At 40.6% G+C, this 244203-nt stretch overlaps 1 protein-coding gene across 3 annotated transcripts; it reads left to right on the forward strand.

Moving 5' to 3' along the window:
* Nucleotides 1–1795: 1795 nt before the first annotated feature.
* igf2r (insulin-like growth factor 2 receptor) lies at nucleotides 1796–228679 on the forward strand. 3 transcript variants are annotated; one of them, XM_060831661.1, is made up of 48 exons: nucleotides 1796–1828; nucleotides 20566–20696; nucleotides 33727–33851; nucleotides 43715–43813; nucleotides 46709–46838; nucleotides 51346–51463; nucleotides 60979–61093; nucleotides 63809–63968; nucleotides 68702–68897; nucleotides 76747–76850; nucleotides 83710–83874; nucleotides 86006–86164; nucleotides 86981–87124; nucleotides 92609–92743; nucleotides 101673–101820; nucleotides 103301–103478; nucleotides 108106–108221; nucleotides 109702–109864; nucleotides 110197–110373; nucleotides 112950–113051; nucleotides 115984–116085; nucleotides 119454–119628; nucleotides 120261–120431; nucleotides 121337–121480; nucleotides 127934–128112; nucleotides 129231–129318; nucleotides 137540–137758; nucleotides 146584–146714; nucleotides 164324–164427; nucleotides 164861–164995; nucleotides 167744–167939; nucleotides 169336–169462; nucleotides 173294–173428; nucleotides 176726–176985; nucleotides 177272–177493; nucleotides 190526–190675; nucleotides 190951–191112; nucleotides 192335–192536; nucleotides 193383–193535; nucleotides 193657–193891; nucleotides 197514–197650; nucleotides 199007–199124; nucleotides 199851–199997; nucleotides 200460–200644; nucleotides 218799–218985; nucleotides 220583–220741; nucleotides 223813–223882; nucleotides 227361–228679. In XM_060831661.1, exons 2-48 carry the CDS (start codon nucleotides 20582–20584, stop codon nucleotides 227799–227801), a joined length of 7383 nt encoding a protein of 2460 aa, XP_060687644.1. In that variant the 5' UTR covers nucleotides 1796–1828; nucleotides 20566–20581; the 3' UTR covers nucleotides 227802–228679. The 3 variants fall into 3 exon arrangements, with proteins under 3 accessions (XP_060687644.1, XP_060687642.1, XP_060687643.1); XM_060831659.1 differs by lacking the exon at nucleotides 1796–1828 and adding an exon at nucleotides 2103–2286; XM_060831660.1 differs by lacking the exon at nucleotides 1796–1828 and adding an exon at nucleotides 2103–2286 and having other exon boundaries at nucleotides 121337–121420.
* Nucleotides 228680–244203: the final 15524 nt, after the last annotated feature.

Consider the following 244203-nt stretch of genomic DNA (forward strand, 5'->3'; position numbering starts at 1 on the left):
GGAAAGCAAATCTTAGCAGGTCTTTGACACTTAATGGTAAGGTCCTAGGGAGTGTTGCTGAACAAAGAGACCTTGGAGTGCAGATTCATAGCTCTTTGAAAGTGGAGTTGCAGGTAGATAGTGAAGAATGCATTTGGTATGCTTTCCTTTATTGGTCAGAGTATTGAGTACAGGAGTTGGGAGGTCATGTTTCGGCTGTACAGAACATTGGTTAGGCCACTGTTGGCATATTGCGTGCAATTCTGGTCTCCTTCCTATCGAAAAGATGTTGTAAAACTTGAAAGGGTTCAGAAAGGATTTATAAGGATGTTGCCAGGGTTGGAGGATTTGAGCTATGGGGAGAGGCTGAACAGGCTAGGACTGTTTCCCTGGAATGTTGGAGGCTGAGGGGTGACCTTATATAGGTTTACAAAATTATGAGGGGCATGGATAGGATCAATAGGCAAAGTCTTTTCCCTGTGGTCAGGGAGTCCAGAACTAGAGGGCATAGGTTTAGGGTGAGAGGGGAAAGATATAAAAGAGACCTACAGGGCAACCTTTTCCCACAGAGGGTGGTACATGTATGGAATGAGCTGCCAGAGGAAGTGGTGGAGGCTGCAACAATTAAGAGGTATTTGGATGGGTACATGAATAGGAAGGGTTTGGAGGGCTATAGGCCGGGTGCTGGCAGGTGGGACTAGATTGGGTTGGGATATCTGGTCGGCGTAGATGGGTTGGACTGAATGGGTCTGTTTCCATGCTGTACATCTCTATGACCCTGTCTATTATATGGTACTTCATCAATTCTTTTGAAAATCCATATACACATCAACTATGTTAACCTCAGACTATTATATTACCTCTGAGCACAAAATCCAGTTAGTTGCTTTTAATAAAATCTCTCCCAGATACTTCCAGGTCTACTGAGCATGTCCAAGATTTTTTTAGTACAAATTCTCTCCATCTACAGCATTTCACTTTTGACTTTATCAAATCTGCACTGTTTATTAGTCCAGAATTTTCTAAATGGAGATTAATTGACCTATAGATTATTGTTTTTAGATGATCAAATCAATGTTCAAACGAATAATATTAACTTACAAATCTCATGTAAGTAAATAATTCTGAACACCCTCAAACCTTAACAAACCCTTTCTTCAGCCTCCAACACAGATAACATAAGTGGTCGCAACTTTCATAAAAAAACACGCTGACACATTTGAACAATTCAAGATTTATAGCTATTTTAATTAGCTTGTTCAGTTATATTATGGGGCATACAGGGTTTGGATATATCTGGCCCAGATGTCAGGACACCATTACTACATCAGAACATTCACTGCTGAGCCTTATAACCTGAATAACTGACAGCTCAGTTACAATTAAATCCCAATAAGGATCAGAAGCCTGAAGTGTTAAACAACAGAACCTGAGTAATGGTGGCGTTCACTCAGGAAGCAGTGAGGCTAAAGAGAGATAGCTCCCACAAAGGCCCGATGTTATCATATGATCAGTGTCTACGTGCCAGTCCTGCATAACTATACAAATATACAACAGTCACTCATCTCAAAACCTCAATAAACTTATAGACAATACGTGACAACGACGATACTCGTGATTCCCAGTAATTTAGTCGAACCTTCAGGAACGCCAGCCGACCGCCTGATCACGTGCGTAACCTCGTCGTGCCTGAGGCGTGGCCAAGCCCCGCCTCATTGTCATGTGACTAGGATGGGGCAGAACTCAGCCTCTCTGAATGATGTGACGACGACAGGGCTGAACCCGGACTCGAAGAGTCACGTGAATAGGAGGGAAGGGCGAGCACGGCCTCGCCGAATCATGTGACTAGGTGGAGAGGCTCGCGTGATGTGACTAGGAGGTGGGGCTATCCCGGCCCCTCTGAGTTACGTGACTAGAAGGTGGGGCCAACCCGGGGCCCTCTGCGTCACGTGACTGAGGTGGGGCTAACCCGGGCCCTCTGCGTCATGTGACTGAGGTGGGGCTAACCCGGTCCCGCTGAATCATGGGATTAGGAGGTGGGGCTAACCCGGCCCCGCTGAGTCTTGTGACTAGGAGGTGGGGTTACCCGGCTTCACTGAGTCATGTGACGGGGGCCACAGGGTATCCGTTGTAGGATCGGGCCTCGTTAGTACTGTCTGGTGGGGGTCTCTGTTAACGGGTAGAAATGATGGCCCGTGTAGTGCCGTTCGGGTCTCTCCGAGCGGTGAGGTGGTTGCTCCTTGCCGTTTGTTGTGTGTGGAGCAGTGCGCAGGCTGACGATGTTCGTGTTTACCCGGAGCTATGCGGGTGAGTCTGGCCCTGTCACCCCCACTGCCCAAGGCTTCAACCTGCTCTCGAGCTGGTGGCCGTTCAATCTCAGCTGCTGTCCGCTCGCTTTAACCGGGCATCGGGCCTGCTGCCAAGTGCCTGCGTGGAGCCCGGCCGGTACCAAACCAGGAACTGCCCCTGGCGCTGGCTGATCAGGGAAAACAAACTCTGGGAGAGAGAGAGAGGCGCGTTCGGGCTGCTGCTTGGTCATCTTGAGGCGGGCTGGGTTGCTGAAAACTCAGTCATTGAAATCAGTTTTAGTCAATAAATGGTTTCAATGGTCAAGTTCTCTGCTCCAGCGGGCCTCGTCATGGCTCAGTGAGGGCTATTGTTGGCCTTGTCTTTGGGTCAGGTGGTTGTGGGTTCAAAACCTCGGTTACAGTTCCAGTGGTTTGGCTAAGGTGCTGTCTCTACCCCTTCACATGAGCTATCCTGTGAGTTGCTTTGAAGAGGATCAGGCGTATCCTGTGACCTGTCCACTATTTACCACTCAACTTATCGCTAAAATGGATGAGCTGGTCGTTATCACGTTGTTTATTAGGCCTCGTGAATTGTCTGTATGTGAATTTGTTTGCCATGTTTGACAGTATAATACTAACCAATTGCAAAAGCATTTTGTCTGAAATGCTGTGGGATGCTTTGCAATCGAGAAAGGCAATTAAAATATAATTTTCTGACTAAATGCCTTTTAGCTGATTTAAGCTGTATGCTTCAAGTCAATTATAGAGTCCGTACTGTGGGGAAGCAGGCCAGTTGACCTGTAGAATTCACTCTGACCCTCAAAAGCAACCACTCCTTATACACCTCCTGTAACATTGCATTTTTCCATGGCTACTCTGCCCAATTTGCACCTTCCTGGGCATGATGGGCAATTGAGCATAGCCACGAACATGTGCCCCCAAGTAAAACCACTCTGGTAGGCTAATTCTGAATAGTTCAATTTCTTTGGGTGTATAACTTCAATTTGACAGATGACTTCCACTTCATCCTTCTACATTTTTCACTGCCTATTTCTGCTAACAATTCCTGTGTTATGCTCTAGTTTTAGGTTTTGCATAACTATTGAATGGTTACCTCTGAATACAGCAGGATCTTGATCACATTAGCCAATGTGCTGAGAAGTTGCAGATGGAGTTTTAATTTAGATAAATGCTCTTCAAAAGGATTCTGGGTAATCTAAGATGGAGGATGGGAAAAATGACTGAGGCTGCTCCTTTTTATTGAGATATTTTAGGTGTTGGAGGTGATTTCCTCAAATTCCAGGAGCAGCAATTACTGTTTTATATGCTGTTGTATTGTTTTGGGATTTTGGAAGAGTGGTGGGACCCAGGGAGACAGTGACGAAAGAGATCAATCTGACCCTGGTGCAGTTGAAAAGAGGAGAGTCAAACAGGGACAAAGCAAAGAAGGTAGGACTGATAAATTATTTATTTAACTGTAGGAGGCCAACAGGGAAGGCAGATAAACTCAGGGTATGGTTAGGAACATGGGACTGGGATATCACAGCAATTACAGAAACACGGCTCAGGGATGGACAGGATTGGCAGCTTAATGTTCCAGGATACAAATCCTACAGGAAGGACAGAAAAGAAGGCAAGAGAGGAGGAAGAGTGGTATTTTTGATAAGGGATAGCATTACAGCTGTACTGAGGGAGGATATTCCCGGAAATACATCCAGGGAAGTTATTTGGGTTGAATGGAGAAATAAGACAGATGATCACCTTATTGGGATTGTATTTTAGACCCCCTAGTCGTCAGAGGGAAATTGAGAAACAGATTTATAAGGAGATCTATTATCTGTAATAATAATAGGATGGATATGGTAGTGGATTTTAACTTTCCAAACATTGACTAGTACTGTCATCGTGTAAAGGGTTTAGATGGAAAGGAATTTAAGTGTACAAGAAAATTTTCTGATTCAGTATGTGGATGTATGTACAAGAGAAGGTGCAAAACTTGACCTACTCTTGGGCAGGTGATTGAGGTCAGTGGGGGGGGCACTTTGGGGCCAGTGACCATAATTCTATTAACTTTAAAACAGTGGAAAAGGATAGACCAGATCTAAGTTGGAGGTAGGCGGATTTTGATGGTATGGGGCAAAACTTTCAAAAGCTGTTTGGGGGCAGATGTTCGCAGGCAAAGGGATGGTTGGAAAATGGGAAGCCTTCAGAAATGCGATAATGAGAATCCAGAGGAAGTATATTCCTGTTAGGGTGAAAGGAAAGACTGTTAGGTGCAGGGAATGCTGGATGATTAAAGAAATTGAGGGTTTGGTTAAGAAAAAAGAAACATATGTCCGGTATAGACAGGATAGATTGAGTGAATCCTTAGAGTATAAAGAAAGTAGGAGTGTACTTAAGAGGGAAATCAGGAGGGCAAAACAGGACATGAGATAGCTTTGGCAAATAGGGTTAAGGAGAATCCAAAGAGTTTTTTTACAAATACATTAAGGACAAAAGGATAACTAGGGAGAGAATAGGGCTCCTCAAAGATCAGCAAGGCAGCCTTTGTGTGGAGCTGCAGAAGATGGGGGAAATACTAAATGAATATTTTGCATCATTGTTTACTGTGGAATAGGGCATGAAGATGCGGAATGTAGGGAGATAGATGGTGACATCTTGCAAAATGTCCAAATTAGAGGAGAAAGTGCTGGATGTCTTGAAATGCATAAAAATGGATAAATCCCCAGGAATTGATCAGATGTACACTAGAACTCTGGGAAGCTATGGAAATGATTGCGGGCCTCTGAGATATTTGTGGCATCGATTCTTGCAGGTGAGGTGCCAGAAGACTGGAGGTTGGCTAATGGGCTGCCACTGTTTAAGAAGGGTGGTAAGGACAAGCCAGGGAGCTATAGACTGGTGAGCCTAATGTCAATGGTGGGCAAATTGTTGGAGGGAATCCTGAGGGACAGGATGTACATGTATTTGGAAAGGCAAGGACTGATTCGGGATAGTCAACATGGCTTTGTGCATGGGAAAACTTGATTGTTTTTTGAAGAAGTAATAAAGAGGATTGAGAGCATAGCAGTGGACGTGATCTATATGGACTTCAGTAAGGCGTTCAAAGTGGTTCCCCATGGGAGACTGGTTAGCAAGGTTAGATCTCGTGGGATAGAGGGAGAACTAGCCATTTGGCTACAGAACTGGCTCAAAGATAGAAGATAGAGGGTGGTGGTCGAGGGTTGTTTTTCAGAATGGAGAATTGTGACCAATGGAGTGCTACAAGGATCGGTGCTGGATCCACTACTTTGGTATTTATATAAATGATTTGGATGTGAGTATAAGAGGTATGGTTAGTAAGTTTGCAGATGACACAAAAATTGGGGGTGTAATGGACAGCAAAGAAGGTTACCTCATTACTACAGATCTTGATCAGATGGGCCAGTGGGCTGAGAAGTGGCAGATGAAGTTTAATTCAGATAAAAGCGTGCTGCTGCATTTTGGGAAAGCAAATCTTAAGGCTTATACACTTAATGGTAAGGTCCTAGGGAGTGTTGCTAAACAGAGACCTTGGAGTGCAGGTTCATAGGTCCTTGAAAGTGGAGTTGCCGGTAGATAGGATAGTGAAGAAGGCATTTGGTATGCTTTCCTTTATTGGTCAGAATATTGAGTACAGGAGTTGGGAGGTCATGTTGTGGCTGTACAGGATATAGGTTATGGATTAGTGGTGCTGGCAGAGCACAGCAGTTCAGGCACCATCCAAGAAGCAGCGAAATCGACATTTCGGGCAATTCCTGATGAAGGGCTTTTGCCCGAAACGTCAGTTTCATTGCTCCTTGGATGCTGCCTGAACTGCTTTGCTCTGCCAGCACTAATCCAGAATCTGGTTTCCAGCATCTGCAGTCATTGTTCTAACCTCAGGATATTGGTTAGGCCACTTATGGAATATTCATGCAATTCTGGTCTCCTTCCTGTTGGAAGGATGTTGCGAAACTTGAAAGGGTTCAGAAAAGAGTAAAAAGGATTTTGCCAGGGTTGGAGGGAGAGGTTGAATAGGCTAGGGCTGTTTTCCCTGGAGAGTCAGAGACGGAGGGGTGACCTTATTGAGGTTTATAAAAATCATGAGTGGCATGGATGGGATAAATAGTCTCTTCCCTGGGGTGGGGGAGTCCAGAACCAGAGTGCATAGGTTTAGGGTGGGGGGGTGGGTGGGGGGAAGATTTAAAAGACACCGAAGGGCAACCTTTTTCATGCAGAGTGTAGTACGTGTATGGAATGAGCTGCCAAATGAATTGGTGGAGGCTAGTACGATGGCAACATTTCAAAGGCATCTGGATGGGTATATGAACGAGAAGGTTTTGGAGGGATGTGGGCCAGGTACTGGCAGGTGGGACTACGTTGGGTTGGGATATCTGGTCGGCATGGGCAAGTTGGATTGAAGGGTCTTTAGATGCTGTACATCTCTGGCGCTCTGAGGTGGGTTCAAACTAATTCAGCAGGGTGGATGGGAACTCAAGTTGTAGTTCGAGTGTACAGAGCTTGAGTCGTGAGGCCGTGAATAAGGTTTCAAGTTGGCAAAGGGGCACCCGCAAACAAGAGTTTGGTTTGAAGTGTGTCTACTTCAATGTTAGGAGCATCTGGGATAAGATGCGTGAACTTGCAGCATGGTTGGTACCTGGAATTTCGATGTTGTAGCCATTTCGGAGGTATTGGTAGAGCGGGAACAGCATTGGTTGTTGCAGGTTCTGGGATTTAGATGTTTCGGGAAGGACAGAAGATGGTTTAAAAAGTAGGCGGGGGGGCATTTGGCATCGTTAATCAAGGTCGGTATTACAGTTGCCGAAAGGATGTTTGAGGACTCATCTACTGTGGTAGTATGGGCTGAGGTTAGAAATGGGAAAGCAGAGATCACACTGGGAATTTTCTATAGGCCTACGAATAGTTGCACAGGTGGAGCGAGTGTGATGGTAGTTGTGATAGAGGACTTAGCTTTCCAAATATTGACTGGAAATACTATAGTTTGTGTTCTTTAGATGGGGCAGTTTTTGTCCACAGTATGCAAGATGGTTTCATGTCACAGTATGTAGTCAGGCCAGCAAGGGGCAAGGCCATATTATATTTTGTACAGAGTAATGAGCCCAGCCAGATGTTAAATTTGGAGTTGGTGAGCGCCTTGGTGATAGTGACCACAATTCAGTTATGTTTACTTTAGTGATGGAAAGCGATAGGTACACACCGCAAGGCAAGAGTTATGGCTGGTGGAAAGGCAATTATGATGCAATTAGGCAAGATTTGGGATACGCAGCAAGGGGATGGAAACTGCAGGGGATGGGCACAATTGAAATGTGGAGCTTACTCAAGGAAGAGAGCCTTTTTTCGTTGATGGTTAGCACAAGAGGGCATAGCTTTAAATTGAGGGCTGATATAGATGTCAGGTAGTTTCTTTGCTCAGTACTAGGGGGGTAGGGTGCACTGTCTGCAACAATAGTAGACTCACCAACCTAAAAGGCATTTAAATGGTCATTCGATAAACATACGGATGAAAATGAAATAGTGTAACTGAATAGGCTTCAGACTGGCTGCACAGGTCGGTGCAACATCAAGGGCCAAAGGTCCTGTACTGTGCTGTTATGTTCTATGTTTAAGGTAAGAGGGGAAAGATATACAAGGGATGTAATGGGCAACTTTTTCATGTAGAAGATGGTGAGTGTATTGAATGAACTGCTGGAAGAAGTTAGAGGCTGATACAATTGCAATATTTAGAAGGCATCTGGATGGGAATATGAATGGGAAGGGTTTAGAGGGATTGGGCCAAATGTTGGGAAATAGGACTAGATCAATTTGGGATATTTGGTTGGTATGGATGAGGTGGACCGAAGGGTCTGTTTCTGTGCTCTATATCTCTGACTCTGACTCTATAACTATTGTAAATAATGCTATTCATTCCTGCATTTAGAAAATTTGGCTGAAAAGTAATACTGGAAAAGCACAGCCGGTCAGGCAGCATCTCATGCTCAAAATGTTGACTGTCCTGATCCTCAGGCTGTGCTTCTCCAGCATCATACTTTTTGATTGTGATCTCCAGCATCTGTCATCTTCATTTTCTCCTATAGAATATTTGGTCAATGTTCAGACCCTGGATAAGTGGTGGAATTACATTCATGCCATATGAGTGCCAGGCAGCGACATGAAATTGTAATTGTGAACCCTTGATAAGATGAGATATTGCTATTGCTAATGGCCTACCATCAACATCCTATAGGCTGCAACTAACCAGAAATTTATCTGGAGTAACCATATACCACCGTGACTAGAATAGTTCAGTGTCAAAAAAGCACAGGCCAGGTGTTCAATGGAATACTGCTCACTTAACTGAATGAGTAACTTGAGTAATAGAGGCATCCAAGACAAAGCCTGCTTGATTGGCATTTCATTCGCTACCTTAATTCTTTCCCTTCACTGGAAAGCCGTGGCAGTGTATACAAGATGAATTAAAACAACTTTCAGGTTTCACTATCCTTAGTGCACTCACTTCATAGTATTGCCAGCATTTTCTGTTTTTAGTTTGGATATTCCAAACAGTATGGTATTTTCCTTCCTCATTAAGTATTTCTAAATGTTGTGTTCAGTTTTCCAATCCAAAAACTCAATCAACCCTGTGAAAGTACAATTTAAAAAAAATTCTAGACACATTTCTAGTGTAGAATGATGTGGATTCATTTTTGTTGAGAATAAAGTGGTGCTCATAATGCATTTTACTTTATTTCAACTTTAAATTTGAGATACAAACCAATCATAGCTTGGGTTAAGTAAACTATTCACCATTGTTCACACTACAAGCTGATACTGATAAGGGAGTTACAAGGTTCATGCCAATATTTAAATTCCACCTGAGTTTGCTATTTTGCCCTTTTTTTTTTGCAGAATGACACAACCCAATAGCTTATGCAGTAATGATTTGGAATATTTTAAAATAATGCTTTGGAGCCAAAAGTGAGCATGTCGTTCCTGTTACAATTATTTGCACTTGCATAGAATTCTGAACATACTCAAACCTCCAGGAGTTTTATTGAACAAGATTTGACATTACAAAGAAGTTTTAAGGGACATCATAAAAGAGGGCAGTGAATTCAAAATTGTCATATTCCAGAGCCTGGGGCATAGGCAGCTGAAGGCATTGTTAATGGTGAATTAACACCAGGTTGTCGTCCATTGGGTTTACTTGAAATCACAAGCTTTTGGAGCACTGCTCTTTTGTAAGGTGAGGAGAGAGAAGCACAATTACAGGATTTATAGGCAGAGCATTCAAAAGATTATGCAAAATGGTGAGAGTGGGATGTCTATTAAGTCTCTGCAGGTTCGATGGTGAGAGTAATGTGTCAATAGGTGAATAACAAGTGAAGGGATGACCTATAATCCAATTAAATGAGGCACAGACCATTAAAATATATGGTGCTGGAGACAAATCAAATAACTCCAATAACATGATAGGTATAAAGAGTCACATGCTGAGCGTCTAACCTAAGTAATCCAAAACTGTACAAATTAAGGTAGAGAGATCATAACTTATCAAGGTGATGGTCTTAAAACAAGACAGGAAGGAATATTTCACAGAAGTGTGGTGGGGTCACTTAGCATGACATGAACCACCCTCACGGTTGAGGCCATCTTCGTGGGTACAGAACTTGACTATCATTTCTGTTCGGTAATTCTGCGCTGTGTATCTCAAAGGTCGCTTGGAGGGTGCTTACCTGAAGATCGGAAGCTGACTGTCCTTGACCACAGAAGTGTTCCCCAACTAGGAACGAACATTCCTGTATGGCGATTGTTGCGCAGTGTTTGTTTATGCATTGTAGCATCTGCATTGTCTCATCAATGGTGAATTGGTTTACTAAAGAGGCCAGAATTAATTGCAGTCAGAGGGTTGTAAGTTGGGAAGAAACTGTGAAAAGTATTTATAAATTTAGGATGAAAATTTCTCAACAAAAACCCAAAGAACTCTGGATGCTGTAAGTCAGAGCTAAAAATGTAAATTGCTAGAAATGCTCAGGTCTGGCAGCATCTGTGGAGAGAATCAGTTAACATTTCTGGTCAAGTGACTTCCTCAGAACCGATGGTAGCTAGGACAATGTCGGTTTATAAGATAGGGTCAGGGAGGAAATAAGGAGTCCATTCTAGGTGGGGATGGAGCCCAAAAAAGAGCAGTTGGACAGGTAGAGGAGTGGATAATCTGGCAAGGAGGGTGAATCCCTGTTAATAGGGACTGTTTGTGGTTAACAGTGGGTAGTGTGTAATAGCAGACTGTGATAACCAGGTTTGCCTGTGGGGAGCTGAGGGTAAGGACTTGGGACAACTCGCCCCAAAATTTAATGAATTTCATAGAGTCCAGAAGGCTGCAGGGTCTCCAGGCAGGAAATGAGGTGCTGCTCTTCCAGCTTATGAGCTTCGCTGGAGCAGTGCAACAAGCCTGAGACCGATGTTGGCAAGGGTACATGGCTTGTTAAAGTGGCAGGCAGCAGGAAGCTCAAGGTCACTTTTTGTTTTTTGTGAGCAGCACACAAGTTGCACTTTACGCCAGTTTCAGAATTTCCAGGCTGCAGCTGTTTTTTTTAAACTACGGACATGCAATCCCTTTACCTGTCCTTCCCCCACAAGGATGGTCTCAGGGCTCTCTGCTTCCTGAACTGTCTCCATCCACCACCAGTCTCCTCCATCTGGCTGAGCTTATCCTCACCTTGAGCAACTTTTAACTCATTTTTCTTCAGGTCAGAGGGGTGGCCATGGGTATGCAGGTGAGCCTATATCTTTGGGGTAGTGGAACATTCCTTATTACAGTCTAATTTCAGCCCACATCCACAACTCCTTCTCCGGTATATCGACGCTATCATCAGTGTTGCCTCCCTCTCATCCAGAATTGGAAACGTTTGATCGGTTTTTGCTTCCAACTTTCACCATACTCTTACCTTCACCTGATCTATCTTTGACTCCGCCCTTTGCTTGACGTCTGTTTCCAATTCGGGGGATAGACTGGCTACCAAGATGTGCTATAAACCCACAGACTTCTACAGTTATCTGGACTATACATTTTCGCACCCTGCTTCCAGTAAAAACTCTTTCATTTCCCCAGTTCTTCCGTCACCATTGCATTTGTTCCGATGCCAGTTTTGACAGGAAGTTTCCAAACTGTCAACCTTCCTCAGCCGAGGAATCCCCAGCATCTTTGTCGACAAGGCTCTCGACTGGGTCCAACCCGTTTGCGCCCTCTTCCCTCCTTCCCGCAACAGTGATAGGGTCTCCCTTGCCCTTGCCTACCATCCCACCAGTATCCTCATCCGGAGAATCATTAACTACCTCCAGCAAGATGTCACCACCGTAGGCCACATTTCACTCTCCTTCCTTCTCAGCCTTCCACAGGGACCATTCCTTCTGGCGCAGCCTGCTCCATTCTGTCACTCCCAACAATCTAAGGTCCTGAGGAGTATTGTTGAACAAAGAGACCTTTGAGTGCTGTTACATCGTTCCTTGAAAGTGAAGTCTCTGGTAGACAGGGTAGTGAAGGTGGCAGTTGGTATGCTTGTCTTTGTTGGTCAGAGCATTAACTGTAGGGCAGGTTGCTGCTGGAGATGACATTGGTTAAGCCACTTTTGGAATACTGTGTTCAACTCTGATCTCTCAGCTGCAGGAAGGATATTAAGCTTGAAAGAGTTCAGAAAAGTTGCTGGAGTTGGAAGGTTTAGCTATTGGGAGAGACTGAATTAGGTGAGGGCTGTTTTCCCTGGAGTGTTGGAGGCTGAGGCGTGACTTTGTCGAAGTTTATAAAATCATGAGGGGCATTGATGGGGTAAATTGGTAAGCTCTCTTTCTTGGGGTGCAGGAGTCCAAAACTACAGGGCATAGGTTAAGGTGAGATGGGAAAGATTTGAGATCTAAGGGGAAGACGATGCATGTATGGAATGGTCTGCCAGAGAAAGTGAGGACTGCAGATGCTGGATATCAGTGTCAAAAAGTATGGTGCTGGGGAAGCACAGTAGGTCAGGCAGTATTGAGGAACAGGAGAATTGATTTTCGGGCATAAGCCCTTCAGGGAGTTGTGGAACCAGGTACAATTTTAATATTTAAAAGTATCTGGTGGGTATGTGAAAACGAAGGGTTTAAAGGGACATAAGGTCAAATTCTGGCAATTGGGACTAGATTAATTGAGGATATCTGGTTGGCATGGGTGAGTTGGTCCATCCAAAGGGTTTGTTTCCATGCTGTACATGGCTATGGTTCTGAGACCAGTCAAAATAGTATGGAGAGTAGAGTCCAGAAGTAACAAACGTCGTTGAGGGTTTCAGCTAGTAGTCCATGCAAATTTTGTGCTTCACTCAATCTTTCACCCATTCTTCACCCTTTAACTCTATCTGTGCCTGTCTCCCTCACAGGCAATGTGTTCATTCTGAATTTCCAATTTGATTTACTGATTATCTTTTATGAATGACCAGTGATGTTTGTTTCCCACAAGTGGAAGTACTTTATCTATTTTCTGAAAGCTCTTCATGACTTCAAAGGTTACCCCTCCTCCTTCACTTGAGAGAAACCTGTTCAAATTTACGTGTTTCAAAAACTTTTTAAAAGGTTCCCTGTATGCTATAAGACCGTAAGACACAGGAGCAGAAGTCAGGCCATTCGGCCCATCGAATCCAGTCCGCCATTCAATTATGGCTGGGCATTTCAACTCCACTTACCAGCATTCTCCCCGTAGCCCTTAATTCCTTGTGACATCAAGAATTTATCAATCTCTGTCTTGAAGACATTTAGCGTCCCGTCCTCCACTGCACTCTGCGGCAATGAATTCCACTGCATCCCTGGGCTTCAAGATGGAGCTCCTGATAAATGTGGAGTGTATTTCTAAAACAAGAAATTTCAGTTTGGACGAGAGGAAAGCCACTTGCACTTAATCCTCTGGCCAACTATAGATTAGATTAGATTACTTAGTGTGGAAACAGGCCCTTCGGCCCAACAAGTCCACACCGACCCGCCGAAGCGCAACCCACCCATACCCCTACATATGCCCCTTACCTAACACTATGGGCAATTTAGCATGGTCAATTCACCTGACCCGCACATCTTTGGACTGTGGGAGGAAACCCACGCAGACACAGGGAGAACGTGCAAACTCCACACAGTCGCCTGAGGCGGGAATTGAACCCAAGTCCCTGGTGCTGTGAGGCAGCAGTGCTAACCACTGCCGCCCCAACGCTCATAGAAAATGCTCATCCTGAGTTGGCAGTTCATCTTTCATGTAAAACTGGTTATTGCAGTAAATTGTCAATTTCATTTAGTTCATGAACAGTGTCTGAATCCTGAGACACTCAAAAGACCATTTGCGGAAGGGAAGATTCTGAGAGTTCATAAAGTTCACATTGGTGAGCTGACTGACAATTTGAACAAAATTTATCTGCTACTGGAGTATGCAATAAAGTCTTAGTTTTCTGAACTGGAAGGTCTCTGGTCATCAAATTGGGAATGTTAGAATAATCAAAACATTTGACTATTATATGGATTGGTTCAGAATTTGAGGACAGCATTGAGGAAGAGCACGTCCTATTCAATGTGCTAACTGACCTCTCATTTTGTGGGCCTGTTTGCAGCAACTAGCTGCAAATGATTCACTGTTTCACTCTCTTCAGGGTCTGCATCATATAAGCAGGGTAAGCAACTGCAGAGCTGTTCGCCCATCAGCTGTCCGATCCTCACTCAGTTGTATATCTGTAAATCATGGAGGACAAGTTTTTGATTTAAATTGTGTGCAGTGTGATATAGAAAGTGGGTCAAAGAATGTAGCTGTGGAAGAGTTTTTTAAAGAAAAAAACCTTGTGCAATAATTCAATTCTATTCTTGTAAAATCATTTTTAGGGTCAGAGGTCACTTGGCAATTTACTCTTTCAAAATAAATCTGTTTTGGCACATTCTGATGCATCACTGGCATGAAATCCTGAAAGAGGACTTGAAGTCAGACCTTTTTACCAAGAGGTGGCCACTGAACTCCAAGACTCTTTGGCAATTAAGATTTTTTTAAAAAAAACTTGCACTTAGAGTCAGAGTCCTAGAGATGTACAGCATGGAAACAGACCCTTTGGTCCAACCCGTCCATGCTGACCAGACATCCCAAAGTTAACTATTGGGTAAACACACAACTTTGTACCCTTCTATTTAATATCTGTGCCAAATCCATCTTTGTGGAGGTAAAGTGACATAGCAACCTCAGAATTTCCAGTCTTTGCTGCATTCATTGCATTGTTCAAAAGTTGCTATCTGACTTATTCCTTAATAGTGAATTCATCCCCAGAGTTCTCAATGCAGAATTCAACCCAAGGAATAATTGCTTATGATTCTTTGCCCAAATATGATGCCGTAATGCTGTTGCTTAGATCACAACTTTGCCTCAGGACATTTTTCCGCTTATTGGCTTTTACAGAAATGAAATATGCCACTTGTTTTCAGTATGCATAGTTGCTGTAACTTTAAACTTGTTAGTAAATGTGCATTTTGCATTGTATGGTTGAGTATAACTAAGTGATTTTTACGTGGTTAAGTACTGTGCTTTCATGCCATACTAGGGACTTGAATACAGGGTTAGATCACTATAGTATTGAAAGAATATTGCATTGTTAGATGAGCTGTTAGGTGGAGGCCTTCAGTGCCTGTTCTGGTTCAGGCAGATGTTGTAATATCATAAGTACAACTTGGAGAGCAGAAAGGTATTGTGCCTTGGCCAATGACTTCAAAAATAGATCAACTTCTTTACCCCTCTCTAGTTGCTTGCAGAAGGCTTTCCATTGGTTATCAGTATAAGTTAGTTGTGATCTGTACAGTGAGATGAGTGAGTGTGCTCCGTGACCTTGTTTATGGAATGGGAACTTGTCATTTGGGAGGAGGAGCTGAAAATGTGTTGTTGGAAAAGCACAGCAGGTCAGGCAGCATCCAAGGAGCAGGAGAGTCGACGTTTCGGGCATGACCTGCACTTTTCCAGCAACACATTTTCAGCTCTGATCTCCAGCATCTGCAGTCCTCACTTTTTGGGAGGAAGAGGCAGTCACCTGGAATAAAGTGAACCCGAGCTTTTCCAATTCCTTCCCCACGATTATCAAATTCAATCTGATGGTAATTGGAATAATGAAGCTAACTCAGCATTTGCAAGGCTTGGGGGTGGGTGGATGTGTGTATCTTTTCTTGTATGGCTCAGTAACATTTATCTACTCTGCCATTTGAAAACTTATTTTTGCAGGTGTCTCTTTGGGAATGATTTCTGCAATTACAACTTGGTTAGTGCTTAGAAGCATCAGTGCCATTTACAAGGAGGAAATAAAATACTGTTGAATACATTTTAATTGTGATTCTAAACTTGGTGCATCACCCAGTCAGTATTTTGAAGAGGTGGCCTGGTGTCTCATTGCCTAGCACTGCCCCTCAATGCCAGGAACCTGGGTTTGATTCCAGCCTCTGGTGACTGTGGGGAGTTGCAGTTTCCTCCAACAGTCCAACGATGTGCAGGCTATCGAGTCATCAAGCTATACTGTATGGAAGCAGACTATTTGGTTCAACTTGTCTATGGTGACCACAATCCTGAATTAATCTAGTCCCATTTGTCAATATTTAGCACATATCCTTCCTATTCATGCACCTATCCAGATGTCTTTTATATCTTGTAGTTGTACCAGCCTCTTCCACTTTGTCTGGCAGCTCATTTCATACAGGCACCAACCTCAGGTTGCCATTCAGGTCTCCTCTTTTAAACTATGCCCTCTAGTTTTGGACTCCTGTCCTGGGGAAAAGACCTTCACTATTTAACCTATCTATGCCACTCATAGTCAGACTCCATTGCTCTATGGAGAACAGACTCACCATATAACTCATCCTCCAATTCTGGCAACATTGTAAGTCTTTTGAGCACTTTCAATTTTCGCAACTTCCTTTCTGTAGTAGGGCGAGTAGAACTGAATGCAGGAAGATGGATTGGTCCATGGTAAATTACTTAGTGTCCAAGGATGTGCTGGCTAGGTGCATTCGCTGTGGGAAATGTGGAGTAGAATAATTGGCTTGGGTGGGGTACTGTTTGGAGGCTGTGTGGACTGGATGGGTCAAATGTGGTGTTTCCGCACTGTAGGGGTTCTAAGATTATAATTCTATGAAAAATAGTCCAATATCTGCAATGTAGATTACTGTGGAATCTCCACTCAACGCTTGTTACATAATTACATCATATAAGTTTGAGGGGAGCTAAGAAAAATGCTTAATAAATGGTATGTCAGACAGGAAATAAGGTACAATAAGTAGGCAATGAATAATGGAATGTTTATCTGAATACTATGACAAGCACCATCAAAATTGTTTCCAATCTCAAATCTATCTTCCCTCTTCAGGGAAATACTATAATCACTTGTCCTGGGAAAGTGTTGAACTTGTCTGATGCTGTTAAGTTGTAATTACATGAGTGACAGCATGCTTAAGAATCTGAAGTTGTAATACTGTCCAATTTTTTTTGCATATATTGGTTATATTGATGTAATTGAAGACAATTCAAGGAAAAAGTGCAACAAATGTAGCTCTTATTCCTGAAGCAAAGCCATTAAGGTGAATTCAAGTAATCTGGTAGATACTAAAACAATCACAACATTTGAGCAACGTACGATCACTTCTCTAAGACTTAAGGTTGAATTTCATTTATTAAAACTAATATCCAACATAACACTGATTACATGTGTACTATGCAGGAAATCCTTATGAGGTACCTACAATAGTTGCAGGGATTTGTTTCTTTATATTTGGTCCTGTGCGTTGATAACCCATTTATTTAAACTTTGCAGCATAGCAATTAATAATTTAAAGTTACCACCTCTTTTAATAAGATTGTAGTAGTGCATTTTGGGGCTTGAGGTGCTTCCTGACTTCTGTTCAACGTGATTTGATACTTTCCTATGCCACTCCTTCGTAGCTTTTGTGAGACTGCTTTTGGCCCATTTCCCTCTAAACCTTTCCTATTAATATACATCTAGATGCCTTTTAAATGTTGTAATTGTACCATCCTCCTCCTCCTCTGGCAGCTCAATACATATATGTACCACCCTCTGCATGAAAAAGTTGCCCCTTAGGTCCCTTTTTAAAAATTTTTCCTCGTCTCTCTAAACCTATGCTCAGTAGTTCTGGAAACCCCTCCCCCACCCAACCCCAGGGAAAATCTCCGTACCCTACCCATGCCCCTCATGATTTTATAAACTTCTGCAAGATCACCCCTCAGCCTCCAATGCTCCAGGGGAAATAGCCTCAGCCTATTCAGTCTCTCCTGGTAGCTCAAACCCTCCAACCCTGGCAACATCCTTGTAAATCTTTTCTGAAGCCTTTCCAGTATCTCAACATCCTTCCAATAGTGGTTTGTGTCTAAATCTTTTGAATTATTTTCAATCATTTTGAATATTACTTAAACCTTTTGTAGAATCATTGCATAATACAGCAACCTAAACCAATTGTTTAAGTCTACACCTTGGCAGCCTCAGTTTTGAAGTAGTATTCTAGAAATTCTAAGTTTTGAGGGGGGGGGGGGTGGTAAATACAACTTGCTATTCATTAGCTTTCCTCCCTCACTGTTGCAACCTTTCTTCAATTGATTTCTTTCATACCATAGTCACAGGTGAGGTGCTGGAAGATTGGAGGTTGGCTAATGTGGTGCCACTGTTTAAGGACAAGCCAGGGAACTATAGACCAATGAGCCTGACGTTGGTGGTGGGCAAATTGTTGGAGGGAATCCTGGGGGACAAGATGTACATGTATTTGGAAAGGCAAGGATTGATTAGGGATAGTCAACGTGGCTTTGTGTAGGAAATCATGTCTCAAACTTGATTGAGTTTTTTTTTGAAGAAATAAGAGTATTGAGGGCAGAGCAGTAGATGTGATCGTTCAACAGGGTTCCCCATGTGAGACGGGTGAGCAAGGTTAGATCCCATGGAATACAGGGAGAACTAGCCATTTGGATACAAAACTTCTTCAAAGGCAGAGGGCAGTGGAGAGCTGTTTTTCAGACTGGAGGCCTGTGACCAATGGAGCGCCACAAGGATCGGTACTGGGCCCTCTATTTTTTGTCATTTACATAAATGATTTGGATGCCAGCATAAAGAGGTACAGTTAGTAAGTTTGCAGATGACACCACAATTGGAGGTGTAGTGGACAGTGAAGAAGGTTACCTCCGATTACAACGGGATCTTGATCAGATGGGCCAATGGGCTGAGAAGTGGCAGATAGAGTTTAATTCAGATAAATGAGGTATTGCATTTTGGGAAAGCAAATCTTAGTAGGACTTTTACACTTAATGGTAAAGTCCTAGGGAGTGTTGCTGAACAGAGACCTTGGAGTGCAGGTTCATGGTTCCTTAAAAGTGGAGTCGCAGGTGGATAGGATAGTGAAGCAGGCGTTTAGTGTATTTTCCTTTATTGGTCAGAGTATTGAATACAGGAGTTGGGAGGTCATGTTGGTGCTGTACAGGACATTAGTTAGGCCTCCGTTAGAATATTGCGAGCAATTCTTGTTTCCTTCCTATCATAAGGATGTCGTGAAACTTGAAAGGGTTCAGAAAAGATTTACAAGGGTGTTGCCAGGGTTGGAGGATTTGAACTACAGGGAGAGGTTGAATAGGCTGGGGCTGTTTTCCCTGGAGCATCAGAGGCTGAGGGGTGACCTTAAAGAGGTTTATAAAATTGAGGGGCATGGATAGGGTAAATATGCAAAATCCTTTCCCTGGAGGCGGGCAGTCCAGAACTAGCGGGCATAGGTTTAGGGTGAAGGGGGAAAAGATATGAGACCCAAGGGGCAACCTTTTCATGCAGAGGGTGGTACTCATACGGAATGAGCTGCCAGAGGATGTGTTGGAGGCTAGTACATTTGCAACATTTTAAAAGGCATCTGGATGGGTATATGAATAGGAACGGTTTGGAGGGAACTCTGCGTGAAAAGATTGCCCCTGAGGTCCCTTTGAAATCTTTCCCTTCATCCTAAACCTATGCCCTCTAGTTCTGCACTCGCCCACCCTCGAGAAAAGGCCTTGTCTATTTACCCTATTCATGCCCCTCATGATTTTATAAACCTCTAAGGTAACTCCTCACCCTTCGCTCCAGGGAAAACAGCCCCGGCCTATTCAGCATCTCCCTATACCTCTCATCTTCCAAACCTGGTAATGTCCTTGTAATCTTTTGAGCCCTTTCAAGTTTCACAACACCTTCCAATAGGAAGGCGACCAGAATTGTGCACACTATTCCAAAAGTGGCCTAACCAATGTCCTGTACAGTCGCATCATGACGTCCCAACTCCTATACTCAAGACTCTTGACCAATAAAGGAAAGCATGCTAAATGCCTCCTTCATATTCTGTCTACCTGTGCCTCTACTTTCAAAGAACCATCAACCTATACTCAAAGGTCTCTTTGTTCAGCAACACTCCCTATATAAGTCCTGCTAAGATTTGCTTTATCTAGAATCCAGGCAAGTAAGTAATTGTTTCAAGTAATCTGTTGGAAGATTGAATATGCTGTTTGCCAAAATGTTTATATAAAAGGTCTAATTTAAGACCTGCTCATTAACCGAAGCAAAGATTTACCTAACTTCAGATTAGATCATGAATATATTCATGTGTTAAATGCTTTGCAACGCAAGAACAAAATTCAAATTAGTTTACCATGCTGTTGATTTTATGCCATTTGTATCCCGTGCACTTCAAAGGTTTGTTCTTAAGCAGACCCTTCCATTTTTAGTCCTATTTTTGTATTCTGGATGTACCAAAGTACTTCAAAGCAAATGAATTGCTTATTGACGTGTAGTCACTCTTTTGTAGATAAAGTGTAGCAGACAATATGCAAACATAAAAGTTAGTAAGTTGTTTGATGGTTCAGGGAAGAATATAATCAAGGATGGCAGGGGAGTTACTTATTCTTTGTTTAAAAAAAGTTCAGAAATTTTTGTATCCATCAAGGTTTACTCTTCTAAAAGATGGTAGCTCTTAATGCAGCATTATCTCACGACTACTGTACTGAAGTAGTAGCACAAATTGTTATGCTGGAATGGAGCTCAAGCTCTTTAAGTGGGACAGTCAGTCTAGCTGACACCAAAACCTTGTGACTGATCTTGTTTTGTAGTAAGCACTTTGGTTTTAGTAGTGGTTTTAATTTAAGGAAGAAAATAGTATGTCTGGTTCCAATTAACTTTTTAACTCTAAATGCAAAAGAACCTGGAGTAAAGCAATTCTTTGAACTGCCTTTTCTCTAAGTAATTGACTTTTTAATTTTGTTCAGGTACACTTGGGAGGCGATGGATTCAGACAAAGGAATATATTACAAAATAAATCTATGTGCCCCTTTAAATTGTGGGGGTTTAAGTGCTATCTGCGCTTACAATACTTCACAAAAAGCCAACCATTCAGTCGGTAAGTGTAACAGTTTGTTTTATACGTGTATTAATATATTGTCCTGTTTGTCTTATGAACACAATTCTGAATATTAGTGTGTACTGAACTATTTCAGTTTAGTGGGATACAATACAGAATTGCTTCAGAATGCCAATCAATTCTATTTGAACACTATCAAATTTTCTAAGGTTCAAACATACTGTTATTGAGATTTACATCTCCAGTTCAATCTGCATGTTTTGGTGACTGAAGAGACTGACTTTAGTTGTAATTCTATACCCTACAATTTGAATAAATAAGTGCAAATGTTTATGTAAATTGGCAAACGGTTTAATACTGACAAATCCAAAATATGGGATGTATAAAGAAAAACAGTCATATTAGGACTTCATGAAATCAACTCCAACCTCACCATTCCACTCCAACGCAACCTCCCTATTAGGACCTCTTCTGCCTCCGACATACTCCATCCACTTGGACACCCCCGTGCTCATCTGTTACCCACCCTCAACCTCTTTATCGTCGACTGCCTCAGCCTGTTCACCCCTCACCCACTCCAACCCCTCACCCTTGCAATGCGCAACCATCCACTCCCTCTGCTCCAACCTCCAACTTCATCATTAAACCATTGGACAAGGAGGGTTAGTGGTATTTTGGCACACCAACGTCTACATCACTGAAGCCAGGCACCAACTCATAGACACCACCTCCTGCTGCCTCGTTGACCAATATCTCGCCTCCCATCACCAAACCATCTCCCAACCTCATAGTCCTGGAAACCTGTACTGCCCAGTTCTACCCCACTAATTTCTGGATGCACTATGTTATCCTCCATTTCTGCCACCTACAATCAGACCCCACAACCAGAGAGATCTTTCCCTCCCCACCCCTGTCTGTGCTCTGAAGAGGCTATTCCCTCAGGCCCACAACCTCCCCCCCCCCCCCCTGCTTCTTGCTGCCCAAGAGGTGCAAAATTTGCGCGCACACTCTCTTTCCACCCCTGCCCCCCCAACTTCCATCCAAGGTCCCAAAAAGAGATTTTCCTGTGCATCCAACCACCTCATTGTGTCCATTGCTCTTGATGTAGTCTCCTACGTTGGGGAGACAGGGCACCAACTCGTGGAATGTTTCAAGGAACATCTCTGGGGGACATGCTTGAAACAACCCCACCATCCTGTGGCTAACCACTTCAGCTCCCCCTTCCACTCTGCCAAGGAATCCAAGTTCTGGGCCACCTCCAGCCAAATCCAAGTCACCAGACACATGGAGGAAGAACACCTCATCAGCCTTGGTACCCTCCACCCTCAAATATCAACTTTTGCCAGTTTCCTCCTTCTCTCTTTTCTCCCCCCCCCCCCCCCCCCCCCCCAAAAACCTCTCCTTATCCAAGATCCAACCCTCCAACTTTGTACTGCCCTGTTGAACTATCCGATCTGCCATCTTCCATCCCACCTATCCGCTTCACCCTCCCATCCGACTTACCACCATCATCCCCCTCCTGTACCTACCTAATACCTTCCCAGCTAGCTCACCCTCCCCACCTATTCTATGTCAGACCACCCCCTCAAACATTCCTGATGAAGGGCTTATGCTTGAAATGTCAGTCTCCTGCTCCTAAGATGCTTGCCTGACCTCTTGTGCTTTTCCAGTGCTACAATTTTTGACTACTTCATGAATGGTGTCAGAATAGCTCAAAGCTCGTTCAGGAGGAGTATTTGGAACTTGTAGAATTGCTACTTAACATTTCCAGTCCACAAAGCAAAGTTTAAGAATTGGGTGCAAGTCTGCCTCAGTTGTTCTGGTCAGATCAGTCCTTGAACCTTTCAGATATGAACAGTTCCGAAGATAGATACTGTATAAGAACTCCATGTGACAGATTGTCTATGCCTGTGGACTGAATTTAAGCTCTAGAAACTTTGGGTTTTTCAACTGGAAAAGAGTTGATAAATGATTTGCCTGTTTAATGTAGATAGCCTGAAACCAATTTCAAATTAAGCCGTCATAAGCAAGTTTATGTGGCTTCAACTATTTGCCAGTATGCTTAGGTGATGTAAAGCTTTTTTACATTCATTTTAGAGGGCATGGTTTGATGCCACCTTTCATTACTGATTGAGAGTAGACTAATGGCTGGTAATTGGCTGGGCTAGATTTGTTTTGCTTTGGATGCTGGGCAATTTTCTGGATTATGGGTATATGCCAATATTTGTACCAATCTTCAATACTATCACTAGAATGTTGTCAGGACCCGTAACCTTTACACTATCCAGTGCCTCCAATTGCATGGCGTGAAACAAATTGGCTGAAGACTGGTATCTATGATGGTAAAGACCATTGGAGGAGTCTGAGATGGATCATCTGATTGACACTTCTGCTAAAGATGGCTGTGAACACTTCAGCCTTATCTTTTATACTGAGCTGATCATTGAGAATGGTGCCACCTCCAGTGAGTTGTTTAGTTGTCCACTACTGTTCATGACTGGATGCATTAGGACTGCCAGAGCTAAGATTTGATCTGTTGGTTGTGTGATTGCATAGGTCTGTCTCTTGCTGTTTGGCATGCAAGTAGTCCAGTTTAGTAGCTTCACCATACAATACCTCATTTTTAGATATGCCTGGTGCTACTCCTGGCATGACCACTTGCACTGTGAACCAGGATTAATCCCCCGGCTTGATGGTAATGGCTGAGTGGGTCATGTCAGGCCACAATATTGTGATTCTGCTGAAGTGAGTCTGCTTCTGTTGCTGGCTTAAATGCCTCAGGAATGCTCAGTATTGAGTTATTAGCTCTGTTGGCAATTTGTCCCATTTTAGTACAGTAACGCCGCACAACATGGAAGGTGTTCTCAATGTGAAGGCTGGACTTAATCTCCATAAGGACTGATCATAGGATAATGAACTGGCAGGAATACAAATTATTGCAAGGTAAAGAAGTCTTGAACATCCAGAAGAATTGGAATGGAAAAGGCAAAAAGAATTTGAAAAGGAGAGGCAGACCACGAATGAAGAAGTGTGATTAGGTAGGCATGGTCATTTTTTCTGAAAAGAAAATCCTTTGAATTTTGGAACAGTGATTTTGCACTCTCCTTACAGGAGACAACTGAAGGAAAGGAACACGAGTCTGCTGGGGAAAATGATATTTGAGCCAGAAGATTACTTATTATAGCAATAATTTTTTAAAAATTATGTAACAGGCATACAGATGAAAATCTTAGGTGAGATACAAGTCGAAGAAAGTGTATTCAAGAGTGGGATACCATCTGGGCAAGGGAGAGAAATTATTTTCATTTTTGCTAAAGAATCCAATGCCTTTCAACAATGCTCGTACTCCCTAGTACTATATGAATCGTTCCTTTCGAAGGGACTCTGCGTCATTGTTTGGTAATATTAATTAGATGGTCACAAAGGCAGTTGGGGAAGCTGGAGGGGAGGTTGGTTTATTTGTACAGAATGGATTGTGTTTGTCTGTGAAACAGGCTGACCGGGACAACTTTTATCTTGTCAATAATGAGCTTTAAAGAGTGGTGAATGTAATTGAGTTGAATGACCATACTGTGCCGCCAGCCAAAGTTTTAAATATGAACTATAAGCCTTGCTTCCGCTGGAAAGTTTCAGCCTTTTAAAGCGGAGGTGCAACTGAGTGCAATGTAGCAATGTGGTTGATGCCTCACTTTAACTGAAAGGAAATGGAGGTTCTCTGAAGCAGTAGCATTTGAGAACATCCGGGTGAAAATGAATTGATTGCAACAGATGTAGACCTGTGTTCGAAGTGGAAAAAATGTTGGCAAACATTCAGCCAGTTATGCAGTGCTAGGACTAAATTCTAATCCAAAGCCATCAACACAAATTAACTATTGGAGTCTATCCACAGATGCTGTGTATTTGCCAGAATTCTGATTTCACTTCAGATTTCCTTCATTTGTAGTATTTTGCTCTTAGTGCTCTAGCTAGGTGGGCAGCAATGTGGTTAGCACTGCTGCCTCTCAACGCCAGAGACCCGGGTTCAATTTCCGCCTCAGGTGACTGACTGTGTGGAGTTTGCACATTCTCCCCGTGTCTGCATGGGTTTCCTCTGGGTGTTCCGGTTTCCTCCCACAGTCCAAAGATGTGCAGGTCAGGTGAACTGGCCATGCTAAATTGCCTGTAGTGTTAGGTAAGGGGTAACTGTAGGGGTCTGGGTGGGTTGTGCTTCAGCAGGTTGGTGTGGGCTTGTTGGGCTGTTTCCAGACTAATCTAATCTAATCTAATGGAATAGCAAAGGTTGTAGACAGGTCTTTAATGGGTGATTGAGAGGGTTTGGGAATTAAAATTCAAAAGCAGGTTAGCATTTCAGGTGAAGTGGGTTGGAATGTGACTTCAAAAATAATGAAGGTAAAAAGAACTAAGGTAATTCCTTAGGCATTGTATCTGAATGATACATAAATGCTGACCACCTCCATTATCCATTCGTATGATATTCACAGCTCTGTGTACTTGCCAGGTCGACTCTAGACCAGCCCACAACTTCCAACAACTTTCAGTAAACCAATCACCAGTTTGTTTATGGGTATATAGATGTGGTATTTGCTTTTCTTGTCAATTGGAAGTCTGTGTCTTTGTTTCTCACGGATCAGGTGGACTGTTTAGTACAATTCAAAATTTAATTTTGAAGCAAATGCCAATATGGAAGTGTTGTTGCAAAGTAATCCAGATTGGGAGCTAAATATACTGGAGTACTTTAAGGGATAGCCCTGATTTAATGTTGGTATAAAGGTAGTAGAAAAAGGATTTTAGCTCAGAAAATTGAGGTATAATTTGAGTCTGAGCTAACAGCAAAGGGCAAAAAAAATTGTGACAAATCTCTCAGCTGTAATTCTAGTGTAAAATCAGTAAATTTAAAGGTACAGGTAGAGTGGAGCATGGCCTCCTTGACTAGAAAAAAACAGCTTGTAATTGTGTCAAGTCAATACATGAAATGAATGAGGTTTCTAGATAAGTATATCAAGGAGCTAACTAGAAATGTGTAATGAGAGTATTAAATACCCTCCATATAAAGCATTCTTGAAGTGTTCAGTCTGCAAAATCTATATTGTTTGTGATTTATTTTGAAAAATGGGTCTTTAACCAACTTATCGCAGTTTACTTTTGTGTATTGAGAAATTATATTGATATTTAAATTTGCTCGAAATAGGCATTCTTTTTAAGCCACAAACCCTTCACAATTTGACAAAATTGTGATTAATAAAGAGCGAACGATATTAGGACAAAGCAAGAGACTTGGAATCTTGCTAGCAAGATTTTCCCAGGAGGTTTGAGTTCAGCAAAGTAGCACCAAGAAAATGGTAAGAAAAGCTAGATGAGGATATATCAGCAACATATGAAAAGACATTGAATGTCTACAGAAACATTTACAATACGCTGGCATTAGTGAAGTTTGATGTGGACCCAGTAAAGGCAACTTTAGGTGAAATTATAATGGTGAAGTAGCAAACCACATTGTACAGGTTTGTCCCCCCTCTCCCTTTTGGAAATAATTGTTATGGACCAGACCAAACCCCCTTCAAATGTGTCAAGGCTAACTTAAAGGCAAGTGTAAGGAGCTGTGTTTCAGATCTAATTTGTTGGGTGACACTATTTTAAGCCAAACACATTTTTATTTTTGCTCGACAGTTAAAATTGAGAATTGGTACAACTTTTTGCAAACTTAAGAATTATTGGAACAGTTACTGCTTATTAGTTAAATATAGTAATATCCCATAAGCACACCCTTGGTGAAGGCAAGTTCACGAAAATAGATTGTTTCTCCAGTCCAGACAAAAAGAACACAAATCTCTGGTAGAGAAAGCGGTATGGCAGTTTCCACAACCAACCTCCTAAGCCTCCACAGTTACTGAAAGCTAAGCTAAACTAAAATTCTGGCTCTCTGGGAGTTTGACGCCACCCATTCATGCAGCTTCTATTGTTCTAGTTTTAAGAAAACCAAAGGCCTCCCAAATTGTTTACTTTATTGGCTTGGAAGAGCACTCTATCTCTATAACACAACCTCTCTTTTTAAAAAAAAACAAAATACACCTCTTAAAGCCTTCGTATTGTCTCACTAACCAGGAATAGGACTGATAACTAAAATAATTGTACTTGCCTCCTGGGGAAATTTTTTAGACTAAAAGATGACAATTTTCTAGACCCTATTCTATTCACCTAAGGGATTTTTTAAAGAAAAGCTGTTAAGATAATGGCTGGAATGTTTTTCATGTCTAGAATCCCTCTGATTCTTCAAGATAGTTTGCACAAATAAGATGGTAGTAAATATATAATCCTACAATTTAAGGGGAAGAGAAAATAGAGCCCAGTTAGTCTAACATGAGTAGCTCGATTCTGGTATCTACTATTAGTGTAGTAAAGTGATTTAGTTAAGCAGTCAACACTGATTTATGAAAGGGAAGTCATTTTAAGTTGTTTGGAATGTAATTAATATGAACAAGTGGAGGAAACAGGATATACTGTTCAATTTTTCAAGAACATTTTTTAAGATCCTACACTGCACAAAATTAGGGTTCAGGAAATTTAGGGTAATATGTTAATATGGATTTTTTGGACTGAAAGTAGTAGGAATACACTATGCTATCGGGCTGTCTAGCAAGACATCACAAGGATCAGTACTTGGGCCTTGGCTATATTATATTAAAGACAAAGATGAGACTGAATATAATGTTCAAGTTTGTTGACAACATGAAAGTTGAGCTAGTAAGTGTAAACATGATGCAGAAAGACTGTAAATGGGTAAAAGCAAATGGTGTTAGTTGGCAAAGGTATGGTCATTGGAATACAATGTGTGATGTCATGTTCCTTGTAAAATGATTTTGAAAAGAATCTCCACAATTAACAATAGAAATGCTGAATAAGATTTTACATTTTAAAATTGTTAATTTTCACTGGTTTAAAATAAACCTAATTGAAGAGATGAAAGATTTTCCCAAAGAAAATGCCAATTCTGCTTTAATCAGAGTTAGTGCTTTCATTTTCCTGCAAAATGTGGGACCATTTTGCAATCCTCCTTCCCAACTTGATGTTTCATCCCTTCCCCTCCTCCCTGGAGCTAGGATTGGTTTTTACTTGTCCTCACCTTGTACAAACTAGCCTTTCATTCATAGGATCATTCTCTAATTTCTGCCAATGCTGATGTGACGCTTGGACCCCCTCCCCAATCACTCAACTCTCCTGTTCCTATAGCATTTTCAATTTTAAGAGTTAGGCAATGAAACGGAGCTTCTTTCAATTTGATATTACTTTAATTTTCTATCATTTCACTTTGTAATGATGTTTCTTTACATGTTTCTTTGAAGTTTTACAATGCAGTTAATTGCCCTTAAGTTTTCATCACTGCAAATGAGTCCAAATATAGATGTCCTCAGCTATTCCAAAATCTGGTTGACGAAATTGTTGTAAATACATCTTCTACCACTTTGCCATTTTGCTACAAGTCAGCACATTCCACATTTTCACTGAGAAAATAAGAAACAGGAACGGAAGGATTTCATTTGCCCCTCGAGTTCATGCTGTCATTCAAGATTTAATTATTTTTAACCAAAACAAACTGGAGAGCTAAGCCCAAACTGAAGACATTACTTTTACATGGAATGAGAAATATTTGACAATCCTATTCAGTCAGCTTTCCCTGTATTTGTCATTCTGGTTTGTGATGTTACTCTGCCACTGATCTTGCCTCAGGCAGACCTCTTAATCCATGCTTTTTATCCTGTCGCACTTGCCTCTTGCTCTGGAGTGGAGAGAATCCTTAATTAAGGGTAAAATCTAATTTACTGGTAATAAAAGTTGTCTCCCACAAATGCTGAGAAAATGGGAGATTGGATTAAACTCTTTTTTGAATGAGTGAGAAAGTGTGGCCAAAGCAGCTGAGTGTTTGTTGATTTGTGTAGTTTACATTTGTTGATCTTTGTGGTTGATCTTGAGAGCTTTATTTACATACGTTTCTGTTTTTAAGGAAACTAAATTAGTAGTGAATTAAAATTCTAGTATTCCTGAGGGTGTATGTATTGAATGGTGACACTTTTTAAAAGTTTATTTATTAAAGGCCAGCATGGTTTGTTGGAGAGAAGCTTTTTCTGGTGGGATCTCTGGGGAAATGAGATGTGGCATTATAAATGGGAGCCATCCTAACGAGAGACTACATTTCAACACAAGGTGGTACAAGAATACATTAATTGTTAATTTTGAATTTGAGATTAGTAGATTTCCACTAACTAGAAGTATTAAGCGATGTGAGAAAGGGTGAGTATGTTGATCTCAGGCCCAGATCAACCAAGATCTTGTTGAAAGGCTAAATGGGCAATTTGTAATTCTGTGGTCACTTTAATTTATCCTTCAATCCTTCAATGTCTTTTCAGTCATGTTAATGCATGGAAAAATCATACTTCTCGTTTCAGTCCAACCTGCTAAGCATTTATTTCCCTGTAGCTCACCCCCCGCCTTGCTGTAAACTGAACCCTTGCTCCAGTATTGTTGGCCACTATAGATTGTGGTCCTAATGGTTCAAACCCTCTTTCTTTCTCTTTTTCAACCCACAATTAAGTTCTATGTTGCACCATCTGTGCATCTCTAAATGTCTGTGTACACTATATCCTTGGTTCTAGTTTGTCAATATTTGCTCAAAACCACTTCTCAACTGAGTCAGGGTTGGGTCAGTTGCCTCCCTGTTGCTCAAAGGTAGGAACTCCTGCTCCAGAGTGGAGCTGCCCCATTGTGTTTTGTTGCATTTGTTTAAATGGTTGCAATTAAATCCATCTCTCAACTTGTTTGTTATCTGCTGTTCAATTATCATTTAAGCTACCCTTGAGGTATGACATTCAATGAAAACCTGAAGACTGGCATATGTATCTGAGCGAGGCTTTTGCAACAATGTGCTACTAAACCAGCCTTTGGTCCAACCTTGATTGATACAAACTTGATTTTCTTTGAGTTTTTTGTCTGCAAGTAACATGGCAGCATCTTTATCCTAACTCCATAAGTATGAAATTTAAGAGATTCATTTTCAAATCAACTGACAATGAAAAGATCATCTTTTAACACCTATGGCGTGACTAAATGGAGAGTCAAATATGAGATGCATCAGTTCTGTTTTGGTGATTGTGGGAGGTGCTATTTGTTTTCAGAGCCTTTGATGTGACCTGCTACTTTCCATTGTCTTCAAAAGTGCATCATGTGAATGTCATACCTTTTTGCTTGAAGAGATACCACCATATCAGATGTTTTAAAGCAGTTCTTAGAATCAGAGAAGATTTTGACATTAAAAGACTTTGTAGACCATCTTTTCCATGTTGACTGCTTACTTGCATAGTGGTGAATAAATTGTTGCCTGAACTTGAACCTTTCTTCAGTGCTCAAGAGCCTTGGCATGCCTGCTTTTGAGTTTAGTGAAAGTCTAGCATTTGTCTTATTAACACTAAATTCTTATGCTGCTACTTTGTTGCATGGATTTCAGTAATTTCTATCATAAGCTATTTAACTTGATATTTTCTATGCTAACGCTTAACATTTTAATTTAGTCAAAATATTCCCATCTTGAGAATCACCTTTGCTCAGTTTGTGTGCGGGATCCAGCCAGTCAGTAAAGTAGGGTGGGTGTGAAACCTAAAGGCATTTCCTTCCATTTTACACAATTTTAGAATTTATTTTACTTTACTACTTTGAATGCAGTAAGCTTTAAACAAAACTTAGTTGTTTCTTTGTGTTCTGACCATATTAATTATTTCTATAGAATCATAGAAAACTTACAGCACAGAAAGAGACCATTCAGCCCATTGGGAATGTCAGGTGAATAAACTAGCCACCCATTCAAATTCCACTTTCAGATCAGAGTCTGTAACCTTGCAAGCTACAACACTTCATGAGCAGATCCAGATTACTTTTTAAATGAGTTGAATATTTCAGTCTCCACTACAAAACTAGGCAGACACTCAACACTCTAGGAAAATAGGATCATATGACATTATAAATAGGCCATTCTGCCCATCAAGTCTGTATTATTCAGCGAGTTCATGGCTGGTTTGACTGCTCAACTCCACTTGCCTTTTCTCTATAATTTCTCCATAACCCTGATCCTTTTACTGATTTTTGACTCTTCCAGCCTTGAATATATTTAACAACCCAACCTTGTAATCTCCCGGTGGCAAAGAAATTCACAATCTTTTACCCTCAGAAGAAACTCTCATTTGTCTTTAAATGGGTATCCCTTAACTCTGGCATTATGTCCTCTTGTCCCAAACTCTCTCAAAAGGAAAAACCTTTTTTGTCTACCCTTTCGAGTCCCTGAAGAATCTGTTTCAATAAGGTCTTTAGTCATTGATCTAAACCTCAGTGAGTACATGCCCAACCTACTCAAATTCTCACAAGAAAATGCCTTCCTACCCAGGATAAACTTAATGAACCTTTTTTCTGGACTGCCCTGCAATGCATTATATCTTCCTTTAGGTAAGGGGACTAACTGCCTTGAACTGTTGTCACCAGACCTTCCTGTTGTTACATTCCATTTCCTTTGACATAAAGGACAACATTCCATTTGTCTTCTGTTATCTGCTAAACGTAGATACTAGCTTTTTATGATTTAAAAATGAGGACACGAGTCCCCTACTGCAGCTTTCTACAGTTTTTTTTCCTCAACTTAAGTAATCAGCCCCCAGCACTGATCCTGTGACTCCGCTAGTGTCAGGTTTTTATCCTGGAAATGCAACCCCCCAAATATATTGCATCTACTGATCATCCTTTGCTTGTTATCTCAAATAATTCTGATTAATTTCTTCGTCATAATTTCACCTTCAAGCAGTGCTTACTCTGATTATATTGTTTCTAAATGCTCTGCTACTATGTCCTGCTCTAACATTTTTCCAATGGCACATGTTAAACTGGTTGGCCTATAGTTTGTCTTTTTTTTAAAATTAACTTTCTCCCTTTGAATAAGGGTGTTACATCGGCAATGGTCTAATCACTGGGATTTCTTAAATCAGGATTATTGAGAATGCATTGAGTCATTTTCCAATCTTTGTAGTTAGTTACTTTAATACCTTAAGATGCATCCTGTCATGTCCAGGGCATGTATTAATGTTTAGCCTCATTAGTTTCTAGTTCTTTTGCCTGTGATAGTTACTGTATTTATTTCCTCCTTTTACCCCTTAAATTGGCGGTTTTTGGTGTCCTCTGCTGACAAGAGGAATGTGAAATATTTACGCACTACTTGGTATGTTTACATTATTTCCCCAGTCTCATTCAGTACGGGGTCTTAGGACTCTTCGTTTTTAATATATTTAAAGGAGCTCTTTTGTCCATTCTTCTGTTAACAGCTTGTTTACCCTCAGTTTATTTTCTTCCTCTTTCTTTGTCATCCTTAGCTTTTAAGACTCCTACAATCCTCTGCACTACAGTTCCTGTCTCATCAAGAATTTAAAAAAAAATTTAACACTGTCCCTAACTTCAATGGTGAATCCCCTTCCTGAATCATCCTCCTTTACTGGGAAACATCACTGCCGTGTGACATGAGGTATTTTCTTAAGTCTTCCACTTTTCATTCACTGCATTTTCTGCTAAACTCATTTCCCAGTCCATTCTAGATGTTTCTGCCCTCATTAATTTATAGCTACCCTTATTTGAGTTTAGCTTGGTTGTTTCTGAGACTGGTTTCTCACTGAAACCGAGTGCTGAATTCTGTCATGCAACTGTCACTATACACAATTACATCTTTTACTCTGATACCATTTTTTTAAAAACCTAGTTTATTACACATTACCAGATTCAAAGTAGCTTCCCATTCTATTTGGATCCACATTTTGTTCTAGGGAACTGTCCTGAATAGTGTTCATAAATTCTTCCTTGTTGATGCCTCTGCCACTTTGATCTTGTAAAATTGGGAAAAATCAAGTCACCCATGATTAATATACGGCCTTTTCATTTGCCTTCACATGTGGCACAGTGGCTCAGTGGTTAGCACTGCTGTCTCAACACCAGGTACCTGGGTTCAATTCCTGTCCTGGATGACTGTGCAACTCCACACACATTCTCCCTGAGACTGCGTGGGCTTCCGGGTGCTCCGGTTTCCTCCTGCTATCTAAAGGTGTGCAGGTTAGGTGAATTGGCCATGCTAAATTGTCCAGTGTTAGGTGCATTAGTAAATATGATAGAGGAATAAGTCTACGTGGGTTGCTGTTGAGGGTTAGTGTGGACTTGTTGGGCTGAAGGGCCTGTTTCCATACTGTAGGGCATCTAATGTAATCGAAAATGTACCTGACATAACTGCACCTCTTTTTCCCTTGGATTATGCCTCTATGTGAAACCTTACTGAATGATGTCTGAAAATCCTTCCCATGTCATCAACATTTCCTCTATCCATTTAAGTATTCTTCAAAAGTTGCTTGCATTTGCTAAAGACTACTTATTGCCAAATAGAATCATTGGTGACCTTTAAGCGGCAATTGGATAGGTACATGGATAGGTGCTTAAGCTAGGACAAATGTTCGGCGCAACATCGTGGGCCGAAGGGCCTGTTCTGTGCTGTACTGTTCTATTACTGGATGTACTTAATGAATCCATATTGTTCATGAATTTCATCTATGTTTAAGAATGCTACAGTCTTTCATTCTTTTGGTTATAGAAAATCAATCCTGAGTTCAGACAACATTGCAAGACTGATGTGAGCCTCTTTTTCTTGTTATATGTATCGCCTGCTTTGTTCTGTGAAAGCAGTTTCTCCTCACTTAACTTTTTTAATCTTGTGTATAAACAGTAAAAAGAATCTTTGTACAATATCTGGGTCACACAGTTGAATTACCTGACTAATGAAGCTGAAACTATTTACTTGAAAGCTGTCTTTTGTATTGATTCTCATTGAACACTCAAATGGGCATATTTCAGATGAAATAAACTGAAGTGACCCCTGTGTTGAACCTTGCATTGGTGACCAAATTCATTTTTAATTTTAAAGAAGCCAGGTAAATGGAAGGTAAGGTAGTAGCCAAATCTGTCCGACAGGCTCAATTTAGGTAATGTGTCTGTTCCCTCATTTTAGGTGATTTTGCACTCCGGACCAGAGGAGTACATCATATTGAGTACAACACCACCCAGAAATGTACAAAACAGAACTCTTATCAGACTGTCCAAAGCAGCATTAATTTTTTATGTGGAAAAACATTGGTGAGTATGTTTGTTGTATCACCTTCATATTGGTTTAAAACATCCACCAACATTCAAGTAGGATATTGAGGCTGATACTTTAAAAATCACAGATTATGTTTAACAATATCAATGTCATGTGAATTTTATGTTGACCTTAAGAGCTAGTATTCAAGCTGTTTTCATCTTTTGTGAAAGCTACTTCAGTGTAGAAACAGTGGCGAGAGGTTAGCATGAAAAGTCTGTCTCTCCTAATTAACATGAATAGAGGCTGCTTAGCACATTTGGTAAGTGAACATTGTAGATGTGGATTTACACAATAGATCAATCTTTTGAATCTGTGTAATAAAAACCAAAGCACCATTCACGTGAGACCTTATGCATTTCTGGCAGGTATTCAAAAACAGAGTCATAGAGATGTACAGCATTGAGACACACCCTTCGGTCCAACTCCTCCATGCCGACCAGACATCCCAACCCAATCTAGTCCCACCTGCCAGCACCCAGCCCATATCCTTCCAAACCTTTCCTATTCATATACCCATCCAAATGCCTCTTAAATGTTGCAATTGTACCAGCCACCACCACCACCTCTGGCAGCTCATTCCATACACTCACCACCCTCTGCATGAAAAAGTTGCCCCTTAGGTCTCTTTTATATCTTTCCCTTCTCACCCTAAACCTATGCCCTCTAGTCTGGACTCCCTGACCCCAGGGAAAAGACTTTGCCTATCTATTCTATCCATACCCCTCATAATTTTTTAAACCTCTAAGGTCACCCCTCAGCCTCCGACACTGCAGGGAAAACAGCCCCAGCCTGTTCAGCCTCTCCCTATAGCTCAAATCCTCCAACCCTGACAACATCCTTGTAAATCTTTTCTGAACCCTTTCAAGTTTCACAGCGTCTTTCCGATAGGAAGGAGACCAGAATTGCACGTAATATTCCAACAGTGTCCTAACCAATGTCCTGCACAGCCGCAACATGACCCCCTGTACTCAATACTCTGACCAATAAAGGAAAGCATACCGAACGCCGCCTTCACTATTGTATCTACCTGCGACTCCACTTTCAAGGAGCTATGAACCTGCACTCCAAGGTCTGTTTGTTCAGCAACACTCCCTAGGACCTTACCATTTAAGTGTATAAGTCCTGCTAAGATTTGCTTTCCCAAAATGCCGCACCTTGCATTTATCTGAATTAAACTCCATCTGCCACTTCTCAGCCCATTGGCCCATCTGGTCAAGATCCTGTTGTAATCTGAGGTAGTCCTCTTCGCTGTCCACTACACTTCCAATTTTGGTGTCATCTGCAAACTTACTAACTGTACCTCTTATGATCGCATCCAAATCATTTATGTAAATGACAAAATATCAAGGGCCCAGCACCGATCCTTGTGGCGCTCCACTGGTCACAGGCCTCCAGTCTGAAAAACAACCCTCCACCACCACCCTCTGTCTTCTACCTTTGAGCTTGTTCTGTATCCAAATGGCTAGTTCTCCCTGTATTCCATGAGATCTAATCTTGCTAATCAGTCTCCCATGGGGAACCTTGTCGAACGCCTTACTGTCTAAGGATTTGAAGTTCTGCACAGTTCAAGCAATTTCCTTTCTTGTAGGGCTAGTTTTAAGTATGCACAGATGAAAAGATGATCTATCTTCATTAGATTGCTGTGGAACTCTGCACATAATAAGGCAAATATCAGTTAATATATAATCAGTCACTCCTGATGAAGGGCTCTGGCCCGAAACGTCGAATTTTCTGTTCCTTGGATGCTGCCTGACCTGTGCTTTAACCAGCAACACATTTTCAGTTCTGATCTCCAGCATCTGCAGACCTCACTTTTTACTCGAAGATTTTAACCTACTGCGAATCCTCTTGCAAGGATGCCTTCCTTGAAGAAGCTCTCTTCCTCCCTCTACAAGGATTTCAGTGAGTCTCTCTCTCACTGCACCCCCCAGGTCATCTCCTCTGCACAGAAGCTCTTCAGCCACGTTCTCAAACAGCCTCGCTACCACAGCCACATCTCCTTCCTCAGCACCTGCCTACGGAACCGACTGATCCCGCACGGACTCCGGACTACATTCCAACCAACAAAATTTGGACCAAACCAGGATAACCTGTACCTACAACAAATCCAAAGCCTCCAGCAACAGACCTCCCTCCGGATCCTCCGCTCCACCCTTGCAGCCATGCGTCGCTACCTACATTCCCTGCAATCAGCCCTATCCCAGCTCAGGATAACACTCTCAAACTTGCAAAGGACCTCTACTGTTCTTCATCTACAGAAGAATTCACACACTAAACAAACAGTTCTTCCTAGCCATATCAGAAATTAGACAGTAAGTACCGAAAACTTTAATGTACTTGCCCCCACACTCGTGGTTCCTCAACCGTTCCAGAATCTTCCGTCGGCCTCTACAATCTGTCGGACGCCATTACACACGTGGCCGCTACAGCGCCCGCGGCACCAACGGCCGACGACGACCGTGACGTCACTTCCGCCCCCACCGACCTCGCAGCCTCTGCGATCGCTGCCCAAACAACCGCCCTGGTGATCGCCGCACAGACAACTGCTTCCACGATCGCCAGGAAGATCGCCGACGGACTCGCGACCCCAGCGGCTACAGGGAATGACAACGGTTCTTTCGTCGCCACAACAATTTCCGCCCCTTCGGTTGCCGTCGCCGCAGCCACTTCTGCCCCCCACTGACATCACTAACCTGCATGACCACAACGCCTCAGGTGTCTCCGCCCCCACGCCGACTTTTGTCACCACACGTAACCCCGCCCCCACACCGAGCTTCGTCACCATGTCTAACCCCGCCCCACGTCGATCTCTGCATCGCCCCCGCCCCCACTCCCAGCTCCAGTCCCACACCAGGTCCGAGCTCCCAGCCTTACCGGATCTTCACCATCCCTCCAGACCTCCCCCTCTCTGAGAATGAAAGATCAGTCCTCAGCAGAGGCCTCACCATTCCCCTACACCCTCGGATTAATGAGTTCAACGTGCGGCGAGATATTGAACAATTCTTCCGCTGCCTTCGCCTCTGTGCCTACTTTTACAACCAAGACTCCCACCCACCCTCTGACGACCCCTTCTCCTGTCTCCAACACACCCCATCCACCTGGACACCCCGTGCTGGCCTCTTACCCGCCCTCGATCTATTTATAGCCAATTGCCGCTGCGACATTAACCGACTCAACCTGTCCACCTCTCTCACCCACTCCAACCTCTCACCCTCAGCCCTCCACTCCCTCCGCTCCAACCCCAACCTCACCATCAAACCGGCAGACAAGGGAGGCGCGGTAGTAGTTTGGCGCACCGACCTTTATACCACTGAGGCCAAAAGCCAGCTCGCGGACGCCTCCTATTGTCCCCCTGACCATGACCCCACCTCCCACCACCAAACCATCATCTCCCAGACCATCCATAACCTCATCACCTCAGGGGATCTCCCATCCACCGCCTCCAACCTCATAGTCCCACAACCCCGCACTGCCTGTTTCTACCTCCTGCCCAAAATCCACAAACCTGACTGCCCTGGCCGACCCATTGTCTCAGCCTGCTCCTGCCCCACCGAACTCATCTCCGCGTACCTCGACACGGTTCTGTCCCCTTTAGTCCAAGAACTTCCCACCTATGTTCGGGACACCACCCACGCCCTCCACCACCTCCATGATTTTCGCTTCCCCTGTCCCCAATGCCTTATCTTCACGATGGACATCCAGTCCCTGTATACCTCCATCCCCCATCACGAAGGACTCAAAGCCCTCCGCTTCTTCCTTTCCCGCCGCACCAACCAGTACCCTTCCACTGACACCCTCCTTCGACTGGCTGAACTGGTCCTCACCGTGAATAACTTCTCTTTCCAATCCTCCCACTTCCTCCAAACTAAAGGAATTGCCATGGGCCCCAGCTATGCCTGTCTCTTCGTAGGATATGTGGAACAGTCCATCTTCCGCAACTACACTGGCACCACCCCCCACCTTTTCCTCCACTACATCGATGACTGTATCGGCGCTACCTCGTGCTCCCACGAGGAGGTTGAACAGTTCATCAACTTTACCAACACCTTCCATCCTGACCTCAAATTCACCTGGACTGTCTCAGACTCCTCCCTCCCTTTCCTAGACCTTTCCATTTCTATCTTGGGCGACCGAATCAACACAGACATCTACTATAAACCGACTGACTCCCACAGCTACCTGGACTACACCTCCTCCCACCCTGCCCCCTGTAAAAACTCCATCCCATATTCCCAATTCCTTCGTCTCTGCCGCATCTGCACCCAGGCGGACCAGTTCCAATACCGTACAGCCCAGATGGCCGCCTCCTTCAAGGACCACAGATTTCCCCCCAGACATGATTGACGATGCCCTCCACCGCATCTCCTCCACTTCCCGCTCCTCTGCCCTTGAGTCCCGCCCTCCAACCGCCACCAAGACAGAATCCCACTGGTTCTCACCTATCACCCCACCAACCTCCGTATACAGCGCATCATCCACCGTCATTTCCGCCACCTCCAAACGGACCCCACCGCCAGGGATATATTTCCCTCCCCTCCCTTATCAGCGTTCCGCAAAGACCCCTCCCTTCGCGACTCCCTCATCGGGTCCACACCCCCCACCAACCCAACCTCCACTCCCGGCACCTTCCCCCTGCAACCGTAGGAAATGCAAAACTTGCGCCCACACCACCTCCCTTACTTCTCTCCAAGGCCCCAAGGGATCCTTCCATATCCGCCACAAATCTACCTGCACCTCCCCACACATCTATTGCATCCACTACACCCGATGTGGCCTCTATATTGGGGAGACGGGCTGCCTACTTGCAGAACGCTTCAGGGAACACCTCTGGGATGCCCGGACCAACCAACCCAACCACCCCGTGGCTCAGCACTTTAACTCTCCCTCACACTCCACCGAGGACATGCAGGTCCTTGGACTCTTCCATCACCAGAACATCATAACACGACAGTTGGAGGAAGAGCGCCTCATCTTCCGCCTGGGAACCCTCCAACCACAAGGGATGAACTCCGATTTCTCCAGTTTCCTCATTTCCCCTCTCCCCACCTTGTCTCAGTCAATTCCCTCGAACTCAGCACCGCCCTCCTAACCTGCAATCTTCTTCCTGACCTCTCCGCCTCCATCCCACTCCGGCCTATCACCCTCATCTTGACCTCCTTCCACCTATCACATCGCCATCGCCCCTCCCCCAAGTCCCTCCTCCCTACCTTTTATCTTAGCCTGCCTGGCACACTCTCCTCATTCCTGATGAAGGGCTCTGGCCCGAAATGTCGAATTTCCTGTTCTTTGGATGCTGCCTGACCTGCTGTGCTTTAACCAGCAACACATATTCAGCAAATATCAGTTAATGACTTATCATTGTTGCAGCCTCCATTGGTCTGCGATGGATGGTTGGAACAACAAACAGAAAAGGCTCTGGTTATGGCAACAATGACATTCACTGGAATTTAATTTTTTAGTTACTGGTAGTACCACAGACTGAGAAATATATATTTCTTTTGAAGAGTTGTAACAGATACATTATCCCCTTGACTCCAGTATCTAAATTGCTATTTAGTGTAGAGATCACTGTAGAATGCCACCTTAATCTGTACAAAAAGGATAGCATGGTTTGGTATCCTTTTGTGATGTGTGTGAAACCATTCGCACTGTAGAAAGAAATGGTGAGATTAGATATTGTCAGAATTCTACACCAGTAGTATCACTTGCAAATCTGACCTGTTGATGTTTTCAGTATACAGCCAGTTCTTCCAGAACATAACTGTGTTCCTGTGCGCTCCCATGTTATACCAAAAACTCTCAATACAAATAGCATGTGGTGTTGGCGATGCAATCGCATTATAGCCAATGCATACTTTGGACGTTCATGCTTTAGAAACAGCGTTCCTTACTCACCCAATTGTCGCAACCAATTTGCATTAATGAAAGTCACATTACATCAGAACTGACTAATGAAATTTCAGTCTAAATGGAAATGACTTTGTTAAAACAAGTTTTCTTTTAAAGGATTCATTTTCTAATAAATTGTGCTGCTAACTTATTCAAATGTCTGTATTTTACTGAATCTGAGCCATTTTGAGGGTTGAAAAGTGAGGTCATAGAAAAGCACAGCCAGTCAGGCAGCATTCGAGGAGCAGGAGAGTTGACATTTTGAGCATAAGCTTTCCTGATGAAGAGCTCATGCTCAAATTAGACTGTCCTCTGATATTGCCTGATCAGCTGTGCTTTCTGAGCACCACACTTTTTGACTCCTCTCCAACATCTGCAATCGTTACTTCTCATTTTCAAGGTTATTTGGATTAAGATTGACTTTCGTTACTTGGTTAAATATTTAATGTGGTCCCATCCTTGACAAACAGGTGCTTTGTCTGTGAATTAGGTGGATCCGGTCCTGCAGAGTGCTGTTGTATAACAGGGTCAAAGGTTACAATTTGTAGCTGCCTCTCCAAGAATACATGCTATTTACAGACCAATTGTCATTCTTTAATTTATTAGCTGATTGGCTAGGCCTAAGTCTTGTTTGAAACATTTTTCTTTGTAAATTCATTAGGTTTTCTGTTTTCACTCTTTGGGTGATGGGGAGTGGACAAGGAGGGATTTGTTTGCTAACTTCAGATATTTCTGGCTATCCTGTTCTTGCTGGTCTATAGCAACAGCAGGGGACAGTGAGGTTTGCAAATACTGCAGATCAGTTGTGTTGCTGGAAATTCTGTTGAAGGGCTCTGGCTCAAAACATCGTTTTTTTTTCTTTTTCTCTGTTCGGATGCTGCCTGACCTGTGCTTTTCCAGCAACACACAACACTAGCAACAGCAGCTCAATCAGTCTGAGATTATTATCATTATGCAGTTCTTTAACTTAAACTCCTGGTGGTGTTCTCAATAATATAACATTCTCATACTCCAAAACAAATGTAATCTTGTGCAGTGTGTTCTGTTAAAATATAATGGGTGTGTTCCTCTGCAACCACATGTTATAGAAAATTACTATACCCTTTTTCCAAACAGCATCCAAACAATTAATCTGCCACATTATAGCCAATTTGTGTTGATGAAATAGTTATTACACTTGAACAACCTGTTCAGCATAATATGTAAAACACTTACATTTCAGGTTGTGCAACTCTTCTGGTATTTTAGTAGTGTCTGACTTCCATCCAGTTTATAGTGCAAAAAGGAAAATGTGGTCCCTTACAACAGTTTGAAGTTGATTATCATGCTGAAGGATGTATGGTTTGTGGGAGTAAGTGAATCAGTGTAATGGATTTTACTTTATTTCTTCTCACCCTCCCCGCCCTTGTGCAAGTCTATAATATTAGTAGCACTTCCAAAACTAGTAAAAGTCTGTTTTTGGCACCTGCACAAAACATACCTGATATGAAATTTAGGGTTTTAAGTTTTGTCCAGATTAGACATTGGAGTAAATCTATTGAGACCTTTTAAACCCATTTACTGAAAATGAAAAGTAGCTGGGCATGAGTGCATTGTTCCTCAGACTTTCACACTTCAAATATGAAATAAAATAGGCTGTACAGAACTCGAAGCACGTTTAAGATAACTTGTTGCATTCTCAGCTGACTTTACTGTTTTCTGAAATGAGATGTTAAATTAAACATTACAGTCTGTGTACATTCCCCTGAAGGTATTTGCTTTTCTCCATTCATTAACTTCATTAAATTTTGTGTATGTGGAACTTGCATGTATCTCTTCAAATGCAATTTTTCTGTGCATTTGTGTGGAAATGGAACTGTATAGCATTGAAGTTCAAAATTTAGTTTTAAGTTTTGAAGACTATCAAATTTAAATGTGTTTTCATTTGAGATTTTGTAAAATATGCTATCACCACTGGATTTTTTAACAAAGATAATGCCCTAGCTCCTGATGGCTGTGGGTAAATGCACCACATAACACGGAGTTGTGTAAACCAGGCAGATATTTGGGATGTTTGATCTCAATCCTGAGTGTTACATTTTTTTAGCACACCGGCGTTTATTTTTTTGATTAGGTGGGTGAAGACTTGATGACAGGTGAGGTAGAAATGTCTGTATACATGCAGCTAGAAAGTACTAATGGACGTCAGTTGAGAGGGTCGCACTTGATTGCGGTCTGTTTCAATACACGTAAGGATTGTGAAAGGGAGATAAGGTGAGGTAGGCAAGTAATTCTCCATCTCTTAAGAATATTCTGTATGAACCCCTCTTGTTCTACTATCCTCTCCATTGGAGTCCAGAGGAGCTATCAATACCTTTCCCTCCTTTCTCTCTCCTCCTCTCTCTTCTTTCCCCCCCCCCCCCCCCCCCCCCCCCCCCAATTCAGTTGCTAATGATATCAACCCAGCCTCTGCAAAAGATCAGCTCTAGCTCCATTTCCAAGGAGCAAAAGACTGATCTCTCAAAGGATGCGCCAGTCAGGCTGTTTCCTGCACCTTGCAGGGTTCAGGGGGAAATCAAGTACTAGGATTTTGGAATGAAGGGTTTGAGTTACAAATAGGCTGCGACTTTCTTGACTGGAGCATAGGAGGTTGCAAAGTGACCTTAAAAGCTTAAAATCATGAGGGGCATAGATAAGTAAACAAAGGTGTTTTCCCAAAATTGGGGGAATTCAATATTATGGGCATATTTTTAAGATGAGATTTAAACAGGGCATGAGGGGCACTTTTTTTTTTGTGGTTTAGTGTGTGGAGTGAACTGCCAGAGGAAGTGGTGGCTGCAGGTACAGTTGCAACATTTAAAAGATAATTGGATAAGTACATGAATAGGAAAGATTTGGAGGATATGGGCCAAACGCAGGTAAGTGGAACTAGTTTAGTTTGGGAACATAGTCCACACTGACCCGTTGGGCCAAAAGGTCTGTTTCCATGCTATGTAACTGAGTGGTGCTGTTTAGAAATGACAGACAAAACGTTGTCTTTTACTGTCCTTCCAATCAAATGTAAAGTACAATTATTTTTTTAATTTGAGCAACCAATTGCTTCCATCAAGACTGAATATATAGGATTTCCAAAGCAGATAGTTTGACTATTACCTGAATGTAATTGTTCAACATGAAACTTCTAAAGAAAATCAGAATGCTGGGGCTATACAGCAAGTTTGGCGTTCTTTAAAAGAAGCAGAACAAATGTTTCAAGTTGGTGATCTTGTTTATCCATGTTTCCTATTTTGAAGTTTCCAGAATCCATTTTGTCTTTAATTAGGAAATTGTGCAAAAAATATCAACATAATTTAAATGAGCATGAGTTCACAATGTACAATGCTTGTAATTTAAGTTGCTAATTAGCCTCCTGCAGAATCCATTAGAGGGGTTCTGCGGGGAAAGTTTGTATTTATTCAGTAGATGAGTAAATGACCCGAACTTGGACTATTTTGGCCTTGTACTGTGGTGTCATGTAACTGGGAAATATTCTGTCCCAGTACTGAGATTCTCTAGACAAATAATTATAAATTGCAGTAACCATGTTGACTAAATGACCTGAATCAGATTATTGAACTCAATATAGCAACTTTGTTTATAGTTCCTTTGAGCATGGAAAATGTTGAAACGAACTTCCCAGCTAGAGTGCAGATAATAACTAGATATAATTGAGCCAAGGAATATCTTCCCATGGAAGAATATTGTGAACTTGATTGAAAACTGTGTACGCATGTGTTGGATTTTTAAAGTGGAGAGCTTTGCTACAGAACATCCCATTCACTTGAGAACTGTTCACACTTTGCAAGATTTCTGTTATTCATTTGCAGATGTTAATTAATTTGTTTACTGTTGGCTTATTACTGACTTGTGTTTTAAATTTTGCTACCAAGGAAGCTACCAGTTCAATGTTATTCTGCTAGTTTTAGGTAATTCTTTTTTCTTTAATCAGGGTAGCCCAGAATTTGTGGCGACTTCTGAATGTGTGCATTACTTTGAATGGAAGACTTTTGTAGCCTGCAAGAAGAGCACCTTCACCCCCCAAAAAGAGGTAAATGCAAGTACCCCACGTGTTGGCATATTCTTGATCTGCTAAAATCTGAATTGGGGCTGTAAGTAATGATGTAAAACTTGCAGGGGAGTGAATGATGCTCCCTGAACTAATCATACTGGTGATAAGTACATGTGATTGAATTAAATGTGTTCCTATTTAATTCAGCATTATTTTTGAACTAAAAATCGCACTTTCAAGTTCGTTGTGATGAAATGGCTGAACCTGAATTGTGATAGTTCAGATAGCTATTGGACTTGAGGATCCTTCATTATTGCTGGTCATTTTTATTTCTCACTTCAGTTATCAGGTAGAGGTGTAAGTGCCTAGCAGAGCAGTTACTATAGTTATTTTAAAATGTAACTTAATTTACTATAGGTGCTTACTATATTACACAAGAATTACAAAAGTTGGACATGTTACTAGTTTTCAGCAAAAGGAAAGTGGAGGGGAGAGATAAAGAACAAAGTAGAAGGTCTAGTTTGTGAAAGCCAGTGGATTACTAAAGAATTAATAGTGCAAGTCCAAAGATAATGGGATAAGGAAAGAACTGAAGGATTTGATAGAGGAATTTTGACAAGAATCATGAGTAGCTGCTGGTGTTACAGGAAGCAGTGTGCAAAGAAATGTCACCAGATCATCACTTCCTTTTGGCCTTGAGCCAACACCTGTCATTTAATCCCCTTTCCCCACCCACCCCTCTTCCCCTTTTCATTTGCTCAAAACCTTTTAGAACTGGGATAGGTTAGAAATTTTAACCTGAAATGCTAACAATTTCTCTTTCCTGAGATGCTGCTTGACTTGCTTGGGTTTTCCAGTATTTGCATTTGATCTTGATCCATTGATTGGCTGAAGATTGTGCCCCATTTGTCCACTGGGTCTCATTCTGCTTCAGTCCCTGTGGCGATCTAATGGCTACAAGTCTCCTCAGATAAAGGATTGAGTTCTATAGGTGATAATCATCTAAATACAGAACTCTGCCTGCCTCTGAAATGACTAAAACGGCTCTGAAAATAACCTTGAAAGTTTGACTTTCTGCATTATAGATTAAATTTTTTGTGTACCTAGTTTTTACCACAAGCAAAAATATGAACTTGTATATTTTACATTGACCTTGATTTTTCTCCTTTCATTGTTTCTTTTGTAATTATTGTCAGTTGTATTGCAGAAACTGATTATTCCTTCTATCTTATGCAGTCATCACCTGCAAAACAAAAAGTACAGACCCTAAATTACACAAGCTCAGACTGCATAGCATTTCACACTCAATTCTTATGATGCAAGAAGGTGCCATTTGGCCCGTGTCAGTATTGGCTCTTCAAATGAGCATAATTGCCTAGTGCCAATCTACTTTCTCCCTGTACCCTTTGTCGTCGTAATCATCTAATGCCCACTTGAATGCCTCAGTTGAGCCAGCCTCTATCACATTTCCAGGCAGTGCATTCCATATCCTAACTACTCGCTGAGTTTTTTTCTCTCTCTCATCACCTTAAACTATGTCCTCTTGTTCTTTTATGTGTGGAAACAGGTTCTCCATATCCATTTGCATCATCAACCTGCTTGTGGCTTTGAAAAGCTTGATCACATTCTCTCAGCTGCCTTCTCCCCAAGGAGAACAGACCAAACTACAGTCTGTCTTCATTATTGAAATTTCTATTCCTGCAACCACTTCAGCAGTAGATCACTCCTCCACATTCTTCAATGCATTCATGTCTTTGTTGCGATGTGGTACTCAATTGTATACAATGCTCCATCTGAAAAGTATCTTATACAACTTTGACATCACCCTCCTTTGAGAATTTTTCTTTATTGTGCTACTTCTGATGTGGATGGATAGCCATGTAGCTGGTAATATAATGGCTTACAAAGTGTGCAATTGCATTTGCAGTACGGTGATATATAAGCAGACGATAATTAAAGATTTCCTCTCTGGTTTGTCCCACCTGTGAGCTTGCACTGTTCTAAGAGCCAGCTGTCAATCATCTCTGCTTGCTTTTTCCTTGTCTATTACTTTTATCACTCAAAAGAATTAGTCAGGAATGGTTTTTTAAAAAAAAACTTAGTACACAGTACTAAGTTTATTTAGTCACATCATAGAAACAAGTTAGTTTGCAAATATGACTACATACAATGCTTCATCCAATGTAGTTGGACCTTGAATATTGTATCCACCTAGGCATGGCCATCAGGCAGCAGTCTTTCTTTCAAACTCTGGGGTGTGTGCTTTCTCTGCTCCTACCTGAGATCCAAAGTGATGTATCTAATTTGAAAAAAAGTTTTGGCCCTGTCAGACATTTTACTCCATCATTTGCACAGCCATGAGTCCTGTTGTGGGTGACTTCCCAGTGGCTAATTGAGCTTGCAAATTGTAATTGTTTTTATAATGGTTCAGAAAGCAAACGACCTCACTTCACTAAGGTTGTTCGCTGTTTATAGTTCACGTTCAGTAGGCTTCAATTGATCCTTTTAAGAAATATTAGTAAATTGAAGCGGGCGGATCTGCAAAAGTGATTTCCAGCAGACTTTGTTTTGAAGCAAATTCTTTAAATTGCTCAATGAATAAGCCTTATAAGTAATTTCAAATTTTTAAAAATTGCCATATTAAGAGCATATTCTCAAATGTATTTTGGGACAGTCTGAATATCTAAGGCAAACTCCCCTCATTTTCTATCCATTGCTTTTCAATCGATGGGAAAGCATAGCAACTAAGCATCAGTTCTCAATGAAGCTGATGAATTAGGATCGTACAGGAAATGTGCATTCATCAAATTATTATTAGTTTGTTTTTATGATTCATGGTTTTAATTAAGATATTTATTCTTGATGTGACGGATGTTCCTTGATTGAACTTTAAAAGCAAGTGTATTCATGTTCACTTAAAATTAACTCTTTAAGGTTCCTTGTTACGTCATTGATGAAGTTGGAAAGAAACGTGATTTGAATCCACTCATAAAGATGTCGGGAGGCTATTTGGTTGATTCTCCTGATGATGATGATTTGTATATCAACATTTGTAGAGATATAGGTTAGTTATCTTTTTTCTCAACTGATCACTTTTTCTCTAATTTGCGTTGAGTTCATAAACTTTGTGCCCTATTTGCTTTTACCAACTTATTAATGTCACTCATTACTGCTCCCTTTTTGAAATCGAAGAATGAAACCATTTAAGATTTTCTGAACAAAAAATTGACTAACCAAACTGAAAGCTAAAATTGATAGTCCAGATGGATTGCATCTGTGTTTTGGGGGGCGGGGGGGGGGGGCGGGCGGGGGGGGGGGGGGGGGGGGGGGGGGGGGAAGAGAGATTAGGGACGAGATATAAAAGGCTAATATAGAAATGTAAGATTTCATTTGAAATAAATACTGCCCCGAAACCAACCTACCAGAGTTCTTTGAAGAATTATGAAAGGGTAAGATCATATTTCGATTTCCAACCTATCTTTTGAAGAAATCACATGGACTGAAGCCAAGGTGTAGTCAGGGGCAAGAAGCTGTTTTAAAAAAAAATGCGGCGGGCAGGGGGGTGGATGAGTGGGTGGGAAAGGGGTTAAAGCACTTTCTCAGGTTGGTTGTTCCATAGGTTCAGTTCTGATTTTTTTTGCCGGCTGCTTATATAAATAAGAGTCTAAAATTGGATGTATTTTTGCAAATTGAGGATGTTGTCTCATTGGAGCGAAAGTTAGTATAGAAGAGAGCTGGCATAAAATACAGAAAAACACATTATTAAAATTGATGGGTGTAAATGGGTAAGTCAGCATTAACATTGAGGTATATTTTAGTGCCCACAGACTCCAGTTATTGGCTAATGAGTAGTGGAACTGAAGATTTGGAATATAGATCTACTTATCAAAAGTAGATATTCAGGCACTAAGTTTGCAAAAATGATCATTTGAAATGATGCAGAAGTGAAAGGCTATATCTATCAGAAGAATTGAACAGGCTAGGACTGTTTTCCTTAATATTGGGCTCGTGCATGGCTTAGAGGTCTTTTATATTTTCAAAGAAATTGGATAGTGTAGATCTCAAATTCTAGAAGGCACTAAAACTAGAGAGAAATGCAACTCCTGGACAAACTTTGTCTGGTGAATAGATGTAGTGTGGAAATCTGTCAGAGTTGAGAATTTTTCTTTATGGGATGTGGGTGAGTTTGGCCATTTCTGATTTGCCCTCGTACCGAGTGGCTTTCTAGATCGTTTTCCAAGGAATTGAGTTTCATGTGGGCCAAAGCAGGTAAGGTTTGCTTCCATAACTATGAAACTATCATATTTATCATTACAAATATTGGCTTTTAATTCTGGCTTTAATTGATTTTTAAACTCATCCACCTGTTATTTTGGCATTGAAACTGTATCACCAGGGCTTTTGACTGCACCTCTGGATAAGTGGTCTAAAAGCATTATCACTGTCTCAACTCCTCTCCACAAAAATATAGATTTAAGGGAAGCTGGATACATGAGAGGAAGGACTAGAAAGACTATTAGGTTGAGCATGAGCATTAGTATGGATTGAAAAAACAATGCAGGGAATTCTCATTCAGATAGCATTGGTGAGAGTAATGTTTTGGACTTACATTTTCAACTGAACTGGATAGTCGAATGTACACCAGAATCCGTTTTAAACGAGTGAAAAAGGGAGTGTGGGATTAAGAACAAAAAATCTCAGGATTGAGAATAAGAGATTCAATGTTTGAAAAGTTTGGTGCAAGGTCAAAGGAAGTGGGTAGGAGATGAGTAGGAAACATTTAGATGTGGCTGGAGGTGGTGTGAATGACATTTAACAGCTTAGTTTCAAAAGCAAATGGAGGAAAACACGAGTAAAACCAAAACTGGTAAACCAGTGGGGATAAAGTTCATTGTTTGAAATTGTTGAACTGCGTACCGAATCTGGAGGTCTAATAGAAAGATGAGGTTCAGCTAAGTTTGCATTGAACTTGATTGAAACACTGCATGAGTCAGCACAATGGTCAATGTGAGAAAGCGAGACTATTAAAGATGATATCATTATGCTTGTGGTTATCAATCTGTTTGGTTTACTGGTGTAGAGTAGACACCATATGAATAGTATTCTAGATTTACTCCTGGTAAGTGCATTAATCTTGAAAAGGATGTGGAAAGAGTGGTTGTATCGCTTTCATAGCATTTTTTTCATGTAAGCAAAGAGGAGTATTGTACATTTGGTATCATAAAACAAAGTTGTTTTTGAAATGAAGGGGGGGATGGGTGGGGAAGATATTTGGAATTCCACTTCATGTGGTTGAAATGGTGGAGCATGCACCGTGACTCCGGAAGCTGTGCAAAGTGAGGACCTAAGGAATGCTATCCTTGAAAGGGAGGGTAGATGGTGAGAACAGAAATGCAGAAAATAAGATAGAGGACTCCAACCACTGAGGGAGTTTCCAGTTGAGGAAAGAGGAAGGCTGCATCATTAGAACAGATGTGACAGACTGGGAAACTCCAAATGGATTGGAATCTTTTCAGAAGTGAAGAATAGGGATATATAGTTGTGGAGGAGCCAGCGGGCATAAATATTTGTTAACCATCCCCAATGAATTGGGGGGAAAAAAGAATTGACCTGAATATTTGCATTGCTTTCGCATGGGCCATCTCTGACACTTAATATCTGCGGATAGATTAGGTTGAGGTTGGTAAGCGTCAAGATGGTCCATGTGAAAGCAATGTTTCCATTTGGGCTGAAAAGGAAACTATACCAATGTGATCCTCAAATACTTTTTTTAAAAAGGGGGTGCCTCAGTAAGACTGGGACAAGGAAAGTTCATACAACCCACAAAAAACAGGCATCATTTGAAACGACGCACAGAAAGGTGTTTTATCTGGAGAAAATGAATCGGGTTGAAATTCTTCAGTGTAAGATCAAATGCAACCATGTGGAAGAATTTGGTCCTTTGAGAAAGAAGCTAACATTGGAGTCAGATGTACAGCATGGAAACAGAATTTGCTGATATGCAGAGAGACTGGAATGTGAAGAGTAGTGATCGTGGCAGTTGGATAGTTGGTGATGGTAGGTGTAGAAACTGAGGAAGCGTTCAGTTCATTCACAGTGTAGTCTGAAACACTTGGTATACGAGGGCAATCCTGTTGGTAGATTTTGGAAATGAGAATTAAAGCTGACTGTTTGTTTGAGGTTAGACAAGAGGATTCGCTTGACAGTATTGCAAACTCCGCATGGAATTTAACAAATATTCTGTGCCTGGTTTTGGCAGGTTTTTGATTTAATAATTTTTCTTGGTTTTGGAAAGCAGCTTTTTGTCATTCTGCTATTTGCATTGCTCTTCAGCATGTATTTTGCTTTACTTGTTCCTTTACCACTGCCTTTGGCCTTGCATCACCTGCTCTTGTAATTTAGTCTCTCCTGTCTTGCAGTTTTTCCTCTTTTCATGTTCTCACCACTTCACTTAGAATACAGAACATACAACAGTACAGCCCCTTCAGCCTTCACTGTTGTGCTGGCTGTTTATCCTTCTAAGATCAGACTATCCTATATACCCTTGCACTAACTTCCATATGCCTATACAAGAGTCACTTAAATATCCCTAATGCATCTGACTACTACACTTCTGGCAGTGCATTTCACGTGTCCTCTATTCTGAATGACGAACCTACCTCTGACACTTCCCCAAACCTCCTTCCAATGACCTTAAAATAATGCCCCCTCATGATTGACATTTCTGCCGTGGGGAAAAGTCTCTGGCTATTCACTGTATCTTTGCCCCTCAATATCATGTACACCTCTATCAAATCACCCCTTGTCCTCCTTCACTCCATTGTGAAAAACCCTTATACTTCCTGTCTAACTTCCTGGTTTCTATGAAAGAAAGTTGACTTCTACATTTAACTCTACAGGTGTCAGTTGACCTGTGCAGTTGCTATTTCAGACTCCAAATTCTCAGGACTTTGCTGTATAGCACAAGTTGACATTGTTGGGAAAACATTACGAATTTAACTGATTTTAAATTTGTTAATGTAATTTCTAGCACACTTCTACTTGTAACTTTTTGATAACATGTTTGCAAAACTCAGAACATTTAGTACTTTGAGTACTGTGAACAGTCAGAAGTACGTGGTGTTTGAGTTGATCAATCAGTCATTGGGATATGGAACCTAAGCATCTGGCATTGCAAATACACTGAAATTCCTTTTTCCCATTGTTCATTATCAGTCAACCTAATAATGTGCCTCACTTGTTTGAAGCCGCGTATATTTGTATGCAGGTTGAAAAGGAGCTTGTCGAGGCATGTAAATGAAGTAGAGTAGTATTGGGATGCACACTCTAACACATTGACCAATCAATTGACTAAAAGCAATTAACATCTTTTGCTTTATTACAAATCATTGATCCTTTTTGAAATTTTGCATTTTTGTTCTGAGTGCAAGATAATTTTTAATGGAATTATTCTTTAGCAAGTATATGGTTGTGTCCCTTTTGTGCTGTAATTACTTTGCAGTGCTTTAATTTATGAAGGAAATAGCATAAGTTTTGGTTCTAGTATTAAGTGTTATTTGTTTAATTGCTAGCTCCTTCAGGCAAGACGTCTGCATGTAAATCTAGCAGCAGTGCCTGTTTGTTGAAAGGATCCACTGCATTTGATGTTGGACAACCCACAGATGCTTTAAAACTAATTGACAAAGACAGGTAAGAAATGTCGCTGAAATTTCAAGGGTCACACTTGATTTACCAGAACACAAATTTTAAATGTAGAGCTTACGCTGTGATTACATTGAAGTTATTTGCACATAATTTCCATTTTAACCTGAATTCAGATTCTTTTTATAAATTGTGTTCTCCACCATGTATAGTCAAGAACTACAGTATTTAATGTTTGTATCAGTTAATATCTTTAGATGCGAGATGGTCAGTTAACTGGTATTGGTTCATGTTTTAATATTCCTTCTGAGACTGCAAATTCTGAAATTCTGAAACTTTTACTTACTTTACAATTTTTATGGTCTAAGCAGCATTTTATTATTTGATTCATCTGCTATATTCAGTGTATTTAACTTTCATTTTCCATTAGACTTAATTTTTGCATTTTTAGAATGGTAAACATTTCCTGTATGGTACAGCTTTAGATGCAGTAAAAGTGAAATTAAAAATGAAATTGACATTGAGCAGTGGTGAGAAACTGGCTGATTAATGATTTGACTACCTTTAGAGCAAAAGGCTCCAGAGCATTCTATTCTATTTTTTTTTCCCTCAAGTATAACTCATTTGTAGTAGTGCTTGAATCTTGTCTCTTTCTAACAAGAGAATGAATGTGCTCTGTTGTTTGGAGATATTTAGACGGATAGATATTTATTGGCTGTCTATTTTAACCTGGCTGACTTGACTTATTTAAAATCTGAAAAATGTGGCATGTAATTGGTCACCTTGGTAACTGGAATTTTTTTAACCGTATTAACCTGTGGCCTAATGAGCCAGAGTTATAACGCACTTCTCCAGCCTGTTGCCTCATTGGCATCTGGAGACACTTGTTAGGGTGGCAAGGTGGCTGTGGTTAGCACTGCTGCCTCACAGCACCAGGGACCCAGGTTCAATTCCCACCTCTGGCAACTGACTGTGGAGTTTGCACAATCTCCCTGTGTCTGCGTGGGTTTCCTCCGGGTGCTCCAGTTTCTTCCCACAGTCCAAAGCTGTGCAGATTAGGTGAATTGGCTGTGCTAAATTGCCCATAATGTTAGATGAATTAGTCAGGGGTAAATATAGGGGGGTAGGTTTTTCTTCAGGGGGTCGGTGTGGACTTGTTGGGCCAAAGGGTCTGTTTCCACACTGTAGGTAATGTAATCTTGTGATGTAGATGAGCACCAGATTGTGCAGGGCTTGATACAGCTGGACGCTTACTGTTAAATCTTGATCCTTCCTTTGATTTTATAAATAAGGCTTTGGAAATTTGGTATCCTTGGAAAAAGAAACAAAAGAACTTTAGATTTGCAAATCAAGGTCAAAAGTGCTCATACTAGTTTCTTTCTTAAATAATTGCTTTGGTCTTCATGTAAGAGCCTGTTAGCCAATTTCATTGTGTTCTGTTTTAGGCTGGTTATCACCGTGCTCTCACCAGTGCATGCTGCCGCGCCCACCCCCTCCCATTATTGCCCTTCCATTATTGCGCTGGAGGAGGTGGTAAGCCAATTGGATAGTGAAGGATCAGTGAGTGATATCGTTCCACGTCAGGATGATGGGACACTTGGAGGGAAATGGTGATTCCATGCATCCATAGTATCACCCCGCTCACTACTCCCAAAAAAAACCCACCCAAGTAGAGGTTGAGCATTTGGAAGGTACTATTGGAAGACTTCTGGTCAGCTCCCACTCTGTATTAGAGTGAATGAATTGTGAAAGTGGTTGATGGGGTGCAAATCAAAAAAGCAGCATTCTCTTGGATTGTGTCAAACATGGAGTATTAGCAAGCGTAAGGGAGGCAATTGCTTGCTACAGAGTTCTTGGCCTTGGATCTGCTCTTGTAGCCAGAGTCTGCCTGGTCCAGTTTAGGTTCTGGTCAACAGTAATCCCCAGGATGATTTGAGTGGTGGAAATGCCTTATTTAATAACTTTGTACCTAAATGCATGCAGCTTTCTGAATACATTTGAGCTGACGGCACAGCAATAAATGTGTACAACCTGGTGGAGATTATTGAAATGCAGTGACAGGGAGGTCAGGGCTGGAAGTTAAATATCCAAGGATACTCAAAATTCCAAAAAGGAGATGTACTTTGTCCTTCACCTTCCTGCTCACCATCCAAGGGCTGAAAGAATGCTTCCAAATGAAGCAGCATTTCACCTCTGGGTGCAGTAAATACAATACACGAGCAATGTGGTCTACTCGACATTGGAGAAATCAAACCGACTGGGTGGCCACTTTGCACCTATGGTCTGTGCGCAAACATGACCCCGGCCTTTCTGAAGTTTGTCACTATAATGTAGTGTACTGCTTGCATGCCTATGTGTCTGTCCTCGCGTTGCAGTGAATCACAGCGCAAACTGGATGAACAACATCTCATTTTCAGACTAGACACTTCACCGCTTTCTTGACTTAACATTCAGTTTAACACCTTTATAAATTGTGAACCATTCTTTCCCTTTTCAGCTTGCTACGTTCAGTTGTCCTTTCACACCCCCCCACCCCCACCCCCAAATCCCAGTGGAACTGTCTGAAATTTCAAGTCTGGCAGGATCTGCACCATTGGATGGGAGTATGACAGAACAATCACTTAATCTGAACTATCACCATCTTTTCTCAACCAGCACCCAACACCCATACCCCTCATTAGAGCATAAAACGTGTCCCCACCACACTTCACTTCAACTCTGAAAAGTCTTCTGGACTTAAATGATTGGCTTATACTCTCTCCAGGGATGCTGTCTGACTTAGTGATCTTCAGAATTCATGATTTTCAGCTGGAAGTGGAGTTGCTTTATTGGTTAAGGATGCTATCAAGGCTGTATTAACAAATGATAGCCACACTAGGGACCACAATGTTGAATGGGGCTGGATGGAAATGAAACGCGAGGGAAGAAATACCTTTGTAGGTCCCCAAACAGGACGTCTGAAGTAGGGCATCATATAAGCCAGGAGATAATGAGGGTTTGAGGCTTACTGGTGATTGCAGATGATTTAAATATGCCTATTGACTAATCAACTTGGGAATAGTCACCTAGCAGAAAGATATACAGTGTATAAAGCGTTAGGGTGAAGCCAGAGGTTCTTAAACTATATTAAAGGAAAAAGATTAACCAGAGAGAATAGGACCCCTCAAGGATCAAAGAGGTATATTACTCAGTGGTTAGCACTGCAGCCTCACGGTGCCAGGTACCCAGGTTTGATTCCAGCCTGTGGTAACTGTCTGTGTGGAGTTTGCATGTTCTCCGTGTCTGCTTGGGTTTTCTTCGGGTATTCTGGCTTCCTCCCACAGTCCAAGGAGTGCAAGCCAGGTGCATTAGTCTGGGTGGGTTACTCTTGGAGGGTCTGTGTGGACTTGTTGGGCCAAAGGGCCTGTTCCCACACTGTAGGGAATCTAATCTTAAAAACTGCAGGAGATGGGTGAGATCCTCCAATGAATATTTCTCCTGTGTTTAACAAGGAGAAAGATATGAAGACTTTGGGATCTTGGGGGCAGACTATATCACAGAGGGGGTGGCTAAATCTCCTGATCCTGACCAGATATATTGAATAACACTACAAGGCTAGAGCAGAAATGACAAGGACCCTGACTATTTTTGCATCATTGTTAACAAGTGAAGTCCTGGAGGACTAGAAGGTAGTGAATGTTGTGCCCTTATGCAAGAAAAGCTGCAAGGAAAAACCTGGGACCTATCGACCGTAAGCCTAACATCTGTGGTAGGTAAGTTACTTGGCAAGATCGCGAGATGAGATAGATGCATTTGGAAAGACAGGATTTGATTAGGAACAGTCAGCATGGCTTTGTGTGCAGGGGATTGTGCCTCAAATTTGTTAGAGCTCTTTGAAGTGACCAAGATGGTTGACTAGGGTAGGGTGGTAGATGTAATCTGTGTGGATATCAGTAAGGCCTTTAAGGTTCCACGTGGTATGCTGCTCTGGAAGTTAGATCACATGGAATCCAGGAGGTTGCTGGCAAATTGGATACAAAATTTGGTTTGATGTTAGGAAACAGAAGGTCATAATGGAAGGATGCTTGTTGGACTGGAGGCCTGAGACTAGTGGGGTGCCTCGGGTCAGTGCTGGGCCATTGCTGTTTCTCTATATCAGTGATTTTTGAGAATGTACAAGGCATGATTAAGTTTGCAGATGACACTAAAATAGGAGGAATCATGGACAGTGAGGAAGGTTGTCAGAAATTGCAGCAGGACCTTGATCAACTGGAAAAGTGGGTTGAGGTGTCAAATGGAGTTAATATAGATAAGTGTGAGGTCTTGCATTTTGGAAGTCAAGCCAAAGTAATTTCATGATGAATGGTGGGGCCATAAGTATAGTGGAACTGAAAACCTTGGAGTTTAGGTGCATAGTTCTGTGCACTGGAGTTACTGGTAGAGCAATGAAAAAGGCTTTTAGCATACTGGCCTTCACCATTTGAGGCATTTAGGATAGAAGTGGAAAGTTATGTTGTACACTCTATTGGTGAGGTTGCACTTGGGGTATTGTGTTCAGTTTTGGTCACCTTGCTATTCGATGGGTGGTATTACTAAACTGGAAAGAGTGCAGAAGAAATTTACAAGGATGTTGCCAAGACTCCATGCACGGAGTTGGAGGGTGGACAAGCTAGGACTCTTTTCATTATACAGGCCACTGTGCCTACTTGTTTCAAGAGGGTCAACATCATCCCTGCGCCGAAGATGGCTCATGCAGCATGTCTCAATGACTATCACCCAGTGGTCCTAACTTCGGTGGTCATGAAGTGCTTTGAAAGGCTGGCCATGGCATTAATCAACTCCAGCCTTCCCACTCCTCTTGACTCACTCCAATTTGCCTATCTGACCAGCAGATCTATGTCAGTTGCCAATCACATGCCCTTAACTCCTCCCTAGAATATCTTGATACTAAGAACAGCTATATAAGAACCCTACTCATTGACAACAGTTCAGCCTTCAACGCTACAATGTGAGACTGCTTATAAACTTAGTGATCTCTGACTAAGCCCCACTCTCTGCAAACTGGATCTTTTGTTTCCTGAAGCCACAATCAGTGAAGTTTGGGGACAGTATTTCATCCTTGCCAACACTCCTCTGGAGGCCCCCCCCCCCCCCCCCCCCCCCCAAAGGGGTGGACACTCAGTCCCCTACTGTACTCACTGTATACCCATGACTGTCGCCAAATACCAGACTAATGCTATTTACAAGTTCGCTGATGAAACCACCGTAGTTGTCAAATCTCAGATGGCGATGAAACAAACTACGGATGGGAAGTGGAAGACCTGGAAAAATGGTGCACTGAGAATGGCCTAACACTCAATGCCAGCAAAACTAAGGAACTCATCATTGACTTTTGGTGGGATGTTACTCATGCCCACCTACGTATTAATAGCACAGATGGAATGAATGGGGAGTGTCCAGTTCCTGCGAGTGGTCATCAACAACAAGCTTTCTGGGACTTTGTGGATGCATTGGTTACAAAGATCCAACAACATCTCTTCCTCAGGCAGCTGAGGAAATTTGGCATGACGGCGAATACCTTTGCCAACTTTTATAGGTGTGCCATTGCGAGCATTCTGTCTGGATGTATCACTACCTGGTATGGCAACTGTACTAGTCAAGATTGGAGACAGTTACAGAGGGTGGTGAACTCATCCCGGGCAATCACAAAATCCAATCTCTCATCTATAGAATCAATCTACCAGGCCCCCAGCATTCTCAAAGATCCATCCCACCTTGGCAATGTTTTCCTACAACCTCTACCATCTGGGAGAAGGCACAGAAGCCTGAATACAAGCACCGGCTGGTTTTGTAACGGTTTCTACTCTATTGTTGTTAGAATACTGAATGGACACTCAAACTCTTACCATTCCCTGTACCTGTTTTTTGCCACTGTTTCCCTATTATTTACTATCTATGCTACTAAGTCTCGCGAGCAATACAGGCAGATCATAAAGCTTTTCACAGTGCCTCGGTACTCATGACAACGTTCAATTCAATGGAGCATAGGAGACTGAGGGAGAGACCTTTAGAAATGTGTAAGATCATGAGAGGCATGGAGAGAGTGACTGCACTCAGTTTTTTTACCATGACTGGGGAATCGAGGACTAGAGTGCATCAGTTTAGGGGCAGTGGGGAAAGCATGAAATGGAATCTGAGGCACAACTTTTTAAGAGGGTAGCGCACATCTGGAATGAGCTATCGGTGGAAGTTGAGTTTAAATGGCATTTGGGTAAATACATGGATAGGAAAGGTTTAGAAGGACATGGCCCAAATTGCAGGAAAATGGTGTTAGTGTGGATGGATATTTTGGTGGGCACAGACCACTTTGGGTCAAAGGGCCTGTCTCCCTGCTGTAGTGCTCTGATTCTCTTTTTGTAAAGACAAAAAGTAGTGCATATCATACAGTAAAAGCTAGTGGCATTCTGGAGGATTGGGGGAACTCTAAACCTCAGCGAAAGGTTGTTTAAAAACCTGAAAAGAGCTAAGATGAATGGAAGCCAGCAGAAAACATAAACACTGATACCAGACGCTTATAAATACATAAAAATGAAGAAAATAGTGAAAATAAATGTCAGTTCTTTAGAGGATGACAGTGATGAGGTAATAATGGGGAAACTCAAGTCAGAGGCACCAAACCAATATTTTCTCTCTGCGTCACAGAAGATAATCTCTTACCAAAAACTGCAGTTACTACAGAGGATCTTGGTGAATTTACTGTAACTAAGGAGAAGGTACTAAGTAAACTTGCAGGATTTAAAGGCAGGTAAGTCACTGGGGCTTGATGGCCTGCATCCTAGAATATTAAACATGGTGGCAGCAGAGATAATAGGTGCATTAGTTAGATATTGCAGAATTTACTGGATTCTTAAAAAGGTGTCCATGGATGGAAAAATGCTGACGTGACACCCCTGTTCCAGAGAGGAGATAGGCAAAAAGTAGAAAACTACAGAAGTCAAACTGTTTTGTACTAGGGAAGTTGCTGGAGTCTGGAGGAGATGACTAAACACTTGGAACAACAAAGCACAATTCACCAGTGTCAGCATGGTTTCATGAGGGCAAGTTGTGCTTGATTTTTTGAGGATGTAACCAGTCATGTGGATAAGGGGGATCCAGTGGATGTGTTATATCTAGACTTCCAAGCGGCATTTGATACGGTGCTGCATAGTAGGCTGATCCAGAAAGTTAGATCTCAGGGGGTTAAGGATAGCATATTGGCTTGGATAGGGGATTGCCTGACTAACAGCATGCAGATGGGTCCTCCCTTTGGATGGCGACCTATAACTAATGGGGTGCTGCAGCATTCAGTTGTCGCTCCTCGACTATTGCTATCTATATAAATGATTTACAAACAGGAATGGAATGTAACATAGCAAAATTTGCTATTGATACAAAATAAGTGGGGAAGTAGGATGTGATAGAGAATTTGCAGATGGATATTAATAGCTTGGGAAAATGGACCAGAAACTGACAGATGAATTTAATGTGGATAAGTGTGAGGCTGTTGATTTTGTCCAGAAAAAAAGCTTAGCAAATTGTTATTTAATTGGGAAGCAGATTCAAAGTGTCAGTGCAGAGGGGTCTGGATGTCTTTGTGCATGAATTGCAGAAAGTGGGTTTGCGGGTACAGCATGTAATAAAAGTGAATGGAATCCTGGCAATTATTGCAAAAGGTAAAAAAGTGATGTTACAATTAGATAATACTTTGAGACCATACCTGGAGTATGATCCAAGTTTTGGTCTCCTTACTTGAGGAAGGATGTGTTGGCATTGGAGGCAGTTCAGAGGAGGTTCACCAGTTGATTCCAAGAATGAAAGGGCTGTTGTACAAGAATTGTTGAATATTTTGGGCTTATACTCACTGGAGTTCAGTAAAATGGAGGATCTGATTGAGATATGTGAAATACCAAAGGAGATTAAGATGGATGTTGAACAGATTCCCCTTGTGGGACAGTCTCAAATAAGTCCTAGATAGATTGAGAGAAGGTAGGTTGGTTCAAAACTGAAAGGGAAATAAACTACTTGAGGCTTGTGAATCTGTGGAAATCTGTCTCTCAATGCAGTGGAGGCAGAGTCTGTCAACAAAGCCAAGGAAGAAAAGGAGGTTTCTTAAAGGTGGGGGGGGTGCTCTGGGGAGCAATCTGGATTGTGGAGTTGAGATTCTTTAATATGAAATTGAGACTTTGTCTCTGAAAGGACTGTAGTAGTTGCTTTGATCAATACTGTGTGGACAGATGCATCTGTGGAAGGTACATTTGAGACCTGCTTGGCCCCTTTCCCACCCTTTGCGACTTATTCTACTAGTTATGTCCTCTTGGGATTCTGCCAACTCTGTCATGTTGATAACGAGTCACTCTTGATGGTGAACATTGAAATCTCCCACCCAAATTGTGCAAAGCCCTTTCCACCTTTTGGGCTTTTTGAAGTCATGTTCAACTTTTACTAATTCCTCACTGAGGGCAGTGGGTGTGTCGTAATCAGGAGGAACTCGCCTGTTTTGATTTAATAGCAATACACACAGGATAACTCTGCTTATACTGCACTGTGCCATCTTAAGTGGGTTGTCCTATCAATGGGGTAGATATAGATGGTGATTTATAAGACCTAGTCATATTTACCAGCATCTCCAAATCATTACAGAATCATACTTTTACAGACTAGTCAAGCAATAGCCTGTTGGTGCAGGACAGCTTTTTCTATTTTTGTAGTAAATTCTTTGCAGTGTCTTCAATATTGTGCTTGAAGGTGTACTTCCTGGTGCTTAGGTTTAATGCCAGGCGCTGCATCCAGTTTTATTCCTTTGTTCTGACTGTAGCTATTTGATCAAACTGAGTGGTTTGCTCATTCCTTTTCAGGGGACGGTTGAAAATCAACCATAATATTGAAAAGCTGAAGTTGCAGGTACCGAGTAAGGGTGACAGATTTCTTTTCCAAAAGAATCCGTAAACAAGATGGCTTTTATGAAATTGGTTACATAGTCACATTTTGCTGGCTAAGAGTTTTCCCCATCTGACGGTGGAATTTAATCCAGTGTTCCCATACATTAGCTTAGAGTTCTGGATTATTAGTCCAGTGATACTTGTGTATAGGTAAAATTTTGAAGACTGATTTTTTTTAAAATCTGAAATTAGAAATCGACTTCCACATGAGGTATTGTTTGAGGGATAAATATTTATCGCCAAAATAGATAAAATGGGAAATTTACCTTCCCAGCAGCTGCCTGGTTCGGGAAGATTCTCTAATGTTTGGGTGGCGGAACTGAAACAGACTCCGCGGATACGGCAGTTGTCCCGTACTATTACAGTAACTCCGAAAACCTGGAGTGGAGTGTGACAGCTGGCAGACTGGAAAGTCAGTGGAGCGCAGCGGGCAAGCATGTAAAGATTGATTGTAACTGAAGAACTATGGTGGACTTGTACATGAGCTATATGAAAAATACAAGATTTTTGGGCCAAAATAAGGGGTTGACTTGTACATTGACCTATATACCGTATTTTCACTCTGCTCTGTGCACTTTTTAACATATCCTTCAATTTGTGTTTCAGATTAATACTTCACTATACCAAAGAATACAAGGAGAGTGGAAAGCCACCAGTGTTTTGTGGCAATCATAAACCTGCTGTCACCATTACTTTAATCTGTCCTTCTGGAAGGAGAGAGGTTTGTAAATAGGCTGAAAATGTTTTTACTGAAGTGGAAAACTGACCGTTTGAGTGGGATGGGGATAATTGAGGAATAGTACTATCTCTTCAGTTAAATCTCCTCAGTTGCAAGAGTTTTTAAGCCATAGATATTTAATAATTGCTGTTTATATTATACCAATTTGATACTTGTTTGTGGGCAGCACAGTGATTAGCACTGCTGCCTCACCATGCCAGAGACCCAGGTTCAATTTCCACCTCTGGTAATTGTGTGGAGTTTGCACATTCTCCCAGTGTCTGCGTGGGTTTCCTCCAGACGCTCCGGTTTCCTCCCATGGTCCAGAAATGTGCAGCTTAGGTGAATTGGCTATGCTAAATTGCTCATAGTGTTAGGTGCATTAATCAGCGGGAAATGGGTCTGGGTGGGTTACTCTTCAGAGGATCGGCGTGGACTTGTTGGGACAAAGGGCCTGTTTCCACACTGTAGGGAATCTAATAATAAGTGTTTAGTTATCTCCAGCAACCTCCCCAGTATAAAACAGTTCGACCTCTGTAGTTTTCTACTTTTTTTGCTTATCTCCTTACTGGAATAGGGGTGTCACATTAGCATCTTTTTTACCCTTGTTAGGTGAAGGGGTAAATGTATGGGAATGAGTCTGGGTGGGTTGCTTTTCAGAGGCTTGGCGTGGACTTGTTGGTTGAAGGGCCTGTTTCCACACTGTAAATGTAATCTAATCTAATTCTGCTTCCTTAGGACATCTCTTTAAAAATATTTCATTAATACATATCTCCTTCATTGTTTAGTGGCCTTACCTTTGAGAGCTTTGGAATTTAGTGTTGACCAGGTAGTATTGAAATAAGACTCGAGTACCAGAAGTTAACCATTTGTCCTTTCGAGCCTGCTGTACCATTCAATGTGATCATGAATGATCTTCTACGCCATTCTGCTTTGTCAGTTCGCCAAGTTCTTTAACTGTCTGAGACTCGATCTATTGGAGCATTGAATACTTTGAGCCTCATTGGGGAGAAGTTTCCAAAGATGTACTTAACTTTTGAAGAAATTTTTCCTCCGTTCGGTCTGAATTGTTCAAGACTTAAGATTAGATTCCCTACAGTGTGGAAACAGGCCATTTGGCCCAACATGTTCACACCGGCCCTCCAAAGAGTAACCCACCCAGACTCATTTCCCTCTGACTAATGCACCTAACACTATGGGCAATTTAGCATGGCTAATTCACCTAAACTGCACATCTTTGGACTGTGGGAGGAAACCGGAGCACCTGGAGGAAATCCACGCAGACACTGGGAGAATGTGCAAACTCCACACACAGTTGCCTCAGTCTGGAATTGAACCCAGGTCCCTGACGCTGTGAGGCAGCAGTGCTAGCCACTGTGCCATCCCTTAGCCTGAAGTTATCTGTATTCTAAATTCCCCAAGCAAAGGACCTTTCGGCATTTGCCTTGTTGGTTTTCCTTCAGAATTTCATTTATTTCAACGAAATCACCTCCCATTTGTCATTCTTCTAAATTCCAGGAAGGAAAGACTTAATTCACTGAGCCTGTCATTAGGCGCTAAACCCATCCATTTCGGGTAATGTCTAATTCAGCTGCTCTACACTGCTTCAAAGCAAGTGTGTTCTTCCTTACAACCGTACACAATTTTTCTCTCTATGTAAGTGCAGTCTTAAAGTGCTATACAGTTATAAGCGAGAGTTCCTTATGCTTGTACTCCAGTGCCCTTCTTTAAAAGACAATGTGCCACTTGACCACCTAAATCATTGCTGTGTTTCTTGTAAGGCCACACAATTTTTCAACATCAACATTTGAAGGGTTTAAGTCTTTGAAACATTTTGTTACTGTCCTCAAATGAGAATCTCGTAAATTCACATGATACCCTACCTGCCTTTATTGCTCATTTTCTGAAGCTACCTTTATTTTTGTAGGCTCTGTGGTCTTACAATTTACATTCCCATCAGCTTTCTTTACTTCTGTTACTATGGTATATTGTATCAAAGTTTCTTTAGAAGCTGAGATTTCCTATTGTTTCATCCCCTAAAATTTAAATTTGTTTTCACTTTATTGTATTTTCTGTTTCTCTGGGATATGACTTCTGTTTAGTTAAATAAGTTATTCTTAAAATAGAAAAAGGACAGACTTTATGCATGTAACATGCAATTCTGGTATTAATTTTGCAAATTAAATTCTAGATTATTCGTTCAAAAGCACAACATTGCATTTAGCTGTGACGGTGTGGCTGAGAAAGATGAACATTTACTTAAATTGCTAATGTCATTTTGATGCTTGCCAAAAAGTGAAATTTCTGTTCTTAATTTAAGGATGGAAGTTGCGATACAGTGTAGCCTTGATCTCCTAGCAATGTTTTACTATCTCCTCAAAATCCCTTTCTTGGCAAGTCCAAGGACAGCTTAACATGTGGCTGTGGATTCCACGCAATGTTTTGTTCAATTTCTGGACTTTTAGATCTTGGAATCCTTGATGTTCATTTGAGTTTTGCCATATTTCTGAATTTGAGAAAATAAGATTCGTAATCCATTACATTGAACTAGATAAATAGGCATGTTTAATTTTACTTTGGAGGCAGCGTAAGTTGGTTTGCAGTTACAGTACATGAAAGTTTTCACAAATACAGCTATTTCAGGTGTTGCAAAACTTTTAGAATTTGCATTTTTGATTTTATGATTTTGACTTACGCAAATATGCTTGTTTTTAATAGGGTACAGATCCCAAGTTAATAGCGAGTACTAACTGTCGCTTTGAAATTGAATGGGTCACTGAATATGCCTGCCCCAGAGATTACTTAGAAAGTCATAACTGCAAGCTTGTAAGTGACCAGCATGACCTCTCCATTGATCTGACTCCCCTCACATTGCCTGGTAAGTATACTGTTACAAAATAATAAATGCATGATCACAGGCAATACACCTGCAATAACTTATAACTGCAGGTGTCTCGAGTAGTAAAATAAATGATGGTACAAATGTAGATTAAATTTTCTCGTAGAATCCCAATGTGGAAACTGGCCCTTTGGCCCCACAAGTCCACACCTACCCTTGGAGTAACCCACCCAGACCCATTTCTCTGCCCTTTTTATACTACATTTACCCCTGACTCACATAGCTAACCTACACATTCATGAGCACTTTGGGCAATTTAGTGTGGCCAATTCACCTAACCTGCACATATTTGTGGATTGTGGGAGAAAGCCAGAGCACTTGAAGGAAGCCCATGCAGACACGGGGAATGCGCAAACTCCACACAGTTGCACAAGGCTGGAATTGAACACACATCCCTGGCACTGAGGCAGCAGTGCTAACGACTAAGTCGCCATGTCACCCTAATTCTCTTGGTTTTAGTATCAATTTTCACATTTTAAAGAGCCCATATTTCACTGAAGTCTTTGTATACATTTTTTTCTAAAATTACCCAAAATTGTACTCTATTTTTCTCTTGCTTTCAACCCCAAAGTTTTATCTGACTTGTAGATACATTTTAAAAAAAATTCAGGAATAGTACCAATTTAAATGAGATTAACAAATCTGCGCATGAGGCTAGCAAAGGGAATACATTCCCTGTTGATGTGGTTGTCGCCTTTCTGTGCTTTTAAGGAAGTGTCCACGATTTATGTACATCTTGAGTGCTGTGATATTACATGGGCTGTAGATAAAGGAAAGGTAAAATCACCATAGTCCCAGGGTTGCTCACTCATTAAAAGAGAGGGGCCTGGTGGTAGATATTAATATGTTCTAGATTAGATTAGATTACCTACAGTGTAGAAACAGGCCCTTCGGTCCAACAAGTCCACACCGACCCGCCGAAGCGCAACCCACCCATACCCCTACACTTACCCCTTCACCTAACACTACGGGCAATTTAGCACAGCCAATTCACCTAACCTGCACATCTTTGGACTGTGGGAGGAAACCCACGCAGACACGGGGAGAATGTGCAAACTCAACACAGTCAGTTGCCTGAGGTGGGAATTGAACCCGGGTCTCTGGAGCTGTGAGGCAGCAGTGCTAATCACTGTGCTACCGTGCCGCCCTAATATCTTGGGCAAGAGTTGAGACGCCAGTACAGGAAATGAACTTGTGCTGTTGGCATTACTCTCTCATCCAGCAAACTGTGTATACCAGTCCCTTCAAGCTGCTTGTTGATATCTCCACATGCAGATGTTGAAAGAGTAGAATTCGTTATGTTTCTTTTCAGAAATTAGATTGGGAGCTCTCCTGGCCTACAATGCACTTCTGTGTCAAAGCTTAGGGAAGCTCAATTTTTTCTAACTTACTGAAATGTCTGTTATTAAGGTAAATTTTCAATGTACTTACTGACACTAGAATGAAGTGATTTTAAAAACTTGTACAGTGCACTAAATACAAATTGAAAGATTTGGGGAAGGTCTGCTTTGAGTTCAATACTTAGGGAAAGTTTTTTAGTGGGATACCTGTTAGCATGACAGGAAAAGGATGCATTTGAGCTGAGTGGGACCATATCTTAATGGAAAAAGTAAATCATGAGGTGACAACGGCTTTAATAAACCCCTTGGAGGGGTGTGCAGGGGACATAGTGAAACAAGAGAGACCATTGACCATATTAAACTAAGGAAGGCTACAAATTAATACTTGTAGAAAACAGAAGCACAAAACATTAGATACAAATAAGATGAGCAGCTGTTTTAAGAAGTGCAGTAGACTCTGTTCAGAGATGTCTAATGTCTCCAAGAAAATAGGTGGACTGGTGAGTAATATCTTGAGAAACCAGATAATGTAGGGATTGCGGAGGCATGACTTTGGGGAAAAATCAATTAAGGATTCAATGTTAGACTTTAATTATTTAGAAAGAGAGAAGATGAAGCAGTTGCATTTAGAGACAGCAAATTAGAAAACGGTAAAGAGTAAAAATAGAATGCAAAAGGACAGGCTTAATAGATTTATTAAAGTCAGTTGGTTCAAGTAGGATTACTCTGCAAAACACCTAATAAGAAAAGTGGGATGAAAAAAAGTGAACAACTAGGAAGATGAATCAAAGCATTGAACAATCGTGTGGAGCCGTGTTCCTGCCTCAGCAAGGAAACTGGGTTCAAGTCCCACCTGCTCCAGAGGCGTATAGAATATCTTCAAACAGGTTGTTGTTCTAGATATTTTCTAAATCAGTCACCACAAATTTTAGTTACCTGGAATGAATGAACCAAAAGTTGGGGAAAGGAGAGAAGGGAATGATGCCACAATCTTTGCAGGGCTCTTGCATATTGGGTTTAGTAAGCTCAGTAAGAAAAGCATGGCACTGATAATGGGAAAATGAATTAGAGAAACTGAATAATAGAAGTAGTGGAATATGGCGATAAGTGACCGTGATAATGTATGGTTTGGATAATATTTGAGCAAGTTAAATTTTTCAGGGTGATAAAGTAAAAGAATAGCTGACTTTAAAAGGCTGGAATTGGAATTTGTATGAAGAAAATGGACAACTGTAGTGGCAAACTGGTCTAGAGTAAAAGTAGAAAATATTAAAATGGTGCTCAATAGAATCCAGAAAAATACAAATTGCTTAAATAAAAACTAAACTAATCACTAATAAAGCATGATTAAAATCATAACAGTAAAAATGAGGCTAAAGGAAGTACAGAGAAAATGAATATTAATACAAAGACGAAGATTAACAAAGATGAGGCAGTATCAAGCTAAATTATCAATTTTCATAAAGCACAATGGTAGAATATTCTCCAAGCAAATGAATAGCAAAGTATGTTTGTGAATAGGCTAAGGGATGATCAGGACAATTTCTGGCAGCAATAGTGAATAAATAATACAAAATCATTCATCAAGGAGATGAATCACCACCTCTTCAGAAGAGGAGATTCAAGATTATGTAACTGCATGTAAATGGGGAAACATTAAATAAACCCATCAGAGAGGGTGAAATCCCTGGTCAGATGGAAAGAAGGCTCAACGAACAGGTTGCATTGATACACATTAAAATTTTGTTTGCCATTCTACTAGAAACATAAAGAATCAGAAGTCGTCCATTTAGCTCTTTAAACCTATTCTACTATCCAAAAAGATAAGTGATCTGCTCTGGGACTGATTTTTCATTTCAATTCTTGAATCCATGTGAAAGATCATTGAAACTTTATACTGGACATAATTTGTGCTTAAAAAGGTTCAAACTTCTACTCTGGTTTGAGGTTTGGTTGAATTGTGCATGTTAAAAGCAGTGCATGGTAGGAAAAACATTAATCTGACTGTTTTAAACATAACTTTTACAGTGCTACATTTATATTGAGAATAAAAAGTTTACACATTTAAATGATTACAACCCTGCCAAATAGAATAGCTAAACTATTGCAGGATGACAGTAGTTAAACCAAAGGAAACCTATTCAGCTATTTTGTGTACTTTGAGTAATTCAATGTAAATCCTTCTCACTTTCAGCAAAATCTTGCAAGTTCTTTCAATTTTAAATAAGTATTAATTATTTTGCCTCCATTAATTAAACTTTTCTCTTTCATATTGTCAGACAATGCCTTCAAACCCTAATCCTTTCCAACATAAAGTTCCTCCTTGTGGTGCTTTTGCCAGTTGTAAAATCTCTGCCACCTTCAAACCTTTACAAGTGAGAACTCCATTTAGGACCTTCATAGTTTTCAAATCTTCTATCACATCCCGTTGGCCTCCTTTTCTTCAATCTAGCTTTGTAACTGAAGCCTTTATATTAGCAACCATTATTTTGTTAATCTTCTTTGCAATCTCTGCCTTCTCATTTTTCCTAAACTGGTGCTTAGAATTCTATGCACTGTGCACCACCTATGGTTGTACACTCTTTCATTCTTCTACACCTCTATTAATAACATCTTGGATATTGTATGTTTTACTAACCGTGCTATCTACCTATCCTTTTAATGATGTATGCATGCTGTGTTCTATATTCCTCTACTCCTTTAAAGTTTGCTTTATTTTGTATTTTTTGTTTTTGCTATCAATTAGTCATTTGTTTATACCACTGCAATTTTGTGTAAAATAGTTAGACATAAGCAGAAATGGATTTTGAAGTCAAACCTAATTGCTAACATTGAAACTGATATTGCATCTTGAACTGTGTTTTTCACAACGTGGACATGCCGATATTGGACTAAGGTGGACAAATTATTTGCCAGCTTATTTGAAATGACAAGCTTTCAAAGCCCTGTTGAAGGACCAGTGCTCCCAAAGCTTGAATTCCAATAAACCTGCTGTCCTATAACCTGGTGTCTTGTGATTTGACTTTGTAATTTTCACAAAGAATAATCATCTCGATTTTCGACTTCTCAGCAATGTTAATTACTTGAGCCATACTTATGAAAGGAGCATCAATTGGATTAATTCTTCCAGAGCTTCCAAGCATGCTTCCTTTTACCTCCCCACAAATAGCTTGTCAAAGATCTTTAGTGGCTTGGTTTGCTTGCAGTTAACTGACTGCCTTTTGTCGCAGAGTTTGAGACCGTTTTATGTAACGTGTGCAAACAAGTTGACAAAGCTGACAATCATTTTTTGTTTTAATGGCTTTCATACTGCTTCTGGTTTTAAATGTATTCCTGTTCACTTTTGGTGCTTCAATTTTTTTTTTTGTTCAGCATCTAGCAATCCATACCATGTTGTCCCCAAGAAGAATGACGATGCCACTGATGAATATTATTATTACCTGAATGTGTGTGGACAGATCAGCCCTGCTGTTTGCCACGATAGTAGAGGTTTTGTAGCAGCATGTCAAACTAAACCAGATGTTTCCTTCAGTAAGATTGCAGGACGATATCAAAATCAAACACTCAGGTATGTAGTCATTTGGTTGAGATAAAGGTGTCTGTCCATTCTAAATGGTAACCATGACATCTGGAAAATTGATATGTGACGCTCAGCAAATGTTATTGAAATGGTAATGGATTAATTTTCATGTTGACAATTCCATTTTGACTCTTACCTCCTATGTTGCAACTGTGATTACACTTAAAGTATTTTACTGCTTGCAAAGCACTCTGGGTTACCCTTACCTTATGTAAGGTACTGAACAAAATACAATACAAAACAAGTGTGGATGGTGGAGATTTGAAACAAAAACCTACTTCTGGCAAAGAAAGTAAAGTAAACATTTTGAATCTGTTGACTCTTTACAGCCTCTGAAAGAATCACCAGACTCGGTGTTAATTCTGCTTTCTTCCCACACATGCCAGACCTGCTGAGTTTCTGCAACAATTTGACTTTATATTAACAAAGAACAAGCTTTGTTCAGTGTTTCCGTCAGTCCCTAAGACGACCACCTTCTCAGCTGGAACTATTTTGTCAACATTTGGAGCAAATGGCAGGCCTGTCAAATTCCAGTTTATTTCAAAATTGAGAAAATATTTTAGCTTTGTTGACAGTGCTGAATAATTGGTTCGTGCATGATTCAAATGACTTTTTTTATTCCTGTGTGTGGCATATTGGGATAATTTGGTACCTATCAATATTGGGAAAACACTTTCTCAAATATTGTGTTGTAGTTCAATCGCAGCTTGTGCTTTATATTATGGCTGTAATGTAACAAATCAGAAGGCACTTCACGGGCAGAAATTGTTATGGAGCTGTGAGACCGGTTGACCAACACGTGGCCAAAAGAAATATGTTTGATCTAGGAGAAAGAAGACACAACTGGAGAAGTAGAAGTTTAGAGACAATTGCAAATATTGTAACTGAGGCTTTGAGGAACAACTGCCAAAGGAGAAGCAAATTGTATTGGGGATGCACAAAAGTCCAATTTACAGGCAGTGCTCAGTATTTTGGAGCTAGTGAGCTCAGATGGAGAGAAGGGGTTTAACACTAAGGATGTGAAGTTGTAAAGTCAAGAGGTTGCCATCTAGCTGTGGTGTCTGCTCCCTAAACATGGGGTGATGCGAAACAGAATTGGCACTGGTTGTTTACACTTCCATGTATCCAAAGCCTTGGGTTAAGATATTTTTGAGGTCATCTATTGATAAAACTTAGCAGCACCAATGTAGGAAAACTAGTTGTTTGGCCCATTGTTAAAGAATAAATTATATTTGAGGCCCCTGTAGTAGTAGTGCATATTGACAAAATGATTTGTGAGAAGTGTAAATATTTGGATTTGCAGAATTAACTAGAAATTCAGTAATTTTGTTCATTTAGCAAGTAATCCTGTCCCACCATTTGTTCTAGTTCCAAAGCTGGTTTGGTACCAGAGTCTTCAGATTTCAAGTCTATTTAAATTCCATTATTTTAGTCGAGGGAAAAGAAACAATTGTGCAACATTTTGCAAAATGCTAAATCTTTTAAATAGTCACCAAACAGTTGACACTTGGAGTGACAATCGCAGCCAGGGTAAAACTAAGTTAAATATGTTATGATATTCCTTTCTGATTTGAACAGCTTCTCTGAAGTTTCTTGTTTGTTTTCTACATTGAGATTGTCATGAATGGTCGTGGATAATTAAACAGCTGACAAGTAGAGACACCACAAATATACCAAGCTCCATGATGGCAGGGCCTGTCACATCAATGCAACAGTTGAGTGAAGCATATGTGACCATTTTTAGCCAGGAGTGCCAAATAAAAGATCCAGCATGGCCTTTTCCTGAGGTTCCTAGTATTACAGATTCCAGTTGTCAGCCAATTCACTTCACTTGATTTCAAGTGAAATCAAGAAATGGCTGAAGACACTGCACACACTGGGCTCTGACAACATTCCAACAATTGTCGTTGAACTGGGCTCTTAAGCCGCATGTGTCATAAAAGCCAATCAGTAATAACTGAGTGTCAATCAAGTGATGGTTAGACACTCAGTAGCAGTATCATCACCGAATCTCTTTCAAGAAGATCTGGGATGACTACCCTCTAACAGAAGCTGATCTGGGCCTGTCAACAAAAAATGTTGAACACCAGTAACTTAAAGGTTAAGAATTGAGATTTGTCTCCTGACACTCTCATGCCTATCATCTGCAAGGCACAGTCAGGATTGTGATGGGATGCTCTCCTTTTGCCTGGATGAGTGCGACTCCAGCAAAACTTGAAGCTCCATACCATTCAGGGTGAAGTAGCCCAACTAATAACATACTGTCCACTAAATTCAACATTCATTCCTTCCTCCATTGTATATAGCATCTATAAGATGCACTGCAGCAACTCGCGAAGAGTTATTTGACAACCATTCCCAAAACTGATTTTTGGTATTGAGAAAATATGCAGCAAATATACGGGAGCAATACTATCTGCTTATCTCCCCTCTAATCTATACATCATCCTGACCTAGAACAATAGTTCCATTCCTTCAATGTAAGTTAGTCAAAATTCTGGAAAACCTTCCTTTATCAGCACTGAGCATGAACTTGTGCATGTGCTGTAAGTATTCAAGAAGGCAATTTACCACCACAAGGATAATTTTGCATAGCCAACTAATACTAGCTTATTAATCATTGCCCACATCTTGTGAATGAAGTAGTAAAGGTCTACTATGCCACCATTGTAAATGGGTAAAACGAGGTGTTGAAGAAATGGATTTCAGAGATGCCCAACCTGATTAACATCCACTGTTTTAACTTAAGGAACTACAGTGATAGTCACAATTTATTGATTTCTGATGACCTGTCCAACCTGTGCCTAGAAAGCAACTAATGACGCTAGCAGCCAGATTAAACACAGGTTAAAACATGGGAATGGATAATCCAGTTCTGAGGCATAAGTTGTCAAAACATTGTTCTGAGCATTTGTAATGCACTGATCTATCAAATTCCTTTTATCATGGCTTTCAAGGAAGAGGTTTTCTCGAGTAGATTTACAATACTGAATTTGATGTTAAAGCTGATACTGTCCATCTTTTGGACTTAGATACCGTCAGCATATTTTTTTGACAATATATGCAGCCATTTTGTGCAACCTAAAAGGAACAGGAGTAAACCATATCCCTTAAATCTGCTTCACTACTTGTCACCAACATGACTGATTTTTCTACCATAGCATCAATTTCCTGCCCTGCACATGCTTAATTTCATTGGTATCCAAAAATCTGTTTATTTGATCAGCCACTTGAATATATTGAATAACTAAGCATCCAGAGTCCTCTGGGAGTAAAGAGTTCCAAAAATTCTCATCTAACAGGTTAAGAAATGTCTTTTCACTTCACTCCAAATGATCAACTGAGATCTTGATCCCCTAGTTTTTAACCCTACAAACTGGGGAGACAACCTTTCTCCACCTACTTTATCAAGCTCTTTAAGAAGATTTGTTTCAATAAGATCACTTTCATTTTTCACTTCAGTGAAAAAGGCTCATTTTATTTCAATATTCTTAGATGTCCTACTAGGAATCAAGTTAACCAATCTCCATTGCATGCCATCTAAGTGTATGCCTAGGTAGAAGATCAAAGTTGTCTGCCTTACTGTACATGCCCAACCCTTTATGATGGCTGATATAACATTTGCTTTCCTAATTGCTTGCTTAAAGCAAGCATGCACGCATCCCCTGAATATTAATGCTTTCTAGTCTTTATCCTTTCAGAAAAAGGAAATTTGCTATTTTTCTGATCAGCTTCACTTTTCTGCCCCTTCTATTATATTCCATCTGTCATCACCATGCTCAACCTGTCTATTATTTTGTAACCTATTTTTCCTTCTTGGTGTTTTATTATCTTATGAGTAAAGTTGAAAAGATTGTTTGGTTTCCCTTATTCTAATTAACGTTTGTTGTAAATAACTGAGCTTCAAGCACTAGTGCTTAGAGTACCCTTTAGTTATTACCTATCAACTCAATGTTTGTTTCTTTATTTTTCTGCCTGTTGACTGATGCTCAGTCTGTGGGAAAGTTTTTCAGAGTTTTGAGCTCTAACTTTTTGTGGGGCACTTTATCAAATCTCTATCAAAATTCAAATTTGATACATCCAAAAATAACCCCAATCTCTTCCTCAACATTTTCTGCAGACAGTGGAGTGGAAGTGAGATATTAGTGGCTATGATTCTATTGATGGATCTGTGAACCCAGCCATAACCTTATACAGTGAGGACTTCAGCTGTTGGCTGAAAGAAGTGATAACAGCTGTTTTGAGTCAACAGTTTTCCATTTTTTTTTACCTTGTTCAGTTCCCCCTTAGAAATGTCTTGTTGAATTAGAAGGTCTTGATATCTCTTTGTTTTGGATGATAGGAATGTACTAGAATATCAAAACTAGTGTATTCAGTATCTTTGTCCTGAGGTTTGAGATAGCTGCATGGTCCTGAAATTCCCTGGGCATTCTTTGCTTTTAATTCAATTAATTTCTCCAGTGTTACTTTTCAGATTTCTTTCCTGCTTTAATTAGACCTTTGGTACTCCACTCCGTAGCATTTTGTTTGCATGTGGAAGAGAAAATATTGATAAATGTTTACTCCCAAGCCCATATTTTTCCTGTCTCAAATGGATTCATGTTTGCTTTTTCCAATCCTTTCTTCCTCCTTGTCAAAGTTGTTTTTTTGTCTATTATGATATGTATTATATGAATGCTTGTAATATTTCTTTCCAGTTTCCTCTTTATTTGTGGGCGGCACAGTGGTTAGCACTGCTGCCTCACAGCGCCTGAGACCCGGGTTCAATTCCCGACTGAGGCGACAGACTGTGTGGAGTTTGCACGTTCTCCCCGTGTCTGCGTGGGTTTCCTCCGGGTGCTCCGGTTTCCTCCCACAGTCCAAAGATGTGCGGGTCAGGTGAATTGGCCATGCTAAATTGCCCGTAGTGTTAGGTAAGGGGTAAATGTAGGGGTATGGGTGGGTTGCGCTTCGGCGGGTCGGTGTGGACTTGTTGGGCCGAAGGGCCTGTTTCCACACTATAAGTAATCTAATCTGTAAGTGATCTAATCTATTTTAAGAGCTTGGTCAGTCTGCTGGTCGTCATTTGTTTGTAATCGGACTTGCTCTTTATTCTGGCAAATTGTATACTTTTTCTTAATGTAATACTATGCAGAACTTCTAATTAGCCAGGGTAATTAGAAGGGCTTCATGTTTTACATCCTTCAAGGGAATGTATAATGTCAGTTATGAATTATTTCTTGAATGAACTAGCAAAGACAGTTCTTAAGAAATTACTAATTTACTGCCTCATTACAAAGGACTGGTTCAAAACCAATCCTGTTACCTTATTGAGTCCTTCACAGATTCTTGTAAAGAATGGTTATGATTGTATTTTTTCCCCTAACGTTGTTTTGCTCATGTCTGCCCAGTCTCTGAAGATTGAGATTATTGTACAATTATTTGTATTAATATTGAAACTTCTCCAATTTCCTACGTGATCTGATATGAAGATACCAATCACTATTACAAAACCTTTTATTATGCTCCTTCAATATGCTGATTTCACTTAAGATTTTGATTTTTCAGTATGCTTCTATCCTATCTTTTATGATCAGCACTATCTTCATTTCCATTTTTGTCTCTTTCCATTTTCTCCATCATTTGATGCCCAAACCAATGTCTCGGCAGCTATCAGATCAATTCTATTTGTGCCTTGATTTATCTAGTATTCCAATATAATAGTTTAATGTATTTGGTATGTGATGCAGTTTGCATTCAATTAAGGACAGGAGTAGGCCATTCACTCCTTCAAGCCTTTTTTGTCACTGACAAAGATTATTGTTGATTTGATTGTAATCTTAAATCTGTATTACTACCTAACCATGATATCTTCACCCTCTCATTTCTGGGTTCTATCTGCATTGGCCTTCAAATACTTTTAAGACTCCGCTTCCACTGTCATTTCAGGAAGAGGATTTAAAAGTACTTAACCCTCTTGCCCCATCTGTTTTGAGTGGGCAATCTCCTATTTTTATATAGAGACTCTCAATTTTAGAATTCTTCTGTCAGAGGACACATTCTCTCTACATCTGCTCTTTCAAAGTCAATCAAAATTGCCTCTTAATTTTTTCAAATTTTTTTTAAACTAACCTGTTCACAGATGTTATTACACAACTCTGCATCAGATGGGACTTGAACACAGGGTAGGGACATGACCACTGCACCACAAGAATCCCTCAAATTGCCTTTTGCTCTTCTGTTCCTGCTCCTTGATGCTGCCTGACCTGCTGTGCTTTTTCAGCACCACTCTAATCTAGACTCTGGCTTCTGGCATCATCTGCAGACATTTTTATCTTTTTACATAATTCAATTCAAGCTTTTCCACTAAGACAATTTCCCCATTCCAGTTAGTCTAGTAAACCACTCTGGTTTCTTAGTTATTTAATATAACATTTATTAGATGAATACACTCCTTTGCTTAAGGGGTTGCGCACATTTATGGGGTGGCGGGGGGGCGCGTGAGGAGGAGGAGGAGAAGAAGAGGAGAAAGTGAAGTTAAAGCCCAAGATCATTTGAGGATAGTCTTGAATGGTGGAGCAGACTCAATAGACCACATTGTCTACTCTGATTTCTTATATGCTCTTGTCCCATCCTGGCATGCTGCTTCTCTTTACACAAAACCTTAATCTCTTTAGACTTATAGCATCATCCTTACCTGAACCCTTCCTTACCTTCCCACTTCAAATATTGTATTAAATGTCTTGTCATCACCTTTTAGTTAATTCACCAGGGCACTGGGTTTCTCTCCTCTCCACACTGATGCCAGTGCCCCATGAACTCAAATCTATTCCTCCCAAAGTCATGATTCCGTCACTCATTTAAACCTTAAATATTTTTTCATCCTGTACCAATTTCTTCATGACTCTGATTCTAATCCTGCAGTTATTAACATTTGATGCTTTAGTCGTCTTAATTTGAACCATAGCTCATGAAAATTGATCTTATTCAGTGCCAAATCACTTAAGACCCAAGTGAAGGATGCTACTTTTTAAGATGGACAAGACTTTTTAAATGCTGAGGCAATACTTAAAAAATGTTATTTCTCAGACAGATGATCAATGTTGTTTTGCTGGTTCTTTTGTAAAGACTGTTCTTGGCTCATGCAGGTCCTATATTTGGCAATCACATTTTTGGAAGCTCTTTTTAAGCTTGCAGGGATCAAATTTGGGCAATAAAGTTGTAGAATCCTTAATTCAAACAGAGCAAGCCATGTAAATCATTCCTACATAGTCTTTTATCCAGTGAGTTTTATTAAATTCCTTTTTTGAACAAAATTGCTTTCAAAGATGTTCAGGATTTGGGCATGGAAAATACTAAGTGGAAGGATTTATGGGCTCTGGTGTATCTAGTGCATAAAAAGCTGCTGTTTTGACCAAAGTAGTTTTGTGGACCTGATGATTCATATAAGATCTGTTAGGTACATCAATTGACTGCAATAATTGAATAATACCTTGAAGCTGTCATTAGCATAAGACTGGTCAAAATTCCTTTTTTTAAGGGCAACTAGGTTCATAGTGTAAATCTGGAATGAAAAGCAGTTGAATTGTAGTCTTGATTTGCTCTCAAACATATAAAAGATGTTGGAGTGTTTGAGAATAAAACTGTTTTTATTATGTAGCCCTTCTGCCATTAGTGAATATCAGTGTTTCATGGGCCCTTAGGGTGCTCCACAGCTCAGTAGTCAAAATTAGTTCACCTAATTTTGTGTAATATGTGTTGCTGGAAATGTAGCTGGCCACACAATTTAGCACTGCAATAATTTAGAATAAAATTGAGATAACTTTGTTCTTTTTGGTTGTGTATTCACTTACAATAGGTACTCTGATGGTGATCTTACATTGATATACCCTGATGGTACTTCATGCAGTTCTGGATTCCGAAGAATGACAATAATAAACTTTTACTGTAATGAATCAGCTGGTAAGCTTAAAACAAAATGTATGGTTTGTGTGTGTGTGTGTGCCAAGTATGCAATCCATCTAAGAGGACGTGAGAAACGTGTATTGTAACACTAGCATTATTGAGATTGTACTTGAATTAAGTGCTGTGCATTTCAAACTTGTTCTACATTTTCCAATCAAAGTTAAATTTTTGTTTGGTTTTCATTTTCTAAAGTGAGGTGATACTTTTCAGCATGGTTGGTTGGTTGAACTGAAACACTGAAGGCTAATTTTTGTCTTCAAACAAATATTTTATTGCATAAATATTTTATAGCCTGATATTCAAGTTGTTTTTGTAGTATTATCTAGATACAATCTTAACTGTTGTCCATTTTATTGTCTGTGCTAGATTAAACTAAAGTGCCATTATTAGGATCGATCATGTTTGTAAAATTGGGGAAAAGAAGGTAAAACTAGATATGCATAGCTTGTATGCTATGGATTTCAACATATTCAATCTGTGTTTATGCAAAGTTTGAGAGAAGATTTGTAGCTCGGGTGCTCATTGTTGTGGTTCTGTTCGTTTTTTGTTGCAAACGTTTCATCCCTTTCTAGGTGACATCCTCAGTTTATGCAAAGTATACACTTTCCTCCCCACTCTAAATACCTCTTCCATTCCTTCCCACACTCTCCTTTTTCCTTCTCCCTAATGAGGCTAATAGCATGCTGGCCTTCATAATTAGAGGTATTGAGTATAGAAGCAAAGAGGTGCTTCTGCAGCTGTACAGGGCCCTGGTGAGACCACACCTGGAGTACTGTATGCAGTTCTGGTTGCCAAATTTGAGGAAAGACATTCTGGTTATTGAGTGAGTGCAGCATAGGTTCACGAGATCAATTCCTGGAATGGAGGGATTACCTTACACTGAAAGACTGAAGCGACTGGGCTTGTATACCCTTGAGTTTAGAAGACTGAGAGGGGATCTGATTGAGATGTGTAAGATTATGAAAGGATTGGACATTCTGGCAGCAGGAAACATGTTTCCGCTGATGGGTGAGTGCCGAACCAGAGGACACAGCTTAAAAATACAGGGTAGACCATTTAGGACAGAGATGAGGAGAAACTTCTCCACCCAGAGTGGTGGCTGTGTGGAATGCACTGCCTCAGAGGACAGTGGAGGCCCAGTCTCTGGATTCATTTAAGAAAGAGTTGGATAGAGCTCTCAAAGATAGTGGAATCAAGGTTTATGGAGATAAGGCAGAGAGCGGATACTGATTTAGGAATGATCAGCCATGATCATCATGAATGGCAGTGCAGGCTCGAAGGGCTGAATGATCTACTCCTGCACCTATTGTCTAATAAGTGCGTAACTTTTTTGCATCTTCAGAAGTATTGTTTCTATCACGTGGCTGCAGGTTCCATTTTCCCACCAGAGAAGAGCTACTTCCTTGTTTTCAATGTGTAATGGTTCACTCTCTGATAAATGCTTGACATCAGTGGTGGTCAAATTGGAGGGATCTGAGGGACAGAAATTGCATGTATTTGGAAAGGCAAGGACTGATGAGGGATAGTTAACATGGCGTGGGAAGTAGTGTGTCTCTAATTTGAGTTGTTTGAAGAGGAGATTAAGAGAACTAAGATGTTAGAGCAGTAGATGCTTTTGATATGGACTTTACACAGAACATAGAAAAATACAGCGCAGTACAGGCCCTTTGGCCCTCGCTGTTGTGCCGAACCAAGCCCACCTAACCTACACTAACCCACTATCCTCCATTTGCCTATCAAAAGCCCATTTAAATGCCCATAAAGAGGGAGAGTCCACCACTGTTACTGGCAGGGCATTCCATGAATTCACGACTCGCTGAGTAAAGAATCTACCCCTAAAATCTGTCCTATACCTACCACCCCTTAATTTAAAGCTATGCCCCCTCGTAATATCTGACTCCATACGTGGAAAAAAGGTTTTCATGGTCAACCCTATCTAAACCCCTAATCATCTTGTACACCTCTATCAAGTCACCCCTAAACCTTCTTTTCTCCAATGAAAACAGCCCCAAGTGCCTCAGCCTTTCCTCATACGATCTTCCTACCATACCAGGCAACATCCTAGTAAACCTCCTTTGCACCCGTTCCAGTGCCTCCATATCCTTCCTATAGTATGGCGACCAAAACTGCACGCACTACTCCAAATGCGGCTGCACCAGAGTCTTATACAACTGCAACATGACCTCAGGACTCCGGAACTCGACTCCGGAACTCAACTCCTCTACCAATAAAGGCCAGTACGCCATATGCCTTCTTCACAGTACTATTTACCTGGGTGGCAACTTTCAGAGATCTGTGTACATGGAGACCAAGATCCCTCTGCTCATCCACACTTCCAAGTATCCGACCATTAGCCCAGTACCCCATCTTCTTGTTACTCTTACCAAAAGTGAATCACTTCACACTTAGCTACATTGAACTCCATTTGCCACCTTTCTGCCCAGCTCCGCAGCTTATCTATATCCCGCTGTAACCTGCCACGTCCTTCCTCACTGTCGTCAACTCCACTGACTTTCGTATCATCCGCAAACTTGCTCACCCAACCTTCTAGGCCCTCCTCCAGGTCATTTATAAAAATGACAAACAGCAATGGTCCCAGAACAGATCCTTGCGGAACACCGCTGGTAACTGCACTCCAAGATGAACCTTTACGATCAACTACTATCCTCTGTCGCCTTCCAGCCAGCCAATTCCTAATCCAAACCTCCAACTCACCCTCAATGCCATACCTCCATATTTTTTGCAGTAGCCTACCATGGGGAACCTTATCAAATGCCTTACTAAAATCCATATACACCACATCAACCGCTTTACCCCTTGTCCACCTCCTTAGTCACCACCTCAAAGAATTCAATCAGGTTTGTGAGGCACGACCTGCCCTTCACAAAACCATGTTGACTATCCTTGATCACATTATTCCTACCCAGATGTTCATAAATCCTATCCCTTGCAATTCTCTCTAAGACTTTGCCCACAACAGACTCACCGGCTTATAGTTACTAGGGTTATCCCTACTCCCCTTCTTTAATAAGGGAACCACATTTGCTATCCTCCAGTCTTCTGGCACTATTCCTGTAGACAACGAGGACATAAAAATTCAGGCCAATGGCTCTGCAATCTCCTCCCTTGCTTCTCAGAGAATCTTAGGATAAATGCCATCAGGCCCAAGGGACTTATCTATTTTCACCCTTTCTAGAATTTCCAACACCTCTTCCCTACATACCTCAGCCATCCATTCTAATTAATTGGGCAGCACAGTGGTTAGCACTGCTGCCTCACAGCGCCTGAGACCCTGGTTCAATTCCCGACTCAGGCGACTGACTGTGTGGAGTTTGCACGTTCTCCCCGTATCTGCGTGGGTTTCCTCCGGGTGCTCTGGTTTCCTCCCGCAGTCCAAAGATGTGCGGGTCAGGTGAATTGGCCATGCTAAATTGCCCGTAGTGTTAGGTAAGGGGTAAATGTAGGAGTATGGGTGGGTTGCGCTTCGGCGGGTTGGTGTGGACTTGTTGGGCTGAAGGGCCTGTTTCCACACTGTAAGTAATCTAATCTAATATTCACATTGGCAACAATGTCCTGTTCCTGAGTGAATACTGATGAAAAGTATTCATTCAGTGTCTCCCCAATTTCTTCAGCCTCCACACGCAACTTCCCACTACTATCCTTGACAGGACCTATTCCTACCATTCCTAGTTTATTTTATTCCTGACATACCTATAGAAAGCCTTTTGGGTTTTCCCTAATCCTACCAACCAAGGACTTTTCATGTCCCCTCCTTGCTGCTCTTAGCGCTCTCTTTAGATCCTTCCTGGCTACCTTTTATAGCTCTCAATCGCCCCAATTGAACCTTCCCGCCTCATCTTTACATAGGCCGCCCTCTTCCCTTTAACAAGGGATTCCAATTCCTTATTAAACCACGGCTCCCTCCCACGACCCTTTCCTCCCTGCCTGACTGGTACATACTTATCAAGGACACTCAATAGTTGCTCCTTGAACAAGCTCCACCTATTGATTGCACCCTTCCCTTGAAGCCTACTTTTCCAAGCCACGCATCCTAAGTCATTACTCACCGCATCATAATTTCCCTGCCCCCAGCTATATAACTCTTGCCCCGTAGTGCACACTTATCCCTCTCCATCACTAGAGTAAAAGTCACAGAATTGTGGTCACTGTCCCCAAAGTGCTCACCTACCTCCAATTCTAACACCTGGCCTGGTTCGTTACCCAGAACTAAATCCAGTGTGAGTTTAGTAAGGCTTTCAGCAACGCTCATGTTTGGTAGACTATTATCAAGGTTAGACCTCCTGGGATACAGAAAACTAGCCATTTGGATACAAAATTGGCTAGAAGATGGGAGGCAGAGGGTGATGGCGGAGAGCCACTTTTTGGACTGTAGGCCTGTGACCCGCAGTGTGCCGCAGGAATTGATCTGGATCCACTGCATTTTGTCATTTACAGAGGCACTTTGATGATCTGGCATTTGATTATCTGAATATTGGATTATCTGGTAAGATTACAAGATCCTGATCCTTGGATAAACTGTTGTTTGGCATTCTATTAACCCACAAATACCCACTGCCCAAGTTCTTCGGATAATTGAGTTTCCTCAATATAAATTTGGATTTAAATATAGGAGACTTGGTTAGTAAATTTGCAGATAACAGCAAAACTGATACTGTAGTTGCCAGTGAAGGAGGTTACTTCAGATACAGTAAGACATTAATCAGATGGGCTGAGGAGCGGAGGTTGGAGCTTAACTTAGATAAACATGGTGCTATATTTTGGTAGGGCAAATCAGGGCAGGACTTGTATACTTAAGGTCCTGGAGGACGTTGCTGAACAAGAGATCATGGAGTGCAGGTTCATAGTTCTTTGATAGTGAAGTCTCAAGTAGACGGGACCATGAAGAAGGCATTTAGCACACTTTCCTCTGGTCAGTGCATTAAGTATAGAAGTTGGGAGGGCATGTTGCGACTGCACAGGACATTGATTAGGCTATTTTTGGAAAGTGTTCAATTCTGATCTCCTATCAGAAAGGTATGAAACTTAAAAGGGTTCAGAAAGGATTTACAACTGTTTGCAGGGATGGAGGGCTTTAGCTATATGGTAGGGCTTAATACCTAGGGTTATTTTCTCTGGAGTGCTGGAGGTAGAGGGATGATCTGATTTTTAAAAAAAAACTTAAGGGGTATTGATAGTGAGAGTAGTCAAGGTCTTTTCCCCAGGATAGGGGAGTCTAAAATGAGGGCATGGATTTAAGGTCAGAGGGAAAGATTTAAAAGGGACCAAGGGCAGCTTTTTAATGCAGAAGGTGGTGTGGAGTTGCTGGAGGAAGTGATGGAAGCTGGATGGCTATATAAATAGGATGGGCTTAGAGTCAAATGGACCAAATGCTGACTACATTAAGTGAGGATATCTGGTTGGCATGGACGAATTGGACTGAAGGGTGTGTTTCCATGCTGTACATCTGACTCCATTTTTTTTAAGTTGATGAGAAATTGCAATGCTCTAGAGATGGGATATTGCAGAAGCAACGTGTTCTTGAAAAAGTAACCAGTCTAGCAGGCTTGATACACTGTCTAATCTACTTGGCCATCCTCCTCAACTTTTATATTCGATGCTGTTCAATTTGACACTTAGATTTATCAGCATTTATTTTATGAAATGAATTCTATTTTTTGTCACTCATTTAAATTGAATGCTGTGCATCTATATCTTCATATAGCAACTGAATGCCTCTGCTAATGAGTCCATGTGTATAGGAAAATGTGCAGGACTGTTTCATTCAGTCTCTGGGCCTGCTTGACCATTCTGAATTATCAATGCAGAAGGAGGCTGTTTTGGCTCACTGAGCACTTTAACTTGGTGTCAATGTCCTGCCTCTTCTGTGTAATTCTACACGTTCATGCATTTCATACCCAAACTATTCAATGTGGAAAATGTTTTTAGCACTTCATATTTGCTTCTGTTGGAAAGTACTTTTTAAAAACTGCAGTTTGAGTGGGAACAGTTTCTCCCTATTTAGATTAGATTAGACTTAGTGTGGAAACAGGCCCTTCGGCCCAACAAGTCCACACCGACCCGCCGAAGCGAAACCCACCCATACATTTACCCCTTAACTAACACTACGGGCAATTTAGCATGGCCAATTCACCTGACCCACACATCTTTGGTCTGTGGGAGGAAACCCACGCTGACACAGGGAGAACGTGCAAACTCCACACAGTCAGTCGCCTGAGTCGGGAATTGAACCCGGGTCTCAGGCGCTGTGAGGCAGCAGTGCTAACCACTGTGCCACCGTGCCGCCCACAAACTTCAACCAGATCCCTCCTGATTTTGAAAGTTTCAGTCAAATCTGTTCTTTGCCTCCTCTCCTATGAAAACAGTCCTAACTTCTCCAATATGCCTTTGCTTCCAGGCATCAGAAACTTCAGTCACATTCTCATTAGCCTCTGCACATACTCTAGATCAGTAGAGTTATCCAGGTGTAATCAGTATCAACCCCCTTCCCCAACCCAGTGTTAATGATCATTGTTAATAAAGCTTCAGTATTAACAATTCTGTACCTGTTTTACCACCTTTAATGACTTGCATATGTATACACCCTTCATGCATGCACGCACCTCTGTTCCAGTACACCCTTTGGAATAGTATCCTTTGGTTGGTACAGTTTTGCCTTGATCTTTGTACCAAATTGCATTACCTCACTTTTCTGCATTAAGCTTCATCTGCCAACTGGATCAAGGCTGAATTTTTACCTTGCCACAATTTTTCTACATTATACCATAAATTATAATTTAATATTTGTTTTTCCAGCAGTTTAAGCTCTCATTAATTACTGTTTCTGTCCTTTTAAAAGTTGATGGAGGAAAGGGTAAACCAGAATTCAGTGCTGAAGTTGACTGCACATACATTTTTGACTGGGGTACGAAGTATGCCTGTGTGAAAGAAAAGGAAAACCTGCTGTGTGGTGCTTCTGATGGAAAGAAACGTTATGATCTTTCACCTTTAACTCGATACAAAGGTAAGCTTTTTGCTTTTAGCCATTTTGTGGTTAATATAAAGTAAGCCACACTAAACTTTAGCATTTTGACTTGTTAAGTGTTTTTCCATTGGCAACTAGGTTTTGCTGTGAGTCATTTTTTTAACACAGTAAATTTTAAAATTTTTGCTTCCTATGTATTAGGCAGTTTGAACTTAATGTTATAAAGCGCCTGCAGAAATCAAAAGTGAAAATGGATTGTTTTGACCGAAAGCAGAGTCAAATAAATATTCCAAAGTACGCTCTTTAGTTTTATGGATACTTCCATAGTTCCTATTGATGTGGATTTAGAATTGTACTGTAGGTGGCACGGTGGCTCAGTGGTTAGCACTGCTGCCTCACAGCGCCAGGGACATGGGTTCAATTCTCGCCTCGCGCAACTGTCTGTGTCGAGTTTGCACATTCTCCCAGTGTCTGCGTGGGTTTGCTCTGGTTTCCTCCCACAGTCCAAAGATGTGCAGGTCAGGTGAATTGGCTGTGCTAAATTGCCTGTAGTGTTGGGTGCTTTAGTTGGGGTAAATGTAGGGGAATGGGTCTGGGTGGGTTGCTCTTTGGAGGGTCGGTGTGGACTTGTTGGGCTGAAGGGCCTGTTTCCACACTGTAGGGAATCTAATCTAATCTAAAAATTTGGTTCTCTCCTTTCACGTTTTTATCCAACAGGTATGGAGTAGTAGAAAATGTGTAACACTGAAGAGTGTAATTTGACCTATTGTGTCTAAGCTCGGTCATGTTTTTTTTAAAAAACAAGCGATTCTGCCAAATTTCCCTACCTTGAACTATTTCTGTAGCCTTGCAGGGATGGCTTCTTAAGTAGATGTGGAGGTGCTGGTGGTGGACTGGGTGGACAAAGCTGAAAATCATAATACCAGGTTGTAGTCCAGCAGGTTTATTTGAAAGTACTAGCCTTCAGAGTGTTGCTCTTTCCTGAAGAAACTAGTGAGGCAGGATCATAAGACACAGAATTTATAGCAAAAGATCAGTGTCATGCAATGAAAATGATATATTGAACAAACCCAGATTGCAATATAACCTGGTGTTATGTGATTTTCTATCATAAATAGATATCAATGTAAGTTTGAAATGTGGACCTATTATACTTCCTGCCTGTTACACCTCGGGCAGTGAATTCAGACTTTCAAGCACAATTTTAAAATGTCACTTGCCTTTCTGTCAATTATTTTAAATCTGTGCCTCCACTACATTGTCCCTATTTACTTTCACCCCTATAATTTTACATACCTTAATTTAGTCACTCCTCCACCTTCTTTGCTCCATGGAAAATAACCTCCGTTCGTCCAGTCCTGGCAGCATTCTCGTAAATCTCATCTGCATTCTCTCCAGTGCAATCTAAAAGTTTTTCTGCAGTGTGACCAAAGCTATAGATGCTACCCCCATTGCAAATTTCACGATCTGAAGTCCATATAAATTTGAAATTCAAAACTACAAAACAATTGTACAATTGTTGATATTTGTAAATGCCTATCTGGTTCACTCTAGGGATGTAAATCTGTCGATCTTATCTGGTCTGACCTAATTGTGGTCCCATACCCACAGCAATGTTGTTGCCTACATCCTGTTAACAAATAAAACAAAACTGTTGTTCTCCCAGTTAATTCCAATAATTTGCTTTTGAAGTAAAATTCACTGTGCCTATATCTACTTAGATTATCCTTTATTCCTTTTTCAAAGTTGTCCAGCAGTCCTTGTTCTGTCATCATTTAATGCCTCACTGATCAAATAGGTTTGACATATATTGGATAGTCTTTGCAATTTCCTCCCTTCTTGTAACAGCCTGGGGTCAATTTCATTTAGGCCTATTGAATTATTTATTTTCAATTGTGCAGTATTTTTCCTATTTGATATTTCTGATGCCACCTTCATTTCATTTGATAATTTGAAATATTTGAATTTTGAAGCTTCAATTGAGGTTTGACCTAATCAGTACCCACCTAAAACCAATGTAAATGAGTTGAGAACATTTTTAGATGGTGAACTGCTGTACATGAAACACTCAATTTAAAGCCAACGTGCATTGTGTTGTAGATTGGTGTTTGTATAAACTACTATAACCAGCTCTTTTCCTAAAAATGTTGAAACTTGTATTAATATACAGCAAAAGAAGTTCCTGAATCTGACAATACTCACAACTGGGAGGCACTAGATAGCCTGGTAAAATCTGATCGAAGACAGATCTATGTTAATGTATGCCACAAGGTACTTCAAGATGGTGAAGCTGTAGGATGTCCTGAAGATGCAGCTGTTTGTTCTGTTGGTAAGTTCGTAAGACACTTGAATTTAAAAAAAAGTACATTTCATGATATAATTTCTACTCGATAGTGATTAAGTGGCTTGCATAGAAATGAGATTCCTATATCTTGGTGTTTTGCATTAGTGGCTTCCCAAAAGAAAAGTAGATATTGGTGTACTTGTCAGTATGAGCTCCACCACATCATAAAAATGAGAAAAATATTCCAGAAATGAACAATTTAGTTTCTCTGTGGAGAGGCCAGATTAACTACATGCTTCCGGTATAATTTTTCATGAAATTTTTGACACCAGTTGGGAACTTGTTTATATATGGCAGTCTTATTTATTTTTAAGCATGTTGAAAATAAGTCTGCCATAGTTTACAAGAATAAGATTAGGACAAAGATATAAAAGAAAACCAAATGCAGAACAATGCTGCAATTCAGTAAAGAGTCTATTGAGTAGTCCCATTTTAATATTCTAATTGAGGTGAATGTGTACTTAATAAACTGTCTTTTATGCATACAGGTCAGACTAATCTGCTTTTCTATAGCATTTTCTATTTGTATCTTGCAGCCCTAGGGGTTTCTTTTCCTAGCTTGAAGAAAAAAAATCCATATTGTACTCTGGACTGGGGTTTCAAATCGCCTTTGAGAAATCTATAGTGCGAAAGAACTTTTCAAAATCTTGCTTTTACTGATATTGAAAAAACTTAATGACAAGTCTAAAAGCTTAAAGAAAGTTTGCCCCACAAGAAGTGACCTGTTGAATTTTGTAGAAACAGCATTGCTAAGGTTTATTTATTTGAAGATCAAATTATTCCAAAAATTTTATCTCCTAGGTGAAAATAGCAAAAAGAACCTTGGAAAATTTGTTTCACCCCCTACAAAGGAAGGCAATAATATTCAACTAGTGTACTCTGATGGTGAGCCATGTGGAAGAAATGGTCGTAGCAAAACTATTATCACTTTTATATGTAGACCCGGTAAGTTTGGGTGTGTCTTGTTTGTCTTCAGAAAATGTCGACGCGCTTTGCACAATCCTTACATAATATTTGACTCTGTTTGTGTACGGCAGAGTTTTCCCAATACTTTGTGCAAGAAATTTGGGCAATATGTTACTTTTTTGATCAAAGTGAGCCTGTATATTCTAACACTTAAACAAGCCCAGTCTATTGAAAATAATTAGCTGGTCTTCTGTAACATTTCAGCAAGTTGATTTCGTGAGCGAGACTATTGTATTATGCCAAACAGAAGCACTGATCGGTCAGTACAGGGGGCAACAATAAAAACAGGTGCCTGAAGTCTAGCCACACTGAAATACGCAAGGATTCAGCCAGGTTCAAGATGCCTAGTAGGCTCTGCAAATTTGCCCTGGAAATCTCTTAAATATCCTGCAAAAATTCAGTGTTGGGACCAAAAAAAAATTGAAGGATAGTTTTCCCCCTCCTGCCTTATTATGCAATAAGCATAGAAGATGAAATCTTTGAACAACAACTCCAATCTCAGATTTATTTTTCCCATGTTGCTTCTCCAATCATGGGTCTCTTTGCTCCTATTTTTAAAAATTTGTGTCCTTTTTTTTGCTGGACTGTTGAGTTTTCAGAGACAGCTGTAAGGTTTAGATGTTCAGGGCCAGGCCTAAACCCTTTCAATAGCTTGAGCACCTATTTAGATGATCAGCTGCAAGTGGTGATATCTCAGCTGTGATTCTGACCAGCTGCAGGATTTCAATGATGGTCATTTAAGCAGGGCTCCAACCTGGACAGAAGCCACGGTAGTCCTCGTGCACTATGCACTGTTTAGTGAGTGCAATTGATGGATAACTGGGAACAACTGTTGTTTGCCTGAGCAAGTACCAGTTGCTAGAGTGACTGTATATCGAGGAGCCACTGTGCTCTGCCAGTGGAGGTTTGATAGGCAGAGATTCTGGCCTGTGGTAGGTCCATTCCCATTTTCAACTGAGGTGTTTCCTCCTTGGAGTCGCTGACCCTGTCTAGTATCAATCCATGGTCTCTCTGTCCCCTGCACTCTAGTTTGGGGGGGTATGGGGGAGGAGAAAGAGAGATGAAAGTGTTATTAATTCTGTTTAGTATTTTGGAAGGAATTTTGACCTCTGTATCCAGCTGTATTTTAATGGAGTGTTTCTGTAAACATGGGTAGGATTTGATCATTTTGGGTATTGGATGGAAATCTTAAGACCTCAGCATTAGGGTGCTTCTGTGATTTAGGAAATTGAGATTTTCGTCTGGAGGTTTGGGAATGTATAGTGTGCTTTAGAGTCTTGAGGTGCAAATTGTTATTTTGGCTCTGCTCTTCAATGAAGTCAACACATGGAGTTATTAAGATTTGTTAGATTATGGCTATTTTAGAGAAACTACACTTTCAGAGTTTGTGTGGAACACGGCAAGCAGGTGAAGTGAACTTAAGCTGCCATATTCCCCAACTCCACATGTTTTTACTATTAGCTTGCTTCCATTCTACCAGCAATACACTCTTGGTATCCTCACCACCAATTCCTATCATCTGTGAATTGTTGGTATCAGTATTCTGGCAGATCATCTATCTAGTTTGGTTAAGAAAAATTCAAACTAAGTGGGGGAAAGTCATCAAGTAAGGTGATGTGCTAAAGTAAATAGAAATCAAGAAATGGTGCATGACAACAGTTCAGGTAATGAATGTGTAGTATTTGTGTCAAAAGGAAATGAACTATTGGCACAAATGGTGATAAGTGTAACGTGGTGTGATTTACTGAAACCTGATTAAAAGGCAGCCGTGGTTGGAACCTAAATATTCATAGGTATTTGACATTGTGAATGACAGGATTCTAGAACAAGATAGTGGGGTATCTGTGTTTAATTAAGAAAGACATTAGTTGGGGATAGTGTTTGATAGGTTAAGATGTGGCATCATCAAGTGAGTGAGGAGTAATTTGTAGCCCCCCACCCCAGCCCAGCTGGTCCAATAACAATAGTTATACTGCAGGACAGGAAGAAGTGAGACAAGAAATTAACAGTAATTTTGCATGATTAATCTACACATTGATTTGGTGAACTAGATTGGTAAAGGAAGCCTGCATACGAGGTTATTGAGAAAAAAAAACAAGTGTTGATATTAGTTGCATTGGTTGCAAACTTTCAAAGTTCTTTAGTGGGTTTTCAAACAATAGATGGGTGTGTCTGACATTGGTGGTGGCCAAGTTTTGGAAGGACTCCTGAGGGACAGGATTTACATGTATTTGGAAAGGTGAAGATAGATTAGGGATCGTCATCTTGGCTTTGCATGGGAAATCGTATCTGACTAACTTGATTGTTACTTCAAAAAACTGAGGATTGAGGACAGAGCAGTGGATGCGGTCTATATGGACTTCAGTAAGGCAATCAGCATGGTAGACTGGTTAGCAAGGTTAGATCTCATGGAATGCAGGGAGATCTAGCTGTTTGGATACTGGACTGGGTGGTATTGGAGGGTTACTTTACAAATTGGGGATCTGTGACCAGTGGTGTGCAACAAGGATTGATGAGTCCACTGCTTTCTGTTCTAACTACCAGAGAGTTTGCACCCTGATAGCCATTGATTCCAGTTTTGCTAGGGACTCTTGATGTCACATTCAGTTGAATGCAATCTGTGTGTTAAGGGCTGAGGCGCTCTCCTCGCCCTGAATTTGATTCTTTGTACATACTTGAACCAAGGATGTAATGAGGTCAGGAGCTCAGTGACCCTGGTGGAGCTCTGAGCAGGTGGTACTTGATAGCACTGATGATGACACTTTACTGATCAACAGCAGACAGTTGGGGTGGTAATTAGCTGGGTTGGATTTGTCTTTATGAACAGTACATATTTGGGCAGTCTTCCACATTGTTAGGTAGATGCCAATGTTCTAACAGTACTGGAACAGCGAGGGGAGTGACACATTCTGGAGTCTTCAGTACTATTGTGGGAATGTTGTCAGGGTCCATAGCCTTTGCAGTATTCACTGCATCAACAGTTTTGTGATATCACGTTGAATAAATTGAATTGGCTAAAGACTGATGTCTGTAATGCTGGGGATTACTGGAGAAGGGCAAGATGGATGATCCCCCCCCCCCCCCCCCCCCCCCGAAGATTGCTGCAAAAGCTTCAGCCTTATCTTTTGCACTGATTCTCGACTACTTGCATCTAAAATAATTATTTGGGTGAAGAAACCAAATGTGTCCTCACTAAATTTATCAATGACACCAAGATAAATAGGAAACTTAAGTTTGTGAATAGGTATAGACAGGTTTTAAGTTGACAATAAATATGGCAGATGGAAAATTCAGAGCCTGTCTGTTTAGATGGGGAGAATAGTGAGCTATATGCTAGATGAAAGGAGAGAGATTTTAGGATAGTGATGCAGAAATCTCTTGGTGTCCCAATATGTAATTTGCATAAAATTACTATGCAAGGACAGCCAGTGAGCAGGAAGACCATGGAATGCTGTTTTGCAAGATGAATGAAATACAAATGGAAAATTCTGCTGTAGCTATACAAAGTGCTGATGAGACCATATCTGGACTACATGCAGTTTTGGTCTAGGTTTTTGATAAAAAAGATAGTTGAATTAAAACAGTTCAGAAGATTTACCTGACCCATTCTTGGGGTGACTGGATTAGCTATGAAGAAAGATTGAACAGATTAAGCCTGTACTAGGAGTTCATTACAGTGTAGAAAAATGAGATGATCTTATTGAGACACTATCTTCAGCAAACTGGGTAAGGGGGGTACCCATAGTGTTTTTTTGTGTGTGGGAGATCAAAGCTACAGCTCAAATTTAACATTTATCATTTTTAAAACAGACTTTTATTTTCTCTCTCAAAGGATAATGTGTATGGGATTCTTCCCAGACGTTAGTGGAGACTGGTTCTTTAAGGTTGAGTATTTTTTTGATGGACAAGTTATGGGATGCAGACAGAAATGTGGAACTTGAGCCACAACCAGATCAGCTATGTACTTAATGAATGGTACAACACTCTTGAAGGACTGACAGCCTACACCTGCTCATAAGTGCTAAGTTCGTTGTACCTTCTCTAAGGCATTTGTGAAAATTTCTGGCTGTAAGTTGATGAATTGAAAGTTGCCAAGTGGAAGTCTACAGTTTCTTATTCATTTCTGTAGATTTTGCCAACCAGCTTCACTTAGTATTTTTACTATTTCCAAGTATTTATACAGTTTCCTAATGTTCAAAAATTGCCAACAAGATATTAGTCTTAGTTTCTTTGGCAGCATTTAAAATATGATAGGTGTCTGTATTCACTAGTGTTTTTGTTCATGTGGAATTCCATAATGGACCTCTATACCTCAGCCAGAAGTAAATGAAGTATTCAATGGCAATTATATGAATTTTGCAGTTTTAATGATGGCAAAGATATCAGCATTCACGATCATTACAACTGGGCAGTTGACAGCAAATTCTGATCATATAGACAGTTACACGATGAGCTCAGGAGTCATTGTCAGCAATTTCCTGCTACTCAGGATGGGCTGTTGAAATCCTCATGAAGTGCTTAGGAATAACTTGCATTGCTGTGAGATTCGAAATGTTCTGTGAAAAGTCTTGATTCACTAAATTGAATGAGGTGTAACTGGCTTTGTGGTACTTTCGAATCTTAACTATTAACAACCTCTCTAGTCCTGAAAAAGTAATTATTTGCTTGTAAAATCAAATTTCTTTATGATAAATTCCAAAGATTTTTAATTTGAATTTGTGGTATTTCATAAAGCCCATTCGAGATTCAGTACACAGGCAGCAAGATAAAATATAGTCTGATTATAAGGATCATAAAGTCATTTTACTTTCTGGTTTGATGTTAAAGAATTCTTCAACATGACTGGCTGCTGAGCATACTTAATGTTGGATGTTAGAGATCCCCTATAATTTGTGTTGGACTCAAATATCAGAATGATTCAAATTTACATCTGATTACTAGGCCTTTACAGGCAGCTTTCTTTGCAGTTAATGGCAAGCTGCTTGACTGCACCAAAATCCTAGTGTTTTTTGCTGCCCCAAAATTTTGGTTCAAAAATCCTTAGCTTGGGAGGCTTTTTTTTAACAAATTACTTAGTGTGGAAACAGGCCCTTCGGCCCAAGAAGTCCACACCAGAACTGCATGCACGTATTATGTAAAACGGCTGGGAATTTACTCCAAATACTCTGAAAGCTTATTTTAAAATGGTAAATTTGAAACCAGGGTTTTGAAGCTTCTCCAGTTCATGGTGTCATATTTGCATTAATGAATCAAAGGACTCGAAATTGTGTTTGGAATGCTTGGTGTTGGTGGCATAGTTATAAGTAACTAACCTCAATGTATGCTAAAGCATTAAATGCATAGAACAAAGCAAATTATTAGTAAAATGGGCATTTCAAAACAAATTAATACTTAAGTTGTATTCAAAATTGAAAATAGTCTGAATAAGGTTGCCTGGTTCAATAACACATCTTTTATCCTTAGGGGATCTGGAGAGCCCTCCTATCCTGAAACCTGGGATCAATGAATGTTTGCATGAACTAGAATGGCACACAGCTGCTGCTTGTGCTTTATCCAAAACAAATGGTGATGATTGCAGAGTTTCAGATCCAGAGGCCGGTAAGCATCTTAAACTAAAGTGCAATTAAGATTTCTAAATTTATTCTTCCAAATGTATGTAAGCGTTAATAATTAAAATGGTCATAATTCTTTGATTATGTATGACCAATTGAGGTTTTGTGTGAATGTCCATTGTTGGTACTATTGTAAGCTCTAAAACAAAACCGCGAAAGGGAGCAAGCCTAATGTTTCTTGCAGCACCTTCATTCCCCAAGTTTACCAGATGTGCACAATTGTCCCAAATGGTAGTCAGTGTTGTACTATTTTTTTCTGTTGCTATTTTTGCTTTCAAGGAATGTTTTTTGAAACCCAAGCACTAATTCTTTAATACTAACCATTGTCTCTAATGTTAAACCTGTTGGTGTTTTTCCAGTTCACCACAACAAACATCCTCATGCCTCCATAGTTGCTCTCTATCAGATATAGATCCTAGTTATGGATTGAACCATGTCATTGTTGAACTTGATGGAAAAGACTATCAAACGATGTTCAATATTCCTTTTAAAAGTTGTTTTGCATCAAGATTATTAGTTTGTTCTCATTGCATGGTACTAGATCTAAAATAGCTTTTGCCCTTGTTGGTTCCTCAATATGTTACTCTGGTAAACCCTTTCAAACACATTCCAAGCAATCTTCATTTGCAACATTATTCCTTACTATTTCTATACAGCCTGAATGTAAATTGAAGTTATGCATGATTGCAGCATTCACTGTTCTATACCCTTCTATTTTCTTGCTTCATACCATATCCATGTCAATAGATGTTAGGTGCAGGAGTAGGTCATTTAGCCCTTTGAGCCAGCACCACCATTCATTATGATCATGGCTGATCATTCACAATCAGTATCTGGTTCCTGCCTTATCCCCATAACCCTTGATTCCTTTATTTAAGAGCTCTGTCCATCTTTCTGTAAAGTAACAAGAGACTTGGCCTCCACTACCTTCTGGGGCAGAGCATTCCATACATGCGCCACTCTCTGGGTGAAGAAGTTTCTTCTCAACTCTGTTCTAAATGTCCTATTTTTAAACTGTTTCCTCTGGTTCTCCGCTCATCCATCAGCGGAAACATGCTTCTTGCCTCTAGAGCGTCCAATCCTTTAATAATTTTATACATCTCAATCAGATGCCGCTCTCATCCTTCTAAACTCAAGTGTATACAAGTCCAGTCGCTCCAATCTTTCAACATACAATAGTCCTGCCATTCCGGGAATTGACCTAGTGAACCTATGCTACGCTGCCTGAATAGCCCGAATGTCTTTCCTCAAATTTGGAGACCAAAACTACACACTATATTCCAGGTGCGGTCTCACCAGGGCCCTGTACAGCTGCAGAAGGACCTCTTTGCTCCTATATTCAATTCCTCTTATGAAGGCCAGCATGCAATTAGCTAGCTTCACTGCCTGCTGTACCTGCATGCTTGCTTTCATTGACTGATCTCGTTGTACTTTTCCTTTACCTAACTTGACTTGGATGATAATCTGCCTTCCTGTTCTTGCCACCAAAGTGGATAACTCACATTTATCCATTTATCTGCCATGCATCCATCCACTCACCTAGCCTGTTCAAGTAACCCTGTATTCTCATAACATTCTCCTTCCATTTCACCCTGCCACCAGCTTTGTCATCAGCAAATTTGCTAATATTACTTCTAATGCTTTCATCTATATCACTATATATTGTAAACAGCTGTGGTCCCAGCACTGAATGATGTGGTACCCCACTGGTTACTGCCTGCTAATCCAAAAGGGACCCGTTTGTCACTACTCTTTGCTTCCTGTCAGTCAGCCAATTTTCAATCCAAGTTAGTACCTTGCCCCCAATACCATGTGTCCTAATTTTGCTCACTAATCTCCTATGTGGGAACTTAATCAAAGGCTTTCAGAAAGTCCAGGTACACTACATCCACTAGCTCTCACTTGTTCATCTTCATAGTTACATCCTCAAATTCCAAAGATTAGTCAAGCAAGATTTCCCCTTCGTAAATCCATGCTGACTGACCTATCCTATTAATTCTATCCAATTAGTCGCAATTTCATTTTTATAAATGACTCCAGTATCTTTCCCACCACTGACTTCAGTCTAACAAGTCTATAACTTTGTTTTTTTCTCTCCCTTCCTTGAAAAGTGGGACAACATTAACCACCCTCCAATCCACAGGAACTGATTCTGAATCGATAGAACATTGCAAAATGATTATCAATGCGTCCACTATTTCTAGAGCCACCTCCTTAAATACCCTGGGATGCAGTCCATCAAGTACTGGGGACTTAACAGCCTTCAGACCTAACAGTCTATCCAACACCATTTCTTGCCTAATATAAATTTCCTTCAGTTCATCCATTACCCTAGGTCCTTGAGCCTCAATTACATCTGGGAGATTGCTTCTGTCTTCCCCAGTGAAGACAGAAGCGAAGTACGTATTCAACCCTTCAATTTTCTTGTTCCCATAATAAATTCACCCATTTGTCTTCAAGGGCCCAATTTTAGTCTTAACCATTTTTTTCTTTTCAGATACCTAAAAAAGCTTTTACTATCCTCCTTCATATTTTTGGCTGGTTTGTCTTCGTACCTCTTTCTCTTAAATATTGCCTTCTTAGTTATCCTCTGCTCTTTAAAAGTTTCCCAGTCCTCCGGCTTTCCGTTGATCATTGCTACTTCTCTTCTATCTTTATACAGTCCTTAACTTGCCTCGTCAGCCATGGCTGCCCCTGCATCCCCTTGGCATCTTTCTTCCTCTTTGGAATGAACTAGTCCTGCACCTGCGTTATATCTAAAATGTCTTCCACTGCTAGGGTATTGAACCATTGACCTTTGGCCAGGTCTCGTCTCAGAGCTCCATAGTTTCCTTTGTTCAACTGCAATACTGACACTCCTGATTCTCCCTTCTCCCCCTCAAATTGCAGATTTACACTTATAGCACATAGAACAATATAGTGCAGAACAGGCCCTTCGGCCCTCAGATGTTGCGCCGGCCTGTGCACTGTTCTCAGCTCGTCCCCCTACACTATCCCCAAATCATCCATGTGCTTATCTGAGGATTGTTTAAACCTCCCTAATGTGGCTGAGTTGACTACATTAGCAGGTAGTGCACTCCATGCCCTTACCACACTCTGCATAAAAACCTGCCTCTGACATCTGTCTTAAATCTATTACCCCTCAATTTGTAGTTATGCCCCCTCATACACGCTGAATTAGTCATCCTAGGTAAAAGACTTTCACTGTCTACCCTATCTAAACCTCTGATCATCTTGTATATCTCTGGATGTAGGTTCGTTCGCTGAGCTGAAAGGTTAATTTCCAGACGTTCATTACCTTAGTAGGTAACATCTTCAATGGACCTCATGCGAAGCAATGCTGAAACTTCCTGCTTTCTATTTATGTTTGGGTTTCTTTGGGTTGATGTTATTTCCTGTAGTGAAGTCACTTCCTGGTCTTTTTCTCAGGGGGTGGTAGATGAGGTCTAACCCGATGTTTGTTGATAGAGTTCTGGTTGGAATGCTATGCTTCTAGGAATTGTCGTGTCTTTGTTTGGCTTGTCCTGGGATGGATGTGTTGTCCCAGTCAGCGGTGTCCTTCTTCCGTACACTCGCTAGTATCCTCTCTCACAGATGAGGAAGGACACCACTTCGACTGGGACAATACATCCACCGTAGGACAAGCCAAACAAAGACACGCGAGAATTCCTAGAAGCATGGCATTCCAACCAGAAGTTGTTGGGATCCATTATTAAGGTTAGGTAGTGTAAGAAACTTTATTGTTAGGTAGTGCTCATGTACGGTAGTATTAGCAAGTCTGGAACTTGTTAGCTTCACTAGACAACAGTAAGCCATTATGTTACACTAAGAACACACTGAAAAGCTGATGGCATAGCCTGAAGAGGCCCCAGGGAGGGTGAGAGATAACAGGACATTGGAGCCGTGTCTGGACGCACGTAGCTCAAACTGAGGTAATAGAACGTTATCGGGTGAGAACCAATAACATACGAAAATTCTGCATTTTACCAAATAACGATGTAACTCTGGAATGTGCGAGAACAAAAGGATAGACAAATTAAAAAATAGTCAGAACGCCTTCTCCAGTGAGCTAGACACCTCACTACTGTGTACGATTCTCTCTCATTAAACCTGTTTATACTTTTAATCAGACCCGGTGTCTCTCTCCTCCAAACGAACACGGGGACAGAGGATCTGTCCCAACAAAGTCTACCAACAAACACATTGAGTTAGACCCCACCTACCACCCCCTGAGAAAAGGAACAGGAAGTGACTTCATCAGAAATAACATAATCAAAGGAAATGACATCACCAACCCAAAGAAACCCAAACATAGAAAGCAGGAAGTTCCAGCATTGCTTCGCATGAGGTTCACTGAAGATGTTACCTAGTAAGGTAATGAAACATCTGGAAATGAAACTTTCATCTCAGCGTGCAAGCCTGCATCCAAAACCTCAACATGAGCTACAAATTTTCTCAAAACTTGTACATCTCTATGAAATCCCCTCTTAGCTGCTGCCTTGCCAATGAGAACAGGTTCAAGTCTCTCAGCCTTTCCCCATAAGACCTTCCCTGCAGACCAGGCAACATCATAAATCTCCCCTGAACCTTTTCAAGTGCTTCCACATTCTTCCCGAAATATGGGGACCAGAACTGTACACGATATTCCAAGTGTGGCAGTACCAGCGTTTTGTATCGTTACAGCATGATATTGCGACTCCGGAACTCAATCCCTCTACGAATGAAACATACCACGCCATATCCCTTAACAGCACTATCCACCTGGGTGGCAACCTTTAGGAATCTATGTACATGGACTTCAAGATCCCTCTGCACATCCACACCACCAAGAATGGCTCCTTTTCTTCTCCAAAAAGCAATGGTATATAAACCAAACCATGTTTACTGCCACTTCCTGTTTCTGCTTGTTCCTTCCAGTCTGAGATTCTCTGATATTTTGACCTCATCCCTCATTAGCACTACCCAACTGTTTTCCTTTCAATGGTAGCCATGATGTGGAGGTGCCATTGTTGGATTGATGTGGACAAGGTCAGAAGTCACAATGCACCAGGTTATAGTCCAACAGGCTGATTTAAAATCACAAGCTTTTGGAGCCCTGCCCTTTCTTCAGGTGAAGCAAAGGAAAGCATACAGGCACAAATTATTGGCAGAGAGATCAAAAGATTGTACAAATAGCGAGAAAAGTGTCGACAGGCTGAATGGTAAGTGTCAGCAGGTGATCGACAATGTCAGATGGTGAATAAAGTGTCAAAGGCTGAATAGTAAATGAAAGGGATGACCGATAATCCAGCTAATTGAGTCAGAGGTAATTACAAATAAGGTGTGCTGGAGACAAACCTAAAGGCTGGAATAACTTGATCGATGTAACGGCTGCCTGCTAAGGATCTGATCAAAGTAACGAGTAGTCCGAAACCCTACGAACTAAGATAGCGATCATAATTTATCAAGGTGGTGATGTTAAAACTGGATGTACTGGGCAATGTACTGATTGATTGATTAGAGTGGTTAACCTGGGCTAATCCGGAAAGTCTCGGCTGACCAATATAGGCAGTAGGTCAGGATCTCCTCCTCAATTCAAGAGCTGACTCCGAACTGGTTGGCCACAGCCAGTGTACTGTCCTTTCTTAAATAAAGGGGAATTGGTGACAGAATCCAGCCTCTGGGTAGTTATTTCATAAACTTATACCCACTTTCTTCTAGTGTCACTGATTTGCCTATCTTAATTGTATGAATGGAAGGGAGCAGCGTAGAATGTTACAGTTGGAAAGAATAGGGTTTCCAGTCTACCAAGATATAAGGCTATACGCAATGACTTTGCTTCTTTTTCAACTGTGCAACATCCCTCAGCAATATCACCGCATTAGCTTCCACTTGTGCTTTGACAAGCAGCTGTACCTGAACCAGACTTCTCTGATCCCTCTACTTTCCGAAAATATCAAGCCGTTCATCTGATTTTTGTCAGCACCAAGTACATTTGGTAGTTTGAAAATCAATGTAGAAACGAATGAGAAACTTCCTTTGGCTCAGCATATCCGGGCCTATCTGTTCTAATTCCATTTTCCAGCACTTGTCAAATGGCCTTTGTGCTATGGCATTTCAGCTGCTCGTCTGAGTACATCGAAGATTGAGGGCTCCTGCTTCTATCAACCTTTTTTTTTAAAATGAGTTTTTCAGCTACTCATCAACTTCTGGGTGAACATAATCCTGAAACATTACCTCAATCGCCTGCTCCAACTTAATTAGTCCATTCTTGTTGACTCTATCTACTCTTCAGACTTTGCCTCAATCAGATTTCTCCTGCCTTAAGAGCAACAACCTAACATATCTAATCTCTCTTTGTAACTGAATTGCTCTAGACTAAGTGAATCTGCTCTGTACCCTCGAGTGCAGTCAAATCTTGCCTAGTGTGTCAACCAGAACTCTGCACAGTACTCCAGCTGTGTCCTAACCAACATTGTAAGCATCACATTGCTTTTAAATTCAATACCATGACTACTAAAGGGAATATCCAATATTCTGCCATAATCTCTCTTGATCTGTCCTGCTACCTTCGAGGATCTATGGATGTGCACACCAAGGTTGCTCTGATCCTCTGCCTCAGAGGATCCTACCATTGAACATGTGCTCTGTTAATTTCCCCAAAATGCATCTCTCTCTCTAAATTGAATTCCCTTTGCCACACCTGGGTTCAATTCCGGTCTCGGACAACTATCTGTGTGGATTTTTCACGTTCTCCCCATGTCTGTGTGGGTTTCCTCCCAGGGTCCGAAAATGTACAGCTTAGGTGAATTGGCCATGCTAAATTGCCCGTAGTATTAGGTGAAGGGATAATTGTAGGGGAATGGGTCTGGGTGGGTTGCTCTTTGGAGGGTCAGTGTGGACTTGTTGGGCCGAAGGGCCTGTTTCCACACTAAGTAATCTAATCTAATCACTTATACAGAAAATTGTGAGCAATTCTGTTCTCCTTCCTCTTGGAAGGATGTTGTGAAACTTAAAAGGGTTCAGAAGAGATTTCAGAAGGATGTTGCCTGGGTTGGAGGATTTGAGCTATAGGGAGAGGTTGAATAGGCTGGGCTGTTTTCCCTGGAATGTCTTGAGGCTGAGGGGTGACCTTTTATAGAAGTTTATAAAATCATGATGGACATGTATTAAGGTAAAATAGACAAAGTCTTTTCCTTGGGGTGGGGGTCCAGAATTAGAGTGCATAAGTTTAGGTTGAGGAAAGATATAAAAGGGACATAAGGGGCAACTTTTTCACGCAGAGGATGGTGCGTGTGGAATGAGCTGCCAGAGGAAGTGGTGGAGGTACAATTGCAGCATTTAAAAGGCATTAGTGGGTATATGAATAGGAAGGGTTTAGAGGGATATGGCCCAAGTGCAGGCAAATGGGATTAGATTAGGATAGGATATCTAGTCGGCATGGACGAGTTGACCTGAAGGGTATGTTTCCGTGCTGTACATCTGACTCTATCTGACTAGTCTGTTTATATCATCCTGTATTCTGAGGCTTTAGTCAGTTTTCCTGCTGTCTTAAATTGAGTGTTGTGCAAATAATAATTTCTGTTCCAATTTCCCAACTTCAGGGATTATACTCTGAATTAATTCAAGAGTTGAACTCTGACACCAGGTTATAGTCCAACAGATCCTTTTGAAATCACACGCTTTCAGAGTGTTCGCCCTTCTCCTGTTGAAGGGGCAGTGCTCCGAAAGTCTGATTTCAAATAGACCTGTTAGACTATCATCTGACTTCTGACCTAGTCCACCCCAATCCAACATCACCTCCACATTTGTCATTCATCAGAGCACAGATTAATTGAAGTGTTCTGCACCTTAATTCCAGTTGCCTATCATTTTTAGAGGCAGTGAGGTGAGTCTTGCACCACATTTCTCTTAGATTGGAGGTCTCCAATTTACTAGACTTTGAAGAAAGATGTATTTTGGCTTCTGTGCAAGTGTTAATAACTTGCCCAATGTATCAGAGAGGTGGTTGATTTTATTATGAAGTTTTTCATCTTCCTGTTCAGACATGTTTTGAGACATCTGTGAATCAGGTAGGACTTCAAACCAAACCGACCTTCCAAAGTGAAGGGTCTGCACTGCACCACAAGACCCTGCAGTATTTCTTGAAATGTGCTCCCAAGAGTAAACAGAAGTAGGCAATTTGACCCCTTGAGGCTGCTCTGTTGGCTCTGATCTGATTTTAACTCGAATCTGCATTCTTGCTTGTGTTTAATAACTGTTCACCCTCTTGCTTAAAAAAACTTCAGACTGCTTCCATTTCCCTTGGCAGGAAGTGTTCCAAAGACTTTTACGATACATCTTTTAAATGGGTGACTTTTTTTAAGCTCATGACTCAGTTCTAGATTATTCTAAACAACTATTCCCATCTAACCTGTTAAGACAACTCCATCTTATGTTTCGTTTAGGTTTCCTCTTACTCTTCTAAATTTCAGTTGATAACAAACCTTGCCTGTCAATACTTCCTTGTAAGGCAGTCTGCTCATTTGAGGTGTTATCTCATAACCTCTGATCTGCTTCCCATGTATTTACATCCTTCCTCAAAAAGCTTTCTTTTGTCATCTACAGTTGAAGATTAGCAACTCTTCTGTTTCAATATTAATTTGTTCTGAAGCCAGTTGAAGATGTGTGAAATTAGACTTGATTTACTTAAATCTAGTTCATGTACAGAAGGCAACATTGCAAAGATAAGCCTCTTCCCTAATTAATCCTTGTTACCCTAAAAGTTCTCCATGTACTCTAGATTCTTCTTGTCCTCCAACTGTAAAACATTAACAGTAATACAATTAACTTAATTCACCAGTAGATTAATTGCATGTTTTATTGTGCCTACTTTGTAAATTTTAATTAAAACCATTTAGTTGCTGCCTTGTAAAAAATATTCTGTTTATTCCTAGGCTTTTTGTATGACCTTTCATCTCTAACCAAAGAAAATGGGTATTACCAAGTTAAATCTGAGAAGTACAATTTCTATATAAATATATGTGGCAATGTTTCCAAGGATGGCTGTGAGAAAAATTCTGGTGCTTGTCAGGAATCCCTGCTGTAAGTGACCATTGATTTGGTGCAACCAGTGTTTGTATGAATTTGTTCATGAATTTGGTACACTAAATACATTGACTATGGTTAGCATCGGAATGTATTAATCTGTCATTTTTCTAAATGCAACAAGCTACTTTTCTATAAAATTATTTGCTGACAATCTCTTTTTAGATGCACGTTGATGTAGCTCTGATTTTTAAAAAAGTTATGGATTTAAGGGTTATTTTGTGTTGATATTTAGTGTCACTCTGGCTTAATTGTGTTATTGCTAAAACTAGTGGAGTGTGTCACCACTAGGGTCATGCTGAAATACAAGCTAACTTAAGCCGTTATCTTACTGTCTCCTCTACCCCATCTCCAACAGCAAGTAAGCTACACTCTTGAATTGCAGCATTACCAAGATGCAGACCACCTAATCAGTGTTTCTGTCACTTCTTTCCTTAGCCCTCAAACCAAACTTTCTGTAAGGGTCCCCTGAGGGGTGATGATTATCTGTCCATTAGCTCTGTGCCCCATATCTTTCAAATCTAAAGTCATGAACTTTTGCATTAATGCAAGCTGCTGTCCCATTTCTGACTTCTCATGTGTCTCCAGTCCTGGAGCACATTGTCATCTCCCAAACTGGTGCCCATCTCTCCAGAATTTTGTATTTGAATCATGCTCTTGCTCTCTATATTCAGAAATGTCATTTAGCCAAGTTATAAATTGCATCTGATATGACCGTGATACCTCCATCAATGTCAATAGCATCTATTGACAAAGTTGATCACTCCAACCCTCTAATTTCTCTCCATTGCCATCCAACTGGGTGAAAAATGCATTCAGCTGATCCCATTCCTTTTTATTGCAGCCAGAGAATTGTCATCAATTGTATTTATTTTCAGTTAATTCCAGTGTACCTTGATCTATGTTTGGATCCCTCCTAATTGTATGTATGTTGCTTGGCATTGTCAACTGAAAACAGACCAGCTTTTACATGTACACCTAGCTGTGAATCACTAGTATCCCTCTTATCACATCTACTGTCTCTGTCAGGCAGGCAGCTTTGCATGAGCAAAAATTGCCTTCAATTCTTAGAAGATGGCAGCCTTATTATAAATCCGTGCTCCCACACTGCGATTCAACACCCAACCTGGTAACACTCCAGCCACCATTTTGGAATTACATTTGATCGGAAAATGAATTTTCTGCATGATTGCTCAGACCACTCATTTCCTCCTCCTAACATTTTCCAATTTCTTCAGCTCCTCCATATGTAACTTAGTGTCATTTTGTTCTCTCCATGGAGTTTTATGTTCAGTGAATAAGTTGCTCTATTTCTGCTGTTGATGAAAGCTACTCCACTCGCTTACAAAGATCGTAATGTTACGATTAGAATCGTAATTGAAATTACTACTTGTCCAGTTTGTACCTGCCCTGCATATCTGATGTGACGCTGATCATCTCCTGTTTTTTGTGTGTTCTAATTGTGTTTAATCCTTAGTGATCAAACCTTTTGGAGCCTAGGGGAGTCCAATTCCAGATTGTCATACTATGATGGGATCATTCATCTGGTTTATAAAAATGGGACAGCATACAACAATGGGCAGCACATCCGACGATCCACACATATAACATTCCTGTGTGATCGAGATGCAGGTGAAGGGCATCCAGAATTTGAGGTCAGTTATTAGACTTCTGTATGGACAAGTTGATACTATACAACACAAGTCCTTTCACTGACTTTTGTTTGTTTAGTACTGTTGCCTGATGATTTCCAGTTTAGAGTTTTAGTAAGCAATTAGACGGAACCCTATTTTAGGATCTTTGCTTCATTTGTGAACTGATTAAATTAATTTCTCAACTTGTTAGAACCTATTAACCTGACTGGTGAGCCATTGCGATAAGTCTGAGGGAATGAATGCATTTTCAAAATTGTGCATTCACTTACTATTGAAGTTGGTCATTTGTGAATAGGATTTGCTTTAAAGAAATTCATGTCATGTTTCTTGGCTCCTTTAATAGCTTCCTTCCAAGTTCCAAAGTTTTTCAAATTTTCAAATTGCGATGAAAAGGAAAGCAAAAGCAGTGTGAGCAAATTCAAGAGGGCTGGAATACAAGTACAGAGATACTGCTGAGGCTATATAATATTCAAGTGAGACCACATTTGGAATATTGAGGGCACTTTGGGTCCTGTATCTAGAATAAGAACGTAGAACAATAGAGCACAGAACAGGCCCTTCGTCCCTTGATGTTACGGCTACCTGTGAACTATTCTCAGCTCCTCCCCCTACACTGTCCCAAAATCATCCATGTGCTTATCTAAGAATTGTTTAAATCTCCCTAATGTGGCTGAGTTGACCACTTTAGCAGGTAGGGCATTCCACGTCTTTACCGCTCTCTGCTTAAAGAATTTGCCTCTGACATCGGTCTTAAATCTATCGCCCCTCAATTTGTAGTTGTAGTTGTGCTCTTGTACAAGCTGATGTCATCATCCTAGGAAAAAGTCTTTGTCTACCTATCTAATCCTCTGATCATCTTGTATGTCTTTATCAAATTCCCCCCTCTTAGCCACCTTCTCTCCACTGAGAACAGACCCAAGTGTCTCAGCTTTTCCTCATAAGACCTTCCCTCTAGACCAGGCAACATCTTGGTAAATCTCCTCTGCACCTTTTCCGATGTTTCCACATCCTTTCTGTAATGGGGCGACCCAGAACTGTGTACAATATTCCAACTGTGGCCACACCAGCATTTGTATGGTTGCAGTGTGATATTGCGGTTCCGGAACTCAATTCCTCTACCTATGAAACCTAACGCACCATATGCCACCTTAACAGCACTATCCACCTGGGTGGCAACCATTAGGGATCCATGCACATGGACTCCAAGATCCCTCTGCACATCCACACTACCAAGAACCTTTCCATTGACCCAGTACTCTGCCATCCTGTTATTCTTCCCAAAGTGCATCACCTCACATTTATTTGCATTGAACTCCATTTGCCACCTCTTGGCTGAATTCTGCAGTTTATCCAAGTCCCCCTGCAACCTGTAACATTCTTCCAGACTATCCACTACTCCACCGATTTTAGTGTCGTCTGCAAATTTACTAATCCATCCACCTATGCCTGCGTCTTTGTCATTTATAAAAATGACAAACAGCAGTGGTCCCAAAACAGATCCCTGTGGCACACCACTAGTAACTGTACTCCAGACTGGCTTCCATCAACCACCACTTGCTGCCGCCTTCCAGAAAGCCAGTTTTTAATCCAAACTGCTAAATCACCCTCCATTCCATGGCTCTGCATTTTCTCCATCAGCCTACCATATGAAACCTTATTAAAGGCTTGACTGTAGTCCAAGTATACCACGTCAACTGCCCTACTCTCATCTACATGGTCACCTTCTCAAAAAACTGAGGTTTGTGAGACACGACTTGCCCTTGACGAAACCATGTTGACTATCTGAAATCAAATTGTTGCTTGCTAGATAAATCGTCTCTTATAATTCTTTCCAAAACCTTTCCTACAACAGAAGTAAGGCTCACTGGTCTATAATTACCTGGGTCATCTCTGTTGCCCTTGAACAAGGGCACATTTGCAACCCTCCAATCCTTGGGTACTAAACCCATAGACAATGACGACTCAAATATCAAAGCCAAAGGCTCTGCTATCTCCTTTCTAGCTTCCCAGAGAATCTTCGGATAAGATTCTATCTGGTCCAGGGGACTTGTCTATTTTCACTCCTTCTAGAATTGGTAACACCTGTGCGTAACTAACCTCGATCCTTTCTAGTCTAGTGTCTAGTATCTTGTACCTCATTCTTCTCTACAATATTTTCCTTTTCCTTTTTCTGAGTGAACACCAATGAGAAATGTCCATTTAGCACCTTTCACACTCAACTTGCCACTTCTGTCTTTGGCCCTATTCCTACTTTAATCATCTTTTTATTCCTCACATACCTATAGAAAGCTTCAGGGTTCTCCTTTATTTTATTTGCTAAAGACTGCTTGTGTTCCCTCTTTGCTGCTCTTAACTTTCTGTTTAAATCCTTCCTAGCTGATCTGTAACTCTCCATTGCCTCACCTGTACCATCTTACCTCATCAACACAAGCCTCTTTCTTCTTAACAAGAGATGCAATTTCTGTAGTAAACCATGGTTCCCTTGCCTTATCACTTCCTCCCTGCCTGACAGGGACATACCTATCAAGGACATGCAATATCTGTTCCTTAAATCAGCTCCACGTTTAGATTGTCTGCATCCCCTGCATTTTGCTACCCCATTCTATGCATCCTAATTCTTGCCTAATCGCATAATAATTGCCCTTGCCCCATTGATCACTCTTGACCTGTGGCATATACCTCTCCCTTTCTATCGTTAAACTAAACGTAACTGAATTGTGGTCATTCTCTCAAGTGCTCACCTAAACTAAATCGAACATCTGGTCATTACCAAGCACCAGATCCAGTGTGGCCTTTCCTCTTGTTGGCCCTTCGATATGCTGTGTCAAGAAACCTTCCTGTATACTGGATAAAAACTGACCCATCCAACGTTCTAGAGCTATAGCATTCCCAATCAATGTTGGGGAAATTAAAGTCCCCCATAATGACCACCCTGTTCCTTTCACTCCTGCCCAGAATAATGTAGCTAATCCTCTCTTCGACCTCCCTGGAACTCTGCGGAGGCCTATTTAAAAAAAAAAACTCCAAGCACTGTGACCTCTCCTCTCCTGTTTCTCACCTCGGTAGAAGAGTCCTCATCAAAAGTTCTCTTGGCACTGTTATACTATCTTTGACTAACAAGGCCAAGCCTCCCCCTAAAGAATGAATGTGTTGGCTTTGGAGGGATTCCAGGCAAGATTTACCAGAATGATCTCTGGGATGAAGGCCTTGTCATATGAATGTGTACTGGGTGTGTACTCCATGGCGTTTAGTAAGATGAGCGAGGGTTTCATTGAAATACTCAAAATACTGAGATAGAGTGGACATGGATAAGATCTTTCCACTAGTGAAAAGATCATCAGCCAAGAGCACAGCCTCAGTGAAGGGACAACCTTTTAAAACTGTCATAATTGTGCAGCACAGAAACAGACCCTTCGGTCCAACTTGTCCATGTGGATCTGATATCTTAATCAAGCCCCACTTTGTCAGCGTATGGCTCTGTAGACCCTTCCTATTCATGTACCCATTCAGACACTTTTTAAATGTTCTAATTAGATTAGATTCCCCATGGTGTAGAAACAGGCCCTACAGACCAACCAGTCCACACGGACCCTCTGAAGAGTAACCCACCCTGACCCATTTCCCTCTGACATATGTACCTAACACTATAGGCAATTTAACATGGCCATTTCATCTGACCTGCACATCTTTGGACAATGGGAGGAAACTGGAATACCCGGAGGAAACTCATGCAGATACGTGAAAATGCAAACTCCACAACAATCTCCCGAGGCTGGAATCGAATCTGGGGCCCTGGTGCTGAGGGGCAGCAATGCTGACCACTGCCATTATGCTGCCCCATTGTACCAGCCTCCACTTCCTCTGGCAGCTCATTCCACACACTGAAAATGTTGCCCTTCAGGTCCCTTTCAAGTCTTTCCCCTCTCTCATTAAACCTATGACATCTAGTTTTCTTCCCCTCTGGGAAAAAAAGACCTTGGCTATTCACCCTTTCCATGCTGCTCATAAAATCATGGAGTTATATAGCATGGAAACAGACCCTTCGTGATCTTGAATCTCTATAAAGTCACCCCTCCAGAGAAAATAGCCCCAGCCTATTCAGCCTCTCTGTATAGCTCAAACCCTCCAATCCTGAAAGCACCCTTTTGTGAACTATAAAAGTTTCATAACATTCTTCCTAAATCAGGGAGACCAGAATTGAATGCAGTATTCCAAAAGTGGCTGAACCAATGTCCAGTACAGCTGCCACATGACCTCCTAATTCCTATACCCAAATGCCACCTTCGCTACCCTGTCTACTTGTGACTCTATCTTCAGGGAACTGTGAACTTGTATCCCAAAGTCTGTTTGTTCAAGTGAGGAGGAAGTTTTTCAGTTGAGGGTGGATAATTGCCACAGCCTCTTAGCCAAGTCATTTGTGTGTAGTCAAAACAGACCTTGATCAGTCTGGACATCAAAGGATGCATGAAGGCAGGAAAATGAGATTGAGAAACCTATATCAGGCATGATCAAATGGTGGAGCAAGCTTGATGGGTCAAAAGGCCTAATTCTGTTCCTATATCTTATATTTTTTTACATTATAAAAAGTAGAAAGTTAATGCTGCAATTAGTTGCCTTTTATCATTAGGAGGAAGATGAGTACACTTACAATTTCAAATGGTATACACAATATGTTTGCCCAGAAGTGCCAATAGACTGTATCGTGACAAATGAGGTTACAAAGCAACAGTATGATCTGTCAAGGTAAGAATACAACATTGATGCATTCAATGTCTGTACATTTTAAGTTCATAAACTACACTTCAATTTTCCATCTTTTAAAAAATTGATCCGAGCAAGGTGTTATAATCTGCAGTTGCAGGATTTAAATAAAATTTGCCTTCAACCTGCTCTTTGCTCACATTTTAAGCCTTAAATTACCATTTGGAGATTGCTTCCTTCCCTTTTTAGCTGAAATTGTACGTTTTAATAGGTTGGAATTTTCCAACACTGCTAAAGTCATCTAAACTATGATAGAGTTGGAAAATGTACTGTAGGTAACTTCTGTGCATGAAATTGTGCAGAATATTGTAAGCTATTATAAAACTATAATGCTGAAAGTTTTGGATTTGGTGGGTTTATCTACTCACTGGACCAGTGGTAATGTCACTGAATTAGTAATGTAAAGCTTCAGGTCGATATCCTGGGGCAATGGATTCAAACCTAGCCAATGTTAGTAAATAGCAGATGGTGAAATTTTGAGTTCAATAAAAAGCTACTATCAATCATCATAAGATCCCATATGGTTCACTGTTCTTTTTTAGAGAAGAAAATCTGGCATCCTTACCTGGTTGGCCTACACGTGACTTCAGTTCTACAGCCATAGGGTTGACTCATTTGCCCTATGAAGTCCCTCTAGCAAGCTACTCAATGGGCAGTAAATTGGCACTCGGCCAGTAACCCCTGCGTACAAATAATGAAAAATAAAACTTGGGTATTTCATTCTATTTGATGTGGAGTAAGAGGTATTGGGGGGAAAAGTCAAAAACCTAGAAAGATTGAGGGCTTGTTTACCACTCCGCACGCTTTTAGTTAAATTCTGATAACTGAACAGGTCTTTACCCAAATAAATCCCTGGGGCTATTGTCCTTTTTAATGTTCTCCCTCTGAACTGAAGACTGAGAATCTTCACTTAGATGAGCCTTTTAATAAATATCAATCCTGAAGTTTGTGTTCAGCATTCAACCATAGTTTACCCATGTAAACTGTTATCTCTAGATGACATGTTTATGTGGGCTTTTCATGTAATTTTCCCAAACCCAATTTGACAGCCTTGCAGATTTCTTCATTATATTTTTAAAATTTTTTTTTTGGCACCATGCGGCTGATTTGTTTTTCCATTTCGTTGCTCGGTTGGCCTGGTCTGCAATCAAACTTCTGTTGTGACCAACTAAAGCTCATCAAGTTGGAAGCCAAATCCTGCACATCTAATCTTCAGTAGACAGACTCCAGTATTGATATTGCTGCCTTTAATCTGGAAATTTGGCACAGAGCTATGGTGTGCCATCTGAAGGACATGAACTTAGATTGCAGGATGAAGTCCGAGACATTGCTTTATGTAAAGTTTGCAGCACTGTGGGGCTTTTGGGAGAGTCGGGGATGGGGGGAGGTGGTGAGTAATCACAAGACACATGTTCCAAATCTTTGAATCTTTTGCACCTTTTGAAAAATCTCTTCCACTTAGATTATCAAAGTCCGAAGACAGTGATGAAAGTAACTGGTTTGCAATGGACACAACATCAAGTAACCACAAGAAGTATTATATCAACGTCTGTAGACCTCTGAATCCAATTCCAGGATGTGATCGCAATGCGGGAGTCTGCCTGATGGAGTATGAAAGAGATTTTGTAAGGGTGCACATAAGTATAAATTCAAGTTGCATTTATAATGTAAACTGTTGGCTTGTTAGTTAAGTGTGTATTTAAGATTAATCTGAGCTTGTTAAGCGTGTTGAAAAACAAAACTAACCAAATGTGTTCCTTTCATTTCCATGTTTAAAATAGTTAAGAAAATACCACTATTTGAAACTACGTTCTCTGAAATTGCTGTTCTGACAATTTCATTTGCCTTTATAACTTGGCAAACTTGTCAACTCTTGGTTATAGATTTTAACATGGTGGGAAACTTAACTAGTGTTAGGAATGTACAATTGGTTATATAAAATTTGTTTTATGTTTAGGATGCACTTTATGAAAAAGTATCCATTAGCAATCTGGGTATTGTCAAAAATGGCCCCAAGCTAGACACAGATGGACGGATTATTTTGGAATACGTAAATGGTTCGGCATGTGTGAATTCCAATGGTGGTAAAATCTCTTACACCACCCGTATTCACCTGAGTTGTTCAAAAGAACTGGTAAGGAAATTTCCCTTTTACCACCTCTTTACTTTACAACTATTTAACAATGCCTAGTTTCCAAAGCAGCGGAATACTTCACAGCATGTAGGAACAAATTACTGCAGATGTTGGAATCTGTCAAACAACAAATTCTGGAGATTCAGGGTCAGGCAGTATCCATGGAGAGAGAACAGCTAACATTTTGAGTCTAGATGACTCTTCATAGCTGATCAGCAGGATGCTGCCTGACCTGCTGTGATCTCCGGAATTTGTGGCTTTAATACTTGTCAGCAAACTTGTCCTGGTTTTCTTTTTAATATCAGATTGTTGTTGTCATCTTGTACTGTTTTGTCTTCCTAATCAGAGATTTGCTAGTTACTAATTTAACAGTTTTATATCGATCAAATTTCTAAAGGTTGCTTCAGTGTCAACTTTTAAATATCTTTCTCCTAATCTTTTGCATATTTACCAGTAACTTGGGGTCATCCTATAATTGGATAAGCAAAGAAGTAGCATGTACCATACAGAGGGAGAAGTACTTCAGAAAAAGCTTGAGACACTCCATAAACTCGCACTTGTGATATGACCTTATCATTGCTTTCCAGGATATGACAAATCCAAAGGAAAACTTATTGGAATGTAAGGCTGTGGAAAGATGGGTTGCACTTTTTCAGTGTGCTGTCTTTACCCTTGGCATGTCCTAGAGCACTCGACCGTCAAAAAGCTACTTTATGGGAGATTAAGCAAATAAATGCAGCTGTTCATTGGTACACATTGAAGTTCCACAAATAGGACAGATGACTGCAGATAATGCCTAGAGGAAAAATCTAGGTAGTGCCATGGTTTCTTTATTCCATTCACATAAGCAGGAAGTTTTATCAGTGGGGAAACCTGATGGCAAACTTTGAACTGTGGTCTTGCACTTTTCAGTGTAGGAATAAGTAATATTCATTGTTTTAATTTTCCAAGTAAACTTGTAAATCATGTAATTAGGCCATGCCAACAACATGTTGAAATCTGAAAATAGTTTGAAGACTAGTCCACGTTTCTTAACTCGCCACAATTTGCAAGTCCAAGTATACTCCATATTTTGTTTGGGTAGTGTGCTTCATTTAAATATTAGGAATAGTAATTAGTAAGAGTTGAACACACTTAAACATTGTGGAGTTGAAAGCTTTTTGTCTTGCAGTCATTAGATTTGAGACACTGGAAACAGTTGAGCAAAGGGATGTGTATAAAGCATGAGAAGAGGATGTTAATTGGTTGGGTCATGGAAATAAACCAACACGAAAGTGAGGACTGCAGTTGCTGGAGATTAGAGTCAAAAATGTGCTAGAAAAGCACAGCAGGTCAGGCAGCATCTGAGGAGCAGGAAAATTGACGTTTTGGGCAAAAGCTGTTCAGGATTGAGGCTGGGAGCCACGGGTGGAGAGAAATGTGAGGGGGGAGTGGGGCTGGGGAGGCGGTGGCATGGGGAAGGGTCGCTGTGAGTGCAGTTGGTAGATGGAGGGAGATAATGGTGATAGGTTGGAGGGGATGGTGGTGTGGATAGCTAGGAAGGAAGATGGACAGGTCATGACAGCGGTGCTAAGCTGAAAAGTTGAAACTGAGAAGATGTGGGAATGGGAAACTGGTGAACTGTTCAGATCCAAATTGCATTGGTCTGAATGTGGTTTGGAGTACATGTGGGATCAGTTGGTTCCATAAGCATGCACTGAGAAAGGAGATGTGGCTGTGGTAGAGAGCCTGTTTCACCAGTTTCCTCCTTTCTTTTCCTCCCACCTTATCCCAGTTCCAACCTTCCAGCTTAGCACCGCCCTCATGGCCTGTCTCACCTGTCCATTTTCCTTCCCACTGATCTGCTCCACCCTCCCCTCTGACCTGTCACTAACCCCACTTCTATCCACCAATTGTACCCTCAGCTACCTTCTGCCCCCAGCCCTGCCTTCCTCCCATTTATTTCACCACCCCCAAGGCTCCAGCCTCATTACTATAGAAGGGCTTTTGCCCAAAGCATCTTTTTTTTTCCCCCCTGCTCCTTGGATGCTGCCTGACCTGCTATGCTTTCCCAGCACCACATTACTGGAAATAAAGCAAGACCAATTGTATCACAATTCTCAGACCACATAGCCAATCAGCATGCTGCTCTTATGCTGTATAAAATGGTATCCCATTGCTCAACTGTTTCGCTCCCCCCAGTTCTGAGTGCAAGGTGTAATATTCAACTTTGTTTGCTTTTAACAATGTTTGTTTATATTTAACATGCTTCTTGGAGTTTTTTTTGCTTGTGTTAATTGTCAAGTTAGAAATGCAGTCAGTAAACTTAGGGTACACAGCATGAGTTCTGATCTTCGTTTCTAATGTTTGGAAAATTGCATACAATACTTATGTTTGGGAAAGAACTTGCTGACTTGGCAGTCCTGCAAATTACCCGTTTTGATTTTAATGTTCTGTTAGGATGAACAGAAATCATGTGTAGAATTAATGTCAGGCTTGACTTGAATGATAGTATTATGTATTGCTTTGACAGTATAGCTTTGCATTTCTTTTGTGGGATGACCATGCTAATGGTTTTAATTGTGTACTTTTTCTAGTCCTCTGGTCCAAGGTTCATCGATCATAAAGATTGTGTGGTCACATTCCTGTGGGAAACTGAAGCAGCCTGTCCTATAACAACAGTTGAAGCTTCAAATGAGGTAAAATCAATGATTGTGTTAACCAAGAATGCTAAATTTAGTCATGGATTTCAATGTCAATCCTATTATTGAAATATTCTTTTTGGAGCTTATACATTTTTCTATGAATTTAATGTGTTTGCCTTGAAATATCTCTCAGGCTGTAACTCAGTGTAAAATCACTTAAAACTGCGCATTTGTCCAAGTTCTAACTTGTGCCAAGACCTCGTCATGCCATCATTTTTTTTTTCAGACCTGCATCAGCAAGTTTTTATAGTTGCAATGCCTTAGTTGTAAATCTAATTTTTAAAGCCCTCCCTGACATTACCCTTTCCTGAATCAAATATTCTCAAGCCGAGCAATCCTCCAATTTCTGCTTAAGTACTGGCCTCTTGAATATCCCAGATTATCTTTATCGAAGTGGATGTTCCTTTAGCTGCTTAGGTCCCATAAGGCCTGCAGTTCCCATCCTGAAGCTATCCACAACCTGTCTTTTTAGAGGTTCTGGAAAAGCTTGTTTGATAAGACCATGCCTTCAGAAGCACCTTCCAGTGCTTTGCCATATTCAGATGGTGGAACAACCAGTTTTTGAATATTTGTATTTTAGACTTGTCAGTGATTTTTTTTTGTATTCATTTGAAGTGGTGTGTAGATGTGGGTGTACCTTTTTGAGAGTTTATGCAGCAGAACTACTGGACACAGCAGTGTTCTCAATAAGGCAACAATGTAACATTTGATTAGTTTGTTGCCTGGAGACCGGCAAATTCAAATTTGGCCAATCAGTTCAAGTTCTACCCTTAAAAACACCCACCAATTTCCAATCAAGTTTGAATTGAGTGTATTGACCATCTTAAAAGCCAATGGCACAGTCCGATGCTCGTGGTATAAGACTGGGAAAGTTGAAAGGTTGAGAGGGAAACTGCTAAGTCCTAGCATTCCAACCAGTCAACAGGCTGCTCGAAGAAAAAAAAACCTTGAGTATCTTTTTGATCAGTAACTTGTGATGCAGAAATTCCTAAGAAGGAGAAAAATTGACACAAGAAGATCCAAAAACAAGAGCCTACAGTTGCCTGGTTTTGAGATTAAAAAGTGATATTATGTAAATCTTAATTGGTAGTTTTATCAGACTAGTATTATAGAAGGGAAGGTAAAAGATAGGTTAGAGAAGGAAATTGTAAATAATGGTTAGTTAATTACTCTGTTATACTCTAAGAAATTAAGTTGTTGATTTTCACTTCTTGGCCACTTGGATTTTTACAGATTGTTGCACAGGGTAAATCTTTTGTGCTGCTACATTTTAGCAGGAGAGTTTATCATGTGCCATAACAGAAGGGATGTGTTTGTTTCTGGCTAGGCTGAAGTTATTTGCTCATTCCTACTTGCCCTCAAGTTGGAGATGAGCTACCCTTGTATCATGTGATCCACAGGGTGTAGGCACCCCATTGCTTGAAAGGAGTTCCCAAATTTAGATCCAGTGATAGTGAAGATTTGGAGAGAACTCCTAGTTAGGGTAATCTATGGTTATGAGAGGAACTTGTCGGTGGTGATTCCATGCATTTGCTACCCTTGTCTGTGGGTAGAAATCTGTTTGGAAGGTGCTGTTGAGGGAGCCATGGTGAGTCGTCGAAGCACATTTTGTAAATGGTACACAACACAGACATGGTACATCATTATTATTATTAAAGTTGATGGATGGGATGCGCATCAAGTAGGATGTGCTGAATGGTTTCAAGTTTGTTTGAACAATGCCCAACCAGGCAAGTGGAGGGTATGCCATTATACTTCAATTTTTGGATGATGGACAGTCTCTGGGAAGTCAGGAATCAGTTACTCATGGCAGAATTCTTAGCCTCTGACTTGCTGTCATACCTATAGTATTTAGCTAGTCTAGTTTCATTTCTAGTCAGTGGTAATCTCCAGGTTATTGACAGGAGAGTGGAATTCAGTCATGGTAAAGCTATTGATGAACAATACTGGTTAGAAGCTGTCTTGTTGGAAATGGCCATTGCACAGTAATATTACTTGATGTTATCCACATCTTAGCATTTTGATATGAACTACTTCAGTATCTGAGGGATCTTAAGTGGTGCTGTGCAATCATCAAGTATCTGCTCTTCTGATTAATTGAAAGTAAATGATGAAACAGTTGAAGATAGTAAAATAAAAAGACACTACCTCAAACATATGATGGCAAATTGTCAATTTTCATTCCTGTTCTACTTGTTTCACCTTTTTGAAGTGTCCGGAACTAAGGGTCAGGGTTTTAAAAAAAAATGACATCTCCCATTTCATATGGAGACAATTTTTTTTCCCTCAATTGTTGATCTGAGGGACAGATTTTTGATTGATGACTGAGTCCAGCATTATGATAAATGGACAGGTAAATGGAGTAAGGTCACAGTCAGATTAACCATGATCTTATGGAATTGGTCCAAGGGGCCTAGTCCTGTTTCTAATTGTTTGTGTTCTTGTGACTATGCCATTTTAGTTTACGAAAAGCATACATATTTCATTTTATTGTTGCATCCACATAGCTACAAAATTGACTAACTATTCTGGTTTTGGGCATTGGGGTGAATTGTTTGATTTTATATCTGAGTTAAAGTTGCTTTTGTTCGAGTGTATTGAGATTTCATTAAGGTTACTTCCCATGTTGTTCTGATATCTGACTTTGGAAAATTAAACACCAGATTTGCTGCTGCTCTTTGAAAGTAACAATAAGTGAATCTTCTCCAGCAACACAACTCAATGATCAGGCGATTCAGATTTGATAGAAAATTCCAGAGATATTGAAATCTGTTAACAAATCATTGTTCGTGATTGTAGGGCCAATGACAACCTCAATGGAACTGATTTGATACTCTTTTTGTGTAATAAATGTGTCTTTATAAAACATTTATGTTTTGGTAGATTTAAGTTGTTCGATTTAAAATACCTATGATTTTCTTTCTAGAACTGTTCAGTGGAAGATCCCAACTCTGGTTTTGTCTTTAACTTTCTGCCGCTGGCTTCAGATACCGGTTACTCAGTTACTGGAAACAACATGGTATTTAAGGTTAGAACCCTGGAGATTGACTGACTGCTTTATTATATTTTAAATTTAAAAAAATTAATCTGCAAAATGTGTTCTTTGAGTTGGTGTAAAGAATGATGGAACACTTCTAGCTAATACGAATTATTTCCTTTTGGGGTCCTTTGAGGTCTCGTTTTCTGTTTCTTTCCGATGAATAAAACAACAGTATGAATTTTGAGAGCTATTTATTATACTTGAATTTTACTTTGTGCTTTTGAATTGGAGGTTTCTTTTGGCCAACTATGAGGGGAAAACTTGCATCGGTCAGTATGATGTACTTGAGGCCTATGGGAAGAAAAGAGCAATTGTACATTTTCTCACCCATCAAATCAAAGAACAAATAACAAACCTAATCTAAGCTAAGAAATATTGGTTAGAATATTTCATTCCATGCCCAAAGAAGGGTAATGACTAGTTAAGGAGTAACGAAAGAGGTAAAACTAACATTGTTCAAAATTACAATTTTAAAAAAAATTAAAATCTGAAGAAATAAACTTTGAATTTAAGCTAATTTTCAGTGCTAGAAGAGGAGTTTGGCTGTAATTAAGATAGTTATTTAAAAACATACTGATTGTAAAAGCTTCGATAGAAATGTGGGAAAGGATTAGGCAGAGACAGGAGAATTTACGTTGAGAATTGGCAAAGAAGCTAAATAAATCTCTGAAAGATTAAGGTTCAAGGGTCAGATGAATGTGTTGAACTGCAATAAATTAGTATTAGCAAAAACAAAGCAGTTAAAGACCATTTAACAGAAGTAAGTTGAAAACCCCAGGACCTGTTTACCCTCATCCTTGAGTGTTGAAAAAGCTGATTACTGACAGTGGATGCAATAATGATGCGTAAGTGTTTCATCTTTCAAACTTTTAGCAATTGTTCATGCTGCCTGAATTTGAGCTTGAATGTAGCCCCATTGTTTAAGGAAGGTGTGTGTGGAAAGAGAGCTAGAGAGGCAGCATGGTGGCAGGGGTTAGCATTGCTGCTTCACAGTACCAGAGAACCAGGTTCAATTCCTGCCTGAATTGACTGTGTGGGTTTCTTCCACCTGCTCCGGTTTCCTCCCACAGTCCAAAGATGTGCAAGTTAAGTGAATTGGCCATGCTAAATTGCCTGTAGTGTTAAGTGCATGGGGTAAATGTAGGAGAATGGGCCTGGTCGGCTTCGGCTGGTCGGTGTGGAATTGTTGGGCCGAAGGGTCTGTTTCCACACTAAGTAATCTTATCTAATCTGTTGACCTCATGTCAGTAATCAAGAAAATATCAGCATCTATTAAGATGTGGTTAGTAGATGTTTAGAAAGCAACTAGCCAGTTGGACAATGTCCATAAGGATTTACGAAGGTGAAATCACATTTCAAGAACCTGATGGAACATTTAAAGATGTTACAAACACAATCTAAGTTAAATCAATGGATATGATTGATTTGGATTTTCAGAAGATTTTAGCTAAAACCCTCATGAGGTTAGAGTAAACAATTGAATCCCATTGGGATTAGAAATAACATACATGGGTTGAGGATTGTTTGATGGGAACAAAACAGTAGAAATGGGTAATTGAGCTGTGACCAGTGGGGCACTAAAAATATCAGTCCTTGGGCCATGCAGTTCATTCTGTCAATGATTAGATGCACTAGCCAATTTAGAATATTTCAAAGTTTGTCAAGTGATTTGGTGCAAATGAGCAATGAGGAGGATGCAAAGAGTCTTGAAGGGAATTTTGATGGGCTGAGTGGGTAAGAGCATGGTAGATGGAATATCATGTAAGTGAGAGGGTAACCATTCTGGTGGGGGGAATAAAGGTGCAGTGCATTTCTTAAATTATCTGAGACTGGAAAGTGGTGATGCCCAAAGGGACCTAGGTCTCCTTGTTCATAAGCACGCACTTTGGAAGGCAAGTAGTGTGTTGTCTATTCTTGTAAGAGGGTTTGAGTGCAGAAACAAAGATGTCTTATTTCAATTGTATAGATCACTGAAAGCACAACTGAATTATAGCAAGGATATATTTGACAGAGGGAGCACAGCGCGAACTCACTAATTTGATTCCTGAGATGATGAAACTGCTCTTCAAGTTTGGGAAAACTGGCCCTGTGTTCTCTGGGGTTCAGAATAATGAGAGGCTATCTCGTAGAAATGTAAATTCTTCTAAGGATTGACAGTAGATGCAGAAAGGATATTTCCTTTGGCTGTGGGGTCTAGAACCAAGGTATGGAGTCTCAGAATAAAAGATATTTAGCACTGATGTGAGGATGAAGTTCTTCGATTTCTCAACTCCAGGGGGCTATAGAAATTTAGAGTCAAAATTTTCTAGTTACTATCTAGGAATAATGTGAGAATATTCATGTTTTAGATGTTCATGATCAAGGATGGTTGAGAAGGGTCAAGAGACCTCACCTGCTCATGTGCCTAATTGTCATATCTTGGTATTAACAGATAATGCACACTAAACTGTTCAGCAAAGTACCGAAAGTTTTATACCATTTTTGGTAATTTCACACTCTAGTTTGAGATGTTGCTTCCACGAAAACACTGTAGAGGTCAGATGAGCCAAAGTGGAGAATTAAAATGACAGAAGATCAGGGTTGCATTTGCTGGTAAAGATTGTTACACAAAGCATTCATCCAATCCATGTTGTTTGCCCAAGACTGGCAATTACATTGGACACTGCATAGTGATATAGAACACCGTTCTGTACATCAGGTTTGGCAATATCTGTGGCGAGAAAACATTTAACGTTTTGAGTCGTGATATTGCTTTGTTTCAGATCTTCATCTACTGTTTGTTATTTAAATTCAGTAAATAGCTTTTCACCTGAAAGGAGTGTTTGGGCTTTTGGGTGGTGAGAGTGCAAGAGGAAAAATGCTAGGTTGTTCCATCTCTTGGTGCTTGATGGTGTCGTAGGAAGGGGAGGGGTTAGTAAATGTCACAATGGAAATGGTTACGTCCAAAGTCTGGGAGAGGATGGAAAGAGGTGCTTGAAAGCAGCATCACAATGGACTGAACAGATGTCACATTCTCCAGCCTTAACTAAAAGCTGCTACCCTGAAGTGTCCTCTGCTTCAGCAAAAGGTCATTGACTTGACCTAATGAACTGTTGGCTTTTCCATACATACTATCAGATTTGTGTACTTGCAGAAGTTTCTGCTTTTAGGTCACTACTACTGTTGTTTCATAGGGCATACTTCCAACCTGTTGTCTTTGCTTGTTTATTCCTTGTATTGGTTAATTAGGAGATAGATGGGGCTGAACTGTCACATCAAAAAGCTGGTCAGCAATTGATCCTGCTACTGTTCTAAAACCGTGCACTTTGTGAATTTTCTAGTTTAATAATCCAAGTTATCTCGTTTTATTTTTGAAGCTGAACATCTGCCGTGGTTTAAACGAATGTGGGAAAATAGGTACCAAGACAGCAACTGGATGTGAGATAGATGGACAGAAACCAAAACATCCAGTTGGATTGCAAACATCACTCCAAGTTTCCACTGATGGTCTTATAACTCTTATGTACAAAGGTACATTGGAAGCAGAATCAGGTAGGGCATGCTTGAACATAGTTGCAGAGCATTGTGTAGAATGTCTTGGAACTGGCCATTTGGCTTAAATGATGCATGAATTTGTTTGTTCTCTCTGAGCTTTGTTCCACCCATCACTATATAAGTCTCAGCATAACTCTTCCCCTTTGTGTAAGTATTAGTGCATGTGGCTAAAATGGTGTCCACATTGGCCTACTTGTGACCGATCAGTAATGTCTTTCGAATAAGACTGATTTTGTTATAAATTCTCACATTTGCTCCAATACATAATTTTCCATCTCCCTAAGTTGATTTTCTAATTAGCTTACCTCCGAACATATCTAGTGTTCATATTTAAACACTTTGTTCACTCTGATCACCAGATACCCTGGTCCCTACCACATTTTGAATAGACTATTAACAGGCCAATTATTGGGCATTTAGCCATTAGACTTCAATTATTATAAGGTCAAATATGACTTTATGGAATATTTTAACCTTTCATCTCTACCAATTAAATGTGCTTATTTTTGTCTTTTTATTTTTTCCATTTGAGCAATTTTTAGTCTTGTACAAGATAAATAGTTGAAAGCTTTAATATTTCACTGTGTGAATGTTCTAGTAATGTGAGAAGTTCTTGTTGTACTATGCAGGCCTCCGAGATACATTTATCATCTATTTTGTCTGTGACACTACTTCGTATCCTGGAAAGCTCAAGTTTCTGCGAGAAGAAATTAGCACTACAACATCTGTTCATGACACCTACTTTGAATTTTATACGGCATTGGCCTGTTTTCCAGCTCCTGTGAACTGCCTTGTCAGTGGTAAGCAAGTGATTTGATAATTCATTAACTAGAAGATGGTAAATATTCTTTGAACCACCCAGAAAATCAGAAATGCATTTGATTTATTGAGGTTTTCTCATTACTTGAAACTGGACAAATCTGTATTCTAATTTGTAGCATGCTGTTTAAATATTATGAATTATGAGATCATAAAGACTACAACTTTTTGCATTTCATAATAAATAACAATTTGTTGTAATCAGTTAATACATTTTAAGTTATGCCAAGAGTTGCGTCACAATATAATCTAATGAGTAAAGTTTACTGTGAGATTTATTTTTATACTCTATCTACTTGGAGTGGGGGATTCACTGTTAAGTCTTGTGATGACACTTTTCTTTCAATCATAGGTTATAAGGATCACTGACTAGTTCAGAATTTATTGCCCATGTCTAAATGTCCTTGAAATTGTGGATGCAAGCTGACTCGTGAACCACTGGAGTCATTAGGGTGTGGGGTTAAATAGGGAGTTTCAAGATTTTGATCCAGTGACTGATGATGCAGCAATGGTTTAAAGTCAGGATGGTATGAGATTTACATGGGAATTTGGAGGTGGCGCTATTCCTATGCATCTGCTGGCCTTGCCCTTCTAGATGGTAGTGCTCATGGCTTGGGAGGTGTTGTGAAAAGTGCCTGGGTGTGTTGAAGTGTGCGTGTTGGAGGTGGTCTATGCTGCTGCATTTGTGCTTCAGTAATAGCAGGGATCATGCCTTGAAGAAACACCTTTGTACTTTTGAGCAGGGGCCTGTGTTCTGGCAGTATTCTTCACAATATAAATTATTAGATAATATATTTAGGATTAGACAAAACAGTACTATTTGGGTCAAATAAATAGTCAGTGAATGGATATGGTATTATTGGCCGCTTTCATTTTTTTGTTTCAGATATAGCTGGTAATGAATATGATCTGAGTGACCTTGCCAGGGACAAAGAACCTTGGGTTGCAGTAGACACAACGGAAGATAGAAGTAAACGTACATTTTATCTAAATGTTTGTAAGCCTTTGCCTTTAGTTCAGGGCTGTCCAGGTGAGTATAAATATATACAGATCATTGTTTTTGTTGATGAATAACTTTTTGTTTGTTTATGCAGCATAGCACACCAACTGTGCAGTGAGAAAATTAGATGGCGATCAGAAAAAGTTTTGGAAGGATTTGTTTTTATGAGCATAATAAACAATGTTTAGACCTAATCTGTATGCTTGGCAGTAGCTCTTAAAGAGTAACAGTTTTAGCTTAAATGACCATTTAAATGATGCGATGCAAGTTTAAGAATGTCAATCAGGCAATAACACTCAATGCAAGTCACTAATTCCTTCCATCGTGAAACGGGAAAAGGAAGTGAGCCTGTGATGAGAGATGAAGAGGGCAATGCTGAGGTCATTGAGAAGAAGCAGGGGAGGTGAACTAGCATTAAAGAGCCTCAGGAAGGATCTGTGGAGGGAGGTGGCAGGAGGATATAAGTGAACCAGTTAATGTTTGTTTGTATTAAATGTTTTCTGGAAATCTATTGCCTCAAAATATTATTGCACACAACAGGAACTCGTATTGGGGTAATAGCAGAGATTGAGGATAGAGTCTGTCATAGAGATGTACAGCATGGAAACAGACCCTTCGGTCCACCCTGTCCATGCCGACCAGATATTCCAACCCAATCTAGTCCCACCTGCCAGCACCGGCCCATATCCCTCCAAGCCCTTCCTATTTATATATCCATCCTAATGCCTTTTACATGTTGCAATTCTACCATCCTTCACCACTTCCTCAGGCAACTCATTCCATGTATGTACCACCCTTTGTGTAGAAAAACGTTGTCCCTTAGGTCCCTTTATATCTTTCCCCTCTCACCTTAAGCCTATGCCCTCTAGTTCTGGACTCCCCATCCCAGGGAAAAGACTTGGTCTATTTATCCTATCCATGCCCCTCATAATTTTGTAAACTTCTATAAGATAGCCCCTCAGCCTCTGACGCTCCAGGGAAAACAGCCCCAGCCTGTTCAGCCTCTCCCCATAGCTCAAATCCTCCAACCCTGGCAACATCCTTGTAAAGCTTTTCTGAACCCTTTCAAGTTTCACAACATCTTTCCGACAGGAAGGAGACCAGAGTGGCACGCGATATTTCAACAGTGGCCTAACTAATGTCCTGTACAGCCGCAACATGACCTCCCAACTCCTGTACTCCATACTCTGACCAATAAAGGAAAACATACCCATTAACATCAAATAAAAAGTAAAAAAAAACAACATATGCTGTAAGTCAGACAAAAATATAAATTGTGGAAAAGCTCAGGTGGATAGAAAGTGCAGTTATAGAAAACATGGGTGGCACTGCTGCCTCACAGCGCCAGAGACCCGGGTTCAATTCCCACCTCAGGCGACTGACTGACTGTGGAGTTTGCAAGTTCTCCCTGTGTCTGCGTGGATTTCCTCCGGGTGCTCCGGTTTCCTCCCACAGTCCAAAGATGTGCGGGTCAAGTGAATTGGCCATGCTAAATTGCCCGTAGTGTTAGGTAAGGGGCAAATGTAGGGGTATGGGTGGATTGCGCTTCGGCAGGTCAGTGTGGACTTGTTGGGCCGAAGGGCCTGTTTCCACACTGCATGTAATCTAATCTAATACCAAACGCCGCCTTCACTATCGTATCTACCTGCGACTCCACTTGCAAGGAGCAATGCACCTGCACTCCAAGGTCTGTTTGTTCAGCAACACTCCCTAGGACCTTACCATTAAGTGGATAAGTCCTGCTAAGATTTGCTTTCCCAAAATGCAGCACCTCGCATTTATCTGAATTAAACTCCATCTGCCACTCCTTAGCCTATTGGCCTATTTGATCAAGATCCCATTGTAATCTGAGGTTACCTTTTTCACTGTCCACTACACCTCCAATTTTGGTGTCATCTGCAAACTTACTAACTATACCTCCTATGCTCACATCCAAATCGTTTATGTAATTGACAAAAAGTAGATGACCCAGCACCGATCCTTGTGGCACTCCACTGGTCACAGGCTTCCAGTCTGGAAAAACAGCCTTCCACTACCACCCTCTGTCTTCTCCCTTTTTGAGACAATTCTGTATCCAAATGGCTAGTTCTCCCTTTATTCTGTGAGCTCTAACCTTGCTAATGAATCTTCCATGGGGAACCTTGTTGAACTCCTTACTGAAGTCCATATAGATCACCTGTACGACTCTGCCCTCATCAATCCTCTTTGTTACTTCAAAAAATTCAATCAAGTTTGAGACATAGAACATAGAAGGATACAGCGCAGTACAGGCCCTTCGGCCCTCGATGTTGCGCCGACCGAATCCTACCTAACCTATACTAGCCCAATAACTTCCAAATGCCTATCCAATGCCCGCTTAAATGACATGATCTCCCACGCACAAAGCCATGTTGACTATCCCTAATCTGTCCTTGCCTTTTCAAATACATGTACGTCCTGTCCCTCAGGAATCTTTCCAACAACTTGCCCACCACTGATGTCAAGCTCACTGGTCTATAGTTCCCTGGCTCGTCCTTGCCACCCTTAGCACCACGTTAGCCAACCTCCAGTCTTCTGGCACTTCAACTGTGACTATTGATACAAATATCACAGCAAGAGGCCCAGCAATCACTTCTCTAGCTTCCCACAGAGTTCTCAGGTACACCTGATCAGATCCTGGGGACATGCAGCACTCCCTCCTCTGTAATATGGACATTTGTAAGGTGTCACCATCCATTTCGCTACTTTCTATATCTAGTTAACACTGAAAACAATTGGGATTAATGTTAAGAGGAAGGGTCATATGACCTGAATGTTAACTGTGCTTTCTATCCACCTGAGCTTTTCCACAATTTATATTTTTGTCTGACTTACAGCATCTGATGTTTTAGTTTTTTTTTTATGTTAATGGGTCTTTTCAGGCTGGAATGTAATCAGTGAAGTATCTTGCTCACCCCATTGTAATCTTTATTTTCAGATCTGATTCTCTGGACTCTGACAATAGCCAGTCACCTTCTCCTCCACATCATTCAAAATGAATGCTTACATGTCAATAAGGGCCATGCCATTAATAGGCTTCCAGTATATCATATCATTGATGTTATGATTTGAGAAGGAATACCACCTTTCCCTGTAATGAATTTCCCTGTCTGGCTGCACTTGCTGCTACTTGCCTTGCCACTGTGGTGGTGATGCAACCCTTTAGATCACAGCATCCTAATCTGGCAGCTGCTCCTTTGAGCACCTTGCTGGTTCCACCCCTTGTATCTGCCTTCTAAAATCAATGTTCTGTCTCACACCCAAATGTTGCTACAAGAATGTTGCAGAAACACCTTTTTTCTTCTCCCTTTTTCGCCAAACAATCTCTCATCTTTTGTATTTATAGCATTGATAGCAGCACTTGTTCTATCTTGAAGTTACTGCCTACCTTTCCACCCTAAATCTGTCTCCTTATAAATCCTTGATGGTCACCTGACCTTATTTCATGCAGCTATACTATTGTCCGTGCTATTGGAGAAAATCTCCAATAACACTCTTGCATCAAATCCTGTCCATAATTTCTACTCTTATTCTATTCTCCTGAAGTAGCTCTACTTTAAGTCATTTACACTTTGAAATGCAAATTATTTTAGCCATTTCTGGTGAGTGACATTTCTGCACCTTCTGAATAGCTTGCTGTCACTCAAACAATTAGACTTTCTCTCCTGAGTTGCTCCTGAGATATGCGTCTCACACCCTTCCCCTCTCCATCTTTTTCTCAAACCAGTGACCATAAATTTGAATGTCTTTGACAGACATCTAGTATAACCATTCATCACCATATCTGAGTCTGTAATGAGCATTTTCATTCTCTGTCCATTAAGATTGTCCACAATTTCAAGATTACCTAGGAAGGCAACAGTACCAGTCACTACTATTATTTGCCGTATGGCTTAAACTGCCTTTGTCTGCCTCGACTAGCCTCCTCTTCCATAAGTTCACGAGCATCTTTGTAACTGAGCTTAACCCATCTTTTGTCAATGAGACCCATCTTGTTCTCTGGATGTCACCCTGACAAAATTCCAACCACCCAACTTGCCTTGCTGTTTGTCATTTCACTGAGCTTGACAGTTTCCCCTCCTCAGGTACTATCCTGTCTTTCAGATCTGCCTTCCTCTTTCCTCTTTAAAAACCAACCCTTGCCCCAACTTCAACCTCCCTTTCCCCTCAAACCTTGCACGCATTCGCATCCTCAAACATGTTTGAATTTCTTCAGTCAAGTTTCTGCTCCGGTCATAGTTCTAAAATGCCCCACCTATTAATTCATGAATGCATCCCAGTTGGCTGAAAAATAGACTATCCCTATCATTCTCTACTGAATTACTGCTTTTGACTCTATTGACATCTGCCCCTCCACTCTATCCAGGTGGTGGTAGTATATTGACCTGGTTCAGTTCTTTCCAGTCCAGTCAAAGCCAGAGCACAAACAATGGCCTCTTGTTCGTCAGACAAGGAACTTGTCATTGCGACTATAGTTTCTCCTCTGTGCTGTCCCTGATGTTGTGCAATATCTTAGACCAACACTCAATACAGGATGTTTTCTTTGAACGTTATCAGCCCTTATTTTACATCAATGGAAAGGCAATCTCTCCCAGTAAACCAGGAGACTACCTCGAGTTTCAATTGCTATATGTATTATTAACTAACCACAATTTGAAAGTATGCAAATATTCTTAATTTCTTGAAGCTGCTGGAAAATTTTTTGTTTACAATTACCTTAAAAGCTTCCTCAGGCAGAATGGGTGAACTCATCCAAACATTGCTGACAATTCAGCACCTTAACATGTTATAATATGGTGGACATTTTATTAAGAAAACCGAGCTGTGCAGTTCACTTAAGGTGCCAGCTGAAATAATTCATTGTCTGCCGATTTAATTGGCAAACGTTTTTTGATGCAAGTCGTCCCCTACCCCTTTCTACTTCTGGACAAAAATGCTCTGTTGTAGTTTTCCCCAACCAGGGAAGAGCATGCACCTGCTGTGGGGAATTTGTTTCTACTCTTCAAATTCCTTTATCAGCTTTCACTAATTTTAGTGCTTGGTCAGAGAAAATTGCTCTTCCAATATTTCAAAATTCCAGTCTCTCTTTCTCAACCATCAATTTGTCCCAATAATCATTTGATGTAAGTGAACATCTTATCCAAAGTTAGAGGTTTGCCAGGATGCTAAGATGGTATTTGAAAGTTCACCCTGACTAGAAAATGAAATTCCAAATGTAACAATTCAATTTGAAAAATTCTGAAGTTAGCCATTTGATTAAAAGTGTTCCCCTTAAATATAAAACAGAATGGTACAGCATTTGTAGGAAAAAAGCAAGTACAGTTCTGATTTTTACTTCAATTTGTTTAGATGCGATCATAATTTAATAACTGAGGTGAAGTCTCCAGAAAATCTTCAACATTGTGACTAAATGTTTTAAACTGGTTTAACATCTCAAACATAATATACATATGAGACACCAACTAACCAACCGAGGAATAAAACCACATGCAAGAGCAAACCACAACTGAAGTTTAGTTTGGTGACTTGCAGATGTTTAGCAATTGCATTCAAATAGAAAAGATTCATTACTCTTTCTTAGATCTGCAATGTACAAATTTGGTTATTTTCCCTTTTTTAATTTCAAAGTTCTAAGTTCTCTCAAGGTGACTTGGTGTTTAACTGTTAATGTTTCTTGGTATCTTATCACTGCTATGTGAGCTTTGCATTTGTTTTGTTACTTGCCATCAGATTTTGCATAATTTGTAGTGCATTAAAAGCAGTAGCTTTGTGCAGACTGCTCTGCTGTTGTATTGTGGTTGTTGACAGTTCTGCACCTAAACCTAAAATATGACCCTGTCTCTGCGAACTATATATTGTCTGATCTTTCTGCTGTAATTGTTCGAAGTTTTTTGAATGATGGAAAAATTCACTCGTTTGTTTACTTGCCCGAATTACTGTGCTCCAAGCACTGACATCAGTTTTACCTACTGTGGCATCTGTCTGAGATGTATATTTCAAATTTTTAAAGTCTGCATTCTTGGATTATGTTCCATTCATATCTTTACTGCTGTTCACAGTAATCAATTAGTTGCTTTGTTTTATTGGGTTTGGATATTACTTTTCATTGTAAACATGGCTCATTTTTCTGACTGAGCATCCAAAGGGATGCAGGTTTTTGAGAAGTATCAACACAAGGGGGGAGTATACCTAAAATGGAATCAATGTCTTGGTCATTTCTTAAACGCTTGCCACCATTGCAGCATGTTGGCTTAATTATGGAGAGAACAGAATCCGTGTTATACATAATGCCTATGTTTGTCTGTTATCAGCAGCAAAGATGGTTCATTACCACTAAATTGGTTGGCTGGGATCTGCAGTTTCTTCCAGTTTATATGAACCAGTATTTTGCCGAAAGATCTCAAACTTGTGTGAAAATAAATATGTAAGCAAAAGATTTTCTTCAAATTAAATGTTGTTGCATAGGTGGTGCTATTGGATCTTGTGTCAAGTATGCTGATAAAAGCCAGAGTCTGGGCTATATTCAGATGAGTCCACGGGCTGAGACTGATGGTTCACTCAGTATTGTCTATTTGAATGGGGATAATTGCAACGACCATCAGAAATATTCTACACGAATCCTCTTCCAGTGTGACACAATCTCAGTAAGTTTGTATCTTTTTTAAAACATAAACTTATCACGAACAAATTTTAATCCTTGCCAAACTTTTTCTCGATGTTGACCCCAATTTATTGCCCCAGATATCACGAGATCCCAATGTGGATTAGTAATAGCTAGGTTTCAGTAGTTGCTTACAATTATAAGACTAAAACTAAATTGATTAAAACTTTTCAGATTGTCAATGCAGTTAATTTGTCTAAATATGTATTTCTTGTTAATATCTTGTGAGCAGCACAGTGGTTTGCACTGCTGCCTCTCAGCGCCAGAGACCCCGGTTCAATTCCTGCCTCAGGCTACTGACTTTGTAGAGTTTGCACGTTCTCCCCGTGTCTGCGTGGGTTTCCTTCCACAGTCCAAAGATGTGCGGGCCAGGTGAATTGGCCATGCTAAATTGTCCGTAGTGTTAGGTAAGGGGTAAATGTAGGGGTCTGGGTGGGTTGTGCTTCGGTGGGTCGGTGTGGACTTGTTGGGCCAAAAGGCCTGTTTTTACACTGTAAGTAATCTAATCTAATCTCTAACAACCCTTTCAATGCTGTTGTCTTCTGTGTGCTCAACTGTAGCCAGGCAAATGGAAGCACAGGCATTTTGTTCATCTGACAGGACATATCTTCCCTGTTTTGCTAATTGGATTTTACTACTAAATAACAGAAACCTAATAAAAACTGAAATATTTGTCACTGTTCTTTCTTTCAACTAAATGATCCAAACCTTTGTTTTGTGAGCCATCACATCAAATTATGGTGTTAAACTCTATCAAACTTAGTTTGTTATTCTGCATATAAAGATTACCTTTTAGATCACCGCCTCTTGAGTTTGTTTTGAGGAAGGAAAATTCAGCTACCCTCATCAACTTCATAAAATCACACAGGACAGAAGTAGACATCTGGGCCTGTTATGTCAGTCCCAACTGCTTGAAGAGGTATCCATCAATCCCACATGTTACCTATTTCTCTAACTTTGCAAAACGTTCCTTTTTCAAGTCTGTTCAGGTCTCTTTGTATTGATTCTTCTTTCTTTCCTCTTATCTGTAACCATTACATCACATACATCTGTGAGAGTGAGAGAAATTTAGGATAATAATTGTATTGTTTTTCCCCATAGGGTTCTCCAATATTTCAGGAAATGGATGAGTGTGAATTTCTTTTTGTGTGGAGAACTCCAGCTGCTTGTCCAATTCGCAGAGCTGAAGGTAAAATTTTGATAATATAGTTTAGTAATGAAAAGCATATGGCAAAAATTGAGTTTTTGAATTTCTTGTCCATCATGAATCAACTCCAAATATAATCTTGAGAATTCAGAGTATCAAGAGGTCAATGTCAGTGCTGGCTATTCTTTGATCTTTCTCATCAGCATTCGATCCAGTCTTACCAATCTTTGATATTCTGATTTAAACAACAAACAGATGAAATATGGGTAGACACTTGTATAAGTGGGGCATGATGTTAGGTTCTGTCAGTACTGGAAAGAAAACGCAGGTTTTAAAGTGGCTTTGGGAGGTTGGGAGAGTGTCAGAAAATGAAATTCAAAGCATAGATCCCTTTTTAATGTTTATAAAACAAAATTGCTTTAGGCATTTGATATTGAATTATGCCTGTATGTTGGTTATTTGGCCTTGAGAACTTGGGCATAACAACCTAGATAATGTTTTTCTGGGGTTTATCATTTTCCTGCAGTACAAAAGCTAAGGTTAGTTATTTGCTACTCCTACCATGCACCCAACTCGACCCATTTAACACCACCATCCATTTTACTGTCTTACTCAGATAAGGAACTGAGTTTGTGTTCTAGGTTTATAACTAAGTGGATGATGTATTTACTTAGACACAGGAGATTGCTAAGGTTCTAACACTTTCCTCCCATGACTGAAATTTGACTCTGCCACCATCTCTTCATGCATCTTTCTCCAGAATGTCTGCCCACTTAGGGGCAAGGTCTTTTCTAGCTGAGAACATGTTATGAAGTTAGAAATCACAACGCCAGGTTATAGTCCAACAGGTTTATTTGAAAGCACTAGCTTTCGAAATGCTGCTCCTTCATCAGGTGATTGTGGAGAATAAGATTAAGACCCAATTTATAGCAAAAGTTTCCAGTGTGACGTAACTGAAATTATATAGCGAAACAGACCCGAATTGGTGAGACCAAATAGAGACTATGGCAACAGATGAATGGGCACAGCAGAACAATGAACAGGCAGGAGTGTTCTCTTGAGTTGGACAACACTTCAGCGGTCCAGGACATTCCACCTCTGACCTTCGGATGACCTCCAAGACCGACTTTGGGACAGGCAACAATAAAAAATGGCTGAGCAGAGGCTGATAGCCAAGTTCGGTACCCATTTGGATGGCCTCAACTGGGAGCTATGGTCCATGTCACACTACAGGTGACCTCATTGCACTATACACAAATGGACAGACTGACCCTGCACCCCACCCCCCACACAGACTTCAACCCCTTTACACGCTCTCACATATACACAATCCCTCTCTCAAACACTCATCATCCCACGTATACACATTTGTGGGGTGAATTGGTACTTGCAGAATTTTACTTTGCTCAAAAACTGCATGAGTCCATCTAAGATTTTGAAGATCCGTGTTTTAGATTAGAATCAGTCTGGCCATTGGCACAGACAGCCTCACGGAGTTAACATCTTGAATACCTTATCTAGACTGACTTGACAGCAATTGTTAAAGTGCACTTGAGAATGTAACTTTTTTATATAAAAAAAGCTTTGTGATTTACATATGAAAGAACTGATACCAACATAGTCATTCTAAGAGATGAGAGACTTGACAAACAATTTGGTCTTTTTTCAATGTATAATTTCAGTTATAAAACTGTTTCAGTTATATTCACAGGAAACTTTTGATATAAATTTGTGTCTTACAATCTTACTCTCCACAACCACCTGATAAAAGAACAGTGCTCCGAAAACTAGTGCTTTCAAATAAACCCATTGGGCTATATTCTGGTGTTGAGATTTCTAACGTTGTACACCCCAGTCCAACATCAGCGTTTCCAAATCGTTCATGTTATGAATGGCATTAACAGAAACCTGACTGGATGATGACTCATTCCCTCATGAAGCCTCATTACCAGGCTGTATCTTCCATCTGCTGCCCCGTCAAGGCTGGTATGATCAATGTGGTTTATCACGAACATACCTTGGCCTGGCCCCCTATTCCTCTGGCATGACTTGCTTGAGAATTTTTTTTTTGTTTTGCCTTCACTCATTTTTATCAAAATCAACTTTCTCTTTGCCTTTTCAAGTACATTGAGACTTTTATTTTCACAGTTCCCCTTTAAATTGTGCCAAATGATTTCTATGGTTTTAACTTTTATCTTAACATCTCTTTCTCCAGTGTTGTTTTGTCCTTCCTCAATCTTTGTCCATAGAAACTCCCCAATCCAAATTCACAGCCATCTCTTTGATTTATCATCTCTTATCTCGCTCCCATTTTATCAAAGTCAATTTCCTTGCATATGCTTCCATCCACATCCCAATTATATCTCATTTATCTCCCTGGAAAAATCTGTCATCTACAACTGCACTTGAAATTTTTCAAATTGTCTAGCCTCTTACCACCACACCCCCCCTCCCCCTCCATTTGCTGTAACATTTCTGCAGTGACTGATTTGCTCAAGAGCACCCTTACTATCATGGTCTCTATTTGCTCTCATCATGTGATTCCCTCTGATATGACCATCTGTCAATTGCCTTAAAACGAGGTGCACAGACTTGACAGGATAGTGGATAACTGCTCCAGCCATTCAAGCCCACATTTGGCTTTAAAATTGCCATAGTCTTGCAATGGCTACTGTTTTCACTTGAGCAAAACAACTGGTGGTGGTTTACGCTGAGGGTCACCTCAGGTGAGGGGAGAGATTGCAAGGGAGAGGCCTTCATAGTAACTTCAGCAAATATTGGAGTTGAACCCACACTGTTTCTGTTGCACTGTCTCGGACACCAGCTATCATAGTCATACAGCATAGAAATGGACCCTTTGGTCCAACCAGTCCATATTGGCCATGTTCTCAAACGAAAGTAGTCCCACCTGCCAGCTATTGGCCCATATCCCTCCAAACCTTTCCAGTTCATGAACTTCTCTAAATGTCTTTTAAACGTCGTAACTATTTTCTCTGGCAGTTAAATCCTTAGATGAACCACTTTGTGTGTTCTTTTTCAAATAAAAGGTTGCCCATATCCTTAAATCTTGCTCCTCTCACTTTAAATCTGCCCATTGTTTTGAACTCTTCCCCCACCCCCCCGCCATCCTAGGGAAAAGCTCCTTGTTGTTCACCTTATCTATGTCCCACATGATTTTATAAACCTCAGTAAGGTCGCCCTTCACAGTCGTCCTCTCCTAGTGGAACAAATCCCAGCCTTTTCAATTTTTTTAATCACTCAACACTCCATTCCTGGTAACATCCTGCAACTGACCTAAATGGTTTCCATCTGGAGTGCATAAAAGACAGTTGTCCTGCTGTCATCTTCTATGCTGCTTTAGGAACATTGTAGAATCTACACTTTTGTTTGCTGCAGGCTGTCTTCATAAATTCCTGTCTCTTCCAGTCTCAGAACATAAGAGCTAGGAGCAGAAATAGCCAGTACAGCCCTTTTAGCCTGTCCTGTCATTCAGTATGATCACGGCTGATCTCCTCTCAACCTCAACTCCGCTTTCCAGCCTCTTCTCCATAAACCCTTCAACCAGTTGCTAATTAAAAATCTGTCTAACTCATTTAAGTTATTCAGTGTCCAGGCATCCACCAGGTGTTGAATTCCACACATTCTCAATCTTTCAAGAGAAGTCATTTCTTCTCATTTTGTTTTAAATTTGTTTAAAACAAATGATCTCATTCTAGGTTACCTGACAGGACAAACATGTGCTCTGTCTACTTTTGTCAAACACTTCAACATCTTGCATACCTCAATTAGCCTTTCTGCCCAGTCTTCTAAACTAGAGTACAGGCCTAAACTGCTCAATCTCTTTTCCAAAGATGTCCTCCTCTCTGGAATCAATCTACTGAACTCATCAGCTGCTGATGATGCAATTATACCCCCCTCAAGGGGACCAAAACCATGTGCACTCAGTTTAACCTTACTACTATCTATTTCAACTCCCTCCTATTAAGTTCAGAAACTGCTTATCCAGCAAGAAGTGATGGATAAGTGAAAACACTTTCAATTAAATATTGGGGAGATTGAAGTCTTCGTTTGTGCTCCCCACTTCAACCTATATTTGCTAGCTACTGACTTCATCCATTCTCTGGGACTGAGATTAAATCTGTCTGTCTGTTTGTAACTTTGGTTTCATTTGCCCTCAGTCACCTTCCGACCACATTTGCACCTTAACTAAACCTGCTTGTTTTTAATTAACATTGTTGCAAATGTGTTGCTGGTCAAAGCACAGCAGGTCAGGCAGCATCTCAGGAATAGAGAATTCGACGTTTCGAGCATAAGCCCTTCATGCTCGAAACGTCGAATTCTCTATTCCTGAGATGCTGCCTGACCTGCTGTGTTTTGACCAGCGACACATTTGCAGCTGTGATCTCCAGCATCTGCAGACCTCATTTTTTACTCGAAGATTTTAATTAACATTGCCTGACTTTGCTTATCTGGGAGATCAGCTGCTGAAACCCTGATCTGTTTTCTTGAGACTTGAATATTCTAGTGTGCTGCTGACCGCTTTCTCATATTCTACCCTCTAATTTTGATGGTATCTAAAACTCTGCCACTTCCATCTTAACAAATTCAGCATTTCAATCACTTAAGACTTTGAACTCATTAATATATTGGCTCTAGATCAAGCAAGTCTTGATTAATAAATTTCAAATTCTTGGTGTCAAAGCTCTGTGGCTTTGCCCCTCCATATCTCTGTAAATCCTATCAGCTTTCACAAACCTCAAACATCTGCCCTGCTTTAATCAGTCTCTCAAATATCTTTCCAGTGTAATTGCTCTGCTGTTGGTAGTTGCACCTTTTAGTTGTTTAGGACCTAAGCTCAAGATTGCAGTCTCTGCATCATCTCTTTCCTTCTTTAAAACACTCCTTTTTAAAACAATTTCTGACCACACTTTTTACTCTTCTAGCCAAATTTTGTATGTCTCAAATATTTAGTGCTTAAACGTTTCTCCTTTGTCTGTGGCCAGAACTGAATGCACTTGTCAACTAGTGAAGTGATTTCCCCACTGTCATTCTAACTGATTTGGTTCCACAGTTCAGTATGTCATTTGTTTTGCTGCTCGACATTTGATTTATTCTCTTCAACTTCACCCTTTACAGTCTCAGCATAATGAGATGTTTTCTGTAAATTATAACAAAGAAAATTTAGCATTTTTACACATGAACTTAAATTGAGAGAAGTATGCTACTCGGCCATTCACATCTACTCCATTGTACTATTGTATTAGGGCTGATCTGATATACTTCACATTCCCACCAACCTACAATAACACCTAAGAGAAAGTGAGGTCTGCAAATGCTGGACATCAGAGCTGAAAATGTGTTGCTGGAAAGGCGCAGCAGGTCAGGCAGCATCCAAGGAGCAGGAGAATCAACGTTTTGGTTCCTGAAGGAGGGTTCATGCCCGAAACGTCGATTCTCCTGCTCGTTGGGTGCTGCCTGACCTGCGCCTTTCCAGCAACACATTTTCAGCTACAATAACACCTAATTATGAAACTACCTATCTCTGCCTTAAAAATATTTGACACTTCTGCCTGTGAAGTTGGTGGAAGCAGGTTCCAAAGGTGCTCAACCTCTGAGAGAAAGAACTTCTCTCTGCCTTAAATAGGTGACCTGTTGTTTTTAATCACTGGCCCTTAGTTCAAAATTCTTATACAATCTCTCACCAATGATCTGTATATGAAGCATGACCTCACACTTGTGTATTCAATTCCTTTTGCAATAGATGACACTCTCATTACCATCATTACTTGTTGTATTACTTAACTAACCATTTGTGATTCATACAGTAGGACATACAGATCTCTCTATCTCCACTTTGCAGTTTCCCCATTTTGATAATATGCTGCTTTTTCACTTTTCCTGCTCAAGTAAGCAAGTTCACCTTTTCCTTTGCCAGATCTATTGTTCGCTTGCTTAACTTATCTGTATGCTTTTACAAAAAACTGGATGCTGAAGATCTGAAGCAAAAACAAATTGCTGGAGAAACTTGGCATATGATTTACTTTATTTACTTCCTTGTGTCCTTCACGGAATCATAGAATCCCTGCAGTGTAGCCCTTGTATCCACACCAACCCTTCAAAGAGCATCCCACTCAGACCCACCAGCCTATTCTTGTAACCCTACATTTCCTATGATTGATCCACCTAGCCTGCACTTCCCTAGATGCTAAGCAATTTACATGGCCAATCCACACAATCTGCACATTGTTGGTTTCCTGCTCCAGTCTAACATGGAGAATGTGTAGACAGTTGCCAAACGGTGGAGTCGAACCCTGACCTCTGGTGCTGAGAGATAGCAGTGCTAATAAATGAGCTGTTGTGATGCCTTGTCACAACCTAACTTTCATACCTATCATTATATTATCAGCAAGTTTAGCAACCATATTTTTGGTTCCTTCACCATAGTTGCTTGAGCAATTTCATTTAAAAAAGAGGCCCCAGCACTGTTCCAATGGTGTGCTACTCATTGTCTTGCCAACTAGAAAATGACCCATTTATGACTAACCAGCTAACAGGACAGGAAAAGCATTTTTTTGTCTATGCTGGTATGCTACCCGTGCACCACGATCTGTTATTTGGTGATGTGACACTATATAGAGTGCATTCTAGAAAGATGATTATAGTGCTGTCCTCTTTCATCCAGAGAAAGTTGCATTAAAGACATGAAATTGGTTAAATGTGATTTCCCTTTCACAATAACGATATTGACCCTGCCTGAGTATCTTGAACTTATTCAAGTACCCTGCTTCAAAGTCTTTGATCAAAGGGAAAATGTTATAAGATATTATTAATGTTAAGCTAAATGGCTGTAGTTTCTTACTTTTTGTCTCCTACCTTTCTAAATAAAGGAGTTATACTAAATATTTTCCATTCTGGTGGAATCTTCAAATTTAAGGAATTCTGGAAAATTTAAATGAATGCTCAACCCTCTCCAGTTAATTTAAAGATACTAGCATGAAGTCCATCAGGAACCAAGGGCTTAACCCACACCTCCTTAACTTTGCTCAGTATGATTTGTAATTTTGAGTTTCTCCCTCCACTTTCTATTACCAAATAGCCCCCTTTTTTAAAGTTTTATCTGATATTATCTGCTCACTTATATATTTCCCACTTTGCTGTAATCCCTGAGTCAGTTCCTTAGATTTTACTGTGTCTTCTAGTTTTGGTATCATCCTCCGTTTTAATCAGTCAGCTTTCTGTTTTTGAATCCATGTCATTCATGTAAATTACAAAATGTAGTTGACCCAGCATCAATTGTAAGGACAGAATACCATGCTGCCATTTTTCTTTACTCACACCCATGTAAAGGCTGTCAAATTCACTGCCTTTTACCCTTCAGATAATTTTTTGTCTATACCCATGATTTACCCTGCATTCCCTTGTGCTTAGACTTTTGGGTAATTGTATGGAACATTGTCAAATGCATCAGAAGGTTGAGGGTCACAGCAAGGGTTTTCCACAGCTCAGTTCATGCATTACTTTCTCAGAGGTTGACTATTCTGACGTACAAGGTTAATGTGGTTCTGTTTGCCGAGCTGGGAGTTTTTCGTCCCCTTTCTAGGTGACATCTTCAGTGCTTGGGAGCCTCCTGTGAAGCGCTTCTGTGCTGATTCTTCCGGCAGTTATACTGTTTTGAATCAGCCGCTTCCGGTTGTCAGTAGCTGTCCGCTGCAGTGGCTGGTATATAGGGTCTATGTCGATGTGTCTGTTGATCGAATTCATGGATGAGTGCCATGCTTCTAGGAATTCCCTGGCTGTTCTCTGTTTGGCCTGTCCTATAATGGTGGTGTTGTCCCAATCAAATTCATGTTGTTTGTCATCTGAGTGTATGGCTACTAGGGATAGCTGGTCGTGTCGTTTCATGGCCAGTTGGTGTTCATGGATGCGGGTTGTTAGCTGTCTTCCTGTTTGTCCTATGTAGTGTTTTGTGCAGTCCTTGCACGGGATTTTGTAAACCACGTTGGTTTTGCTCATGCTGGGATTCGGGTCCTTTGTCCTGGTGAGATGTCACCTAGAAAGGGGACGAAACGTTTGCAAGAAAAACTCCCAGCTCGGCGAACAGAACCACAACAACGAGCACCTGAGCTACAAATCTTCTCACAAACTTTGTACAAGGTTAAAGTTAGAGATTCCAATCACCCTTTTGAGAAATTATTTTTGCTGTGTTGTTACCTGCATTTTGGTTTTTTAATCAAAAAAAATAACCAAACTCTGATTTCTTAAGGTGAAAACTGTCAAATTAAGGACCCAAAATTTGGTTATGTGATTGATTTGCGACCACTTGCTAATGAGGATCAGAAGGTGACGGTTGATGAATACACCTATCACTTCAGAGTATGTGACTATTTGAGAAACCCTGACTGCGGTAGCTCTTCACAAGACGAAAATGCAGTTTCAGCATGTCAGACAAAGCCACATGATGATAATTTCAAGAAGATTGCAGGTATGTTGTCTTTTTCAATATGAAATTCTAAAAATAAGATGTTTCCTCCTTCCTTAGGAAGAAGTCTGTCTTTTCTCAACCCATGCAATGATTTGGTTAAACAAATGGGGCTAGCAATGTATTTTCAAATCTTTAGTTTCAGCAGTGTTTGTGGGAATACCACCTTGAGGTGGTGCAAAAAGCTCGTGTTCTGACTTAGAATCCCTACAGTCTGGAAACAGGCCTTTCAGCCCAACAGGCCTATTCTGACCCTGTGAAGCGTAACTCACCTAGACCCATCCCATAACCTATTACTCTACATTTACCCCTGACTAATGCAACTAACCTGCACATCTTTGGATTATGATAGGAAACTGGAGCACCCAGAGGACATGAACATGCAAACTCCACGCACAATCATCTGAGGCTGGAATCGAATCTGGGTCCCTGGTGCTGTCCCTGAGGCAGCAGTACTAACCACTGAGCCCTCTAGCATCACCTAATGTCATGGAAGAAAATAGCACTGTTGATGCAAGTAATGGAGGACTCCAAGTAAGTTCCCGAGTTGGGAATTTGTGTTGCAGACGTTTTGTCCCCTTCTAGGCGACATCCTCAGTGCTTGGGAGCCTCCTGTGAAGCGCTTTTGCGATGTTTCCTCCGGCATTTATAGTGGTTTGTCTCTGCCGCTTCCGGTTGTCAGTTCCAGTTGTCCGATGCAGTGGTCGGTGTATTGGGTCCAGGTCGATGTGCTTATTGATTGAATCTGTGGATGAGTGCCATGCCTCTAGGAATTCCCTGGCTGTTCTCGGTTTGGCTTGTCCTATAATAGTAGTGTTGTCCCAGTCGAATTCATGTTGCTTGTCATCTGCGTGTGGGGCTACTAAGGATAGCTGGTTGTTGGTGTTCATGGATGCGGATCATTAGCTGTCTTCCTGTTTGCCCTACGTAGTGTTTTGCGCAGTCCTTGCGTGGGATTTTGTACACTACATTGGTTGTGTTCATGCTGGGATTTGCTCATGCTGTCATCTAGACAGGGGATGAAATGTCTGCAACACACACTCCCAGCTTAGTGAATAGAACCACAACAAAGAGCACCCAAGCTACAAATTTTCTCTCAAACTTTGAACACCTACGGGCGAGAGATGCGAAGACAAGCCAGGCAATGGGAATCCTGTGCTAAGCGCCACATACGAACAATTCCGGTTCCTGCACGAATGCCGAAAGAATTGAATCTTTCCACCATGTGTCAGATTCAAACCACCAGTCAACAACCCACAAGCCAGGAAAACAGCCAGACAGAACGGATTCAGGATGATCCAGGTAATGATTACAGATGCACACAACAGACTCCAAATACAGACAAAGTGCGTGCTGAAAATTGTTAATTTCAAAAACCACCAATCAGGATTGGACCCGGACCATAGAACAGGCTGTCACCATAGAACAGACCAGAACCCCACACTGCAAAAAAAGGCACTAAAAGAAAAAATGGCCAAACTAACACAAGAGAAGATACCACAACACACATCTGGGTTAGAAACCCCTCCCACAGACAGCTCACTGACACGGAAAGAACAATACTGGCCAAGGGACTCGACTACACCACAGGGACGTCAAGATAGCAGACTTCCTAACAACACGAGAATGGACACTCGAACAATGGACTGACAGAAGAGACACAACAAAGTGTCGTACCTCTGATAACAAGGAAAAGACAAACACACAACCTCCTCACCAAGGTGAGGGAAGCACTAAAATCACTAAAACGATAACAACGTAATCATACTACCAGCAGACAAAGGCAGAATGACGGTCATCCTAGACAAAGCAGAGGACATACAAAAAGCACAACAACTACTTGCAGATACCAACACCGACCAAAAGAGGGAGTTTGACCCCACCCCACAGCTCACCAATAGGATAAACAACAGAGGAACCTACAAAAAAATGGACAGATAACCAGGTTTGACCTACAAAGGATGAAACCTGAAAGCAACACCACTCCCAGATTCTTATGGACTACCTAAAGTGCACAAACCAGACATTCCACTCAGACCAATTGTATCACTACCAGGGACACCATCGCACAAACTGGCTAAAGAACTACAACAGAAACTGAAATACCTGCTCAGCGGATCCAGACACACTATACAGTCAACACAGAGGAATTCTTGGACATCATCAGAAATATACACATAGACAAGGAAGAAACTATGGTCTCATTTGATGTAACGGCACTGTTCACCTCTATCGACAAAACCCTAGCCAGAGAAACAATAGCCAGCCTGCTGGACATACAGAACCGACAACAGGATGGTGAACCTATCAACAAAGACGACATGCTCAAACTACTGGACCTGTGCCTCACTACACACTTCACATTCAACCAAATATATGAACAAATCAACAGCACACCCATGGGCTCACCCATCTCTGGACTCATAGCAGAAGCGGTAATGCGAAGATTAGAACAAACAGTCTTACTGCAAATTCAACCCAAACTCTGGGTCAGATATGTGGATGATACATTTGTAATCATTAAAAATACAAATAAAAAACACACACCGGATCATCAATGCCACACTCGCAGGAATCCGATTCACTACAGAGGAAGAAAAGGACAACTAACTCCCATTCTTAGATGTGGTACAGAGAGCACCTAACGGAGAATTCACCACAAAGGTATACAGGAAAGCCACACACAGACCAAGTCCTGAACTACAAAAGCAACCACCCCAACACACAAGAAGTTGCATAAAGACACTGTTCAAAAGGGCCACAACACACTTGCAGTACACCAGAACTGCAAAAAGTGGAAGAAGAACACCTATACAATATATTCGCCAAAAACGGATACCCCCGCAATTTCATCAACAGATGCCCAAGGGAAATACAATGGAACGAGGACATGCCACAACCCAAAAGACTACCTACACTACCATACATCAAGAGCATTTCCGTACTGACAGCCAGACTACTGCGACCACTAGCACTCAACAGCGCACAAACCAGCAGCCACTCTCAGACGATGACTCACCAGAACGAAGGACCAGATACCCAGCATGAGCAAAACAAATGTAGTGTACAAAATCCCATGCAAGGTCTGCACAAAACACTACATAGGACAAACAGGAAGACAGCTAACGATCCGCATCCATAAACACCAACTAGACACAAAACGACAAGGCCAGCTATCCTTAGTAGCCACACACGCAGATGACAGGCAACATGAGTTCGACTGGGCCAACACTATTATAGGACAAGTCAAACCGAGAACAGCCAGGGAATTCCTAGAGGCATGGCACTCATCCACAGATTCAATCAATAAGCACATCGACCTGGACCCAATACACCGGCCACTGCAACGGACAACTGGAACTGACAACCGGAAGCGGCAGAGACAAACCACTATAAATGCCGGAGGAAGGATCACAGAAGTGCTTCACAGGAGGCTCACAAGCACTGGAGGATGTCACCTAGATTGGGTTTTGTGCAGTCCTTGCATGGGATTTTGTACACTACATTGGTTGTGTTCATGCTGGGATTTGCTCAAGCTGTCACCTAGACAGGGGACGAAATGTCTGCAACACAAATTCCCAGCTCGGCGAACAGAAACACAACAACGAGCACCCGAGCTACAAATAATCTTCTCAAACTTTGAACTCAGTAAGGCATGTCCAGCCCAGGTTGGATGGAGAGCCAGTGGCTGTAGAGGGCCTCTTGACCCTAACTCCAGGCCCCTGGTTTTGGCTAGTGAGCCCCTACAACTAGTGCCTCTGCCTCCCTCACTCATCCCATGCTTCGATGCCATGTTTTAGTCAGTATAGTAGTTGTTTCCTTCCTTGAGAGAAAACAGGTGGCAGCATAACTTGGTTTAAACAGAGAGTACTTGGAATAAGCCAGTGTGTTTTTTTTTGTGGATTTTTAAGAAGTTGCAATGGTCCTGAAATGTCTCCATACCAGTTTCACAGCAGAAGAGGAAAGTCATACAGGACTCCAAACCAAAGCAGCAATTGTTTAGAGGAATCTTGAAAATTGCCTAATAATGAAAATTGCATGCTGGCAATTATCCCTCATTTCATCTTTTAAAAGGACAATGCCAAAAATCTAAATGTTGAGGTTTTGAGAGCATTTTGGTTGAAGCTGTGAATTAATTGAGCACTCAAGATCAAATTTTATCAATGTGGAGAATCACAACTGATCATTATGGTGTTCACCCTATTATCTGAATTCAGATTTGCATTCATATACGGTCATGGAAGCCCAAAGTCAGTAAACTGAAATAAGTGCAGAATTTTTAGAGTTAGCATAAAGCATAATTCATGAGTTGAATGTAACTACAGATTAGAATAAACAAGGACATTTACTTTGAAAGTCTAAGGAGATTAGTTGGATTACAACAATTTAGGTAGTTGCTGTTCATTTTCCCCTACATATCTCTGTTGCCTTTTAAATACACACAAGAAACATTGGCAAAGAGAGAAAGACTTGTACATTTGGTCTATTACATTCAGCTGGTTTTCAACTGGGCAAATTTAATTCTATTTTTCCACCAGGAAGAGAAGCAAGCCCTCTACCAACTTGTGCAAGTGAAATAAAGATAATTTCTCTGTCCTCTGAAAGCAATCAAATGTGAATTCCAGGTCTTGGTGATGACCATAAAATCATTGTTTTAAATGCCTTCACTTGGAACTTGTCTATCAACACAACTTGTGTTTACGCAGTGATTCTAATAATGAAATATCCCAGGACTCCTCAGAATTCTAAAATAATATTTTGCATTGCATGTAAAATATGTGAAGGGCAGGAAACCCCAAAAACTTGGCCAAAGAGGTTAACTTTGAAGGGCATCATCTTGGAGAGTGAGAAAAATTGGACTTATTCAAGGGAATCTGAAACTAGGAACTGGGAAAGCTGAAAGTATGGCCATTAATGGTAGAAGGATAATAATTGTAACTGGGGCACGTGCCAGAGTAAAGATTGCAGAGATCTCAAGGTTAAGGAAGAATGTGAATTCCAAAATAAGTATTGGATCTAGAGACCATTATGGTTTAGTGTATATAGCAGTGAATTGTGAATCGAACAGTATGAGTTAGGGTTCAGACAGCAGTTTTAGCTGCACTGCTACGAAGGGTGCTAAGCAAGAAGCTATATCCGCTTCATGCTCTAACAGCGTATTCTAAAGGTCAGTAATCTGGGATTATATATATATCCGGCATTTGATGACTTAAGTAACGTGCATTCTAATGCAAGGTTATCTGCTCAACAGTTTCTCTCATAGCTGCTGCTCAATGTTTGAATTATCAGTACGTTCTGATATACTCTAATAGCAAGCACTGTTGTATAAAAGTCCTTGACACATTTGGATTAGCATGAAGCTTGCACCTTACCAGGTTCAGGAATATTTTCTTTTGGTTTCTTTAACAGTTCTGTAGATGAAAAGCAAATTTAGAATTTTGGTGTTTACAGCACAGAAGATGGTAATTCAAGAAATCCACCTGGTCCCACACTACTTAGCCCCACAAATCTTTTCCTTCCATTAATTTATCTAATTCCTTTTAAATGGTGTTATTTAATCTGCCTCCATCACGCTGTCATAAAGTGCTATTTTGGAGCCAAACCACTTGCTGTGACTTTTTAAAAAGCTTTTCCTCGTGTCACAATTGCTTCTAGTGCCAATCGTCATAAATTGATATCCTTCGTTTTTCAGTCATTTTGCCAAAAGATGTATTTCTTTGTGTACTCTGCCAAATCGCATTAGACCAACTAACCGTATAACTGGCTTTAGGGATGACTAATGTCATTCTCTTGTTTCTGGACTGTCTCTAATGCCTTAGTGTACTTTCCAAACGGTTGTCTAGTCATAATAATCCAGTTTAGGTTTAATCACTGCTTAGACAGGTTTATTGTACCACCTTTACTTTTGAAATCTACCTGCTTATTTATAAAGCCCAGGATCCCATATGCTTTAGCTACTTTGTTAACTGCAGTTTTGAAATTGTACCCTTACACATTCAAGTCTCAGTCATATCTTTAATATTAAGCAAAGCAGGGGACTGTTTCCTGTCACTCAACTAATTCTCTCTGTTGCTATTGTCACTTTTTATTCTATTGAGTAAAACCTTACAGTCCAGTCAGTATAACTGGGCTTTTCAACTCAATAAAATAAAATGCCTTTTTGGAAATCTATCTGTGCCTAATCCACTATATTGCCCTCCAGTCCTTGATTAAGCAAGAAACTCTGAATTAAAAACTTGCACAAATCAGTACAGGCTTTCTTTAAACCTACATTTGCCCAGTTGCTTGTTGATTTTGCACTGGATTTATTATTGGTATAAATTTTTGTTATCTGTTCACCAATCCCCTGTTATGACCCCTCAATTGAAAGAAGATTTGAAGATTATGGTCGGTGTTTCCTCAAATTTCGTTCTTCCCTTAAATTCCTCAAATGTCCCATCCAGTCTTGATTTTTTTAATTATTGACGTATCTGATACAAACACTCATCTCAACTACCACCTCATGATGTGGAAGCACTGTCAGGTGGGCTGCTCTGTTCTGAATGGTGTTGAGCTTTGAGTGTTGTTGAGGTAGTTCTGGCAAGTAGAGAGTATTCTTTCACTTCACCCCTGACATTCCTGACTTGTGCTGAGAATGTGTTGCTGGAAAAGCGCAGCAGGTCAGGCAGCATCCAAGAAACAGGAGATTCGCTGTTTCGGGCATAAGCCCTTCAGGAACGAAGAAGGGTTTATGCCCGAAACGTCGAATCTCCTGTTCCTTGGATGCTGCCTGACCTGCTGCACTTTTTCAGCAACACATTCTCAGCTCTGATCTCCAACATCTGCAGTCCTCACTTACTCCTGACTTGTGTCTTATATGGCCTCACTATAACTTTAATCACCACATTTTGGGTAAAGATAGATGCCAAGTACTTATTCAATCCCTTAGCCATGGTCCACCCCTTTTGTGTAAACTTTTTTAAAATCCCTAACCACTCCCATTTCTAATATTGCCATTATTTTGCTATTTATTTTGGTACAATCTGCCTGTAAAGCACAAAACACTATGCTGTATCTCTGTACATGTGACAGCAATAAATCAAACTCAAACTTTTAGATTTAGACTTATTTAACTGCCACTCTTCTGCTGCAGATGTTTTCACTTATGAACTGTGTTCAATTAGTTCTTAATATGGTATCCACCTGACATTTTTGTTTTCAGTTTCATTTTATTGTTTCTTCAACCAGGGAGGTTTGGGTTTGCTTGTCTCATCTTTTATGGGCTGTGGAAATATGCTTTGACTGTATTTGAAATATATCTTTTTTAAATGGCAGCCCATTATTCCATTATTGGTCCAAATTGTTTTTACTCTAAATTGTCCTAAGTGCCTGGATTGAAGGTTTGTTTTCAGATGTTTTGTCACCATACTAGGTAAAATCAGTGATCTTCTGCTGAAGCATTGGTGTTTTATCCTACTTTCTATTTGTGTCTTCATTTTGTTTAGGGTGGTGATATCATTTTCAGTTCTTTTTCTGAGGATGGTAGATGGGGTCCAAATTGATGTTTATTGATAGAGTTCTGGTTAGAATACCTTGCTTCTAGGAATTTCTGACCTAGGAATACTCAGACCTCTTGACATCATGGCAGTCCACAAACCTACCGACACACTGAAATAGCTAATAAACAGAAAAGATCCTCTCCAAACTACAAGCAAAACAAATGTTTACAAAATGCTAAGCGAGGACCGTAACAAACACTACATTGGACAAACAGGCAGAAAGCTAGTCACTAGGGTACATGAATGTCAGCTGGCCACAAAAAGGCATGACCTGCTATCACGAGTATCCTTACTTACAGACAAGGAAGGCACCATTTCAACTGGGACATCCTAGGACAGACTAAATAGAGATCTGCACGGGAATTCCTAGAAGCATGGCATTCTAACCAGAACTTGTTCAATAAACACATCGATTGAACCCCATCTACCATCTTCTGAGAAAAAGAACCGGAAATTATATCACCCACCTAAAAAAAACCAAGGCACACAAATAGAAAAAGGGACAAAACACCAGTGTTTCACTGGAGGTTCACTGATACCTTGCATAGTGATGACATGTCTGAAAAGGAACCTTCCAGCTCAGCGAGCGAACTTACATACAAGACCTCAACCTGAGTTACAAGTGTTCTCAAAAATTGCTGCCGCATGTCTTTTCATAGCCAACCGAAGCCCTATGATATTACGGTCCATATATCGTGTGTACTTTTACCAACAGTTGATTCACAGCATGGAAACACAGGCCCTTCGGTCCAAACAGCCCATGCTGAACATAATTCCAAACAAAACTAGTTCCACCTGCCTGTTCCTGGCCCATTCACTTGAAACAACAGATCCAGCAATGCCCCCTTCCTGGTTAGGCTAAAAAGATGATACAAACATTCCCCTGTTTGCAGAAAAGAGCAAGAATTTAGACTGCAGTTTGTGCCATACTCCCTGAACTATCCAGTCCTTAATGGTTCTCCTTGTGAAAACTGTTGCAATTTTCTTTGACTGCAGATATTTAATTAGACTGCAGATGATACAAATTTGACTTAGTTAAATAGTGGCTCACGTTTTTAAAAAATGTAACTGTTGATGCTGACGATCTGAAACAAGTACAGAAATTGCTAGAGAAACTGATCTCCAGTATCTGTGTAGAGAAAGCAGTTAATATTTCAGGTCCATTGACACTTCTGCCAAGTTACTTTGGCAATATCTATTTTTGCTACAAATGGTGGCCAGTTGCTCTCCTAAATGTAATTGGAAGTTCATGTTTAATCTCACAATGTGCTATTTTAATTTTCTTAAAAGGACGCTTTACCCAGCATTTAACCTATGAAGATGGATTGATAATGATAAACTACACCAGAGGAGACATTTGCCATAAAATTTATGAACGGTCAACTGCCATCTTGTTCTATTGTGATCACAGCCAAACGCCGGTCAGTGAATTGATAATACACAGTAATTTAGAACTGCTGAATAGTTTTACATTACATGAAGGTTAAAACTGCATCACTAGCATTAGAAGTGATTTCATCTGAATATATTAATGTGACTGCTCCTTTCGCCTGCCACCTCCATCTTATTTTTAAAGTTTAACATTTTGGGTTCTGTGTTGTCCAATTTTGAAATAAGTTCCTTGCTAGAAAATAATTGATTTTTCATATCTTTGAAGAAAGCTTCTAAAATTATGTCCATAGTTAAAACTTGCATTTATGATGCTTAATACCAACTACAGAATTTTGAAGTGCAAAGTGGAAAATTTAATAACCTAGAGATTTTAAATATGCAAATTTTAACTGCATAAAAAGTATTTTATTTTACCAAATACAGAATTTATTGAATGGTTGCTCATAAAGTAGACCCCTGCCTTATTTCTTGCCATTCTATAACTGCCATTATATAACTGTAGAATTAAAGTAGTGCCTTATCTTTTTCATTTGTAATATACGGAATTCACACATTCCATGGGTAAGGAGTTTCATTACACTACCCAGTGTTTCTGAAAAAGAGCTTTTACTCTTAGTACTTGGAATCAAATTTACCACCAACTATCTGTGTTCTGTTCTTACTGACTTGCCTTGGTCTAAATTCTCATTTGGAGACTTGCAACCTTATTTTTCGCTAGCTCTTTGTGTGTTCCTTCAACAACACATCATCATTACCATGTATAAATGTTGCAAAGGCTTTCGTAGTATTGAATTAAGGTAAATAGTTACCCACTATGAATTTGAGTGAAAGAATCTGCATTGTTATGAGTAGCTTCTCAATAGTTCTGTTTAGCTTCTCAACACAGAATCCCACTTGAATTCAAAGTATTGATGGTGGATGTGTTCAATGCAATTACAATGTGACAAATATTCGGATCAGCTGCGTCAGCAGAGAGAAAATCAGTTAACACTTTTTTATCATGACATTTTGCCAAGGGGGAGAAAACATTTCGTTGAGTTCTGAAGAGCTATTTTGAAATTGAAGTGTTAACTTTGTTTTCCACAGGTTCTGCCAGAGCTGCTGAGTTTCTCTGATACTTTTGTTGGTATATTTACATTGGGCGGCATGGTGGCTCAGTGGTTAGCACTGCTGCCTCAGCGCCAGTCACCCGGGTTTGATTGTGGCCTCAGCTGGCTGTCTGTGAATTTTGCACATTTTCCCCGTGTCTGTGCATGCTTCCTCTGGGTGCTCTGGTTTTCTCCCACAGTCCAAAGATATGCAAGTCAAGTGAATTGGCAATGCTAAATTGCCCATAGTCTTGGGGTTGAAAATGTGTTGCTGGTTAAAGCACAGCAGGTCAGGCAGCATCCAAAGAACAGGAAATTCGACGTTTCGGGCCAGAGCCCTTCAACCTGCCTGGCACCCTCTCCTCATTCCTGATAAGATAAAAGGTAGGGAGGAGGGACTTGGGGGAGGGGCGATGGAGATGTGATAGGTGGAAGGAGGTCAAGGTGAGGGTGATAGGCCGGAGTGGGGTGGAGGCGGAGAGGTCAGGAAGAGGATTGCAGGTTAGGAGGGCGGTGCTGAGTTCAAGGGAATCGACTGAGACAAGGTGGGGGGGGGGGGGGGAGGGGAAAATGAGGAAACTGGAGAAATCTGAGTTCACCCCTTGTGGTTGGAGGGTTCCCAGGCAGAAGATGAGGCGCTCTTCCTCCAACCGTCATGTTGTTATGTTCTGGCGATGGAAGAGTCCAAGGACCTGCATGTCTTCGGTGGAGTGGAAGGGAGAGTTAAAGTGTTGAGCCACGGGGTGGTTGGGTTGGTTGGTCCGGGCGTCCCTGAGGTGTCCCCCCAACCTCTACTCCCGGCACCTTCCACTGCAACCGCAGGAAATGCAAAACCTGAGCCCACACCACCTCCTTACTTCTCTCCAAGGCCCCAAGGGATCCTTCCATATCCGCCACAAATTCACCTGCACCTCCACACACATCATCTATTGCATCCGCTGCACCCGATGTGGCCTCCTCTATATTGGGGAGACGGGCCGCCTACTTGCAGAACGCTTCAGGGAACACCTCTGGGACGCCCGGACCAACCAACCCAACCACCCTGTGGCTCAACACTTTAACTCTCCCTTCCACTCCACCGAAGACATGCAGGTCCTTGGACTCTTCCATCACCAGAACATAACAACATGACAGTTGGAGGAAGAGCGCCTCATCTTCCGCCTGGGAACCCTCCAACCACAAGGGATGAACTCAGATTTCTCCAGTTTCCTCATTTTCCCCTCTTTTTCTCCCCCCCACCTTGTCTCAGTCGATTCCCTTGAACTCAGCACCGCCCTCCTAACCTGCAATCATCTTCCTGACCTCTCCGCCTCCACCCCACTCCGGCCTACCACCCTCACCATGACCTCCTTCCACCCATCACATCTCCATCGCCCCTCCCCCAAGTCCCTCCTCCCTACCTTTTTATCTTAGCCTGCCTGGCACCCTCTCCTCATTCCTGATGAAGGGCTTTTGCCCGAAATGTCGAATTTCCTGTTCCTTGGATGCTGCCTGACCTGCTGTGTTGCTGGTTAAAGCACATTTTCAGCTCTGATCTCCAGCATCTGCAGACCTCACTTTTTACTCATAGTCTTGGGGTGCATTAGTCAGGGGTAAATATAGGTTAGGGAATGGGTCTGGGTGTGTTACTCTTCAGAGGGCTGGTGTGGATTTGTTGGGCCAAATCGCCTGTTCCCATACCGTAGGGATTCTAATCAAATTCTAATCTAATGATATGTTTCAGGACATTTTCAAATTAGTTTGGTCATTGCTGTGCTTTTTGAATTTAAGAGCAATTAAGTAAATTATCAGATCAACTTCAGTTATTGGTTAAAGATTTTTTAAAAAATTAAGTCGGGCCCTATTGACTCCTCCTGACTGCTCATTCTGAAGGGCAATGAGATCTATCTTGCCCAAATTATAAGATAGACATAGGTTTGGTTTAGTGCCTCACTGTACAAACTGTTAGTCTACATTTATGTTCATTTCTCTGGAGTGTAGCTTAAACCTGACTACAGCATGACTCAGGAAAATATGTGGACCTCTTATCCAAAGCTGACTGAAGTGATTGAAGATGTAACTGTAAATAAAGCAGACTAACCAGTGAGATTAAATTCTTAGCAGAACTATCCCTTTTGTCTGGAGCACTTAGACATCTTTTGAGGCTTCATTTAAGTTGGGGGGGATCTTTGACGTTTTGAAGTTTAATTTTTCCAACCAGGCTAGACTTGGTTTCAGAGATGCGGGTTTAGCCCCCAGTGAAGTCCTCTTTTTGCTTTTTAATGGGAAAGGCCTAGGGCAACTAAGTACCTGACGAGCAATTAACAGCTACCAATTGGCCTCCCATATGATTAAGAACTTTAGAAGGCAGGCATCCTGCTCCTCAAGGGCTGCAAGCTAATCAAAATCTGCAAGCTCCGCATTGCTGGCATTCTCACTGGGTGAGGTAGCTGCTACTGGTATTGCACCCAGGATCACCACTGGACTCTCGGACACAGATGCAAAGGTGGCATAAGGTTCACAAAAAAAGGGGATGTATAGGGTGTGTTTATTTGAGCTATTTAAAATAACATTATTCTAACTCCTCTCTCTTGAAGAGGGGCGTTGTAGAATGATGCTGAGATGTCAGAAAAGTTTGGGGTTTTATTTTTGAAGTAGCCAAAAGCATGAGTGAATGGAGTCAAGCGCTCAGAGTCTGGGTTGTAGTTCTTGCTTTCAGTTTTACTTGAGGTTTTGGAGTTGAAGCTGCTAGATACATTGTCCTTGCTCTAATATTTCAGTCTTCCACCCTTTTGACACTCTATACTGTTGTTTTCCATTGGAAAGACAGACAAATTATTATTGTATTTACTTCCTTCTACCACCCCACTCTTTTTGATTATTTAGTAAATTGGGTATCTTCAATTGTGAAGACCGATGCAAAGTAATTAAGTCCTCTAGCATTTCCTGGTTCCCCATTATATTTACTCTGCCTCATTCAGATGGTCAGTGTTCAGTTTGATCTGTCTTCCTTTTTTATATATTTAGACAAGCTATTGATGTTGAGAAGCTTGTTTACACCCTTTTTTTGTTGTTTAGTCGTCTTTTGAGTTAAAATTAAACCATTCCTCTGCCTTTCACTAATCTTTGCAATGTTTTATGTCTTTTAAATTTGGTACTATCCTTAACTTGTTTCATCAACCATTGTATTATTCCCTTTCTGAGAATCCTCCTTTTTGTCACTGGGGTAAATTTTTGTTGAGTCATGGACTTTTTTCAACTTGTCATTGTTTGTTCGTCACCTTTTTCTGCTAATCTTCTTTCCTAGTCCATTCTTGCCAACTCTGCACTCATTACTTCATAATGACCTTCATTCAAGTTTAGCACAATTGCTTCCGACTGAAGTTTCTCACTGTCATCCAGATATTCTAGTGTGAGTCACCAAACAGAAGTATACAGGTACAGCAAATGATTAAGAAGGCTCATGAAATTCTATTCTTTATTATAATAGGAGTTAGACATAAATGCTGTGCTACAAGTATTGAGGGCATTTGAGAGACCACCTCTCTCATTCTATGTTCAGTTTTGGCCTTGTCTGTATCCATTGGGATCCCACAGGGATCAGTGTTGGAGTTGCTGTTTGTATTCGATAAAGTGGTTTTGACTTGAACATAGGAGGGTCGATCAGTAATTTCGTAACTAATACAGTAATTGTTGGTTAGTAAATAGTGAACAGGATAGCCTTGGAGTACAAGAGGATATAGTCAGGCTGGTCAGATAGTCTGATCTGCAGCAAATGGAATTGAATTCCATGATGAGTGTGAGGTGCAGCACTTGGGCAGGTGAAACAAGGCAAGGGAGCACTTGAAAAATCATCCACCCTACCAACCTTCGCATAAACCAAATCATCTACTGACATTTCCACCACCTCCAAACGGACCCCTGATGAGGGGCTTTTGCCCGCAACGTCGATTTTCCTGCTCCTTGGATGCTGCCTGAACTGTGCTAATCCAGAATCTGGTTTCTAGCATCTGCAGTCATTGTTTTTACCCTGTTTTTTATCTACTACATGAAAAAACAGTAGGGCCCATGGGGAAAGAGGATTAGAGAGACCTCTTGGTGAAGGGGTCAATGACAAGGGCTGAGAGAGATTTTTCAGATAATGAGCGAAACTGGTGAGTGGTGAAAATAACCACCTTCAGCACTTGCAGTAGCACAGGTCAGAGGTGGAAACAGAATCCTGAAATACTGTTCTTAAAGTAACCTCTTTATTCACAGTTCTTACATAGCTGTCCTCGCTGTCTTGTCAAGAGGGAGTTTGGTTTCATATTTCTGGGATAGGCACATCAATCCTGCTTCTGTGTCTAAAAGGCATTGTGTCCAAGTCTACTCACGGTCCAGTTTAGTCAACTTTGACATTTTAATGAGCTCAGGTTTAAATCTGGTGACAAAAGCAGACTTCAGTTGGCCATAGTCGCAGCCTTAAATCCCAGTCGTCCTGTACATTTGGGACTTCAGCATATTCTTTCCAGCTTGTCCTAAACTTTTTCTCATTCTGAGACTTCTGTGGGTTTTTGATGCAAGCTGTGAATTTTGTTTTTTGTCCAATTGGTCTTATGTGGGCTATACCCTGTAACCAATGTTTTATTGCTAGCCAGCCAGCTTGCAGCTCCTGCTCATACTCTCCAAGAGCACCCCTGACTGCCTCATGGAGGAGATGTCCTTCTCTTTTGGTAGCAATCGCATTCAGAATTTGCACCCCATCTCAAAGAAGAAGCATATATATTCCCTTGAACTGTCTAGGCTTTTCCATACCGTCATTGGTCCCTTCTTTTGGGTGACTCCTTTTTTCTTTAGAACAATTTCAATATTCTCTGGCTGCAGGTCAGTCTGTAGTACTGGAACATCCACCTCAGTGCTGTCTTCTATCTCTGACCACTTTTCTCTCTTTATGACTCCTTTAAAACCAGGGAAGTAAGTGGTACTAGGGATATACAGTCCTTATCACTTTCACTGCTAGAGTTCTTCTGTTTGAGTCGGTTGTCTTATGAGGGAAAAAAAGGATGATCTTGTTGTCATCGAAGTTTAGAAGACTGGGGATGATTGAGTTGAAGTTAGTGTGATCTTGAATGGTCTGGATGAGGTGGACTTTGAAAAACAAATTTCCCTTTGGTCGCACACGAGAGGAAACATAATTTCCAAGAGATTGTGGGACATTAGAACTCTTGTCCCAGAGGATGTTGGAGGTGAGTTCATTGAATAATTTTAATGCACAGATTTGTTAGTCAAGAGAATTGAACGTTTTGAGAGATGGATATGATTTCAGAACACAAGTAGATCTGCTGGAATGTTGTTAAATGGCCGAGGAGTCTCAAATGGCCCAGTCTCTCAATCTGCATCATACATTTATATGTATTAAGAGGAATGGCTCAAAGGTGCTATGTAGAAGGAAGATCGTTCCAATACTGCTGTGCTTTTTTTTTAAGCAGTGGTTTCAGCATTGGGTTGAAATGAGTACGGAGTTTCTCTTGTAGGACAACCTCACTGAATTAGTCTATGGTAAAATCTTAAGTTAAATCACAAGGGAATCCTGACAAATTCAATTGAAAGAGCTTTGTGGAATGCAAAGTGCCTCCAGGTGACAGCCATCTAACAGTTTAACTGAAAGCAGAAAAACTGAAAGGTAATTACAATATCACATTCTTCTATTGAATAGAATTTGCAGGTCTTAAATGTGCAAGGATTCAGAGCATTTCCCACTGACATTTTAATATTCTACATTCTGAAAACGTCACCATCTCCAACCACTGCCAGCTCACCACCAGGGCAGTTTTTTTAAAAAAAAGTGAACTTTCAATAGCAAGTGGGAAAGTGATTGAGGTATGTATAGTGTCAGTCTTGTTGGAAAATGATCTGAAACGTTATGCCTTTTTTCAACTTGAAATTGTGCAACAGGGGCTTTTTATTACACATTATATGTTCACACCAAGTGGTTTAGTAAGGCAGCTAGTCCAATATTACCCATTTAAATTCAGCTATTCCAGAGGGTCCAAACAAATGTTTGGTTTCTCACAAGTAATTGGGATTTGATACCTTACTACCAGAACAGGCTGGTGACTTTGCCATAATCAGAATTTTCTTTTCTGATTCCTAACACTTTCATTGTACCCTTCTTCAGGTGTCACTGTAAATGTGCTGTTGTGGATAAATCATCACAAGCTAACTTTAATTTGGCTACCCATTAGGAAATTTCTTAGACAATCAAGTACTGAAACAATGACTTAACTTTTTAATTGCATGTAGAAGCAAAATAAGATTCCTCAAGTAAGCAAGTTAAGCCTCTCAATTCAACTTGGCTCTTATCAGATTTAATGGTGGAACTTAGCTACAATTCCAGCCAGCAGTAATTTGTCTCAGTTTTGAGATTTGATCCTTTTGCAGTGTTCTTCGAAGTTCTGCTCCGGAGGAATCCTGGAATAGAATTTTCTTGTCCTTCAGGTCTTTGGTGTGGCATTATTGATTATCTTTTAGATTTTTTCACCTAAAATTGGTTAATCTTCTGGGGTCCTTGAGTCTGCAGCTTGCTTTATCAGAAGTAATGCTTCTGTTCCTTTCTCACGTTTATCCTTTTACTGTCCATTTGAAGACCAAGCCTGTCCTGCAATTAACTCAAATTTTCCAGGTCAGTCATTTGTCCTTAAGGCAGCCCGCTATCAAGCAGGTGTCAAAACAGTTTTCCTTATGTAGCCTCAACTCCTCTTTTTCTTGGGCATGGCTAATTGCTTTCACTTTCTGTACAAGTTTGTCTGGAATAAACTATTAAAGGACGAGTTGCTGCTGCTTTCAGTCTGAGTAGCTATTAAAATTCTGAAGTTTGTGTCACTGTTCCTTAACTTGAGAGAGAGTGTTAATTTATAGTCTGCTAATTGAGGAATAATCACTTACTCGGAAGATATAAAGTTTTGAGGTTGGCAATGTTTTCAACTAGAGGTTATGTTTTCATGTCATTCTATCAATTGTGAAGATTCCTGAATGTAGCAACTCTGACAGAGTTCTGAATTATTAAAAATGCCATGAGTTTAATCCCCTGGGATGAAAACCAACAAATCAACTCAAAGCACTTAGAATTTGATCTTTACACTGAAATGGGAAATTGTTGACTGTCTCTCCATTTTATCCTGTTTCCGTCTCTAACAATTCAAACACTGCTTATCCATGCAACCTCAAATCTCCCCGATTGTGACCAACGTTTGTGGCAATCCAGTTTGAGCATTGTTAAGTCAAAATTGCTTCCACAGGAGATGGACTTTGTGGGCTGTGCATCATCTTATAATCCTTTTACTTTCAAAAGCGCTATGATGTGGAAATGTAAAATTAAGTTCAGTTGGAATTAGTCATCTTACAGATTCTCCACCTGAGTCAATTTTTTTTCTTTTTCAATAGATTTGGCATTCGGAAAACCTCTTCTTGAGGTCTCTACATGAGTCATAGAAATAATGACATGACTATTGTTAATTTTGCTGTTTTAATATAATAGGCATGTCATTTGGACTGCTGCTATAGTTTGCAACTGCTGCGAAGGAGGTATCACTTCAGTGCAAAGGTTTCACAAGTGCTGGAAATATGAAACATTCTAGCAAAACAGTAATTCTGTATTTCGACAGATGCTGGCAGGCCTGAATATTTCCAACATTGTTTTTAAGTGTCACCCCTGTACTGTATGAAATGCTGTTAAGAGATTACCACTTTTTAAAAACTGCACTCATTAGAATGCTGGGCCAGCACTTATTTCCCATTTTTCCAGTTACCCTTGCTGGAATGTGCTGGTGAGCTGTCAGTGATGGTAATACTATTGGATATCAAGATGTAATGGTTAGATTCCCTGTTGGAGATGGCCATTGATTGGCACTTGTGCAGCACAAATGTTTGACAACCCAAACCTAGATATTGTCCAGGCCTTGCTGTATTTGGGTATGAACTGCTTCAGTGTCCGAGCAGTTAGAAGTAGTGTTGGTCATTGTGTGATCATCAGCAAGCATACCTACTTCTGACGTTTATGATGGAGGGAAGGTCATTGAAGCAGCAGAAGTTGGCGTGAGGGCATGACTGCTCCTATTCCTTCTAGAAGGTGAGGACTGCAGATGTTGAAGATCAGATTCGAAGAGTATAGTGCTAAAAAGCACAGCCAGTCAGGCAGCATCCGAGCAGCAAGAGAATCGATGTTTTGGACATAAGCCCTTTGTCAGGAATGAGATTACGTTTGTTTAATCTTTTATAAAAAACACAGCACTTAACATTAAGCACACAAAGTAAATACTTACAGCTAAACTCTTCATTTACAATAGTAAGCTTTATGTTTGGGCTACGTTATGAATAATGGACAAAAATCTTGATTATTCTTCACAATTCCCAAATGATACCTAGTATTTGAACACCTGCTTAAAGTGTTAATAAAGCTTTCCAAGTATGGGGAGATGAAAATACTGCTCTACTGTCACTTATCAGAAGACTTGCATTGTCTATATCTTAAACCTTTCACCACCTCAGGATTTCCAAGTGCTTTATAGCCAGTTATTTATTTTTGTAGTGTAGAAGTATGTCATAGGAGGTTTAGAAATCAATTTGTATATTGAGATCTTGTACTGTTATTTGAGGCATTAATATTAGCTAGGACATAAAGGGTTCCCATGTTCTTCAGAATGCAGTAGTTGGCCCCGATGGACTGCATCCTAAAGTTTTGAGGGAGGTGGCTGAAGAAATAGTAGAGGTGTTGGTTGTAATCTTTCAAAAATCACAAGTCAGGTCAAATCCCAGATGATTAGAAAATTGCTGTTGAAACCCCCTTGTTCAAGAAAGGATCAAGACGGAAGGATGAAAAATTTATAGGCTGATTAGCCTAACCTCAGTTGTATGTAAAATTCTAGAATCTCTTGTTCAGGAGGTCTTTTCTAAATTCTTGGAAGTGCAGGGTCTGATTAGAACAAGTCAGCATGGATTTAGTAAGGAGAGGTAGTGCCTGACAAACCTGTTAGAATTCTTCGAAGAGGTAACAAATAGGTTAGACCAGGAAAACCCAGTGGATGTTAGCTACCTAGACTTCAAAAAGGCCTTTGATAAGGTGCCTCACAGGAGGCTGCTGAGTAAGGTGTGGGCCCGTGATGTTCAAGATGAGCTACTGGCATGGATTGAGGATTCGCTGTCTGACAGAAGGCAGAGAGTTGGGATACAAAGTTCTTTTTCAGAATGGCAGCTGGTGACAAGTGGAGTCCTGCAGGGTTCAGTGTTGGGGCCCCACCTGTTCACTTGATATATAAATGATCTGGACAAAGGGACTGGGGGCATTCTGGCGAAGTTCACAATGATACAAAGTTAGGCAGGCAGGTAGTTCTGAGGAGGTGGGAAGGCTGTAGAAAGATTTAGGTAAAAACAATGACTGCAGATGTTGGAAACCAGAGTCTAGATTAGAGTGGTGCTGGAAAAGCACAGCAGGTCAGACAGCATCCGAGGGGCAGGAAAATTGATGTTTTGGGCAAAAGCCCTTCATCAGGAATAGAGCAAGATTTAGACAGTTTAGGAGAGTTGTCCAAGAAATGTCTGAAATTCAATGTGAACAAATGCGAGGTTTTGCACTTCAGAAAAAAGAATACAGGGGCAGACTATTTTCTAAATGGTGAGAAAATTCCAAAAGCTAAAGTACAAAAGGATCTGGGAGTGCTAGTCCAGGATTCTCTACAGGTTGACTTGCAGGTTTAGCCCATGATTAAGAAAGCAAATGTAATGTTGTCATTTACCTTGAGGGTTGGGATATAAAAGCAGTGATATGCTTCTGAGACTTTATCAAGCTCTAGTTAGGCCCCATTTAGAATACTAGTCCAGTTCGGGGCCCCACGTCAGGAAGGACATGCTGGCACTGGAGCATGTCCAGCGGGGAGATTCACACGGATGATCCCTGGAATGGTTGGCCTAACATTCGATGAATGGTTGAGGATCCAATTGATTAGTGTTTCGAACGTTATAGGGAGATCTAATTGAAACTTACGAGGTAATGCTTGGCTTAGAAAGTATGGACACTGGGAATTTGTTTCTGTTGGGCAGGGATACTAGGACCTGTAGCCACAGCCTTAAAATTAGAGGGGGTCAAATTAGAACGGAAACAAGGAGACATTTCAGTCAGAGTGTGGTGGGCCTGTGGAATTCATTGTCGCACAGTCCAGCGGAGGCTGGGATGTTAAATCTCTTCAAAGTAGAGATTGATAAATTCTTAATCATGCAAGAAATTAAGGGATATGGGAAAAGTATGGGTGAGTAGAGTTGAAATGCCTATCAGCCATGATTGAATGGCGGAGTGGATTTGATGGGCTGACTGGCCTTACTTCCACTCCTGTGTCTTATGGTCTGTAGTCTTATGGACTCTTACATTCACCTGAGGTCAGGTAAACACTTCATCCAAATGCGAGTATTTTTGAAACATGCACAAGTGCAGATTTTTTGCTTTTTTTATTCCAAAATTTAAGTGTATACTTGTAAAGTCCTTGCTACTCTGTTTTTGCGTTGTTTGTAAATTTAACTGATGGCTAACCACAAAATGTATTCCATTAAATACGACGTTGAACTTGTATGTCGCTAAGTTCCCATGTTTAGGTGCGCTCTGCTGGTACCGGCTGGGATGACTTTGAAGTATTCCAAGTGATAGAGAATTTGTGGAATAATGGAGATGTTTTGATAAATGGCATTTTTATAAGTGAAAGATATTTTTATATTTGACCTCTGATTAACCGTTGTCAGTTTAAGATCAGGACAGCCCAGATGAAGGGTTAAGCCTGAAACGTTGACACACTTGCTACTTATGCTGCCTGACCTGCTGTGCTTTTGTCAGTGTCACACTTTACTGACTGAGTTCTCCAGCATCTGCATCTTTACTATTTCCTCTGACTAACCTTTGCCTTGGGAAAGGAAAATCTGGATTCTTTTCAATTAATGAAAATGTGTCACCATCAAGTGAAAGGAGCTAGTTCTGCTGTCATATTAATAGTCTGGAAACATCTCCTGGCCTCAAATCTTTGGAAGAGTTTTTAGAAGAACTTTTCAGTGCCCCTGTGTCTGTACCTGAGTGAGAGTCGGTGGAGTGTTAAACAATTCTATCACAATTGCCACAAGAGCAGTTAAGTCTAAGATGTTTCACTTCCCCTGCTCTATTCTCTTCCACTCCCACTCCCACTCCCACACTAACCGTGTCTTTCTGCTCACTAAATTGGATCCACTGTATTGTATACTTTGTAATTTTCCATGACACCAGTATAAGATGTTAATGCCCTGGTCTCAGCTTATTTTTAATAAATGTTAATAACTAGCAAATAAGTGTATAATTTGTGGAATAAATGTACATTCAAAAAGATTATTTTGAGAATTAAGTCAATCAAATTTATGATATGCTATGCATCAGACCAACTATCATTTAGCATTTGTGAATAACATTTGGCTTGTTTCAGACCACGAGGGGGGCATGAGAAGAAAGTTGTGAAGTGTGTAAATATTTGTCTGAGAGCAAAGGCTGTTAAATTGACACCATAAATAGTGTTATGGACCCAGACCAGACAGACCCCCTCAAAACATTTCAAGAAAGTAACCCAGACCCTAACTTTGCTAGTTATTTTGCTGGATTACCGAATGAAACATCAAAGCGAACAGCATATAGAAGAAGTTAACTTTCCCAAATACCCAACAGCTTATCACAACTCAATGATGCTGTTCCAAATTCTTGCAGCAATTCCTTTTTTTGCCAAGTGGTGTTTATGGGGAAAGTCAAACACTGGTTTTTAGAGGAGGGATTGTCAGAGAGAGAGGGGGATCTGCATGAAACTGCTGCTTTGAACAGCAGCCTCAAAAACCTGACTAGCAGCTCTGAACAGCCGGGCTGCTAAACCCAAACCAGAGAAAAGCTGAGCTGGGAGAACTGGCCACTCCCCTTTCATTGTACCAGCTTTTTATTTAAAACCTAAAAGGTTTCTCGAGTAGATCAACCCAGATGTTTCACAAATTGTCTCTACGACCACCTAGGGGGAAAAAAAACAAGGACGACAAAACTTGTTAAAGGAGCAGTAGCATCACACCTCTCCCTTAAAGAACCATCAATATCCACAGATGGCTTTGTTTTAAAACCCTTCAATCTTACACTGTTACAACATTTATGTACAATGATAATAAACATGCAAATGTACACACACTAAATTCTGTTAGTACTGGAAAAGCATAACCGATCAGGCAACATCAGAAGCAGGAGAATTGAATTCTCCTCTTCGAATGCTGCCTGACCAGCTGTGCTTTTCCAGAACCACACTCTTTGACGCTAATCTCCAGCATTTGCAGTCCTCACTTTCTCCTAACTTCTATTATAGTCTGTTTTACTCCTGCCATCGAACACCTCCATTTCTCATTCAAGTCTTGACGGTGAATCGGTAATCATGTTATCTCGTCCTGCCACATGCACAGTTTTCGAATTGAATGGCTGTAACAACAAACTCCACCTAAAGCAGTCTGGAATTTTTGTCCTTCAGTTTGTCCACAAACTTCAATGGGTTACACTTCAATCAGTATATATGATTCTCAGATGCATTACCGTAACATAAACTTGGAAATGTTGTAATGCCAATACCAAGCTCGAAGCCTCCTTCTCAACTATTGAATATTTCTGCTGATGGATGTTTAATTTTCTGGAGAAATATCTGATAGTTCTTTTCTATCTTTTCATCACCAATAGCCACCTTGAATAGCTTTATGTAATTAGGTGTGGCTAATACTGGTCCGTGCTTAACGTTAGCTTTTGGGCTGACAAATGCCTTCTGATAGCCTGTTATCTGTTGAAACCTTTTGCCTTTCTTTAGTAATTCAGTGAATGGAGCAGCCATACTGTTCATATTTGGTATAAATTTCTAAAAAAAAATCCACTGAATCCCAATTATAAAATTGTGATAGTGCTCTTTTTGCTGGTTTGTATGGAAAATTCCCCAATTACCTTTGGTTTTACATTCCATGGAACAATTTGTCCATGACCAATAACGTGGCCCAGGACAGTGACTTCTGCTTTGGCAAATGCGCTTTTAGTCAGGTTTATCACCAAGCCTGCCTCCTGAAATCAATCAAACAATTCTGATAAATTTTGCAAATGTTCCTTCCATGTGTGACTAAAAATTACCAGGCCATCAAAATACACAAGACAATTGGGTAATCCAGAAGTGATCTTGTTGGTTAGTCTCTGAAATGTGACTGGTGCATTTTTTGTGCCAAATTGCGTAACTTTAAATTGATACAGTCCATTCAGCATTATGAAAGCCAAAATTATCTTAGCTCTTTTGGGCAACCGTACCTGCCAGTATCCTTTTGAGCAAGTGCAACTTAGAAATGAGTTGTTTGTCTGACCTTTTCAACACAGTCTTCCAAGAGTGGAATCTGATATGCATCAGTCTTTGTAATTGCATTAACTTTGCAACACAGAGGAACCTCTATTATCCAAAGGATATGGGCAGGGCGTATTTTGTTTGGTTAATTGAATATCGGATAAATGTCGGGATTTTGCAATCTTGCCAGACCATCTGATATTCAGATAATTGAATGCTGGATAATCAATGTTCCTCTGTACTCCACACATAATCATTGAGTACCATCTTGTTTTTGGCACCATTACTCTGGGTGAGCTCCACTCTCTAACTCACTTGAATTATGACGTTTTGGAGCATGCATTCAATCTCCTTTTGAACCGGTGCCAAATTTTAAAGGGTTATGCCTATAAGGATGTTGCTTAATTGGAGCAGCATCTTTGATATCTCTGTCATACATCATTAAGTTAGTACTTTCCAGCTTATTTCTACATCTGTCCCCATGCGATAATAGACAATAGGTGCAGGAGTAGGCCATTCTGCCCTTCGAGCCTGCGCCACCATTCAATATGATCATGGCTGATCATCCTTAATTAGTATCCTGTTCCTGCCTTATCTCCATAACCCTTGATTCCACTATCTTTGAGAACTCTATCCAACTCTTTCTTAAATGAATCCAGAGACTGGGCCTCCACTGCCCTCTGGGGCAGAGCATTCCACACACCCACCACTCTCTGGGTGAAGAAGTTTCTCCTCATCTCTATCCTAAATGGTCTACTCCATATTTTTAAGCTGTGTCCTCTAGTTCGGCACTCACCCATCAGCGGAAACATGTTTCCTGCCTCCAGAGTGTCCAATCCTTTAATAATCTTATGTCTCAATCAGATCCCCTCTGTCTTGTAAACTCAAGGGTATACAAGCCCAGTCACTTCAGTCTTTCAGGGTAAGGTAATCCTGCCATTCCAGGAATTGACCTCGTGAACCTACGCTGCACTCCCTCAATAACCAGAATGTCTTTCCTCAAATTTGGAGACCAGAACTGCACACAGTACTCCAGGTGTGGTCTCACCAGGGCCCTGTACAGCTGCAGAAGAACCTCCTTCGCTTCTATACTCAATCCCTCTTGTTATGAAGGCCAGCATGCTATTAGCCTTCTTCACTACCTGCTGTACCTGCATGCTTACCTTCATTTGACTAGTGTACAAGAACACCCAGATCTCTCTGTACCGCCCCTTTACCTAAATTGATTCCATTTAGGTAGTAATCTGCCTTCCTGTTCTTGCCACCAAAGTGGATACATTTATCCACCTTAAACGGCATCTGCCATGCATCTGACCACTCACCTCTGGGAGGCAACTTCCTCATTGTCGAAATTAATTTGAGGAATGTCCAATTCAGAATCCTCTGAACTTGATACTTCAGTCTGTATTATAACCTCCTTTTGCTTTCCTTCCCTGTCAAAATGTCATGTGAATATGCTCGAAAGTTATGTTCTGTGCAATTTCTTTCCGTCTGGAGTCCTTTTGAATAGTTCACCTCACTCAATCATCTCTTGACTTGACAAAGTCCACTGAACATTGCTTTTAAAGGTTCATCTATCACTGGAAGTGACACTTAACACCTTATCCCCAATAGCAAAAGTTGCGAGCTTTTGGTTTCTTGTTTGCTTCCCATTTCATTGTATGCTATGATACTTTTAAATGCTGTCTAGCCAACTCCCCTGCTCTATTTAATTATTCCCTAAAATCTGACAGTCTGAATATGTGGTCTCTGAATTATGACCAATTCCTCCTCAGCCATTTTAGTGGTCCTCTCCCTTCATGCCCACAAACTAATTCAAATAGACTGAATTTGGTCAATTCATTTGGTGCGTCGCTGATGGCAAAAAGTACAAATGGAATTCTCTTATCCCAATTAACTGGATAGTCTTGACTCCAAGTCCTTAACATGGTCTTGAATGTCTGCCATCTTTCTAGCACTCCCTGTGATTCTGAATGGTATGCAGTAGATTTGAATTGTTTTATTTCTATGTTGTCCATTAATGTGAAGTTTGCTCCTTGATCTGATTGTATCTCTGTGGATGAAAATTGAGTAATTCCTCTACAATACTTTTAGCTGCTATGTTGTGTAATGGAATAGCCGCTGGAAATCTAGTGAACGCATCCATTATTGTGAACAAATACAGATTCACACTTTTTGTTTGAGGTAGGGGTCCTACACAATCGAGGCTCTTGTGAAAGTTCCTCAAATGTAGGAATAGGTATTAAAGATGAAGGTTTTATTACTGCCTCTGGCTTTCCAATTACCTGACATGTATCCAATGTCTGGCAAAATTCAACTGCATCCTCGTACAGTCCAGGCCAGTGTAAAGTTCTTTTTTAGCTTGGGTTTTTCTGAACACTAAATTACCTCTTACTAGTAGTTTATGTGCCATCCATAACACCACCTTTTTTATAACCCAGTGACAATACAACCTGATGAACTTCTACCCCCTTTTCACTTGCCTGAATGTGTGGTGGTCTCTATTTCCTCATTAAGACGACATTTTTAAGATAGTATCACCAAGATACATCTAGATTCTCTTCCCGAGTATGTTGTTTGATAAAATGGTAGCCAGATGGATATTCTGAGAAGGGTGAAAAGCTTAGTTTGGCTTGGTAGCCTTGCAGTTCCTAAATATAGTTATGTTAGTGAGCGAAAGTTTACATAAATATAGACTAACACAAGAGGAATCAAATATTATATGTACTGAGAGGAGACAAGATATCATGGTAACATAATCCTGTCCCCTCTGAGCATGATGGACAATAATAATGTCCTTGAAATTTCACTTAATGGCTCATCAGGAATGGCAGATTTGTTTCATCTCTAAGTCAAGTCCCTTGGGTATTTGACCTCGCTGGTACTGTAAGTCATGGCATAATAGTCTGAGGGGTAGTCTCCAAATCTTCTTACAGTAAAAGTGGTAAAACGCTGCTTGCAAATAGCCTGTGGATTGATTAAAGTGTTGAAATAGTCAGTGCTGTTCAATTAATGATTTTTATAAATGCTTTATACAAATTGCCACTTAGTTTTTAGTGAAATTATTAATGGTCTCTTCCATAGTGAAACTACCAGGACAGTGAATTAACCACATGAAAAAGCCTCAACTTTAATTTCAGCTTAAAACAAATTTATTTAAATATTAAAACAAAAATATTAAGTTGTTCTCTCCCACAGGGCAAGCCAGTATATTTGAGGGAAACTCCAGACTGTACATACCTCTTTGAATGGCATACATCGTATGCTTGTCCACCATTCCGATCCATCGATTGCACGTTAAGGTACATTTACCTATTTAACAAACTTTCAGTTAAATTTGCTGTTGGTATTAAAAATGCAAATGTAATTAACTTTTTTATGAACTGAGAACAGAACCAAGTTGTGGTGTTGTATGGTAATACTTGTTCTGGTAATGAATAACATATTGCCACCCAAGAATTACATGTGATTTGTGCATAGTTAGAAGAATAATTGTCATTAGATTTCTTGGCTTTATTTTGAGATTTGGAATTTCTGGAGCACATAGCATTAATGTACTTGAAATATAAATGCATTGTTAAAGCGATCATCATATTAATGTTTCAATTTCTTTACCAATCTGCTTGATTATAGTGTGAGTTAAGTTCTTAAAGCCTGGTGTTGATTACAGTAATGAGTAGTTTAGCAATGTACGCAGTAAAAACCGATTGAAGTGCAACTTTTTTTTCTTTTTAGGGATAAAGATGGGAATTCTTATGACCTTACTCCTTTATCACAGTCCCAAGACAACTGGGAGATAGAACGGCAACGTGATGTTGACCAGACATATTACATCAACATCTGCAAGTCACTAGTTCCAAAAAATGGCAAGTGCACTGAGAGCAACAGGAGCATTTAACTGTGTAGCATTTGATGAGGAGCCACTCATTGCCCATTGGAGCGCACTTACCTATTCAAGTCAAATCTAATTTGAAGCATTAAAGGAGGTTGCAAATACACTAGTCAAAACAGGCAGCCATAGGATTTTCTGAGGAATGAGAAGTGAGGAATGGGAAAATCTCTAATTGCATATGCACTTTCTCTGCGCTATTAAATAAGCAATGACAAAATCCCAGTTTTTCATGACATAAAGTTGACTGCAAAACTGAGAAAACTGAAGGGTTGGTTTTCATCTTTTGAATTTCATTTTCAAATAGAAAAGCGAGGAACACCTAGGACTTGTTGCTGTGCAGGTTAATCTTGAAATAGTGGGTGGATTTGGATGAAGAGAGACTTCTATGAAAATGTATTGTCCACATACTTGGCTTCATTTGTCAATCAGTAGTCTGTCAGCTGTACTTCAGCCTGGTTGAGGGTGCAAAATAGAAACTGAAAACTGTAGAAGGCCTTGATTTGTTAGAATAATATCATGGAAGACTTCTGATATGCTGGAGAGATTTGTGTATTTGAGTTTTCTTTTGGACAGAGAAGATCAAGCAGAGGTTGCAAAGGATGTTCAAAATCATGAACTGTCCTGATGGAGTAAACCAGGAGGAATTGTTGCCAAAATAACAGGCAACTCTAGAATAATTTATGCAGCTTTTGTTTTGTATGTTCTCTGAAAGGTTAATGGCAGCAGATTGAATAACTTCAAATTGGAATTAAATAAATACAGGGCAACCCCTGTATCTGTTGAACTGTTTTCTGCAGTTTCAGTTACTCTTGGTTTGCTGTGGCCTGAGCATACCATCGAGAATGTTCCAGTGCCAGGGACCAGGAGGCTGCCAAGAAGGCACGTTTTCCATTTAAATGAATGGGTTCGCTCCTATCTGTGGTTTTAGGGTTCCACAGTAGGTCTTGGAACGTAACCCCTGTGAGTGTCGTGGGGACTACAGTAATCAAATTTGCAGGCTCATGGGCTAAAAACAAGCGATTAGGACTAAAGGAGACATTACTTTCAAATAGGTGTCAAGGGCACACCTGTGTTCTATTATTCTATAATTGTGTATTCTTCCTGTTGTTCTGATCAATAATTAGATTACTTACAATGTGGAAACAGGCCCTTCGGCCCAACAAGTCCACACCGACCCGCCGAAGCGCAACCCACCCATACCCCTACATTTACCCCTTACCTAACACTACGGGCAATTTAGTATGGCCAATTCACCTGACCCGCACATCTTTGGACTGTGGGAGGAAACCGGAGCACCCGGAGGAAACCCACGCAGACACGGGGAGAACGTGCAAACTCCACACAGTCAGTTGCCTGAGTGGGGAATTGAACCCGGGTCTCAGGCGCTATGAGGCAGCAGTGCTAACCACTGTGCCACCGTGCCGCCCTCATCAGTACAGAAATGTTATCTAGTTGCTTATTTCGTAACTCTGGGAACTTGCTATGTGCAAATTTCATGCATTTTGTACGTTGCAATAGTAATTACACTTAAAAGTAATTATTTGATTAAAGTGCTTTGGCAGTAAAAGATGATATATATAAATGGTATATTTCCTCCTGTCTTGCTATTTACTTTTAACTTTTTCCATACTGGTTATCGAGCAACTACTTTAAACTGATCTTATCAAATTCATCCTTGCAACATGTTACAGGGTAATATATAACCTATTTATACTGTTTCTAGAGAAAACCTTTTATTGTGATTATCTGGAGTGGCTGGGCATATGTTGCTGGCACTTTAAGAAGTTTCTAGGAGAAAGTGAGGCCTGCAGATGCTGGAGATTAGAGCTGCAAATGTGTTGCTGGAAAAGCGCAGCAGGTCAGGCAGCATCCAAGGAACAGAAGAATCGACGTTTCGGTCATAAGCCCTTCTTCAGGAAAGAAGAAGGGCTTATGCCCGAAATGTTGATTCTCCTGTTCCTTGGATGGTGCCTGACCTGCTGCACTTTTCCAGCAACACATTTTCAACTTTAAGAAGTTTCCCATCTTTGTTTTATGCGTTGTGCTTTGTTCACCAATTTTATGGTGAAGTATTGTATTGCATTGCTATTCTGGAATCGAAGTTGTCCAAAACCAGGTGGGAAATGCACTCCTAAAAAACAGGTTTTTTGCATTAAACTTTCGCATTTATAGGAGTAGAGATTTGTTTAACCACCTTCTGAAAAGGTTAAATGAGTCAAGCATGTGAATGTGCAACACATTCGGTGATTAGGAGACAGTTATTAGATTAGACTTAGTGTGGAAACAGGCCCTTCGGCCCAACAAGTCCACACCGACCCGCCGAAGCGCAACCCACCCATACCCCTACATTTACCCCTTACCTAACACTACGGGCAATTTAGCTTGGCCAATTCACCTGACCCGCACATCTTTGTGACTGTGGGAGGAAACCGGAGCACCCGGAGGAAACCCACGCAGACACGGGGAGAACGTGCAAACTCCACACAGTCAGTCGCCTGAGTCGGGAATTGAACCCGGGTCTACAGGCGCTGTGAGGCAGCAGTGCTAACCACTGTTCTCTACAAAACTATATTTATGCATATGTAAGTGGTTAAGCTTCAGTAGTCAGAATTGCTATACTGACATTTTAGTGTTTTTATTCTGAACTTAATGGTTTGTATGTTTGCTTATTTTGGGCTTAATGTAGCCATTGGTTTGCAATAACTTGTTTATTATTTTATAGGCAGCTGGGCCTGTCCCTTAAATGCAGCTGTCTGCCTGAAAAATGGCAGCAGGTATATGAACCTTGGTGAGGTGGTTGCAGGGCCAAGATGGGAAGAACATGGTCTGCTTGTCCTACGTTATCAAAATGGTGACTGGTGTCCTGATGGAAGACGCAATAAGACTACAAGCATACGTTTCAAATGTGATAAAGATGCAATTGTAAGTCTTGTTTCAGTTACTTTTTATCCTGAGGTGAATCAAAATAAGAAACGGAAAGTTTGCAGGAAACCAAATTGCATCATGCAGTGGAAAAACTTCCTATCCAGCTCATGTTTTGCTTTGTTTCTTGTCTGATACAAGAATCAAAAATCGTATTCTACTTAATCTGTAACCTATCTGTTTAATCTGTAACAACTCTATTGCTTCCATTGTTGATATCTTGGAGTAGTGATTTCGGCATCACTGTGTCCTCTGCTAATAATGTAGATGCCTACCACTGGGAATGCAAAACTGATAGTTACATGAATATGTATGACCAGTTTTGGTATTCTGTTCAGCTTTGTACATTGTCTTCAGATGAGAGATTTCTGGTAAAGAATCATATTGGGTTCCATATTTCCAACCTTGATTTTAAAAAAAAAAATTGACAGTCAAATGGAAATAGGAAATATTGAATTCAATTTTGTAGAACTGTTAATTCCCTTATTTATAGAGTGAATTGACCTGTATGTATTCTCTGGATAGGTATGATGTTGGGCAAAGGATATTTTCTTAATTTTGTTGGCGGTGTGCTGCCATGCAGGAAAGTACTCCCACCAGAGCAGCAATATGTTTCAGGGTAGCGACAAAAAAGGGACACGTCTAGATTGAGAGAGACATGGGAATGTGTTTCCATGGTATTGTTCTGATGAGCCACTAGACTTAACATTAACTGTGCTTTCTCCCCACAGATGCTGCCAGATCTGCTGAGTTTCATCTGCTTTTGTTTTAGGTCACTATAATCCACAGTTCTTTTGTTTTTATATTAATGTTGTACTAGTGCTACTTTTTGTAGTAGAGATCAAGAGGGGGGGAAAAAAGACTATCTAAGTAACCTTATTGAGTTATGTTTTGTTATGCAGATCTTACTTCCTGAACTGTATGCTATGGTGGAATGAACAAAACCAATTGTGGGCAAAGTCCACAAAGACACCTGTCTAGTGGCAGGGGTGCAAAAATATCTCAAGCTCAATATTGTAGAAGATGTGGATTGGAGACAAAAATATGCCATTAAAACTATCTAAATCTCACTGTCCCAGTGTAGACTAATTTGAATTTATGATCCTCTGAACACTCTTTTTGTTCATTGCTCTATACCTATATTGTGGAGTAGCAAATTTCAACTTAAAATTAGAGAGAAATTGAAGTTAAATTGTCCTGGTGTAGTACCTTTTTTGTGTAGCCTTTTTGTGTATATCTAAAATGACATGAAAAATGGAAAGCAATAATTCAATATTACTGAACTTTTAACATTGCTGAAAAAAAGGTATGTCAGGGGTTTTTGTCTTGCAATCATTGCAAGACAAGAAAAGAATTGAGATGGTAAACTTCATTTCAAGTATCTATCTTCTTACAGAACACAAAGCCAGACTTAATCACTGCCATTGAAGGTTGTGAGTACACATTTTTGTGGTTCACTGCTTTCGCTTGCCCAGTAACCAGAAATGTACACGATGAATGTGTTGTGACAAATCCAATTACAGGTCAGTAATGTGAATTTTATAATAGCACAATTTTAAGTTGCTCCAAGTTTTTTAAAAATTTAGTTTCACACATTAAAGCAGTAAACTCCACACTGAGTTCCTGACAGCAGTTGGACTAATGAGTACTTAAAAGATGTTATCTGAAATGGAAAATCTAATAAGTCTAGAAAACACAATAATTGACAGGAAAGCAAACCTGTTTTATCTAAAAATCTTATGAAACTAATTGGTCCCTACATAGCATCCAGGCTAAATCTGGATAACTTGCACCATCCATAGCAAAATCAACAATTGGAATGTTCAGATCAGAATTCTACAAGAGAGACGGTTTGCACCTTAATAGGTTAGGGACCAGCATTCTGGCAGGCAGGTTTTCTACTGCAGCACCGCTATATTTAAACTGGATGTTTAAAAAAGAAATTGAAGGGAAAGTTAGAACAAGAGAAGTCATGAAAGACAAGTCTATCAATGATTCAGAAAACTCTGAAAGGGATCATGCTGTAAGGTTGAGTGAAATAGGGGTTGATGGAAAGGGTGAGAGCAGTAACAAATTAAAAATACTATATATGAATGCATGAAGCATTAGACAGAAGATGGATGAGCTTGAGGCTCTTTTGGAAATTGGCAGATACGATATTGTGGGGATAACTGAGACGTGGCGTCAAGAGAACAGGGTCTGGGAAATGAATATTCAAGGCTACACATGCTATTGTAAGGACAGACTGACGGGCAGAGGGGGTGGGGTGGCTTTGTTGGTAAGGGAGGATATTCACTCCCTTGCGCGGGGGGATGTAGAGTCAGTGTGGAGAGAGCTGCGAAATACTAAGGGCAAAAAGACCCTCTTGGGAGTCATCTACAGGCCCCCAAACAGTAGTCTGGATGTCGGATGTAAGTTAAATCAGGAGCTGAAATTGGCTTGTCGCAAAGATGTTACTACAGTTGTTATGGGGGATTTTAACAGGCAGGTAGACTGGGAGAATCAGGAAGGTATTGGACCTCAAGAAAGAGACTTTGTGGAATGTCTCAGAGATGGATTCTTAGAACAGCTGGTGCTGGAGCCGACCAGGGAGAAGGCAATTCTGGATCTGATATTGTGTAACGAACCAGAATTGGTCAGAGACCTCTAAGTGAAGGAGCCATTGGGAAGTAGTGACCATAATACACTAAGCTTCAGTCTGCAATTTGAGAGGGAGAGGGTACAGTTGGAAGTGACAGTACTTCTGTTGAATAAAGGGAACTATGGAGCTATGAGGGAGGAGCTGGCCAAAGTTCAATGGTGCAATACCTTAGCAGGGATGACCGTGGAGGAACAATGGTGGATATTTGTGTATAATGCAGAAGTTGCAGGATCAGATCATTCCTAAAAGGAAGAAAGATCCCAGGAGGAGGCATGGGTGACCGTAGCTGACGAGGGATATTAAAAAAAACATATAAAGTTTAAAAGAGGAAAAGTATAACATAGCAAAGATAAGTGGGAAAACTGAGGACTGGGAAGCTTTTAAAGAACAACAGAGGATTACGAAGAAGGAAATACGCAGAGGAAAAATGAAGTATGAAGGTAAACGGGCCAATAATATAAAGGAGGATAGTAAAAGCTTTTTAAGTATGTGCAAGGCAAAAAAAAAATGGTTAGGACTAAAATTGGGCCCTTGAAGACAGAAACAGGGGAATATATTATGGGGAACAAAGAAATGGCAGAAGAATTAAATGGGTACTTCAGATCTGTGTTCACTAGGGAAGACACAAGCAAATCTACCTGAGGTAACAGTGACTGAAGGAACTGAACTTGAGGGAATCTATTTGCCAGGATTTGGTGTTGGAGAGACTTTCAGATCTGAAGCTTGATAAGTCTCCGAGGCCTGATGGTCTACATCCCAGGGTACTGAAGGGGGTGGCTCGGGAAATCGTGGATGCGTTGGTGATTATTTTCCAGAGTTCGATTAGATTCGGGGTCGGTTCCTGAGGATTGGAAGGTGACTACTGTTATACCACTTTAAGAAAGGTGGGAGAGAGAAAGCAGGAAATTATAGACCAGTTAGTCTGACCTCAGTGGTGGGAAAGATGCTGGAGTCTATTATAAAGGATGAAATTGCAGCACATCTGGATAGTAGTAACAGGATAGGACAGTCAGCATGGATATATGAAGGGGAAATCATGCTTGACTAATCTTCTTGAATTTTTTGAGGATGTAACTCTGAAGATGGATGAGGGAGATCCAGTAGATGTAGTGTACCTGGACTTTCAAAGCTTTTGATAAAGTCCCACACAGGAGGTTAGTGAGTAAAATTAGGGCGCATGGTATTGGGGGCAAAGTACTAGATTGGATTGAAAATTGGCTGATAGAAACAAAGGGTAGTGATAAACGGCTCCATTTCGGAATGGCAGGCAGTGACCAGTGGGGTACTGCAGGGATCCGTGCTGGGACCGCAGCTTTTTACAATATATGTTAATGATATAGAAGATGGTATCAGCAATAGCATTCCAAATTTGCTGCTGATACAAAGCTGGGTGGCAGGGTGAAATGTGATGAGGATGTTAGGAGATTACAGTGTGACCTGGACAGGTTAGGTGAGTGGTCAGGTGTATGGCAGATGCAGATTAATGTAGATAAATGTATGGTTATCCACTTTGGTGGCAAGAACAGGAAGGCAGATTACTACCTCAATGGAATCAATTTAGGTAAAGGGGCAGTACAGAGAGATCTGGGTATTCTTGTACACCAGTCAATGAAGGCAAGCATGCAGATACAGCAGGTAGTGAAGAAGCTAATGGCATGCTGGCCTTCATAACAAGAGGGATTGAATATAGAAGCAAAGAGGTGCTTCTGCAGCTGTACAGGGCCCTGGTGAAACCACACCTGGAGTACTGTGTGCAGTTCTGGTCTCCAAATTTGAGGAAAGACATTCTGGCTATTGAGGGAGTGCAGCGTAGGTTCACGAGGTCAATTCCTGGAATGGCAGGATTACCTTACACTGAATGACTGAAGCGACTGAGCTTGTATACCCTTGAGTTTAGAAGACTGAGAGGGGATCTGATTGAGACGTATAAGATTATGAAAGGATTGGACACTCTGGAGGCAGGAAACATGTTTCCGCTGATGGGTGAGTGCTGAACCAGAGGACGTTGCTTAAAAATATGGGGTAGATCATTTAGGACAGAGATGAGGAGAAACTTCTTCACCCAGAGAGTGGTCGCTGTGTGGAATCTCTGCCCTAGAGGGCAGTGGAGGCCCAGTCTCGGGATTCATTTAAGAAAGAGTTGGATAACGCTCTCAAAGATAGTGGAATCGAGGGTTATGGAGATCAGGCAGGAAGGGAATGCTAATTAGGAATGATCAGCCATGATCAGGCTCGAAGGGCTGATTGGCCTACTCCTGCACCTATTGTCTATTATCTATCAGTTTGTTGTGGAGAGAACAGATGAGTTGAAATGTACACTTCTTATTTTAACTTGATCCCATATCTGCAATGTTAACTGGTGTCTGGCCTATTGGGTATTTCCTGCGTTTCCTGTTTTTATTTCTGGATTTTAACGTGTTTTTTTTTCAAGCAAGGGTCCTACTTCATAATAGATATCTGCTTAGTCAGATATTAGCCATCAAATAATCAAAGGCTTTGATAAAGTGGGTTGCAGGGTTCAGCTAACTTCATGTGATGTTTTTATGTTCAACATTTTTTCTTTATGGATAAATTTGTAGAATTATCTTCCACCGTGGCATTTGTGAATTTATTTTCTTAGCAAATTAATATATTGTACTCTAGTATAACTAGAGATTTGGACAGGTTTGTTTTAAATTACTTTGTTTCTAATGCTGCATGTTTTTGCATCCAGGCCATTTATTTGACTTGAATTCACTGCGAAAAAGCCAAGGCTATACTATATATGATCGTAAAATCAGAAGAAACTTCATTCGCCTTAATGTTTGTGATAAGGTGCAAAATACTGGATGTTCAGGCAATGATGTTGGTATGTATTGAATGGGTACTGAAGTTAAAGTCATTATATTGACTTCAGAATTCTTGTCTTTGTTTATTAAGTCATTCCATGGCATTGCCCCTCAAAATTCCCCCCTAAGCCATGACAGTCTTTCGTTGGACTTTTGGGCATTTCTAATCATAGTTCCAATATTGGTGACGGTGGCTGCAGTTGCCTTGGCCCCAAACTTGCTTAAGGGCACTCACTTAAAACCTATTCGTCGATAAGCCTTTGTTCATCTGAATTAATAGATCCTTTAAGCAACTCCGTATCCTATTTTAGTGATGCTCCTGTGTGTTGCCTTAGGTTGTCGTAAGTTGTTATACAGGGATCATTTGTTATTATTTATATGTCTATATCCTGCTGTGCTGCAGTATTTTTGGAGTGAATGTTTTTGGTTAGATCAAGTAAGGAACTGATTTAATTAAATTCCAACTAACTCCTGGAGAACAAAAGCTGGCATACTAAAGTTTTTAATTACCCCTTCGCTTAAATGGAGAGTGGAGTCGAAGAATGGAAATTTACCAAAATGAAGTAATCTTTTAGGATTGGGCAGTACGGGGGTGGATTGCCTTTTGAATTCAAAGTGCTCCCCTCAAAGTTATTTTATGCCCATATTACTAGTGGGCCCTAGTTCAAGTTGTCTATACTTATGGCAAACGTAATAGAGTATACAAGGAGGCCAAATGGCACATTTTTGCCTGTGGTGTTCTTTAGGCGAGCTATTTAATTAATACCACTCATCTGTATTTCCCTGTGGTGGGTAAACTTAATCCCTTCTGACTTTTATTGAATTCAATTCTGAAATTATTCAATATCCTTTCACTTTCCTTTCATGCAAGCTGTTACAGATCATAATCATAAAATGTTTCCTTATGACCCTCTGGTTCTTTTCCCAATTTTTTTTCAATTCACTTGTGGCATGTTGGTATCGTAGGCCAGGCCAGCATTTATTACCACTGTAATTTCACTAAAGAAGATCGTGATGAGTTTCTGCATTGAGCTACTTAAATATAGGAATTAAATGGAATTGATCTTTCTGTCAATACTATTTCTATTTATTTTATTTTATTTAATTAAAACCATATTGCTGTTTGGAGGTACTCCTGCCATGAGATCTGTCATGGTGTGCCCCATTTTTGTATTCTGTCTTGCACCATCATAACACACACTTGTAGCTCATCTGCAACTACTGATTACAATCCTCCTACTACCTCTAAGGCAACCTCTCTTTTAGCTGCCATCCTCTTTCTCTCCTCGAAGAGATCCTTTAGTCTTTTCAACTCTGATTAAATGGCCAAAATACTGAAATTTTCTTTTCTGGATTTCACTTTTTTTGAGTTCTTTTTGATTTTGCAGTTTAAAATACTCTCCATTTATGTTGAGATTTATACACAGCATTTTTAACCTGTCTTAGCATCCACATTTCAAAAGCCTCCATTTTCTTTCCCAGATCTATCTATCTATTTTCCAGGTTTCTGAGGCGTACAGGAAAGTGGATAACATTTATCATGAGTTGTTTTTTTAAACCTTGTTTACAAACTTTTTTTTAACATTTCATCTTCATAAAACTACTTCTGGTTATCTCTCAAATCTGGCATCTGTCACATATCAACTTGGCCTGCCATCCTTAAAGATCAAGAATACCAAATCAAGTGCGCCAATAAATTCTTCGGGCGATTTAACCTTTCAATAAATTAAGGTTAATCTGTAACCAAACTCTAATGACTACTGCTATGTATGCCTGGTATTGATTAATAAATGTCTATCAATCTCAGCAATTAACCTAATTCATTGTTTACTGATGAGTTACGCAATCATCATCTAATTTCACTCCTGAAATGTCATCTGGCTCTGATTTTTAGACCATAGTCACCAGCCCTGGTGCCTCCAAAAAAAAAAGGGGGTTAAAAACCTCACTTGGAATTCAGGTAGTGTTCTGTTAAACCTATACTGCACTCTATACTATTAATATATCATTCCTGAGGTGTGGCAGAATGGCAAATGTGATCCTACTTTGCAAAGATAAAGTGAAGTACACTCTCAACACTTATGTTTTAAAACTGTAGCTCAATCCATTTCGCTTACTAGTTATTTTGTTTCCTGTATTTTAATGATTTGTATGCCAGGACTCGCAAATGTCTTTGGCTTTGTATTTTTCTAGCATTACCATTTAGAAAATAACCTATTCTATTCTACGGAGATCCAAAGTTTGTCTGTATTCAAGTACATTTGCAACATTATTGCCCATTTTGTCTTACGCTGCCATTGCGCTCGAGTGTTGTCTCTCTTTACTTTTGGAAAAAAGTAATATGTAGCCTTCTATTAAATCATCTGAGTCTTTAATGATTATAGTGAGCAGTTGAGGACCCAAAATAATCTTTATGGGCCATTGCATTGATATTGAGTACCTGTTCAGTAACCCTATGCTGCTACCTTTTACTCATGTAGCTTCCTAATCAGGTCAGTAACTTGCCTTTGATTCCATTTACTTTAGCTTTATTTGTCTTTTCTGTGTATAGCTAAGGATTTTTAATAGTTCCTCGAGTGCTTACTACATTTAAGTTTTCTAATATGCAAGCTAAAATGAATAGCTGACTCCATATCTATGCTGCCATTTGGGGGCTTTAATCGAACAGACTTAATTTTACTTAAAAATCTGTACAGAAGTTGGAACTAATTGTTTATTTCCTCCCTCAAAGTTCATTTGGAGACTCATCCATAAATATACATTCTCTTGGTCCTGGTGAATGCAGATGTTCACTCTCTTGTCCTGTGTAAAGATATTCACTTCTAAGACTGGTCAAGTGATCACCGGTCCAAAATTGAAGATTCTAAATTGACCATAGGCAGAGAAAGCAGGCCTGACAGACAATTGGCCAAACTAAATTAGACAACATACCAGCTCCAGATAGCAATGGAAATCTAGACCAAAGATTGCAAAGGTTCAAGGTGAACCAATTACAATTGGCCTGAGGGTTGTATATTGGATAAGTCTTGATCAGACTATGTGCACTTTACACCACCTGGCATGGCAGCAGTGAAGGCTGTTCGTGTGACTCCACTTGATAATTTGAATCCAACTCATGACCCCACTATTTGGGTAAAGTGTTTTTAATATCAAACTTTCCAAAGCGTAGAGTGCAACTGAGGTGAATAATGCAAGTATTATGCCCAACACTTTGTGCAGTGTTCACTACATTTATTTAATGATCATTGTTAACACATTTAGGAACTTTTTTTGTTTGCTATTTCATTTGAAAACCAATAATGTTTGACCTTTTGCAGGTGTGTGTATACAAGATGATCATGCAACCAATGCAGGGCGTTTCAATACAGAAGTGACTTATGTAGATCAGGTGTTGAGGCTCACATATAGTGGAGGTGATATCTGCTCCAGTAACCCTAACCTGCATCACAGAAGTATCTTCAGTTTTGTCTGTAGCACATTTGCAGGAGCAAATACTGGACCTGTACTGGTGGCTTCAGATGAGCAGACATGCACCCATTATTTTTCTTGGCATACACAGCTGGCCTGTGAACATGAGGTAGAGTTTTTACAAAGTCTTTATAACCAGTAACCTTAGGAACTGCACATATTTCTATTTAATTGTTCACAGTAAATTTAAGCTTTTCTTGGACCTGTTCTCTTTCAGGCTTTCCTTTAATTTTATCTAATTGTTAACTTGGATGAATTTTTCACTTTTGCCACTTAACTTTGTTTGGATAAGTAAAGGCAGTTATCCATCCACTAAATAAACTAGCAATGTTTTCTTTGCTATTACAAAGTAACTTAGTTGTCATTTTCCTTGTCCTTTCTGGTTTGCTGGCTAGCTGAGATGTTCGGTGAAGAATGGAGCTTCGATTATTGATTTAAGTCCTCTGATCCAGAAGACTGGGTATTATTCAGCAGAAGATGAAGATATTGTTGATGATAGTCAAGATGATACTCCTGATTTTTACATCAACCTTTGCCAACCACTAAATCCTATCCCAGGGGTTGACTGTCCTCCTGGTTCAGCTGTGTGCATGGATCCTGTAAATGGGCCACCTGTGGTAAGTTAAATCATAGTGTGTTCCCATCAAGTGCTCATCTGAAAACAATATGTTGGAACATGACTGAGATGTAATTGTGCAGGTACATTTTAAAGGGCGTCCCAAATTTTATTTTGTGTATTTTATTCAGTTTCCAACTGAACATCAAAAGTTCTCTCAAATTTCATTGCATTTTACATTCTAGTGGTGAACCCAATTCATTTTTTTTTTAGTGAAAGAGGGAAGAGAAAGTTAGAAATGTCAACATTTTCAAGATTAATCTTGCTGTTTTTTTTATGGAAAAGGAAGCACAATTTAACAAGTAGCATGCTGTCTCCTTGCTTGAAGCCGTGCTTGTGACTGTGGTCACGACAATGTTGGAATTTCTCCATATTCTCTCTCGTTATCCAAAAAGATCCCAAAATTGGACCACTTGGAGCGCCTCAATCTATTCGCTGAAAAACTGACGACTACATCTTCTATCTTTTCTCTAACCATGTAGATAAATTAATATGGCCTTCAAGAAGGATTATCGTCTCTGATATTCACATCTGGTGCCGCCTTAAAGGCTTGCTTGACAATAAATATACCAACAGAATTTTCCCTCACTTCATGCCTTTTGCTTTGTCAAAATAATTGAAGTTTATTGAATAATTGTCCTTACCTTTTGTCATGTGTGTTTAGTGTTAAAGACAGTTTTCTTAACTTGAGGGTTTTCTCTTATTGGTGGCAGCAGGTAGTCAAGGTATCAGCCCCAGCTCAGCAGTCCTTGTCTGAGTCAGATGGTTGTGTTTAAGCTGCACCCTGAGATGTAAGTGTGAAGCCCAACTGAAGAAATGCTGTCCTGTAAGATTTAGTGGGTTTTATTTGGATGAAGTGTTAAGCTGAGGCCCTGGCTTACCCCTTGAGTGAAGGTTTGGAAAAAAAAAGACATTATCCGAAGAGAGGAAGAGGTCTAGACTTAATTATAAGTGGCAAAGCTAGGTAAGTAGTTGAAATATCAATGGGGAAGAATTTTGCACAGTGATAACTGTTAAATTCAAACTTGTAATGGAAAAGGACAAGGATAGGTCTGAACTCCAGTTCTAAACCATTGAAAAAGCTGATTTTAATAAGATCAGACATGATTTTGCCAGAGTGGGCTTCAGCAGATATTTCCAGCTAAATCTTTCTCAGAACAGTGGCCAAAATCTTTCAGTAAAGAAAGTGGGACCATCAAATCCTATGAACACTGATGTTGAGGGATATACAGAATTGGATTAAGAGACTGTGGGAGGTTTAAGGCACATTACGAGGGCTTGAAATGCAGAAGGTCCAGAGGAGTCCAGAATGCACAAGAGGGAATTTTAAGGAGATTTGGAGAGTAAAAGGATACTGGCAGGTATAAAAAAGAAAAATCTTGAATTGGTTGATAGGTACATTTGGGTAAAAGCATAACAAGAGAGTGAGTAGGGTCTATTAAGGACCAAAGTGGTCATTTGTGTGTGGAGCTAGAGGAAAGTGTTCTAAATTTTACTTTGTATCACCATTAATGTGGGTATAGAAATTGGGGAGAAGTACTGTGATGTATTTTTAAAAAATTAATATAGACAGAAGGAAGGTCTAAGTAGTCTGGAAAGCTTAAAAGCAGATAAATTCCAAAATCCAGTTGAACTGTATCCCAGGTTGAGTGAGGCGAAGGAGGAAATAGCAGGGTGTTGATAGTGGCTCTAAATTCTTCTCTAGCCGTAAGAGATGCCAGAAGACTGGAGGACAGTTAATATGGTACCATCCTTCGAAAGGGAGCAAGGGACAAACCAGGATACTGGAGGCCAGTCAGTCTAATTTAGTGGTGGAGAAACTATTGGAAGCAATTCTGATGGACGGAATTAACCGACATTTGGCGAGGCAAGAATTAATCAAGAGCAGTCGGCATGGTTTTGTTAAGGGGAGGTCATGTCTGACTGATTTTTTATTTTAATTTTTTTTGAAGATGTGACCAGGTATGCAGAGGAGGCTAATGAATTTGATGTAGACTACTTGGACTTCAGCAAGGCTTTTGAGGGCCCACATGGGAGATTGCTAGTGAAGTGAAGAACCAATAGGATCCAAAGTCATTTGGCAAATTGGGATCTATGATTGGTTGGAAGCAGAAGGTTGAGGGATGTTTGTCTGATTGGAATTCTGTCCATTGGAGTTCTGCAGGGGTCAGTGTTAGGACCCTTGCTGTTTGTGCTTTATATAAATGATTTAATCTTGAATGTGGGAGGGTTGATCAGTAAGCTTGCAGATGATGCAAAAATTGGCATGGTTGTAAGTAATGGGGAAGAAAACCTTAGATTACAGGTAGATGGGTTGATAAGTGGCAAATGGAATTCAGCCTGGATAAATGAGAGGTGATGCACTTGGCAAGGGGATACATGATGAACGGTAGGAACCAGGGAAGTACAGGAGAAGCAGGACCTTAGTGTGCTTGTGGTGGAGTCCCTTAACTTGGCAGGTGAATAAATGTTTAAGACCTGACTTTATTAATTGAGGCATGGGGTTTAAAAGCAAGGATGTTATGCCAGAACTAATGAGACCACAGCTAGACTATAGTGTGCAGTCCTGGAATCCACATTATAGGAGGCATGTGATTGCACTGGAGAGGGTGTAAAAGAGATTTACCAAGATGTTGCTTGGGCTAGAGTTTTAGTTATGAAGAGATTTACTGTGGTAGTTCTCTTTAGGGTTGAAGAGGAGATTGAGAGGGGATGTGATTGAGATGTATTAAGTTTGAGTGCCTTAGATACATAACACAGGATCTCTCCCCTTGGAGAGATTAGTAACCAGGGAAATAGATTGAAGAGGAGAGGGAGAAGGTTTAGAGATGAGGGTAGTAGGAATCTGGAACTTCATGCAAACCTTGTTAAGGCAGAAACCCTCAACATCTGAAATATTTGTGTACCTGCAGTGCTAAGAAATGCTTGGTTATGGGCAAAGTGCTGGAAAATGGAATGAGAGTAGTAAGGTTGTTTTTGACACGTCGATGGTTCTGTTTTGTAGATCTCAACTCAGTTGATGCTAATCATTGATATCGTTCAAATATTAGAAGGTAGTTCTTTCAAGTTAATGAGAATATACTGTTAACCAGATGTATGGAAGTTTAGTATTGTTAAAGGCCATTAAAATGTGTTCAATGACCTCTAACTAGTTGATGTGAATAAAAGAACTAAAGGAACTAGATGGAAAAAAATTGACATCATTTATGTAATGCTGTGATCAGTTGAGATGACCCAAAATGCTTCATATAAATAATAGTACTTCTGGAGAATTCAGTCAATCATTTTATGTATAGCAAGGCCCCTCATAGTAATATTAAATATTTAGCTGTCTGAGGTAGAACTAGTGGTCTGTACCTGAGCGATTCCTTGTTTGTTCACTGTGCTGTAAGATCTTAACCTCAATCTGAACCACTGGTTTATTCTGTTTAAAATCTCATCTGAAGGACACCACTTCGGACAGTATTGCGCACTGAGATTAGATAATGGGGTAGTGTGCTGTTTGCGAAAGTATTAGGACAATGTCTGAAAGGTCTTCCTATCTGTTGTTTAAGACTGAACCAGACTATTCATTACCTTAGTGTCTTATTGACACAGCTGATTTTTCTAACCCTTGACCTAGTAAATTCACTCACCTCTGTTCCTGCCTCAACTTGCCTGTTGCTGCAAACCTCAATCATACCTTTGTTACCTATAGGCTCCAATGCTTTTCAGGTTAACCTCCCAGTTTTCGTAAACTTAACCTCATCTAAAACTTAGCCCTTCTCTTAACTTGGATCGTAGAACATTGTAGTGCAGTACAAGCCCGTCGGCCCTCTGGTTTCACAGGTTCACGCAATCTGAAACCCATATAACCTACACTATTCCATTATCGTCTATATGTTTATCCAATGACCATTTAAATGCCCTTAAAGTTGGTGAGTTTACCCCTGTTGCCGACAGAGCATTCCATGCCTTGCTACTCTGATTAAAGAATCTACTTCTGAAATCTGTCCTATATCTATCACCCCTCAATTTAAAGTTATGTCCTCTCGTGCTAGCCATCCACCATCCAAGGAAAAAGGTTTTCACTGTCCACCCTATCTAATCATCTTGTAAGCCTCTATTAAGTCACCTCTTAACCTTCTCTCTCATGAAAACAATCTCAAGTCCCTCAGCCTTTCCTCATAAGACCTTCCCTAGTAACATCCTGGTAAATCTCTTCTACACCCTTTCCATTGCTTTCACATCCTTCCCAAAATCATTTTTTGCTGGCTTCTCACTCCTTTATCTAGATTGGCCCCAGGTCCAGCATTGCCATGGTTCTTAAAGTTCTTGTTATTTTCAACTTTCCCCATGACCTTGCAATGCAATATAGTATAGGAAGAGGCTCTTTGCCTGTGCTGATTCCTAGTCCTTAATTCGATATGCTAATTATTGACATATGTGGTGTCTATCCCTTGTGTTCATCTGTCTATCAAACATTGCCTGAAACATTGCTGACATGTCTGCGTCCACCACCTCCACTGGCTATTCATTCCAAGTATCTATCACCCTCTGGAAAAAGAACTTCCTGCACTTCTCACCTAAACTCCACTGCGCGCGCACGCACCCCCCCCCCCCCCAACCACCACACCACCGCCTTAAACGTGTGCCCTCTTGTAGATGACTTTACCACCCTGGGGAAAAAGCCTCTGACTATTTATGCTGCTTAACTTTGTAGATTATAAAATCCTCTCGGCCAGGCAACATCCAAGTAAAGCATCCACGTCTTCTTCAGTGTGGTGACCAGAATTGTGCACACTATTCAAAATGTGGTCTAACTAAAGTTTTATACAGCTGTAACGTAACTTGTTAACTTTTATATTTGATACCCTGGTCAATGAAGGTGAACATGCTATATGCCTCCTTGACGACCTTCTCGACCTATTGTGTCACTTTGAGGGATCCATAGACCCGTTCACCCCAATCCCCCTCTGACAACACTCTTAAGCATTCTGCCATTTTTAATATAATTCACACCTGAATTTGATCTTCCTAAATGCATCACCTCACATTTGTCAGGATTAAACACCATTTGCCATTTTTCTTCCAAATTGGCAATCTGTCTATATCCTGCTGTATTCTTTGACAATCCTCCTCACCATCTGCAACTCTACCAACTTTGGTGTCAAACTTACTAATCAGGCTACCTACATTTTCCTCCAGATCATTTATGCATGTATATTGCAAACAACTAAGGTCCCAGCACTGACCCCTGTGGAGCATCCCTTGTTGCTGATCTCCTCTGTTGCAGAAAGTACCCTTTCATCTTCTATGACCAAGTCAGGTTTGTATCTATCTAGCCATCAGATTCCATGAGACTGTCTTTTGTACCAGCCTGCCATGAGGAACCTTTTAAAGTGACTTAGTAAAATCCATTTGTACAATATCTGCTGCCCTTCCCTTAACAATAATTTTTGTCACTCCCTTAAAATCAATGAAGTTGGTGAGACATGACCTTTCCCTACACAAATCCATGCTGCTTGTCATTAACAAGACCATTTGTTTCCAAATGTGAGTAAATTATTTCTCAGAATCTTCTCTAACAGCTTCCCTACCACTGATGCCTGTATTTACCTTGATTATCTGTTTCCTTACTGTAACAAAGGAACAACTTGGCCATTCTCCCATCCTCTGGAACCTTGCCTGAGGTGATAGGGGATGCAAAGTTATCTGCTAAGACCCTAGCTATTTCCTCCCTTGCCTCCCACAGTATCCTGAGATTGATCCCATCTGGCCTGAGGGACTTGTCTACCTTGATGCATTTCAAGACCCCAGCGCTGCTTCCCTCCATCATGTTGATCTTTCCCAGAGTATTCACACACCTTTCCCTAACCCCTCCATTCCTCACGTGCCCTTCTTTAATGAATACTGATGTAAGATATTCATTAAGGATCTCACCCATTTCCTCTGGCTTACTACATAATCTCCCTCCTTTTATCCTTGCGTGGGCCTACTTTATCTTAGCTACCTTCCTAATATGTGTAAAATGCTGTCTGATTCTCCTTAATCCTGCTGGCCAAGAATGTTTTATAGCCCCTTTTAGTTTTCCTAACTCCCCATTTAAGCTCATTCCTGCTTGCTATATATTCTTCAAGGACTTTATCTGTTTTCAGTCGTGTAAACCTTAAGTATAGCTTTTTTGTTTTGACTAAGCTGATTTCTTCTGTCATCCAAGGTTCCTGAATCCTGACATCCCTGCCCTTCATTTTCTTTTTACAGGAATCACATGTCCTGCACTCTGATCGGTAGTCTTTAAAAGACTCCTACATTTCAGACATGAATTTACCCTAAACAGCTGCTCCCAATCCACGTTCTTCAGTTGACTAATTCAATTGTAGTCGCCCTTCTCCATAAGTTCATAAGACATAAGAGTGGAAGTAAGGCCATTCAGCCGACTCCACTCTGGCATTTAATCATGGCTGCTGGGCATTTCCACTCCACTTACCTGCACTCTCCCTGTAGCCATTTAATTCCTTGCAAAATCAAGAATTTATCCATCTCTGCCTTGAAGACATTAACATTCTGGCCTCCACTGCGCTCCATGGCAATAAATTCCACAGGCCCACCACTCTGTCTGAACAAGTGTCTCCTCATTCCCATTCTACATTGATCCCCTCTAGTTTTAAGGCTGTGTCCTCAGGTCCTAGTCTACCTGTCTAATGGAAACAGCTTCCCAACATTCACCCTTTCTAAGCCATGCATTATCTTCTAAGTTTGTATTAGATCTCCCCACAACCTTCTAAACTCCAATAAATACAATCTCAGGATCCTCAAACGTTCATCTTATGTTTAGGCCTATCATTCAAGGGGTCATCCATGTGAATTTCTGCTGGACACGCTCCAGTGCCAGTATGTCCTTCATGAGATGTGGGGCCCAAAATTGGACGCCGTATTCTAAATGGGCCCCAACTAGAGCTTTATAAAGTCTCAGAAGCATAGTGCTGCTTTTACATTCCAACCCTCTTGAGATAAATGACAACATTACATTTGTTTCTTAATCACTGACTTGATTGCAAGTCAACCTTTAGAGAATCCTGGACTAGCTCTCCCAGGTCCCTTTGTACTTTGGCTTTAGGAATTTCCTCACCATTTAGAAAATAGTCCATGCCTGTAATCTTCCAAAGTGCAAGAGCTTGCACTTGTTCATATCGAATTTCATCAGCTGTTTCCTGGACCACTCCTAAAATGTCTAAATCTTTCTGTAGCCTCCCCACCTCCTCAGTACTATTTGCCTGTCCACCTAACTTTGTATCATCAGCAAATTTCGCCAGAATGTCCCCAATCCCTTTGTCCAGTTCATTAATATCTAAAGTGAACACCTGCGGCCCCAACACTGAACCCTGCAGGACACCACTTGTCACTAGCTGCCATTCCGAAAAAGAACTTTTATCCCAACTCTGCCTTCTGTCAGACAGCCAATCCTCAATCCATGCCAGTAGCTCATCTCGAACACACCACCCGACCTGCCGTGTTCCTCTTGCACCACACCTTTCAACTCTTACCACTTGCCAAGCCTATCCCAAGTCTGGATATTGTTCAGATCTTGTTGCATTTGACTATGGGCAGCTTCAGTATCTGAGGAGTCACAAGTGGTGCTGAACATTGCATAATTACTAGCAAATATCCCCACTTCTGATAGAAAGAAGGTCATTGAAGAAGTAGCTAAAGATGGTTGGACCAAGGACATTATCCTGCAGAGCCTAAACTCACCTCATGCTTTGAAGTTTAGATATTGTAATGTCACGCTTGGAAACTGATTCTCTCAAAGACCAGAGTGATAAGAGAAAAAGGTATGTGTTGATCTGTCGAAAGATTTTAAAAAGAAAAGTTCAACAAACTAAAAGAGTCCACATTCCCTAAGAGACAAAACAATCAAACAGAGTTTTGAGACATGTAGGGGGGCAAGAGTGTGTGTGAGAGGGGGAGAGAGACAGACAGACAGACAGATGTTAGCATAACTGATCCCCCGCTATTAAGATTCCGGGGGTTATCATTGACAAGAACTCAGTTGGATTTGCAGCATAAACACTGGCTATAAGTGTGGGTCAGATGCTAGGAATATTGTGGTGAGTGACTCCCCTCCTGACTCCCCAAAGCTTGTCAACCATCTACAAGGCACAAGTCAGGAGTGTAATAGAATACTTGGCACTTGTCTGGATCGGTGTAACTTCAACGACACTCAAGAAGCTTGACACCATCTAGAACAAAGCAGCTTACTCAGCACCATATCCACAAGCATCCATTCTTTTCACCGTTGATGCTCAGTAGCAACAGTGTGTTTATCACCAAAGATCCTTATACAGCATGTTGTAACATTTAAGAGGCATTTGGATGGGTATATGAATAGGAATGGATTGATATGGGCCGGATGCTGGCCGGTAGGACTAGATTGGGTTGGGATATCTGGTCGGCATGGACAGGTTGGACCGAAGGGTCTGTTTCCATGCTGTACATCTCTGACCATGGGCCCTCCCCTTACTCAGCAGCCTCCTGTGAGGCACCTTATCAAAGGCCTTTTGGAAGTCTAGGTGGATAACATCCACCAGGTTTTCTCAGTCTAATCTACTTGTTACCTCTTCGAAGAATTCTAACCGGTTTATCAGTCACAACTTCCCCTTACTAAATGCATGCTGATTTGTTCTCATCTGACCCTGCACTTCCAAGAATTTAGAAACCACATCCTTAACTATGGATTCCTAGCATTTTACCAACAACCAAGGTTAGGCTAATCAGCCTATAATCTTCCATCTTTGTCTTGATCCTTTCTTGAACAAGGGGGTTACAAAACAATTTTCCAATCATCTGAGACTTTCCCCGACTCCAGTGACTTTTGAAAGATTACAAACAACACCTCTACCATTTCCTCAGCCATCTCCCTCCGAACTCTAGGATGTACTCCACCAGGGCCAGGAGATTTATCAATTTCTAGACCTTTTTAGCTTTTCTAACACTTCCTCATTCGTAATAGCTATGATACTCAACACTGCCCCTGACTCTCCTTAATTGTTGGGATATTACTTATGTCTTCCACTGAAGACTGATGCAGAGTACTTAAATTCTTCAGCTATTTCCTTATTCCCATCACCAGCCTTCCAGCATCAATTTGGAGTGGCCTAATGTCTACTTTTGCCTCTTGTTTCTTATTTATTAAAATAAACTTTTACTATCACTTCTAAGATTACTGGCTAGCTTATCTTCATATTTGATCTGCTTCCTTATTTCTCTGTTATCCCCTGGTTGGTTGGTTGTCGGTCGATCGTCTGATTTCCCAGTGCTCTGGCCACTTTATAGGCTCTCTGGTTTTCTTTGTTACATTTTCTGACCACCTTCGTCAGCTGTGATTGTCTAATTCTTCCCCACCCCAGATTTCCTTTCTCTCTCTCTCTCTCTCTCTCTCTCCCTCCAATTTTCGTCAGTTCCCCATTTGTGCGCCTCTAATTATCTCTTAATTAACTGTAAAGCCATTACATCTGATTTTCCCTTCCTTTTCAAACTGCAGACTGAACTCTACCATATTATGATCATTGCCTCCTAAGTGTTCCCTTACTTTAGATCTTTTATAATGTCCGGCTCATTACATAGCATGACCAAAATAGCCTGCTCACAAGCTGTTCCAAAAAGCCATCCTGTAAGCATTCCATGAATTCCCTTTCTTTGAATCCACTGGCAACATTATTCACTCAGTCCACCTGCATATTGAGGTTCCCCATGATCACATGGCCTTACCTTTTCTGAATGCCCTATCTATTTCCCAGTGCATCCTGGCCTTGACCACTGTTGGTCAAGTCTGTACATAACTCCCATTTTGGTTTTTTGCCTTCGTGGTTTCTCAACTCCACCCACACAGACTGCACACCATCTGCCCTTTTGTCATTCAATGCCATAGATTTAATTTCATTCCTAACTAACCAGACAACGTTGCCCCCTCTGCCCGTCTCCATCTTTTCGATCAGTTGTAAATCCTCTAATGTTTAGTTGCCAATCTTGAACCCCCTGCAACTGCATCACTGTGATGCCTACCACATCGTAATCATGCATGATTTGTGCCATTTATTCATCTACTTTGCTATGAATACTACCAGTGTTCAGGTAAAGTGCCTTAATGCTAACTTATTAGAGACATTGGAAATCATAAGATGGCCTAAGTTTTCCTTCCTTAGTTTGCTGCATTCCTAGTCTGCCCTGAGCTTAAAATCACCTGCACACCTGCTACGCTGCTTATCTTTCCAGTTAACTCCATACTCCGCTTTCACTCCCTCCCCGTCCCCCCGACTCAGAATTTTTAAGTCCTACTGACCACAGCCACACTTTGTATCCTTTTTGCACTGGTTCCAGAGCGGTTCAGGTGAAGACCATCCCAACAGTACAGATTGCCACTACCACCCTGTTCCAAAACTGATGCCAATGCCCCATGAAATGGAATCGCACACCAATCCCTTAGCCACGTGTTTACTTCCCTAATTTTCTTATTCCTATGCCAGTTGGCACGTGACTCTGGCAGTAATTCTGAGATCATGATCCTTGAGGACCTGTACTTCAATTTCCTTCCTAGTGTTTGATAATTCCCAAACAGGTCCTCCACCCTAGCTTTGCCTATGTTGTTCGTCCCAACAACTGGATCCACTCCCTCCAGCTCCAATATCCTTTCAAACTGGTTGGAGAAGTCCTGCACCTTGGCACTGGGCAGGCAACAAGCCATGCGGGTCTTCTGATCCAGCTTGCAAAGGATACTATCTGTCCCCTAATTATAGAATCCCCTATAACAACTAGTCTTTTTGCTTCCCCCTCTTGAATGACCTTCTGCACCACGATGCCGTGATCAGCTGGCTCATCCTGTCTATAGCCCTTTCCCTCATCCGTACAGGAAGCAGGAATCTCATACCTGTTGGACAAGGTCAAGGGCTGAAGTCCCTTCATCTCACACTCATTCCCTGAACACTTAATGAATTTAATTACTTAATTTCCCAGGTATGACAGCCTCCTAACAGTATCCAGGTAACTCTTTCCCCTCCCGGATGTGCCGCAGAGTTTGAAGCTCAGATTCCAGATTATCAATTCTGTTCTGGAGTTCTTCCAGCAACCAACACTTGCTACAGATGTCACTGTCGTTCACAGTGGGGTCAGCCAGCTCCCATTATACAGCTACAGCACAACATCTGTCCGGTCCTAACTAAACTTTTACAATTTATTCTTTCTTCATCTGAAGTTCACTCATGTCATTGTAGGTATCTGAAAACTTTGGGAATTACAGGCACTATTCCCAAAATGCTGTCCCACTGAAGTTTTGATCACCTGGACGGGCTTCTTCCCCAATACCAGGTCCAGTATGACCCCCTCACTCATTGGATTATCCAGATACGGTTTCAAAAAGGCCCTCCTGGACAATGAACAAACTAATCTCCATCCAAAACCCTGGCAAGAAGTGAATCGCAATCAATATGAGTAAAGTTAAAATCACCCACCACAACCATTATTTCCAAAATCTGACTAAATATTTCTTCCTCTATCCCCTGCTGGAAGGTCCGTCATACAATCCCAGCATTGCGATTGCACCCTTCCTAAACCTGAGTTCTAACGATAATGCCTTCCTGGTGTCCTCCTTCAACACAGCTTTGATATACTGCCTAAGCAGTAATGCAACTCCCATACCTCCCTCACGTTGGCCTCTGTCTCATCTAAAACATCAATATCCCGAATGTTAAGCTACCAATCCTGCCCCTCTTTCAACCGTGTCTGTGTGATGCCAACAATATCATAATTACATGCATTAATCCAGGCTCTAAGTTCATCCATTTTACCTGTTATACTAGTATTGAAGCAAATCCAGCCCAAACTCCCAATCTGCTGAACTCCGCAATCTCTCCCGATTGCTCTTCCTGTTGGCAATATTTACCTTATTCTCAGGCTTATTCTTATTCTTACCTTATTCCTGACTCTTTGTATTGCTGCTATAGTTCCCACATTCCTGCCACATTAGATTAAACACTCCCAAGTGACACTATCCAACCTCCCTGCCAAGATATTGGTGCCCCTCCAGTTTAGGTGAAACCTGTCCTTGTTCAGTTTCCACCTTCCCTTGGAGACATTCCAAAGATCCAAATACCTGAAGCCATCTTTTTGACCACGTGTTCTATTGTGCTATGTCTCTGTTCCCAGCCTCCGTAGGATGTGGTACGGGGAATAATCCTGTGATTACTACCCTAAAGGTCCTGATTTTTAGTTTACTACCTAACTCCCTGACTTGTTGCAGAACCTTGTCACTCTTCCTAACTCTGTGCCAATATTGTTTATTTATCCTCTCATTTCAGGATGTCCTGAACACTCTTAGACACCTGTGACCCTTGCAATGGGAGGCAACATAGCACCTTGGTGAAAGAAGTACCTTTTTGTGCCCTTACTATCAAATCTCCAATTACTATTGCTGTATGCTTTGCCCTCCTCTCTGTACAGCAGGACCTTCCTCTGTCCTAGCTCTGTAACCTCTTATGGTGCTACCATCCTGAAGTTTAGGTGCTCCAGTTAGCCTTCCCAGTTTTTCATCACTCTGCAAATGACAACTTCAGCATTTAGCTCTAGAATTCCTTTCCTAAAACTTTCCTTTCCACAGATCTCTTGTTTCCTTCAAGATATTTCTTCAGATCTAACTCTTAATCCAAGCTTTCAGCCACCTATTATAGCACATCTGTAGATCAGTATCAGATTTTTGTTCCAGTGCAGTGCCTCATTGTTTTTTTGTGAAGTCTATATCAATGAAAGTTGAAGAGGGGTATGCCTCTATTGAAGAATACATTTTAGTTCTTTCAGGATATATGTTGTTCACTTGGATGCAATAATTACACTTCCTTGCAATAATTTCAATCTTTCAAATGTATATTTGACCATAGTCTTATGATGTGCTGACGTTGTTTACAAGAATGATTCGGATCAAAGCATTGCAGCTGAAGAAAATGATACATTGTAAATGAATGCTAACATTTCAGTTTCAATAACTTGCTTTTTTTTGTTGTAGGCAATTGGTTATGCTTCTGCACCTCCACAAATTAATTCAGCAACTCAGGACGTTTACATTTCTTTCAAAACCAATGTTACCTGTCAAACAGATCCTACATTGACTTATGACTCTCTCATAGTGTTCCATTGTGTCACGGGTGTAGACTTGGTAAGAAATTTGCTTGACTGTTGTGTAATCAATATAAAGTCTAATATAAATCAAAATCAAGTGGGTAACAGTCAAAGGCTTGTATTATCCTTTTGAGTAATGACTGATATTTACTAGCTTTATGTAAATAACCAGATACAAAGCTTAGATTTTGATGTTGTTTTGTCTTGATATTAAGTAATGGTGTAGATAAATAATGTTGTGATAATTTGAAAAGGTGACATTAAATTTCATGTGTTGAAATGTTGATCCATTCTGTGATTTCTTCTCGCCAGGGAAGACCAAAAATGATGAGAAAATCAGAATGTAGCTTTGTATTTGAATGGGCAACTCCACTGGTGTGTCCAGATTCAGTGATGACATCTGGCTGTTCACTATCTGATCAACAGTTACATCACACCTTCAATCTGTCTGTTTTAACAGGAGGGAAATACCAGGTAATGGATTAATTATAGAAAGCTAATGAGTGACAAACTGGAGTTTAAGTAAAGGAGGCATAATATTGAAATTTACAGACAACGTAAAGATGAATGAAAGAACTAAAGAAAGCCAAGGATATGGAGAAGTAGAGACCAAGTGGATCACAAATTAAGTTAATAAGTAGCATAATGTGAAATGATCTGCCCAATGGTAAGATGTACAAGAGCAGGATGAATGGGAGTGAGTTATGCATACTGTTTTAAAAATTGTGCTCTATAGTTGATCATTTACAAAGCTTTATTTTAAAAATAGAAATGAGGCTCCAATTTTTCTTTCCCAGTTGGGATAAATTCCTACTTTGTGAAATAATATTGTATGTGGAAGATTGCCAAATCCTTTAGGAAATTAAATACAATACATCAATAGGCTTTTTATCCAAAACGCATTGCTCCTTCAAAGAATTCTAATAACTTGGTTAAACATAATTTCTCTTTCACAAAACCATGTTGACTCTTCCCAGTTACCTTTACTTTTATTTTGTTTAAAAAAAAGTACCCAGCTGATAACATCAATAATGATATTTTTTCCCCTTTTTTTTTCAGACATTGAGTTAACTGACATGTAAAATTGTTTTTGGCCTTTCTCCCTTCTTGAACAGAGATTATATTTATTGATTCCCAGGCTAATGAAACTTTTCCAAAGTCTAGCAAATTTTGTCAAATTAGCAAAGTATTAAACCGAGGGAAGATTTGACTCTAGGATAAAGTTCATCATGACCCAAGGACTTAAACCGTGTTCAACAGTTTGCTTAGTACCACTTCCATAGGGATTGTAATTTCACCAAGTTCCTTTTTGTTTCCCACCTCCTATTGTAGCTATTATTGCACTATTTTTGCTATTCTCTACTGAAAAGTAAAATATCTAGTCATTAAATATGCCATTTCCTTATTAACTCCCTATTCTCTTTTTCAAGAAAACCAGCACATTGGTTCTTTCCATTTTTTAAATGACTAAAGACACTCTTGCTATCCCTATCTTGCTTCCTCTCTTGGTCTCCTGAGGTTTTAGTTTAGTTCTTCCAATTTAATTTTAACTAACAAGTCACTACTGGAAGGCAATATGGTTTCTGATTTTTAACATACGGGCAATATTTGAATATAAAAAGTCTCTTTCATGCAGAATAGTCTCATTAATTTGTCGTCATAACACAACTAATTGACACTATTCATGATCCTTCAGGTCAACTTTAAAGGAAGGACCTATCACCTTAATATATGTGCAGGAGTAACGGGTGTACCTGACTGTAAAAACAGCGCTGTCTGCTTGGTCTCGGGTAACAAAACAGCATCATTTGGCAATCCAAAAGCCATGACCCTGGAATACAAACACCAGGATCAAGCCTTGATGTTGTATTATAGGAGTAGTGATCTGTGCCCAAAAGGTAAGAGACATTAATTTAGTTTGCTTGTTTGTCTCTTGTGTACAAAATAGGTTACTTACAAGCAAGTCTCAAGTTATGCAATTTTTTTGTCTGAATCCTTACTTTAAAGCAGTAGGCTCTAGGTTTCTTATAGAATCCCAACAGTATGGAAACAGGCCATTTGACCCATGTGAGTCTACAGTGACCCTCCAAAGAGTATCCCCTCAGAGCCACCCTCTACCCTATCCCTGTAACGCTGCATTTCCCAGGGCTAGTCCACCTAACCTGCACATTGAGCAATTTAGCATAGCCAATCCACCTAATTGCACGTTTTTGGACTGAGGCAATCAGAGCATCCTGAAGATACCCATGCCAATATTGGGAGAGCGTGCAAACTGCGCGCACAGTTGGCTGAGGGTGAAATCGAACTCTGGTCCTTTGCGCTATGAGGCAACTGTGCTAACTACTGAGCCACCATGCAGCCTGTGTTCTGAGTTAGCTGACCTTTAACCAGGATAGAATTAAAGGATGCTGCAATTTGCTTCACAACCCTGGGCTGAAGAAATTACACATTTGGCATGGTTCCTGCTGAAAGTGCCTTTGTGAATTTCCATGAACTGAGTGCATTATAATGCTGTCCATAATTGAATGGATGGACATGGTCTTTGTTTCCACTCATGTATAAAGATGACCAACTGGGCAAGCAAAAAAATGGGAACAAGAAAGAACAGCAGGTAACAGGCCATGATAGGAGTTAAGCTTTTTTTTATTTAAGCATCACCTAAAGAAATTGCATTACACCAACCTCTTTAGACTATATCATCTTGTGGAAATGACTTAGTGCCTTTTCTTCGATGCCTTTGACAGTAACGGAAAGAGGAGAGCTTTGCAGATTCCCTTTCACATTTTCTGGGACCTCCTACAGTGAGTGTACAACAGATGGGAGAACAGATGGATTTCTGTGGTGTTCAACAACTGATGACTATGACAGGGACAAAGCATGGGGCTTCTGTAGTAATGGTATGTAACAGTAACTGTATGTTGTTGTATACAAGTGGTGAATGTTTAAAATGACTGCCAGTTATTTTAATTTCTTGCAGTTTGTTTTTAATGAACTTTTTTTAATATTCATTGGTTTCAGCAACAGCAACTCGGAGATCAACAATCATCTTTAGGTGTGATGAAATAGCTGGAAATGGAAACCCCGAAGTGCTGAGTGAGATCCTTGGTTGCTCAACAACTTTTGAATGGAAGACTAGCGTTGTTTGTCCACCCAAAAAGATGGAATGCAAGATAATTTACAGGCATAAGACCTATGATTTAAGAATGCTTTCTTCCCTTACCGGATCATGGAAGTTTACATCGAATGGTGATACGTAAGTTATGGTATTTTGTGTTTATAGAAGTTGCTTCTGTTTTTATACAATCCTTACACTATAATTGCCATATCAAAATGTATTAAGTAGTTAATATTTAAATTCATACTGAGCTATGGAAACCACATGATGACTGAATAGCTGAATCATACAGGAAGGTTCTAGATTTGGATTTCTAGTTTGTGCGGGGTTTCCAACCTTGAAGGGTCAAAGGTAGAATTGCACTGGTTTGATGACCCACGTGTTTTTAAAAAAAGGTGGCTTTTGCTCGTATATCTGTTCACCTCTTTACTGGGATTGCATTTATGTAGATGTCAGTCAAACTTCAGCACAGTCCAACTTTGCAGTGCATGCATCTCTTTGCACAGCATTTGGCGAATATTACTTGCTGCCATCTTGGACACTTGATTAATAATAACGCAAACATGATGCTCTGTACCTGTGAAACAGTACTTCAGTCAGAAGTGAACCATTTTGTGGAAAGTGGGGAAAGCTGATTAAGAGGATGACAAGTTTTAAGGAAAGGAAGTGGGTTGACGTGCAAATACTAATTTATAAACATTCTCAATGATTTGTGGACTTGAGCAAAAAGATGAGTTTTTGTTTATTTTATAAGTGAATTTCATTTACAGAGTTATCCTGACCCCGTTAGAAGTCTTTGGTAATATATCAATTTTTGTAGAGCCAGCACTAGGGCTATCACAAGCCGTTGAAATGTTAGAGCCCATATATTTATTACAATAACTTGCGTTTTTTTCTTCCCTCCTTCCTGATCTCTTTCCCCCAAATCTGAACTGTTTGTAATATCCCATCCTTCCTTTGGAACATCAGGAGGATGATCTCAGAACCATAGAATACGTTGTTACAGAACTGCCATACTCGAGACTAGTAAATCCAGCCAATTATAGGGCTGTAGCTTTTGAAGAATGATTAGGTGGTAAGGGAGAATGTGAAAGACAATCGGGTAATTTGTAGTGTCTTTGCTCTGTTATTTTACTCTTGGCCTTGGTTTTGTGCAAGCTACACTTAATGGGCTAAATAACCGAAGTGATTTGGTTCTGTGTAATGTTTGAAGTATTTGTAGGTTGAAAGCCCAAAATATTTTGAGCCTGAAGGTAGTGTTTGACTTTTTCTATTTCCTGAACTGTTAATCTAGAGGCTACTTCAGTAATATCTGAATTTCTGCTGATACAATTGTGAATTTTGCCACTTTGCAGAAACAATTATTGAATGCCTGTTCGACATGTTTTGGAGCTATTGTTGGTAATCCAGTGTTAAAAATTTAGTTAAAAATTACTTTGCACTCTTGCTTTTTGTCTTTTTCAATAGTGACTAGATTAGACTTACAGTGTGGAAACAGGCCCTTCGGCCCAACAAGTCCACACCGACCCGCCGAAGCGAAACCCACCCATACCCCTACATTACCCCTTACCTAACACTACGGGCAATTTAGCATGGCCAATTCACCTGACCCGCACATCTTTTGGACTGTGGGAGGAAACCGGAGCACCCGGAGGAAACCCACGCAGACACGGGGAGAACGTGCAAACTCCACACAGTCAGTCGCCTGAGTCGGGAATTGAATCCGGGTCTTCAGGCGCTGTGAGGCAGCAGTGCTAACCACTGTGCCACCGTGCCGCCCACTGAGTATTATAGTGTTTATAAGTTTCTTCCCAAAATTGTGTTTACTACGCATTTTACCAAAATATGTTGTAAAATTGTAGAGCTTTGAATTGTTTCAACATAGGTTATTTGGCCCATCAAAAGCAGCTCTTCTTTAGTTGCTACTCCCCCAATCTGATAACTTGCAATTTGAAAACTGAATTAAATAGTTAAAAGTCACAATTGTGTCCTCCATCTCCTGATGAAGAAGCAGCGCTCCGAAAGTTGGTGATTCCAATTAAACCTGTTGGACTATAACCAGGTGTTGTGATTTAAATATGCCTCCACTCACTGTCCTAACTGCATGCTGCTTGAAAAGTTTCTCATGTCAACTTTGATTCTTTTGCCAATCACCTTGGAAAAATGGAAAGAGAGCAGAGTTTTGTTTCTAGTCTGGTGACTTCAACAGAGCTGCTAGCAGCTAGGCCAGTGTGGTATTATAGTGAAGTCATTGGTGGCTGGGAGGAGGGTGCAAGAGATGAGAGTCGATGGATTAAGTGTAGAAAGAAAAATTTGAATGTTGTCAGATTATCAAAGAGATTGTTGATAGCAAGTCAAGACAGAAGAGAAGGTGAATATGATAATCAAAGCCAAGAGAAAGCATGAGCTGTATGGAATGTTGTCTGTATAATGTGATAATAGGTTCAGAAGTAGGTTAGAATAAATGACTGCTGATAGCAACCAGTGCCAAAACACCAGGTGCAGAGTGGGTGAAAAACATAAGGACAGAATCAGGCTCTAAAGTTACTTGTTATGGAGTCCTAGAGGCTGCTGGGTCCCAAAATCAAAAATCAGATGTTTTTCAAGCTTGTACTGAGGCTGCCTGGAGCACTGCAGCAGAAATGTTGGCATGGGAACATGAAGTGACAGGTCACTGAAAGTTCAGGGTCATTTTTGAAGACAGAATGCTAGGTGGTCACCCAGTCTGCATTTCTTTGCCCCATTGTAAAGGAGACTGTGTTGTGAACAGCAAATACAGTAGACTAGACTGAATGAAGGAGCAGGAAAATTGAAGTTTCGGGCAAAAGCCCTTCATCAGAATTCCTGATGAAGGGCTTTTGCCCAAAACGTTGATTTTCCTGCTCCTCAGATGCTGCCTGACCGGTGCTTTTCTAACACCGCTCTGATCTGAACTCTGGTTTCCAGCATCTGCAGTCCTCACTTTTACCTAATGAAGTATAAATAAATTGCTGCTTCACCTGGAAAGTGTACCTATGGTCTTGGATAATGAGGAGGGAGGAAGTAAATGAGCAGGTGTTACTTCCGTGCATCTTCCCATGCAATGACAAGGAAATGTTAGAAATGGAGGAATGTACCAATGTGTCCTAGTCAGAGTTTCAATGGAATGCTGACATGGGAGAGGAATGTGTTTCTGGTTGAGGCCTCCCATTGGAGGTGATGCAAATGGTGGTTTACAATCCATTGGATGTGGAGGCTGGTGGGGTAATAAGTGAGGACCAGGTGACACACATTGTTCTGGGAGGGAAGGGGAAAAGGTGAGGCAGAAGTGTGGAAAATGGATCAAGTACAGCCAAATGTCCTATTGACTTTGGTAGCGGAAAATCGCTGGTTGAGGTAAAGGTGGATGTTTGAGGCCCCTCTATGGAAGTTGACATGATCAAAACAAATATGAGAGAAACTGAGAGAATGGGATGGTGTCTTTTAAGGAAGCAGGATGTGAAAATGTATAGTCTCGGTAATTGTGCGAGTCTGGTTTTGTTTATGGGAGGTGTCTCTTCAGGTTGAACTATAAGATTGAAGAGTGTGATAGTGGATAATGAATAGTTGAAAGTTTCCATCTTGAGGAATCTAGAACAAGGAGGCAATGGTTGAAAGTACAGGACTTCCCAAGTGAGATTGAGGTTGAGAATCAGGTGATCAAATTGGATCGTACAGGCTCAGGTTGAGATACCAGTTTCTATTCCTTAAGTTATGAATTCATTTTAATTTCATCTTTTAGGTATTACATGAATCTTTGTCAAGGTGTTCATGAAGGACCCACGGGCTGCCCTTCATATGCTAGCGTGTGCAGAAGGAATAAAAATGGTAAAACCCAAATATTGGGGCTGGTTCACACCCAAAAAATCGACGTTCAAGGTATGAGGTCTGATCACTTAACATAATGTAGTGCAAGTAACTGTTGACAAATGATTCAAATTATTTCTGTGTCCTGTACTACTTTTAATAGGATATCTAGTCTAGAGCAGGATAATTAGGTTAGATTACTTGTGGTAGTCAGCTTCTCCTGAATCTGACTGTATTACTTGGTTTAATAAAGAAAAACAAACCATATCCAGCACTTGAACATCCACTGCCTGTTACTGTAGTTACAAGGTACAGTGTTTATTGCTCCAACCCAAGTATGATCTGCATACGGTGTGGTTTGTCTGAGAAACGTGTTTTGTTGATGCAAACTATTTAGAAGTTCATACAAGAAAGAAGTGTAATATTTTATTTCCTTTTGCTTGCTTCTCTCAGGCAAATATAATTTTCTTTCTTTTGACTCTACTGGAGTGTCATTTAAGACAAATGCCCAAGTCTGCACTCATGCAAACAGAAAACATCACTCTTTCTTAACTTAACTGACCCTGATAATTTTACAATAATCTCTTGTATTGATGGTTCTATATAATTTTGTAATGTGGTTGTATCTCAAATTGTCAGTTTGTTTTATTCTTTGTCATTTACATTTTGGGGAGAAGTAAGGGTAATTTTAATTTAAACTACATAATTGCATTTTAGCAAAGTTAGAGCTTTACTAATTGCCTAAATGTCTGTGTCACACCAAATTCAGCCCCTGAGTTTGACACTGGAGGCCATTGTTATATCCCATGTATGGAGAAAGTGAGGACTGCAGATGCTGGAGATCGGTCGAAAAGTGTGGTGCTGGAAAAGCATAGCCAGTCAGGCAGTATTCGAAGAGCAGGAGAGTTGATGTTTCGAACAAAAGCCCTCGTTCCTGATGAGCTTTGGCACAATGTCATCCCTCCTACTCCTCAGATGCTGCAGTTATTGCATATGTGCCTGTTGACAGTATGACATTACCAAGTTCCATATATTTAATGTTTTTTTTTGGAAATACAATTTCTTAAGTTTCAAAATATGTATCATTTTGGTAAGTTTTAGGGTTTTGAGCAAAGAATGTTACCTTTTATTATGTACTTGGCTGGGTTAAATGTGCAGAAGCTCTTGGCTTAATCCAAGTATAATCTAATTGTTCGTTTCTCTGGTTGAGTTTGTCACCTAGTCATGTCAGTCAGCTGAGTTTATTTGCCCAGTCTCTAGACAAGGTGGGTATTTGTAGCCCAAAACAATGGGACCTGGATTATGTTCTTGACAGTATCTAGCAGTTTCACGTGTTAACAAATAGACAAGTGCACACTCTAACATGATACCTGAAAAATGTTTTGCTTGATAATTCTACAACCTTTCATCTCAATCACTTATTTCCAGGTGCAAATCTTTTTGTGAGTTATTCAAGTGGGTATTTTACATGTGGTACAGGAAAACACGCAACGACGACAATACGCATGCAATGTTCATCAACAAGTGGAGCACCAGAGCTGGAAAGGTGAGGAGACCCATATTCCCATTGTTTGAATTATTGTGTAAGTCTGGTGTCTTGTATAGTTGGGACCTCTAATTCCATGGATTATTGACATCGCCGAAATACTGGAAGAGCAAAATAAGGCAAGAAAAAGGAAGGGTAATATATTTGGCTGGCTCTTCTTGTACATCCCGAAATCAAGACCATGCACTGTTCATCTATTCGTCCTGAGAAAGGCAAAGTTCACACCCCTATAGAGATATTGAGGAATTACCATCAAAATATTGCCAATAAGTTTTGTACATGTTTGCTTGAATTGGATTTCAACGTAAATTTAGTGTTGAATGATTCCTGTGTATTTTCCCTAATTAATGCCTATTAACCAGCTTGAAATTAGGTTTGTCTAAAATTACAGCTAGGCCCCAAGAACTGTTTTCACTGGTGCCTGTGTAACCGGTCAAGTTTGGAAGGAAATTTTAAAGGAAGTGCATTGATTCAAGAAGGCAGCTCATCACCAGCTCCAGAGCAATGGAGGAGGGGCAGCAAATGCTGGCCAAGTCTGCAATGCCTGTGTTTCCTTGAAAGATTTACAAACCATTTTGGGGTTGAGAAACAAAATATTCTAATTGTGGCAGCATGTTTTAATCTTTGGGTCCAAAATTTTTGAATATTGTCCAAAAATTTATTTTGCATATTTGCATTATCCTGTATGTACTTGACCAATGTAACATTTGCGGTTATTCTTTCCAGCTTTGATGAAAAGGAATGTGAGTTTTTAATTGTATGGGAGACCCGTGCAGCTTGTGCTGTGAAACCTCAAGAGGTTTACATGGTAAATGCAACCATTACAAGCCCAACAAATGGCCAGAAAGCCAATTTGTCAGCTATTTATTCAAAGTAAGTACTGTACATCTTGATAAGTTTTTGGTATTTTTAATTCAACTTGCATTTGTTTGTGCACATACACATAGATTACCAGCAACAAAAAACGAAATTGCTGGAAAAGCTCAGCAGGTCCTGCAGCAGATGTGAAGATAAACCAGTTTAATGTTTCTGGTGTAGTAACCTTTTGTCAGAGGTTTGCCATCTGTTGATATGGACAAGACCTGTTTTAACATGTCATAGTGCCTCTTTTAAAATAAGCTAACTTTTTAAAACATGAAAGATGTGCTTTTAAGAAAAAGTGTTCTTTATCCCGATAAGCTTTTGTAAACATTCAAATTATTGGAACAAAATGTAACACTGATATGATTAATTTTCCATGTTGATTTACCCATTGAGGGAGTTGTTTTATTTTGACAATTGCTCTTTCAACATATTGCTGTTAATTCTGGCTGTCAATTGTTGTTGTCTTTACAGATTGTATAAAGCTTCAGGTGATATTAGATCAAACGGTGACTCCTATATCTATGATATCCAGCTTTCTGGAATCTCGAATCCTGAAGATTTTAAGTGCCAAGACTCCAATATCTGTCAGGTCAAAACTAACCAGCCCTATTTCAGATCCATTGGAATAGCTTCTAAAGCAAAATATTACCTTGAAGGTAAATGTGTAATATGCAATAAATTTGTTTTTTTTTCCAAAAGCTTGTTTCCTGAAGGCCAATTGTTCCTGTTTATTGTCAGAAATGATCTTGACATCATATAAGCAGCATCTATGTAAACTTGCTGAACGCTTTTCTATTTTTCTGGAAAGCTTTCAGTTTATAAAATATGCCAACTTTGCAATATTTCTGACTACATTTTGGTTCAGCACATCCAATGTTGCACTGAATTGTCAGTGTGCTGAGGTAGATGTAAAGCATCCAATGCACTTGAGAAAGAGCATGGAAGTTCTCCAAAGTGTCATGGCCAGTATTAGATTAGAATTTTTAAATTAAATTAGATTAGATTAGTGTGGAAACAGGCCCTTCGGCCCAACAAGTCCACACCGACCCGCTGAAGCGCAACCCACACAGACCCATTCCCCTACATTTACCGCTTCCCCTAACACTACGGGCAATTTAGCATGGCCAATTCACCTAACCTGCGCGTTTTTGGATTGTGGGAGGAAACCCATGCAGACACTGAGAATGTGCAAACTCCACACACAGTCGCCTGAAGCGGGAATTGAACCCGGGTCAACCTGAGGCTGCAGTGCTAACCACTCTGCCACTGAGTGTGTCTCCCTCAAATGATTTAAAATAAATTTAAAATTACTCCGCCATTGGTACATTGCTGTTTGTTGGAACATGCAGTGTAAGTTGATTGCTGTATTCTCTATGTTGCAAGAGTGTTTATAACTCAAAATTACTTACTTAGTTGCCTGTTATTTCGTTCTCACTTTGAGAAAAAGAAACAGCTGAAATAGATTGCTTTATAGGGAGGAAAGGAAAGTTTAACAAAAATCAAATACAGGACACAAACCAAAAATTCAAGGAACACAGTTGAAGGACTCATCTACCACTGTTACAAGATGACAAATAAGTTGATTAAACATTGAAAGCTACAGTCAGAAACAGAAGATATGAATGATGGGAGTGGGAAAGCGCAGTTGAGGACGAAAGGGTATTTTGCTTGTAAATGTTCTTGGTTTGATGTAGTGTGTTAGGATTAGCATCATTATTATTACAGCATAACTTCATTTATAAAGTTTGTTAAAGACTGCAGATCAGGAGCGAATATAATAGTGCTGGGAAAAAGAGGTCTGGCGGTATCAATGAAGAATGAAACAGTTAAGATTATGTGCTGAATGTTACCAAAATTGGTTTTGTAATTTTCAGGAAATTGTGCATGGTTTTCTGTACTCTGTAGATTCTCTGCATCTAATCTCACCTATATATGCACCATGCCTCAATGGCACCTCATTCATGTTATAGTGCACTCTGCAATAGCAGAAACACTCACCACTGCCAGACTTTGCCAGGATCTCCTGAGGTACCTGCACCTGGCACCATATGTAAAACCAAGCTACACACCAGCTTTAAGCCCTGCTCGCCAGGACCTGTCCTTTGCCATGTATATTGTGGAAAGGGAATGAAAAAGGAAACTTCTGAGGACACAATTGGCACTGATGGCACTTTGTTGCACATCCAAAGTCACATTCATAAACTTGTTGACATTTGACATTGATATCACCTTCCTGGTTAACTGCCATTCAAAGTGCAGCTCCAAGAATTGAGCTGTGTAGATTACCTCTCTTTGAAAATATTCATTTTTACTTTTGCTGTTTTTAGATAAAAGAAATAACAAAAATCTTCATTTACTTAAGGAAAGTCAGAGCTTAAGGTTCCATCAGAATGCAGAGGTGTCAAAGTGTCTATTTCCTTGATATGATTTCCTCCAGGTAGGTGCTGTGCAACACTGTCACAGACACAGTATTGCAGAATACCATCTCAAACCAATACCAACTGCTGGAGCAGGACCAAGTTCAACCTGGAACTCTGGTCCACTTTTTTTTTCTTCCTTTTTTATGCCACTGGAGCAACAGCAGTACTGAGCTTCCACATGTTTCCACACCCACTGCATTCCTTCCCCCCCCCCCCCCCCCAAACTCCAGCCTTACGGTTTTCTCTTACCATCACCATAGCAATACAGCTTAGCCGTGTTGACCTTTTATGTCACATGACCCGCACCCTAATTGAAGCCAAGATGGTTGTTACTTTTGACCACACCCCTCCAATGCTTTATCATCTCTTGCCCTTATAGTTGAGTTTCCCCTTTACAAATAATGTCCCCGCTAAATTAAGCATAATGCCTTGAACTCCCACAGTTGATTTTGCCAGCTTCCTTGCCACAATAGTAGCTCCAATAATGACTCCTTGACATCCATTGAGCTGACCCCGGGGCAGGTTGTAATCCGTTCCCCGTTGACTAACTTTGAATGGATAGCCCTAAGTGATGAGTGACTGTACCCTTGACTGATTTTCTCTGAGAATTCCTGGACTGCTTGCATTGGATTTACAGAACTGACTGTGGCTGTTCTTAAGTGATATGGAACATCTGACCTAGACTTCCTCAAGCGGCTGACTGACAATGCTCAAGCTCCTGGACTCAACTGGGGCAATGCCTTTGACTCTGGCTGGATCGCAGCAGAGAAGAGCGTTTCCCTTGACTGAAAACTACTCCCCTGAGACTTAGACACAGCTATTTGTTTGAAATGTGCAGTGTTCTTGTGACATAAGATGCTAATATAGTGTAGTTATGATATTTATGTTGTACAGTGCAGTATGGCAATGGGTCCACCCCCTTGATAGATCACTGACAGCTATGACAAGCTTGTCAGGCTTTTTGTTTGCACTAAATGGCAAAGCAAAACCGAAGTACTACATGCCTTTAAATTCAGACTGATGCAGCAAAGTGTGAAAGAGCAATGATGTGAGCATTCAAGTAGGCACAGAGTGAGTGGGTGCGTGCTAAGAGAGCAAACAAGTTCTAAAATGAGGCCTGGTCCAATCCATGAGATAGGTACTTGTCACTTACTGCAAACACTCACAGCAGCTGAATTGCAAGGAAAGGTGGCAGTGCTCTTCCAAATGGAGTATTGAAGTGGAGAATTGCACTCTGTGGGGCTCAGAAGTATGCCATGATGAGGCTGGTATTCAGTGCCAATCTCTGGACAAGGAGTGTGGTTGGTCATTGCTCCTGGACCCTACCTGGAAATGTTGGCAGTCTGTTACCCATGTTGGAGGCCCAAAGGAGCAAGTAATGACCTGAGCTGCCAGGTACCTACGGACTATCATATCAGGAATTATCACCATCTAGTTTCTAACCAGTGCAGTGCAAATGTGTGAATACATGCAAGTCAGCCTTTTACCACTCATTAGTGCGATTCTTATCTCGCCATGCAAAATTCTGTTGCAGAATGAACTTTTCCTCAATGTTGAGAATCTTATTTCTTAATTAACTTTATTTTCCCCATTACCTTGACAATGCCCACATCGTTTAGGTGTTGTAAAAATTTCAATCCTTTGAGTTCAGTGTAAATCTAGGCCATAATGGAAAGGAGTCCATCTTACTGGATCCGTTATCTGTTTCTCCCTCTATGGATGCCACCAGTCCCACTGAGCTTTTTCAGTTCTTCCTATTTTAATCTTGCATTGTCCAAAAGAAATTTTCAACCTTCTCCAGGTGTTCTTCCCGTGTATGACAGACAAAAGGTAGCGGGGGAGGGGGCAGGGGGCAATCAACTCAAACCCTTTTTTAACCAATATTTATTGCAACAGTTGCTTAATTCCTGTAACTTAAACTTCAATTTCAACTTTAGCTCCCAATTTAACTTCACTTTACCTTACTTTAACCCACATTTAACCCTAACTCTAACTTTAACTCTAGTTTGGCTTGAAACAAATACTATCCCAATTTGAGCAGAGTGGCCAACTTTGTCCTGTGTAGATCTGGTCTCATAGCTCTTTCTTCTCTGAAGATAACTTCGGGCCCTGTGCTTTTCAAGTGTTGAGTCTTGAAGATGATGACCCCTAGGCAATCTTTATTTGTTCTGCTAATTTTTATTCCAGAATGTGCTCATTTTCAGAAACTTCTTTGATACTCGGCCAATAAATTGTGTAAATCCTGATCGTGCCATTTGACTCCAACAAATGGAGTTGGTAAGCAACTCCCACAGACTTATACCAAGTTGTATCTAGCCACATACCATGTTCTGTAAGTCCAGCAGACCACTGACACATCCCTTATTCGGTCAAAATAGGAAATGACAGGTCACAGCATGTCTTAGGTGCAGTTTTAAGAGGTCAGCGTATAACCTACTTGACCAAAGTTCCTGACATGCTGATTGTAGCTCATAACCAGCCTCATAGCCATTGCTCCTGCTGGCCACCTGACCACACTTGGATTTCTGGTGTCTGCAGTATTTTGTTTTTACGGCAGGAAGGAGTCTGGTATCTGGAGTCCAAACAACAGTGTGACAAAAATAAATTGCTGGAAACATACAGATCTGGCAGTACATGTAGAGAGAAAGCAGAGTGTCCCTTCTCAGGTTGGACTCACTTGACTAAAAATGATTAATTTTGCTTTCTTTCCACAGATGCTTCCAGACCTAATGGTTGTTTTTCTAGCAATTTGTTTTTGTTTCAATCTTAAATATCCACAGTTCTTTTTGATAGAATATTGCTAAACGTCTGTTCATCTGTGAAGTGCAAAGTCAAGTGTGAATTGAGGGGATGATTTTATGGACCAGGTCAGACCCACTCAAAACAGTTCGGGAAGGTAGCCCAGACCTAACGTTTCTAGTTGTTTTAAGCAGGTGTAGAGTGGATATTCCAGGAGTGATGCAGATGGTCAAACTACTCAGTTTTAAACAAAACAATTATTTACAGATTATCGAATGAAGCACAAGCAAAAGAAAACACAATATAGAATAACTTAATCTATTCCAATTTTCTTCAGCGTCCCCATATAAATACCTTGGCAAAAAGGTAAATTCAAACGCAGGTTCTTACGAGAGAGAGATTGCAGAGATGATCAACTAGGGATCATTGGCTGAAACATGGAACCTCTTCCACTGCAGCTGTTTCTCTAGGCCTTTAGCTGAAAATTAAAAACCAAACTAGAAAAATCCTTGAACTGAGAGAACTGGCCACTCCCCTTTCGTTGTAGAAGTAGTTTTTTAAAAAAACCTCAAAGCCTTTAAAAAAACCTAAAAGCCTGTTGCCTTAGACAGTAGCTGTAATCAATGATCTAATCCCAGACAAATTGGAATCTCCTGCCTTTTACAACCCCTTTTTGAAAAAAACACCAAGGGCAATGTAACCTTGTTAAAGTAGAAGCAGCATCACAGAATGCAAAGATGCTTCAGAGGGAATTAAATAAGCTAAGTGAGTGGGGAAAGCAAGTGGGATACAATGCGAAGGAATATGAGGTTATCCACTTACTGAAAAAAACACATCTTTTTATCAATTCTGGGAAATGTTGACTATCAAAAGGATTTGGATGTCAGTTGAGTCACTGAAAGTTAAACATGCAGGTACAACAAACAATTAAGAAAACACTGGTATGAGTATAGTAGTAAAGATGGCTTACAGCAGTTGTATTGGACCTTAGTGAGACCGCACCTGGAGAATTGAGAGCAGTTTTGGTCTCCATACCCTACAGAAAGGTGTACTTGCCATTGAGTGAGTGCAGCAATACTAATTCTAGGAAGGGAGTGATTGTAATAGAAGGAAAGTTGTAAAACATTTGGTTAGTCTTCTAAAATCTGTAAAATAGAGTTAAGGTTATGGGAGCATACCACATTCTTCAAGACTTTGACAGGTTTGATGCAGAATGTTTCCCCTGACTAGGGGTGAATCCAGGACATGAAGGATTGTTAATCTTTGAAATTCTCTACCCTTCAGGACTTTGGAATCCGTTATTGAATATGGTCATGACTGACAGATTTCATCAGCTAGATGGGGATAGTGCAACAAAATAATATTGAAGTAGATCAGTCATAATTTTATTGAATAGTGGAACAAACTCCCATCCTCCTGTTCCTGTTTGTGATCCTTTACCTCACCATCTATTGGCATGAAGTTTGATTGCATGTTTGTGTTTATGGTGTTTTATTTTGTCAAACTTTGTCTTGAAGTACCATAGTTTGAAAAGATGAGAACATTTCCACCATGAGCTGTTAGCTAGAGTAAACTGAAGTATGCATTGGTGTTGTCACAATGGTGTGGCAGAGGGTTATGCAGGAAATAAGAAAATCTCTATCAAAAGAATTCTGACCCCTCTCCCCGATGATCTATTTAGCATTTATATGCCACGATTCCTATGTAACTTATTGTTCAGATGTTGTTGTCAATCTTCCTTTGTTTGAAAGGCTGTCCACTGTTTCTTTACAAAAACTGAATTTGTTAACTTGTCAGAGATATGTTACAAGGGAGTATACCAGTTAGAGGATGCTTGTGAAGTGTAGAATATTTTTGTTGTAAAGAGAATAAATGATTTGCAAATATGTATTAACCCCGATAAAATCCCAGAATGTCCAGAATCTATCTCAATTTAGACAAAGTCAAAAGAGGTAATGATGTACCTGCCAATGATTTCTGAATTAGACTTCTGGGTTTATTTGTTTAAAGCTTGTGTAAGAACCACTAGGCATGTCCACCATGTGGTTAATGAACTGTAGATAACTTGAATCATTTCAAATTTTAGTAAATGCAGACCAACCATAAAAATTTAAACAGGGTAGCTTATTAAAATTATTCATAAGGTGCTTCCATTTTTTCAAGAAAAGGTTATGTCATTAACAAATAATCTTGATCTCAAATTCCAAGTACTGATAAGGCAAGTAAATACTTTGCAGTACTGAATAAGTGTCTGGACACTTTCTTTGGGCTTGTTGCTTGAGTTCATTGTTGCTAAAATTAAGAGGTTCATATGAAGTCAGACCCAAGAGCTGTAGTGGTTAGTTGAATATTTAATATTTCTTGTACTAATGGACCAGCAAGTCAACAGATTTTGAGAGGGCAAGAAGGTTTCCACATTTGGTTTCAGCACGTCACACTGGCTGACTTCCACAAAATAATAATTGGTTTGTGCTTGTTTGCATCCTCCCCCAACCAAAACTCTTCTGAGGGAGCCTCTTTAAGCCTACACTTTGAAATTTCTGCACACCAGCTGTTCCTAGTCACATTTTTAAAATACTGTTCAACATTCAGAATCATTGTTGATTTTGAGGAATTAAGGTTTCACACGCACAATGATAAATGAAGCTGAATCCCTTTTGAATTTCTTTTCCCTGTCTGCCGTCCTCTCTCAATCTTGAATTCTCACCTCCATTGTCTGCTTATAAGACCATAAGACATAGGAGTGGAAGTAAGGCCATTCGGCCCATTGAGTCCACTCCGCCATTCAATCATGGCTGATGGGCATTTTAACTCCACTTACCAGCGTTCTCCCCGTAGCCCTTAATTCCTTGAGACAACAAGAATCTATCAATCTCTGCCTTGAAGACATTTAGCGTCCTGGCCTCCACTGCACTCTGCGGCAATGAATTCCACAGGCCCACCACCCTCTGGCTGAAGAAATGTCTCCGCATTTCTGTTCTGAATTGACCCCCTCTAATTCTAAGGCTGTGTCCACGGGTCCTAGTCTCCTCGCCTAATGGAAACAATTTCCTAGCGTCCACCCTTTCCAAGCCATGTATTATCTTGTACGTCTCTATTAAATCTCCCCTTAATCTTCTAAACTCCGACGAATACAATCCCAGGATCCTCAGCCGTTCCTCATATGTTAGACCTACCATTCCAGGGATCGTCCGTGTGAATCTCCGCTGGACACGTTCCAGTGCCAGTATGTCCTTCCTGAGGTGTGGGGACCAAAACTGAACACAGTACTCCAAATGGGGCCTAACCAGAGCTTTATAAAGTCTCAGTATAAATGTCTCATTCAAGTATCTTTCTGTCTGGAAGTGTCTGTTTGCAGTTATGTCAAGTGACTTGTAGCAGCCATATTTGCTAAGCTTTTTGTGTCTGGTTGGTTTTTCAACAAAAGCTTATCATAATGTCTTTGTTCATGACACCTGTCAAATCTATAATTTGTGAGGATCTTGATTACCAATGCGCTCTATGGTTTCTTGTCTCTCTTCAGCCCAACCTGTCACATCGCAAAATTCTTTGCCTGCTATTTCTCTGTTACCATTTTTCCAAGCATATACACTCCTTAAACTTTGTCCTATCATTCCTGAGCAATACACTTATGGTACATCTTTGTTTTTGTTTTCATCTTTATTAATTGCCACTGGTAGCTTAGGCACTCAATTTTCCTTTCCAACTACTTTTCTACGCCAGTCAACCCTTCAACAGTCCAAAACGTCGAATTTCCTGTTCCTTGGATGCTGCCTGACCTGCTGCGCTTTTCCAGCAACACATTTTCAACACTTCAACAGTGTCAATCTATTTTTAGTTTGTTTGTCAACACAGTTTTGCATAATGTAATTAATTATGTATCTTACCCAGTTTAACACTGCCTAAAATTTCTTTAGAAAACACTTGTTTGTTCCTTTAACTTCAAATCTTGAACATCTAATGTGTATCCAGGATGCTTTGATTTGTTTTGCTTCCATACTCTGTGTGTTTTTGCCTAATTTTATTTTGTAAGATCATAGTCATAGAGTTTACAGCGTGTACCCAGACCCTTCAGTCCAACTCATCCATAGTGACCAGATATCCTAAATTAATGTAGTCCCATTTGCCAGCATTTGGTCCATATCCCTCAACCCTTTCTATCCATATATCCATCCGGATGCCTTTTTAAATGTTGTAATTGTACCAATCTCCTCCATTTCCTCTGGCAGCTCCTTACATATACTCACCACCTTCCATGAAAACGTTGTCCCTTAGGTCCCTTTCACATCTTCCTCCTCTCACTTTAAACCTATGAACACCTCCATCCCAAGGAAAAGGCCATGTCTATTTACCCTATCTATGACCCTCATGATTGTTTAAATCTCTAAGATCACCCCTCAGCCTACGACGCTCCAGTCTATTCAGCCTCTCCCTATAGCTCAAGCCCTCTGACCCTGACAACATCCTTGTAAATCTTTTCTGAACTCTTTCAAGTTTCACAACACCCTTCTTATCATCTTGGCTAATGATTCACAATAGCTGCTGTGTTGTAACTTTCAATTAATTTGTCAAGTCTGACATTGGGACAGGAGTAGGCCCTCAGCCTGTCATACCTGCTCCACCATTCAATATGATTGTGGCTGATTGAACACTTTTTGCTTTTTACTCAAGTCTTCACTTAACAGCCTTTAACACCACTGGTATTCAAAAATCTTATCAATCTCTATCATAGCCATACTCAATCTGAATTTCCGTAGTCATCTGATAAAGTATCCCAAAGGTTTACAACTCTCTGGGAAGGGTAATTTCTCCTCTTAGACTTAAGTGGTGCCACATTATTTTTTTGTGCACCCTCATTCTAGACACTCCAGGCAGGGGGACACATCTTGCCTGCATTTAGACAGCTGGTGCAAATTGGGGATAAGGTGGTTCAGGTATAACACGCATTTTGTCAATGCGAATTGACTAAACACAATTGAAAAATTTGTGGACGCTGCTTGGATAATCTGAACTCTCTATGGAATGGGTATAGTGATTTTTAAGAAATATATATATATTGATTTTCTAACAGCGTGATGTTCTATAGCGCGACTTGCAGAGGAACACAACTGTCATGTTATAGCAGAACTGCCTGTATTTTCCAGAGATTTGAAGAATGAGTAATTCTCTTTTTTTAAAACTTGTAAATTACTTAAACAAATAGGGTAGATTTAGGCAGTGTTCCTTGTAATTGTTTCTGAATGCCTGGGCCTCCGCGGACTCCAAACTACAGAATTTTGGAAGATAATCACCAGTGCACCAATCTTTCTGGCAACTTCCTTCAACACTTGGGGAGGAAGGCCATCAGTTAATAAATCCCCAGATTTATTTACTTTATCTCAATTTGTTTCTCCCATACAGTTGTGTTCTGCTAATTTCTTTAACTCCTTATTTTCCTGAGCCATTTGGATCTCTAGTTCTGGGAGATTTCTGGGATGTTCCTCAATGAAAGCCGACATTAATAAATCATTTAACTTCTATTTCTCTCTTCTACCTTTAAGTTCGCTTGACTTTCTTTAATGGACCCGCATTCATTTTTGGCAATTATTTCCTTTTTACATAAATGTTTTTAGTCTTTTTTTTGTTACTATATTGCATTCATAATCTGTTCTATCTTTCCTTTTTGGCTTTCTGGTCCTTCCTTTTTGTTGTATTAAAATTCTCCCACCCTCAATTATTGCTATTTTCGGCAACTTTGTAGGCCGCATCTTTAATCCTATGCAATCCTAAACTTCCTTTGTTAGCCATAGTTGACAGCATATGTAGTTGTTCTAAGTCATGCAAAAATTAGAGTCAGTCATAGAGATGTACAGGGCAGAAACAGACCTTTTGGTCCAACTTGTCCATGCCGAGCAGATATCCCAACCCAATCTAGTCCCACCTGCCAGCACCTGGCCCACATCCAAACCCTTCCTATTCATATACCCTTCCAGATACCTTTTAAATGTTGCAATTTTACTCTCCTCCTCCACTTCCTCTGGCAGCTCATTCCATACACATACCCTACTCTGCATGAAAAAGTTGCCCTTTAGGTCTCTTTTATATCTTTCCCCTCTCACCCTAAACCTATGCCCTCTAGTTCTGGACTCCTCCACCCCAGGGAAAAGACTTGGTCTATTTATCCTATCCATGTCCCTCATGATATAAACCTCCTAAGGTCACCCCTTAGCCTCTGACGTTCCAGGGAAAACAGCCCCAGCCTGTTCAGCCTCTCCCTATAGTTCAAGTCCTCCAACCCTGGCAACATCCTTGTAAATCTTTTCTGAATCCTTTCAAGTTTCACAACATCTTTCTGATAGGAAGGAGATCAGAATTGCACACAATATTATAAAAGTGGCCTAACCAATGTCCTGTACTCAATACTCTGACCAATAAAGGAAAGCATACCAAACACTGCCTTCACTATCCTATCTACCTGTGACTCTACTTTCAAGGAACTATGAACCTGCACTCCAAGGTTCCTTTGTTCAGCAACACTCCCCAGACCTTACCATTAAGTGTATAAGACCTGCTAAGGTTTGCTTTCCCAAAATACAGCATGTCTCATTTATCTGAATTAAACTCCATCTGCCACTTCTCAGCCCATTGGTCCATCTGATCAAGATCCCGTTGTCGTCTGAAGTAACCTTCTTTGCTGTCCACTATACCTCCAATTTTGGTGTTATCTGCAAACTTACTAATTCTTTAAAGACGATCCATTGCCTACATACAGTCATGCCTTCTAATATAATGTTCCACTGAATCTCAGCAAATTTGTGCCATATGCTTCAGAATGAACTAATAAATAATGTAAAGCTCCAGAAATGTATGCTTATCATCCAATATATGTGTAGTGTATGAAGTTATCTTATGTTTGGGTTAAAAATCAATGGAAAGTTAACAGAGCTTTTGATCCAGATCATATATCTCATTGAATTCAACAGACTGGATTTTGCCAGAGGTTAGAATAAGGCAGGACAGGGAAGGTATTGCTGGCATTCACTGTCATTGCCCCTGTAAAGCTTCTTAGTTAGGGTGTGAGCCATGCATCAGATTAGTACAGAAATTCTGGAGATGTTGTCTGTCATTTGGGGTTTTGGCATAAGTTACTCTGTGGTTCTGATTCGAGAATCACTGAAATTTAATAATTTCAATTTCCCCATCTCCTTATGATTTCAAAGCTCTTTTAAAGTTAAAACTTGTGACAAGGTTTTAAGCATCGATGTAATAAATTTCATGAACAACAAAACAGACCCCATTAGGGGGGAGAAATGGAGATACTGTTAAATAGTTATAGAACTCTTTGAAATTCTGAATTTGAAACACGAAATTAGCAATTGTCTTCACACCCCAATGTGTGTCCCAATCTTAACTCTTTACATGAGCTGAATTAAAATGTTTGTACTTGGATGCTTTGTTTCCAATTTTTGAGGAGGGGGGGGGAAGGTCAATAAATACCCTTTTAGTTTGGTTAATTGAGCAGCACTCCAGCTCGCCACTGTGCCCAACAAAGAGCGCTGCAGTCCGTTGCAATATCAATCCTTTCTCGACACTGAGGTGAAACTTCTTTGCACTGTTGCAAGCACCCTTGTATCATCAATCTTAAAAGGATGTAGTATTCACAACTTTTAAAACTTAACTGGTGGAACATTCTTCCTTGACTTCTGTTAAAATGTTGGACTGCAAAACAAATCTGAGGACAATCTGTCTTGATTTGTCATTCCTAGACTGTCCCTCTTCCTTGAAAGGACAAAAAGAAACATTCCAGATTAAGAGGTGTCACTACTCATCTCCTGATAATATTCAAAGATGTTCTGACAGCAATAGGCCTTTCTGAAATAAAGGTAGGGATCATCTGAAAAAGTTACGTCACAAGGTCTGTCTGTTCCTTTCAGAAACCACTAATACTAGCCTCTGATTAACAGTTTAGATCACAAGTAACTACCTTTTGTGATGTGCAAGAAGTCCATCTCTTGAAGACAATCCTGCAACAATTTATTTTATGAGCTTAGCTATTGAATCCCCTGAATGAGACACTATGGAAGGTGAAAAAGCTTTCATCAGCCTTGGTGCTTTTCCTCCAAGACAAGCCAGTCATGTGAATTATGAATCATTCTTCGTCAGTCATCCAGCGCTGAACCAGACTCTTCAGTCCAACTTGTCCATGCTGACCAAAATTTCCAAATTAAACAAGTCCCATTTGGTCCATATTCCTTTAAATCTTTCCTGTTCATATACTTGTCCAATGTCTTTTGAATGTTGTAACTGTGCCTGCATCTTGTCTAAATTTTCTCCTTCACTGGGCCTTCTTGCCTGTGTTGTATGCCTTGGTGCATGATTGATTTAACATTAGATTTTTGGATGACTCTGCAAGATGGTGGCGATTCTGTAGAACCGCTGTGAAGGAGGGGATGAGTAGGGTGAGTGTCCCCTAAGGGCAGGGGAAGAGTCTTCTATTCAAAGTTCTATAGTTGGTTTTCTTTGTAGTTTTTTGGTAGTAATTGTTTAATAGTTAGTGTTTTTTGTATATATAGTTTCTCAATTGAGTCTTTATTTACTTATGCTTGGTGCTTTGTAAGCAGGGTTCTCCCTCCAAGGGGTTCAAGGGTGTCTGAAAGGAATATGGCTAAGTGTCTTATTAAATGTGTCTTCAGAAATGAAGAAGGACTCATGCCCGAAACATCAACTCTCCTGCTCCTTGGATGTTGCCTGACCTGCTGCGCTTTTCCAGCAACACATTTTCTGCTTTTGGAACACAGCACATTATTATAGGAGGGGTGGAATTTTAATTGTCTTTTGGATCCAATGGTGGACAGGATGCCTCGTGGGCCCCCAACTATTTCTTCGCAGGCCAAGCAGATGGTTGACTTATGCGAGGAGTTGGGGCTGGTGGATATTTGGAGATGTCTTCACCCTATCGGCAGGGACTTCACCTTTATTTTTCAAACCTACATGAATGTCCCACGAGGATTGACCTCTTTCTGGCTCCCTCAGCCCTTCTGAATTCGATTGAGTTGTAAAATTGGGAATATATCTATCTCTGATCATGCAGCTGTATACTTGAGGTTAAGGCCAAGAGTAAAGGGCTAGGCTTGTGGAACTGGCATTTGGACTCTTTTTTTTTCTCCTTAAGAATTCCAAATTTGTTAAATACTTTTTGAAGGAGTTTCAGGAATTCTTGACTATTAACTCAGGCACGGCTAGAAGTCCATCCATCCAGTGGGAGACTACTAAGGCCTTGCTAGGTGGTTAGCTATTTCCTATTTGGCTAGCCGGAAACGACAGGAGGAACAGCAGCATCTACTTGAGACACGGTTGAAAGCCGCGGAGGCAGCACGTTTTGCGCAGCCTTCGGTGACTAAGCTACAGTGGATCACGGCCCTTTGGGCAACCTTGAATTCAATACTGACACTAAACACACAGAAAGAACTTGCTTTTGCTAGACAGAGGCTGTTCGAATATGGGGATAGGCCAGGGAAGTACTTAGCATACTTGACTAGGAAAAAGCGTGCTCTCCAATCCATTACTGCAATCAGAAGCGCTGGGGTCCTGACATATTAATCTTTTTAGTATCATGAGGCTTTTTGGAGCTTTTACTCTGAATTGTATCGGTCTGAAAGTTGCGAAGACAGGAGGGCTAAAATGGAGACTTTTTTTTAAGAACCTGGACCTCCCAGGGGTAACCTTGGAACAGGCCTCTCTCCTTAATGCCCCCTTGACAGTTCAGGAAATACAGGAGACAGCTAGGCAATTTCAGAGTGGGAAAGCGCCTGCTCTGATGGTCTTCTGGGTGAGTTTTATGAGGAATTTATAGGGATTCTGTCAGGGCCGATGTTTGAGATGTACAATCACTCCTATATGCATGAACGCCTACCACCATCTTTGAGAGAAGCTAATATTTTCTTAATTCTTAAAAAGGGGAAGATTCTTGACCATTGTGCCTCATACAGGCCCATCTCTCTATTAAATTCAGACTTCAAGATTCTATCCAAGATCCTGGTGCTGAGATTGGAAAGGGTGTTGCCCATATTATTAAAGAGGACCAGAAAGGCTTTATAAGGGGCCATAGGTCCTCTAATAATATTAGAAGGTTGCTGAATGTGGTCCAAGTTTGTCAGCAATGATCGATTCAGGGGTTGGTGATTTCCTTAGATGCAGAGAAAGCATTTGATCGGGTGGAATGGCCGTATCTCTTTTATGTGTCTCAGAACAGTTTGGGTTGGGTGGAGTCTTTGCCAGGTGGGTGGAGGTTTTATATCGCCACCAACTGGGTGAAGTCTGGAAATTTTATGATTGGTAGGGGTAGTTGGCAAGGCTGCCTCTCTCTGTTGTTGTTTACATTGGTGATAGAGCCGCTGGCAGAGGCCATTCGTCAGAATGTCCATATAACCATTCTGGAAGTGGGATCAAGAGCACACAAGGTTACATTGTACGCGGATGATGTCCGTCTGTTTTTATTGAACCTGATCACCTCCGTACCCAGTTTGATACAATGTATCAATTCATTTGGGGCTATTTCAGGATATAAGATTAACTTTGCAAAATCAGAGGCTATGCCTTTGGGGAACTTTTAAGGATGTGCCAGAAGTTGAAGGTGGCTCTAAGTTCCCTTTTAAGTGGTCACGGGCAGGCTTCTGATACCTAGGCATTTTTATTACCCCCAAGTCTGATCTGTTATTTCGGACTAACTTTGCTCACTTGCTCGACAATATTAGGTGAGATCTCCAGAGCTGGGAGGCTCTTCCAATTTCATGGCGGGGCCAAATATATCTCCTTAAGATGAATGTTCTTCCTCGTTTGCTTTATCCCATGCGTATGCTCCCTATAATGTTTCCCAGGTCAATGCTGCGGAAGCTTATGGGGTGGTTTGGTTCCTTTGTTCCATCGTGGGTGGTCCCTTATCAAACTTACTAAAATTGCAGTTTCCTCAAGGAGGGGGAGGCGTTGATTTCCCAGACATCAGAAGGTATCAATTGAGTTCCCTACTGTCTTTTGTCTGCGATTGGGTAGGTAACGATCCAGACTCAATATGGCTGGATATTGAGGCCTGAAAATGTGTTGCTGGTTAAAGCACAGCAGGTTAGGCAGCATCCAAGGAACAGGAAGTTTGACGTTTCGGGCATAAGCCTGATGAAGGGCTTATGCCCGAAACGTTGAATTTCCTGTTCCTTGGATGCTGCCTAACCTGCTGTGCTTTAACCAACAATACATTTTCAGCTCTGATCTCCAGCATCTGCAGATCTCATTTTTTACCCTGGATATTGAGGCCTCCCAAGCAAAGTGCCCTTATTAACCTATTGCTCATGGATAAGATGAGGACAGTTATGGACCATTGCCGGAATCCCATTGTCATTAGTACAGTCAAGGCATGGCGGTCGATGCGTCAGAGTGAGGGTTGTTTATCCAAGACTTTGCCACTTACACCTATAGTTGGCATGCCAGGGTTCCAACCAGGGATAATGGACTCAGGGTTCAAACTATGGGCAGCGAGAGGAGTTTCTAGTTTGGGAGACGTGTTTGAGGAAGAGGTTATGATGTCTTTTGAGCAACTGAGCTGCAAATACAGGTTGTCCTGCAGAGATGTTTTCCGTTTTTTCAGATTAGGGATTTCATCCAGAAGAAGACTATGCTTCATTAAACCCTATAAGCCTGATACAGAGAGGTTGTTGCTAAGCTCCACAAGCACACTTTCGGTTAGTGCCCTCTATTGCCTGCTGGGTGGCAGGGCCTGGCAGGATATTAACCGGTTATGAGAGGTCTGGGAGCAAGAGCTGGGAATGGAGGTATCGTCTGAAACCTGGGAGAACATATGGGAGAATACTCTAAAGATCTCAATCTGTAACAGGACATGTGCTGTGCAGTTAAAAGTTCTGCACCGGGCTCATCTGGCACCAGACCGTCTGGCAAAGTTTAAAACCGGGGAATCTTCAGTATGCCCCAAATGTAAAATAAGTGTAGGTTCTCTTACCCATTGCTTCTGGACATGCCACAGGCTCCGTGTTTATTGGAGCGCTGTGGCAGGAGAGATAGGAAGGGTATTGAGGACTGAAGTCAAAGTAGACCCGATATCTCTCCTCTTTGGTCCACTGAATTTACCATCTTTAGTAGGGCATGGGAAGAAACTATTTTGATGTTCTTGCATACTATGCAAGAAAGAATATTCTGATGAATTGGATGTCTGAGAACCTGCCAGGCTTGCTGGGATGGCAGAAATTAGATTAGATTACTTAGTGTGGAAAAAGGCCCTTCGGCCCAACACGTCCACACCGACCCGCCGAAGCGCAACCCACCCGTACCCCTACATTTATCCCTTACCTAACACTACGGGCAATTTAGCATGGCCAATTCACCTGACCCGCACATCTTTGGACTATGGGAGGAAACTGGAGCACCCGAAGGAAACCCACGCAGACACGGGGAGAACATGCAAACTCCACATAGTCGTTGCCTGAGGCGGGAATTGAACCTGGGTCTCTGCCGCTGTGAGGCAGCAGTGCTAACCACTGCCACCATGTCGCCCACATTATGGAGCACGTTCCCTTGGATTTTTTTCATAAACATGGTGCACCACACAACAGACAATTTTTTTTAAGACATGGCAGCCCTACTTGAGATTTTTGGATACAGAATTATCAGTTATCTTAACTAGGGCGTTTGTTTAACCAGGATGACTAGATTTGTCAAGCCCTGGGCCCTGGAGGGGGTCTTCCGAGTTAATACGGGCATGTATACAATGCTCCCGTTCCTTTGTTTGGGAGCCTTGCGCTGAGCATAGCTGTTCTGTATTTTGTGGGTTTTTTTGCTTTCTTTTTTGCGTTGCTTTACACAGTGTTAGAGTTTGCTTTGTGTTATAGGGTAGGATAGTAGTTGTATTGTAATTTGTATTTTTTTCTTTTATTATATTATGATTTTTTCAATAACTTTGTTTTGTAAAGTTAAAAAAATTGCTAATAATTATATTTACACAACAAATTAGATTTTTGGAATAAAAGCATTAATTTAGATACTTCTGTTTAAATCCACAAAAATCCTTGGTTTTTTATTTGTCCATGCACTAGAAGGTTAAGAAATAAGCTCCTCTTTGTTTTTGAAAGCGTATTGATCATGGAAAATAGATTGAACATGGATTTTGCTAGTTCTGACGCCTTGTCTGTAATGTGTTTCATTGGGCCTGATATTACAAGCAATGTATTGAAGAGGATGGTGACATAATGTACGTGATTACATAATGTAATCTTGGTGCATCTGACACTTGCTTCAATAACTAATTTTCGGTTCTTCCTGCAACAACTTTGTGGTTTAAAAATCCTGATGGGTATCATGTTTTCTCATCCATTCTGGTTTTATTTAAGCGTTGATGGTGCACTTCCCCTTGGCAAATATCTCAATCATAAAAGCTCTTAATAATACCTAAATCAAATGTTTCTTTTCATCTCTTCTCTCTTCTCCCCCTGCACCCCCCCCCCCCCGAAATGAAATTGTTCTTCAACTTCAATCCTCATGTAAGCATTTCCCCTGTGTTTTTGTAACATGATTATTAACAGTATTTCCAACACAGGTGACCTTCTTTAATATGGAGGCCTTTATTGATCTGGTGATGTAGTTTTTCATTTCTGTTCACTTTTGTTTCCAGATGATGACCTCGATGTAGTTTTCTCTTCTAACTCAGCGTGTGGCCGTGACAAATCCAAGAATGTCTCTTCCACTATAATACTTCACTGTAGTGAATTGGCAGGGGAAGGGAAACCAGACTTCCTTCATGAAACTTCAGACTGCCAGTATCTGTTTACCTGGTACACATCAACAGTCTGTGCACTAACGTGAGTTTCTCCAGAAAGCGTGACTTGATTTTTCTTTGTTTTCCTGCTTCTAAATTTTTGTAATTACTAAATTTTTATTGTACTGGACTTTTCAAAGCTTTTAAACTTAATCTCACTCGACGTGTATTTGTTTGTTAGTCATGGTTTGGTGTTGCCAGTGTTGGATTGGGTGGACCAAGTTTAAAAAAATCACAAAACACCAGGTTATAATCCAACAGGTTTATCTGGAAGCACTGCTCCTTCAGGTGGTTGTGGAGTACAATATACTGATGGAGCGGCGCTCCGAAAGCTAGTGCTTCCAGATAAACCTGTTGGACTCTAACCTGGGGTTGTGATTTTTAACTGTGTATTTGTTTAAGTATTTTGCAAATAATATGCATTTATTTCCCAAGATTATATTAAAGTTTTCTTCTTCAAGAGTGTACTTCATTTTGGATATTGAAATGTGTTTTGTATTACATCAAACATTATAAATGGGAAGAGAAAATGGAAATGCATTCTGACTGATTTATATGTAAGGTGTGAAAATGAAAGGCATTAACAAATTAGTGTGTGCAGTTGGCCACGTGGCAAAAAGAGGTTTGCAGCTTGTAAAATAAAATCTCCAAATCTAATTACCCAAAAAGTACAAATTTGACCCTTCATTTTTAGATGAACTGTAGTAGAAGTCTTGCACAAATAATAAAGTACATAAGTAGAGTGTATAGTTGGAGACACTAAGTCTAATCTAAAAAAAAAACAAGGAGGTCCTATTCCATGCTTTGACCCGAAAGAAAGCTAAATCTACGCAACTGAAAGCTTGGTAACCATATATATAAGGTTGAACCAAAAATGGTAATGTAAGACTGACAATGTCTACATGGTAAGCAACAAAACAATGCCCCCAGGATACAAAGTATGAGACCTTTGCTCTCCAGAGGAAATTATCAATTTGTTTGCTTAACGTCCTCACACTGACAAACTAATTGTGCTTGTGTATAGTACATTCACTTTTAGTCGGAAGGCTGTGGGTTCAAGTTATATTCCACGTATATCTAGGCAGGCATTCCAGTGCAGTGCTAAGTGTCTTATTGTTGGAAGTGCCACCATTTCAGATGAGATTAATCAAAGGCATACCTGAAATGCACTTAGATCGCCTACCACTATTTAATTATAGGCAGGACAGTTCTCCCGTGGAACCTGACCAGTAATTCTTCCAAACCTTAGCATCACCCTCGCAAAAACTAACATCACAAGAGGATTATCTGGCCAGTTTCACATTTCTATTTATGGGAGCTTTCTGTATACAATTTGGTGCTATATTTCCTATGCTTTAACAGTGAGTAACTTTGAACAGTACTTTGAATATAAACTTTTAGGCATTTTAAAGTATAGAAGGTGCTACACAAATGCAAGTTTCTGATGTACTTCATTTTTAAAAAAAATAAGGCAGAGTTGATATGATTGGCCTTGTAGTTTGCTGGAATTAGTTTTTAAAAGGATTCTATACTGTAGATATGCAGAGAAAATGTAGATGAGGAACTTTTGCAGTCATTTGAAAAGTATTGTAAGTTGAGTAAGTGCAGACTGTCTAATTTATTTTTCCTGTTTCCTGCAGATCTGTCAATCCTGCGATTCCAGATGATAAGTCGCAGAATGGAGATAACATCAAGGGTTTGTCCAGAAGAAGCAAAGCTGTGGGAGCAGTGCTCAGTGTGCTGTTGGTAGTACTGACTGCCTGTCTCCTCATCTTATTATTTTATAAGCAGGAAAGAAGGTATAAATAAAATGAATTTCATTTTAATTAGAGTACTGCACTCATCCTCTTCGGCTTGTCAGGCTCATTTTTAAAAGCTGCAAATGTGTTGCTGGTCAAAGCACAGCAGGTCAGGCAGCATCCAAGGAACAGGAAATTCGAGATTGAAGGGGGAGTAAACTACGGTAGTCCTGTTTTTGTATTCACATTGAATATGCACCTAAGTACTTCAGTGTCCACTCTGTCATGATGTTAATTACCCAAGAAAAGAATGGGGAGGGGAGAAATGACCTATTTCAGGAAAATTGGAAACCTTTTCAATCAAGTTACAAAGTTTAGCTTGTGGGTAGAAATTCAGCTTGTGGTGAAGAGTTGCTTTTCAGACTGGAGGCCTGAGACCAGTAGTGTGCTGTAAGGATCAGTTCTGGGTCCACTGTTTTTGATCACTTGTATAAATGGTTTGGAAGTGAACATAGGAGGTATGTTAGTAAGAATGCAGATGATGTCAAATTTGGTGGTGTAGTGGAAAGCGAAGAAGGTTACTTCAGACTACAACAGGACCTCATTCAGATAAGCTGAGGGGCCAAAGAGTGGCAAATGGAGTTTAATCTAGATAACTGAGGTGTTGCATTTTGGTGGAGGCGAATCAGGGCAGGACTTGTACACTTCGGGATCTGGAGTGTGTTGCTGAACAAAGACCTTGGAGTGCAGGTTCATAGTTCTTTGAAAGTGGACAGGGTAGTGAAGATGGTGTTTGATATGCTTACCTTTATTGGTCAGTGCTGGATTAGAATGGTGCTGGAAAAGCACAGCGGGTCAGGCAGCATCCCAGGAGCAGGAAAATCGATGTTTCGGGCAAAAGCCCTTCATCAGGAATAGAGGGCTGATCTATTCCTGGTGAAGGGCTTTTGCCCGAAACATCGATTTTCCTGCTCCTGGGATGCTGCCTGACCTGCTGTGCTTTTCCAGCAGCACTCTCTAATCCAGACTCTGGCTTCCAGCATCTGCAGTCCTTGTTTTTACCCTTTTATGGGTCAGTGCATTGAGTATAGGAATTGGGAGGCCCTGTTGTGGCTGTACTACATTTGGTATACTGTGTTCAATTCTGATCTTCCTGCTAATAGGATAGGTGTTGTGATACATGAAAGGGTTTAGAAAAGATTTACAAGGATGTTGCCAGCGTTGGAGGGTTTGAGCTTATAGAGAGGCTGAGTAGGCTGTGGCTATTTTACCTGGAGTGTCAGAAGCTGAGGGGCAACCTTGAAGTCTTATAAAATCAAGATGAACATGGATAGGTCAACTAGTCAAGGTCACTTTTCCTCAGGCTAGGCAAGTCTAAAATTATAGGACTTAGGTCCCTTCAAAGTTTTTCCCCTCTCAGCTTAAACCTAAGGGACAACCTTTTCGCGCACAAGAAGTGCATTATGGAATGAGCTGTCAGAGGAAGTGGTGGAGGCTGGTATAATTACAGCATTGAAACGGTGTCCAAATGGGTATGTGAATAGAAAGGGTTTTGAGGAATATGAGCCAAATGCTGGCAGATGCGATTATATTAATTGAGGATATCTGGTCAGCCTGGACGAGTTGAACCAAAGGAATTTTGTGTTGTAAAACCGGATGACTCTAAATTGCAGGTGACAGACTATGCATGATTCAAAATTAGATTTCATCAAACCCTCACCCCATCACCCTTTTGTAATAATGCTGCACGTCTCCCTTGCTCAACATGTATCTGGCAAAAAATGTTTCAACAAATCTGTCTGTGCATGTCAACTACAATGGTACGAAAACAGCAAAAGAAATACTTTGTGGTATCCAGCTTGATTCTTAGCCTTTGCATCAGCAGTCAAAATAAGATCCTAGGTCTGTATAGTGTCTATTGGAGGGGACTTTGCTATGTTTTGTCTAAAGATGTTTTTTGAATTTTAGGGTATTTTTATTGTCATTACTCATCAGTGATAGCGTTCTCTATTAATATTGCCTTCTGTTGACTGGTTTAAAAATATTCTCCTTCATAGTTTTTCCCCCTCTTCCCCATCCCACTCTGGAAGTTATCTCCCCAGTGTTGTCCTACTGCTGCTGTGCTGCCCTACTCCCCACTCCAGCCTCTTTCTGGCAGCCGTTGCCCCCATATCATTCCCTTATAGTTTCTTTAATCTGTCCCAAGTAAAAGGCTTGCCAGCTTGCTTTCTTCCCCTACAAAACCCTTGGTGCTCCTCCAGTCCCCTGTTTGTGAAATTAAACAATTATGGAGTCCTGAATAACCAAACTGCAGTCCTTTGTTTTTAATCTTATTGCCCAATTGATGCTTATTAGAAAACCATCCGAAAGAAGGTTAGTTAGCTGAAAACTGATTTGCAAGGCAGAGTTAATGCCAACAGCATGTAGTCAATTCCAGCACAGGCTGAGGTTACCACCACAAAGGTTCTGCCTTCTCAACCTCTCCCCTTGCTTGAGGCATGGTGACCTTCAGGCTAAACAGCTGCCAGTTGTCCTGCCTCTGAGGGCAATCCACTGGTCTGGTAGAATTATGGCGACTTTTATTGAAAAGCACTTGCTTCCTCTAACTGTCTTGTACTGTCTAGTTAATGTTAATGACTGACCTTTGACTAAATTAGCACTCAATTCCTGGTCCCAATTAAGTGATGCTCCCAATTAAATTTCTTCTTTGTCTTGTCCCTCCTGTCTCTATTCTTTGTTTTTACAAACCTGTCTGTCCCTATTTCTGGACTTTTGCACATCCCTAATTTTCATTGTCAGCCATGCCGTCTGTTACCTCAACCTGAGCTGGGTAATTTCTTCCCTTTACCTCTCCATCACTTAAGGTGATCCTTAAAACCTAACTCTTTGACTATGCCCTTTGTCACTTAGCTATAGATCTCTGGATATGCATGATGTCAAATTTTATTTGTTAATGCTGCCATGAGACAACTTTTGTTTTGTTAAATGTGCTGTACAACAAGTGCAAATTATAATAATGAAGTAACATCCCTGTAATTGTTGCATTGAAGATTCTGCATGGATATATTAGTTGTATTTTTCCACCTTTTAACTTGCAGCCTATCTTTGAAAAATTCTGTACCTCTTTCTAGGGAAATTATTATGCAAAAAGTGACTGGTTGTTGCAGAAGAGGAGGTGGAGTTGCATACAAATACACAAAGGTAAAACTTTCTAAACTGTGTGGGCTTTGTCTATGTGGGAAGAAATGATAGTTAAGGACAAGTACAGAAGACAGTTGTAGCTAATATTTAAAGGTATGCACTTGAAATATATTAATTAGTGAATTTAAGTGCAAAGCCATTAGGCTAACCTGATTGGACAAGAGGATAGGATGGAGTCGCTACAATAAATCAATATGGAAGTGGGAAGTTAGTTTATCACCAGAGTAATTGAAAGAATTTGATCCATGTATCTCAAAACATTTCACAGGTAATAGGTTTGATTTGAAGTCTGATACTGTTATGCAAACCAGAGAAGCAACCAATTTGTGCAGGGAGAAAATTACCAAAATATTTTGGATTATTGTATGGGATAAGTGATGAGATTGCTCTTCAAAAAATGACAAAGGATCTTCATTACTTACCTAAACAAATAGAGGGTGCTAAGTATAGAATCTGACCTCTTCAAATCAGAGCACATTGTAGCACACCTTCAATGTTGCATTTTCGTGGTGCCTTAAATAATGTGCTCCAGTTTCTGAAGTGAAGCTTTGATTCATGATAAACTGATTTGTCTGAGTGCATTATCACAACCAAGGCTGACAGGTGACTAAGTGAGAAGGTAGAGTAAGTTTGTTTGGTAGGTGTAGTAGGGGAGTTTAGCACTAAAAGGATTTAGGGACAAGAATCTATAGCACAACAGCATCTGAACAAAATCTATTTCACTATTACAATTGCTGAAATTATAGAAATAATGGGAATGATCAGGAGCTGGACTTAGGTTTTAGGGCTTGATCAGGAATATGAGCTTGGCTAGGTGGGGTGATCTTGTAGGAAAGAGGAGAAAAACAGGAGGTGAATTTAATGGGGAAGATTGCATGGGAGATGTAATATAATTCATTGCAACTAGTTATATAGAGGGGTATGATTGTAGATTGGATTGGTCAAACATGGGAATGTGGAGTTCAAAGATCATAAAATATAGTCAACAAGCAGAAAAAAATTATAAAGTTTGTGCATCATATATCTCCATTAAATAAATAACTTTATTGTAAGCATACTGTTTTAAATTGTAAAAGGCAGATAAAATTGGGCAATTTGGTAGACTACTCTGATTTTCATATTTGTGACCACTCTGAATAATGGGGCTTGATTTCCAGCACACTACCCCAGTGTGTCATGACAGGGCCCAAAGCTAAAAATTAGAAGTAATTCAGGAGTTAAACTAGAAAAACCTTCTACAAAGCGATGGCTTGTAATTTTCCTCTATAAGCAACAATTGAGGATACGTGTATTGTTAAATTTAAGATGTTTTTTCCCCCAAGGTACTGAGAGAATGGGCTATATTGTAGATCAGCCATGATGTAATTGAATGGTGGTACAGGCTCACAGCTTCAGTTGCAGTGTTTTCATGAATAAGATTCAGCCACAACTGTTAGGGAAGTTGATCTGCACCAACTGATAAAGGCATCTTTAAGCCCAATATTAGCAGGTATTTCTCTGCATAGTGATCTGGGTTTGGAATGATCTTTAATGAAAGCAAAGTTGGGCAATTCCAACAGCATATGTGTGCTATACTGGGGAGATGGTAAGAATATATTTTCAAAAGCGTGAACCTGTTTAATACATGGACAATGATTTAAATAACAACTGCATATCACGAGTGCAATCCATTCTGTTAAGTGACAGAGCTGATATATAGGCGAACTATAGCAGATGCTGGAGATCAGAGCTGAAAAATGTGTTGCTGGGAAAGCTTATGCCCAAAATGTCGATTCTCCGCTCCTTTGCTGCCTGACCAGCTGCGCTTTTCCAGCAACACATGTTCCAGAGCTAATATATAGGGCCTTCATGCCATATATTCTACAACATAGTATCATTATCTTAATTTTGACATTGCCTTACAGTAATAAAAACTTTGAACTTTCTAACAATTGGTCTAGCTTCATTGGGGTTTAGAAGAATCTCATTTAATTGTAAAAGATTGAGGCGATTTGATTGGAATAATGTGGAAAAATTGTCTGCTGGTCAATGCAGCCAAAACATTAAGGAGCTGGCTGATCATTTAGGACCAAGAAGAGAATTTTGTTTGCTCGCATGTTTGAGGAATTTCCATCGTTGATTATTTAAGGCTAGATTAGGGAGATTTTGGTCTCAAGGGAAAATAAGGGTTAAAGGGAGTAGGCAGGAAAGTGAAGTTTATTCTGAAGATTGTGGTTAACACTGCTGCCTCTCAGCACCAGGGTCCCAGCCTCTGGCGACTGACTGTGTGGAGTTTGCACGTTCTCCCAGTGTCTGTGTGGGTTTCCTCCAGGTGCTCCGGTTTCCTCCCACAGTCCAAAGGATGTGCAGGTCAAGTGAATTGGCCGTGCTAAATTGCCCATAGTGTTAGGTGTATCAGTCAGACGGAATAGATCTGGATGGATTACTCTTCGGAGGGTCACCTAGACTTGTTGGGCCGAAGGGCCTATTTCCACACAGGGAATCTAATCTAAAAAATGATCATATTGAATGATGGAGCAGACCCCTCAGACTGGTAACTTCTCCTATTCCTTATTTTTGTGTATTTGTCACTACTTCCCATTGTGTAGCATTCATAATTGAAAACAAAAAAATTATACTCCATCCATGTGCATGTCTCCTGTAAGAAAGCATAGAATGCTGTTAGGCTCTCTGAAGGGCCGCTAAAGTGGCCTCTGCGCAGTAGTGGACAGCAACTTACAAGTTATTAATGTCCCAAATACATGGTCACCTTTTTACAGTAACTGGCTGTGCCCTGAAGTTAGAATTGTGACTGCAACAGTTAACAGCTTTCAGTGAGGACTTCATTAAGAAGTTCCAATATCACGCTGGTTTTCCTCCCCAAAATTCAGATAGGAGAATTGCTCTCTGATCAACTTGGGTGGATATGGCCCCCTGTGAAAATTGTGACTCCAATTCTCCCAGTTGTGCTTGATTCCAAGAGAAATGTTGACTAGCACACCAACATTTGGAGCCTAAGAACAGCTGGTTTGGGCAGAAAATCAGCAGAAGAACACACATCTGCTATATTACACCCTACGTACTTTGTTTCATGTTTCAATGAATTCAACATGCAGCTTTTTAGCAATAAGTAAAAGTAGTCAGTCATCAACTAACATGTAAGCAGTTTGATTATCCTTTTAAGTAGCACTAGTCATGCTTGCAGAAAAATGTGTATTGCTTAATGCAGGTTGTCAAATGGAATATTAAGCTACAAAATAGAAGTATGAACGTCAAGACTATGCTGCACGTGTGATGAATAATTATAAATTATTCAGTCTTTCCCACCAGCTGGATATCTATCCTTTGCGATTTAGCCATCGGTATCCAGCATTGGGTGACCATTAAAATAAGATATTAATTGAAGCTGTTCTATTGGAGTTCCAGTGTACACATGAAGGCTAGGGTCTCAGTAAAATCAGGCTGGGAAGTTATTTTGTATTTTTTTTTCCCCAATCAGATTAATGGGCAAGAGGACGGTGATGAAAATGAGACTGAATGGTTGATGGAAGAAATCTCCTCGTCTGAGAATGGACAGAAACCAGCAAAAGAGTATCAGCAAAATGGCTTGAACCATGTCACTAAAGCTGTAAACGCTGATGTTTTTGGGTCATTCCCACTAGATGATCAGGACAGTGAAGATGAGGTTTTGACTGTGCCACAAGTGAAAATCCGCTCAACCAGAACAGGAGAGCCCAAGATCAGGGGTAATCAAAAGCAGCGGCATCCACAAAACAAGCACTTTCATGATGAAAGTGATGAGGATTTACTTGGTTTAAATAATGAAAAGAAGGAAACAAAGGGAAAATTGAAACCACAGATGAAGCAAAACAGGCCAGCAAATGACTCCACAAATATCACTTTTCATGATGACAGTGATGAGGACATGCTGAAGGGTTAACCATTGTGCCTATCTAATAGCCTGATAGGATACCCAGCCCAGCAGTCTGGATGAGAGGAACCTGCCTGTCATTTACTCTGCTGAATGTTTGAATAACCCTGCTGATTTTTTTGCAAATTATACGCAAGAAGGGAACTGCATAAACGCTCCTGATTGTTTACAATAATGTGTAAAGGGACAAATCTTTGATTTCCTAGCATTTGCCTGAGGGATATTTATATATAAAAGCTTGTGCACATGGCCATTTCTTTGGGGCAGTAATTATTGTACCTAAGTATTGCAAAGAGCTCTATGATGCTTTCTTTAGCTTTGACCTTATTCTTCTGACAATGAGAAGGAAGGGGAGCAGAGTAAAAGAATATTTGTTACTTTGCAGCTCAATATCTTTGATTAGCTTCCATGAAGCACTGCCCTTTTTGCGTCCATATTTATTGCAAGTTAAAAGAGGAAAGGGTTAGTGAACACTGGTACTTTCTTCATCCTCCCAACCAGAACCGGTACAGTGATGTAGGGAAATGCAGAGGGTTTGGACATAATCATCATTTTTGGAAAATTGTTTGATTCATATACTGAAAGGAAACATTTGACAAAAGGCTACAGTGTTGCAAAAAATGTGTTAAATGCAAGTATAAAAGTTGACAGGAAATATTCAAGATGTGTCGGCTCTAATCCTTTTGCATGACCCTCCTATGAAGTATTTTTACAATATTATTGTGCATATTTGATGGATTGATACCAAAGTGCAACAATGTGTTGGGCAGGTGTTTTTTTTTGTATCTATTTCTGTTTTGGGTTCAAAGGTTTTTAATTATTTTCAAATCAAAGATGTGTGGTTTTTGTTTCTACAGAAGGTTTGATAATTTTGTTGTAATATGAAGCACAACACCCATTTCAATAAAAGATGAAAATATTCCATTCTTGTAATGCTCCATGTAATACTTTGTCATTTCATCAATGCATTCACATAAAATGCTGCATCTTTTCACACACTAAATTTTAATGTAAAATTTGATTTAAAATTAGTTGCAGCATTTGCTTTCTTTTGAAAGCATGTTAATTTTCTCATTAATGAGATTAAAGAAAGAGAAACAGCACTTTATAAGCAACGTAGGTATAATCTTCAAATGATCTGTAATTTGCCAGCCTTGGCAATGTGATCCATATTTTGGAAAGTGCAGCAAAAAAGGAGTCATGAATTCTTGTGTGTACGTCCTGCTGCAAAATGCTCTTTTTCCCTTCATTCTCCATCCATGCAATTGCACATTCAGCTGAAACCCTCCTATTTTAATGCAACATAAATCTGTGTCACCTCTTGTTGTGCCATTTTTTGTTTTCAGAATTGTTTATGAAACTTAGAGTATGATCCTCTGGTTTCTTTCCAGTTAGCAGTTATCAGTTGCCTATTTTGTCCTAATGCATACTTTTATGTCCTAGAACATTGACTTTTTTTTTGTTTCCACTTTCTGTAAAGGTCTTCCATTTTAGAATGATCAGTTTTGCCAAAAATTGTTTCTTTAACTTGGTCTGACTTGAATAGTTACTTATATCTGTCCGTAATTATCCTTGAGCAAAGATAATGATGAAGGTGCTGCAACCTTGAATGGTTGCAATCCGTGTTTTAGGTGGACCTCCCCTGCGCCATTTGGTGTGGAATTTCAGGATTTTGACACCGTGACACTGATGGAAGGGTGATATATTTCCAAGGCCAAAGTGAGGACTGCAGATGCTGGAGATCAGAGTCTAGATTAGAGTGCTGTTGGAAAAGCACAGCAGGTCAGGCAGCGTCCGCAGAGCAGCAGAATCCACTTATCGGACATAAGCACTTCATCAGGAATTCCAAGTCAGGATGGTGAGTGGTTTGGAGGGAACTTGCTTATTTTGGTGTTCCCATATATCTACTACCCTTGTCCTTCCAGGTGGAAGTGGGTGTTGCTTTGGAAGGTACATCTAACACTTTGCCACATTTCTACAGTGCATCTTATAGATACATACTGTTGCTTCTGAACGTCAGTGGTAGACGAAGTGGATATTTGGATGTAGCGCCAGTCAAGCAGGCTGCTTTATCCTGGATGGTGTCAAGCTGCTTAAGTGTTTGAAGTTACACTCAGCCAGGCTAGTGGGGGAATATTTCAGCACACTCCTGACTTGTGTAATATGTAAATTGAGGACTAGCTTTGGGAAGTCAGGAGGTGAGTTACTTGTGGCAATATTGCCAAGTCCCCTGTAGCCATAATTTATTTGAGTCCACTTGAATTTCTGGTCAGCGGTTTCTCACCATGTCCCACTCCCACACAAAGCTATTGTAATAAAATTATAGAGTGGACAAGAAAGAAATTACAAAATCATGACAATGGACAATAGGTGCAGGAGTAGGCCATTCAGCCCTTCGAGCCAGCACCACCGTTCATTATGATTATGGCTGATCATCCTCAATCAGTATCCTGTTCCTGCCTTATCCCCATAACCCTTGATTCCACATGGACATAAGCCTGGTAATTCACATTAGTGGGTAAATATTTATAAATTAATTATAACTGAAATACATTAAAGCAAAATCAGTCAATTTATGTATTAAAATAGGAAATGACTGAGGAACAACACAGCTGATGTGTCAGTTTCATGTAACTGTGCTATCTTCATTTGCCTTGTTTCTGTAAGGATGCAGCTATGCCAGTGATATCTTCCAGACCTGGAAATCCAAACTCTACGGAGGATCCAGTAAAGCTGTCATTAAAATTAATTACTTGGTAAATGAGAGTTAATAAACATTTACAACTGAAATATGGATGGTGGTATCTGACATAGATGTTTGTGACATAAATATGCATGTTTATTTACTCCACATTGAGCAATTGCATAAACTGTTGCCATGTTAAACTCAGCATTGATTTTTACTTTAGATGATTGCGAACCTTTGAAGCAAGATTGAGAGAGCTATAATATTGAAATTACTGCTTTGTTTTTAGACCAATCCAGGATTAACCTTTAGGAAATCATCTACCCATGAGGAAATTAGCTGGTGTTTATAACGATTCTGTGAAGGATGTTCTGTTTCTCAAAGCTTTGTATCCAATTCTGAGCTCATTTTGCCATTGCAGCCCATCACCTTTTCAGAATAATTAGTGAAAATTAGTTGTTTTTTTTTTTTGTTTCGTGGGTTCTTAAATACCACAATTGTGCAATTTTAACCTTCTTTGGGTTGAACAAATACAATTGGCAAAGGCAGCCTTGAGGATGAATTCAGAGTACAGAGGGGATGGTGTCATGGAACTACTAAGGAACAACTGTTTTCAATCTCAATGTGTAATGAGATGAATGAATCTTGAGTAAAGAATTTTTTTACCGCAAGGGTGATCATAACGTAAGAGTTTTACATTGTATTTGAAGGTGAGAAACTTGGGTCTGAAACTATTACCTTAAAGGCAAATGGAAAAGTTAGGATATAGTTGACTGCAGTGAATTGGAAAAGTGGGTCAAAGGGTAAAGATGGTACATAAACAGCAGCAAATACAGAGCCTTGATTATCCGAATGACATGGATGGGAACTATTTTGTTTAGATAATCGAATATTGGATAAACAAATGCTGGATAACTGTTTAGTCAAACATCAGGGCCTTGTGATCTTGATTGGATAATACGAAATTCAGGTAATTGATGTTTGGATTGTTTAAGATATTTTGCAACTCAACAAAGATGTACTCCATTGAGAGAAACAAAGGAAAGCTAAAGATAAAAATCACAACACCAGGTTTTAGCCTAGTAGGTTTATTTGGAAGCACTAGCTTTCGGAGCACTGCTCCTTCAGTTGGTTGTACAGTTGGGCTATTACCTGGTGTTGTGATTTTTAACTTTGTACACCAGCATCAAATCAAAACTAAAGATGAAATCACATTGAAGGTAAAAGCAAACAGTGCTGCAATACAATAAGTAGGAAACAAAGTTGAAGATGTAAGATATATGTAAAGGTGGATGCTGGTTTGCTCGCTAAGCTGGAAGGTTTGTTTTCAGATGTTTTGTCACTGTACTGGTAACATCTTCAGTGAGCGTCCAGATGAAGCACTGGTGATGTAGCCCCTTTTGTTAGGGTTTCCTTGGGTTGGTGATGTATTTCCTGTGATGTCATTTCCTATTTTTCTTGGGGTGGTAAATGGGGTCCAAGTCACACTTGATAGAGTGCTGGTTGGAATGTCATGCTTCTAGGAATTCTCGTGTATGTTTGGCTTGACCTAGGATGGATGCGTTGTCCCAGTCAGTAACCCACTCTTATTAGTATCCTTACATACGGAATTCTGAGAAGCATGGCATTCCAACCGAAACTCTATCAACAAACACATTTGGATCCCATTTACCACCCTGTCAGGGGAAAAAAACAGGAATTATACATTGAAATGTGGTGTGTGATTGTGGTGGGGGAGGGTGGCAGTTTGTGTATGTTTGTGAGTAAATGAGCGTGTACAGGGGTCGAAGCCTGTGAGAGAGGGTGTGTGTGTGTGTGGGTACACTTGTTGAACCCCAATGTATCTCCACTTTGTCCAGGCCCTGGACTGAGTAGGTGCTGGGAGTATCTAGAACTGAAGGATACCGTTTCAACATGATGTATAATTTCAGTTACATCACATTGTAAACTTTTGCTATAAATTCTCCACAACCACCTGATGGAGTGTCTCTCCAAAAGCTAGTGCTTCCAATTAAACCTGTTTGACTATAACCTGCTGTTGTGATTTTAACTGAAATCTTTGACTATTGTACATAATGTAGCCTTCACTAAGCACTACTGATCTCCTAAGAGAATCACATTTCCATATCAGTTCAAAGTTATTGGAAACTTGAAATTGTTAATTTTGAGCCTAGATTTTCCATCATTATTGGTAGTGTGAATCTAATTTAGGCAGTTTTTTAAAAAAAAAACAACTGGTCACATCTTGATTCTGTAATTTATTGTTTTTTCCTTCATGATCTGTTTGAATTTTTCATTTTTATATCGTATTGATGATCTGTTATGCCATCTGTACGTAGAGTCCTCTCTAAGGATTGGGATGTGGTGCATTTGGAGGACGAGGGGTACTGGGGACTATTGTGTTACATGGAGAACTCACTGAAATGTCAGTCTTAGATTTCCTCTAGCTAACTAGTTTCCGTGCTAAACAATGATTATCTCCAACACATGCAAATCGTACCATGGTCCCTTGACATTCAATGGCATTACCATTTGGGAATTACCAGTTTAGCATGTGGCCACTTGCATTGCAGATGGCACATGAGCTGAAGTCGTTCAATCCAGGTCATCACCCATGTACTGAACTTCTGCCCTGAGAAATCCATTCCTGGTGGCAACATAACTCTGCACACTGCCTCAGCTGAAATTGTTGAATAGATTGTTAATTTGGCATCAAATGTTAGTTATTTCCAGCCATGTGATTTTAAAAAAAATGTTTAATATTACTAATAGGAAAGCTTTTAGAAACCATTGTTAGGTAATTTTCCCCAAACATTAAGATCAACATTCCCATATTAAGTCCATGTTTATGTTTGATTAATCTGATTGAGTTTTTGATCTTATACGTAAGAATTTTCAAAAGGTCTTTGATTTTGGAGGAATTATTACAATTCTGGGCAAGATTTACACCTATTGGAATTAAATAAAATGCTTTAAATTATATAATGCCTTTCTTGAGCATCTTGTAATATTTCAGTGCAGCAAGACCTGAAAAATATGACAGCAGTTTTATCCTGCATGTACAGTGCTTCATTCAGCCTCTGATCATAAATAAGCAGATCTATGTCAATTCCTCAGATTATGCTGATATGATTATGGCCTTAGCTCAACTTCCCTGTTTGCCTCCATATTCTTTAGTTTCCTTATTGATAAAAATCTGTCCAGCTCAGTCTTGAATATATTTAATGACACAGTCTGCACTAGTTTCATGAGAGTTCTCAGGAATTCTGTGGAGGAAAATGAATTCCAACTGCTCTGCCTCACGAGTAGTGTACTAGAAATCAATCCTTGCTATTCCCAAAGTCGTCATAAAACTTTAAGATTTTAAGTCACTTAATTCCCCAATTTACTTGTCTCTTCAACCTCGGTTGACAAACTATTGACCAGGTTTCTGTTCTTAATATAAATTATTTAAAAGCTGAAAGAACTGTGCATGCTGTAAATTAAGCAGAAATGTAAATTGCTGGACAAGCTGAGCAGACTGGCAGCCTCTGAGTTCTGAGGAAGGCTCTCTCAACCCAAAACATCTGTCTCCACACATGCTGCCAGACCTGCTGAGCTTTTCCAACAATTCGTTTTTGCTTATGACTTACTTATTAGAATTAAATGGATCCTAGCTACATGTGCACAATTGTGAACCATCAGCAAGTAACACTAGCTAAAATGCTAGATTTTTGGAGGCATAGAGTAGCTGGTTCATACTTATTTAAAATTCTGAACTTTTATAAAAGTCTACGCTTACAACAATGGCTGAAGAAAGGAAAAAAACGCTTTCTTCAGGTTTAAAGTAGGTTTAGCTGCTGAGAACAGGTACAGTTCCTGAACTGCTGGTGATCTGATTGCTTATTCCCATCTTATTCACAGATTTAAGGTGTTCTGTTATGTGAGAACCAGACAGTTGATGGAAGGCAGAAGATGCCTTTAGTGTTGAGAACTAGTCATTGGTCCATGGACTGATCAGCTACTTGTGGGTTGATTCTCCATTTGTACACAGACCTGACTCCAAGTCGACACTTTCTACTACTGCTTGAACTAGCAGCTGTATAAACAGTGCTTGCAATGAGCGTTAGATTACTTGATTTTTAAAACTGCAGTAATCCTTCAACCATTCTTGGTTTTAAACCAATTCTTTTCCCATTCAGCGCATACTCAAAAAAACAAAGACATTATTTACGCTGTCCACAGGGTTTGCTGAGATCATTTTGGGACCTTCTGCACCATTGATCTACCAGCTTCAGGTATTCCCACTTGTTTGTAGGAGGCACACTGTGATTGGTTCATACTTGTATCTGACTTGCTGAAAGCTTTCGTTCTTTACCAGTGACTAATGAGGGAAAACAAATTTGGCTTTCTTCAAGCTTGGTATTTAAAACAAAAATTTAGGAGGGTAGTTCCTTCCTTGCTGGAGATTTGTTGACTTCTAACCAAGCATTCATACACCAGCTGCCTGGGAGCCAGTCACATACTGGTAGACAGAAAGCCTTTGCCATTAGTTTGTGGACTGGTGACCAGTTATCCATCAGTTACTAGTCAAATCTCCATTTGTACGCACCTTTTTGCAACTTGTTTGCTTAGACTAACTACTCTACTTGATCAAATAGTACTTACAATAAGTATCAAGTTACATAGAGACTTACTAAAGCTATGAATGAATACATCAGTGGGAATAATGGTCTGCTTTAGCACAGACCAAATTTTATCAGCTTGAAAGGTGGAGATACGCTCAGCTTGGTTTTAGTGCATTGCTTTCATGTTGTAAATAGTGAGAGAAAGTTTGAACTATTTTAATCCTGAGACGACGTAGGCTGAAAGCTGTTATTGAATTATGCCATTGATAACTAGGTTTGGTACAGCTTAGATTGGTTATCTTTATTAAGTGCATGTGTTCTGGTGCCAATGTTCTATCATAAGATCATGAGAGGTAGGAGCAGAAGTAGTCCATTCAGTCTGCTCCTATATTTAGAGTCATAATCATAGAGATGTACAGCATGGAAACAGACCTTTCGGTCCAACCCGTCCATGCCGACCAGATATCCCAACCCAATCTAGTCCCAACTGCCAGCACCCGGCCCATATCCCTCAACCTTTCCGATTCATATACCCATCCAAATGCCTCTTATAATGTACCAGCCTCCACCACATCCTCTGGCAGCTCATTCCATACACGTACCACGCTCTGCGTGGAAAAAGTTGCCCTTTTAGGTCTCTTTTATATCTTTCCTCTCTCACCCTAAACCTATGCTCTCTTTTTCTGGACTCCCCCACCCCAGGGAAAAGACTTTGTCTATTTATCCTATCGATGCCACTTATAATCTTGTAAACCTCTATAAGGTCATCCCTCAGCGTCTGACACTCCAGGGAAAACAGCCCCAGCCTGTTCAGCCTCTCCCTGTAGCTCAGATCCTCCAACCCTGGCAACATCCTTGTAAATCTTTTCTGAACCCTTTCAAGTTTCACAACACCTTTCCAATAGAAAGGAGACCAGAATTGCACGCAATATTCCAACAGTGGCCTGACCAATGTGCTGTACAACTGCAACATGACCTCCCAACTCCTGTACTCAATACTCTGACAAATAAAGGAAAGCATACCAAACGTCACCTTCACTATCGTATCTACCTGCAACACCACTTCCAAGGAGCTAGGAATCTGCACTCCAAGGTCTCTTTGTTCAGCAACTCTCCCTAGGACCTTACCATTAAGTGTATAAGTCCTGCTAAGATTTGCTTTCCCAAAATGCAGTACCTCACATTTATCTGAATTAAACTCCATCTGCCACTTCTCAGCCCATTGGCCCATCTGGTCCAGATCCTGTTGTAATCTGAGGTAACCCACTTTGCTGTTCACTACACCTCCAATTTTGGTGTCATCTGCAAACTTACTAACTGTACCTCTTATGCTTGCATCCAAATCATTTATGTAAATGACAAAAAGTAGAGGGCCCAGCACCATTCCTTGTGGCACTCCAATAATCACAGGCTTCCAGTCTGAAAAACAACCCTCCACCACCATCCTCTGTCTTGAGTGGGAGGAAGCAGCCAGTGCAGGGACCCCCTGCGGTCATTCCCCTCAAGAACAAGTATACCGTTTTGGATACTTGTGGGGGGGATGACTTACCAGGGGTAAGCAACGAGGTTCAGGCCTCTGGCATGGAGCCTGTCCCCGTTGCTCAGAAGGGAAGGGTGGAGAAAGGTAGAGCGATAGTTATTGGGGACTCAATAGTGAGGGGCACAGATAGGCGGTTTTGCGGGGGCGACAGAGACTCACGATTGGTATGTTGCCTCCCAGGTGCAAGGGTACGTGATGTCTGTGTTTTCCGGGTCCTTAAGGGGGAGGGGGAGCAGCCCCAGATCGTGGTCCACATTGGCACCAATGACATAGGTAGGAAGAGGGATGAGGATGTTAGGCAGGCTTTCAGGGAGCTAGGTTGGAAGCTCAGAATTAGAACAAAGAGTTGTCTCTGGTTTGTTACCCGTGCCATGTGATAGGGAGTCGAGGAATAGGGAGAGAGAACAGTTAAATGCGTGGCTACAGGGATGGTGCAGGAGGGAGGGATTCCGGTTTCTGGACAACTGGGGTTCTTTCTGGGGAAGGTGGGACCTCTATAAACAGGATGGTCTACACCTGAACCGGAGGGGCACCAGTATCCTTGGGGGGGGGGGGGGGGGGTTTGCTAGTGCTCTTTGGGAGGGTTTAAACTAACTCTGCAGGGGCATGGGAACCTGGACTGTAGCTTTAGGGTACAGGACCTTGAGTGTAGGGAGGTTAGGAACAAGGCATCGATCTCGAAGAAGGGTGCCTGTAAACAGGAAGGTGGCTTGAAGTGTGTATACTTCCAATGCCAGAAGTATAAGAAATAAGGTAGGTGAACTTGCAGCATGGGTTGGTACCTGGGACTTTGATGTTGTGGCTATTACAGAGACGTGGGTAGAACAGGGACAGGAATGGCTGTTGCAGGTTCCAGGGTTTAAATGTTTTAGCAGGGTCAGAGATGGGGGTAAAAGAGGGGGAGGTGTGGCATTGCTTGTCAAGGATAGTATTACAGCAGTGGAAAGGACAATGGAGGAAGACTTGCCATCTGAGGTAGTTTGGGCTGAGGTTAGAAATGGGAAAGGTGAGGTCACCCTTTTAGGAGGCCTGTAGAAAACTCCTATTAGTCCGAGAGAAGTAGAGGAAAGTATTGCGAGGATGATTCAGGAGAAGAGTGAAAGTAGCAGGGTGGTTGTTATGGGGGACTTTAACTTCCCAGATATTGACTGGGAAAGCTATAGCTAGAGTTCGTTAGATGGGTCGGTGTTTGTCCAATGTATGCAGGAGGGTTTCCTGACACAATATGTAGACAGGCCAACAAGAGGTGAGGCTATATTGGATTTGGTTCTAGGTAATGAACCAGGCCAGGTGTTAGACTTGGAGGTAGGTGAGCACTTCGGGGACAGTGACCACAACTTGGTGACTTTTACTCTAGTGATGGAGAGGGATAAGTGTGCACTGCAGGGCAAGTGTTATAGCTGGGGGCAGGGAAATTATGACGGGGTGAGGCATGACTTAGGATGTGTGGATTGGAAAAATAGGCTTCAAGGGAAGAACACAAATGATATGTGGAGATTGTTCAAGGAACAGCTATTGGGTGTCCTTGATAAGTATGTACCAGTCAGGCAGGGAGTAAAGGGTCTTGTGAGGGAGCCGTGGTTTAATAAGGAATTGGAATCCCTTGTGAAAGGGAAGAGGGCGGCCTATGTAAATATGAGGCGTGAAGGTTCAGTTGGGGCGATTGGGAGTTATAAGGTAGCCAGGAAGGATCTAAAGAGAGAGCTAAGAGCAGCGAGAAGGGGACATGAAAAGTCCTTAGTTGGTAGGATTAGGGAAAACCCAAAGGCTTTCTATAGGTATGTCAGGAATAAAAGGATGACAGGGTAGGTAACTGTCCAGTCAAGGATAGTAGTGGGAAGTTGTGCGTGGAGGCGGAGGAGATTGGAGAGACTCTAAATCAATACTTTTCGTCAGTATTCACTCAGGAACAGGACACTGTTGCTGATGTGAATATTGAGTCACAAGTGATTAGAATGGATGGCCTTGAGGTATGTAGGGAAGAGGTCTGGGGAATACTGGAAAGGATGAAAATAGATAAGTCCCCTGGGCCTGATGGCATTTATCAGAGGATCCTCTGGGAAGCTAGGGAGGAGATAGCGGAGCCATTGGCCTTGATTTTTCTGTCGTCATTGTCTACGGGAATAGTGCCAGAAGACTGGAGGATAGCGAATGTGGTCCCCTTGTTCAAGAAGGGGAGTAGGGATAGCCCGAGTAACTATAGGCCAGTGAGTCTCACTTCTGTTGTGGGCAAAGTCTTAGAGAATTGTAAGGGATAGGATTTATGAACATCTGGATAGGAATAATGTGATCAAGGATAGTCAGCATGGTTTTGTGAAGGGCAGGTCGTGTCTCACAAACCTTATTGGGTTCTTTGAGAAGGTGACCAAGGAAGTGGACGAGGATAAAGCAGTAGATGTGGTGTATATGGATTTTAGCAAGGCCTTCAATAAGGTACCCCATGGTAGGCTAATGCAAAAACTACGGAGGTATGGCATTGAGGGTGCATTAGATGTTTGGATTAGGAATTGGCTGGCTGGAAGGAGACAGAGGGTAGTAGTTGATGGTATAGGTTCATCTTGGAGCGCAATTACTAGCGGTGTTCCACAAGGTTCTGTTTTGGGACCATTGCTGTTTGTCATTTTTATAAATGACCTAGAGGAGGGGCTTGAAAGCTGGGTGAGCAAGTTTGCGGATGACACGAAAGTCGGTGGAGTTGTGGACAGCGAAGAAGGTTACAGCAGGATATAGATAAGTTGCAGAGCTGGCCAGAAAGGTGGCAAATGGAGTTCAATGTAGCAAAGTGTGAAGTCATTCACTTTAGTAGGAGTAACCAGATGGATTACTGGGCTAATGGTAGGCTACTTGGTAGTGTGGATGAGCAGAGGGATCTTGGTGTCCATGTACACAGATCTCTGAAAGTTGCCACCCAGATAAATAGTGCTGTGAAGAAGGCATATGGTGTACTGGGCTTTATTGGTAGAGGAATTGAGTTCCGGAGTCCTGAGGTCATGTTGCAGTTGTATAAGACTCTGGTGCAGCCTCATCTGGAGTATTGTGTGCAGTTTTGGTCGCCATACTATAGGAAGGACGTGGAGGCATTGGAACGATTGCAGAGGAGGTTTACCAGGATGTTGCCTGGCATGGTAGGAAGATCGTATGAGGAAAGGCTGAGGCACTTGGGGCTGTTCTCATTGGAGAAAAGAAGGTTTAGGGGAGATTTGATAGAGGTGTACAAGATGATTAGGGGTTTAGATTGGGTTGACAGTGAGAACCTTTTTTCCGCTAATGGAGTCAGCTGTTACTAGGGGACACAGCTTTAAATTAAGGGGTGGTAGGTATAGGACAGATGTTAGGGGTAGATTCTTTACTCAGCGGGTTGTGAGTTCATGGAATGCCCTGCCAGTAGCAGTGGTGGACTCTCCCTCTTTATAGTCATTTAAGCGGGCATTGGATAAGCATATGGAGGTTATTGGGCTAGTGTAGGTTAGGTAGGCTTTGGTCGGCGCAACATCGAGGGCCGAAGGGCCTGTACTGCGCTGTATTTTTCTATGTTCTATGTCTTCTACCTTTGAACCAGTTCTGTATCCAGATGGGTAGTTCTCCCTGTATTCCATGAGATCTAAGCTTGCTAATCAGTCTCCCCATGGGGAACCTTGCTTGAATGCCTTACTGAAGTCCATTTAATGAGATTGTGGCTGATCTGATGATCTTCAGTTCCACTTTTCTGCTTTCCCATGTAACCCTTGATTCCCTTACTGGCTAGAAATCTGACTCTTCCAACCTTGAATATTTTTAACAGCTCAGTCTTGACAGCCCACTGAGCTTAAAACAAATCCAGATTCACCTCTGTCTGAGAGAATTGGCTTTTCCTCTGATTCAAATGGGATACCCCTTACTCTGGTCCTGGACACTATCCTGTCAAGCCCCCTAAGAATCTTGAATATTTAAATAAGGTAATCTGTTATTTTTCTTAACTCCAATAAGTGCAAAATCAAGCTACTCAACCTCTTCTCATAAGGCAATCCCTCCATAACCCAGGATCAACCTAGTCTACCATTGCTGGACTGTCCCCAATGTCAGTGAATATATTCCCTTCAATAAGGGGACAAAGTCTGTTCACAGTATGATAGATGTGGCCTGACTAGTGTGTTGCATAGTTTTAAATTACCAGGTCAAAGAACATGAGAAGAACAAGGAAATTGTAATCTGAAATTCCTGAGGTTAGAAATTTCATTATCCAAATAGTTACATTAGAGCATGTTTGAATTGTTTATACCATTTGTAATCTTTTACTTCTGCAATGTCCTGCACCAAAGTTAAACATTATAATTTATTTTGGGTTACAGGTTGCAACTTAGCCAAAGTAAACTTAACGTGCTTGGTTCCGTCAGTCATTTATTTTCTTAAATTTTCGTTTTCTCCACTGAAATTGAATAACCCAAGTTGGTACTTCAAATCTTGGGAATGTTGTAAAAGACTTTTGACGTCTAAGCTGGCAGTTAGTGAGGCCATTGTCGGTAATGTTTATTGAAAGGTCTTGATCATTATTGATGCATTAACTTAAATTTCTGTGGAATTGTGACTGGAATATTTGCAGACATTCTGGATAGTGGCAGATAGAGCAATCAGATTTACCAAAATGAAATTCATTATGAAAGATCCCCATGCATCTGATCGAGAATTACATAAACAAGGACAGGATCAGTTTCAAATACGTTTTTTCTTCCCCTTTCATGGAGCAAATCTCATAATTGGGATTGAACAAGGCTATAGATAAAGCAACAGGTCCAATATTTCTATAAAATTAATCTTACTTGTTCTGCTGTGGACCTAGAATTCAGGCATTATTAAACCAATGGCTGTAAAAGTGTCTTAGTGAAATATAAAGATCTGTGATAGGTATAAATAAATTGTAATTTCTGACTTAAGGGCTTATGCTCGAAACGTTGAATTCTCTATTCCTGAGATGCTGCCTAACCTGCTGTGCTTTGACCAGCAACACATTTGCAGCTGTGATCTCCAGCATCTGCAGACCTCATTTTTTACTCGAAGATTTTCTTCCTAAATTGCCTCACTCATCTAAAAATATGTTGCACAAATCACCAGTTCTGATGTACCGCAGTGAAAAACTGTAACGATCTCCTCAGAAGACAGGCACCCAATGTAACCAATAGAGTCCTCTTTGTCCTCCAGTATTTCCCCAGAGCTGAGTAACTACACCAGGTTCTTTGCAACCTTCAGCATGTCATCGATGACAACTAGCATCTCACCAGGGTCATCCTAACACCTCCACTTCTCATCTTCCAACAACTGTCAAACCTTAAACAGACCATTGTTCGCAGCAAACTACCCAGTCTTCCAGGACAACGTGGATCATGACACCCCACAGCCTTGCCATGGCAACTGTTGCAAGACGTGTCAGATTATTGACATGGATACTACCACCACATGTGGGAGCATCATTCACCACGTGCATGGCAGGTACACATGTGACTTGGCCACTGGTGTCAATCTCATATGCTGCAGGTCAGGATGCTCTGAGGCATGGTGTATTGATGAGACTATGCAGCTGCTATGACGATGGATGAATGGACATGCAACAATCTCCACGCCCTTCCAGTGGAGGAACTTCAGTTATCAAGGACATTCAGCTTTTGATCGTCAAGAAAGCGTTCTTAAAGGCAGATTTCAAGATTCACAACAGTGCAGAGTGGCAGTATTGCGGTGGTCTTGTTTAACCGTAATATGATGCCCTGTGCCTATGATCAGCAATGCAACCACAAAGTTAATGTGGATGGTCTATTTCAGTTTCTGATCAATGGTAACCACCAGGCTATTGTTCTTAGGAGATTTAGTAATAGCATTGCCATTGCTGTTTGCAGTGGGATTGGAGAGGGCCGGGAGGGGGGGGCAGCTGGGAAGGTAAATTAATCCTATACAAATTTACCTCGTGAATAGGCAGAGTGCACGCTGAGCAGGAGCGGACATGGGATGGCCGAGTAAATGAGGTTATATATTTGGGCAGTTGCTTTACACAAAACACTACTTAGAGGGTGGGTGGGAGACACTACCTATGTTCTATTGAATATCAAGGAGCAATGATTAAATAGCTTTTTGTTGGTAATTGTCATTGGCTGGTACTTGTGTGGCACAAATATTACTAGACAAGTATCAGCTAAAGCCTGGATGATGCTCAGGCCTTATTCCATGTGGACACAAGCTGCTTCAGTAGCTGAGGTATCGAAAATGATGCTGAACATTGCAATCATCAATGAACATTCCCACTCTCGACCATGTAATGAAGGGAAGTTATTGATGAAGCAGCGGAAAATGGTTGGGTGTAAGATACAACTCTGAAGAACTCCTGCAGAAATGTTCTGGACCAGAGGTAACTGACCTCCAACATTTTTTGTTTGTGCCAGAAATGATTCAGTTCAGAGAAAAATTTTGTCCTGAATCCTATTGACTCTGTTTAGTTGGGGTCCCTGATGAAATCTTGATCAAACGTTGCGTTGAGCTCACAACTGGAGTTCAGCTTTTTTGTTCATTGTTAGGCTAAAGCAGTATTCTGTTCAGGAGTGGAGTAGATCTGGCAGACACCAAACTTGAATATCAGTGACAAGGTTATTCAGTTGCAAGTGCCATTTGATAGATCAGCAAATAAAATTTTCCATCACTTTGATATGATCAAAAAATGATTTGTTGGTAATTGGCCAGGTTAGAGTTGTCCTGCTTTTTATGCATTGGCATCAGCCTGACAAGTAGGAAAGTATGATCAATGTTGTAAGCTTTAATGTTAGTTTAGGGTCACTTAAGTGCAACCTTATTGAATACCTGTTGCAACATTTATATAAATCCTACACGTGATAATTTAGGAAATTGATCCATACACATTTCTCTTCCGCTACTTAATAGCTCAAAAAAAATCAATTAAGTTTGTTAGAGTTCTTGAGAAGAATCATAAGAGATTCAACATGTTAATTCTGTTTTTCTCCCCAGAGATGCTGCCAGACCTGTGCAGCTCCCCTAGCATTCTCTGTGCTTTGTTTCAGGTTCCCAGCATCTGCAGAATATTGCTTCCCTTGGAACTTACCTGTCATAAATCTATGATTTGTTTCCTAATCAACTTACTTTCTAAATGCTCATTCAATATGACTTTATAAATCAAATAACTTGTTGACCCAGATGTCAGTTTTGCCCAAAATATCTCCCATTCTGCCCTAATTTTAAAGCTTAAAGATTGCCATAACCACACAATATGAATAAAGGTCAGGTGGTGGGTGGGGAGATGGAGAGACTCTACAAACCGATGTTTTCGCTGGCTTTTTTTAAGTAGGAATCAGACCTCAAAGATTAGTTAGGTCAGACCACCATTCCTCAAAGAATGGGGGTATGAGGATCCTAGGGCATTCACGCTCCATGCCGACAGCTCCACAGCAGTCATTACAGTTCTCAACATAGACAACCTTGGACTGTATTGACTGGCATATGTGAAGAAAGCAATTTCTTCATTGCATTCTGAAATGCTATGATCACTTTATATTGGAAAGCCACTGGTGACCTCGTTTCAAAGGACTTTTTAAAGATTGTACCCAA

Source organism: Hemiscyllium ocellatum, chromosome 10 (genome assembly GCF_020745735.1).
Source record: "Hemiscyllium ocellatum isolate sHemOce1 chromosome 10, sHemOce1.pat.X.cur, whole genome shotgun sequence".
Lineage (NCBI taxonomy): Eukaryota > Metazoa > Chordata > Chondrichthyes > Orectolobiformes > Hemiscylliidae > Hemiscyllium > Hemiscyllium ocellatum.

Coding starts and splice junctions, on each gene's coding strand:
- igf2r (XM_060831659.1), top strand. CDS start 2,165: ATGATGGCCCGTGTAGTGCCGTTCGGGTCTCTCCGAGCGGTGAGGTGG. Junction 101,821..103,300: donor GCTTGTCAGGAATCCCTGCT/GTAAGTGACCAT, acceptor TTTAATCCTTAG/TGATCAAACCTTTTGGAGCC. Junction 128,113..129,230: donor TCCAGTGTGACACAATCTCA/GTAAGTTTGTAT, acceptor TTTTCCCCATAG/GGTTCTCCAATATTTCAGGA.